This window comes from Pelobates fuscus, chromosome 9, assembly GCF_036172605.1.
Source record: "Pelobates fuscus isolate aPelFus1 chromosome 9, aPelFus1.pri, whole genome shotgun sequence".
Lineage (NCBI taxonomy): Eukaryota > Metazoa > Chordata > Amphibia > Anura > Pelobatidae > Pelobates > Pelobates fuscus.
In genome coordinates this window covers 133,145,682-133,404,545 of record NC_086325.1, presented here as the reverse complement: position 1 = coordinate 133,404,545, position 258,864 = coordinate 133,145,682, and the positions used below count along the sequence as shown (strand labels likewise).

Genomic DNA, 258,864 nt, shown 5'->3' with positions numbered 1-258,864 from the left:
AGTGTTTCAAAACTGGAAAATGTATCACAACAATTATATCATCAGTAAACGTGCTGTTTATGTGTGAAAAATGCAAAAAAAGTCACTTTCACTGACAATATCATCGCTGTGATACGTTTTACTGTTTTGAATCACTAATATTTGTGTTCAGCAAAGTCTCCCGAGTAAAACAGTACCCCCCATGTACAGGTTTTAGGGTGTCGTAGAACGTTACAGGGTAAAATACAGTGCTAGCAAATTAAATTCTCTAGACTTTTGGCCTGGGTTGGCAGGCAGGTCCCTTAAATTGCAATCAATAAAATAACTTAATTATGTAAAAATATTACATAAATATGCACGTAGAATTTAAATATATATGCATATTTATATATTTGAAGTCTACGTGTATATTTATATAATTATTTATGTCATTTTGTATATGGACATATGAATAGTTTGTATTCTTTTTATTTATTTATATATACATAGATATATATACAATTTCATTCTAAGTGTATTTTGATATAAATATATATATATTAATATCAAAATACAGTTAGAATAACATTTCGTATAGATATATATATTTTTTTTAATTTTTATTATTATTTTTAATTTTTTAAATTTAATTTAAATTATTTATTATTCGTATTTTATAATAATATATATATACAATATATATATAGTTATTATATATATTATATATATACGTGTGTAAATTAATTATAAGTGTATTTTTATATTAATATATGTACATATTAATATAAAAATACACTTAGCATGACATTATATATATGATATATAGACATATATTATATAGGTATAATATATGTCTATATATCATATATATACACATATATAATAATATTTTTTTTTTATTCACTATAACTTTAATTTTTTTTGGATTTTACACTGGCAGGGAGACTGCCTGTCAGCACAGACAGTCCCCCTGCAGGCAGAGTCTAGGACACCTATTGTGACCATGTGGTCGCCCTGTTGGGCGATCACATGGCCCCAGGGGTCCTAATCCGCCATGGGGAGACTGTCTGGGCTGCAGGCAGTCTCCCCACAACGGGAGCAACGCCGATCGCCGCCGGGGGAACGACGGCGATCGGGTAAGTACCTCTTAAATTTAGGACGGTTCAGGACCGTCGTCGGTCGGCAACGCAAAAATGCCGATGACGGTCCTGAACCGTCCCGCGTCCTTAAGGGGTTAAACTGCAGCCACCTCCCTGAATATATATTTATTACTTTGCTCGTTGGCGGGACGTTTCATTATCTACTTCTACCAGCATTTGCATCTGTACAAAATAGTGAGAATTTTACTTTGTTTGCGAAGAGTAACTATACTGGAATTACGGAGCTCTCCAATATAGCTAATTGGGATACGAATATTCACGTTTGTGCATAATTACCCTCTCTTTTTTCTGTGTTTTATATATATATATATAATTTTTTTTATTTTATCATTACTGGTTTATACCTAGTGCTTACAGCACTGGTTTGTTATGTGGTATAATTTGTTATACACTTTGTATCTAGCTACATGCTTCAAGTGATACTTTACTTGATGTGTTGCAATTGACCTACATTCTATTAAATAAATATCTTTATAATGTTATTGGTGTTTACTATAGATCCAGTTGTATGCTCTGGGCAATATTCTGCTAGGAAACCTTGTGTCTTGGTATTCATGTGGATGTTACTCTGATATCTACCTAGGGATTGTGGCAGATCTCGTACTTCCCTTAATGGAAATGGTGTTCCCTGATGGCAGTGACCTCTTTTAGCAGGGTAATGCATCCTGTCACACTGCAAACATTGTTCAAGAATGGTTTGAGGAAAATGACAAAAAGGTTCAAGGTGTTGCCTTAGTCTCCAAATTTCTCAGATCTCAATCTAAAATGATCATCTGTGGGACGTGCTAGAACAAATCAGATTCATATTGGCACCATCTCAAAAGGTACTTAATGTAGTTGCTCTGGTTAGTATAGTCAATCCTGCAGGCTTTTTGCAGTAAACAATGTCTTTTTATAGAAAAGGTAGTGTTTACATTAAAAGCCTAGGAACACCGCCAGCGGCCACTCCTCAGATGGTTACTAGAGGTGCTTCCCGGGGCAGTGCAGCCGAGTGTGCAGCACTGATGTTCAGCACCTCCATACTCTGCATGGAGACTGCTGAACTTTCTTCATAGAGATTAATTTATTCAATGCATCACTATGAGGAGATGCTGATTGGCCAGGGCGGTGTTTGGCCCTGCTCCCATGGCAATCCCTGTGGAAAATAATTGAATTGGTGGAGATCATCAGTTTTTATGTCAGCCAAAGAGCCGGATTGGGGATAGGGCCAGCGCCTACAGATCTGTGGAGAGCTGGAAATAAGGTAAGGTCTAAACCTTTTCTAAGGGAGTAAGGGGGCAGGGCAAGCTACCTAAATGATGGTTTTAATACTATAGGGTGAGGAATACATGTTTGTGTTCATTAAAAGAATCTGCTGATCACGTCTTGGTGCCCCGACACATTCAGAGGTCGTGTGGAGACCATGCCTCGACGTATCAAAACTGTTTTTGGCAGTAGAAGGGTGACCTACATGATATTAAGCAGGTGGTATTAATGTTGGTGCCGATATGCGTATATATAAAAACTGTACATTAAAGGACCACTCCACACCCCAAAAGCAATTCAGCTTGCTTAAGTGCTTTATGGGTGAGGAGTATCCACATTTAATCCCAGTTTATAAAAGTGTGGATTTCTATGAGAAATCTGCACTTTTATAAATTAACCAGCGAACTCCCTCCTGGCTGTCAAACAGCCAGGGAGGATTCCTTCCTACTTCCGTTTGCTCTACTGAGCCAATAGACGTGGTAGGCACGCTCTACTTGAGCGTGCGTGCCTCCCTCCCTGTCCAACTCCTCAGCCTCAGAAGTGCACACATAACATGGTATGCGCACACATACACGAACAGGTATTCGTGGGGACCAAATCAGAGGCTTCTCAATAAGAAGCTTCTGATTGGTTATTTTCCTGTGAAGAGACTGAAAGTATCGTCCGGGGAAAAAGGGGAGCGCTTACAAAGGCTGCAGCTTTTGTATGTTTTTTTTTTAACCCCTTAAGGACCAAACTTCTGGAATAAAAGGGAATCATGACAGGTCACGTGTCCTTAAGGGGTTAAGAATATACCCCCAATTAATACATACTTAAAAAAATATGCATGCATGTATCCATTGGGGGCAGGGCCAGCCAGACCATTGGTCCCAGTGGGACAATGGCTCCAGGCGGCACTTTGACAGGGGCAGCATCATGTGGAGTGGTCCTTTAACCCCTTAAGGACCAAACTTCTGGAATAAAAGGGAATCATGACATGTCACGTGTCCTTAAGGGGTTAAAGACCATTCAATTCCAGAAATGCTAGCAAATGTACAGATTTTAACTTAGAGCTCTTTAAGAATATAGTCCCTCCTCTATTTGTGAAATCCTCAACATTTGACCTGGGTGCCACTGGCACACAGGATCTAAGGCCATAAATTAAGTGACAGGTGGTTCATCTTGCTCACAGTTACTGTGTTACTCCACCAGCAGACACTTACTGAGGGAGTATGGGATGCATGGACCCATTGTGCTGGCCGTTAAGTCAGCACAGGGGGATTGCCATGTTTGGCGGAAGTGAAGCCAAGCAGCCAAATCTCATATACAATCATAATCAGCCACACACAATCACACCCCACCAACTCTACAAATACATATCACACTCAACCACATCCAAGTTAGGTGTATTGCTTAGGGGGAGCAAAGATGTGCGAAAATAGGGGCCCTTCTTTGATTCGTGCACCCGGACCCCATGATTCCTAGTTATGGCCCTGCCCAACAGTACAGAAGAGAACTCAAAGGTTCATTTAGATATTTAATAAATAAAATGTCTTTCCTTTCCCCAAACTGTACATTCAATTGTTAAGAATGTTACGGCTAGAAAATACTAAATGGACTAAAGCATTTGTAACTAAAGCATCAAGTTCAGCCTTCCTCACATTTGTTTTTTGCCGTTGACCAAAAAAAAAAAAAAAAAACCCGTTTGAAGCACTTCGGCAACTAGGAAAAACATTCCTTCTTGACCCTAGAATGGCAGTCAGATTAATCCTTGCATCAAGAAGCTATTACCCTACATTCAAAAATGCTATCCTTGAATATTCTGTTTTTGCAAGTATACACCTAGTTGCTGTTTAAACATCTGTATGGACTTTGATAAAACCACTTCTTCAGGCAGAGAAAACCACATCCTGATTGTTCTTACAGTAAAAAAACCTTTCCTTTGCCTTAGACGAAATCTTCTTTCTTCCAGTCTAAACACATGACCTTGTGTCCTATATAAAGTCCGGTTTGTGAATAGATTTCCACACAATGGTTTGTATTGGCCTCGAATATATTTGTATAATGTTATCATATCCCTTCTTAGGCGACGTTTTTCTAAACTAAATAGGTTTAAATTTGTTAACCTTTCTCCATAGCTGATATGTTCCATTCCTTTTATTAATTTTGTAGCCCGCCTCTGCACTTTTTCTAGTACCATAATATCCTTCTGTAGAACAGATGCCCAAAATTGCACAGCATATTTAATATGTGGTCTTACCAGTGATTTATAAAGAGGCAAAATGATATTCTCATCCAGAGAATGAATGCCCTTTTTCATGCATGACAATACCTTACAGGCCTTACACACTGCTGATTGACATTGCACATTGTTGCATAGTTTGTTGTCTATAATAATTCCAAGTCCTTTTCGTGTGTTCTCTTTAATTCGCTTCCATTAAGGGTATACGTTGCTTGTGCATTCTTTACGCTGAAGTGCATAACTTTGCAGTTTTCAACATTAAATGTAATCTGCCATTTGAGTGCCCAGTCCCCCAGTCTATCTAAATCCCTCTGCAGCAAAGTAATATCTTGCTCACATTGTATTATTTTACAGAGTTTTGTGTCATCTGCAAACACTGAAACATGACTTTCAATGCTTTTTTCAAGATCATTTATAAACATGTTAAATAGAAGGGGTCCCAGAACAGACCCCTGAGGGACACCACTTGCCACCTCTGTCCAGCTTGAAAATTTACCATTAAAGACAACTCTTTGTACTGTATTTTTAAGCCAATGTTCTACCCAAGAACAAGAATTTTCATCTAGACCGATTTCTTTTAGTTTGAACACTAATCTATTGTGTGGAACTGTATCAAATATCTTGGCAAAATCCAAATAGATCACATCCACTGCAACACCCTGATCTATACTTCTACTTAGGTAATTGTTTTAGAAGAATGATCTTCTAGTGATCCTAAGAACAAGTCTGCGAAAACCTGCAGTGAGATACAATATTGCGCTTAAATCCAGATGTGCATTCAAGCTAGTAAATAGACCTGTCTTCTGAGGTGTGACTTCATTAAGCAGGATTTTAACTGACAGCTTTTCATCCCACACGTCTGTGCAACAGCTGCACGTTTTTAATTGAAATTATTTAAAGAAAAAAAATACATCTATTCTTTCTCCTTTGATTACAAGTTTGGATAGAAGTCTGAGTTCTGCATAGCTTTGCTCATGGTATCAAAACTGTTCAAACCTTTACATTTGAAACAGTCTCAATTTTTCTTTGTCATACGGAATAAAACTTTCTTGCACGTGTTGAAAAAAAACAAAAACATGGTAGTTATGGATTCCCTAATTAACCTGATAATTGGGCATCAGTGTGTCATGAAATGATCTATAAACTCCATTAAATGAGAAAAGCCACAGGATGTCTCACTGTTCTGATTTCACGAGTAGGTGATAGAATGCAGATTTGCGAAAAATAAAGGATGCAACAGATTATAAAGCATGAGACTCCAGAAGGTTAATAAAGAAATATAGATGTGTGGTTGGTGCAATATCGATATAAATTAAGAATTGGAGCGGTTATGCGTTTAACCAACGGTCAAGCTTCAAGATCAGGTTATTATAACAAAATGTTGCAAAGACCAGGCTTGATGTATAAAAGCGGCAGCTCAGAGTTTGTAATGATAATTATAATTGGTTATTCTGAAATATAGTGGGAGGACACTCATCACTGGGCAATTCATGAAGATTGCCTTTATGCATAAACAAAGGAGTTATTTGTAAAGAGTCGTTCTGAAGCAACGTTCTAAAAGTGGAGCAGTCACCACGGAAACCCACTTCTGATTAGCACACTGTAGCCCCAAATTGATCTTTTGATGAAACTCCCACTAAAACATTTTAACATAAGTTAAAAGTCAATTGGCTCGACTAAACTGTCCATTGCCTGTCTAAATTATGTTTAGTCCTGATTTTTTTTTCTGCATAGGACTAAAAAGGTCATAATCAGAGCTTTCTTGGACCTATAAGTGTTATTCTGACTGGTTGATAAGATGTTAATTTAGAGATGATTATGTCAGGAGTGCATTATAATGAATGCACGCTTATTAAAGGATCACTATAGTGTCAGGAAAACAAACTCGTTTTCCTGACACTATATCATCCTTAGGAGCCCCCCACCCTTGGCGCTGATGGGGTTAAAACCCCTTCAGTTACTTACCTTAATCCAACGCCGTGCTCCCTCGGCATGGTGACCTCTCCTCTTGGTGACGTCAGCTCCCGAGTGGAGCGGAATGCGCACACGCGGCAAGAGCCGAATGCACATTCAAACAGTCAATAGGAAAGCATTTCTTAATGCTTTCCAATGGACGTTCTGCACGCTGGATTCGATTTTCGCTTTCACAGTCGCAGAAGCGCCTCTAGCGGCTGTCAGGAAGACAGACACTAGAGGCTGGATTAACCCTGCAATGTAAACATAGCAGATCTGAAGGGTTAAAACCTGGGGGGGATCTGGCACCCAGACCACTTCATTGAGCTGAAGTGGTCTGGGTGACTATAGTGTCCCTTTAATGGTTCCTATCACAGTTCTGCAGTCTTTGAGCTTTTCCAAAAGCTGGGTATTATTATTATTATTATTATTATTGCCATTTATATAGCGCCAACAGATTCCGTAGCGCTTTACAATATTTTGAGAGGGGGGGGGATGTAACAATAAATAAGACAATTACAAGAAAACTGACAGGAATAATAGGTTGAAGAGGACCCTGCTCAAATGAGCTTACAGTCTATAGGAGGTGGGGTATTAGAAACATTAGGATAGGAAATATCAAGTAGGAGTGAAGCAGAGCTGGAGGAGAGAGCAAAGCACTATTCCATAGGGACAGGTATGTAAGGGAGAGATTACTCTGGGAGGCCATACGCTTTCCTGAAGAGATGGGATTTAAGGCCCTTCTTAAATGATTGAAGACTAGGGGAGAGTCTGATGGCAGTAGGCAAGTTATTCCATAGGAGAGGAGCCGCCCGTGAGAAGTCCTGCAAGCGTGAGTTGGCCGTACGGGTGCGAGCAGCGGTCAGGAGGTGGTCGCGGGCAGAGCGGAGGGTACGAGGAGGGGCATACCTCTGGATCAGTGAAGAGATATAAGAGGGGCTGGAATTGTTCAGTGCTTTAAATGTATGGGTTAGCACTTTGAATTGACTCCTATAGGATACAGGGAGCCAATGTAAGGACTGGCAGAGGGGCGAGGTGTGAGAGGACCGACTGGATAGGAAAATCAGTCTAGCTGCAGCATTCATTACAGACTGTAGCGGGGCAGTACGGCTTTTGGGGAGACCAATCAGGAGAGGGTTACAGTAATCCATGCGGGAAATTACTAGAGCATGGACAAGCTCCTTGGTAGCATCTTGCGTAAGAAAGGGGCGGATGCGGGCTATGTTTTTGAGTTGGAACCTACAGGACTTGGCAACAAACTGGATGTGAGACTCAAAGGTGAGACCAGAGTCAAGTATGATGCCAAGACAGCGCGCTTGTAGGGATGGACTTATGTGGATATCACTGACTTGAAGGGAGAGTGAGAGAGGAGGATCAGTATTAGGAGGAGGAAAGACAAGGAGTTCAGTTTTAGAGAGGTTAAGTTTGAGAAAGCGTGACGACATCCAGTCAGAGATGGAAGAGAGGCAAGCAGTGACACGTTGCAGGACGGCCGGGGAGAGGTCCGGTGAGGAGAGGTATATCTGAGTGTCATCAGCGTACAGGTGGTAGTTGAATCCAAAAGAGGCAATAAGTTTTCCAAGAGAGGCAGTATAAAGAGAAAAATAGAAGGGGACCAAGGACAGAGCCTTGGGGAACTCCAACTGAGACAGGGCGAGGGGAGGAGGTATCCTTGGAAAAGGAGACACTAAATGAGCGTTGGGAGAGATAGGAGGAAAACCAAGAGAGGACAGAGTCACAGAGACCGAGTGATTGAAGAGTTTGAAGGAGAAGAGAATGATCAACTGTGTCAAAGGCAGCAGAGAGGTCAAGGAGAATTAATATGGAGTAGTGACCTTTGGATTTAGCGGAGATTAGGTCATTAGTCACTTTGATAAGAGCGGTCTCAGTAGAGTGGAGAGGGCGGAAGCCAGACTGAAGAGGGTCAAGGAGAGAGTTGGAATTAAGGAAGTGAGACACACGGGTAAAGACAAGTCTTTCCAAAAGCTTTGATGAGTAAGGGAGCAGGGATATGGGACGATAGTTCGAGGGGGAGGACGGGTCAAGAGATGGTTTTTTCAGGATAGGTATTACAGTGGCATATTTAAGGTCAGCAGGAACAGTGCCAGAAGAGAGAGAGCAGTTAAAGATGTGTGTTAGGATAGGCACAAGACAAGGGGAGAGAGATCTGATGAGGTGAGATGGGACAGGATCAAGTGGGCAAGTGGTGGGGCGAGAGGAATGGAGAAGTGCAGCCACCTCTTGTTCAGTAGCTGGGGAGAAAGTCTGAAGGGTAGGGAAAGCATGATTTATGTGTGGTTGAGAAAGAGAACAGCAAGGAGGGGAGAATTGTTTCCTTAGCTGTTCAATCTTGTCAGTAAAGTAATATGCAAAGCTATCAGCTGTAAGGTTAGTTTGGGGGGTGGCCACAGCAGGGCGGAGAAGGGAATTAAAAGTGTCAAAGAGACGTCTGGGATTGCGGGAGCATGAACTAATGAGAGAGGAAAAGTAGGACTGTTTGGCGAGGGCAAGGGCTGCGCTGTACGAAAGCAACATGAATCTATAATGAAGATAGTCTGCCTGGGTGCGAGACTTCCTCCAGGAGCGTTCAGCACAGCGGGAGCAACTCTGCAGATAGCGTGTTGATTTATTATGCCAAGGTTGGGGTCGTGTTCTCCTCGTGGTGCATGTTTGGAGTGGGGCTGCAGTGTTCAAGGCAGATGTGAGGGTAGTGTATCAACTATTCAACTGTTATAGCAGTGGGTCCCAAACTTCTTACACCAGAGGACCACATTCCCAAATCACATTTGAGTTTTGGACCACCATTACACATTTAACAGTTTAGTTACCAAATTAAAATCTTTACATTTTGACCAATGAAGGAATAGACCTATATTCAATAATGTAGATTGGTACTGCAGCTCCTGTGGAATGCACTTCATGATTCTCAGACATCCATTTGATTGGCTGAACATCATGAGAAAAGTAGTAATAGCATCTGGATTGCCAACGACTATAAACCAGTACTGCATTACTACCAATTTTTTATCCAAGCCTTTATGTCCTTTTTTTTTACTACCTTCCAACTACCCCATTTTTTGTAATTCCTCGGAATGTTACCTGTGCATCACAGAGCTATACTAGGTACACAACATTAACTTGTTGAGTGCAAATCCCATGATTTTGAGCAAGCAACATTGATAGTTGATCATTACAGGCGAGTAGCTTACCGTTGAAGGGGCTGTGCGAGGGGTGGGGGCACCACACCAAGTCTTCAGTAAAAACACCATCCTAAGGGGAGTGTATCTACAATAATATTCAGCCAACCAAAATGCTGGCTGAACTTAAAATAGGAAACAGTAGGTATAGACTGGGCTTGTGGCCCCTACATCACATACTAACTTTTTGTGGTTGGCTCCCATGCTAAACAGCCAGCCACTACAGATTTGGAATTGTAGATCGGGATAACTGTAGCTAATCTTACCCATCCTACCAACTGAAAACCAAAGTTTTCGTTGCACAGGTACATACCTACCTGTCTTTTAGCTACTGCTACCATGGCCATATAATTTTTCCTCTTAATGGGTAAAGTGCCTCCCCCTCGGGCCAAAAATAATATGGTGGGGGTCATATAGCTTTAGTTTAAATAATAAAATATACATTTTCTTTTGTTACCACCCTTCACTGCAGTCTGTGTGTATTCATAGAATGTGATGTCAGATAAGAACCATTCGGCCCATCAGCAGTCTGTGTGTGAAGACTGCACCCCTCACTATGTCTGTTTGAGTATTCAGCAGTTTGTGTGTATGTATTGCATTTGTTGGAGGTACCAATAAATATAAGCTTAATTTAAAAGATAATTAAAATTTTATTCTGTGAGTGCTTGTGTAGGCAGTGCCACAGCGCACTGCTTTGCCCGGGTGGCCTGTTATGCTAAGACAGCCCTGAAAAGAGAGAAGCATATTTTGCCTCTCTGGAAAAACAAAAAAATCCATATGCTCAATCATACGCAAAGTCAGGGGACTGAGTAGCAGAGTACCAATGAAAGTATGTGCATGCATAATATCCTGCTTTACTGCACCAATGATGTGATAGTTATAGAGCCGCGCATGTTTGTGATTCCTCTCTTTCAGCTGGTGGCTTGGTGATTGAGAATTAGATTAAAGATGAAAAGCGTCATTATTGGTGCTGCAGTTGCCGACCACCTGAAAACATACCATGGACCACAAGTTGGGAAACACTAGCTTATAGCCTTCGTGAGAAGTCTGCTGGAAACTTCTGAATAATTACTAGGAAATGTTTCCACCTATTTCTCCTCTGCTTCTGAAACATCGTGTGCTAGGGATTAGTTATTACATTTCAGTTCTGAATATCCTGAAAATATTGAAATATAATTAATCTTAGTAACCACACTCTGGTTTACACCTGTAGGAGGACTGATTTAACACAAATATCCCAAAATAAAACCACTATGATTTCACATGGGTCAGTAACTTCCGGTTTTAACTTCTCTCTCTAAAATGGCAGGAAGTGCAACTGAACCAAAATGCAAAACATGAAATGTTTAAATATAAACATGTTGTTTCTGTATTATTATTTAACCCCTTCAGGTCGAACCACGTCCGGAAAATCACAGCGACACAGAAGCGATTAATTATGAAGTAGTAACAACTGGAATAATAACGCTATTAGGGCATCTAAAATATTTAGACATCCCTACAAAAAAACAAACCCTAAATGCTCCTGTGACCGTCCCCCATTAACCTATAGCAAACAGGTAATAAAATGCCAAACTTTGACTAAGCCTAGTTGGAGAATTTATCTAAATCAGATTTTTGGATCTAAATTCATTCCAATCTGTTCTTTATTGCACAGATCCCAACCCCAACCATGATTTATAAAGGCAAACACAGAAGACAAAGAGGTACTTAAATGGTTTGTATTTTGACAAAAGTTTTAAAATTGCCACAAAATGGTTTTACAGGAAGATAAAGAAGAGATTATGTACAGAAAGTGAATCAACTTGAACACGCTAGTGATACGTGTAAGCTGTGGTTTGTACACACTGGTGGAGCAGATCATCCGTACCTTGTTGTCCCTTTTCTGGTTGAGGGCACAGGTTTGCACATTTCACATATTAACTCAGTGCGGGCATGAGCTAATCACACCAACGCTTTTGTGTTGAGCATAACAGCTCATCTCAGCAAGTTAGGAATACACACTGGCAATTAAGAGGTTAAAAAAAAACGCCAATTTTACCATGGTAATTCTTAAGGCATATGGATGGGATCTCTTTTTCCTAACATTTGGAACATCATATTAGTTTTTTTTTTATGTAGCTGTTCTGCACTATTCTTAACTGCTTGTGTTTAGACCAGTCTTCATTGAAAGTCCAAACCTACAGGGATGCTAATATAGGGGTTGTGTTAAAAACTTAGTCTTAGCCTATTTAGAGAAAAACAAATCTACAGTTCTGCAAAATTGGCTAGTAAGTGCTACATCTGTGTAATGTGATTTCCAGATCACATTTCCCTGCTTAGTAAATACACTGTCTAAAATATTGCAAATAAAAAAGTTCAGTTATGTCTTTCAAATGGCATAACAGAATTAGAGTGCAAGGTATTACCTTGACTCTACTTGACTCCTGTGTTTCCATGGTACCACTATTTACATACAAAAACCTGTGGCAGGAAGTGACCAGTTCGTATGCGCTTACAGTATAAACATAATTCACAATCTGTAACACCTGTTTAAATTGGACATTATCTTGTGAACAAGTTTATGTATACACATCTGTGTTGTGCTTAACACAAGGACAATGAATGAACTTGGTCTACACTTCCACTTTGTGTGCTCTTCCACAAGGCGCTGTGCTGAGGATGCAAATAATGATGAGAGCTTTGGACGGCTTGACCGATTTTAAAAAGTAAGTATGGGTAGCACAGTGTTCAATGTTAAAAATAGCTCTTTAATAATATTTAAAAATAAATGCATTTTTGTTTTTTTTGTATGCAAACTTAATGTTTTATGCCAAAGATGGAGAACCCAGTTGCAATTTGGCTACAACACTGTTTTTTCATTCAAATTAGAAAGCTTGGTTTAAAAAAGTGGGAGGGACAGAATTGAGAGTTACAGCCATTTCCTGGTCAATGCAGAGGCATATTTTAGTACGTTTTAATGAATTATCTCTATAATGCATAAAACAAGTTGTGCAGTTCAGCTGTCTCCATTAAACCATGGGTCAGATTTTGCAAGCAGTTGGATAAACATAAATTGGGTAAACAAATTAACATTGCATCCCTCAAAAGGGTTCTGCCACTAACCATATTAACCTTCACACTGCATCCTAAATTGCATGAAATGTAGATGTAATTATTAAAAAGAAAATCCTTCTTGAAATGGAACTAAAAAAAAAAAATTCATAAGTTCTGGTTGCAGATATTACAAATTATATTTATGCAAACCTAACCTATATCTCCTTGTTTCAATGCCTAAAGAAGACTACCTTGAACACTTAGATTAGCGTAGTGTATTTTAATATTAGGAAAGATATATGGGTCACTGGTCAAGCTTTACAACTGAAGCATGAGTCACTTTCCCAGGCAATAAAAGAATATATTTAGAATCAGTGGTAGGAGTTTTACATTTGTAAGTCACCTATTTTTACGGTTAAATACCCTTAATGTGTCGAGATCCACAGAAAGAAACTGATTTTAAAATTGAACAAGGGAATGGTCGCCAATTACTGAAATAAATAAAGTGCATCCAGTGCACAATATCAATTAATTTAAAATTGGCTTTTAGGTAACATTTCATGTGTGTTCAATATTTTATATGGCTATTATACTTAAAACTACATGATCACAACAAACAACATTTTAAGGACAATGCCAGGCAAGTTTCAGAATCTAAATAAAGAGATTAAAAAGAGTGGTGAAATTGCCAGGAGTACTTTGGCGTCCACCCAGTGTAATCTGTCAAACCATTTAAGACCAGTTTGACAGGTTATCTGGAGCCTATTGCCATAACCCCACCTCCGGGATTCTCCAACAGAAAAAAAACTCCCTAGAGAAAACAATGGCCTATGCTCATTGGCTGAGAGAGCTCTCTGCCAATGAGTGTGGTTGTGTATCAGCAGTGCCATGCTCTACGGAGGTGTCTGATTAAAGGGCTGGCACCCAAATCATTAAAAAATGGTTAGAGAACACTGGCACCAAGGCACTCCTGGCACCACAACCACTACTACTTATTCTTGAGTTGGAAATCTTTCTCCTGGTGATTAATTTATTCTATAAAATGAGAACTTCCTTTCCTAAAGGATAATATATATACGTATATATATATATATATATATATATATATATAGTTCAAGGATAATTTGATTCCTAGTAAACTTCACTGACCTATACTTAATATCTAACTTTGGCCTAGATCAGTACTGATAATGTACTGTTATTCTCAGAATTGGCTGCTTTCCAAAGTGGGGCATAAAACAGAACCACTATATTGGAGTCTAAAAATATTACACACATGCACAAACCTTCAGTGGAAAATGAGATCCCAGAAAAGGACAAAAATAAAGATTTTGCTTTACTTAAACCAGGTCCTTTTCAAATGTTTCCAATATAGCATAACGACCAGTCACATTTGGACAGGTCTGTTATAGAGTGATAGAGGGTTTTAATAAACAAATGGTTTAAAGAAGAAAAAAAACACACCCTAAAATTATGGAACAGATTTTCTATTATTTTAAAAAGTTCAGTGTTTCCCTTTTATTTTGTATGGGCGAAAATGATACGCGAGGATTTGAACATTTTAATAATTTGCTTTTTACCCTAGATTGGCATATTCCATTATCCTTTGTGACGTAATGCACCTGAAAGGTTAACTGGAGCTATCTTGCCAGCTGGCATCACCCAGGAGGTTGCATTGCATGAGCTGCTAAAATTCTAAAAGATGTAATGGAGGCTTTGCCGTTTGCAAAGAGTACCTTTTGTTTCTACGCAAATCGCAGCAAGTGGCTGTTCTAAAGATTCTTTTAACGGTTTCACTAATGGGGTGCTTGCTAAATACTTTTACGGGGAAAAGAAGATGGACTAAGATCATAATATAATGTTCAAGTCCTGTAAGCAAATGGATCTGCAAACTCTGTTCATCCATCTAAAATACAAGACCATATCCTCGGCCAACGCTGATGTTCTTTGAGATTAGTGGCATTATGGGTTGCAGACCACGGAAATTGAGGGGGAGTATTTAAACAATTTATAATATATAAAGTAAGGCACAGGTTGAAGGAAGACATGGCTACCAAAATCAGATTAGAGGCTTATAGATGCTAATCTCTCAGTAACTATGACAGCCAGAAAGGCCAGTCTGGAATTCAGAGCAAACTGACAGTATTTTTAACCTCTTTAGTGCCAGAGTGAATCCTTTTAGAGAGGAAGGTGTTGAAGGCAGCTGTGAGTTTACATTTATTTATTTTTTGTACATACCAAAAAACAAAAAAAACAAAAAACTTGTATATCCTTGTGAAGGGAAAAATATTTAAAAAAAAACAAAAAACAGCGAGCTGAAATTTTATACAGAAATATCAGAAATGCCTGTAAACGTCTTAAAAAGTGGGTGGGTATTCCCCAGATAGGATTAACATAATACAATATAATACAGATTTGTTCAAGAGGTTCCTCTGAAGGCAGGGTGAAAGAATACACAAGACAGAAAGTTTAATGAAAGGCGTCAGAACACAGAACTGCGGAGGCCACAACACAAAATGACGTGAGGTTAAACCCCCAAGTCTCCTGTCCCACGCTTACCTTTTCATTCATCGATCCTTTGGATCATCAGTAAATCACTAATCTCTTAAAATGTCTATGGTGTGCATCTACCTAAGTAATAGAGTGAAAGATCTCCTTGCCCTCAGCATCCCATACAACAAAAATGCAAATCATTAATAAGTATAACCTTCCTGGCATTTCATTTCTTTATTTGGTTTAAAAAAAAAAAAAATAGAAAAAAGGTTAATTGCACTTAAAACGGTGAAAGAAAATTAAAAACAGTCCTATACGAAGGTACTGTGCTTTTAAACTCCGTGAGAGAGTTACATTTCTAAAAAGGAACGTATCTGATGAAAGTGCAGATTAGGGAACAGTGCGCATACACAAAAAGAAATACAATTTTAAGTTTTAGAAGGCTACTTAAAAATGCCTATCTTGGCAAACAAATATTACGATTTAGTCACATTGTATGGCCATATTGTGTTAAGCCCACAATTACGTCACAGTAGCCCAATATCATTGGGTCCTACACTCATTTTAACATGGGAGATTAACATGCTAACTGCAACAACAGGAAAGCACAAATTGAGGAGATTCTTTGAAAGCAGTTTAATTAGAAAGTATTGCAGTTAGCATGTTAATCTCCCATGTTAAAATTAGTGTAGGAGCACCCATACTGAGGTACTGTGACACCGTGTTGGGCTTAACACAATATGTCCATATGGTGTAACTGAATCTCCATATTTGCTTGCTGAGATAGGTGACTTTAAGTAGCCTTGTAAAACTTAGAACTGCATATTTTATTGTATGTGCTGTTCCCTAATCTGTATTTTGGTCTCTAAGGCAGCACCAGTACTTACAAATGCATGATCCGGGTGTGCCCCCCAATTCCTCTTTTTTCTTATTTGATGAAAGTGTCAATTTAAGTGGATGGGTCAAAATACAATTCCGACCGAGAGAAAATTCAGAGGGTGATAGTGATGGAATGTTACAGTAAGTTATTGATTTACGTAGGTATTGGTTCATTTTTAGCAGGATTTCTACTGGAATGTTTTTGGATGATTAAATAAGACCATTTCAGTTTTGCATGTGCATTTCTCAGGAAAATGTCAAGACGTCTGCATGTAGGGAGAAATGTAGACTTTTTTTTTTTATCAACGGGTTTAGAACAATTCTTTAAAGTGTGCAGGGGAGAGGAAGATTGGTTACCGTATCAGTTCTGTATGTTTTTCCTCCTGGCCTAGTGTTTTCAAGATTTTTAGGCGACTTGTGTGAGGCACTGGAAACTGGGAAGAAGCAGTGTTGGACAAAGGCATTATTTTTGCACTTACAATACGGTTTGAATAAACAACCTGCAGTGCTGGCTTATGTTCACCAGAGGAAACCTCCAAACGCATGTGTAGCACTTAGAAATTAAGAATTTACAAACCTGTAGACCATGAAAGTCTGTGTCGGAGAAAAAACAGCAGTCTCTTTGAAAATAGGTAAAATGGAAGTGTGATCTTAAATAAAAATGTGCGTGTTTGGCCACTTACATTGCCTAGTGAGTTTGATTCCATGTACCATGGCACAATATCTGCTAGGGAACCACCAATCGAGACTCGGTATGCCCTGCAATTATCTTGGGCATTGGTTTTAAAAGCACCTATTATGGCCTTGTCTACCCCAAACTCAGCCAGTCAGAAGGGGGGTTGAAACCCTTTGACCTACGCCCTGATGTCCTCCACTCTTAGCCCTGCATAAACTCAAAATTATGGACCATTGATGCTACCTCTGCACCACATCACTTATCTCCTTGACAGAGGACAGCAGCTTGCTAAAATCCTGAGAAGTGGCGGGCCCACCAACACTGGAGGCTGCTGCAGGGCAGATTTGTAGGTCCCTGAGACTGTTCTCCAGCTTGCTGATAGCTTCCCGGAAAGCAAATTTGTTCCTCATTTGTTGAATGGAGTCTACATAGCTGGTGCAGAAAGCATGTAAATTCTTTGCGGCTTCAAGCACAGTACTGTGGCTAGCCATTTGTTCAGAATTACGGCTGATGGTGGCCCGCAGACATTCGGTACTCTCTAGCACAGTCTCCTTTGTGACTGCGCCGCTGTGAAGCTTCTCAGGAGGCTGGCGGGTTTTGCGTAATGAAACTCTTGTGGAGATTAGGGGAACAAATGCAGTGGTGGAAGCAGAAGGTTGCTGTGTTTCCCCACCGCCTCCTACAACTGTCAGAGCTCCTGGAACCTTTCCTGTTGGTTGTGACTTTGAGCTGGTTAGAAGACTCGATTTCTTTACATTATCTGCCGGACTTGTTCTTTGTTGATCATCATTCTGATTTGTGGATTTGTGTTTTTGCTCGCCTGGGCTGGTGTCTTGGTTGAGACTTTGGGATGTAAGCTTTGCAGATTTTCCTAAAGTGGATGAGGTGGTAGAAGACGTTGAGCCAGTGGAGGTAAGTGGTAGAGGTGGAGTAGGTTTAGACTTCAGTACTTTCATTTTGTCTTTTGTGGTTGTTTCAGATGATGGCTTAAGTCTCCTGAGACGAAGTTCTGCTTCTGCCTTCCCGGGGCATGAGGTCTGCTTGGTAGTTGGCCCAATGTCTGTTGTAACAGAACCAAGTTTTACGATCCCTGCATCTTCTTTTTGTAGAAGAGCAGATGTCGCAGGGCCACCTGGCTTCCTACGTGGTAGTTTGGGTGTAACACTAGAGGGGCTGGACCCAGAGCTGGGTTCAGTGTCTTTAAATACTTCATCAATTGACTCCTCTGTTTTTTTGGGTAGCCGAGGTGGAGGTGTAACAGCTCCTCGGGAGGAACAAAGGTCAAGTTTGGTTTCATTGCCTCGTTTGCGAGGCAGTGCTGGTTTCTCTGCCTTTTGCCCAGCAACAGAGCTAGATGTGTCCAATGCACAGCGAGATGAAGGTAGGTCCCTGGGAAGGGTCACTGACTTCCACTCCATTTCCTTTGATCCATGGGGCATGCAAGAAGCAGAAAATGACCTCAAAAAATGCCTGCTTGAGTTGCTCGCTCCATCATCTTCACTGGGAGGAACATGCTTGCCTGTCACTGTGCTGGATTTCTTCCAGTTTGGAGACAGAAAACCAGTACTCCCTTGAATAGATCCATTGGTGATTGCTGCCCCATTGCTTGGGTATTTTAATGATTCAAGTAGATCTCCTCCATTGCTTGCCTCTCTGCCCTCTCCTTCCATGGCCCTTCGTTCATCACGGAAGGAGCTGCTACGCTTTGGTGGTGCTGGAGCAGTCTTCTTTTTCCTCTTGATCAGGGTGCTGAACAGGTTGGGCTTCTTGCTATTTGGCAGTAGACGTTCCTCCTCTGGAAATATGCTTTCTCCTGCTCCTCTCTCCTTGCGAGGCAGAAGGGGAGACACAGCAGGCTCTAGCTCCAAAACATCTGCAAAGACAATAAACAATGAATATTCATGGGTATTAAAGACTGCATATTGCCTTCTGCACCGCATCATTAAATAATGCATGTTGATAAGTCTAACAAAGTAATGGTGTGTCAGAGGCTTTAAAACATACCAGTCTTTTTGAAGAAAGGTTGAAAAATTCTAAGACAGAAATTAAGCAGACCCTTAACTGCTTGTTATAAAACCAAGTTAGACACATTTAGATTTGGAGTTGTACAGTAGCCTGGCCCATCATTAGTTAAAATTAAAGAATCACCATGTTCTTTCCCTTACCCCCAGGTTCAACAGCACCTCTGCAGAACAAGGCGTCTGCAGTTTCATCTTTGCTCTCGGCAGTTCTCCGGGATGTTCTAGTCTTAGTTGGTAGTTCTGGAGCTTGCAGAGGGTTGCTCACAATCACCCGAAGACCTTTCTTCCCAAGCTCTTTCTCTACCTCTGCAATAGACAAAAAAAAAAACAACACATTCATTTATTTTATGCACTAGAAATAAGACAGCAGGCAAAATACATGCGAAGGGTCCCTAAAGTCCTCAAAGATAAGCGATACAATAGATGAAAATATAATGTAATAAAGCATTTTAAAGTCAGCCTTTCATTTATTCCAAACGTTAAAGTGCACCTATTGTGCCCAACATGACTCCGTGTTACAAATACAAAAAAAATATCAAAATTCTGTTTGCCAATATGCTAGAAAATGTTTGAGAATGTAAATCACTATACATTTTCTTCACCCTCTACTCCCTCAAGTGATGCAACAACATTCCATCGGCATTGGCTAGGAATTGTAAGACGTTATACATATTATTAAGAGGCAAGCTATCCATCCTTAGATGCCTTATTACGGGAGGGGGGAGAATTCAATTGCGTTTTTATTAATCTATAAAAATGCTGGTGATTTTGGCAGCTCAATGTGTCGTTTAAACCTGTATTAACATGAAGGTAAATTTGCCACCAGCCACAAAACGTGTAAACAACAGGGTAAATTTAAATGGGTACAGGCATGTCGGGAGAGTTTTAGAAGGGGAAGAGTGAGAAGATGGACATGTGCTCAGGACAGATGACAGAATGAAATATCACCAACTACGATACTCTGATTAACTGTAATATCCTCTGTCAACCACTATACTGGAGATTAATTGTTTGCATGTAGGCGATGACGTCTCAAGGCTAGCAAATTAAACCTTTCAATATTGCTTTGTCTGTAGAATGGTAAGGAACTTACCATTACGGCATTACACTCAAGTAAGAAAACAAATTTTTACCTCGTCTCCGTAAGGTAATGCATCATAATATTAACAACACATCATCTTCCCACTAAATGAAGAGTGGGTACGCTGGGGAAATACACTGCTTGTGCGAGCTCTGCCGTTGAAGCAGCTATCATTCTGTTGGGGAGACTACACACTGCGTTATTAGGTCTTTTATTTAATTGACTTCACTTTAGGTTTGATTTTAACCCCCCCCCCCCCCCCACCCCCAAAAAAACAACAACACACAGTCGGCAGGCCAGGATGCAGTAACTGGGGAATCATCACTCAACTATTTAGTGCAATCAATATTCGTGTCTTTCTCCTTGTGAAATCTTTACCTGTAAGGCCAAGTATCTTTTGCAAAGCTTTGTTTTATTGCTCACCTCCTTATAAATCTTTCTAAATAATGGCTGCCTTCCTTCTGCTGTAGTCTTCAATAGAAAGCTATTAATCCTACCCCTTCCAATCCTGGCATTTTAAGTCCTAAATACATTATTTATCTGAATTAAATTGTAAAATCCACTACCTCCTTCATTACAATGATTTTCAAAACGTTAAATGAGCTGTAAAAGCTAAATATAAAGCCTGTGACACGGGCCCTTTTATATTTAGGAAAGTCGTGTCTGTAAAATCGTTGCCGACAAGTCCGAGTTTTGCACTATGATTAAAAATGTGCAGAGATAGTTGCTATTGGCTTACTAGTCAGGCTTTGTGAGTGACAAAGTTAATGGTTGTATAGAAAGGCAATGAACCTTCACATTATGAAGACCTGGAAACCTATTTTTTTTTTTTTTTTAAAGAAATCCTTGCTGAAGTGCTTTACGTGTGAGGACAAAAGTGCCGATTTTTACTGTGCTATTTAAAATCGTTACAATTCTAAATAATTGCCAAAAAAAATAAAAAATTCCGTCTGACAGCCAGGGACGTTATCTGTGGAGCTAACAGAAGTGACAGACATGCCAAGCTATAGCAGGTCTGCCTTCATCACTAAGTCTCAGTGAGCCTGTGTAATAAAAATGCATGCAGGTCTTCAATGTGAGTATATCTACTTAACAGTGATCTTTAACGGGGTGGAGAGGGTCCATGCAGAGTGTCTTCATGGTGAGTACATCTACTTAACAGTGATATTTACAGGAGCGGGTGCGTGCAGGGAAGTGTCCCTTGAGGTACCCACTGCAGAAATATATATTTGGGAGTCTAGTCTGGTTTTGCACCCCTCCCTGTCACCTGTGCCTCATCCCGGGGCCCTATTTAGCCTTGTACTGCAGAGAGCCCCAGATGGAATTTTTTCCCCAAGTAAGTGGGTTAATCTCATAAGAGCAGACATTAGGTTGTTAGTGTAGGACCTGCCAAAGATGGAATACATTGATGTTGTGGCAGGCTTATGCAATGCATGATCATATAATGTAACTAAACCCCCATTATTTTTGCCTAGATTAGGTGTTTAAAAAAAAAAAAAAAAAAATCTTTTAACATTGAAGTTGCTGTTTAGTGGATAGGTGAGTGCGCTGGATCTTGTGATATATATATATATATATATATATATATATATATATAGATAGATATAGATAATTAACAGGCAGCAGGAAAAACAGAGAAAGGCACTTTTAAGGAAAACTTTGCCCATTCTTTGACTCTTACCATCAGATATACTTGACTCCTGGAACATGGTCTCGAAAGCTTGATGGATTTCGGCAAAGGAAGGCCTATCTAGAGGATTCCACTGCCAGCCTGAGAAAATAAATAAAACATCAGAAACGACAGATCCAGAGATAGTTCCCCAGAAGTCATTAACACACGTTGGTTAGGACGGAACAACTATAAGAGGATTACCGCCCAGCATGTGTTATAGAGTTGCCCCTCGGAGCTCATTTATAAGTCGTGGGAGCGGAAATTGGCACCCGTGTGTGTATATAGAGACGTACATTCTCTCATGAGTTCGTAGACTTTTTCTGGGCAGCCTTCTGGTCGCTCCATTCGATAATCCTTCTCCAGCAGTTCGTACACCTGAGACAGATCAATACCAGGGTATGGAGACATGCCGTACGTAGCAATTTCCCACAGCAAGACGCCAAATGCTGAAGAAAAAAAAATAAAAAAGTATTACATGCAGTAGGAGAGATAACTGTGGCCGCTGTTTTGCATAGAGGAAAGAGACCTGTATTAAATGTATTAAAGAGATACTCTAAACACATAACCATTGTAACCAGTTCATTGTAATGGTGACGGATATAAGAGACTTTGGGTTTTGCTCGCTAGTTTTTGAAAAACATTTTTCAGGTGGATTGAAAATCCAAAACAAAAACATTGCTCTCACAGCATGGGTAATGTTGAACTGACACCCCTATTATCTGTCCTAACCTGAATAATGAAATGCTCAACAATAAGGTCATTACATCCAGAATTGGCTGCATATATCATTGCTGCCCAATGCTTTAAACTGTTAACGTGGAGGTGAATCTTTTTCTAAGCATTTTCTAAGTAGATACAAAAGGGATCTGTCTGTATGTGCTCAGAGAGTCCTGAGCATCAAAAGTGGTTTGCCAAGGGGCGAAGCCTGACCTCCGAGTAGTCGCGGCTAATTAGCCAAACTACTTACCGGGGTGCACCACTGAACCTATTAACACCCCACTCGAGTCCATCGCGAGAGTTGGAATAGGGGAGAGGTGGGCCGCTCTTACCGAAACTAAACTTACCACGCAACTCACCTGGACTCCTACCCTCGGCGGGCGTTATCCTGGTCCCCCCTTGGTGGATTGACTAAAAGCCTCTCCAGCTGCACCTACATACCGCTTAAAGAAGAAGCCTACAGCGGCACCAACCACTCAAGATGGTGGAGGCCCTTCCATATGGGCCTCACCACGACTCCATCGACTGCAGGCTGGATGCTATATTCCAGCCTTCTGGGACAATCTGCTAGCACGCTCTAGAGCCATCAGGTACAAACAGCAGACGGAGAGGGAGAGGAGCCCACAGATGGCGACAGGAGGGATACCTTCGGGCAGCGCACCTACCCAAGCGCCTCACCACGCTCATGACCACCTACCTAGGTCGAAAGCCACTAGAGGCCTGACCTCTCGACATCGACCATACAGGCGGAAGATCCCACGCTGGTGGCGGCGGACACCACCTCGATCTTTCACCTGCCCCATGGGGGGCAAGGACTAGGCCACTAAGAGGTACAGAGTCCGTGAACAGAGGATGGCGGCTTTCACACAAGCCTGGGGCTGGAGGAATGCCCTACTCACCTGTTGCTCTCTGGTTGACCCCAGGCCCTCACTGGCATGCTCTCTGGGCCTACTGCACCAGGGAATCGGCTGACACAACCGCGGACCCGCAGTCTGACACATGACACCATTTGCTGAAAGCGGATGCTATTAATGACCGTGTCCTCATAGATGAACTCAATGCCTCTGTTTATATAATTTGCCCTATTAGCTAACTCATCTATAGTGTAGCACTGTGCAACATTTTAGGTCCCAGTGGTATAGAGCCTATTTCATACGATAGCTCAACATGCTTAACTTCACATTTAGCTACAGCTCTGTGTTTTCTATTCCCTACCACTGTACATAGCTATTCTATAATGAGGAGTGTTAAGTATCTCATACGCACCTGTGTTTTTTAAGTGACAGTTCAAAGGGAAGATAAGCCTACAGCTCTGTAACATTCACTAGCATGCTTTATTATTGTCTCATCTAAAAAATTGTGCTGTTCCATCGCAATTGTACACAACTAATCTATGAGTACCGTATACTGTTTTAAGCTATATGTATAATTGTATTATCGCATGCGCCTGTTTCGTGGTTGGGACAAGACAGGTGATTATAAACTTCTCGGCACTGCAAAAATAAAAATTTACAATAAAAAATGGTTTGCCAAAAACTAGGGGGAAAGGGACAACACGAAAGTAGACAACAGTGCAACACGGAAGCAGCACTGCTTACCCCAGACATCAGACTTGATTGAGAACTTGTTGTAGGCCAGGCTTTCTGGAGCAGTCCACTTGATGGGGAATTTGGCACCTGCATGGGCGGTGTACGTATCTCCAGTCATTAGCCGGCTTAGGCCAAAATCGGCCACCTTGACCAAGTGGTTTTCCCCTACGAGGCAGTTTCTGGCTGCAAGATCCCTGTGAAAAAAAAACAAATTCATTACAATCTGCATTTTGTGTCCTTGTTTGCTTTAGAAATCAATCAATAAATACATTTTAAAACAATTAGTCCCGAAATAAAGCAGGTATACTGCAATTGGTAGGGTAATGTCTTCGTGTTGCTTTGTAACTGGACTTCTAAGATTATCATTGGGTAAATGAAGTGAGAAACCTACGCGAGTGCTGGATTATAGATGGGAAGTGAAAATTGACTTCCTCTATAGCTTCTACACAAAAGTAAAAAAACAAAACAAAACACTACAAAAAACCCACACACATTATCACAGGACACGATCGCAGAATTTTATTTTTAACTTCAATCGTTATTACATCTCCAGCAATGATCAAATAGTCCAGTAAAAAAAAAACTGACATTAATTCATGCATCTCTCATATTCGAATAGATACCTCCCCATGGCTCTCACAATAGGCCCCATGGATAAATGAAAGCCCAGAACAGAAATTTGAATGATAATATCCTCAATGCTCGAGACGTGACCATCCGTCACTCAACCAAAAATGCAGCAGCATGTAGAACCTGGCTGTGAAGGCTCTATAACCTACAATTGTTAAGACTGCAGGTAAAGTGAGATGTATAGTAAACAAACAATTCTTCTAATAGAGAGAGAATATGTGACAACCTGATCATTCAGCATATTCTAGATAATGGTTCTGCTGATATCGAAATGCATACATTAGTATGTTTAACCTTACACGGATATTACTAATTCTTTGTTACTATGGCAGTAGAAATAAGAGTCTTTCCTTTAAATGAGCTAAACACATACACAAATGAGATGGAAAGTGAGCCTTTTGGGGCTCCTGCCAACATTAGAATGGTCTCCGAGGGCCCGAGGTCTCTCATTACATTGCTAGGAGCAGTAATTCTCCAGCAGGGAATGTGTAAGGGAAGAGCTAATTGCCGGCCTGTGAAAGGTCAGGAAACTTGAGTATTTCGTGGTACAATGTTTAAGGAGGAGATACCATTTTCAGACAATGCAGATAATACAAACACGTTGGTGGGGTGGGGGCGATGCAGAGTTAATAGCAGACACTGTATGAAATAATGTACTTTGGCAGGAATTAGCTTGGTCTGTACAGGGCACTGGGTAATAAGACTAGTGTTTATCCATAAAATTCAGTATTTAGCACTGCACTCTGATAAAATAATGCAAAGTTTAAAGAAACATTATAGGCACATAAAATCTATGACGTGGTCTGGGTGCCATACCCCTATCATTTTAACCCAGCAACTGAAGCATTCCTGTTTGAATACCAAAGCTGGAGAGAGGTGCTTCAGCCGAAATAGCAGTGTCAGACTATTTTAATAAGATGGTCTCCAAAGAGACCATTTGATTGGCGCAGCACGTTTTGCCACTCATGCCTACTAGCCTCTCAATGCTTTCCCACGAGAAGGCACTGGACTAGCAGAGATCATCAAGCCTGTAATCACAGCTAACGAGGTGGCGCTTTGGCACAGAAACAGCACACAGCTGGGTGTACGGTGAGTAAGCTCAGTAAACTTTTAAATCCTCACGGTTGGGCGTTAGGAATAAAAGTTTGTATTCCTAACGATATAGTGTTCCTTTAACCCCTTAAGGACCAAACTTCTGGAATAAAAGGGAATCATGACATGTCACACATGTCATGTGTCCTTAAGGGGTTAAAGATGCTTCAGCTTGTGTGTGGAAATATTTAAGAAAATTTTAATATATCTACTCTAAGACGACCTACACAGAGACAATGCCAAGCCATGGATAAACTCTGAATATGGGTGTACCCGCTGTGTTCACTGCGTAGATGGTTTGTAGACTGGATGAAATGACAACTAAGGGCAGGTAGAGAGGAGTGGACTTCCATTTGCAGTTTAAACAGCTAAAGGCTGCTACTATGGTCAGTTCTAGTCACCCACCAACCCCACCCTACGATGGATGTGCATGCTTCCAATTGTCCACCGTGCATTTTCAGGGTATGCTTAATGACCACAAGTATTGAGACGTGAAATGCTCTGCTCACATTTCTGGTACTTAAAAACAACTGGAGAGAACGATCTTACTTTACAATTCAATTCAGAATTTTATATTTCTTTGACAATCTTTATTTGTATTGATTTTATCAAAGTTGTACAAGAAAAAACAGCAGGCCAGACAATCAGCCCTAAGAAGCAGTCAAAGAACAAGCAGCGACAAGCAGATACGCATCAGTATTGGGAACAAAACAAAGCGATCCTGCACCGTCAACAGGAACCAAAGTGACTGACTGTCAATACAGATTCTTAAACATTCAACAAAGTTGGTTAAAAACTTTTTTCTACATGTAGAGTTCAACTTTCGCAAATTTTGAGAGTGAGAAAGAGCTAAGAACAGTGGAGGGAGAATGCCAAAGCGGTTCTGAAATGTATTAATCGGGATGCCATTTCTTGAAGTCTTGACGCAGAAAATGCCATCATGTCGCATGTAAGCATAACTGCGCTTGCTAGTTTTTTTTTTTTTAATGTAAATCTGAGGACAGCTTGCTCTTTTCTTTAAACTATTGCCTCTCCGTTAAGTACAGGCCCTGCTGTGTGTCAGCTCTTAAGCATGCCAGCTCCAACAATTGTTCAGTAGGAACTAAATCAACAATACGGAATAGCCCAAAATGAAAGGTTTCAGCACTTAGGTTTAGAATGTCCGCATTGAGAAGCAGTAATTTTGTGATGGGCCACCTATGAAAGTAATTATGTTTCCTAAAAACCAAGAAAGGTGAATGTATGTGTACATATATATTTTTGGGATATGGCTGTAAAAGTAGCCTTAATGCATTTTGTGTGGGTTGATGTTGAGAAATATATGATGGCATTATGCTAACAAAAATACTCCGAGATCTAAATTTGACAAGAGCTACAAGCAGACTGACGTATGCAATTTGCGGCCTTAAGGTAATGTTTACTTAGAACACTTGAAAATGTTACTGTATAAAAGTTTAAAGTAAAAAGTTGTTTCCTTCTTTAAAAGATGATAAAGTGACAGTTTCTCATTTCTTTATTGTTTCATGTTGCCCCAAATACTTTAATAGTGGTTTTGCACTTGTGTTTAAAGGGACACTGTATGCACCCAGACCGCTTCAGCTCATTCTGAGAAACTGCAATAATTACTTCTGAGGTTTAACTCCACCTCTAGTGGCTGTCAATCAGACAGCCACTAGAGGGACTTCCTGAATTAAAACTGATCTTTGGTCAGCTATCTGACGCCAGCGTCCTCACGCTCTGTATGAGGACTTCCAGTGTCAGATTATTCCCCATCGGAAGCATTGAATAATGCTTTTCTATGGGGGAATCCTAATATGAGCGAGGTCATTGCCGTGCATGCGCATTAGGTCTCCCCCGCCGGCAGACGTGGGCGGGGCCTGAGTCAGCACCGAGGGACAGGATTCAGGTAAATGACTGAAGGGGTTTTAACCCCTTCAGTGCCGCGGGAGGGGGCACTGTGGAATTCTATAGTGCACAACATGTCATTATCACGTATCTATCTGTGCAAGAATCACTGTAAAGCTGACCTGCCATAATCTTTTATATTTATTGAAAGAGCTAAAGAGAGAGCAAACTCTTATTTTGAAATGCCTGATCTTTAAATATGAATTGCAGAGAAAGCCAGCAAAGTAAATCTTGAAAAGGTTAAACATAAACAAAAGAAAAGAAGAAAACATTAAAGTGAATACTATGCCTTTCTGATCAAAACCAAAGGGAATTCGTTGCAATTGTCTTAAATGCACACTACAGGGCCAGGAACACAAACATGTATTTATAGTGTTAAAATCACTATCTAGCCTCCCCTGGCCCCCTAAATAAAACCTTTATTCCAGTCTGCTGCTGCTGGCTCTGCTTCTGATCTGCCTGATTGGCTGACATAATCGGAAGTGATGATCTCAGCCAATCACAATGCTCTGAAAAGACACGGTTTACTGCAAAAAGCCTGAAGGGAATTATTATACTCACCAGAACAAATACAATAAGCTGTACTATTGTGTCCTGTTAATATGGCACCTAAACTTTTGAGCGTGCTTTCAATCTCGTTTAATAAAAAGTTTCAGTCTGCCATGCCCCCATGGCTAGGAATAATCTAAATCTAAGCATACATATTTGAACAATAGATCATACCAGTCATTTTTCTAAATTGTTACAATTCTATGCCTGAGTGCGTTCCAGGACATATTTGAAAATCAGCTGAATTTCAACTAATTTTTCCTTATAAAACATATTCTATATAAAATGCCCACATACTGACACTGCATGCTAAAAGGAAGCACAATCGCAGGATGTCTCATCAAAGAGACTGTGCACCAATTTAAAGACGTACAGCTTTTATTCTGAGATGGAAATTTGAATAACACTGGACGTAGTGTGTCTTTGGCCACATATTTATCTATTCCCTCCCTGCAGGAAAGATGTTTAGGTGTGATCAGTTAGGTTGCCCCACCTGTGGATAAAGTTCTTCTTCTCAAGGTACTCCATGGCTGATGAGATTTGCGTCGCCATGTGAAGCAGCACCACAGCGGTGACCTCCTGTCTGTTGCAGTCTCTCAGGTAATCGAGCAGGTTCCCACACGACATGAATTCTGTGATTATGTAAAAAGGAGGCTCTCTTGTACAGACCCCTAAGGAAAGACAAAGGTTCAGTTCCAGCCTATATTGAGCCATTCAGTACACTGCAGTCATCCTACAAATCAGTCTTAATAATCATAATATGCAACAAGAACATAACAGTACCAATCTCTGTACAGTGATACTCAAGTGAGAAAGCATACTTGACTTAAAGAATTTATCCAATTCGGCTGTTTTAGACTGAAATGTACTTTGAATTCTCACTTTAGTGAATAACCATAATAGTTTATAGGGTTTCATTTGAAGTATGTTCCTGCTGCTTTAAACATACATATTCACAGGGACTGGATGGAAATATATGGCTTAGTAATAACTTAATATAAAATAGCTTCATTTTCAAAAGCAGGATGACAAACTTAAAAATGTAAGTAAATGTTACGGGACTTGCTTGCATCGTGATTTACTCCTGCAAGACGCCAAGCAGTAAGAGCACAGCTAAAATTCAACATAATGTCAGACAGATGTCAATTAGACAGAGGGAAGTTTTCTCGACTCTGCTATGAATTATAGTTCAAATCAGAACGCTGTGAAGCAGTGATAACCACCCTTGTACCATACACCCTAATGTGCAAGGGGAGCAGCACAAAGGTGTTTTTTCTGAGCAATAGTCTTTATTTTATTTATGAAACAGGGGTGAGCTGCTGAAATTAAAAAGGGACTACTCAACGTTACATAAATGTTTAAGTGTTCCTTTAAGCAGAATCATAAAGCTCACTTCATTAAAATGTTATTAATTATGTTAAACGCTCTACTGATTCATTAAAAGAATACTTCAAGCACCATAAACACTAGAGCAAGCTGTAGTAGTTCCGATTCAAGCAGTGGTCAATGGCTTCAATTGCTTGACTTCTTATTTAGGGTTCACATGATGCTGCTCCCAGCCCCTTTCTGCTAGGAGATTCTCTTGGCTCTCCTGAGCTAAGCCCTACTGTGATAGCACTTAGTTCAGAGATCTTTCAGCAGGAAGGGGGGTGGGGAGGGCACCAAGGCAGTCCTTGTTCCTTTAACCCCTTAAGGACCAAACTTCTGGAATAAAAGGGAATCATGACATGTCATGTGCCCTTAAAGGGTTAAGATTATGGTGATCAGTGAAGAAATAATATTTCTGCAGAATTTACATGAGCAGCCAGTTTTTAAGGCGAATTGTTCCTTCTCTTGAATTTACACCACTAAACCAAAAAAAAATGAAATCATCTAGAGAACTTGTGTTAACCATGAGATGTTCAATTTTCTCATAAAATTTATATTAGACGTTAAGCAAACTACATCATAATCCAGTTCAAACAAGGAAAAGCCATGACTAACATTGCAAATTAAAAGGTGAAAAAAGAAACTGTGTTTAATTTTTCATCTTCTGTATGCTTTCTAGATGCTGACTGCTTGGTGCAAAGGACAGAACACTACGATAGAGCCCATAGTGCCTATTTGCAGGATAAAGAGTTGTGAAGTTCTGTTATTATCACACCTCACAAATACATATTTGTTAAAGAGATACTATAGGCACCAAAACAATTAATATAGCAGTTCTGGTGTATAGATCACGCCCCTGCAATCTCACTGCTCAATTCTCTGCCATTTAGGACTTAAAGGACCACTATAGGCACCCAGACCACTTCAGCTCAATTAAGTGGTCTGGGTGCCAGGTCCATCTAGGGTTAACCCCGCTTGCTGTAAACATAACAGTTTCAGAGAAACTTCTATGTTTACTTTAGGGTTAATCCAGCCTCTAGTGGCTGTCTCATTGACAGCCGCTAGAGGAGCATCCGCACTTCTCACTGTGATCTTCCCAGTGAGAAGACGCCAGAGTCCATAGAAAAGCATTGAGAATGCTTTCCTGTAGACAGACTGAATGCGTGCGCGGCTCTTGCCGCGCATGCGCATTCGGCAGAAGAGTTCCCATCGGCGAGGGAGCCTGGCGCTGGAGAAAGGTAAGTGTTTAACCCCTTCCTCCCCCCCACCATCATGGCAGCTAGAGGAGCTTCTCACTGTGATTTTCCCAGTGAGAAGACGCCATATCCATAGGAAAGCATTGAGAATGCTTTCCTGTGGACTGACTGAATGCGCGCGCGGCTCTTGCCGCGCATGCGCAGTCGGCGGACGAGGGAGGAGAGTCCCCATCGCCGAGGGAGCCCGGGGGGCCATGAGGCCATGCACAGCCTTTCTAAACACTTCCTGTAAAGAGAGATGTAATGTTTAAACTTCCTTTATTGCACATTCTGTTTAATTTAGAACAGGGCTTGATAATTTTTCTTTGAATCTATGAGCCAGCTAAAAATAAGTTAGGAGCCAGGATTTTTTTTTAAACTTACAAAGCTTTATTTTCAACGACAAAAATACAATTCTTAAAGAGACACCATGGTCACCAGGACCACTACAGCTTAATGTAGTGGTTCTGTTGTCTATAGCCTATCGTTGCAGACTTTTCAATGTAAACATTGACTTTTCAGAGAAAAGGCAGTGTTTACATTGCTGCCTAGTGATACCTCTAGTGACAGTCAGTTAGACAGCCCCTAAATGCTTCCTATCTCAGTGCTGCAGCACCTACATTAAGCACCTCAACGCTCTGCATTGATTCAATGCATCTCTATGAGGAGATGTTGACTGGCGCAGGGTTGTGCAGCGCATGCGCATTAGTATCTAAGTGCTTTTGTTATGGGAAAGCTATTGATTGGCAAAGATAGTAAATAGTGATTATCTCAGCCATTGAGGCGGGGCCAGCTGTGGGGACAGTGGCAAGGCGTGGAAAAAAAAAAAGGAGAGTATAAACAGCATTGCCACATGATCGGAGGGGGGGGGGGGGCTGGTCACCTAAACACACACACACACTGACAGACGCACACAAACACATTATTTTTTTTATTCAATTCTATTCCACCCAGCCTCCCTACATTTGAGAGAGCTGGAGTGGACCGGTTTTCCTTGGGGTGCAGTGGGGGGTTAGCTGGGAGACAGTGAAGGCGGGTGGCTGCGTGTATCGTGAGCGTGGGAGGGATCTGATCTCCCTGCTCTTCTCCCATGTGCGCCGCTCAGTGATTCTTGGGCCGGAGTGACATCATATTCTGCCTCCGGCATCAGTAAACAGCGTGGGTGGGAGCCTATAGCTCCTACACCGTCAACCTACAGAATGCGCACCCGCCCGCCCCCCGCTTCCCTCGGAGGGACTAGGCTCACAAATCCAAGGTGCAAGGGCTAAATTTGTCGAGCTCCGATTTAGAATGTCTTTTCTCCTGCACTGTTAATTGCCTGCTAAAGCCTCTAGTGTGTGATTTAAGTTCAATTTCAGTGGATAAGATAAAAAAACTTCTAAAGTAAGTTTAAGATCTGATTGAAAAGTTATCAATTGTTCCATGTTGGCTATGTCAGCCACAGCCAGGGGAGGTGTGACTAGGGCTACATAAACCGAAACAAAAGTAATTTAACTCTTAAATGGCAGGGAATTGAGCAGTAAGACTGCAGAGGCATAATCTATACACTAAATCATTGTTTAAGCTAAAGTTGTTTTAATGCCTATAATATCCCTTTAAATATATTGAAGAGTAGAAATAATATTACAAATCATGGGGAGTGACCGTTCCTCTTTATGTTTAGCTATTATTTAGACTATGACCCGCTTGTACAGTTCATTCTGATGGTCTCTTGCAGTGAAAGGACCAACATAATTTATATTCGACCCTGATAAGCTTTTGTAATGAAATGATTATAAAGAACAATAATCTAAAGTACTGTTATTAGCGAGTTTCGCTCGAATCTGAATGGAATTACTCTTACTATAACAGCTTGAGGTCTACCTCATGCATTGATCGTACACGTGCCCCTTACAGGACTTAATGATTGCTGCTGCCAAGCTACACTGTTTCTGAATTCTTTAGGGATTCAATTTAAAACTCTCTCTCTCTCTCTCTCTCTCTCTCTCTCTCTCTCTCTCTCTCTCTCTCTCTCTCACAAACCGCTCCCAAACTGTACCACAACCTGCATATTACTCATAAGTAGCAAGTACAATCCAACTTGGTGGCTGTAACGCTTACTTTAAAGGACTTCGCTAGGGCTGATCTATTATCCAGAAATGCCTTCCACTGTTCTATTAGACGTTTCCCAAGTTTATAATCTTCTTAAGGTTTACTAGAGACCCACTTCTTTAGAGAGGCAGATCAACTTGCATAGCAATGTCTCTATCTCTGACTCAACCCATGCATCTTGTCCTCCCATTGTGTGCGGTTAGGTTATAACCCTTATTTTCAACAAAGCTACTAATTCAATTCGTATAATGTATATAATTTACGTATATTTGATACGGCTTGGAAACCTGGCAATTCCCCTTAGATTCTGTTCTGTATATTTGCTATGCTAGAAAATAATAATAATAATAATGTAGGTATTTTTCACAATACTCTGCTGGGAAAAAAACTCCAAAAACTCAGCCTTGTTTATGAACCTATTTTGTATGCAACCCCCAAAAAAAATGAGATACAGCTCCAGCATTTATAAAGATGTGGATTCATAAAATGCAAATCCAATTTAAAGCCATAAAACCTCCATGTGTCTTATAATAACACCTTCAATTTCAACTGCAGTTATAGTATCAAATCAACCAGAATGCTTTGCTGCTAATGCTTTATAGCAATAAAGTGCTTAGATTGCACTTACCCAGCAACTGAACCAGGTTCGGGTGTTTAACCTCTTTCATCACAGCAGCCTCTTTCAAAAATTCTTCTACCTCCATTGTGTCCTCCTAAATGAAGAGAAAGGAGAGTGAGCTGGAGCGTGTAACATTGTAAACCTGTATGTTTACCAGGAAAAGTTTCAACAAGTAACAGGACAAATGGCAACCGTGAGAAACTTAAAAACGCAGAATGCAACGTGTAGAGTCCAATTGGTCCTGTATAGGTGAGACTTGGGAAGAGCGAATTTTATGAGAAATGATAACCCGAGTTATGCAAGTAACATGGAATAAGGAGTGCAAACAGTGGATTGTGCATGTGGAGAGCTAATGTAGATATAGGACTTGGGGATCTCCATAAAAGAGTATTGGGAGCTCATGTAGCACAGGACAGGGATGGACTACAAAAGGACAAAACGGCAATGCATTAGTGTACTGTATACTGTAGTGGGAGTTATTGTAGTGGTGGGGAGCTCCTATAACCCACACTACCTGCTATTCAGGAAGTCTGGGTTTAAAGAAGTGTGGGGATCTGAAATGAGCATGCTGCTGAGGTAGTGTGTGTTATAGGAGGCGTGGTGAGCTGGAGTGAGCATGCTGCTGAGGTAGTGTGGCCTACAGGAAGTGTGGAGAGGTAGTGTGGCCTACAGGAAGTGTGGAAGTAGTGTGGCCTACAGGAAGTGTGTACAGGAAGTGTGGGGGTGCTGAAGTGAGTGTGCTACTCAGGTAGTGTGGGGTGCTGAAGTGAGTGTGCTACTCAGGTAGTGTGTGGTGCTGAAGTGAGTGTGCTGCTCAGGTAGTGTGGAGAGCTGGAGAGAGCATGCTGCTCATGTAGTGTGGGGAGCTGGAGTGAGCATGCTACTCAGGTAGTGTGGGTTATAGGAAGTGTGGGGAGCAGGAGACAGCATGCTGCTCAGGTAATGTAACTCCACTTCCCTCCACCGTTAGATGCCCACCCAGTCTCCACTCCTTCAAAAAAAATCATAAAAAACCCCACTTCTTCATAAAAGCGTATCAATTAAACTGTTAATAGCTCCTGACTGATTCCTCTGTTGCAACTGTCATTAGTCTAATAATCCTTACCTTTTGTGTCACTTTACCCCACTCCCTCTAGCATGTAAGCTCATTGAGCAGGGCCCTCAACCCATCTGTTCCGGTGTGTCCAACTTGTCTGGTTACAACTACATGTCTGTTCGTCCACCCATTGTAAAGCGCTGCGGAATTTGATGGCGCTATATAAATAATAACATAATAATAATAATAATAATAGGAGGTTTGGAGAGCTGGAGTGAGCTGGTTGCTCAGGTAGTGTGGGTTATAGGAGGTGAAGGTAGCTGGAGTGTATACTGCTTAGTTAGTGTGGGTTATAGGAGGTAAAGATAGCTGGAGTGAGCATGCTGCTCGGGTAGTGTGGTTTATAGGAGGTGTAGATAGCTGGAATGTGTATACTGTTTGGGTAGTTTGGGTTATAGAAGGTGTGGAGAGCTGGAGTGAGCATGCTGTACGGGTAGTGTTGGTACATGGACTGAGCTGGACATCAACAGCAGCCCAACAAATTCTACAGAACATAGAAAGCTCAAGACAACTTCTAGAACATCAAACAAACAGTAGGCTTGACATGCTCTTCATATTACTGTTTATGTAATTAGGACAGGGACATCTTCAATGCAGTTTACAATATTAAGAAGCCTCTGCATTAACAATTAAGCCCACTAGGTGGCACTATTTTACAATACTGTTGCAAAAAAATGGTTTTACTTTTAACTTTTTGGTTGCCAAAAAAAACTAATTGAAATTTAGTAAACAACCTTTCTAACTCCTTAATGCTTAAATGAATTATGTGCTATTTAAAACAATACACTTTGAATTTATACTATGTGTATCAGAGTCTATGTTTCCCCAAGGCGGCTAGGTATATGGAGAGCCTCCACTAATATTTCGAACCAGGACAAATGGGCGATTTCTGGAAGACAAATGTGTATTCTTGCTTGAAAAACACGTCCCGTGTGGGTTAGTGAGGAATTGCATGGAAAAATGCTTGCATGATCTATGAAGTGTCACTTACACAAAGCCACAGACGAATCTGATAGCTTATAAGACTATTCCCGTCCTCACCCAATCCAGACTCATTTTTAAAAAATTTCATTTTATATCACATCTCCTGTGCAGGTTAGCTATAGACCTGACTGTCTCCAGCCAAATTTTTGGATATTTTATTTTTCCAAGTTACTAGCCTTTTTGAATTAAATACACCATCCTACTGCATTAAAAAAAAAAAAAAAAAACACATTTAATTTAAATTATGGGTTAACATTTTCAGTCACCAATATCCTTTATAAAATAAAAAAATATACACTCTAGGTTTTTAAAGAGGTTGTCCTTTAAATGATGCATATTTTAAAATAAAAAAATTCCAGATACTTACCTGAATGCCAGAGACTGAGATTTCTTAGCCAATCCTGGTCCTCCAATTGTTGGTAACATGAGTTCTGATACCATCCCATAAATCCCTGTTCAGTAGAGGGTTATCTATATCAGCACTTGATCGCATTTTTAATTCATGCAGATCATGGCATTTTTTTTTGCCTGCCAAGCAGATTCATTCAAGAGTTCTCATGAATGAATCCACTTACAGATAGCATGTGTGATTGCTATACAAGCTAGCTTTCTAAGTAGTACAGAGACAGGGATTAGTTTCCTCTGGATCAATGCCAGATCACCTGGAATTACACAGAAACTAGAATGCGTACCTTCAAAGTTTTCACAGCCACGGTTAAATTATACTTCTTCCACACGCCCTCGTACACTTCACCATACTGTCCGCCCCCTAACTTGTGTTTCATGGTTATATCCGTTCGCTCGATCTCCCACTTGTCGTAGTTGGGGGACACCCCATATATAGTGGGCTTGTTCCTCTTTGGAGCAGGGTAGTGTAGTGTAGTGATCAGTCCATCGGATACAGTTGAGTGGTGGTGGACCAGTTCTGCAAGGGTGTTAAATCGACTCTCCGAGGACACGTAAAGCTGCAGTAAAAGCAAAACATAAGGATCCTGACGTTTATAACATACACTAAATTCATTCAAAATATATATATGTAGCTTGCATCAAGCAAGTAATAAAAAAACTAAACAAAAGCAAAAAATAAGAATCTAATACCACTATTTTCTGATAAGGCCAAAAAGTAAAAAATAAAATAAAAAAAATTACACAGATTGGAAATTAGCAGTCTAGGGTGAAACAAACAATTAGTATGAAGTTGATGCTGAGCAGTCCCTATTAAAGTCAAGAGATGTTTCTATAGTCAAGGCTAGCAACACGTTTACCTTCAGCCAACTATAGAAATCTCAATCATTCAAAAAATGTAAACTTACAGCGCAAGGAGAGGTAAAGTTAATATATAGGCAGCATTGTCCTAGGCACTGCATGGAGACTGAACAGAGTAGAAATATTTGTGGCGTATAAGGATTACACCCCTACTAAACCAGGAGTCCGAGCTTTATATGGATAGGTACGGACATAAATCGTATTTTATATGTGCGCCTTGATCATAGTTCCTTTAATATAAAAGCATTAAATAGAAAAAAATAAAAAAAAATGAGGCTCAACGCCAGCTTGTTGCATTCTTACATGTAACATTGTGTTCTTTTCTAATAAATCCACATAATCCATTTAATAGGGAAAGAAGGCAGTGTGTTTTTGTAATGGATATTGCACAATGGTACGACTGATTATGCAATAAATAACGAGAGTAACATTTAGTAGATTCTACAGGGAGATTTATCAAAATGTCGCAGGCACTTTTGCATTCACTTTTTCAGGTTTTTTTGTTTCAGCGTCTTTTTAAAAAGTAAATGACAAACAACAGTAGAAAAAACTAGGGATTCAAAATGTAAGTGCTTTGTTGCTAGCCAGGCTTCAAACGTTACTTGCAACTTCAGCCACAGCTACACCAGGGGAGAATTTCTAAATGCCCAGGCTAAATTGTCACTTGTCGGTGGCTAGTGAAAAGTTTGCGTCCTGGACAAACCGCATAAGATGGAAAATTGGTGGAATTTCCATGGAGAACACGTTATAGACTATTTCTAAAGCACAATATTAAATATGAATGCAAAAAATAAATAATTAAGAGACCTTAACTTTACCACCCCCCCCCCCCCCCCCCATTTTGTAGTCTTATTGATTTACACTGATGAATACATTTATTTGCCCTACTTTTAAAGGGTCCCTCAAGTCATACACACATACTGGGTGCAATGTCTGAGTTGTTACAGTTAATTTTGTTGGGTAGTTTTTTTTTAATTTATTTGTTAAACATTCTTTTTTGACAAATTTTTCATTTTTTTTTAAAACACATTTCTATTTCTGACCGTTACAGAAATGAAATAGTAATGATATAGCAAATACTCATATTATATACACATAGTAGGCATTACAATAGCTCAATTTTTTGTTTTTAACAGCATGGCAGTGGAGAATATTGGAAAACACCTGATAAAACTATTAAGAAATTGAAACAAAAATAGCACCAACTGCAATTTTATTAAAGACACGGAGGCTCCTATTATGCATATCTCTTTCTTTATTACTCTCAGCAGCAAAGATAGAGAAATATAAATATATCAAAATGAAAAAAAAACTGTATAGGCACACAGGCAACCAATCACATAACAAAGGAAGTGACTATAAAAGGCCTGTGTCTCCCACAATCCCCCTCTTTCTTTGCTGCTCTCAGACCAGATAAGTACTCACTTGCTCTGCTATGCTGGCTATTGTATATTTATTATATATTTTATTGCATATATTTTACTGTGCTGTTTGGGGCTTTTACTTAACTTGTTGCCCTAATCCTATGCCTGTGTGGTGTTCCCCGCTGGGATTCTCCCCTCCCGACCGGTCAAGCCCTTTTCCCTGCCGTTTTTCACCTCCTCTGCCCCTCTCCTCGGGTCGTGGATGGCCTCCTGTGGGTGGCCATGTGGGTTTGCGGTCAGGCAGGCACTTGCGAGCCTCTGCTCATTTCAGCGGTGGCTCCCTGATGCAGATGGGTCGGCCGCATGGGAAGTGTGCACGCGACCTTCCCTGCTGTTTGCTCTCCATGAGGTGCTCCTCCATACCTTGTGCGGCGGCCATCTTGGACCGGAGTTTTTTGCCGTGATTTTACCGCGAGCTTGCAGGGATCCCTCTCCCCTTACCCGGCCCTCCTCCTCCTCACCCTGCCAGCCTCTGAGTCTTTTCCTGGGCACACCACCGTTCAGGTATTCTGTGTTGCTATTATTTGTATGCCTATTAACCTTTTTCTCTCCTGTGGGTCACTCAACCCTGTCCTGCTAGGTACATACTTATTTATTTTTTCTTGTTGTGCATAGAATGCATTTCATATTTTTTCTCATGCTCCTATCACCCTCTTTGTGAGTTTGTGCTTTGCCATCTATAAGTAATATAGTAAAATGTATATGTGTGTCCAGATCACATGGGGTTTTATTTTGCAAAGTTAACTTTACTTGCAAGAGAGATCTGATCTTACAATGTATTTCTGACTGTTTATTTTATTTGTTTAAAATTTCTTAAAATATTCTCCTTTAGACCTATATGGGTTATTACAGGCTTACAAGTCTGCTTTGTCAAATAGACATTACTTTTTATCTTTTATATGTTAACCCATCTTGCTCTGCAGGCTGAGGGTGATGGGCCTGAGGGACATTCTGATGATTTTCCTCAGGTGCAACTGGGGAGACTGTGACCTCTGGGAAGTTCGTCAGGCCTTACTAGTCTCCAATATAGCATATTCCATGCCAAGGAGCTTTTTTACCTCAGCCCTGGGAACGGAGTCGTCTTTGCTTTCCCAGTTTTTTTTTGACGCAAGCTCCCTTAGTGCCTCCTGTGGCTAGCCCTGCTCTCCTGGGTATGGGCACCCCCCTTCTGCCCTGCCTCGCCCAGGGCCCGTAAGGCTATGGCGGAGGCTTATCTCCTCGTCTCCCACTCCTTGATGCAGGTCCTGCCTGTTATGACGGACTCGCTGAGGCTATGGTAGGATGGTTCCCCCACCATGGCAACCCTTACTGGAGTTACTGCCCCCGTTCAGGTACTCCCGCTCGGGCGGTTGTTAGGGGTCAGACCCCTTTTGGGTCCTCGGGGTAATCCCCAGTTCTTAAACGAATCAGGTTGGTAACCGCAATAGATCTGACTTCTCCCTGGAGAATTTCAGTTTTATGATTGGTTGCCTGTGTGCCTATACAGTTTTTTTCTTTCATTTTGATATATTTATATTTCTCTATCTTTGCTGCTGAGAGTAATAAAGAAAGAGATATGCATAATACTCGCCTCCGTGTCTTTAATAAAATCATGACTTTACGTCATGTTAATAGTAAAATCTGGGAATTAAAGATCATTGGGATCCAGATAGGGTCATACAAGGCATTGTTGTGAGGGCACTCTCAAAAATAGTGGTGCTGCATACAGGAGAGGTGATACTTGTCCCCAGTACCCAATCATCCCAACCCCACTGGAGGTTTATCACAGTCCTGCACTGCAATATCAGACCTGGGGGTCTCCAATTAGGAACCCGGTAAGTTCTCTGACTGCGTCCCAACCACTAATTTTAATTGTGTATAGCTGCAGTCAAGGGCCCTGCCCTGAATCTTAATACTCTACCGAGTATAAAACAGCCTTCTCACCCCTCCAAGTTAGCTGTGCCGGAGTATTTACGCTGGGGTGATGCAGAGTTGGCGGTGGCCTCCTGGGATCCAGATTAGCCACGTCTGAGCCATAACTCCAGAGGCCCTTGGGCCTTTTCGGCCCCTTTTGTCAAACATAATCCTCCCCAGACAAGAAACACAAGGGCCTAAGTTCTGAGGTGAGTGAGCGACCTGCACGACAATTATAGGGGCTGCATTTTTCTGGCTAGCTTCGCCCAGAAGGTTTCAACAACATTGTCGAGCTAGGGGAGAGGGCCTTGAGAACTCTGTTTGCTCATGGTATCGATCATTTTGAAGTGGGTTATTGCACCTCACTAGGCCCAAGAGTGATAGGCATTGGGATACTTTATAAAGTATTTAAAGGAACACCCACTCATGCTGCAATGGTTATTTTGACATGAATGCCCTAGATCACCCTCAGGTAAGTAGTCAACCTATTAGCAAATGGTTTGACTTCTTACCTGGGGTCCACTGAGCACCGCTCCCTGCCCTTCCGCTAAGTCTGGAGCTTCCGCTAGCTCTCCTGACCACTCCCAGCCAGCAAGCTAAGTCCTGACACATTGTGCTTAGCTCAGGCAGAGAGCTTTCGTATGCAGAGAGGCATGTAGTGGTCCCCGACAGACACGAGAAACTGTTCTAATGCTTGGAGTGTTCCATCAATAAGTCTGCATCTTTCTTACTATCAGCTCTAAGTGAAGTCGCTTAATTTAAAAATCACATTTGATTCTCAAAGAGTCTAGAGAAATTTATGAGGTATTTCGATATGTATACCACCTCTAGGTTTAGATAATGAACAATTGAGGACATGCCCTTCATTAAGCTAACTGAATATTATAGGTAATGTACACCATGGCTTCAGCTGGCTGGGAGAGAAAAAAAAAAATCAGATTAAGGAAAATGAATTCCAAATAAAGAGTAATATCCCTGCTTTGTTTTTCTGCAAATCTGTGGCACAAATACCAAGACCGTACCCATTGAGATAAGGCTTAAGGATCGCTTTGCACATTGAACGCACAAGACATCTTTATCCATGACTACAATAGGGCATGAAATCAGGATTTCACAGTTGGGAGACATGCACAAAGAGATGTAAATGCCATATTGTGCCCTGGATATGATGGAAATCGGAAATTTGACTTTTGTCTTAGTGTTTCAGGCAGATTATTGCTTTTGACCACGCCATATATTTCAAATAGCCAAGTAGGCACACTTATTAAAGGGGTGTGGCCCGAGTTGGGCTATGCCCCACTATTTTAGAGAACTTACTGATGGCAACTTCTCAAAATTCGATTTAAGAACAAAATTAAGGTATTTTGATTTAGAGAAAATACATTTTTAAAAGTTATTTTAGTTTACAGATAATTTTAACTTTTACTGCTGCGAATCTCTGTTGAAATTCTCAAAAGGGGGATGAGACAAGAAGAGGAAAGAGAATGAGGTTTTCCTTTAATACGTTATCAAACAATTAACCTTATGTATTGCTTTAAGAGTGTGATAAATGATCCTGAAACCCTGGTGAGCCTGTGACCCTTAAGAACCGATGCTCGACATTTCCGAGGAAGACAAAAGCAAGACCTTTATAGTCCGAAATCGGTGTGATACACTAATAAAAATGATTGACTCATAATCCATTAACTGCCTTGACATTCAACACTGTAAAATCATTTCAGCCAAATTAGTCGCTTAGAAGTGAACTAGACAACGACTGAACAAATAGAATAGTCATTAATCACACAACAAAACTACATCCGGGTGCCAATTAAAACGCAGGAATAGGAGGACAGAGATATAAACATACACAAACACACAGCAATGACTCTCGCCTGTCCCAGCTGTCTGACTCATAGGCAGCCAAGGCCGGGCACATTAAGGGGCACTGTGATTGGCATTAACATAGGCTGCAATGCCAACTAAAGCTTTTTTTTTTATCTTTGGTAGTAATTTATTTTCCATTTTCTATTTACCAAAATATATGTTATTTTATCCCATAATTACAGCGCTATCAATTATGCTTCTGGTTGCTAGAGTTTATACGTATATTTTTTCTACTATAGATTTTTCACAAAAAAATTAAAACAAAAACAAACAAAAAAAAAAATTAAATAAAAAAGCAACTAAAAACCAAGATAACTGCTGGCTTTTAACGTTAACAACATCCATTAAGGATTAAAAAAATAATAATAATAATAAACAGAATAAAAGATGGAGATTTAGTCAGTCAAAACACAATATAAAAACAGTCCATATTGAAAGGGATACGCGGAAACAGGAATCCAGTGTTTCAGGGAAGCCAGCATTCCTGGGGGAAAGCCATTTCCTTTTAAGTGACACTGTACTTAGGAGCAAAACAACTACAAAGCCTGTTTTTTCAGGCTTTATTTATACCAGATCAGAAAACATTTTATGAATGAATGGGAGGTTCTGCTAATTAGGGTACAGGCTCGATGCACTCTTTACAGAGACTGCAAGAAATCGCAAAAATGTTTTGAAAGGGTGGATCTACGCTGGGTCACAACCAATGATTCAGTATACAATGTCTAGCAGGGCCAGTCGCAAACCACAAGTTTTATTAATCCCCCCCCACCCCCACCCCACCCCCAAAAAAAAAAAAAAAAAAAGATCTAAATTCTAATATTATTACTTTGTTCTTTGCCAAAGGCTTAGCCTCTCGCCAATAAGCTTTAAGTCCTTCATACAATATACATAGACACCGGACTGCACCTGTGCCAGAATAGCTCAGGGAGAAATATTAACCTGTTTACCGCTAAGGAGGATTGAAATACAATGCTGGATTATCTGTTGGCTACTTAGAAGGATAAAGGATCATTCTCAGCATCATAACAACTTATGCTGCTTATATTTTTAAGGAAAAAAAACACCTCTCCCCATCCTTGATTATTTGCTTATAACTGCAGCAATTTGAAATATTAACTGCTTGTTACACACTCCTACAGAGACATAATTGGCATGCATACATTATGTTAATCCTCATACCCCCAGACAAGCCTATTCTCATATACCTCCCTCCCAATAGTCCTGTATTGACCAGGACAGTCCCTATTTAAAGATGCACTCACACTGTGCAAATTTTACTCAGTCCCATTTAGTAAATAGGAGAGTGATTCAACTGTGCTGTGCACCTTGTCAATCAGCCTGGCATAATGGAATATGTGATGCGATTGTGTCTGTCATTTCAACTCATAAACCTGCGGATGGAACAGTCAGTAAGCTGATTGCAGTCACCATGCAACTAATGTTGTCAATAGAATTCCTGCTAAGGGCTTAACTCCACATCTAATACACTACTGCTATGCAGAGGTTTATGGGATGTGCTTCACTACATTGAAAATAATGGCAGCTAGAACCTCTGCAAGCGACTACAGTGAAGCTTACGGTAACTATAATTGTGAAAGTTGTGAGACAAATCACCAATAGTTTTTTTTCTCTCTCTAAAAAAAAAAAAGTAAATATAAAAAAAAAAAGTTTTTTCACCTAAGCCCACATTATTTTTCTATTTAAATGCCTCACTAGTTCACACTTTCCCCCAAAATTGACATACGTAATTACTCTGGATTATTTTATGTTCTCTGGCTTAACAAGTGTCAAAACTTGTTGCTGCCAATCAGAAAAGAGAAGGATTGGAGAATAATAGGGATGGAGAGATAGACAGACTGACGTGTTTAGAATAAATTATACTCTAAATTGGGTGACAACCTGACTAATAAATATAAACAATGACACATTAAATGCACTATAAATGACGACTAACCTTTATTTAATGTGCCCCCACTGCTAGAGAATATTATACATAGAACCATGTATGTATCTCTTATCGCTACACACAGGGCTTCACAAGCCTACAACGCATCATTAAACAAAGAAAAAGAGCGTACAAGCTAATAATGGCAACTGTAAATGCCAAATTGATATATGAATATGGAAAGTATAAGCGGTTTTACAAATTATTTTGCAATGCAATTTAATGAGCTGTGTGTGGATGGTCACAAGGATAAAGGATGGGATAGTGACCATGCAGGCGTTCGGCTAAAGTCATTGAAGGGACACGTTTTTGTGAAGCGGAACGCACATTGTAAGATCGTGGAGAGAAGAGAATGGGAAACCAGGTATTTGTGCTTCTGTTAAAGGAACACTATAGTCACCTACATTACACTAAAACTGCTTTATTTATCTAAAGTATAGATCATTCCCCTGCAATTTCACTGCTCAATTCACTGTCATTTAGGAGTTAAATCACTTTGTTTCTGTTTCTGCAGCCCTAGCCACACCTCCCCTGGCTATGATTGGTCAGACATTGTTAAATAGGATCACGGGGAAGTGAAGCATTAACACAAATCCATTGGGCAAGTATTAGAATTCAGTCCGGGGTTCAGTAGATCAAGTCTTAATCAATTTCCACTCGCCTCCGGTGAAATCTAGAGTCCTGATTTAATCTAGAAATGTCAGTAGTGTTTCTAGCTAAACGGATATATTTATTGTATACTTTGCTATTTAAATTTGCAATATTATAAGATACACCACAAGGATTTTGTAGGTGCTTCTTTCTAAATGATAAAAACTCCCTTCTATCTGAATTAATATTGACAAATTTGTGGATAACAAAATATTTGGCAAACTAAGGACATAATACATGCACAAGGAGGACAAAATAATGGAATTACAAAAAAAATTCAACACTATGGCGAAGATATAAACGCATGAACCAGCCTTTGTCTTCAAACTTTCTCAGAATGCGGCCATATGAGATCTGCACTGAGTAGTTATTTGAGAGAGAAATTATGTAGAAATCTGTATTATACGCTACTTTACAGAGCCTCAATGATTAGATCTGGAGTGAGAAGGCTATGGAAGGTGTTTAAAATAGCACACAGTACTCTACAAGTGGATTCAACGCCTATAACAGACAGTTGCTACTCAAACAATATTTTAAAATAAAATTAAAATTAAAAAAATGATGGGATGATAACCTTAATGGATAAGCAACTGAAATAAAAAACGCTATATTTAAAGCAGTCTGAACATTAATATTTTAGGTCAGCGCCAACACAATGTTTAAAAAAAATAAAGTGCGCATGTGGTTCTTGGTAAAAGTAGGTAACTTCTTGTAAGAAATATTTAAATACATAATGTTGAGTGTATGCTAGCAAAGATGTTATATGACATGGTTGGACTGTAGTGGGTGAGTATAAGTTAGTCCATAGTCCTATAGGAACACTATGGGGTCAGGAACGCAACCATGTATTCCTGACTTCATAGTGTTAAAAACACCATCTAGCCCCCCTGGCCTCCCCAAATATAGTAAAATCTTACTTTTATTCAAATCTGCAGCTGCTGGCTCTGCCCATGATCTGCAGGATTGGCTGACATCATCAGAAGTGATTCTCTGAGCCAAAAACAATGCTTTCCCATAGGATTGGCTGAGACTGTCAAGAATAGAGATCAGGGGCAGAGCCAGCTCAAGTCAATCAGCATCTCTATGAGAAAAGTTCATTGTCTCCATGCAGAGGGTGCAGCACTGCCCCAAGAAGCAGTGCTAGTAGCCATGTGAGTGCCCAGTGGAGGTATCCCTAGGCTGTAATCATAGGCGTGCGCAGCCTATTGCATTAGGGTGTGCACCCTAAAGCACAAACACACGCTGCATGTGTATGTGTGTGTGTATATATATATATATATATATATATATATATATATATATATATATATATATACACACACACACACTGCTGTGTGTGTGTGTGTGCTCTGTTAGTGTGCTGTGTGTAAGGGTGCTGCTGTGTGTGTGTGTGTGTGTGTGTGTGTGTGTGTGTGTATGTGTGAGGGTGCTGTTAGTGTGATGTGTGTGTGAGTGTGCTGGTAGTGTGCTATGTGGGTGAGGGTGTTTGTGTGTGTGTTTGTGAGGGTGCTGTTTGGGTGTGAGGGTGTGTGTGTGTTTGTTAGGGTCCTGTTAGTGTGCTGTGTGTGTGAGGGTGCTGTTTGTGTGATGGTGCTGTTTGTGTGATGTGTGTGGGTGTCGTGTATTTGTGAGGGTGCTGTTAGTGTGCTGTGTGTGAGGGTGTTGTGTGTTTGTGAGAGTGTGGTTAGTGTACTGTGTGTGTGCTGTATGTGTGTGGGTGCTGTTTGTGTGAGGGTGCTGTATTTCTGTAGGTGCTGTTTGTGTGTGGGTGCTGTATTTCTGTAGGTGCTGTTTGTGTGTGGGTGCTGTATGTGTGTGTGTTCTGTATGTTTGGAGGGATTGTGGAGCTGGGGGCAGATTAGTAAATATCCCCCCTCCCTTCGTACCTTATGTAGGGAAGGGGGATCCTTGCTGCCATGTGCCATCCCTGGTGGTCCAGTGGAGAGTTAACTCTAGCCTGCGGGGCTAGAGTTAACTCTTGCGAGATCTGAGCGTTGCCACGGCAACGCTAAGATATCGCGAGAGGAACCTGGCGGAGCTGCTGTCTGGAGTTCCCCGGGTCCTCTCCTGCCTCCCTCCATGCTGCTGTGGGCCGGTGAGGTAGAGCTTTGATCTCCCCACTGGCCCATGGAGGCTTAGAGCAGAGCCGGCACTCAGATAGCGCTGGTTCTGTGTGAGTCGACAGGGGAGAATAAAGTCCTGGGGAATAAAGTGTGGGAATTCTCCCAAGATTCCACCCCCCAAAAAAAAAAATATATATATACACTCCAGTGTGTGTGTGTGTGTGTGTGTGTGTGTGCATATATATATATATATATATATATATATGCACACACACACACACACACACACACTGACACGCATACTCTGACACGCATACTCAGACACGCATACTCAGACACGCATACTCAGACACACACACATACAGACACACACACTCATACATTCACAAACATACACACACACATTCATATACACACACATATACTGACACACACTCATACATTCACAGACACACATATACACACACATTCAGACACATACACTGACACACAAATTATAATTTTTTAATTAAAAAATGTCCACCCAGCCTCCCTACCTGGAGTGCTGGCGTGGACTTGTCCCTGGGGTCCAGTGGGTCGGGCGCCTGTCTTTATCTCAGCCGCGGCGAGAGAGCTGTGTGCTCTCTGCTCCCTATCACCGCGCGGGCTGTCTGCTGTAGCTGGGAGCCGGAATATGACGTCATATTCCGGCTCCGGCATCAGCAAACGGCGCGCGGCGAGAGGGAGCAGAGAGTACACAGCTCCCTCGCCGCGGCTGAGATAAAGACAGGCGCCCGGCCGGGGCTGGAGGTCCATCACCTCTTGCCCCCCCATGACAGGGGGAGGAAGGGGGGCATTTGTGGGCGCTGAGTGCCTGCAGGAACGGTGTTCCTGCTCATAAAAAGTGCAGGAACTCCGTTCCTGCAGGACTTAATCCATAGGCGTGCCGCGGGGATTAGGGTGTGCCCAGGCACACCCCGTGCGCACGCCTATGGCTGTAATATAAACACTGCATTTTCTCTGAAAACACCTGCAAAAAGCCTGAAGGGAATGATTCTACTCACTAGAACAAATACAATAAGCTATAGTTGTTCTGGTAAGATAAGATAAGGTAAGAGGAAGGATAGATATGGATGCATGAGTGATGGTTACAAGGACAACTAGCTAGGGCTAGGGATTAATGACAGCAGCACAACTAGTAACAGTGGAGGAGGTAGAGAACTTCCTTTGTCCGGGACAGGAAGACTCTCAGAAAAATTGAATATGACTCGACCCACAAAATCCAGGATAACATATGGAGAATTAAACATTTGGCTTCAGGATAGACTAAATTTTCCATGGATAGTTGACCTGAGGTGGATTTCACATTATGCGACAGGAAGACAAACGTGAAAAACAATGTGCAAAAATAAAATACCCAACCCCCATGAAAAAAAAAAAAAAAAAAAAAAAAAAAAAATATGCTTCCATGTACATTTATTCTTGGAATTCAGTAGATCAGAGGAGCATAACAGGAATAAGCCATAAAATAGACACAATGTATCCGAACAGCTTGGAAAAATATAAATACCATAGCCCATTTGAAAAAAGAAAACAAAAACAACATTTTAACAACTGCTGCAGTCAGAAAAGTTGGAATGTAAATTAAAATACATGCTATGTTATCCACCTAACATACGTATTTTGAAGTGATACGCTAAGCACCATAACCACTGAAGCAGAGCTTCTGACGCAGCAAGATGCTAAACCGTCAAACTATTTAACGATTTGAAACTTGTCTGTCCCGGTCAGATAAACCAGTAATGCCAATGTGAGTTGATATTTTAAACTGTAAGTTTATCATACCTACTCATAAAAAGCTGGTATATTTTTCATTCACTGAGTGTCTGCAGACGGCTCTCAGACAACGTATAAAGTTTCAGCGTGGCACGAGTTGGTATAATAGCTGGGAAGTGTGAACAACTGCAGGCACCAACAGAGACACGTAAATATCAAACCTCTCTCAAAATTGTTTGACAGTTACCATAGAGCCACTACATCACAGGTTGAAGCCAAGTCCACCGATGATGATATCAAGAGGTCAAAGAGGTCATTAAAGGACCACTCTAGGCACCCAGACCACTTCAGCTTAATGAGGTGGTCTGGGTGCCAGATATCTCTAGGAATAACCCTTTTTTTTAATAAACATAGCAGTTTCAGAGAAACTGCTATGTTTATACTGAGGGTTCATCCAGCCTCCAAATCCTCTAGTGGCTGTCTCATTGACAGCCGCTAGAGGCGCTTGCGTGCTTCTCACTGTGAAAATCACAGTGAGAGCACGCAAGCGTCCATATGAAAGCATTGTAAATGCTTTCCTATGCGAACGGCTAAATGCGAGCGCGGCTCCTGCCGCGCATGCGCATTCAGCCGATGACGTCGCAAGGAAGAAGGAGAGGAGGAGGAAAGCTCCCTGCCCGGCGCTGGAGAAAGAGGTAAGTTTAACCCCTTCCTCCCCCCAGAGCCCGGCGGGAGTGGGTCCCTGAGGGTGGGGGCACCCTCAGGGCACTCAAGTGCCAGGAATACGAGTATGTTTTCCTGGCACTAGAGTGGTCCTTTAAGCTGTTATGGCTTATAAGGATATTGCAGTTAGTGTGGTGTTTTTTGTTGTTTTTTTTAAAGGTACCAGTAAAGGGACATTTCACACGTTTGAAATTATGTTATGAATTTTACTATTTAAGTGTTCTTGCATATCAAGACCACTTACTGTTATCTCACATATATATTATTATTATTATTATAACCAAATTGACCACCCTAACTCCTCCCACAGTTTTTACACTACATAGACAGTAATATACCGAAACGTGCAGATTGTTCCCAATTGGTGTGCTATTACTTAGTGGAATGTTTCGCCGAATGGTTCTCGAAATATCGTCGTTCTTGTGGCGAAATTGGTCCCATAGGAATGAATGGCAAAATGTTCAAAACTAGAGTGGGAGCTGGCAAAAGCTGAAAAATCAGGACATGATTTCTAAACTGCCACCACTCCTCATTTTCAAGCCCACCTACACAAATCTTATCAAAACGTTCAGTTATCCCTCCTGCCACTAAAAATGTCCACGGCTAATCCACAGTCCTGATAGTTTTCACAATATGACCATTTGTTTGCAACTCACGCCGTCCATTGACATTCATTGAAACTCCACTCTAGCCAGCTCAAACTTGAAGGGCAATTTCTAAACTGCGACTGTGCCTTCATTGTTAAATCTCAGAGACATACTATGCATCAAAATGTAGGTTTGGGTCTTGTGATTCTCACAATATAAAGCTCTTCGCTGTAGGATTTAAAATACGACCGTTTGAAGATGGCAACCGCCAAAATACTCTGACCTGTGCCAGGCTGGAGCAGCAAGAGATGTCATAGACAGGGCCTTTTGTACATCTGGTAATGTCTTTATAACTGTATGTTTTAATGTAACTGTGAATCACTTTGGGCAACAATGTTGCAATTAAATGTGCTATATAAATAAATAACAGTTACTCCGCCCACTCCAGTTGTAGACTACTGGTGGAGGCAAGAACACTTCACACAATTTCCCCAGAAATTGTAGCTTTCTAGTTTATATTGCAATTACAGTGCAATTTCCTGTAAATTTTTTACAGTTTTTGCAATAATAATGTGTGCACAATTAGTGCAGGTTAAGGAAAGTAATTAAAAATAAATTCATTTAGTTGTTCTGAATTACAGAATATATAATGTGTCTGGTATTTTAAGTTTTTTTTGGTAGTTACAGGTCACAAAGCACAAGGAGTAAAATAAACTTTAAATGTGGAGCGATTTTAGAATTTGGTATGTTTGTCTTGTAAGCTTAATAGCCATAAAAGAAAACAAAATTTCCACACAAAAGTATATATTTATATATAGTAGACACCACAGGCTATTTATGTAAGGTTGTTTTGACACTTTCTACGTAGCCATTTCACCGCCAACCTCTGCTAAATATTGGAGTAAAATTTTGTTTTTTGGGGGTTTTGGCACACAAACTTATAACAAAGAACTTCTGACGTGTATTTTGTAAAGTTGGTGTGTGCTATTCCTGTACAAAGTTTTATTTTGTGTTTAGTTACATCTGCTGAGTAAAATGACACCCCCATTGTATGTCTTTGGCACTATTTTGTGAAGCTACATTGCCATATAGGAGACCTGTCCTTTTCAGTATTCACAGTAGAATTTTGAGAGACGGATTTAATGAGCCTATGCTTCCATTTGGGGTATTATACCAGTTTGACTGTTAAAAAAAAAAAAAAAAAAACAACCAATGGCCTACGATTTGTAAAAGTAGACACTCCAGGGTATCTCATAAGGTGCATATTGTGCCTTAACATGCCCCCATTTTTTTCACCAATATATGTGGTAAAAAATAATTTTGTGCATTTTTTTTTTACATACGGATTGCCTTTTTGCTGGGCATTTTGTATATTTCATATGTGCCACTAAGTTCAAACCCCCCAAATTATGCTCAGCTAAGTCTTCTGAGTAAAAGGACAACCCCATTGTATGTCTTTGGCACTATTTCGTGAAGCTTCAGTGCCATACAGGAGACCTGTCCTTTTCAGTATTCACAGTTGAATTTTGAGAGACGGATTTAATGAGCCTATGCTTCCATTTGGGGTATTATACCAGTTTGACTGAACAAAAAAAAAAAAAAAACCACAAAGGCCTACCATTTGTAAAAGTAGACACTCCAGGGTATCTCATAAGGTGCATATTGTGCCTTAGCATGCCCCCATTTTTTCACCAATACATGCCAAAGTATGTGGTAAAAAATAATTTTGGGCATTTTTTTTTTACATACGGATTGCATTTTTGCTGGGCATTTTGTATATTTCATATGTGCCACTAAGTTCAAAACCCCCAAATTATGCTCAGCTAAGTCTTCTGAGTAAAAATACATCCCCAATGAATGTCTTTGGCACTATTTTGTGAAGCTACAGTGCCATATAGAAGACCAAGAAGACCAAGTTTTACTGAACTTTTAATTTTGACGCTGGGCCTATGTGCAATTTCCAAGCATCTTCGCAGGTTTTAAATTCAAACTACCCCACAAAGGCCTACCATTTCTTAAAGTAGACACCCCAGGGTATTTCAAAAGGCATATTTTGAACCTTAGCGTGGGATCATTTTTCCGCTAGCTTGTACCAAGTGTAGTGGTAATAAGCGTTTTTTCTGCCTTTTTGACACACAAAGTGAGTTTGCACAGTATATTTTGCAAACCTTATGTGTGCTACCACTGTATAATACTTCATATGTTGCTCAGCTATGTGGTCTGAGTACAGCAATACCCCCGTATGTACCTTTGCCAGGTATATGTGGATGTTGAAGGGGCACATTTGAGACGCAGCCATTCAGTTTTTTTCTAACTTTGAAGTTGTATGCTGTGTCCATGTTCCAATTTGGAGTAGTTTAGATGGTTGGTTATTGAAACTTCCCCACAAACACATACTATTTATTAAAGAATACACCCTGGGGTAATTCAAAAGGCATATTTTGAACCTTGGCGTGGGATCAATTTTTCTCTAGTTTGTTCCAGGTGTAGTGGTAATGAGCGTTTTTAAATGTATTTTTTTACTTTTTTAAAACTATATTTTAAACTTTTATTAATTTTTTTAAAGTTTCCTAAACTTTCTTAAAACTTTTTTTTACAGATTTAACATTTTTCTAAGCTTTTTTTTTTTTACCGTTAACCCCTAACTAGCAGTAAGCAGCACTAACAGTAAATTCCCCATTTTCCCATAACTCCCACCCACCCAGCTAGCAAAATATTTAATTATACAATATTTAAATTAGTTAATTAAATAAATTGAACCCCGGAGGGTTAAAAAATAAATAAAAGTTAATCGTCAGGGGTTAAAAAAAATTAGATCACAGTATAATACTGTGATCTGTATTTTGATCACTGTAGGCAGTGATCGACTGGCAGGGAAGGGGTTAATTTTTATTTGGACTGGGTAAAAGGTTTTTTTTTTTTTTTTTACTTAAACGTTATTAAAACTTTTTTTTAAACTTAATTTTTTACCTTTTTAAAGCTTATTTTAAAACTTTTTTTTAACGTTAACCCATAGTTAGCCTAACACTAAATCCCCCAATTCCCCACTAACTTCCACCCTCACCAGCTAGCTAAGTTTATAATTTTAAAATATTTAAATTAATTAATAAAATACATTTAACCCCTGAGGGTTAAAAAAAAAAAAAAAAAAAAAGAATTAACCCTCAGGGGTTAAAAAGAAATCTGATCGTAAAATGTAATCCCTGCCAATTGATCACTGTAGTCAGTGATCAATTGGCAGGGAATGGGTTATTTTTTTTTTATTAAACTGGGTAAAGGGGGTGGGATTTTAATTAAACTTTATTTTTTTTCAACAGGGGGCAGGATCAGGACTGATCCGTCTCTCTGCACTTCACAGTGAACCCGGAAGTGCAGGGAGGCTGAAGGTGAGTATACACAGCACATGTGCTCGCTCTGACATGCTGTCAGAGCGAGCACATGTGCTGGGACAGCGCAAGTCGGTGCTCCCGGTCTGCCTCTAATACAGAGGCAGACCGGAGCACCATTAACCCTGCGATCGCGGCGATCTGGGGTTAATTTTAACGGGTGACGGACAAGGTCCGTCACTCGTCGTTAAGGCAAAACCCTGAGTGACGGACCTCGTCCGTCACTCGTCGTTAAGGGGTTAAGCCACGTCATTTCATGGTCCAATCAAACGATTCTCTTAGAGAAGCATTTGACTTGTCTGATCTGTTCTCCCAGGCTCTCAGCCAGGGAGGGAGTGAGGGGGAGCCCAATATTTGGGTTCTGAGGCCTAGTGGTGGGCTTATCGTGGAACTGAAAACCCCCATATTTCTTTGCTGAGGTGGTGATTTTAAGAGCCTTGCAAAATGTAAAATTGTAGATTGACCTGGTGGCTTTCTTCTCAGACTTGTGAACCATGCTGACTTGTCCAGTGTTGGACACCTACTTTAGATTGTTTTTAAAGGCTTAGCCGGATCAAGAAAAGATACAAGAGGTATCCACACGGGGAAATGGAAGATACTTAAAGAGCACTTTTCATTTTGTTTACCTTTAACTCCAGGAGGCTTGCAGTCTCCACTTTTTTTTTTACTGATTATTATTTAATGTATGTGCAATATTGCCTTATAAGTATTTCCTTTTAAATTTGAAAGGTTTTAAGTCCAATAAATATTGTAACTCCTTTTATGAAGTGTTGCTTCTTCACTTATTGAGTGCATAGTAAATTGTGCGGGATCCATGTTTTAATGTACTTCATCAAATAATCGTGAAATGGTGAACGCTTACAAAGCCAATACTGACCAAGACCTTCCTAAACATTTTCTCAACATGAATTCTTTAAGGATTATGTAATTTTTTTGCATTTTCTAGTGTTTAGAACAAAAAGCAAACGCTAAGTTCATAGGATAAAAGAACGAGCAAGTGGTTTGTTCCAAACCTAATAACGTCACAAAGAAATAACACCACATCTGCAGATTGTTCTGCGGGCAATAATGGATTGTAATAATGCACAACAACATTGCAACTGATCATCCTAAACAAAACTAAAAACACAACCGGGGCATCCACAAAAACTACAAAAAGCTATCAATTTTCAAATTACAAAATTTAAACCAGCTGTCCTATCTTTAAACTAGATAACCAAGAGAGACATTTTTCTGTAGGAAAGTATGTCCATTAAAGGTTTTATAAAATGATTTATTTAAAAGAAGTACGGAATGTAAAAATGCACTTAGAAGAGGGATTAGAGTGCATGTATTTTAAAGGGACACTATAGTCCCCACAACAACTACAGCTTATTGCATTTGTTCTCGTGAGTATAATAGCTCCCTTGTCTTTTTGCAGTAAACACAGTCTTACAACCTAGTGATAACTCCACTGGTCACTCCTCAGGTGGCTGCTACAGGCAATTCCTGGGGCAGTGCTGCACACTGTGCCGTACTGCAATTCAGTGACTCCACCCTCTGCATGGAGACACTGAACTTTCCTCATAGAGCTGCATTAAATCAATGCATCTCTATGGAGAGATGCTGATTGACCAGGGCTGTGTTTGGCTTGTCGTTGCTGTGCCCCTGATCTGCCTCCTTGACAGTCCCATGGGAAAGCATGGTTATTGGCTCAGATAATCATTTTGATGTCAGCCAAGCCAGTAGATCAGGGGCAGAGGTAGCAGCTGCAGACTTGAATAAAAGTAAGATTTTACTATATTTAGGGAGGCAGGGGGGGGGGGCATAGGGGCTAGATGGTGGTTTTAACATTATAGGGTCAAGAATACCCTATAGTGTTCCTTTAATACACATTGTAACTTATTTCCTGCTCAGTACGAAGCACACATGAGCGGCTGCTGACAGTCACTCACTGCATCATACCGTACTATTGCTTAACTATATTTACTCTTAAGCCCGGCTGAACATCATGTGAAATGTAGTTCAGAAACTTCTGGAATACCAAAGATAGCCATTAATGGATTATATTTAACCCTAAAAATTATCCCTGTAGTTCTCTTACATGGCAGCGACTAGCTGACTTTGGGGGAGAGCAAGAATTTAGGCTATTCTACCACTCTTTTAGGGTTAGGGAATCATTAGGATTAGTGTTAAAGGAATCCTGTGCACACCATAATAACTTCAACTCAATGAAGCTGTTTTAATACCAGGATTCTCCTGGTGCCAACATATATCTTCCCTCTTCTGCCCAGGCTAATGCATAAGGCGACGATCTCAACATATCACTGGCCGGTCATTCCCAGTAAAGGCTTGAACTTGCGATGGGCAGCCAATTACTACTGCCACCGCATTGCCCACGCTACTGCTTATAGGACAAATGTTAACTTAAAACTATTTTTTAAATATAATCCTTTCATTGAGCTTTGAAAGGAAATAGATTTTTTTTTTTTTTTTTAAATAATCTATATGTAAAAGTCTCAGTTAGTCTCTGTGGTCTTCAATGCAGGAAGTGAAGCAGGGAAGATCATAGAGATTAGCTGTCTGTTTTCAAACATGGTATGACCAAAGGTTGAGATGTGTTTTTCTCTCTTTTTTAAAAATATATTTCCTTTCCAAACTTCATGAAACGATTATAATAATTTACAAAAAATAGTTTGAAGTGACAGTTGTCCTTTAAGCATTATTCTGAGCAATAAAGGAAAGTGAGCAGACAGCACCTGGGAACACACATTAAGTGGTAAATTATGATTAAGTTGTTATGATACCCAGAGTATCCCTCTAACCCAAAGAACCTCCACACGAATCCTTAATAACTCAATGTTAATAATTAATCTCTTGTATCTGTGATGAGAACAAAAATTGAGCAATTGGTGGGAGGGTATAAAAGAAAAAAAAATGGAAAAAAATGGAAAAAGATAAAAACATTTTTCTTTGCAAAACCCCCCCAAAAACAAACCTTAAAAGTTTACTTCAAGCACCATGATCACTTCAGTGACTTGAAGTGATCATGGTGCCTGGCGTCTGTATGTGCAGCATTTTGCTTTAAAACACTGCACATACAAAGTTTAAACCCCTATGCTGCCAAAGCTGTAACTCAACCTCTGGCATCGTCATTGGGGTGTCATCAGCCAGCTTGGAACACTGGTTCTGACTTTGCAAATATCAATTCTGTGCATATTTCTAGGTACTTAATTGCATTCATTGGCTGAGAGAGGTCAGCTAACCACCCATTAGCAGGAAACTGGGCTAGTGTACTGCTCACACTATAACTAGCTCACTGTAGTGGTTTTGATGCTTGTAGTAACCTTTTGAGTACTTAACATACAAGATAAAATAAATACAATGCAAAGTTAAATAAACAAATGTGACGAGTTAAAGAGAAAAATTAACTAAACAGATTTATGCGTTTAGGAAAATGCATAAACACTGACGTATCCAGTTATTACGCCAAGGCATCAAGCACACAATAACAGACAGGAAACAAAAAGGTGAAATTCTAGTCAGCAAACAGAATATAAACGTATTCATAAAGCACAGATGAAAGAGATGGAATATAAATACATACACACAGTGCTGCATGCCTGCCGGCAAAAATACTACACACAGTCAATAGAAAACTGTGGACAAACAAAGAGGAGACATAAGGGCCCTGTAACGATATGTGGCCCAGTTCGATAAACAAAAAATATCTCCCCTGACAAGACCGCTTTGTGGAACTATGATGCCCATTACCAGGGTGTACTGACAGGACCCTCTTCTGCCAAATTACTTCCTCCTAAATCTTGTGAAAGGAAAGCCACACAGGAGTGAATGGGGCCTGCTGCCATCGAACAGTCTTATTCCTACTCCCCTGCTGCAAAAAAAATGCATCTAAAACAAATGTCAGCATTTTGTGAGTCTAGAAGAATGTCAGGGGGGGGGGGGGGGATTTGTATTTGTCTGATAGTGATTATTCCTGTGTGTGTATGACTGTGCACCCGTGTCTGTTTGTGAGTGCTTATGTGTTTGGGAGCATAGTGCATGTGTGAGACGAGGAGGGGAGATGAACAGTGTGATTGTAAGTGGCCTAAAGAGTTCTGATGGCAGCCCTACCCATAAACAACTTTGGGGAGTTGTTCATGTTAAAAGAAAACAAAGTGCATCAAGGAGTCTGTAAAATGGGAGACGTGTCGGTTTTAGCTTTCATTTTTCAACATCACAACATGCTGTTTAGCGAACAGATCTCAAAGCCTTGGGCTAGAAAGAGAAACACAAAATAAAAAAATACACTCTAATCAATCAGCGACGAAACATTTACATTACAGGTTGCCTGCAAGCATCAACATTTCATTGAAGTGGTCATGGTGCCTGGAGTCTGTATGAGCAGCGTTTCAAAATGTAATGATGCACATACTAAGTTTAACCCCTTTTGTTACCGGAGGTATAACTCAACCTTCAGCAGACTCATTGTGGCGACGTTAGCCATATTGGACTAGCTCCTGGCTGACGGTCAGCTATTTGAATATTTCTGTGCACAGAATGTCATTCGTTGACTGAGAGTGATCAGCTGATACTTTGTCAATGAATGGCCAGCAGGATTGGCATATGGTTTCTGAGAGCTCTGCAGAAGCTGGCTGGTGAAGCTCAGCATAAGAGGAGACCTGGAGCCCAATTGGGAGCCAGGTAGAAGGTCAAACTGTTGTTAAATGGTTTGCCCCTTTACGGGGGAACAGCGCCTGGGAACTCCTAGAGTCACCACCACTACAGTGGGCTCAGAGTAATAAATGTTTGGAGATATTCTAATGTTTTTCATAGTGTTTGCTAATTATTAATAACTCTGCCAATAGCCGCAGGGTGCCATCTCCCAGTTCTTCACCATGTTATGTCCAGCTCTATTCCATTCCAGGTTTCTATCCCCTTACTGTATTAACATGTACCTCTGGGGACAGAAAGTTAGCCCACCAGCAGTACCAGCCGGCCATTGAAATAATATTTTCTTACAATACATGTAGGTATTTTCCCCTCCACCATAGGCTTTTGTCCAACCAATTTCTCTTTGAGGAATATACTTCTTGCACTAGAGGCTTTTAATGCAAATATTCAGAACTTGGAAGTACATTAATTTGCACAAAAAGCATTCTGACTCATGTATGATGTATGAACCTTTGACATCTCATAATGTAAAAATTCTATCGTTATATTTGCAAAACCTGTAAACATTTTGTAATTATGTAAAAAGCTACTAGTTAAAAGTGCTACAAAAAGAATCAACTTGAAAGTTATTTTCAACCATTATTGGTTTTTGTTTCTACATTTTTGTGTGGTCAAACAATGTCTAAATCTTTTGTGGATAATTTACATTTCATCTTAACAATCAGTGGACAAATACTTTATGTTGTATTGGTAGTCATCATTTGTTAATTATCGGTATTCTCTGTTTCACTTAGATCCTGCATAACACGAGCCAATTCATAGATTTTGCTAAAAAATACTTTTTATTAAAGACATGGAGGGGAGTATTATGCATTTTTTGTTAATTCGAATTTTGCTAGTTCAGTGCGCATTTGCGCGTTCCAGGGAATCGAGGGGAGGAAAGAAGAAGGGGAGTGAATCTAATTTAAAAAATAAAAATAAAAAATATACATGCAATACAAGTAGCAGAGGGAGCACCCACAAATGGGAGTGGAAAAGTATCTTCCCCTTGCAGGCGCTCTTATTCCGTCTGTCGGCAGCATATTTAATAATTGGCATTGGCAGTCTGGGTACAGAGTTCTGGGCTGCCAATCTCTCACTAGCCAATTGCATACTTCTACCACCATGACCACTTCAAATCACTAAACCGATCATAGCGGTTGGAAAAACCCTTTAACCAGAATCTCACAGAGCTAGACAGGATGTGTAGTCCAGTAGGGTAGAGAACTCTTGCACTCCCATCCCGTGCACTTGGAAGCTAACATTGTATTTAGGGTTGTGTGCGTTTTCAATTTATTTACTTTTGCATGCTTTGGTTTTGTGAATTATCCATTAATAACCCTTAATTATTGATTCACGTGTGATATAGCTACTCTATTGTATTACACTGCATAAGCCCCAGTATCCACTATCACATATCTTTGTAGTGCAGACCGAGACACTACAGCTATTAAATAAAACGTACAAATATTTCATTCAATAGAGATAGTGATTAAACTTCCTCCATCACTGCGTCTGGCCCGCCTCCGTGGTGGAGATCAACAATCCTTGATGATCTCCGCCAATTTAAAGCTTTCCCATAGGAAAGCATTGTGAGGCTATTGCACATGCTACACTCAATAGCTCCTCATAGAGATGCATTGAATCAATGCATCTATATAGGGAACATTCAGCATCTCCATGCACATCGCAACACTGAGATAGGAAGCACCTTGGTGTCCGTCTGAGTGACGGCACCTAAAGGTGTTACTAGGCAGCAATGTAAACACTGCCTTTTCTCTGATCAGGCAGCACTTTCATTGCTGAGCCTGCAGGGACAGGCTATAGGCACCAGAACCACTACATTAATGTGTAGTGGTTCCTGCTGACTACAGAGTCCCTCTTTTTTTAATGCCCCTCTTTCCTTGGTGTTCGGACAATTTTGTCGTGCCCTGAGTGCATGACAGAGCTCCACAGCAATACAGTTCACAACAATGTGTCTTAAAACTGCAATAAATATGCTTAGAAATTAGTATGTGTGAATACTATTTTTTTTAGTATTTTCAGTTTATTAGTAGACCATGAAGTCATCCTACATCGTCCAGGAATACCTCCACCCAAGATCACACCTCCGACAAATAAAGTGCTGGGAGGTATGTGATATCTAGTAATATTAGCCTTTGGATGAATGTCCCTGGTCTTCTGAACAAACAAGGTAAAGTGGATTATAACCCAGAGTGGTCCGTTACTGCCATAAACGATGCTCTTAAAATGAAGACACTTCTCACATGATAATTGATAATTCAATGCAACATTAAGACTTTATGACTGCAGAAACAGTAACAGAAAGAACGAATAGGTAGCGTGCATGAAATACCAGGCAGACTTTCGTAAAGAAATCAACACTATGGATTTTGAGAGAGAAGAGTGGCATGCATAACCAGTAAACACATCACATACTTGAAAGCATTTTGACAATACCTGCACAATACAAAAATCCATTGTGGTACTTAAAGTGTCCTTTAAACATCTTTTAATAGCTTGCCACACTCCTAATAACTAAAGTGTTGTCCTCTTTCGCTATCTGAGATGTTGAGAGGAATGAAATCTGGCTACGTATCAAATCATAGCTAACTGCTTTGAAGTAAAAAGAAAAACATATTATAGACACACTGTGGTTAAAATTTCCATCGGTTTTTGGGGGAGAGAATGGGGGGGCCCTGATACTGTCCCTTTAATTACGATATCAGACACGTTATGCACAAGAATGGACAGGGAAGGAGGGGTACAGATGTCGGGAGATATTACAAAATTCCAAGTAGATCAGAGCAGTTTAATTAAACATGTAGAACAGCAGAGCTTCCAAAAGAAAATGACTGAGCTTAATTGGCAGCAGGAATCGTTCTTACCAAACAGAATACAATCCTTAGCCATAAATCACACTCTTTTTAAAACGAAAGCACAGGCAATGGGTGTTTATCTTGCACAAATATATCTGCATATTAAAAACAAACAGGTAAGAGGCTTTTCAGCTGCAAATAAACTCTGTCATGGGAAAATAATAGAGGAATGATGTAAAAGTTAAACGACAGTACGGAAATCAAAGTATGAACTATAACGCTGTAACGCTACCTTCTATTCTGCCGCATCTCCAGAGATGACATTTGGAAATTAGCTGTGCATCGTGATGCATATGTTTACAGTGCATCTGAGTATTTAAATTAAATCAGAAGTAGGTTTCAATGGTAATATGCCACCTTATCATCTACACAGGGCTCGATTAGAGCCTGTAAGTATAAACAGTTAGGATTTAAGGTTAGTCTTGCTTCAGCGCAGTTGAGTTTATGAACTTGTTGAAAGGATTGACTGAGTGACTTGTGCATGAGCACAGAGATGCCGATTAATAATGTATAGAACACATTGCAGAGCCGTGAACGTTGATGTAGGAATTTCCCACTTAGCACAAAGAAATTCAAGTATTTCTAGTTGTCTAAGGCCTAGTATGAAAAGTGCCAAACCAGGGATAGCTTCCAGCCCATGTGTCAGAACTGCATGTGTCCCAGAACCCTGGCAGACGTTAAAATCACTTGCATGGCTGCTGCACACGAAGAAAAAGGTTATCACATGCATGGCTGCAATGCACAGGCTAAATAAGATAATATGCATGGCATCAATGCATGCGCATAGCATATCACACGCACAGTTTTTGGTGGAAAATTATGTAAATTATGTGATGCATGTATGTTCGAGTTAACAGCCTGCAAATTGGGTTAGCAAACAATTTCTAGTCCCGAATCTTTTACGGACGTAAAAACAAGTGTAAATTTGAATGCTCAGGATTTGAGCCTAAACATAAGGGTTTATATGTCAATCTCAAATTCTCTGTATAAATGGGCAGATTCTTAGGAAAAGTGGGTAGACTTATTTAGGGTGAATGAGCAGATTCTAATGATCTGATGAGGTGGTAAGTGAGCAGATTCCCACAAGCTTAGGGATGATAAAGAGTTTGAATGGAATGACTCAAGGAGAATGTTGTCACAATCACAAAATCAGCAGATTACATAAAGGGAATTTACAAAAAAAAATGTATTCTATTTAACTCTCCTGACTGGTGCATTTGTTTATTTTTATTTTACCTAAACAGTAATTAAAGTATATGGAAGGTCAAACGTGGCCATTTGAATGATTTCATTAAATCCTAATAACCTAAACCTTTTTCCAAAGACCAGTTTTAGATAAGCAACAATATCATATCATATATCTTTGAAGCAACCTACTAAAGGGTTAATATTTTGCCAAGTTTCACAATCAGCACATTCAGAACGCAATTAGGAAAAAATATTGCAGCTTAAAATAATGTAAGCAGGGATGCATGCATGAGGACTTAATACGAGAATAGTTATACAGTGTCCTACCTTGCCATCAGAGGCGGTATTGATCCGGTAGTGGTAGACCCTGCCTTCGTATCTAAGGGATATAGATCGCTGTCCCGGGCTGCTCTCGCTCTCCCGTACCAAGAAGCTGCCATTGATCCCGCTGCTGAGGAGGTATTCCGCTGCATTGCGAGACACGGGTCCATGATACCACGAATGCTTTTCAGGGCTGTTGACTGGCGTGATATAATTGCTTGGCACCCAGCCTTGTCCGTTTTTGGTTTGGGCCTCACACCACTCTCCATTGTGATTGTAACCCAAAACACGGAGCTTCTCACCTGTTTAAGGGACATCATACACAAAGTGGCCAGTGTAAAGAACAAGAACCAAGTAACCCCTGACCTTAAGAACATCTTGCAATGTTAAAATATGTAAATATCTATATGTAGACCAATATACCAAGAAAGTTAAAGATATTCCATACATATCATAGGGTTGGGATGCCTGTATTGCTAGTGAATTAAAATCCACTTAAAGAGTTACTCCAAGCATGATATCCAGTACAGCGCAGTGTAGTGGTTATGATGCCAAGAGTACCCTGGCCTTGTTCCCTGGTAATAGGACCAAACAATTTTGCAATGGTTTGCCCTCTCACTTTAGGTCCCGGCCAGCCACCTGCTATCCTATGGTACCAGCTAACTACTGCTGGCTTCTGCCTTCCATTCATTGGCACAGTGTCAGTCAACAGCAGAAAAATGTACACAGAAATAAATTAGCCAGCCTAGCACTCTTGTTCCAGGGTAGCTGTTGACTCCCCATTGATGCTACCGGATGTTGAGTTACACCTCTGACAGCAGAGGGGTTAATCTCCGTATTTGCCGCATTTCATAACAAAAACGCTGCAAGTACAGACTCCAGGCACCATGCCCAATTCAAGTAACTGATGTTGCTGTGGTGCTTGAAGTTGCACTTTAACTGCAAGAGGGTATTCCAGAGAATTATGGGAATTGTAGATCAAAAACAACCAGGGACACAGATTAACACTGCTGTCATAGGGATTAACACAACAAAATACTTTTCCAACTTTCATAACCAAAAATGGATACAGAGTTTAACATAACAGGCAGTGCTGAACTGTCCCCACAGAGAATAGAATAATAGGTATAAGACTTGTGTTTCATCTAGCACCCATGTGACGTACAACTTTGATGTACCTTCCAAGATGATCAGGTTACAGGCCTGTCAGAGGTTATTCGTCTCATAGTAAGAGAAGCCCTCTTTCAAAATTATGTGTGTTATATAAAATATAAAAATCGTTTCTCCTCACTTGAAGGAAAGAAAACGAATTTGCGCTACACTTTAATTTTATCCTCTATAATTTTAAAACATCAGAATTATTTTTTTTAATTCAAACAAACAATCTGTGCCTCTCATTTCACATGACTCAAATCTCCATCTAATCCTATCCAGATAAACTCAGAATTCTGAAAAACAAAACGTGATAAAGTATTTCTGAGCCGGATGCAAGCCTTCAAAATTCAAAGCAGGACGTTCTTAAAGGCTTTTTGCTTAAAGCTTTCACAAAACAGGGTAGGTGAAATGGCACGACTAATTTGCATGACAATACAATTGTAGTTAATTGTTAGTTTCACCAGAAAGTTGGATACTGGAATGGAGTGACCAGGATTTACGGGATTTAACGAAGAGTTCAAGAAGAGAATTGCTGTTGGGCAAGATGTTTTGATTTTTTTTTCCATAAGTTTCCCAGACCAAAGTCACAAAGTATTGGTTTCTTTTTAACATGTCTATCTATCTATATGTATTTGGCAGTGCAGCTCTTGTTTGGAACCCACACAAGGCATAACAGAAGTGGGAGATGAGATGTGAAATGTATTATTTAGGAAAGAACTTTAAATCAGTTTTGAAAACCTAAAGGAACACCAACATGTATCTCTGACCCTACAGTGCTAAATCCACCACTTAGGTGGCTTGCCCCCACCTTAGCCACCTTAAATGTAATTCAAACTCACCTTACTTCCGGGTCCACCAGCGCTGGCCCTACCCCCTTGGTGACATCAGAATTGCTGATTTTTAACCAATCCAATGATTTCCCATTGGGAAAGCATTGGAATTGCTTAAATCGGCAAGGGGGAGCGGGTCAAAAGCTGTTTTAAGCTGTAGTTGTTTTGGTGATTATAGTGTCCCTAGGTTTTCCAATAAGGTTAAAGGAAAGTTCATTTTAGCTGTTGGGTCCTATATAACTACAAAATAATTATATTAAAAAACGAAATGAAGATTGAGGTAACTTTTTGAAACATTTAGTTCCCTTTGATCTACTGCATAATGTAATACGTAGACCCACATTAGCTAGAGACAAGAATTTAACCAGGCCTGCTGTTGATACCTTACCTTTAGTAATGCTAAGTGTGTTGTCCCCACTGGCCACAAAATCATACAGTGCAACAAAGAGGTTTGGGTCATTTTCACTCGGACAGGAGAGGAGGTTTTCCTTGGAATTCCAACGAGCAGCTTCACTCAGACCTTGTGGCTCAAAATCTGTTACTATAGGTCTTTGCAAGGCTTCTGGGGAGCAAGTAAGGAAAAAGACAAATAAATAGATAGAGGAGGCGGAAAACGAATAGAGGGAGAGGGGAAAGAGAAAAAAAAAAAAAAACATTTGTTAAAACTTCCATTTTGTAAAGCATGGCTGTCTGCATGTTCTGATTTGTAATCCTGAAACAACAATTAAGGCAGCTTTTGTTCATATGCAAGTACAAACTCATAGCTTGTCAAACCGTGGATATCTGGGATTACAGCTCATCTCCATAATAGCAATCCCCCACTTTCTATTTTAACAGTGTACTGTACAATTGTGCAAAAAAAAAGAAAATGGCATTTATTTTCAAGATGACTGTAAGGGGCAAATATATTTTGATTTACTTCATATACTTTCTACTACAGCTGGTCGGTTGTTGTTACCAAGGTATCCAGTTACATTACAAAAAGTACAATAGATGCTGTATGGAATGTGATCTAGTACTAATAGACCACCACTAAAAATGAGATATTGTGGTGCATTGTAAAGCATGCTATAGTGGTTAAGGACCAGGAGAGCCCCAGCGTAAGGATTAAAACTGTTTAGCAACGGCTTGACTTCTAACTTGAGAACATCCAGGTGCTGCTCAGCACCGCCTTACCAGCCAGAGAGACAGAAGTTAGGAGCTTCCGTTAGCTCTCCTGCGCCTAAGCCCGCAAGTGCAGAGCTTGCACATTAAATGAGCAGATCGCTCTAAACCAATGAGTCAAGTCCTGCTCTGTATGGCTTTTCTTAAAGAAGAGCGCATCTGGCTAGAGAGGAGGTGTGGAGCAGTGCAGAACACAGCTAAGAAGATAAACAATTACTAAATGGTTTGATTCATTACATATGAGAGGAAGGACTCTTCAGGGCTTTTCCTGATCATTCATGGCAGCATTTATTAAAGGGACACTGCAGGCACCCACAGCACTTCTGCCCACTGGAGTGGTCTGGGTGCCAACTCCCACCACCCTTAACCCTGCAAGTGTAGTTATTGCAGTTTGTATAAACTGCAATAATTACCTTGCAGGGTTAAGTCCTCCACGGGTGACTAGAGGGTCTTCCATGTTCTTAGAAAACAAAAAAAAATTTAAACTACGCTGGACGTCCTCACGCTATGGGAGGACCTCCAGCGACGCCAAAACCCCATAGGAAAGCATTGAATAAAGCTTTCCTATGGGGAGTTCTAATGCGCGTGTGCGGCCATTTCCGTGCATGCGCATTAGATCACCTCCGCCAGCTGACGGCAGGGAAGGAGAGTAGGTGAAGCCTGACGGCGCTGGACTCAGGTAAGTCACTGAAGGGGTTTTAACCCCTTCAGCGACATAGGATAGGGGGTGGGAGGGAGAGGGGCACTGCAGTGTCCTGCACTGCCAGGAAAACAAATGTGTTTTCCTGGCACTGGAGAGTCCCTTTAATGGGTTAGCGCCTCCCCTCACAGCAGAAAGGACAGGAAATAGAACCCTGAAACTGGTATCAATAGATCATCCCCCTACTCATCAGGCAGGCTTTTCTCCTGTCCACAGCCGTGGAGAAGGAGTCTGCTTATGCAGGCCTAGATTTTTCTTTTATGCTCACAAGGCAATATTTTTGTAGCCTTGCCAGGGTTCAGACTCTAAGCCCTTAAGACCCAGCAACACACTATTGTAAAAGACAGTTGTTCAAATCCCCATTTTGCCGCTGAAACACAGGCCTTCAGCTGTTCAGGTAAGTTAGTAATTTAGATTAAAACCAGTATAGGCTGCTTACATTAGGCTTCCTTCTAACAAATAGGTCACATTTAGGAGGCTCATATGCTCCATGTAACTTTGATGCTGGGTATTGCAAATTTTTTAATTGACTTTGGAAGGTCCAGTCCCCAGACCATTTGACCAGGTTTACTATTTCAGGTAAAATTCACCTGCTACCAGAAGAATAAAGAAAATCCCTGAACATTAAGTTACATAGGTCTGTGTAATTGATGGTCACTCCTAACATTGCATTGATGTAATAATTGTGGATTATATGCTTGGATTGGTGTTGACATGTTTGAAGCTGCAGAGTGATCTTATCACCATAGGCTCTGCCATAAATACGTCATCACTATCTGAAGATAAAGTCAGAGTAAGTATGATGTTGTTTGTTCTCATAAGGATAACTGAATATCTTCTACTATCCTGATTATGTGTGTGTTGCCACAATGGATCATGTGCCTCTGGTTACCACCTTCTCATCAGTATCCTGCCTATTGCATATCTCCTACTTATACTGCACAACGGTATCTAATCATTTTGATTCTACTGTTTGTAAATGGTACATATCATGCCTATCTGTTTATCTGTGAATGTAGGTACTGATGTGGTTGGCCTACATTGCCTACTTATAATTTAGTGGTTGCCACAAATTCTATGGTTTATACCGATATTTTTTTGTAACTTATCTGTATGATATGATTCTTCTTGCCCTTGCCTAGCAATATCTGTTATTTATTTCTACCTCTCCTGTAACTGACCCTTACTGTATCAATTCATTCACAGTGTAAGGTATGGTTGAGAGTCTGATTTTTGCAATCTATAGGTCATTGTTGCAGTGTTTTAATAACAGACTCTTATTTCTCTACTAGGCTCTGCCTCTTTCTGACATGCAGATATTGATTTGTTTCCTGTACCTACAGGTAAGTAGTTCACTAGGCAAGATGAAGCAGTGTGAATCGTCTTTAATAAATACCTACAGAAAATAGTATGATTCTCAGTGTAATTCTCCCCCTATTTAATAGCATGGTGGGACTGTTCTCATCCAACAGTATCTGCTTGTTCCAGTATGATCTCTGGAAGTTATGCCTTTGTCAAGGTTCTGATTTGATGATGCCATCCATTTGTTTTTTTAATTGAAATCGAGAAGGACATTATCTTCTAGTGTTGACATAATAGATCTATAATTTCTAGACCATGTCTGGGTTTCATGGAGGTGCTCTAAATTTTTATTTTTTTTATCCATTACATGATGGGTTCCTTATTACTTACGAGAGTCTGTCTTGTATTAGTCTAGCCTTGTTCCTTTTCTAGGTTTGACTATCATGGCCGTAATTCCTATCTGGTTCTATATTTCTTCAGGATATGCAGACATTTGAATGTCAGGGGGTTGCTGACCTAGCAGCCTCTAGGGCAGGGGTTCTCAACCCAGTCCCTCAAGGACCCCCTACCAGTCCAGGATTTAGGGATTACCTGGGTGTGTCTAAGGTATCTTAGGTATCTTAGACACACCCAGGTAATCCCTAAATCCTGGACTGGTAGGGGGTCCTTGAGGACTGGGTTGAGAACCCCTGCTCTAGGGTAAATTATCTTGTCTGAACAGATTTTATGACAATATCCTATTGATTACTTGTTTGGCTATTTTAAAGTCTTCTAAGGTTTATGCAGCTCAATAATGGTTTTTATAGCTATTAGCTGTTTTTGAACTCTGTTCCTCCCTCTATATATACTGCTTGGGTGTTCCCCATGAGTAAATGCTGCCATGATTGATCAGGAATATGGAAAATTGTTTCATACTAACCGTAATTTTCTTTTCCTGATCATTATTCATGGCAGCATTACGTTCCCACCCATATACTATAAGTTGTGAACCTAGTTACAAAGACTGCCTGATGGGAAGGGGGAGGATCCATGTATATCAGTTTCAGAGTTTTATTTCCTGTCCTTTCTGCTGTGAGGGGAGGGGCTAACTCATGAGTAAATGCTGCCAAGAATAATGATCAGGAAAAGAAAATTACGGTAAGTATGAAACAATTTTCCTTGATATCCAGGGCACGCTTGGCATGCTCTAGTGGTTATGGTGTAGTAAAATAACTTAGAATGCTTTGTCAATTTTAGGCAAAGCATAATGTGAGTTATGCGAGTTTTAGTTCTAAAATGACTGGGTTTATCACATTGTACAGTGCAACAGAATCTGATGGCACTGTATAAATAAAATAATATGGCTAGCCATGCTCTAGATCAGGGGTCCTCAAACTTCGGCCCCCCAGATGTTGCTGAACTACAACTCCCATGATTCTCTGGCTATGTAATTCAAAGAATCATGGGAGTTGTAGTTCAGCAACATCAGGGGGGTCAGAGTTTGAGGACCCCTGCTGTAGATTATATTATTTAAGTACAGGCTGTTTACATCAGCACATTTATTATTTAGTTGTTTTTTTAAGTCCTCACTGGACAGCACAGCAGAATTTAAAGCAAATTATTTCACATATGATTTGTATGAAATTGTAGAATTAAAGCAGAGGTACTATATGTCAAATTCCATCAGTATGATTTGAATCTCTTTGCCAAGGACGTGGAACAGAGTTTTCTATACTAGAATTAAGTTGTGCTGGACTATTTTTTTTGTTCTTCATTCAGATGGTATGAAACACTGTTCAATGTAAGACTATGCCTGCAACACCCCTGCCCCAGAGATGTACAACGCTGATCTGGTGTGTTGAACAATCATCTTTCAGCAGGTCGTTGGGTGCTTAATATTGGTGCCAGGTTTCCACTAAATGAGCAAGCAGGGATTTTTCCATAGCTGTGGGTGGAGGAAATCTCTGGGTTCACTATTATTTTGCCATTTCAGTGCAGGATGTAGCAGTAGAACATATCAGCCGCAGAGGGCTGATTCAACAGGATGAACGGAAATCCAGTTAAGTCCTACTCTACACTTTATCACCCAATTTAGCAGCAAAGTCCAATGTAGAATCTAGAATAGGGCAGTCAATCCGCAGCTCTCCAGATGTTGCCAAACTGTTTCCCATGATCCTCTGCCATGGTAGAGTAACAAAGGTCAAGTGGAGTTTTGTTGTTGGAGCACCCGCATGCTCAGAACTAGTCATTGGATTCTGTGGAACTGTAATTAAAGGGACACTATACCAGTTACCAGTTACAGCTCAATATAGTTGTTCTGGTGAGTATAGCATGTCCCGTAAGGCTTTTTTTGCAGTAAACACAGTCTTTTCAGAAAAATGCAGTTTTGACATTACAGCCTAGGGGCACCTCCAGTGTCCACTCCTCAGATGGCTACTAGAGGTGCTTCCTGGGTCAGTGCAGCACAGTGCCATTCCACCCTCTACATGAAGACACTGAACTTTCCTCCTAGAGATGCATTGATTCAATGCATCTCTATGTGGAGATGCAGTTTGGACAGTGTGCCGTTTAGCCCCGCCCCCGGTCTGCCTCCTAGCCTGAGATAATCAGAATTGACCATCTCAGCTAATCCAATGCTTTCCTATGGGAAAGTTTCAGTGTACAGCGAGGAGGGAGTGCAGAGTTTCAGTGTACTGCTTGGTGGAGAGCGCAAAGCGGTAATGTACAGTGTGGAAAGTTGCAGCGCACGGTGAGCACAGAGTTGCAGCACACGGTGAGGATGTAAAAAAAGAGTTGCAGTGTACAGTGAGGACGGAGAACCGAGTTGCAGTGTACAGTGAGGATGGAGAACATGTATTATACAAATATATTCGGGGCCAGTACAAACCATTATCTGGAAATCAATTCATAAACATAGGACACGAGGTCACTCATTTAGGCTGGAAGAAAGGAGATTTAATCTAAGGTAAAGAAAAGGTTTTGTTTTTTTATAGTAAGAATTATAAGGATATGGAATTCTCTGCCTGAAGCGGTGGTTTTATCTGAGTCCATACAGATGTGGATAAATACCTTAAAAAACATAACATACATATAAATAAAGGGATATAATTTCTAATTAGTGGGGTAATAGCTGCTTGATCCAAGGATATATCTGACTGCCGTTTTGGGGTCACAAAGGCATTTTTTCCCCTAGTTTGTTGCAAAATTGGAAGCGCTTCAAACTTGTTTTTTTTTTGCCTTCTTTTGGATCAACAGCAATAACATACGTGAGACTGAACTTGATGGACGCAAGTCTCTTTTCAGCTTTATTACAGCGTCGCAGCTCACTGTGAGCACAGCGTCGCAGCGCATAATTAAGAGGGAGCACAGGGTTGTAGTGTGCAGTGAGGAGGGAGCACAGAGCAGCCAGAGTACATTGAGAATGGAGCGCAAGTGTTGTAGGAGTAGAAGAGTTGCACTGCACAGTGAGGACGATGCACAATTTGCTGTGTGTACAGTCAGGAATAGAGCACACCAATGTAGTGTAAAGCAAAATAATGAGAACAGTTTTGCCATATACAGAGAGCTGCAAGCACAGCTTTACATAGCAGAGCAGGGAGTAGAGCTGTTTTGCTCAGTTATGTAATGTATAAAGATGAGGGAATACACTTGCATAGTGTACAGACTCCACTTTGTAAAGTACAGTGATGAGAGACCACCACTGAAAATTAACCCACTATTTGTTGTCCCAGACAATAAAAGCAACCATAGTATTTGGCAGGTGAAGGATCACAATCACGTCTCTCGAAATTATACCATTTAATAAAACAATGAAAACCCATCTATAATGTGCAAGCCCTCTCTTCAAATCAAGCACTGTGTCATAGTGTCAAGCAAATTACATTACAATCCAGTTTAGTCCTGGCACAACAAAGGCACATGTTGCATTGGAGGAGGAGAAAAACACTGATTTAGTTTCTCCTCCTTTCTCTATGCTGACAGGTGCAAAGCTTGTAATAATGACTGACAGGGAACAAAGATGAAAATTCCTAAACATCATAACACTTCTGGCTGAGCAACATGTGTCATGCAGGCTTTAAGGCCTACTTGATGTTCTGCATTAGTAGTGTTGCCATCTCCACCATGTTTTCCTGGACACACACATCAGTGTAGACCCATCGAGTAAGGCTGATAGGCTAATAGGCTAATGAAAAAGAACTAGAATCCTTGAGAAACATTTTAAGCCAGTATCACATAACTAGGTCCACCCTCCCAAAAAGTTAATTCCCTTGGCACTGTATCACATGCTTACATAACATTGCAGTGCTTTTTAGTAGCCGTGAGCGTAAAACAAATATTTTTATATTCCCCAGTAAGGCATGGCCTGGGTACTAAAGATGTTTAATAATTACAAATTCCCATGATGCTTAGCCAATCTGAGCCATCACTGTCCTGGGGGAGAGGCACATGGGACTGTGGACCCTGCTGTCAAGTTCCATCATAGGAAATATAGTTTACAAACAAACAAACAGCCTGTGCGCCAAGATGAGCTATGAATTATAAAATGAATTCAAATTATATAAAAAGTGGCAATATGTTTCACAATGCTGGACAGTAATGAAACCGAGAAACTATTTACATTTTCCATTGCAAATAATACAACGTGGTCTAACAGAGCAGCATTAAACACAAAACACAATATATATAAAAAATAAAACAGGAAGGAAAGTCGAGAGATGTAAATCTCAGCAAGGGAAAACTAGTAACGGAAAGATGGTTAGAAAATTGGATTAGTAATTGTTTAACCTCATCGGCTTCTTAAAACACCAGCGAAGAAAAAGAGTTTATGGCAGCAGCAGGGTTACATCTCCCATTAAAAACTTTTCCCAGTTTGTAGGGATAAGGGTTTCGCAACCATAAGAACTTGCCCCAGGCCCTTGGAAACATAAGGAGTTAAACGAGGGATTTGTGTGGGTTTCTTCAGTAATTGTTTCTACCTTGACTTTGTTTTTGACTCTGGTCAGCCTGCTCTTAATCTGTGTTGAGGCCTAGAAAAAGGGGATTTAGAGATTTAAAGACTCCAGCTGGCTGCAGCTACAGCCTGGGCCTTTGCCACCCCCTCCTCTCCCCCCCCCCCTTACACCGACACCCCCTTAATCTCACCTTCAAGATAGCAGCTGGAAGATGAGGAGAGACCCTTTTTGGATTTGCAACCCACCAACTTTAAGCAGATCTCTAACATTTTCATATGCTGCACGCACGACTTGTCCGTTCTTTTCACCCTTCTCCTCCGGGACTTTTCGTTTAGTTCCCTTCCGTCCAACATGCGAAAAGGCCGGTATGGGGCAGGCCACACTCTGGCCTTAATTCTTATGGTGTCGGTTTTGATACTCTAGAGCTGTGCTCCCCTGTCTTTCTTCCTTGGGCAGGGCAGCACACAAACTTAAAAAAAAAAAAGGAAAGATTCGAAAAGTTGATCGATCCACGCTGCCAGAAAAGGAGAGGCTCTGGGTCCCGGGATGGAGCAAGGGGGGATTCCTATGGATCATTAGGGGTCCCTTTCACCCATCTTGACAAAACAATCTTGTTCAGAGTGAGGGAGAGACAGGATTAAGAAACTTGCTCACTTTTCAGTCCAAGTTCCTGCTGATGGTCGGCTCATTCTCTCAGTCCATCAGGCAGGCTGTGTTAGGCAGGGAGAGCTGCTTACGTTAGACTGCCAACAAAGGGCCCCCTTCATGCTATGGCTGCTTCCAGTGATGACATCCGAGGTCTAGCAACGCCTACCCATGCACAGAGCAAGCACCATTAACCCTGTGCTGCCCACTCTTACATTCTGTTAACCCTTTCTAAAGATAACAAGTATTAAAACAGTGGGTAAAAGCTACATACAATTAGCTCACAAATAAAAGGCACACACGTATGTGTTACATTTTGAACATTGATTATGTAATTATTCTGAGAAATGATGGAGCAACCTGAAATAAGGCCAGGTTGGACTCTTTAATTATGTCCTTGTGCTCCAGGCGTAAAAATAAAAAAAGACAGTGTTTATAAATATAACTCTGTTCAAGTTGTTTTTTTTTTGTTTGTTTTTTTTTGTTTTTTTTTGGGGGGGGGAGGGGGGGGACGGGGAGGGGTGACCACCTTACAACTAAACAAAACAAAGAAGAAGAAAAAAAAAACACTTTTGTCCACATGTAAAGGACTTGTCAGTAGAAATATGCAAACTATACAAGGAAACAATAGTTGCAAACAGTACATTGAATCCAAGCTGGCATTTATGGGGTTAATCCTCACATAGGGCATCCAAAATCACGTGGAGCACTTCAGTTGGGCCCTGGGGGAGCATGAGTACCGTTTTTATTTGAGAAGTTAATAGTATTTCATAGTAAATGATAATTTGAGGGATAGTTAGAATTAAATCAAATTATTTGACCAGGAAGGATACATTTAGCTTGCTCTGATTTTCCAGTACACCCTGGGGTACTGATTATTATTATTACCCAAGTCAATGGTACTTTTCACAGAATCACCATGTATCCTGCATAACAGACAAGTTATTGCAAGACTAACAAAATGAATCAATATTTTCCGATCATTACTGTAACAAAACTAAATACGAGATTCGAACACTGCTTTTAGAGGATAATCTGTCTCGAATTTAGTATTTCTAACGCAGTGGTTCTTAATTCAAAGGTTGACACCTAGTTTTAGGTCGCAAACTGCAGAATAGATCATTCAGTTCATTTTTCAAATGTAGAATGAGTAAACAAGCTAATGCTGTATGCATTATTTGGGCCCTTGTCCAAGGAAATTAAAGGGGGCAGTCCACGCAAACAAAAAAATCTAAAAAAAAAAATCCCTTTATCGTCAAGATAGTGGGGCACAGATGCTACTCCCTGTGGTCTTGCAGTTCTGTTTATATTTTTCCATTTCAATGCCTTCTCGAGGCTGTCAGACAGGAAGCTACAATAAGGGCTCCGGAATGAAATAGCTTTCATTATTGAATCTATTGGACATCCGCTGTCAGCATCCAAATTATGCGGATGCTGGATGGAGCGTGTCCAATGCTATGAGAAGCTTTGGATTGGTGGATCACTATGTATGAGGTGTGCGTCCTTAAATATTCACTATGAGAGGCATCTGTTTGGAAAAATATCATCAGTCTTGATAAGTTCGTTGGAGGTGATCAGACTGTAGAGAAGAGATTCTCTGGAATAAAGGTAAATTTTATTGTTTTGCGCATATATATATATATATATATATATATATATATATATATATATATATATATATATTTTTTTTTTTTAAGATTAAAAAAAAAAAAAGCATGTTGGGGGTTACAGTTTAAATATAACAAGGAATACATCTAATTACTAGAAAAATAAATACTTTAATTAGAAATTTCCTTCAATAATCATTGCTCTAAATGTTATTACATATATGTGTGTTACTGTGCAGTATTGACAATAAGATATATTACATTACAGATTAACTTGAAGAGAGGTGCAGGTACTGACTAAAATAGGAAAACCCATTTTTTATTTTTTATTGGAGCAATAACAAAACGCTTTACATTTTCTCAGGTTAAACCGGCGGGTTTCATTTAATACAGTGTTTTTATGTCGGCTTTATATCCGCATTATTCATTTGATTCCATTGCTCTAATCTTATCTTGGTTGCCTAGACTAAATGAAAGAAAAGATTTTATCCCACTGTATTATGGAAATCAATAGAATGAATGTCTGGGTCCTAAAACGCATGAGAGGATCATTTGATTTATGACTGACTGTTGGGAAAAGGACTGAATAAACTCCGCCATAAAGGAATCAGCATTGTGGGACTATTCAGCAGCAGATAGTCCCCAGGTATCCATTGATACTTTAAATGATAATATAGGAAGCTCCTAGCTAGTAGGTTAAAGAAAAGAAAACAAAATATTTTTCTTCAATGTAATATAGCTTTTGATATATATATTTTTTGTTTGGCATTTGATGGGTTAATATCCTTTGCTGGATGTACAACACATCTAAACACTCTCTAGGAGTTTCATTTTAGGTCACTGATTTTAGGACAAGGAGTGTATATTAAAGCAACCAATGGTAGCAAAGCCCACAAGTGACAAATGATGGCTGATCACTGGTGGAGCGGCATGATTCTGTAGCCGATAGTGGCTGTCATATAACTAAAGGCATTTGTTATGTGGTTGCAGACTACAGAGTCTGTGTGCAAGCAGATGATTTATTCAGCCATGAGTTGTGTTGAGTGCAAATAGGGCCGGTGCAAAGAATTTTGGGTACATAGGCGAAGAGGCATTTTTCTGTACCCCCAAATCATCTTCACCTGTGTGCCTCTTAACCTCCCTTTTGTGTTTCTTATCCTGTCTTTTAAATATCTTACTCCCTTTAGTGTATTTTATCTCCTATTTCTCCTCTTTGTGTGACTCCTTCTTTCCCAGCCCCTTTGTGTCTCTTCCCCCCCAGCCCCTCTGTGTGTCTCTTTTTCCCCTTTTCAAGCCCCACTGTGTTTTTTCTTTCACATCCAGCCCCTCTCCCCTCCCCGTCCCTTAGTGGTCCCCTCCCTTCCCTGTCCCTCACTGTTCCCCTCCCCCCTTTCCCTGTCCCTCACTGTTCCCCTCCCCCCCTTTCCCTGTCCCTCAGTGTCCCCCCCACTTTTTCCCTGTCCCTTAGTGTTCCTCTCCCCTCCCCTCCCCCTCCTTTCCCTGTCCCTTAGTGTTCCCCTCCCCCTCCCTTTCCCTGTCCCTCAGTGTTCCCCTCCCCCTCCCTTTCCCTGTCCCTCAGTGTTCCCCTCCCCTCCCTTTCCCTGTCCCTCAGTGTTCCCCTCCCCTCCCTTTCCCTCAGTGTTCCCCTCCCCTCCCTTTCCCTGTCCCTCAGTGTTCCCCTCCCTTTCCCTGTCCCTCAGTGTTCCCCTCCCCTCCCTTTCCCTGTCCCTCAGTGTTCCCCTCCCCTCCCTTTCCCTGTCCCTCAGTGTTCCCCTCCCCCCCTTTCCCTGTCCCTCAGTGTCCGCCCCCCCCCTTTCCCTGTCCCTCAAATGCCAGGAAAAAAATATAAAAATAGTGTGTAAAAAGATAGTGGCACAGGGGGCGGGGCTTGGCTGCTGGCTGAACAGGACGCAGGGTGAGGGAGCTCCTCAACCCTACAGCCTTTTCTGAACAAAAAAGGGCAATCAGCCCCACAAAATCACTCAGCAAGAGCATACCTCGACTCACAAGCATGCAGGCAACAAACGGGCGTGAAAACCAGATGGCGGTTCATGCCCGTGGAGAAGAGGGCACCTTGCGGCCTACCAATAGGTACCGTGGGTGGCGCGGCCGGCCTCCTGTCCACAAATCGACTCGCAAGCAGCCTGAGTCTCGCTTACCCCCCCTCTGGGCCGGTGGGGGTTATCCCGGCCCCCGCTGGGACACATGCTGAGGTCCTCCCGGGCCATTATGAGCTACCCACACGACAACCAGGACGCCACGCAAGGGCGCCCAAGATGGCGGATGCGGCTACAACCCAAATAACGTCGCAGCATCAGGCCGACCTCTCCGACCCACTCGGCCACTTTGAAGCGCGACTGGATGCAGCCTTTAAAAAATTCTGGGCCAACCTAATGAAGCGGATGAATCCCCCAGCAACGTCGCCACAGGTGAGAACGCAGGCACTCAGCGAAAAGAGGCGCGAGAGACCCCCAAAAGGCAACCCGACCCCATTAAAGGCACACCACGCTACCTTATGCCCTCCCAGGCCTAGAGCCAACCGGGGAGCACCCCCAAAGCACAAACCACATTTGCGGAAGGGAGCAATACGCCAAGCTCAACGTGGAACAGATTTCTGCAATCTCCCGGCTGGGAAGAATTTGGACTCAAGGAGGACCCAAGTTCGTGGCACCGTAGTGCAGGCTCTGAAACAGGCCTGGGGCAAGGGGAGTACCTCGCTCACGATAAACAGCACGGCTCACCACAGTGGACTATACACGTCTGGGAGACAGATGCCTAGCCAGGGCATCGGCTAACTCTATGAATCCGGAGCTGGCTGCAGGCCAAGATAAGTAACCGGACAGGGACTCTGATCTAGGACTGTGGACCCAGCGGCATAAAAAGCATGCAATTTTGTTTAATTTTGCGTTGCAAAATATTTGTTGCTTTATTTAATGCTATTTAGATGAATAATCACCTTAGTTAAGATTATATATTCTGCTTCAGACCTTAAGCATCATATGGGCAGAAGGCTTCAGATTAAGCGATGACCCCTCTTACCATATGCAATAGGATTTAACAAGCTCAAAATGTCTAATGTTCAGAATGTGCACCAGGTTAAAACCATAAAACGAGCATAACCGTATAAGGCTTAGCATGTATAAAGAGCATATACGCCTAATGATTAGCATGTGCAGCGATTGTAAACGTATACTATTCAAAATGCTATTACTTTACTTAACCTACTCTTACAGAATATTGTTCAGACCTAACATGTGTACACACCTTGTGCCCCGGCATAGCACATCGTTTAACCTTACTCATTGAACTGCCACTGCATAAATTGCCAAAGGGACTTTCTCAAGGTCTGGGCTGCACTCAGAGGGAAAAGCTCCTGCCAATACTCTGTATGTACCTAACGTTATGCATAACCCCTTAATGCAATAGCCTGCTTACATAGCTAAAGTTGAGTAAATGCATAGATTGGATTGTTCATAGCACAGTTTATGCACTGATTTAGCCTAATCCTATTCACAATCTACAATCTGACTCGAGTACTTAAGCCTGAAAAAAATTAATGCATATTTTCTATACTTATGTTTAAATTAATCTGTTGACTTCCTGTTACTTATAAAAAAAAAGAAATGTGCTGTACTAACTGCCAAGACTTGAAATGATATGTATATTGCCTGCAAATGCTATCTTGGCTAAGTATGTTTGTTACCACCCATTGCACAAGAAAAATAAAGAATTAAAAAAAAAAAAAAAGATAGTGGCACAAATATATAGCCAAAAATCATTTATTATAAAATACACAATATTTTTAAAACCATTAACACGTTTCACCACTGGGGCTTTATCAAAATGGATTAATTTATTCAATTTATCCTGAGGTGGGGATTATACCACCAACGCTACTTCCAGAGTGCAGTGTTTTCTGCACTCTATTTGTGAGTATATTTTATTCTATTTTATATACTGTCACATATTATCAGAGAGCACTATTTGCTGTTTTTATCTTCTTCTTCTCCTGAGAATTGGACATTACTACCACCTGGAGGACAAGCATCAACATATCCTACAAGCGGGGATTATTCCGCTGTATGCCTGTTATACCTGAGCTGGCCATAGCTCATCCAAATGTGAGTGGAATACTTAAATTTTATTTTTTGTAATATTTATTTTGTACACTCCACACGATTGGTTCTCTCTTCTTGTGTCTTCCATATCACGAGACGATCTGAACTACTATAAACAAAGAATATACTCTACCAGTGGAATCAGTGACTATATTTATACACCTTCTCATATTTATTAGAACTTATTTTTTATATTTTTATATTCTTTTGATTTATTTTTATTCCTATATTTTCTTCCTTTGGCGCAGCCTCTCTTTTTCTTATTGTACATCCCCCCCCTTTCCCTGTCCCTCAGTGTTCCGTTCCCCTCCTTTCCCTGTCCCTCAGTGTTCCGTTACCCTGCTTTCCCTGTCCCTCAGTGTTCCGTTACCCTGCTTTCCCTGTCCCTCAGTGTTCCGTTACCCTGCTTTCCCTGTCCCTCAGTGTTCCGTTACCCTGCTTTCCCTGTCCCTCAGTGTTCCGTTACCCTGCTTTCCCTGTCCCTCAGTGTTCCGTTACCCTGCTTTCCCTCTCCCTCAGTGTTCCGTTACCCTGCTTTCCCTGTCCCTCAGTGTTCCGTTACCCTGCTTTCCCTGTCCCTCAGTGTTCCGTTACCCTGCTTTCCCTGTCCCTCAGTGTTCCGTTACCCTGCTTTCCCTGTCCCTCAGTGTTCCGTTACCCTGCTTTCCCTGTCCCTCAGTGTTCCGTTACCCTGCTTTCCCTGTCCCTCAGTGTTCCGTTACCCTGCTTTCCCTGTCCCTCAGTGTTCCGTTACCCTGCTTTCCCTGTCCCTCAGTGTTCCGTTACCCTCCTTTCCCTGTCCCTTAGTGTTCCTCTCCCCTCCTCCCTCCCTCCTTTCCCTGTCCCTTAGTGTTCCTCTCCCCTCCTCCCTCCCTCCTTTCCCTGTCCCTTAGTGTTCCTCTCCCCTCCTCCCTCCCTCCCTCCTTTCCCTGTCCCTTAGTGTTCCTCTCCCCTCCTTTCCCCCTCCCTCCTTTCCCTGTCCCTTAGTGTTCCTCTCCCCTCCTTTCCCTGTCCCTTAGTGTTCCTCTCCCCTCCTCCCTCCCTCCTTTCCCTGTCCCTTAGTGTTCCTCTCCCCTCCTTTCCCTGTCCCTTAGTGTTCCTCTCCCCTCCTTTCCCTGTCCCTTAGTGTTCCTCTCCCCTCCTTTCCCTGTCCCTTAGTGTTCCTCTCCCCTCCTTTCCCTGTCCCTTAGTGTTCCTCTCCCCTCCTTTCCCTGTCCCTTAGTGTTCCTCTCCCCTCCTCCCTCCCTCCCTCCTTTCCCTGTCCCTTAGTGTTCCTCTCCCCTCCTTTCCCTGTCCCTTAGTGTTCCTCTCCCCTCCTTTCCCTGTCCCTTAGTATTCCTCTCCCCTCCTTTCCCTGTCCCTTAGTGTTCCTCTCCCCTCCTTTCCCTGTCCCTTAGTGTTCCTCTCCCCTCCTTTCCCTGTCCCTTAGTGTTCCTCTCCCCTCCTCCTTCCTTTCCCTGTCCCTTAGTGTTCCTCTCCCCTCCTCCCTCCTTTCCCTGTCCCTTAGTGTTCCTCTCCCCTCCTCCTTCCTTTTCCTGTCCCTTAGTGTTCCTCTCCCCTCCTCTTTCCTTTTCCTGTCCCTTAGTGTTCCTCTCCCCTCCTCCTCCCTTCTCCTGTCCCTTAGTGTTCCTCTCCCCTCCTCCCTCCTCCCTCCTCTCCCTGTCCCCTAGTGTTCCTCTCCCCTCCTCTCCCTGCCCCTTAGTGTTCCTCTCCCCTCCTCTCCCTGTCCCTTAGTGTTCCTCTCCCCATCTCCTTCCTTTCCCTGTCCCTTAGTGTTCCTCTCCCCTCCTCCTTCCTTTTCCTGTCCCTTAGTGTTCCTCTCCCCTCCTCCCTACTTTCCCTGTCCCTTAGTGTTCCTCTCCCCTCCTCCTTCCTTTTCCTGTCCCTTAGTGTTCCTCTCCCCTCCTCTTTCCTTTTCCTGTCACTTAGTGGTCCTCTCCCTGTCCCTTAGTATTCCTCTCCCCTCCTCTCCCTGTCCCTTAGTGTTCCTCTCCCCTCCTCTCCCTGTCCCTTAGTGTTCCTCTCCCTGTCCCTTAGTGTTCCTCTCCCCTCCTCTCCCTGTCCCTTAGTGTTCCTCTCCCCTCCTCACCCTGTCACTTAGTGGTCCTCTCCCCTCCCTGTCCCTTAGTGTTCCTCTCCCCTCCTCCTTCCTTTTCCTGTCCCTTAGTGTTCCTCTCCCCTCCTCTTTCCTTTTCCTGTCACTTAGTGGTCCTCTCCCTGTCCCTTAGTATTCCTCTCCCCTCCTCTCCCTGTCCCTTAGTGTTCCTCTCCCCTCCTCTCCCTGTCCCTTAGTGTTCCTCTCCCCTCCTCTCCCTGTCCCTTAGTGTTCCTCTCCCATCCTCTCCCTGTCCCTTAGTGTTCCTCTCCCCTCCTCTCCCTGTCCCTTAGTGTTCCTCTCCCCTCCTCACCCTGTCACTTAGTGGTCCTCTTCCCTCCCTGTCCCTTAGTGTTCCTCTGCCCTCCTCCCTCCTTTCCCTGTCCCTTAGTGTTCCTCTCCCCTCCTCCCTCCTTTCCCTGTCCCTTAGTGTTCCTCTCCCCTCCTCCCTCCCTCCTTTCCCTGTCCCTTAGTGTTCCTCTCCCCTCCTTTCCCTGTCCCTTAGTGTTCCTCTCCCCTCCTTTCCCTGTCCCTTAGTGTTCCTCTCCCCTCCTTTCCCTGTCCCTTAGTGTTCCTCTCCCCTCCTCCCTCCTTTCCCTGTCCCTTAGTGTTCCTCTCCCCTCCTCCTTCCTTTTCCTGTCCCTTAGTGTTCCTCTCCCCTCCTCTTTCCTTTTCCTGTCCCTTAGTGTTCCTCTCCCCTCCTCCTTCCTTTTCCTGTCCCTTAGTGTTCCTCTCCCCTCCTCCCTCCTTTCCCTGTCCCTTAGTGTTCCTCTCCCCTCCTCCTTCCTTTTCCTGTCCCTTAGTGTTCCTCTCCCCTCCTCTTTCCTTTTCCTGTCACTTAGTGGTCCTCTCCCTGTCCCTTAGTATTCCTCTCCCCTCCTCCTTCCTTTCCCTGTCCCTTAGTGTTCCTCTCCCCTCCTCCTTCCTTTTCCTGTTCCTTAGTGTTCCTCTCCCCTCCTCCTTCCTTTTCCTGTCCCTTAGTGTTCCTCTCCCCTCCTCCTTCCTTTTCCTGTCCCTTAGTGTTCCTCTCCCCTCCTCCCTCCTCTCCCTGTCCCTTAGTGTTCCTCTCCCCTCCTCTTCCTGTCACTTAGTGGTCCTCTCCCCTCCTCTCCCTGTCCCTTAGTGGTCCTCTCCCCTCCTTTCCCTGTCCCTTAGTGGTCCTCTCCCCTCCTCTTCCTGTCACTTAGTGGTCCTCTCCCCTCCTCTGCCTGTCCCTTAGTGGTCCTCTCCCCTCGTTTCCCTGTCCCTTAGTGTTCCTCTCCCCTCCTTTCCCTGTCCCTTAGTGTTCCTCTCCCCTCCTTTCCCTGTCCCTTAGTGTTCTTCTCCCCTCCTTTCCCTGTCCCTTAGTGTTCCTCTCCCCTCCTCCTTTCTTTTCCTGTCCCTTAGTGTTCCTCTCCCCTCCTCCTTCCTTTTATTGTCCCTTAGTGTTCCTCTCCCCTCCTCCCTCCTCTCCCTGTCCCTTAGTGTTCCTCTCCCCTCCTCTCCCTGTCCCTTAGTGTTCCTCTCCCCTCCTCTCCCTGTCCCTTAGTGTTCCTCTCCCCTCCTCTCCCTGTCCCTTAGTGTTCCTCTCCCCTCCTCTCCCTGTCCCTTAGTGTTCCTCTCCCCTCCTCTCCCTGTCCCTTAGTGTTCCTCTCCCCTCCTCTCCCTGTCCCTTAGTGTTCCTCTCCCCTCCTCTCCCTGTCCCTTAGTGTTCCTCTCCCCTCCTCTCCCTGTCCCTTAGTGTTCCTCTCCCCTCCTCTCCCTGTCCCTTAGTGTTCCTCTCCCCTCCTCTCCCTGCCCCTTAGTGTTCCTCTCCCCTCCTCTCCCTGCCCCTTAGTGTTCCTCTCCCCTCCTCTCCCTGTCCCTTAGTGTTCCTCTCCCCTCCTCTCCCTGTCACTTAGTGGTCCTCTCCCCTCCCTGTCCCTTAGTGTTCCTCTGCCCTCCTCCCTCCTTTCCCTGTCCCTTAGTGTTCCTCTCCCCTCCTTTCCCTGTCCCTTAGTGTTCTTCTCCCCTCCTCCCTCCTTTCCCTGTCCCTTAGTGTTCCTCTCCCCTCCTCCCTCCTTTCCCTGTCCCTTAGTGTTCCTCTCCCCTCCTCCCTCCTTTCCCTGTCCCTTAGTGTTCCTCTCCCCTCCTCCCTCCTTTCCCTGTCCCTTAGTGTTCCTCTCCCCTCCTCCCTTCTTTCCCTGTCCCTTAGTGTTCCTCTCCCCTCCTCTCCCTGTCACTTAGTGGTCCTCTCCCCTCCTCCTTCCTTTTCCTGTCCCTTAGTGTTCCTCTCCCCTCCTCCCTCTTCTTCCTGTCCCTTAGTGTTCCTCTCCCCTCCTCTCCCTGTCCCTTAGTGTTCCTCTCCCTGTCACTTAGTGGTCCTCTCCCCTTCTCTCGCTGTCCCTTAGTGTTCCTCTCCCCTCCTCTCCCTGTCCCTTAGTGTTCCTCTCCCCTCCTCCTTCCTTTTCCTGTCCCTTAGTGTTCCTCTCCCCTCCTCCCTCCTCTCCCTGTCCCTCAGTGTTCCTCTCCCCTCCTCCCTCCTCTTCCTGTCCCTTAGTGTTCCTCTCCCCTCCTCTCCCTGTCCCTTAGTGTTCCTCTCCCCTCCTCTCCCTGTCACTTAGTGGTCCTCTCCCCTCCTCTCCCTGTCACTTAGTGGTCCTCTCCCCTTCTCTCCCTGTCCCTTAGTGTTCCTCTCCCCTCCTCCTTCCTTTTCCTGTCCCTTAGTGTTCCTTTCCCCTCCTCTTTTCTTTTCCTGTCCCTTAGTGTTCCGCTCCCCTCCTCCTTCCTTTTCCTGTCCCTTAGTGTTCCTCTCCCCTCCTCCTTCCTTTTCCTGTCCCTTAGTGTTCCTCTCCCCTCCTCCTTCCTTTTCCTGTCCCTTAGTGTTCCTCTCCCCTCCTCCCTCCTCTCCCTGTCCCTTAGTGTTCCTCTCCCCTCCTCCCTCCTCTCCCTGTCCCTTAGTGTTCCTCTCCCCTCCTCCCTCCTCTCCCTGTCCCTTAGTGTTCCTCTCCCCTCCTCCCTCCTCTTCCTGTCCCTTAGTGTTCCTCTCCCCTCCTCTCCCTGTCCCTTAGTGTTCCTCTCCCCTCCTCTCCCTGTCCCTTAGTGTTCCTCTCCCCTCCTCTCCCTTAGTGTTCCTCTCCCCTCCTCTCCCTGTCCCTTAGTGTTCCTCTCCCCTTCTCTCCCTGTCCCTTAGTGTTCCTCTCCCCTTCTCTCCCTGTCCCTTAGTGTTCCTCTCCCCTCCTCTCCCTGTCCCTTAGTGTTCCTCTCCCCTCCTCTCCCTGTCACTTAGTGGTCCTCTCCCCTCTTCCTTCCTTTTCCTGTCCCTTAGTGTTCCTCTCCCCTCCTCCCTCCTCTTCCTGTCCCTTAGTGTTCCTCTCCCCTCCTCTCCCTGTCCCTTAGTGTTCCTCTCCCCTCCTCTCCCTGTCACTTAGTGGTCCTCTCCCTGTCACTTAGTGGTCCTCTCCCCTCCTCTCCCTGTCCCTTAGTGGTCCTGTCCCCCCCTCTCCCTGTCCCTTAGTGGTCCTGTCCCCTCCTCTCCCTGTCCCTTAGTGGTCCTGTCCCCTCCTCTCCCTGTCCCTTAGTGGTCCTGTCCCCTCCTCTCCCTGTCCCTTAGTGGTCCTGTCCCCTCCTCTCCCTGTCCCTTAGTGGTCCTGTCCCCTCCTCTCCCTGTCCCTTAGTGGTCCTGTCCCCTCCTCTCCCTGTCCCTTAGTGTTCCTCTCCCCTCCTCTCCCTGTCCCTTAGTGTTCCTCTCCCCTCCTCTCCCTGTCCCTTAGTGTTCCTCTCCCCTCCTCTCCCTGTCCCTTAGTGTTCCTCTCCCATCCTCTCCCTGTCCCTTAGTGTTCCTCTCCCCTCCTCTCCCTGTCCCTTAGTGTTCCTCTCCCCTCCTCTCCCTGTCACTTAGTGGTCCTCTCCCCTTCTCTCCCTGTCACTTAGTGGTCCTCTCCCCTCTTCCTTCCTTTTCCTGTCCCTTAGTGTTCCTCTCCCCTCCTCCCTCCTCTTCCTGTCCCTTAGTGTTCCTCTCCCCTCCTCTCCCTGTCCCTTAGTGTTCCTCTCCCCTCCTCTCCCTGTCACTTAGTGGTCCTCTCCCCTCCTCTCCCTGTCCCTTAGTGGTCCTCTCCCCTCCTCTCCCTGTCCCTTAGTGGTCCTGTCCCCCCCTCTCCCTGTCCCTTAGTGGTCCTGTCCCCTCCTCTCCCTGTCCCTTAGTGGTCCTGTCCCCTCCTCTCCCTGTCCCTTAGTGGTCCTGTCCCCTCCTCTCCCTGTCCCTTAGTGGTCCTGTCCCCTCCTCTCCCTGTCCCTTAGTGTTCCTCTCCCCTCCTCTCCCTGTCCCTTAGTGTTCCTCTCCCCTCCTCTCCCTGTCCCTTAGTGTTCCTCTCCCCTCCTCTCCCTGTCCCTTAGTGTTCCTCTCCCCTCCTCTCCCTGTCCCTTAGTGTTCCTCTCCCCTCCTCTCCCTGTCCCTTAGTGTTCCTCTCCCATCCTCTCCCTGTCCCTTAGTGGTCCTGTCCCATCCTCTCCCTGTCACTTAGTGTTCCTTTCTCCTCCTCCCTCTTCTTCCTGTCCCTTAGTGTTCTTCTCCCCTCCTCTCCCTGTCCCTTAGTGTTCCTCTCCCCTCCTCTCCCTGTCCCTTAGTGTTCCTCTCCCCTCCTCTCCCTGTCACTTAGTGGTCCTCTCCCCTCCTCTCCCTGTCCCTTAGTGGTCCTGTCCCATCCTCTCCCTGTCCCTTAGTGGTCCTCTCCCCTCCCCTCCTCTCCCTGTCCCTTAGTGGTCTACGTTTTCTATCCCAATAAAGCAGCCTTCAGCTCGCTGTCCCCTTTAATAAGGGTGTCGTGCACTCAGCAGTTTATTTCCTTCACAAGCAAGTGATTGGCAGAGATGAGAAGTAAGGTTATGGTTATTGCTTTTGCTCCATGAAAACAAACTCTTTTCTGGATTAGGTAATACTTGCACTTGCTGCTTTGAGCCAAGGGAAACTATCACTTGCCAGAATTTTGTTTTCTAATACCTATAATTAACAAATACACGTTTGTGAGGTGTGAAAATTTAAGTTAAAGTTAGAAATTCACATTTTTTTATCTTGCAGCTGGGCTCCTCCATCTTGGCTCCCTGTCTATCATTGTTTTAAGAACAGCATTGCTGGATTATGGTATAATTTAAAAAAAAGCTGACTGCTCTCAGCCAATCAGCGGCACCCCAGCCCAGCGGCATTCCGCACTTTCTGAAAAGGAGATTTCAGAAATTGGATGTCGCTTGTGGGAATTGAGATCGGTGCTGAATGGAAATTTGGTGTTAAACCGTTCGAGAACGGTTTAACCCCTGAAAGTAAGAATGTGCCCAGGGGCCTCCTGGCACCATAACGTAATTTAGAGGTTGTTTTGGTGCCTTCTATGGCACACAGTTAATACATGGACTACAAAGAAAAAAAAAAGGGAAAAATAAATACCTTTACAGTTTCAAGTGCCTGGAATATTTAATGGACCAGAATGAGGAGTGATGCAAAGTGTGTGACAGTTAAAATATAAAGTCTTTATAAGACATCCTAAAGCCAAGATCACGGAGACATGTAAAATGCATGACGTTCCAGGGGAGATGGTGAAAAAGTGATCAGCAACAAAGTACAAGATTATAAATATATTATTAATCATCCTGGAAAACATACCATTTTAAAGGACGCTGTATAGCAGAGTATCACTTAAGCTCCATTTGCCATCTCACTGTAAGGGGTAGTTACGTATATACTCGAGTATAAGCCGACTCGAATATAAGCAGAGGCCCCTAATTTTACCCCCAAAAACTGGGAAAACGTATTGACTCGAGTATAAGACTAGGGTGGGAAATGCAGCAGCTACTGGTAAATTTCTAAATAAAATTAGATCCTAAAAAAATTATATTAATTGAATATTTATTTACAGTGTGTGTATATAATGAATGCAGTGTGTGTGCATGAGTGCAGTGTGAGTGTATGTGTATGTGTATGAATGCAGTGTATGTGTATGTGTATGAATGCAGTGTGTGTGTGTGAATGCAGTGTGTGTGTATGAATGCAGTGTGTATGAAGGCAGTGTGTGTGTGTTGCAGAGCCTTGGTGGGGGTGGGCATTTTTTTATTTATTTTATTATTATTATTATAATAATTTTTTTTTTGTTAAATTATTTTTTATTTTTTTATTATTTTTATTTTTATTAATATTTCCGTCCCCCCTCCCTGCTTGATACATGGCAGGGAGGGGGGCTCTCACTCCCTGGTGGTCCAGTGGATGGGCACTGTGTAGGAGGGGGCTGGCAGAGCTCTTACTTACCTCTCCTGCAGCTCCTGTCAGCTCCCTCCTCCTCCGCGCCGGTCCGTGCAGCTCCCTCTGCCAGCTCACACTGTAAGTCTTGCGAGAGCCGCACTATGACCCCGAGGCTCTCGCGAGACTTACACTGGGAGCTGACAGAGGTGCTGACCGGACCGGCACGGAGGAGGAGGGAGCTGACAGGAGCTGCAGGAGAGGTAAGTAAACTCTCTGCAGCCCCCACAGCCCCCTGTCTGTATTATGGCAATGCAAATTGCCATAATACAGACACTGACTCGAGTATAAATCGAGTTGGGGTTTTTCAGCACAAAAAATGTGCTGAAAAACTCTGCTTATACTCGAGTATATACGGTACTTATATACGAGGTGATCATTCTACCCTTAAAAGGGAAACCATCAGTTATTGGAAATTACACTATTGAATAAAACACTGAAAATCACCTAAAACTTATTTGAACTATTTTTCATGTGCTGCCCTATTTTCTTTAAAATGTATGTTAAAGGGACACTATAGTCACCAGAACAACTACAGCTTAAAAGACCACTCTAGGCACCCAGACCACTTCAGCTTAATGAAGTGGTCTGGGTGCCAGGTCCCTCTAGGATTAACCCTATGTTTAACCCTATGTTTAACTGCTATGTTTATAATAGGGTTAATCCAGACTCCAAATCCTCTAGTGGCTGTCTCACTGAGGCGCTTGCGTGATTCTCACTGCGAAAATCACAGTGAGAGCACGCAAGTGTCCATAGGAAAGCATTGTAAATGCTTTCCTATGAGACCGGCTGAATGCGCGCGCAGCTCTTCCCGCGCATGCGCATTCAGCCGAAAGGGAGGATCGGAGGTGGAGAGGAGGAGGAGAGCTCCCTGCCCGGCGCTGGAATAAAGGTAAGTTTTAACCCTTTACTCTCCTCAGAGCCCGGTGGGAGGGGGTCCCTGAGGGTGTGGGGACCCTCAGGGCACTATAGTGCCAGGAAAACAAGTATGTTTTCCTGGCACTATAGTGGTCCTTTAATGTAGTTGTTCTGGTGAGCATAATAGCTCCCTTCAGGAATTTTCATATAAACACTGTCTTTTCAGGGAAAAGGCAGTGTTTACATTGCTCCTAGGGACACCTCCAAGTGGCCACTACTTAGATGGCCACTGGAGGGGCTTTCTGGCTCAGGGCTTTCCCCATGGGAAAGCACTGGATTGGCTAAAAATCAACCATTTTAATTACCATTTTTAATTAATTAAGTCACAAAGAGGGTGGAGCTAGCGCCGGTTGACCCGCGTGGCGCTGGAAATAAGGTGAGTTTTAAACTTTTATAGGAGGGGCTAAGGGGGAGGGGAGGAGGCGGCGGGGAGGGGAGGAGGCGGCAAGGCCACCTATATGGTGGGTTTAGCACTATAAGGTCAGGAATACAGGTTTGCGTTCCTGACCCTATAGTGATCCGTTAAAGATTTATCAGAAGACATTTCAAGCAAATTTACTCCTGGCACAGCCAGGGCACGCAATGTAAACAAGGAGGAGAAATAGAAACATTGTATAATTTATCCTATCCTCTGTATGCTTTCTCTATGCTGACTGCCAGGTGCAAAGGACATAGCTAGTAACAATGATTGACAGGGAGCCAAGATGGCGGTAACCAGCTGAATTATAAAATTACATGTAGAAACCATACCTCTTTATTTTTCACACCTCACAATATATATATATATTAAATATTGTGGATATTTGAACATATTAAAAATATCGGGAAGTGATGGACCCCTTCATCCAGAAGAGCAGTGTTTACGGTCTTTAATAAAAAGTTATTTTTAGTTTCTCTGATCACTTTTAACCCCTTCCGTGACCCGGTCCGTCATGGCGGGGAAGCAGTTAACGCCGAATGACGGACCGTGTCCATCATGCGCTAAAATTAATCCCAGTTTGCTGCGATCGCGGGGTTAACACTCCTCCGGTTTGCCTCTGTATTAGAGGCAGACCGGGAGCACCCGATCGCGCTGCCCCTGCAGCAGTAATCGCTCTAACAGGCTGTCAGAGCGAGCACATGTGCTGCAGGGACTCACGATCCGCCTCCCTGCTCTTCCGTGTTCTGTGTGAAGTGCAGGGAGACTGATCACTGCTGATCTGCTTCCCCTGTAAAAAAATTAAAAATAAAGTTAGTTTAAAATCCCCCACCCCCCTTTACCCATTTTAAATAAAAATTAACCCCTTCCCTGCCAATTGATCACTGACTACAGTGATCAATTGGCAGGGACTACATTTTACTGTGATATGATTTTTTTTAACCCCTGAGGGTAAACTTTTATTTTTTGTAACTCTTAGGGGTTAATTTTATTTTAATTAATTAATTTAAATATATTAAAATAATATATTTAGCTAGCTGGGGTGGGTGGAAGTTAGTGGGGAGTTTGGGGTTAGGCTAGCTAGGGGTTAGCATTAAAAAAGTTTGAAAAAAGTTTGAAAAAGTAAAAAAAAGTTTTAATAACTTTTTTAAAACAAAAGTTGAAAAAATCCCCCCCTTTTCCCAGTCCTAATAAAAATTAACCCCTTCCCTGCCAGCTGATCACTACCTACAGTGATCAAAATACAGATCACAGTATTATACTGTGACCTCTTTTTTTTTCATTTTTTTTTTTTTAACCCTCAGGGGTTTAATTTATTTAATTAATTTAAATATTTTAAAATGATATATTTTGCTAGCTGGGTGGTTGGGAGTTATGGGAAATTGGTGAATTGAGGAATTTACGGTTAGTGCTGCTTACTGCTAGTTAGGGGTTAACGGTAAAGAAAAAAGTTTATAAAAATTTTAAATCTGTGAAAAAAAAGTTTTAAGAAAGTTTAGGAAACTAAAAAAAATAAGTAAAAAAAAAGTTTCAAAACCAGTTTTAAAAAGTTTAAAAAAATAAAAAAAATACATTTAAAGATGCTCATTACCACTACACTTGGAACAAACTAGAGAAAAAATAATCGCACGCTAAGGTTCAAAATATGCCTTTTGAATGACCCCAGGGTGTATTCTTTAATAAATAGTATGTGTCTTTGGGGAAGTTTGAATAACCAACCAGCTAAACCACTCTAAAATGGAACATGGACACAGTGTAAAACTTCAAAGTTAGAAAAAAACTGAATGGCTGCATCTCAAATGTGCCCCTTCAACATCCACATATACCTGGCAAAGGTACATACGGGGGTATTGCTGTACTCAGACGACATACCTGAGCAACATATGTAGTATTATACAGTCCTGGCACGCAAGGTTTGCAAAATATACTGTGTAAACTCACTGTGTGTCACAAAGGCAGAAAAAAATGCTTATTCCCAGTAAACTTGGTACAAGCTAGAGGAAAAATGATCCCACGCTAAGGTTCAAAATATGCCTTTTGACATACCCTGGGATTTCTTCTTTAAGAAATGGTATGCTTTTATGGTGTAGTTGTAATATGTAGCCTGCTCAAGTGCTCCAAAGTGGGGCACGGACGCATCAAAACCCTCCATGAAAATTCACACTTAAAAATCTGAACTTGTCACGTCTCTTTTACAGCACTGTAACTTCACAAAATCGTGTGTAGGTCATACATTGGGCATATGTTTTTACTCAGAAGATGTAACTGGGCATAATTTGGGGATTTTTAAGACACGAGTACATGCAGCAAAAATGCAACATATATGTAAAAATGCAATTTATTCCCCCTTCACCACAAACATTGACATAAATTGGTGAAAAAATGCTGACAAGGTAAGGCACAATATACACCATATAAGATACACTGGGGTGTCTGCTTTATCAAATGAAAGCCCTTTGTGGGGTAATTTGAACAGTCACACTGCTATAACACCCTAAAATGAGACATAGGCCCGTCAAATCCATCTACAAAAATTCTAACTATACAAACTGAAATAGCCTTGTCTCTTATATGGCATTGTTTACAGAAAAGTGTCTAAGGCATACAATGGGGGTAGCGTTATACTCAGCAGATGTAGCTGAGCACAATATGGGGTTCTGTGCAGGAATAGCACAAACCAGCTTTACGAAATACAAAAAAAAAGGAAAAAAAACTAAATTTTACTGCAATATTTAGCAGAGATTGGCAATGCAATGGCTACGTAAAAAGTGTCAAACTAACCATAGGTAAATAGCCTGTGATGTCTACTTTATATAAATATATATTTTTGTGTGGCAATTTTTTTTTTCTGTGATGGATACTTAACCTACAAGACAAACATACCAACTTAAATATAATTGTTGCAAATTGAAATTTTACTTTAGTCCTTGTATTTTATGACCTGTAACTTTTAAAATAAGCTGAAATCCTGTACATGTGATGTACTCTATAAATCAAGACACATAAATACATTTATTTTGAATTACTTTTTCAAAGCTGGACATATTATGCACGTTATTATTGCCAAAACTGTGAAAAAAAAGTAGTTTTGGTTTTTTGGGGGGCATTTTTTTTATAATTAATAAGAATGTATCTATGTATATGTGACATCAAATTATAGCCCTGTTTGCCCTGTAAAAAAACAATGTATAATATGTGTTGGTGCAATAAATGAAAGAGATGCAAATTGCGTTTGAACACAAACAGCAAAAAAATGCAAGAATGGCTTGTGTCCTTAAGGGGTTAAGCAGCCTAGTGAGAGTGAAGCCAATCAAATCAAATAAAAACAACAACCACTAAAACAGCTCTGTAACAATGCATGCTAATGATGCTTTGTTTTATGTTGATCTTTAAACCTTTTTTTCCTACTTTCAAATATCTACGTCTAAACATAATGCAGGACTAAACAATGAAATTAATTGTAAACATAATCCGTGAAGGCAATTGAAATGGAAGCAGTCTGATTGTTTGCGTGGTATGTGGCACTAATTCTGAACAGTGAACGTCCCACTTGGTGCATGGCAGGAACTTCATGTAGGGGAACTCTAGGGTTAATGGGTATAGTACAAAAACGCAGAGCGTGCATTGAGAAATTGCAAGAGGTTTTCACAATACACAGGAATTACAACATTGTGTAGACCATTGAAACACTTGCTTTCTGTGTAAACATTAAAGTAAAGGCCATTAGAGGCCATGACTGTCAAAGTCGTTGTTCCATTTATTGAGTAACCAACAGTCTGGATTTCTGCATCTCATCCTCCCCTATCACCGTAACAATGCTTGAACAGCACAGGTAAGAGGGAAAAGAAGGAAAAAGATCAGGCTTAAAGGACCACTCTAGGCACCCAGACCACTTCAGCTTAATGAATTGGTCTGGGTGCCAGGTCCCTCTAGGATTAACCCTTTTTTTTTATAAACATAGCAGCATAGCATATGTTTATAATAGGGTTAATCCAGCCTCCAAATCCTCTAGTGGCTGTCTCACTGAGGCGCTTGCGTGATTCTCACTGCGAAAATCACAGTGAGAGCACGCAAGCGTCCATAGGAATGCTTTCCTATGAGACCGGCTGAATGCGCGCGCAGCTCTTGCCGCGCATGCGCATTCAGCCAAAAGGGAGGATCGGAGGCGGAGAGGAGGAGGAGAGCTCCCTGCCCGGCGCTGGAATAAAGGTAAGTTTTAACCTTTTACTCTCCCCAGAGCCCGGCGGGAGGGGGTCCCTGAGGGTGGGGGCACCCTCAGGGCACTATAGTGCCAGGAAAACGAGTATGTTTTCCTGGCACTATAGTGGTCCTTTAATGCCTCTTATACAAATTGCATTTCCTATTACCCTTAGACAGCCCACTAAATTATTGCATATACTGGTAGAAAGGTTTGTGTTCTAGTGGTACTATAGTCATTTACTTACTGTATATACTCAAGTATAAGACATTTTTTGTGCTGAAAAACCCCCACTCGTCTTATACTCGAGTGAGTGTCTGTATTATGGCAACTTACATTGCCATAATACAGACAAGGGGCTGTTGGGGGCTGGCAGAGAGCGTTTACTTGCCTTTCCTGCAGCTCCTGTCAGCTCCCTTCTCTCTCCTCCGGTCCGGTCACCTCCCTCTGCAAATCTTGCGAGAGCCGCGGGGTCAGAGCTCCGCGCGGCACTCAGACCGCGAGACTTGCAGAGGGAGCTGACCGGACCGGAGGTGTGAGAAGGGAGCTGACAGGAGCTGCAGGAAAGGTAAGTTACAGCTCTCTGCCAGCCCCCTCCTACACAGCCCATCCACTGGACCACCAGGGAATGAGCCCCCCCCTCCCTGGCCAGCTAACAAGCAGGGAGGGGGGACGAATACAAAATAACATACAAATTTAAATTATATATAAAAAAATAAATTATAATAATAATAATATAAAAATAATAATAATAATAATAATGTTATGGACAAAAAAATTATAAAAAATGCCCACCCCCCACCAAGGCTCTGCATCACACACACACACACCCCATTATATACAGTACACACACACACTGCATTCATTATATACACACACTGTAAATAAATAAATATAATTTTTTGGGGATCTAATTTTATTTAGAAATTTACCAGTAGCTGCTGCATTTCCCACCCTAGTCTTATACTCGAGTCAATAAGTTTTCCCATTTTTGGGGGGTAAAATTAGGGGTCTCGACTTATATTCGGGTCGACTTATACTCGAGTATATACGGTATCTAGAGGCAGCAATTCCACCAGCATTGGATGCATTGGGTAAAATAGCATATATTGGAATGCACAATAAGTTTAGAGAACCTTGTCTACAAACTTACAATTAAATATATTTTAAAGGATCATTAATGGAGATGTGTACACAGGCTTACTAAAAATGGGAGGAGAGGAGAGCACAAAAGAGGGGAAAAAAAAGTCAAAATCCCAGACATGGATAAGAGCATACCTACATTTACAATAAAGACCCACCAATGAGTCAGCATTAGTCTTTGTCAAGCCATGATACCAATCTGAATCTTTTATTAAAGGCATACTCCATGGCTGGCGTGACCCCCATTTTATGCATTCGATACACAAAATAAACTGACCTTTAAAGTGCCTTCACACACAAGGAAGAGGCGACGAATCAGGTTTTTCATTATGGCCTATGGAGTCTGATCTTATCTGTCCAAACTTTATGGAATATGGGGATGTGCATGGGAAAAATATTCGGTTCGGTTTGGCATTCCGAAATTCAGGACTTTGGCACTTTGGGTAGGGTTATTGTTGGTATAGGGGTAGGGTTGGTTTAGGGTAGGGTTAGGCATAGGTTAGGAGCAGGGTTACGAATAAGGTTATGGGTTGTGGTAGAGGTAGGGTTAGGAATAGGGTTACCCTACCCTAGCCCTAACCCTACTCCAACCACAAACCCTACCCCAGCAAAAAAAAAATTGCCACTTTTTGCCACTTTTCAGAAATCCGAAACCCTTTGGCACTTCCAAAATTTGGCAATTCGGTTCGGCATTCCAAAATTCGGCACTTAGGAAATTCAGAAGCATCCAAATGTCTGAATTTCCGAAATTTTTCCAAATTTGCATACGGAACAAAACTAATTGCACATGTCTAATGGAATACGTAGTTCATCCCACATCAGCAGTTCCACTCATGACATGTAATGAGTTGTACTGTTAAGTGTCAGGGTTCTCACCGTGCCATACAGACGACCAGGCGTGGCCACCCCATGGGTGCCCGACAGGGGATTTGACTTTGCTGTCCTGGGTCTGCTATCTGCCTTTGAGCCACAGCAGTTCTGTTTATATCGAGCTGTTCTAGCCCTATTATTCCTGGCTATGTCTGCAACACTAGGGAGCTGGACTTCGTCTGTGGTCATTGCAAGTGCTTCACCTGACCCCGCTCAGTCATCAGCAAGGTATATAAACACAGCCTCGCCCTGGGAACTTTATCAAGTCTTTGATTCTGTTTTGTGTGTTCAGTTCCTGTGTTCCAGTCACTTGAACTTAAACTCCACATTGACCCCGGCTTCTGTCTTAGTTTATCCTGATCTCTGGCATCCCTTGACTTCGGCTACACTTCGTTAATCTTGACCTCTGGCATCCTTTGACTTCAGCTATCCCTGGACTATCCTGCGGTTTGTGTCCATGTCGGTACTGCATTGAAATCACCTTTCCTGTACAGCCCCCGTGCACAGATTCACAGTCCAGGTGGTTTCTCACCTTGGACTGTGTCTATATGCAATGGTGAGCAAAAATATCTGCACTACAGACTCCCATCTCAGTTAAGAACCCTGACATTAAGTAAACTGACAGCAGCCAAAGAATTAGTATGACATCCCAGTTACAGTTTTGTGAGTACATTTGGATCTGCCCCCCACCCCACCTCCTTGGCTGAGATCATCAGAATTGATCATCTCAGCCAATCCATTGCTTTCCTGTGGGGAAGCATTGTGATTGGCTGAGATCACCAATTCTGATGTAAGCCAAAGTGACAGAATGGGGCACTGGAAGAAAGCAGAGTTTTTGCTATATTTAAGGGGGTAGGAGGGCAAATAGTGTTTTTAACACTATAAGGTAAGGAATAAATATTTGTATTCCTGACCCTATAGTGTTCCTTTAAATCTTCTTTTTTGGAACTCCAGAGAAATTTTCCTAAATTAACTAAATTCAGATTATATATAAAAAGTATATAGGGGGAGGGAGGGCAGTAGGACACCCTAACGCCCAGTGGTGCCCTGCTAAAGTTACCCCTCTGTCACTTCCCAAGGACATATGGGGTAACAGCACTAAAGGTTCAGCACCTGTACACCTATGCCCTGGGAAATATTTGCATAAGTAGGTGAGAAAAAAAATTAAAAGTAAAAGAATCAAATGTTATGAATGTAACTGCTTTCTAGTTAAAGAACATTTAAATAAATGCAGCAACTAATTTCCCATAAAAAAGGCAATAAATGATTGCGAAACTTTTCTTTGTTCAATCTATTCAGGCAAGACAATTATACCGTTAGAATTCTTTACGAAAGATCGTTTTCTGGCTGGCTACGTGGGATTGCAGACATTTAGACAAGAAGAAAGATATTGCCTCAATTTTTAGTTACTTTGTAAGCCATTTGCAGCATAGAAAGCCTGATGCAAAGTGCTGATTCGATGAGAAGCTGCACTATTTCAGTCAGCCTTTTTTTATGGTGTTTTGTACAGAAAGCAGAATTTGGAATAACTCCCAATTAGGTTGCTGCAAGAATTTTTATATGGATTCTTACAATAACGTCATTGGGAACTATTCCAGGCATCAGCTCCCTGGCTGTAGTCTCCATCCTATTGTGGTTATAATAAAAGGAAACAAGTCAAATATCCATATTGTCTCAATTCGGAGTCAAAGTAAATGTTATATTCTTTGCATTCCACTGAAAAAACATCCTGTACCCTTCTCTCCAGTAAACAATTACATAGGAGGGGAGATGAAAATGGAAAATCGGTGAGTTTAACATTAAACATCCAGGATCATTATGGTTGCATAGGGATTCCTTTACAGCTTGAACGTTATAAACTGAACAAATGTTACTAGTGGGGGAGAGTGCATAAAAGCATGGTGAATATATCTTTTAGTACAGGATGGCTTTCCTTCTAGGGCAGGATTAAAAATGTGAAGGTACGGTTAAGAGCATTTTTCTCACATACAATACTCCAGGCAAAGGGAGTCTTGGATTGGGGATTTATTTGTGTGATCAACGAAGGAAGTAAAAAGACTTCAATCAACACTTACCAGCAAATGTTAAAGACCCAAACAATTTTATTACTAAACTGTATTTTGAGTGGAAACTCCTGAGAGTTACCCAAGATGGTTAATTTTCATGGCACGTCCATTGCTTATGATGTACTAAGGGACATATTTCAGCAACCCACAATTTAGTCCCCCAGATTTCTGGTTTTAACCCTCATAGTAAAGCAGATACATAGCAATTGTTGCACTATTCTTAGTTAACTGCTATGCCTTTATCTTACTCATTGAGCATCCACATAACCCATGATATGTACAGCATAAAACAAAATCATAGATTTTCATACTGTGTGGGTAAACACTCAGATATGTATGAATCAGAACCTAACCACATGCTAGTGATATTTTGCATTGTAACACACACTTCGCAGGAGAAGGTGGTTAGGTCCGGCATCCACAGGAGAAGAAATGAGGAGAATATAGAAGTGTTCATGACAAGCGACTACTTTGTTATAACGGTTGTCCAGGCCAATGAACGCACATCTGTCTAGTTAAATAGTCCCTAACTTTAACACCGAAAATATCAGAATGGAAAAAAAGAAAACATGAAATCAGTTAGCTTTTATAAATTTAATGGTGATAAAAGCTTTAAAGATGACAAGTCCACCACAGTTCCTGCCCATCTCTCTATCTCTTGTCTCATCCCTCTCCAATTAACGTCAATCTCAAAGCAGCATTGTTTTTCAGACTAAATTGGAATGTCAGAGCAATCCAACCTTGCCGTTTACAACCCACTGATTTTTTTTCTTTTAAAACGTAATGTACATGACTGTGCTGCCAATACACGTGAAAAATAATCAGATCTTGAAAGCTTCATTATATATTCATAAAGAGATGTATTGATGCAGAAATAGCAAGAATCCAATAATGAAGGATTATTAGAGGCACATATGCTGCACGCAATGCAAAGATCTGGTTATAGATAGCCAAGCTAGATTATTATTTTTATTTTTTTAACCATCCTTACACAGGACCCGTTCATCGCTGTCACAGAAAGGTACGCGATACTATAAGCACCACAGCCAATACAATTTATTATATCAGATATGATCAAATTGTATTTGGTAGCATACCCTTTGCATTTGTTTTTTCCTCAAAGCCTAGCGTTTTTTTGCTACAGGCAAGATCTGCATGATCTGCACGAGTATAACCAAATCTGGGCAACAATAGGATTCTGTGAATGACAGACTCATCCAACCTAGTGCTGCCTACATTTCTATTGTACTGTAAAGATAATTTCTATATGATTCATGAGGCATCTGAAGAGCTGTGGCTTTGGGTGCAGAGAGAGTGCCGCTTTTTGAGATGATATTTGGAGGGTCTGCCCCACAACCATTATGAGAAGATGTAGAGGTTATGACACTTAGAGTATCCCTTCAAGTGAGCATCACTATTGGTCGAGTCACATCCTGGCCTGACTCAAAGTAAAAGCCACAAACTTCATGGAATGGCAGCAAAATGCTGGAATTTCAATGAGAGTATCTTGTTTACTTTATTTGCTTATATGTTAACGCATTCAATTCCACAGTAATGGGGGTCAGTTCCAGTAAAGGAGTTTCTGTAGTTCCCCTCAGTTTGACATGAGAAAGGGTTAAGGAAGCACTGTTAGCCTAAAGACTGTCAGTTTTCTTTCTATGTGCTGCTCCTTCCCAGTCTCTGAAGACTATAGTTCAGATGAGGGGAATCTCTAGGTCCTGTTTTGGGATGGAGCTGCTCTCTTTATTCATTCCTCTGGTATTTGCTGCAGTGGGCTGGAGAACGATGAGGTCATCCTTCGTGAATGGAGAGGGAGGGGTGCTGTAGGATGGATGGAGGGGGGGGGGGTGATTGAATGATGCGCGTGTTTCTCTAGAATCCGTTATTCATTCCAGGTCCCCAGGATATGACATGATCAACCGGAGACAAAAGCTGGCATAGGTTTAGCTTAAAAGGGAGAACACTTCAACTCATGTGGCTCTTCCACCACTTAATAAAAGCAGTGTGCATATATGGAGGCAGGAACCCTGACAAAACTCACAAAAATGAAGTGAATGCTACTCACTAAAAAATGCTGCACAATATTTCGCATTGTAGACAAACTAACCACTGTTTTTTTTTTTTTTTACAGTCCGAAAGTTTGAACACATGTATTTACAGACATATACATTTTTAAGAAGATTTACAGGAAATATGGATTTTTTTTTTATGTCTGTAGCTTTAAAGTGACAGCACCTGCAGGATAAAAGACTCACATGGCCTTGTAAACACAGTTTTGTATGGGTTCTACAGGTGCAGTGTTCACCGATCATGTCTACATCTGATTAAACAAAGCTATCTTCAACGAGACTGAAAATGGCAAGCAATCTGACATACTGCCAAATAGTTTAAAACTCCCAGCTATGAGACTCTCTTTAGTGCTGCATTCTGGAGTGTGATCAAAATATATCAACATTGCATTATCTTGTAATATCTTACTCAAAGGATGAGTTAGCTTTCAGGAATTCCTCTAAGTCTCAAACCTAAATGGACCAAAAGGAACATTCTCTATTCCAAAATAGTTGGGACAATAGGAAAATATACAGCAAGGTATCACATATCACAAAATAACTCAGCACACAGCCATTAATGTCTAAACCATTGGCAACAAAAGTGAGTACACCTCTAAGTGGAAATGTCCAAATTGGGCCCAATTAGCCATTTTCCCTCCCCCTTGTCATGTGACTCGTTAGTGTTACAAGGTCTCAGGTTTGAATGGAGAGTAGGTGTACTAAATTTGGAGTTATCGCTCCCACACTCTCTCATACTGGTCACTCATGAAGTTCAACATGGCACCTCATGGCAAAGAACTCTCTGACGATCTGAAAAAAAGAAGTTTTCCTCTACATAAAGATGGCCTAGGCTATAAGAAGACTGCCAAGACCCTGAAACTGAGCTGCAGCACGGTGGGCAAGACCATACAGTGGTTTCGCAAGACAGGTTCCACTCAGAACAGGGCTCGCCATGGTCGACCAAAGAAGTTGAGTGCACATGCTCAGCGTCATATCCAGAAGTTGACTTTGGGAAATAGATGTATCAGTGCTGCCAGCATTGCTGCAGAGGTTGAAGGGGTGGGGGGAGGGGAATGTCAGCCTTTCAATGCTCAGACCATACGCCGCACACTGCATGAAATTGTCTGCATGGCCCCTGTCCCAGAAGGAAGCCTCTTCTAAAGATGATGCACAAGAAAGCCCGCAAACAGTTTGCTGAAGACAAGCAGACTAAGAACATGAATTGCTGGAACTATGTCCTGTGGTCCGATGAAACCAAGATAAACATATTTGGTTCAGATGGAGTCAAGCATGTGTGGGGGCAACCAGGTGAGGAGTACAAAGACAAGTGTGTCTTGCCTACAATCAAGTATGGTGGTGAGGTGTCATAGTCTGGGCCTGCATGAGTGCTGCTGGCACTGGGGAGCTACAGTTCATTGAGGGAACCATGAATGTCAACATGTACTCTGGCATACTGAAGCAGAGCATGATCCCCTCCATTCGGAGACTGGGCCGCAGGGCAGTATTCCAACATGATAATGACCCCAAACACACCTCCAACATGACCACTGCCTTGCTAAAGAAGCTGAAGGTAAAGATGATGAACTGGCCAAGCATGTCTCCAGACCTAAACCCTAAACCCATTTGTGGGGCATACTGAAACGGAAGGTGGGGGAGCGCACGGTCTCTAACATCCACCAGCTCCGTGATCTTGTCATGAATGAGTGGAAGAGGACTCCAGTGGCAACCTGTGAAGCTCTGGTGAACTCCATGCCCATGAGGGTTAAGGCAATGCTGGAAAATAATGGTGGCCACACAAAATATTGACTCTTTGGGTCCAATTTGGACATTTCCACTTAGGGGTGTACTCCCTTTTGTTGTGTGTAGAGTTATTTTGAGGGGACAGCAAAATTACACTGTTATACAGGCTGTACACTTACTACTTTACATTGTAGCAGTGTCATTTCTTCAGTGTTGTCACATGAAAAGATATAATAAAATATTTACAAAAATGTGAGGGGTGTACTCACTTTTGTGAGATACTGTATATCATTATCTGATGTAATTCAAAATAATCCTATCAAAAGCTTTTGGGAAAGGGGGCAATAAAAAAATAAATAAAAAAGATAGCTAGATATATCAATATACACAGATTATGGGAGATGCAACCTGTCAGAACATAAAAAAACAGAAATTTGAGAATAAAAGGAATTGTAAGGAAAGCTACATATTTTATTTTTTGTGAAAAAGGAAGCAGCCAAAAGGGTCTTCTAATCTCATCATTAGTCTCAAACGTTGACAGCAGGACTTCATGGAAAAATACAGCACTACAAAGGAAGTGTATAATTACCAACAAATCTGTTCTTTAACTCCCCCAGAGAGAGGGTATATTATCAACTATACATGGAAGGAGGTGAGGACCAAATTGCGCTAACAATACTTGCATGTAACGGTGTAAGTGGAGAAAACTGCTTTGAGGGTCACTTGATATTTCTTCATACGGTATTTAGCTGGCAAAGTAACAAATACTCTAACAGCATCTCTGCTGCCAAAAGAACACTAAATGCAGACTCTCATACTTTTAAAAGTAGTATCCTACCACGTCCTGACAACACCATCAATAGGAATGACAGTCACATAAGTGCCTTACATGATTGCTGTAAACTTAGATTAGTCAATCATGAGCTGTGTAAGCAAGCACATAAAGGAACAGTAAAAGACATGTTACACATTATCTTGTCTTCTGCACTATAAGCACAGTCTCAGATACAAACAGTGCCAACCACTTTGCACAAATATATATATATATAATTTAAAAAAAACAACTGGGAAAAATCTCTCTCTCTCTCTCTCTGATCTCTTGATACTGCATAAAAAAATATTTTTGGAAAGATTATTTTAGTCGCTATGCTGCTTTTAGTGACTAAAATTGCTTTTTTTTTTTTTTTTCTTTGCACATTGAACAGTTTTTAAATACCTCTACTTCACACGTCTGGCCTCCAAGCAAACGTCTATACAATGTGTGAATGATTTAATGAAACAAGCTAAATGACCTTGTTGTTTAAATAACAGTTTAACGCGTGATCTCTGTGGCCCTACTGCATAATTGGAGTCATAATCTAGATTATTTTTCATTTAATAATGCAATGTAAAGTGGGAATAGAGTCAGGCTACTGATAAGAGCAGGCCTGCAAAGAATTGAAAAGAAAAAAGGATATATACAGATACATGTGAAGGCATTAAAAGACAACTAAAACAGTTTTATGTTAACCCCTTAAATGCAAAAGTGGTGAGCAATGGAAGTCTAGGACATTCCCCAAGGCAGGGTATTGATTGGACCAAATATACACTATACATAAGGTATTAAGACCTTGTACCTTAGACAGAAACAGCCAGAGCTAGAATCTATACAATATCCTACAGAACACCCAGTTAAAGAGTTTAATTTGCCATCCTATACAAATGTGTTGACACACAAACTGGAAGCATAGCTAATACAGAAATGTTTTCCAGTTAAGCAATTTTGGCAGCAACTTTGTAATTCACGTAGAATTCTCACTTTGATTAATAACCCTGCAAGTGACTAATCTACCTAGTGACAAACCCCAACTTAAACAAGGACACTTTCTGTCACTATCTGATGGGGAAGGAGTGAGGTCTGGGAGAGCGCAATAAAGTTATCATGTGACTTTTCAATTCCATATCCATCTTCTGAACATCACAGAACTGAACTTTTTATTAGATAACAGCAAGTTCTTGTTATTTGGTTAACCCAACCAAAACACTGCTTTAAGAAAGCACTGGCTTTGGGTAGAGTAACCCTTCCTATCCTGAACCTCTGATCAAAAGTTTTAAAAAATAAATAAATAAATACATTTTAAAAAAGTTAAAAAGTACTGGTGTTCCAGCGCTGAGACCCAGTTCTCCTCTCAGCCCAAACAATATCCACTGACTTCGGTACATCACTCCCTCAGGTTGCCGGAGTATGCATATAGGTGGTGGATGGGCTTAGGGGAGGACATGTGCGACAGAATAAGGGAAGGGGCAAGCAACCATTTGACGCCTGTCACCAGCATGGTGTGCTTGTTGACTTCAGACGTCAAATTTGCACACGATTGACAAGAGTTTAGGGCTGGCTAACGACACTCCAATGAAGCTGCCAGACGTTGAGTTACACTTCCGACAGTAAAGGTGTTAAACTCAGTATGTGCAGTGTTTCACAGCACAACGCGGCACAGACTGCAGTACCATGACCATGACCACTTCAAATCAGTAAGTTGTCATGGTTCTTGGAGTAACCCTTTAAGTCTCTTTCATGCAGCTAGTGATTAATCACATCGATCTTGTTTATATAAACGAAGAGCGATGATTAAAGACTTCATACTTGTTTGATTACTTTTTAATTTTACATAAAATTAAAAGTATTGTGGCTGGTTTTTATTTCATCTTTCCTTGTGGTTGTTGCACAGTTTCAGTCTTCCAACCTTGCTCTTCATTCTCATGCGAAGTATAACTCGCACACTGTGGTCGTTGACTAAACATGTGAGCAATATTACAACATTGTATTTTGCACACGTGCAAAAATGTGTGCCACAAACCTCTTATTAGCTATTCTGTTTTGTCTTAAGACTTAACGAACATAAAAAAAACAAAAAAAAACAAAAAAAAACTCAGCATTTCACAACCTTGACATAACTGGAAATTGGAAAGCTGAGGGGTAAAGCACTGGACCACCGGTCTACAGAACTCTGTTTACTGTGCAAATAGAAAAGTGGCACGGCACTCTAAATGTAACACAATGGGATCCAATAGAAATGTCGATCTAATCCCATTGGTTGCCTCATTTTCAGACGTTTACACCAGTTTTTGTTCTTAAACCCACAGTTTTAGAAATCCAAAATCCCTTGCCCATTTTTAAAGGGGTGATTTAAACACATGTTTAATCCCTGATGTACACAAATAAATATTTCTTAAAGGTGTCACAGTGGAAAACACTGGATTTTCCCTCTCTTTATACCAGAGGTACCTTCACTGTAGATCCATCATTAGGAGACAGTTCAGTCAATCTCAAGGCAAGCTGATTGAGCATTTAATACTTTTGGAGCATGATCTATTGATTTTCTATTTTTGATGAGCAGTTTACATATACTTTCTAGAACAACCTTATGTTAAATTTCTAAATTTGCAGCAAAACCAATTACAGAGAGCTGAAAGGCGTCTCAGATCTGGGACTTGTGCTTCATTGTCATTTTAACAGAAGACAACAGGGAAACAATACAGACTGGGGTGCAATTTGGAGCAGTAATATTTTGGACAGCCCACTTATTATGCTATAACTCCATGCTCTGTCAATATAGTTTGCAAATGCAATGTGCATGATAAACCTTATTCTATCAGTGCAGCGCATGCTGGCAGAACATCCAGAACTTAATAAAGGTTAAGGAAAGTGAACCAGGTGGTGGGGATTTACAATGTTAAAGAGCATCTAGGCAGAAACACAGCTTGGAAAGCAGAGTTATGGTACAGCAGAGCTCTACTCTCCATTCAGAATGTGGTTCTGGGAGACTGAAAGAAGTCAAATAGGTTTTCATCCTCCGGAATAATTTAATCTAAAGATCCAATATGGAGCGACAAGTTGGAACTGGAATTTACAACAATTATAGAAAGTTTACAAGCATGTAAACTAATATATTGACACTTATGGTGGGAGGAGCATGGAGGCTGAAAAAACATTAAAGGGACACTATAGTCACCAGAACAACTACAGCTTAACCCCTTAAGGACCAAACGTCTGGAATAAAAGGGAATCATGACATGTCACACATGTCATGTGTCCTTAAGGGGTTAAAGGACCACTATAGGCACCCAGACCACTTCAGCTCATGAAGTGGTCTGGGTGCCAGGTCCATCTAGGGTTAACCCTGCAGCTGTTTACAAATGGGTTAATCCAGTCTCTAGTGGCTGTCTCATTGACCGCCGCTAGAGGCGCTTCCTCCTCTAGGGGACATGACACTGAGTCCCTTTAATATAAATTTACATATATCTCTGTCAATAAGGAGATTGTTTCAAACTTGGAGCTCAGTGACAAACATTAACAACTGTACTGTGCACAAACAGATTAATGTCTCATTTCATTGGTTGAATACTGAAGCTACTTAAACAGTTTTTTTTGTAAATCACTGCATTTACAAATGCCTTCCGAGTTGCTACACAAACATAATGAACAATTAGTACAAATCAATGTACATTTCATAGTTCTCAACTCTGAACCAATACACACTGAGTTCCTTTAAAGTGTAGTGCTGGTGAAATTGCATAACCAAGCAGATCTTAATACAGCGCAGGGATATTCGAGCACATAATTAATAAAAATGGGATTGCCCATATATATCAGTCAACATTTCTGCTTGCTATTTAACGTCACATAACCATGACATTTGCCGTCAAATACTTGGGAGAATATATTCTGAAAATGTAAAACTAGAAACATCTGAATCTGTTCACGTAAAATAAGGGATTCCCCAGTGCCAGGAAAACAAACCTGTTTCCCTGGCATAAGAGAATTATGGAGTGAACCCTCCCTCCCGTTAAAACCCCTTCAGCTACTTACTTGAATCCAGCACCGATGTCCCTCGGCGCTGGGTCAGGCTTTCCTATGGGGAAAATCTGCCGCTGGAGGTCCACGAGGTCCACCAAAAGTCCATTATGACTCCACAGAGGGCAGACTTGGAGCTCTCTGGAGCTGCAATGTTTTACATTGCAGCACTAAGTGCAAAATGGGCCCACAGCACCCAGACTACTTCAATTAGATTAAGTGGTCTGGGTGCCTACACTGTCCCTTTAACAACGTATGTCACATTCACAACCAAGCCACTAGCTGATCAAGATAGTGATTCCTATTTGTGTTTAGATTAATGGGCCCCTCCATTTTGAGAATGAAATAGTAAAAAACAAAAAAAAGTTCCTAAACTCACATGGCTGAAGTTCCAATCGACCTCCAGCGCACACATCATTACTGATGACTTGTGTTAACCCCTTAAGGACCAAACTTCTGGAATAAAAGGGAGTCATGACATGTCATGTGTTCTTAAGGGGTTAAACCAGATACAAGACACACCGTGCACGCATAGCAATCTATGTGATCCAGCAACAATGAAAATCTAAATTCTAAAACAACTTAACATTACAATATAGTTATGAGTGTTTCTTTAATATACACGTTTTTAATACCCGTTTTTACATGAATACATATTTCTACTTTATGTTGGACCAAAGAAGACTTGTTTATTTTTATCGTGTTTCCCCAAAAATAAGCCCAAGCTTAAGTTCAGGGAATGCTCGTAATATAAACCCTATTCCGAAAATAATCCCTAGTCACTAGTTCGCTAATCTATGTTCGGGAATACCATGCAGTATTGAACTGGTCTATGTTGGAATTAACCCGAACGTAGACCTGCTTATTAGTGCAAGCTTGCTACAGTTTTCCCCCCGAATAAAACAACCCCCGAAAATAAGCCCTTGTGAATTTTTCAGGGGAAAAAATAAACCCCTTAAGAACTGCAGGAGTGCTATGCCGTCCTTGGGGACCCGACTCTAAACGCCGGGGGGCGGCATAGGACGTCCTCGCCGTCCTATGTGCTTACCCGGTTGCCGGCAATCGCAGTGGGGGGACTCCCTGGACATCCCAGGGAGTCCCCTTGCTCCCGTTTCGGCCCTCCTAGGCCATGTGATCGCGAGGTCCTTGCAAGGACCTCATGGTCACATGGACGGCATAGCCGTCCACCGCAATGCCATGACAAGTACTCCCCCTGCTGCCTGAAAAATGTGAAATAAAATATATACTTAGATCATATATATACATATACAGGGAGTGCAGAATTATTAGGCAAGTTGTATTTTTGAGGATTAATTTTATTATTGAACAACAACCATGTTCTCAATGAACCCAAAAAACTCATTAATATCAAAGCTGAATATTTTTGGAAGTAGTTTTTAGTTTGTTTTTAGTTATAGCTATTTTAGGGGGATATCTGTGTGTGCAGGTGACTATTACTGTGCATAATTATTAGGCAACTTAACAAAAAACAAATATATACCCATTTCAATTATTTATTTTTACCAGTGAAACCAATATAACATCTCAACATTCACAAATATACATTTCTGACATTCAAAAACATAACAAAAACAAATCAGTGACCAATATAGCCTTTCTTTGCAAGGACACTCAAAAGCCTGCCATCCATGGATTCTGTCAGTGTTTTGATCTGTTCACCATCAACATTGCGTGCAGCAGCAACCACAGCCTCCCAGACACTGTTCAGAGAGGTGTACTGTTTTCCCTCCTTGTAAATCTCACATTTGATGATGGACCACAGGTTCTCAATGGGGTTCAGATCAGGTGAACAAGGAGGCCATGTCATTAGATTTTCTTCTTTTATACCCTTTCTTGCCAGCCACGCTGTGGAGTACTTGGACGCGTGTGATGGAGCATTGTCCTGCATGAAAATCGTGTTTTTCTTGAAGGATGCAGACTTCTTCCTGTACCACTGCTTGAAGAAGGTGTCTTCCAGAAACTGGGAGTTGAGCTTGACTCCATCCTCAACCCGAAAAGGCCCCACAAGCTCATCTTTGATGATACCAGCCCAAACCAGTACTCCACCTCCACCTTGCTGGCGTCTGAGTCGGACTGGAGCTCTCTGCCCTTTACCAATCCATCCATCTGGCCCATCAAGACTCACTCTCATTTCATCAGTCCATAAAACCTTAGAAAAATCAGTCTTGAGATATTTCTTGGCCCAGTCTTGACGTTTCAGCTTGTGTGTCTTGTTCAGTGGTGGTCGTCTTTCAGCCTTTCTTACCTTGGCCATGTCTCTGAGTATTGCACACCTTGTGCTTTCGGGCACTCCAGTGATGTTGCAGCTCTGAAATATGGCCAAACTGGTGGCAAGTGGCATCTTGGCAGCTGCACGCTTGACTTTTCTCAGTTCATGGGCAGTTATTTTGCGCCTTGGTTTCTCCACACGCTTCTTGCGACCCTGTTGACTATTTTGAATGAAACGCTTGATTGTTCGATGATCACGCTTCAGAAGCTTTGCAATTTTAAGAGTGCTGCATCCCTCTGCAAGATATCTCACTATTTTTAACTTTTCTGAGCCTGTCAAGTCCTTCTTTTGACCCATTTTGCCAAAGGAAAGGAGGTTGCCTAATAATTATGCACACCTGATATAGGGTGTTGATGTCATTAGACCACACCCCTTCCCATTACAGAGATGCACATCACCTAATATGCTTAATTGGTAGTAGGCTTTCGAGCCTATACAGCTTGGAGTAAGACAACATGCATAAAGAGGATGATGTGGTCACAATACTCATTTGCCTAATAATTCTGCACGCAGTGTATAAAACAAATTGATTCCTGCACTCACGCTAATGCATCCCTTAATGACCGGGTGCCAGCCATACATAGCTAATGTATCCAGAAAATCCAAGTAGATGGCTGCACTCACGGTTTTATAAAAGTCCAAAGTTTATTGTAGTAGCATAAAAATCTTTTTAGGCTAGTACAATGAACTTTGGACTTTTATAAAACCGTGAGTGCAGCCATCTACTTGGATTTTATATATATATATATATATATATATATATATATATATATAAAAAATATGGTGTCCTGATGAAAGCTCCGATCGGGAGCTGAAACGTTGACCTAGCTTGAATTGACCAACAATAAATTGGATGAACTAAACCCAAGAGTGCCGGTAATTTTTTGATATTTTCTATACTATTGGGACTTGGCACCTGGTATTTATTTTTGTAGGAGTGAAAGAGGTTCTCATTTGTATTTATATATATATACATACACACACACACACACATATACATACACACACTGTCTACGTGTATTTTAATATTAATATATACAATTATATATTAGTATCAAAATACAGGTAGAATGATGTTGATTATATATATAATTATATATATTTATATATAATATAAAATATATATGTAAATACATTAAAATATAAAATAAATAAAAATATATGTGTAATTTCGTTCTAACTGTATTTTAAAATAAATATATTGATATCAAAATACATGTAGAACGAAATATATATATACGTATATTTCAATATATATACATACACACACACACACCTATATATAACTAAAAATTATTGTAAAAAAATTATATATATATATATATATATATATATATATATATATATATAATAATAATAATTCTAAGTATATATTTATGTAATTTTACATAATTAGGTCATTTTATTAATTACAATTTGCGGGACCTGCCTGACAACCCAGGCCGAAAGTCCAGGGAATGTAATTTGCTAGCACTATATTTAACCCTGTAACTTTTCAAGACACCATAAAACCTGTACATGGGGGTTACTGTTTTACTCGGTAGACTTCGCTCAACACAAATATTAGTGTTTCAAAACAGTAAAATGTATTACACTGATGATATCGTCAGTGAAAGTGACATTTTTTGAATTTTTCACACACAAATGGCACGTACACGGACGATATAATTGTTGTGATACGTTTTACTATTTTGAAAAACTAATATTTGTGTTCAGTGAAGTCTCCCGAGTATAACATTACCCCTCATGTACAGGTTTTATGGTGTTTTTTAAAAGTTACAAATATAATGTTCAAATTAGTTTTTTGCATTTTTCACATACAAAGAAATATTAACACTTAACTTAAGCTAGTGTTTGTGACCAAGTGTAAAAAAATAAGTGTGGGTGCACATAATATGAAAGAGGTGAATTACCCCTGAACAGACATATAGCGCAAATTCAAGGTTTTGTTTACATTTTGTTTTCGGTGGTACCCAAGGATCTGTTTTGCAGTGTATTGCAGCTGATCTAAAGGCTAGGTGATTGAGTATTCAAAGACCTATGATGATCTTTCCATAATACTATATAAGAAAAATCTTTCATTTATATTTTATAGAACACCATTTTGCACGGCCTTGTGCTTTTTCACATAAACACACATCAATGAATATCCTGGGCAAATCTAAGCCTACTATTTGCAGACCTGTTTTAAAGATCATGAAACAAACAAAAACAAATGATTTGCAAGTGAATACATGCAAAGAAAAATATAATGAGAATAATATTTGGTAAAAAGATGTTGAATTCATGAAATCTCTCACTTGCAAGTCAATAATACATCATAACACATTCAGTCAAAGTAAATAAATAACATTAGCCTGTGGCCCTAGCAATTTATAAATATTTATTATTATTTTCTTTTTTTAAGACTGCTGTTACTAGAAAACAACTCGAACAAGCAAAAATACATGTTTAATTATGTAAAGCATAATTCACCATCAATAAGCACTGGGACCTAACTGATGGCTGGATATACAGGGACCCTTAAAAAGGTAAGTTTTAATGGGTTACTTTAAGAATCACAACCACTTTAATTATTGGAAGCAATCATGATGCTTGGAGTGTGTATGCGCAGCATTATAGTATAAAACTCTTTACAAAGACATTTGATGCTACTGATGGATGTGTAAGTCCCCCTCCGAAAACATCATTAGCAGCCCTGGCTGCTGACGTGGATACTGTGCATAGCTTGCAAATGTCATCAGCATGTTGCCGTTAGATGTCCAGTGGTGGCATAGTCTCCCCACTGTGATGCTCCCTCTGAGTGCTCCCTCAGCCCTGTCTGCCTGACATACCTTCTTCTGCAGTGAGGGGGTGACTTCACATAAGGAGGATTGAACTGCAGGGAGAACCAGGCCTAGTTCCAGAGTTTATTCTGTAATTTTTTTTCTCGGAAGGGCGAGTATCATTTTATTCCTGAAGGAAATCTATGGCTCTCCTGATTTTACTGCGATTACTTTCTTTGTTAGAGGTGATGTTACAAGACAAAAATGTTGTGCCTCTACTGTGACAATTTCCAAAGATCACACAAAATGAGAAGCTCTACAGTAACAAGTCACTTCAAGGCCTGGCTAATGGATTAGCCTATGTGGCAAATAAAATCAGATTAGGACTAGAATTCATTAGCTCAAAATTCACGGTCTGATCATTTTTATCTTTATCTCTTTTATACACACATACATTCACATGTGCATAGATAGGCATCTTTTTAAATTGCCATATAATCTCCTTTGTGCAACATACAGGACACTGACATAACAGTTTCCATCAGGACCTTTGATTCTGAATACAACTGTTCACATTCTTTAAATGAAGGACAGGATGGAAAGATTGGTCTTGCTTAGGTAAGAGAAAAAGCCTTGAATAAACCCTTTGGCATTCTTGTTGCTTTGGTACCTTCTCGACGGCGCCTTTTCTTAGGAGAACGAGCTCTTCGGATAGCAGAGTCTCTTCTTTTACCTGAGATGGGTAGGAAGAACAAAGGAACTTTGGAATGTTTTTTTCTGAAACCTGATCATCCATTTCTGATTGTGTTGACCAACACAGATTTTTTTTACCAAGTTCCCATTGCCGAATGAATCCTACTATCCGCTTACTTTCATTCTTGCATCATAACATCCTCCTTTTGTCCTGTCTGCTTTTGCATGATTTGTCACTGAGCCTTGAAATCCCAGTTCTGCCTTAAAAAAATGTGAAACGGATTAGGTATATTGAAAAGCTCTTTGGTTTCGAGACGAGAACCTTCATTTCCATTTAGATCTAGTCTTGAGGAAGAGCCTTTATAGTACCGGACATTTGTTTTATGAATCCTTCTAATAGTGTGCCAAATAGATTATTCCTCTCAAAGGGAAACTTGCACATGGCTGATTTAGAAGCTGTATTTGCCGTTCAAAATCTGAGCCATATGGCCATTCTGACCACTGATGATAACCCCATAATCTGACAGCTCAGTCATGTTGCATAAAAAATCATTGGCCAATCTGATGTTTCTGAAGAGATGATTTAATTTGTAGTCTGATTCTTCCTATATACAATATTTCAATTATAGCCACCAGATGTTCTGAGCTCTAGCCACTGAGGCTCCGGCAATAGAAGCTTTACACTTTACACTGCAGCTTGGAATATTCTCTTGCAAAATGGTTGACCATTTATCTGCACATTTACCTTGGGTAGATCTTCCTAAATTGCAGTGTCTTGCAACAAAATATTTGCTTAAGATTTTGTAAATATAGGCTCTTTTTTGAGTTTTTCCATTGCCAATGAATCCAGGAGCTTGGAATATATAGGGAAACAATTTCCTTTCTTCTTCGTAGAATCTCTCTCTTTTATAAAAGGCACAACTTCTTCAATAATCCTATTACCGTATATACTCGAGTATAAGCCGACCCGAATATAAGCCGAGGCCCCTAATTTTACCCCAAAAAACTGGGAAAACTTATTGACTAGGGTGGAAAATGCAGCAGCTACTGGTAAATTTCTAAATAAAATTAGATCCTAAAAAAGTTATATTAACTGAATATTTATTTACAGTGTGTGTGTATAATGAATGCAGTGTGTGTGTATGAATGCAGTGTGTATATGAATGCTGTGTGTGTGTGAATGCAGTGTGTATATAATGAATGGAGTGCAGTGCGTGTATATGAGTGCAGTGCGTGTATATGAGTGCAGTGCGTGTATATGAGTGCAGTGCGTGTATATGAGTGCAGTGTGTGTATAATGAATGCAGTGCAGTGTGTGTATAATGAATGCAGTGCAGTGTGTGTATAATGAATGCAGTGCAGCGTGTGTATGAGTATATAATGAATGCAGTGTGTATGTATGAATGCAGTGTGTATGTATGAATGCAGTGTGTATATAATGAATGGAGTGTGTGTGTATGAGTGCAGTGTGTATGCAGTGTGTATATAATGAATGCAGTGCAGTGTGTGTATATGAGTGCAGTGTGTGAGTGCAGTGTGTATATAATGAATGCAGTGCAGTGTGTGTATGAGTGCAGTGTGTGTATATAATGAATGCAGTGCAGTGTGTGTATGAGTGCAGTGTGAATGCAGTGTGTGTATGTGTATGAATGCAGTGTGTATGCAGTGTGTGTATGAATGCAGTGTGTATGCAGTGTGTGTATATAATGAATGCAGTGCAGTGTGTGTATGAGTGTGTGTATGAATGCAGTGTGTGAGTGCAGAGCATTGGTGGGGGTGGGCATTTTATTAATTATTGTAATATATTTTTTTTTAATGTTGTTATTATTTTTTTATTATTATTATTTTTTTTTATTATTATTATTTATTTATTTATTTTCGTCCCCCCTCCCTGCTTGTTAGCTGGCCAGGGAGGGGGGCTCTCACTCCCTGGTGGTCCAGTGGATGGGCTGTAGGAGGGGGGCTGTCAGGAAGCTGTAACTTACCTTCACCGCAGCTCCTGTCAGCTCCCTTCTCTCTCCTCCGTCCGTGCAGCTCCCAGGTCAGCTTCCTCTGCAACTCTCGCGGCCGCGCGGAGCGTTGCCACGGTAACCCGTGGCAACGCTCTGACCCCGCGGCTCTCGCGAGAGTTGCAGAGGAAGCTGACCTGGGAGCTGCACGGACGGAGGTAAGTTACAGCTTCCTGACAGCCCCCGGTCCTTGTCTGTATTATGGCAATGACAATTGCCATAATACAGACAACTGACTCGAGTATAAGACGAGTGAGTGTTTTTCAGCACAAAAAATGTGCTGAAAAACTCGTCTTATACTCGAGTATATACGGTAATTTCCTCTGGTGGGAAACCAGAATCTGAACTACATTCTTGACTAGAGTCTTCAGAAAAAGAGGAGCCAGAGCATTCACCAGAGCTCAGAAAGAGAAGATGAATTGCTACTTTTATTCTTTGATCGTTCTGTCCTGGTCAGTATGCAAGAGCTATTCTTGAAACCAGCTAAGATGCTTCCTTGAGCTTCTGGCAGAAGCTCAAGGAGGCAAAGTGAAAGGTTAGTTTAGGACCCACCCGAGAGGTTTGCCTTGACATGGCAGGTAGAATAAACTCTCTCATGGCCATTGGAGAAACTAACCTCCATTTGTTTAAATGTGCATAGGGATTTGGGAAGAGCGCAGGTAACAGTTTTCTTTGTTTTTTACCAGCTCAGATCTGACTGCATTTATTTCTGTTTAACAGCCTTTTACAATGATTTTGTTGTTACATCAATCTTCCACTCGCTGCAGGTTAGGTGCTTAGATTTACATGATACCTAAAGTTTAGGAGTAGCATAGGGCATTTCGTCTGCTTTATCCAATTTATCTGGTGAAGCACGGCTAGACATCTATAAAACATTAACTTTAGAATATTGTGTAAATAATCTAAATAACAATGGCTAGAATTCTTGAAGGAAAAGACAGCAATTTTTCCGCCTAGCGCTATAGGAACTTCAGCGGATCGAAACGCCTCCTGGGTGTGCGTTCCAGCATTGTGCACAGAGTCTGTTAGTTAGTTCATTGGTACGCCACCCAGGATCGCCTACCTAAAGGATTTTGCCAGAAAACCTTCAAATAGAAACGGAGCACCTCCTAGTGCTCGATAACCTACTTCAGTTCAAAACCATTCGACATTCAGCTTATCATGCAGGAAATTATCGGGCAATTTCCCCAAAGCAGCAACCCGTGTGCTTTACTAATCTTTCACTGTGGCAGAGAACCCGCCCGTTCTGCCTGCGGGACAAGTAAGAACTGGGACTTTTGGGTTCCGGCATTGAAAGGATCACTATAGGGTCAGGAACACAAACATGTATTCCTGACCTTATAGTGTTAAAACCACCATCTAGCCCCCCTGAGCCCCTCATGCTTCCATAAATATAGCAAAATCTTACTGTATTCAAGCCTGAAGCTGTAAATCTGCTGTTTGCCTCAGAAAAACAAGCAGTCCGCTGACATCAGAAGTGGTAGCCTGATCCAATCACAGTGCTTCCCCATAGGATTGGCTGAGACTGACAAAGAGGCAAACCAGGGGCAGAGCCAGCATGATTCAAACGCAGCCCTGGCCAATCAGCATCTCCTCATAGAGATGAATTGAATCAATGAATCTCTATGAGGAAAGTTCCGTGTCTGCATGCAGAGGGAGGAGACACTGAATGTTTGGATGCATTTTAGGCAGCCATGACCCAGGAAGGATCTCTAACAGCCATCTGAGGAATGGCCAGTGAAGTTATCACTAGGCTGTAATGTAAATACTGCATTTTCTCTGAAAAGAGAGTATTTACAGCAAAAAGCGTGAAGGTAATGATTCTACAAACCAGAACAAATTCAATAAGCTGTAGTTGTTCTGGTGACAATAGTGTCCCTTTAAGGTATGAGGGGAGAGGAGTATGCTTGTTTTAATTATTTTATTACAGAGGTACTCATCCAGCCATAAGTAGAACATCCCATAGTTACTGTTATATGAAAGGAAACAGTAGATATTCTGTTAAAGGACCACTATAGGCACCCAGACCACTTCAGCTTAATGAAGTGGTCTGGGTACCAGGTCCAGCTAGGGTTAACCCATTTTTTTTATAAACATAGCAGTTTCAGAGAAACTGCTATGTTTATAAATGGGTTAATCCAGCCCTCAAATCCTCTAGTGGCTGTCTCATTGACAGCCGCTAGAGGCGCTTCATGATTCTCACTGTGAAAATCACAGTGAGAGCACGCAAGCGTCCATAGGAAAGCATTGATAATGCTTTCCTATGAGACTGGCTGAATGCGGGCGCAGCTCTTGCCGCGCGTGCGCATTCAGCCGAATGGGAGGAGAGGAGGAGGAGAGCTCCCCGCCCAGCGCTGGAGAAAGGTAAGTTTTAACCCCTTTCCTCTCTCCAGAGCCCGGCGGGAGGGGGTCCCTGAGGGTGGGGGCACCCTCAGGGCACTATAGTGCCAGGAAAACGAGTATGTTTTCCTGGCACTATAGTGGTCCTTTAAGATATAAGATAAATAAAAGCATAGGTATAGCTCAAGAGCGAAAAACATTTGCAACTAATCAAAGTTCACATAAAAGCATAGCAGACCTATTATCGGATGATGTGTTAATTAACCATCTCCCTTGAAATAACTGCTAATCAGTGATTGGCTCCATATCGGATAATGTACATTTAAAAAATGTTTTAGGTGCCTATTCAGATCCTAAACGGATTATCAGCCAAAATCCAACGCACTATTATCCACTTTTATATCCATTAGAGTAGATGGCACAGTTGCTGTATGCCTATTTGCATATAATGCTTCAGACCATTTAACGTCTGCCTTGTTTTTAATTAAACTTTTCAGCTATATAACGTAGGTCATGAAGTCACCCAGAAGAACTCACACCAGTCATGCCCCCTAGATACACCTCTAAAAAAAAAGTGCCATTTTCCAGCCATATAAAATGCTGGCATTTATGACAGCGTAAAGAAAGAGGTATGAGACAGTTTAGAACACTGGCTTCCCCAATGTAAGTAGTTTAACTGTTTTTCGTCTGGTGCCTCTTTCAGCTTCCCTTCATCTACAGGAGAGTGGCTCTCCTGTAGATGAAGGGAAGCTGAAAGAGGCACCAGACGAACCCCAGGTAAAAAGTCACACTGTTCTAAAATGGTTTGACTACCTACAATGGGGGAGCGCAAGGGTACTCCTAGCACCGTAACTACTACAGTATGCTTTAACTGGCTGGGTGTGTTGTCTTATTTGATATAAAAAGCGGATATCAAGAGAAAGTGGCACTTTGTCAACAGTTTCCTTCCACACTCGTCTTGAGCAGTATCAGAAGGCCGAAGAGAGGGCATTTGGATTTCTTTTACGAAAAGCATTGAGTGAATTGGGAGATCATCCGTAGTGATGTCTAGGAGGTAGAGAAAGCTGTAGCAAGAAAACTGGCTCACTGCTGGATTACAGGCAAGTAACTTCATTTTAGGAGCCCGCGTGTCTCTCTAAATCTAAAGTTAAAATACATTTTTAAAAAAGTTAGAAAGAAATGAATCTTAATGTTGGGATGTTCCTTTAATAAATGAAGATGAGCGATGATCATAGATGGTTACTGGAACAAGATGTCAGCCTTTTTAAAAAGATGCATTTTAAGAGAAGACTGTTGCGGGAGGGAGAAAAAGCGAGTAAAGTAAAGCTATTGCATAACAGACTGGGTTTAAATGCTTCTGAAATAAATCTTGCTATTTAAGAAGGAAGTCCCATTAAATGAAACTATTAAGATAACAGGTTTTTCTTTAACTATTTCTATAGCCTAAATTATATTTTTCCACCCACATCTTACAGACAAGGTGGCGCAATGAAAGAGATTTATAGTTCTATACACAATGTGAATCAAAACAAAATTAAGCGCTTTATAGTCAATATTACTTCATTAGACTTTTTGATTACATTTGTAATCTTGTTGATAGGTGCGTTTTTTTGTGACACCCACGGGGTCTTGTCATTTTGCATAAAGCTTATTTTCTTGTTGATGATTGACGTAATGGTGACAAAAGAAGTTTGGCATTCAACGGGTGATGAGGACAATGCTCAGAAAGACCCTGCTCTAAAGAAACGGTTTAGAAAAATGATGAATGTAAATGTGCAAATATGAAGATAAATAGCTGGGTTTAATGGGATTTCGCGAACGGGGTTACATCACTTTACTTGAAATTACATAATTTAATAATACACTGAAATCACCAACATGTGATTATATATATATATATATATATATATGTGTGTATTAAGGCCTTTTGGCCTGTAATTGTGGGAGGGGCGTATGACACACCTCTTCCCTACTTAAGGGACACCCCTTACCTGGCTCCATATCGTTCGAGGTCAGCGCTGCATCATTTCCACTTCCGGGTCATCCAGACGCCATTTTACCTGATTACTCCATGAGGTTTTTTAAGCAGAGCTGTGTCAGGAATCCAGCCACAGGCTTTTCCGGCCTACCACCTTCTTTCTTCAATCCATCGCCGTGGATGGTGTCCAAGTGACTCACAAACTGTAAGTCAACCTACCCGTTATGCCAGGTATCAGTCCCACGGCACCATGCACGGGTCAGGTCCTCACTTTACGGCTGCATTTTGTCTAAGTCTGTTCTAAAACCATTGCATGTTCATGCATATCATTCGTTTAAACCCCCTACCGGTCTTTGGGTGTACTACAGGCTTCTTAGACATTATCGCATTTCATGTACAAACCAACGAACCACTGCATTTTCGCCTACACACTGACCCCTACCGGTCATTCGGTGTACTACAGGCTTCTCAGACATTATTGCATTTCATGTACAAACCAACGAACCACTGCATTTTCGCCTACACACTGACCCCTACCGGTCATTCAGTGTACTACAGGCTTCTCAGACATTATTGCATTTCATGTAAAAACCAACCTTGCTTCATTTAAACGATTGTCATTTCGGTTTGTGTTTTCTGGTCGGCACTTATTCATAGTATATTCTATGCACAATTGCTGTTCGCATTAAAATGCATACGGTTAAGCTATTCATGCTAACTTCTGTTTCCCTTCATACTAAGATTCGGTTATTCTGCTATGTATTCACATAGATCTTTTTCGTGAGTTACATTTCATCATTTCATGTATTTACATTTGGTTAAAAAGTTGCTTGGTTAAATAGACAGACCATTTTCATGCTATTTTTAAGGTATCACTTATTACATCAAGGGTATGAAACCAGCTAACATTTCTGTATAGACATTGGACTCCCACGCTTACTGGAGTTTTTTTTTTTTTTTTTATATAATTGTCCATTTCATTACAATTAAATCAGCCTACGTTACAGGCCTCATTTCTTTGTTGTTAACCATGACACAAGGATTTAATTCCTTTTCATGCATACTTGGGTTGAATCACACGTACTGATCCAACCAATCACACGTTTCCTGCACAGTAATCGGTTAAAATTTCAAATACTTATTTTACACAATCTTAGGTTGTCTATTTTGTTTCAGTTTGCTTATTATATATATATATATATTAGGGATCGACCGATATTGATTTTTTAGAGCCGATACCGATACCGATATCCTGTGAACTTTCAGGCCGATAGCCGATATAATTTGCCGATATTCTGTACATTTACCATTTTGGAAAATAAAAAAAATATTTCTAAAGGTAAATGCACAAAATATACATGCAACGTGTAGTGGATGCAGTGTGTTTAGACAGGGGAGCTGTGTATGTGTGTGTAGTGGATGCAGTGTGTGTGTAGTGGATGCAGTGTGTGTTTGTATAGTGTGTGTTTGTATAGTGTGTGTGTATATAATGCAGTGTGTGTTTGTATAGTGTGTGTATATAATGCAGTGTGTGTTTGTATAGTGTGTGTATATAATGCAGTGTGTGTTTGTATAGTGTGTGTATATAATGCAGTGTGTGTTTGTATAGTGTGTGTATATAATGCAGTGTGTGTTTGTATAGTGTATGTATATAATGCAGTGTGTGTTTGTATAGTGTATGTATATAATGCAGTGTGTGTTTGTATAGTGTATGTATATAATGCAGTGTGTGTTTGTATAGTGTGTGTGTATATAATGCAGTGTGTGTTTGTATAGTGTGTGTGTATATAATGCAGTGTGTGTTTGTATAGTGTGTGTATGTATAGTGTGTGTTTGTATAGTGTGTGTATATAATGCAGTGTGTTTGTATAGTGTGTGTGTATATATAATGCAGTGTGTGTTTGTATAGTGTGTGTTTGTATAGTGTGTGTGTATATAATGCAGTGTGTGTGTTTGTATAGTGTGTGTGTGTTTGTATAGTGTGTGTGTGTGTGTGTGTTTGTATAGTGTGTGTGTGTATAATGCAGTGTGTTTGTATAGTGTGTATATATAATGCAGTGTGTTTGTATAGTGTGTGTGTATATAATGCAGTGTGTGTGTTTGTATAGAGTGTGTGTGTATATAATGCAGTGTGTGTGTTTGTATAGTGTGTGTGTGTGTGTATATAATGCAGTGTGTGTGTGTATATAATGTAGTGTGTGTGTTTGTATAGTGTTTGTGTAGTGTGCATTATATATACACATACTATACAAACACACTGCATTATATATACACACACACTATACAAACACACTGAATTATATACACAGTGTGTTTGTGTAGTGTATGTGTATAATAATAGTGTGTGTGTGAGGGGGCATTTTTTATTAAAACATTTTTTTTTTAATTTTTATATTAAATTATTTTTATTTTTTTATATATTTAATTATTATTTATTTTCTGTTGTCCCCCCTCCCTGCTTGTTGCCTTGCCAGGGAGGGGGGATATGTTAATCCCTGGTGGTCCAGTGGCATTGGCTTAGCTGGGGGAGGGGAGGGAAGTGGGGTGGGCAGCAAGCGTTTACTCACCTCCCAGCAGCTCCTCCAGCTCCCCAGTGTAAATCTCGCGAGACCCGCGGCCGTCAGAGCTGGCCGCGGGTCTCGCGAGATTTACACTGGGGAGCTGCTGGGAGGTGAGTAAACGCTTGCTGCCCGCCCCCCCCCCCCCCCCCCAGGACCGCCGGGCTTGTAATGAGCCTGGCAGTCCTGGGGAGGTATTATCGGCAATATCGGTATCCCTATTGGCCGATACCGATATTGCCGAAAATACCGAATATTGGCCGATTATATCGGTAAAACCGATAATCGGTCGATCCCTAATATATATGGTTTTATTAATAATAGTTATTTTATTTTACAATGCAGATATTACATATATATTACTGTTATGGTTAGCCTACATTACGGCTCCTTTTTCTGTCATGCTCGTACGACATACCACGAGTTCAAGGACACGGTCCTATTTTCAAAGAGTATAATGGAGATATGATGTTATTACAACCATGTACATTACGATTACATGGCACTAACTATTCAGGCCATTTCTTATCATGCTCATACGATATACCACGAGTATATAAGAACACGGTCCTACCTTCCACAGAGGGTTTCGGGTTGAATCACACGCATTGGTTCAACCACTCATACGTCACGTTACAACATTTTCTGCATAGATTGTCATTTCACATAATTTCACATGGCATTTACAAACTCAGGCCTTTTCTTGACACACTCAGACGACGTAACACGAGTATTCAAGAACACGGCATATACGTCTCACAAGACTTTCGGTTTTTGAATCACACGTTCTGGTTCATACATTCATACGTCACTTTACAGCAACATTTATGATTCTGCATATTGTCACTTCACATTAAAAAGTCCCTTGCATTCCCAGATCAGTTTAGTGACATGCATATCATCTGATCACCTTCCATATATACACATTTCACGGCCAATCCCCTGCTGCCAGGTATCGGACTCAGCGTAACGCTTGTCACAAAGCATGGGCAGTCATGTCACTATCATACTCATAGATTTTACACCTCCCACACATACTGCTAGAAGCCCTAATCCCAGCCTATACAGATTACACAGGTCTCACAGGATCCATTCTCACTCTATCCCTTTTTAGGTTTATCCAGGTTTTCATACCTGTCGAATCTCAAAACTTCATACATACTACCAGGTACGTAAGCCTGCTCACGTTGTAGTTCACATACGTTTCATTCTTCTAGGCAAGTTAGGGGTATAGGCCCAAATAGGTACCTCCCTTCTTGGCATTTCTGCCTATCGTTTAGTGGTCCGCGAGGCCAACACCCCGCCTCCCATAGTGTACTCCCCCCCCCCTCCCCTCCCATAGTGTACTTCCCCCCTCCTCCCCCCCATAGTGTACTTCCCCCCCCCTCCCCTCCCATAGTGTACTTCCCCCCTCCTCCCCCCCATAGCGTACTTCCCCCCCCCTCCCCTCCCATAGTGTACTTCCCTCCCCTCCCATAATTACTTACCTGTCCTGAAGCGTGGGCCGGCTTCACAGCTTGCACCGCGGTACAGGAACTTTAATTTCATGTTCCGGTTTCCAGCGGGACTGAAAGGAAGTGTGCACACTATTGTGCACACTTCCTTTCAGCCCCGCCGGAAACCGGAACATGAAATTAAAGTTCCTGTACCGCGGTGCAAGCTGTGAAGCCGGCCCACGCTTCAGGACAGGTAAGTAATTATGGGATATCGGCGTATAACACGCACCCACGATTTTTCCCCTATTTTCAGGGGAAAAAAGTGCGTGTTATACGCCGATAAATACGGTATCCCATCGTGACGGTTGCCGTGGCATGGGTGCATTTATGGGCAGGTTCGTCTGTACGTTGCTACTCAGACAACCAAGTAACTTGTCACATTATAAACAAGGCCGATCCAAATCACTGACTATTATGAGATTCTTGAGGAAACTCACTTGGCTGGCTGCATGTCCTTATTTTCTCTTGTTTTGTATTCATGTTCCAGGTGTATGTAACACTGCTGCTGACAATTTGTCTCGCTTTAATTTCCAGGCTTTTCGGCAAATACTCCCGTCAGCCGCACTCACAGCCACGAACACCCCACTATTCCACCATCTAGTAATGGACTAGATGCTATTATGCAACATAGCAGAACATTGTCCCAATTAGCACTGTCTACTAATACCCGGGAAACTTACGATAGAGCTTTCATTTGATTTAAAGATTCCTTTCTGAACACAACATCTTACAACCTTTCATCGTGACATCCTGGTTGGGCTTTGCTTCTTTTTGCCACCTCAAACTCAAACTATCATACAACACAATCAAACCATATCTGACAGGCATCCAACATCACATGCTAACTTTACAACCAGACAAATCAAGTGTCCTCCTACCAATTAAGAACATCCTTAGGGGTATTCAGAGATCCGAACCCCCACGTACGGCCCAGAGGCTACCCATAGATTTCCATATTTTTAAAGACTTACACAATTCACTAGATTTAAACCCTTTGCCAACAACACAAACCTCATCGTTAAAACCGCCATATACGTAGCCTTGTTTATGGTTTCTTGAGACCAAGAGAATTTACCGCCATCAGCACAACACAGTCCACTCACATCCTACTTCATTCACACTTAACAAAACACATGGACTATTATATCTTGACTCTGCCTCACTCCAAAACCAGTCAACATGCACTTTCAGTAGAGGTTAAGCACTATCCTACTCACAACAGGTGGAGCCCCGTCAAACTACTGGACTCATATACCCAGCATAACAACGAACCACCATCTCAACCACTTTCAGTCTACAAGGTTCGGTGCTCACTACCACCACCTTTATAACACACGTCAGGTCTTTACTTACACAGCTGGGCCTCAAATCAGCTAACTATTCGGGCCACTCCTTCCACATAGGAGCGGCCTCCACAGCATCCAGTGCAAACATTCCAGTTCATGTTATCAAGTCACTAGGGCGCTGGAAATCATCGGCTTACTCTAGATACATACCTAACCCGGTACAAGAAGTAAGAAATGCCTTTCAAGACATGTCTGGTTAAAGTATGTATATTGCTGGTATGTAATAAATTTGATTTTCTACTTTTGCCCTCTTTATTTACAGGCCTACCTCATCGTCCTTTCCGGCACACCACAACCGACTTGCTCTTTTAATACTATCCTACACTTATCAGTGTTTGTATCTTCTGTACTATCATGAGCCCTTAACACAAGTATTAAGGCCTTTTGGCCTGTAATTGTGGGAGGGGCGTATGACACACCTCTTCCCTACTTAAGGGACACCCCTTACCTGGCTCCATATCGTTCGAGGTCAGCGCTGCATCACCCTCCCACCCACTCCTCATTATTAACTCCTTTTCTCTTTACATTTCTTCTTGGTGGGCCCTCTTTATTTACAGGCCTACCTCATCGTCGGTTCCGGCACACCACAACCGACTTGCTCTTTTAATACTATCCTACACCTATCAGTGTTTGTATCTTCTGTACTATCATGAGCCCTTAACACAAATATATATATATTATTATTATTATAATAATATTTTTTTTTTTTTACTTGAGACTGTTCTCTTTTAAATGTATATTTCAAATTTAGCAATTGACAACAATCTATTCCTGGCACTGCCAGAGAACACATTATCTCGGAGGATAAAAAGGCGGAGTTAGCAATGTGCTACATTTCTGTATGTGCATCGATACAAAATCCAAACTTCAGAATCCAAGTACCATGACTACTTTAAAACACGGAAGTGGCCATGGCGTTTTTAGTAATTGTTTAATGCAGAAACAATAAGAAACAAGCAAACTGCTAAAAGGCCCAATTCTGCCAAAATAGGTACCCAGTAACAGACCTAATAACAAATGTGTCACTGATTTCTTACGGAGGATGTACAATCATTCTTTGCATAATATACAAACTGGAAAAGTACAAAAACAGTTGGAAGTTTATACACGCAATAGGTGTTGGATTCTACCAATTTACCATATAAATCAATTTGCACAGAGGATAATCACAGTCTCCATGCCATGAAGGTTTCCATTTGAAAATAAATATACATAAAGCAGTGTTTCTCAACCTTTTACAGAGAAGTACACCTGCAGGTCTAAAAAAAAACCAACAAAAACAAAACACTCCTACGAGCCCCTGCCTTGAGAAAGTAATTTCTGTTGATTTAAATTCCAAATTAAACACTGATATTTCCTTTAATCCCATACTGGAGAACAAGCCTGATTAAAGGTAGTAAAGAATATTTTAACACTGAAATATGACACTGTGAATATTGCGTATGTTAGGAGGAGTGTTATCTAGTAATCTTTAGTAGAAGTCACAAAATGTAAATATATTACACATTTGAAGGAACACTATAGTATTAGAAATGCAAACAGGTATTCCTGACACTATAGTGCCTCTGTGGCTGTTTAGGTCTCCAGACCCCTTAATTCACTCTGGGAAGGTGATTTTAACTACCCTTTTCCCCCACGCAACGCCTGGCCCCACCTCAATGGCAGAGATCATCAATTTTCATGATCTCAGCCAATCCAATTATTTCCCATGGTAAAGTATTGAAAGGCTATTGCGCATGCGTGGCAGAACACAGTGTTGCGTCAATTAGCGTCTCCTCATGGAAATGCATTGAACCAATGCATCCCTATGTGGAAAGTTCAGCCCCTCCATGTAGGACACTGACACACACACACACACTTAAACACAGAGGAAACCGACAGATACACACTAACAGACAAATAAACATACACATCCAAATTATATATATTTTAAAATTATTTTTATTTAAGTCTACTCAGACTTCCTTCCTTTGGGAGAGCTAGAGTGGATCCTTTCCCTGGGCTCCAGTGCAGTGTTTCGGCCATCTTCATGCTCTTCCAGCACTGTTTAGTGATGCCGGGAGCTGGGTTATGATGGAGCAGTGCTGGAAGATCATGAAGAGTACTAATCCTTCACGGCCTCTACCTCCATTGTCCACCAGCCGGCCAGTTCTTGACATAACACCTGCCTTTGGTGTGAAGCTGGGACATAAAGGAAGGTTAACCCCTTAAGGACACATGACATGTGTGACATGTCATGATTCCCTTTTATTCCAGAAGTTTGGTCCTTAAGGGGTTAATAGTTGGGTCTCGTGCTGGTTTTCATTAGAAAGGTCAAACCTGACCTTTGATCATACTGATAAATCTTTCAGACATTTTCTAAGAAAAATAACGTGGCAGGAAATGGGACTTATGTAGAAAGTCTGTTACTGAGTTGTCCAGATGCAAATCGGGCTTACCTGACAACTCCATGTTTTAATACAGACACATTAGTGCTTAATTAATAAATAAATATATATAAATATCTATATATATATTTATTTTTGCCATTTATAGAGCGCCAACAGATTCCGTAGCGCTTTACATTATTATAAAGGGGGGGGGGAGAGGTTAAACAATAAATAGGACAATAACAAAAATCGTAAAGGAATGATAGGTTGAAGAGGACCCTGATTTAACTAGTTCACAGTCTATATGTCCTTAAAATATTGGTAAACGTGCCAGGTACATGTGCTTCAAGACATCGACGGCTCACAGCTGATCGTATGGGATACTTGCAGTGACAGAGATTCTGTGTCTTATTTTTAAATCAGTGTAGGATACATAGGCGTGCACATGGGGTGTGCCAGGTGTGCCTGGGCACACCCTAATCCCCGCGGCACGCCTATGGATTGAGGCCTGCAGGAATGGAGTTTCTACACTTTTTTTTTTTAGCAGGAACGCCATTCCTGCAGGCACTCAGCGCCCCCAAATGTCCCCCTTCCTACCCCCCCGTGTTGCCCCTGTCATGGGGGGAGCCCAAGAGGTGATGGACCCCCCGGGCGCCTGTCTCCATATCAGACGTGGCGAGGGAGCGGTGTCCTCTCTGCTCCCTCTCGCTGCGCGCCGTTTGCTGATGCCAGGAGCTGGAATATGACGTCATATTCCGGCTCCTGGCATCAGCAAACGGCGCGCAGCGAGAGGGAGCAGAGAGCACACAGCTCCCTCGCTGCGTCTGATATGGAGACAGGCGCTCGACCCACTGGACCCCAGGAACATGTCCACGCCAGCTCTCCAGGTAGGGAGGCTGGGTGGACATTTTTTAATTAAAAAATTATAATTTGTGTGTGTGTCTGTGAGTGTGTGTGTGTCTGTGAGTGTATGTGTGTGTCTGTGAATGTGTCGGAGTATGTGTGTGTCTGAGTGTATGTGTGTGTGTCTGTGAATGTATGTGTGTGAGTGTGTGTGTCAGTGAATGTATGTGTGTCAGTGTGTGTGTACATACATACACACACACACACACACACACACACACACACACGAGTGTATATTTTTTTGGGGGGGTGTGGGAATCTTGGGAGAGTTCCCACACTTTATTCCCCAGGTCTCCCCTGTCGGCTCACGCAGAGCCGGCACACACACAGCACCCTTACACACACACACACACATCACACTACCAGCACCCTTACACACACACACTACCAGCACCCTTACACACACACACACAGCACCCTTACACACACACACACAGCACCCTTACACACACACACACACACACAGCACCCTTACACACACACACACACACACACACAGCACCCTTACACACACACACACACAGCACCCTTACACACACACACACACACAGCACCCTTACACACACACACACACACAGCACCCTTACACACACACACACAGCACCCTTACACACACACACAGCACCCTTACACACACACACAGCACCCTTACACACACAGCACCCTTACACACACACACAGCACCTTTACACACACAGCATCCTTACACACACACACACACACAGCACCCTTACACACACAGCGCACCCTTACACACACACACAGCGCACCCTTACACACACACACAGCGCACCCTTACACACACACACACAGCACCCTTACACACACACACACAGCACCCTTACACACACACACACAGCACCCTTACACACACACACACAGCACCCTTACACACACACACACACAGCACCCTTACACACACACACACACAGCACCCTTACACACACACACACACAGCACCCTTACACACACACACACACAGCACCCTTACACACACACACACACAGCACCCTTACACACACACACAGCACCCTTACACACACACACAGCACCCTTACACACACACACAGCACCCTTACACACACACACACAGCACCCTTACACACACACACACAGCACCCTTACACACACACACACAGCACCCTTACACACACACACAGCACCCTTACACACACACACAGCACCCTTACACACACACACAGCACCCTTACACACACAGCACCCTGACACACACAGCAGTGTGTGTGTATACACATACACATACACACACACACACACACACATACATGCAGCATCTGTTTGTGCTTTAGGGTGCACACCCCTATGGTAGGATATTTAGCACTTCATAATGAACTCTTATTTTGGAAGTAAGGACACATTTAAATAAACACAAAATGTAATTTATTGATCTTTCATACAGAATTTACATAAATCCTGACAGTCCCCTTGATCACAGATGATCCTGCCATACACTTGCCAGGAAATTAATTAAAAGCAACTGGCGATGGTTAACTGTACAGCATGCTAGAACAGATAAGATCTAGCCTGAGTGATTAGTATTGGGGGGGGGGGGGAAAGGGGTGAATGTGAAAAAAAAAATAAAAAAAAAATCAAAATTAAAGGGGCGTGAAAAACAACCAGAACATCCGCACTGCATTATCACAGCAGGGAATGAAAATGTGATCAAAAAGGGATTTGTAATGAGCAACCATGTTGGGCTGAGAGGATGGGCCTAGTCAAATTAACTATTTACAGTAACTATATCAAACAGTATTGCAGTCAGAATAATAGACTGATGTATAGAATTGTTTCTGCCTTGCAGTATTTTAATGTTTCTTTTAAAAGGCAGTTTGATTAGGCGAATGCGTAACCATTTATCAAGGAAAGAAGGAATGGGAGAGCTTTTGCAAGATGCATAACACCTAGTTATATTAAAATTAATTTTGCCCTTCACCGGGCATCTTTTAAAACAGTCCACAGCTGGCACCTGGACATGACCGTGACAGTCTAGTACAGGGGTAGGCAACTTTCAACACTCCAGATGTTTTGGACTACACCTCCCATGATGCCTTGCCGGCATTATGGCTGTAAGAGCATTAAGTGAGATGTAGTCCACAACTTTTGGAGTGCCTAACCCTAGTCTAGCACATGCAATAGAGCAGTGTTTCCCAACCCAGTCCTCAAGGCACACCTACCAGTCCAGGATTTAAGGATTACCCAGTTTTGTCTAAGGTGTTTTTTCTTTTTTTTCTAAAAACACCTTAGACAAAACTGGGTAATCCTTAAATCCTGGACTGGTAGGTGTGCCTTGAGGACTGGGTTGGGAAACACTGCAATAGAGCAACCACCAGCTGATGTGTTCAGTGTAGACATGTACCCAACAATTAAACAGATCTATTAAAAAAAAAAATCCTAATGATGCTATTCAGCCAACACAGTTAATTTATAAAAACAGAACAACAAAAAAAGGTAAAAAATAACACAATGTGCAAGCTTTCTAAAACCTAAACTAAAAAAATAAATAAAAAAAGATCTCTAGCCTTTCACTCCATACTAGATTTGTAATAATAGGAAACAGTGCATGATTTACCTCTTGTGGTACAAATGTAATATTTTTAATACACAGTCAACTATGTGTTTTAAAAAGTAGAACTTTACAGAACATTATGCATCACAGCAAGATATATTAACTAAAATAGTCTAAAGAAGCCTTGTTTTTGGAGATGAACCGTGAATATTTACTCCGACTGAACGCCCAGTCTCATTGCTACTATATTGAAGAACTACTAACATAATGTGTACAGGAGACTTCAAGTTACAAGCCGTGTCTTTGAAGTAAAAATTTAAACTATTGCATGACCAAAAGTAGCACAATAAAAATTGTTGGCAGATGTTGGTCCGAAAACCCAATTTGAGTATCCCAGGATTATTTAAAAAAGCTACGTCAATTAGAATCTGCCCTATTAACTATTCAACCAGTTTCACACACACACACATTGTGCTGAAAGCCGTGTTCTTGTTGAATTGGATTATGGAAAGTTCATCTTCAGTGTCTGGTATAAAGCAGATTTATCTTTCAATAATCATGCTACAATTTGGAGCGAGCTTTAACAATCTAAAAGATGCAAAAAACACGCACACAAGAAAAACTGATCAAAAACAAACACTGGAAAGTTAAGCATGGTTGCTAAGCAAAATGAATTAATTTGCAAATTAAATTACACATCTATTTTCCACTCTTTATTTTGCATAATTAACATAATTGTGTTACGAACCAAAAATCTATTTGTAATATATTTTGCATACCTGACAAAATAGTTTGCAGTACACTGCAGTTCCCAAAAATATGTTGTGTTTTGGTTTTGTTTTAAGCTAGAAAAAGACAGCAGTGTGGATGAGTTTTACTCATCCTATTTCCACTTCTCCCATTCCCCCTTTCTTTTCTCCCCCGCTCACGGTTGCTGCTACACTGAGTATACCAATGCTTGTCTCACAATTTCATCTGTTGTAATATCCGTGCCGAAGAGGACGTACTCTGTAAAAAGATGGCGGCGCCCGCGAAGGACAGGTTCAGGCATGTAAACTCACCTCCTCTGCCACCAGACCCCCAGCGACTATGTCACCGTGAATTCTGCAAAGTCCCCAAATGGTGACAATGCCGTTTTATCTCCTAAATTGCAAATAATTGAGCAGGAAGACTGCAGGTGCATGATCTATATAACCAAACTGCTTTGTTACGATGCTGTTTTGATGTCTATAGTAATGATATTGTCACTCTTTTTATTTGAGCTTAATGTTGTTTATGAAAACCTTGCATTAAGATTGTGAAAAATTAAAGGGACACTGTAGGCACCAAGACCACTTCAGCTAATGGAAGTAGTTTGGGTGCTGTGACCCTTTTGCACTTAGTGCTGCAATGTTAAACATTGCAGTTCCAGACAGCCACTAGAGGGCTAACAGTTCTGACAGCCACTACTAGAGGGCTGCCAAACTGCCGGTATCCAAATGGGCTTTTGGTCTGTTATCTGACACTGGACGTCCTCATGGACCTCCAGCGTCAGATTTTCCCCATAGGAAAGCATTGAATAATGAGCCTATAGTGCCAGGAAAGCTGTTTTGTTTTCCTGGCACTACAGGATCCCTTTAGGAAATAAAATGCACAGAATCTTGGATGTTTGTCAAAAGGTCAGCTATATCGAAGACAGTAGTTTGATTTCTGAAGGAAGAAATAAGGCTAACTCAAAGATCTAACAATGACCAAGTGTAAATACTGGAGGGTAAGGTAAATAAAAGGGACATGCAACATTTTGAGATGACTGTCTCATTTAAAACCTTTAGCTTTGAATGAGACAGTTGCCTCACTCTGCAAGCTGAAAAAAGCAGGTAAATATTTTTTTCTTAATTTTTATATTTACCAGTTTATTTTGTATACTTTCCACACCCACTTCAGAAGGGTCAATGATCTTCCCAATCAGTGTTCTATGTTTCTATCCCTAGGAATGCTGCAAAAGTGCATTGACAGATTTACACATTTCAGGTTGAAAGATTTCTTCACCCTGCAACAACCTGACAGGGGAGAAGAGAAGTAGTCTGATCAGAATCGGGTTTCTCTCTCCTGCTGATGCATGATACCCTTTTTATGTCATTAGTGGACTGGTCTGAAACCAAGATGTGTGGGTAAGAGAGAGGGGGAGTGGGTAAAGAAAGCCCCAACATTGCAGTCTGCCGTAGTTTACAGTAAGTTTATAAATGTTTACTACATGCGTTTTAAAATGTACTTGATTTATTTTTCATATTTTTTTAAAAAAAATGTTAAGTGATGTGTGTCCCTTTAAAGGCTACTTGCTATCCAGTGTTATGGAAGCTCCATTAATATACACCATCCCTGAAATAAAATGCTATATAAAAGTGGAATAAATTGTGGTCTATAATTCTGAACACATGGGTATCTGTTCGCAACTTTGTGTTAAACTCATTTTAACAATCTTTTACAAGCAGGGGTAAGATACTGCAGACAAAGTATGCAAGAATTGCACAATAGAACAAGAAATTTAAAGAGCTATAGATTTATAGATCAATTGTAGAACAGAATCAAAGAAGAATATTTTTAGATTGCCCACACATATTCAGTTATAAAAGTAAAGGGCAGCCTTGCAATAACTGCTAAGTGAAGTTTCTTTGGAAATCAATGTTAAAAAAAAAAAAAAGGTCACTGAATGCCAGGGCTATAATGATCTAAAATTGTGAGCGGATGAACCGTGAGGACCAGAGATTATAAAATGTCAAGGTGCCTGTGTGAACAGCAATTATACTATCTGCATACAATACAGCTGCAAAATACATGGCAGTTCTAATTTAGACGTTCCATTTTTTGTTATTGAAACATTTATAGAATGAGAATAATTTATTCAAAGTATTCCACTATCACTATTATTCTGTGGCCTTAATGCCTTTTTTAAATATTGCAAATTAAAGCTTATAAGTATTATAGCCTCTGTGTTTATTATTGTGAGGCATACATAAAAGTAAACTCTTTTTAGAGCGTCTCGTGGCGTGGCCTTAATCTGTGTAGACAGTCATCATTAAACTCACTGTGATCGGAAACACTGTTTATCTAGAAGACTACGTGAGGCTCGGAGCACGTTTGAAATGCACATCACTTGTGCAGAACATCTTGATTTGTGCGCTAGCTTTCGGTAACGGCATGGGCTTTGGTTGGTTAAGGCATGCTTCTGGCCAAAGAGGATTTAAAGCTAGAAAACTGCATGGAGCAAGAGTAAGCTAAAAGCTACACAGATATGAGCCATTTACTTATGCATTACAAAATAATACAGGACAATAATATATGTACGCTTTTACAGGAACACTTCGGCACCATAACAACTTCATATGAATTCAGAGTCTTGAGAAGGCCTCAGACAAGGGTGCCACTAATTGGTTGAGAGTGTCAGCTAATCAGTGGCTCCCTTGTCTTCTTTCAAGAATCTGAGCACTGGAAGGAAGGGTTCAGAGTGATTGGGCACTGAAAACTGGACTTTGTGAACACTTTAACTAAAGTTAAGCTGGCACCGAGGACCTCCTGGTAGCATAATAACTTATGCGTATAATTACGCTGTGTGCAAGCCCAACGCTCCACCTTCAAAGCATTGGAACAACAGGATGGGTATAACAAGCATTCCATAATCAGCATTGCTGAAACCAGTGAAGCTAAATCCCCAAAACTCAGACATTATATACAAATGCATAATTAGCACAGGGCTTAACATTTTGTCTGATTCTGGGAATCATCTAAAAAATGTAAGAAATAGACATCACATGCCATGTATCACTCAAACCATATGCATCATGCATAATACACTCCTCAGTTAGTACATGTTTAACATTCTATCTAGCACCCAAATATACATCACATCCAACACACATTTAGAACTGCTTTTTAGAAAGATTAGCTTCTGTAGGAAGTCCTGGCCAGACTGGGGAGTTGCTGAACCAATCCTGGCCTGCACCATTGCTATTAAAATAGGTGCTGATCATATGTCAAACTCATGCCCATGACTTATCACTCATAACGTAGGTAAGCATATGGAATCAGTTTCACTAGTGAAAATGATACTGCTGTGCAAGGTGACAGAAACGGCTATGGTAAAGCAGGACGTTGACATAATTTGTGGAACTTTTACCATCAAGTTTTGGCAATACCCACAATTATCGCTAACTACGACTTTGGAACTCAGTATTCTTTTTACAAATCAAGAGACAATCTAAGTACCACGAGTTGAAGAAAGAAGCCAGGATGCAACACAAGTAGAGATCTCACAATCCATTTTTTTTTCTCTGCAAAATAGACACCTACATTTAACAGAGAGGTTTTAATGATGAGTTTCATTTTTTATATATAAAAAATATATATACATACACATAGAGCTTATCACAAGAAACCAATGAGGGATCTGATGAGGTACAGACTTGAACAGCAGATTAAAGCATAGCTAAGCAGAATGTAATAATCGATTGGGGGTGATCTTATAGCTAAGCCACAGAATGAAGGCACTGGCAGTATAGGTTGTTATGGTGCTTTGAGTGCCCCTTTAAAGGGAAACTATACTGCCAGAAAAACAGACTCGTTTTCCTGGCACTATAGCTTCCCCCTCCGTCAAGTCTATTTCAACTACTTTAAAAAGCAAAATGAACCATCACAATGGGTTCCAAACCATTACATTGTTCTTCAGTGTGCTTGTCTGCATTAATTTCATTCCTAATCTCCTTGGTAAAAATTGCTACACATAATGAAAGCACAAATAATCTCTTATTAATTCATGGTTACTTTAGAAATCAGCTAGATGGCTTGCAAATTGAAGAAAGAAGGCTGTTGGTAAAGGGGGAAATTGTAAATGTCTGGCCATTTTTGTTTAATGGAACGGCGTGGCACAGAATGCGATGCAATCACAATAATTACGGTTTGTGCTGCTCAAGTTAATTTAAGTAGAGAGGCTGGAGCTGGTCATGTGAAATGCATGACTTAAATGGCTCTACATTATGCAGGGATATCTGTACTCACAGGCAGCCTTAATGAGCAAAATGCTGTGTTCATTTTGTACTTTGAATTTAGTGCTGCGTCGTACCGACTACAGGAGAATTTTGGGATTATTTGATTTGAATTAGCACTCTTCAGAGCCGAATGACTAATACGCTCACCCCTACGAGCATATACAGGAGTACGCTTAGCAAAACAGCACACCTTGTTATTCTATTGCAAGTTATATAACTTTCTCCTCAAGTGGAGAACTCAACTTTTTGAGTGACAGGGGTGCTGAACTCATAATTCAGCGAGTTTAGAAGAGTTAGCTCTACTGGCATAGTCATCAATATCGTATCCCCATACTGCTTCTTCCTGTGACATTACACACTCCATCTGTGTAGGAGAGGACGTATGCATAAATTAGTTCAATATCAACAAGATTTTTTTTTGTTTGTTCTCTACATTACTGTAATTGGCATATTGGTAACGACCGGACTTGCAGAGCCATCCTTTACCATGTGACGTTGTAGAGAATCACAATTCGTATTACGTAGTTGCATACTAGGTCTTGTGGAATGCTTTGTACATCATTTGGAAATACGACAGCAGGATTAATCCACTCCGTCCACACCCAGTTTCCATATTGGAGGATAGACGTCAAATATATGTTCTTATCTATAGGTTTGCTGGCTGTTTTCCAAGTGATTTGTCCGTGACAAGTGTCATGCAAGTGACTTAGACATCATAGTAGGGAACAGATTGTTAGCATAGTATCACAAGTTGGCATCTTCACTAAAAAGTATATCCGCATACTTGAATTTCATAAAGACCCACTTTAGCTGCAGCTCAATACAAAATGGACTGCATAACCTTGTGTTAAACCTTTATACCAATCAAGAGAGCATAACAGCACAGATGCCAGTTTTAGCCATAACTGTAAAATCTAACAAGCTCATTCCCCCTCCCACCCAAGTGGCCCTTCAGTCCAGATTCCATACTGTTATACCATGCCGGATGGTATGCAGATCTATTTAGAAAATGCTCAGCTCAGAATATATCGGCCCTCTATATCTTACCCTTGCTTTTTTTCCTGTGGGATCCATAGTACATTTCAGTATGGAACTAAAGAGATCCAATAATGTGTATGGAGGTGAATGTGCCAAGTAGGAAGCAAACCTACAGGAGCACTCTACACTGGAAATCTCTTAATAAAAAATGAAAATCACTATTTAGATGTACCCTCAATGATTTCAGGCATTAATTAATTATGCTTTGTTTGTTTGTTTTTTTAATTTAAAACATATTAATAAAAGCTTGCAAAAGCTGCAAGCCCTCTTCAATTTGCCCAGCACAGACTTTGCTGGGGAATTAACCAATCACAGGCTTCTCGCTTCCTCAGGAAGGAAGATGCAGTCGAAGAAGAGAAAGGAGAGCCACCGGAGGACAGGTAATATAGAGCACTGTGTACATGTGTACAGGCACGCACATGTTTACAGGCACATGTGGGAGAAGGAAGATGCACTCTAGCAAAGCTCGCCTGCCGCTTCAGTTAGCTCTGTGGAGCTAAAGGACGAAGAAAGAAAATCTGCCTGGCTGTGTTTATAATTTGATTAATATATGTGCTTACGGTATTTTATAATGAAATCTGCACTTTTTGAACATGCTGTTAAAATGGGATACTCCATACACATAAAGCACTTCAGCTAACTGAAGTGGTTCTTTAAGTATCAATTTAATCTATACATCTGCTGTTGACTTAATCAGCATGACATAAAGACAGAAGATTGCAACTACTTAAAAAGACACTTGGCCATTCACACATTTTCTGCATGATAGATCCATTTTAAAAGGAGATTATTCGGCTATGATATTCCATGTACCCAGAGACACACAATCTGTAAACACTTACACAGCCCCCCCCCCCCCCCCCCCCAAAAAAAGAGAGAGAGACACAAAATTTAATAACAGGGGCAGCAGAGATACAGTAATACCTGTGTCTAACGCACACCTTTTAAAGGGGATGCAACACCAAAATGTCAAGCGTGGGTAAGAATGCAACTTTAAAAAAAAAAAAAAAAAAAATACAACTAATTATTATTCTTTAAACATTCTTTATTTAAACATATTTGTAGGTTTACAGGTAAAAATGGTTTACAGAAAATAAAAACGTATAACCACCACAAGAGGTGTCCGACATAGTTGCGCTAGTGTCCAGATGAGGCATGACAAGAAATACAGATCGGCTCTTGTGCTGCAGGGACAGACCGTTTATACATATTGGACAATTATGGTACCATGCATACCATGGTAGGAGCTCTTAGGAGCAACAAGTGTGTTTTCTTTTGAATGAGTAGAGAGTGTGTCTGACAAGGTCATCTCTGATCATGTAGGAGTACACCGTTCGAGATGGAAAACTCCATCAACGTCTTCAACAACTAAACATTTTAAATCTGCTCTCTCCATACTGTGTGTATCACACACAGCATTAAGGGCTCTATATCTTCCCTGAAGAGAGTAGAGCCACAGAATGTGCAAGCCTAAAACAACCTAGGTCAATAAAATGAGCAGGTTGTGTATAACCTGACTGCAGATGCAGTATGGTGGCTATCAATCAATTTATGTTACTATGCATAGGCCACAGATTTTCAATTAAAAATATATCAGGGTTTTTGGCCATCCACTGGCCTTTCTTGATGACATCACTGAGGGAGGGGGAAATGGGGGGGAGAAGGCCAGTGCAGATAATTGGCCCTTATCTACCACTGCCAGTGATCAAAACAGTTAGACTAGCTGACTGCCATTTGTAGAATACTCCGCAGCTCACACATGATGTAGAAGATTTTAATCAGCTCCTAAAAATCCAACATCTTTTACAAAACAGCTATAACCAATTCCCACTATAGATTAGATTAATCTGTGTTAACATATCAAAATGTAATTTTTCATGATAGTCTCCTTTAAGGCGAACCTGGTTTGCTGCGGTGTGCAGCTCCAATCAGCTTGAGAATGCAGCAAGCAATATGTGGTAGTGTTTCCTGCATAGCGATTCATTTTATCATCATGCAGTTGCTGAGTTTGTGACCGGATTACGGGAGGTGAAGGCTTTAATTCCCCGAACTAGGACGCTTCCACCTGCTCAAAGTCAGGGGTCGGATTTAATCTGCCGTAACCTTTGCGCCCTCTATGCAAACGTGTTCTTGCTGAGCTGCTCAGGAGACTGGTGCATGCATGGGATACTGTCAAACTTCAAGATTCATCTTCCAAATCAGGGACCAAGGAGAAGCAACTAGTTAACACTTTCATCGTTTTCTAAAATATACGAGGTTGTGTTTGGGAAAAGAAAATGTATGAATCTAGCAAAATATAAGTACATATTATCTATGGTATGTATAATAGATATATTCTAATAAAAACAATGTAAATTCTCTACACCTCTGATGGCAGTGATAGGCTGAGAGGGCTGGGGGGCATTAATTAGTATGTAATGAACTTGTAGGTTTTTGTACGCATCCCCACTTCTGTCTCATTAGAAATATTGCCTTTAACCCCTTAAGGACCAAACTTCTGGAATAAAATGGAATCATGACATGTCACACACGTCATGTGTCCTTAAGGGGTTAAACTGAAAGCAGCAATGTAGCAGCAATTTCAGTGATACTAAAACCCTCTTAATTAGAGGCACAGTCTAAGATCTACAATCACTTCATCTTAACAAAGTGATTTTGGGGTGTAGATACTACTACCCCTGCAAGGTTGTTGATGAAAACTGTGCCATTTCTAAGATACGGCACGGTTTACGTTTTAGAATTCCCAAGGCCTCTAGCAGCAGACATAGAGCCACTCAGGGGCTCCAAAACGAGAACAGAATCAACAACAACTTCTATGTTCAAAGATCAATTGAATTCTCGCCTTGGATAGTCTTACTCTCTAGACCTATAGAGGGGATAACTAATTATTCACTGAAATATTGTATTTTATAACATTAGCAGCTGGTTGATTGAAAACGGATACTCCCCCAATAAGTTGTCATTTTAAAAATTGAGGATAATTTACTCAGGGACATACTGACTTCAAAAGTCAGACATTCAATCCCATCCTTTAACAAAGTTTGGGATCCATGGCGAAAGTTTACAACCAACAAGGATACATAAGGAAACCATGTTGTATTATTATAGTTGGGGGAAATCACACGAATAGGCATGAATATTATTATTATACATGCAATTTTGTGGGAAATCTAAAATGTGAAATGTTATAAAGCAATTTATATGTATTGCATATACCAACATCTTTTAGGTTTTTTTTTGGGGGGGGGGGGGGTTTGACTTGATAATTAATGCATTTTGCTTATGTATATAATGTATATTTTTTTCATTTAAACTATGAAAGGAACACCGCAAATAAAAACAAAGCAACACTTTTGATTATTAGTGTGTTCCTTTAATTGCACATAGGGCTACGGGGGATAGTATGCAGGCAATGTTTTGGTGATACACCGGGCTAAATATCCTAGCTACTGCCCAAGAAAAGTGGGACTGTTAACTTCTCTGTTCTAACCTGATATTGTATTACACAGCCCACGTGTTCACTGTATAGGAATACTTCATTTTAATTTTTTCTAATACCCACTTCTGCATCATTAAATAAATTGCTTGTTAGCAAGGTAGCTAGGTGAATAGTTACTGTAGGACTTGTCTAAGAAGTTTGTTTGGACACTGGCAGGTAAGATTACACTTAAACCCCTTAAGGACCAAACTTCTGGAATAAAAGGGAATCATGACATGTCACACATGACATATGTCCTTAAAGGGACACTATAGTCACCTGAACAACTTTAGCTTAATGAAGCAGTTTTGGTGTATAGAACATGCCCCTGCAGCCTCACTGCTCAATCCTCTGCCATTTAGGAGTTAAATCCCTTTGTTTATGAACCCTAGTCACACCTCCCTGCATGTGACTTGCACAGCCTTCCATAAACACTTCCTGTAAAGAGAGCCCTATTTAGGCTTTCTTTATTACAAGCTCTGTTTAATTAAGATTTTCTTATCCCCTGCTATGTTAATAGCTTGCTAGACCCTGCAAGAGCCTCCTGTATGTGATTAAAGTTCAATTTAGAGATTTAGATACAATTATTTAAGGTAAATTACATCTGTTTGAAAGTGAAACCAGTTTTTTTTTTTTTCATGCAGGCTCTGTCAATCATAGCCAGGGGAGGTGTGGCTAGGGCTGCATAAACAGAAACAAAGTGATTTAACTCCTAAATGACAGTGAATTGAGCAGTGAAATTGCAGGGGAATGACCTATACACTAAAACTGCTTTATTTAGCTAAAGTAATTTAGGTGACTATAGTGTTCCTTTAAGGGGTTAAAAGCCATTACAGTGTTATTTAAGTGTACATTGAGGTTTGGTATAGTGTACAGATAACTTTTTTCCCTTTCAGATTATCATTAAAGGATCACTATAGTGCCAGGAAAACAAACTTGTTTTCCTGGCACTATAGGGAAATTAAGTCCTCCCTTGGCGCTGGTGACTTTTCCTCCTCCTGCCGACGTCACCTCCAAATGCGCATGCAGGCCTGAGCCGCGCGCGCATTCAAACCGCCCATAGGAAAGCATCACTCAATGCTTTCCTATGGACGTCCAGAGTGTCCTCAATGCGATTTTCGCATTGAGGATTGCGGAAGCGGCCTCTAGTGGCTGTCAGGGAGACTGCCACTACAGGCTGGAGCACCCCTCAGTGTAAACATAGCAGTTTCTCTGAAACTGCTATGTTTAAAGCTGCAGGGTTAACCCTAGATGGACCTGGCACCCAGACCACTTCATTGAGCTCAAGTGGTCTGGGTGCCTATAGTGGTCCTTTAACTTTTGGTGGACATCTGCTGGCTGTGTATCACGAATAATGTAGGCAAGAGTTGCTGTTGTGGTGCTAGTTATCAACGGGGAAAAAAACAACAACAAAGACATCTATCAGTCAAGCTATGCAATGTGGCGAAACCGACCTCGCCACGTGTTCTTGGAGGGGGCTGCTTGCCCGCCTCTTGCCTTTGGACTATGGACCCGACTTTATGTGAATGTGTTAACCCAGATAGCTATGCCATGGAGCCCATTCGTGTAGTTAAAGACTTCGGCTCCATGACAATTGAACTGTGTGAATAGGATCTGAGCGCTATTCGGTAGCTTTGTGCGCTCAGATCCCAGCTATCTGGGGATATGTGAAATGTCTGTGTGTTATGTGTAAAAGGTGACTTTATGTATTTTAAAGTGTTTTACTGTCTTTGTGTCCCCATGTGCATAATGGAGTCTGGTCTCTGTCTTGGGAGGTAATTGGATAACTTCTCCATTATCTCCAGGATGGAAGACTCTGAAACCAGTTTGAGCCAGATAGCCATGTGCCAGCCAGGGCCCAAAATATATTTTACTAACTGTTTTTCTGAACCCCTGGTCTGATTCATGCCAGTTTTTGATATGTTGTTCCCCTGAATGGATTGATTGTGAATATGTAATTTTTATGTGAATTGGATGTATGGTTTTAGAGTTATGAATGTTGGTTAAAAAGTATGTTTTAAAATCTATGTATAATTGGATTGCCTCCCAGGCTAAGGGGAGGGAATCTGTGGGATGTAACCATTGTGTGATTGGTGTATTGTAAATCCCTCCCTTGCATGGGAGAATCCTTTATAAGACAGTGTGTGAATAAATCTGTAGTTTCTGCTTAACCCTCAAAGCGATGTGTCGTCTCGTTCTTTGGGGGAATTTGAATGTATGCCGATTGCCAGGAGTGTAAGCTGTTTTATGGCTTTTCCTATTCGGCTGTTTCCAGTGTTCGTATGATTCCAGTTCGGGAGATTGGGTAATTTATGTATGTGCAGTTGGGAGTTGGTGAATTCGTGTAGTCTGCAGTTCGGAAGATTGGTGCTTACAGTAGCTGCTGGTCTATCTGGAAGGGGATTATCGCCTAAACAGTTTTTATCCTCTTGTGGGAGAAACGGTCCGTTACATGCAATATACCAACAGGCACTGGAAATTAAAAGATACTCTAGAGATGACTGTTGAGTACCACTTACAGCTTTCTTGCGCATAGTGAATACACTTTGCCATCAGTATAAGGCAAAAAGGGTTTATGGAAAAAAGCCACATACACCAACCATACAGACTTTGTTCTTTAAAAATACCTCAGAGCCTCATGGGAAACACACCGATCAGCCACAACATTAAAATTAGTGACAGGTGGAGTGAATAGCATTGTTTCTATCGATACAATGACACCTGTGAACAGCCAGTTCTTGAATTTCATGAGTTGGAAGAAAGAAACATGGGCAAGTGATCCATGCTGGTTAAACCTCACAACTTGCAGGAATTAAAGGATGTGCTGCCAGATACCACAAGACACATTCAGAGGTGTCTTGTGGAGTCCATGCTTTGACGCATCAGAGCTGTTATGACAGCACGAGGGGGAACCTACAGGATATTAGGCAGGTGGTTTTAATGTTGTGGCTGATCAGCATAGAACACAACAGCTGCAATACAAAAAATGTCGAGTAACACTGCCCCATCCAGTTACATTCTAAATAAAGTTTTGATACCTGGAAAACTTTTAATACGAGCAACTCATGCGCCCCCTACTGTGCATGTCTCACGATCAAGAGGAATGCGCACCATAAAGTAATTTAATGTATGCAGGCTATTTCATTGATATGCTTCCCACCCCCGCTCACGTCCGTGAATGCAGTAGGTAAATAGCTTTTCTACAAACTCCATAGACTAAAGAAGGAGCTTATCACATTTGCCTCTATCCAACAGAGGTCTGCGCAAGTTTTGAGGGGGGAGGTTTATGCATGCTCTGACTTGATCGTCCAAACCAATGACAAGTTGATTTTCTATTCTGAGAGCGCCTTCGGCAGGTCAGGGGATGGTGCCGGGGGACCGGGCGGTAAACAAATCAATTTATATGTAGACAGAATGGGGAGCTAATGTGAGTGCTAAGGCTCCCCGAGGCGTTTAATTTACTCTGACAACAGCAATGAAATTCTTAGGGTAATAGCATTACAAAGCTAATCTATTCAGACTCTCAGAAGGTCTGCCATATTTGCAAAGACAATCAAGTTAGCTGAGAAAATAGGGAGAAATGAGGACGACAGCGAAATAGAGGGGCAGGAGTGCTGTGGTAAACAGGCAGCAAAAATGTGTTCAAAAACAGCTTTAAAAAAAAATTAATAACCTTTTTAATACTGCTTATAAGCGTCCTATACTATAGCTACACATTCAACAGCTTAAACTTTCAGGAAACAGCGGCGTTTCATTTGATAAATTGGGAATTGCGAGAAATTGACCAGGGCATTGCGAAAATTTCTCCTGTTTAGCTATTTTGGTCAAAACCTAGTCAATACACAATGAGGCGAATACACCCCACAGTGTTTTACATTTTCTTCTACCTTGTATCTGCTGTCTTTTGGAATTCATTCACTTGACAAAAATGTACATTTGAAGACTTTTTATATGGTATACAGCTTGATCACTTGTGATTTCCTCATTTGCAAAATGGTCAAGCCATACTGTAAAGAAATCAGCACAGTCTGCCTTGTTAGCAGGAGGTACTAAGCAATTAAAAGTACAATTAAAATGGACTTTTTTTAACTTTTTAATTGCAATTGTTTTCTAAGGCACATAAATGCACTTGTGAAAGTACCGAACAAGTAAAGAACAATCTTGCCTTGATGTTTGCCAACGCTGTGCTATACACTGACAAGAAGTGGTGCAGTTGATATACAATTAAGTAAATTAATTTGTAATCAATCTGCAAACATGCAGTGCCTTCCAATACTTGTATGCAACTTAAAAAGCAGATAAAAACGTAGTCTCACAATCTACTCACCTTTTTATAAAGCACATGTATATGATTCTAATATATTGCACTTAGAATGGCCTCTGACCCGCTAATTGATGTTACATCAATATACTCTTGTGCATTAACGGGGAATAAAGAAGACAGAAGGTGTTATAGTCTAATCATTAAGGCAATTGCCTAGATGGGCGCATGAAACTAAATGCAGACAGTTGCCTAATAATAAGTCTACGGCTCCCGGTCCTTCTGGGAAGTGGTGTATAGTGAAATGCACGGATCTCTCAAATGTTATGCTATATGGTGAAGATCCTGCCCCACCACCCACCTAATTGCCATTGTGTAACATGGTACAAGCACTTCCCAGCACAGCTCTAGACTTTGTTAATGGGGAAGTCATGAGTCAGAGATTCATTTGAGAGTGCAGAATATGCAATATATATGATGCAACCGATTTTCAGCAGTACCTTTTTTTGCTGTATGTCAGTACACCTTAAATCAGGGGTGCCCAAAAGATAGATTCCCATATGTTTTAAAACTACAGCTTCCATGATATTTTGTCATTCTAAAAGCATCATGGGAGTTGTAGTTCTACAACATGTGGGGATCTACCCTTTTGGCACCCATGCATTAAACCAGGGCTTGACAAATTTGCTTTGAATCTAGGAGCCAGCTAAAAAAGTTGGGAGCCAGGTTTATTTTTTTATTTTCAACAACATACAGTTCTGAAAGGGACACTCTAGTCACCAGGATCACTAAGCATAATGTAGTGGGTCTGGTGTCTAAAGCCTGTCCCTGCAGGCTTTTCAATGTAAACCATGCCTTTTCAGAGAAAATGCTGTGTTTACATTGCTTCCTAGTGACACCTCTAGTGGTGGTCAGACGACCACCAGTGGTGCTTCCTGTGTGCAGCACCTACATTCAGCATCTCCATGCTCTGCATGGAGGCGCTGAATGTTCCCCTTTGAGGAGATGCGGATTGGTGCAGCGCATGCGCAATAGCTCGATAATCTCAGACAGAGGCAGAGCCAGTCGAGGGTAGACAAGCACAGCGTGGGTAAAAAAGTTAGTAAAAACACCATTGCCTTGCGAACAGAAGAGGGCTGGTAAGCTAAACACACACACCATAACAGACAGACACGCACATATACCACATGACAGCCAGGCAGACACACACACACAATGACAGCCAGGCACACACACAATGACAGCCAGGCAGACACACAATGACAGCCAGGCAGACACACACACAGCATGACAGACAGACAGACAGACAGACACACACGATTCCAGGTTTTAATAAAATCGGCTAACCATGGGGTCCAGTGGGCGGCAGGCTGGGGGATTGTGAAGGCTGGCGGCATGCTGGGGGGTCATGGAGGCTGCGCGACAAGTAGGCTGGGGGGTCGTGAAGGCGGGTGATTGGCTGTGGGAATAGTAGGCAGGCGGCAAGTTAGCAGCGATGTCCCTTCTCTGCTCCCTCATGCACTGCTTAGCGTGGCCGGAATATGATGTGATATTCCAGTTCTGGCCTTACTAAGTGACGTGTGAGGGAGCAGATCAGGGCCATTGCAGCTCCCTCGCTGCCCGCCTATTATTCAAACAATCTGTCACCCACATCCACAGTCCCCCAGGTTACTGCCTGAAGGAGCAGAGTAGGGACATCGCAACTCCCTCGCCGCCCGCCTACTATTCCCACAGCTGGTCGCCCGCCTCCACGACAGCATGAATGCCCGCCTGCACAACCCCCCAGCATGCTGCCGACCTCCATTATCCCCCAGCTTGCTGCCCAACTTCACAATTCCCCAGCCGGCCTCCCATCCGCCTCTGAGGTAACAGGCCCACATATCCCAGACGCCAAGGCAAACTTCCTAAGCGCCATGGCGACCTGGGATTTGTCAAGCCCTGCCTTAAACTATATTTTCCCCTATAATAAGGACACTAAGCACTATTAAAACTAGAGGAGCTGAAGCTAAAGATAACTTGCACCATACACATTAAAACAGGCAATCTTTGAAAGATGTTGTCTACTGCATTTCCCCTGATGCTTTGCAAGCATTATGTCTGTAAGTACTAGGGGAGATCTAGTCCATAACATCTGAAGTGCCAAAGATGACCTATCCTTGCACAAAAATATGTGTCAATGTATTATGTCTCCAGAACTTCTAAGTGACATTTTTTCTATAAAACATAAATCACCATTAGCTATCCTGTGTGAATAGAAAATTAGCTTCTGGGTAAGAGCTAGGATTACTTTAATCTGCCAAGACTGATGGGAGTTAAATTCCTATGAAGCATTTATTTGCAGCTCATTTGAATCAATCCTTCGATTTCAAATGAAACAGACCAGAAATTGCTAGTACCTACAGTGTACAAATAAGGAATACAATGTTTTTTCCCCCACCACATGCAGTTTAACACACAAACGTAAGTCCTGTAGTCCTCACTTAAAAATAATAGCAGCAGAGGGGTTTCAGTACACAAGACTGATAGAAATTCAATGACTGTTACGTCTGCGAACCAGGGTTATCAGAGAACAATACCTTACAGCTCTTTTATACATATATTTATCTTCAAGAACCCCAGGTACCAATATATCGCTTATAAGTTCCCTTCCCTTGGAGAGATACTGTACTTGTGATATTCAGCTCTGTCTTTTGAACTATTAATTCTATTTTTTATCATGGAGTACTTGGGAAGTGTTCCATAGGACAGATATTGCAGTTTTATGAAGGCCATTCGGCTCAGCTCTACAGCTCAGCATTAAATAAATAAGACTGGATCGAAGCCATAAACTTAATTTAGGAACAAAAAAACAAAACAAAAAAAAGAGAAATTGCAGTGGTTTAAAGAAGAGTGAATAAAACATATATGTTGCAAATATAAGAGCGATAGCCAAACTCAAAGAAAAGATGAAGAATATAACTAAACTAAAAACAAATGTGATGGGCAAACTGTACAAAGTGATGCATAGTATTAATTTCCTGGCTAATCCATGTCAGCTTCACTTAGGGACTTAAAGGGACACTATAGTCACCAAAACAACTTTAGCTTAATGAAGCAGTTTTGGTGTGTAGATCATGCCCCCTGCTCAATTCTCTACCATTTAGGAGTTAATTCACTTTGTTTATGAAGCCCACTTTCTTTATTGCAAATTCTGTTTAAAGGGACACTCCAGGCACCCAGACCATTTTCAATGCTTTCCTATAGAGAGCTCTAATGCGCATGCGCATTAGCTCTCCCCGGCCGGCGGGCGGGATCAGTCTCGCCCACTGGCTGACGTAAGAATGTGGAGGAGCGGCGGCAACCCAAAACCACAGCTGAGGGACATCGGCGGGGGTCTCAGGTAAGTGACTGAAGGGGTTTTCACCCCTTCAGCAACCGGGGGTGGGAGGTGGGAGGGAGAGGGGACCTGCAGTGCCAGGAAAACGGATTGTTTTCCTCGAACTGGAGTGTCCCTTTAATTCAGAATTTCTTATCTCCTGCTCTGTTAATAGCTTGCTAGATCTTCTCTATGTAATTAAAGTTTAATTTACAGAACAAAAGATAAAAACATTTAAAGTAAAGCAACATCTGATTGAAAATGAAACCATTTTATTTTTTCATGCAGGCTGTGTCAGTCACAGCCAGGGGAGGTGTGGCTAACACTGCATAAACAGAAAAAACATAGATTTAACTCCTAAATAGCAGTTAATTGAGCAGTGAGACTTCAGAGGCATAATCTATACACCCAAACTGCCTCATTAAGTTAAAGTCAGTTGGCGTCCCTTTAAGCTCCTACCTCTTAGCTGATAGGACAGGAATATTTACATTCAAATTAATGACATTACAAAAAGAGTCTCCACCCCTAAACAGCAGTCTTTTTTCCCTGTTCTCCAGCTGTTAGGCTGTAAAGTTCACCTGCCATTAGTCTTTCAGCATGGCTCCTCTAGGAGTTCAGCCTCTATCCCTACGGAAGAACCCGGATACAGCCCAAGCAGTTTGGGACTCTCTGGGTTAAGGATACTATATACATCTATGGTAACTGAAGAACTGGTAACATTTCTGCTTTTTTCATCCTTGAGGTAGTAAGGAAGCCTTTTCTGTTGGTGTATTTGTCACTTACATATATATATATATATATATATATATATATATAGTATTTTTATTTTTTTAACTCACTACTCTTAGGGTTTTACTGGCTCAGCCAGTATTTAAGGCTGCCTGGCCATGCCGGTATTGCAGTAATACCGGCAATACAATTGCAGGTATTTTTCTCAGTATAAACGGAGATTACTCTGCAATACCAGCACCGGCCAGTAGGGGTCACTGTGTGTGGAGAAAGGCAGGGATAGGAAGTTACAGCATATCCCTGCCTCTCTCTACTACTCACTGATCTTTGGGGGAGCAGCTACATAGCACAGAGAGTCCAGACAGCAGCTCTACAGCTCAGGTAAGTGACGGATAGGGGGAAAGGCAGCAGGTAGACATGGGGACACAGACACTAGGAGACATGGGGACGCTGAAACACATAGGGACATTGGGAGACACAGACATTGGGACATGTAGACACTAGGGACACAGTGTTCCCATGTCTCCCAGTGTCCCCATGTCCCCCTGCCAGTGTCCCTAGTATATCAGTGTCCCCAAGTGTCCCCATGTCTCTCAGTGTGCCTAGTGTCCCCATGTCTCTCAGTGTGCCTAGTGTCCCCATGTCTCTCAGTGTGCCTAGTGTCCCCATGTCTCTCAGTGTGCCTAGTGTCCCCATGTCTCTCAGTGTGCCTAGTGTCCCCATGTCTCTCAGTGTGCCTAGTGTCCCCATGTCTCTCAGTGTGCCTAGTGTCCCCATGTCTCTCAGTGTGCCTAGTGTCCCCATGTCTCTCAGTGTGCCTAGTGTTCCCATGTCTCTCAGTGTGCCTAGTGTCCCCATGTCTCGCAGTGTCCCCATGTCTTCCAGTGTCTACAAGTGTCTGTCTACCAGCCAGTAACCCTAGTGTCCCTCAGTGTCCCCATGTCTCCCAGTGTCTGTGTTCCGATGTCTTAGTGTCCCCAAATGATTCAGTGTCCCCATGTCTGTATCCACAAGTGCCCCCATGTCTGTATCCACAAGTGTCCCTTGTGAGACATGGGGGCACTGGGAGAAATGGGAACACGGAGACACTGGGAGCAATCCATCTTACAGCAGAATCAAACTGAGTAGTTTGTTGGTGATTTTACAGAATTTTCTCTTATCTCACTCCTTGTGATTTACATCATGTGATGTCGCACATACATAATTAATTATGCAAATTATTTAAGGCTGGTATTTTTTTCCAAGAAAGGTGGCAACCCTAATTACTCTTCACATACGCTTGCTTAAAGGAACACTATAGGGTCAGGAGTACACAATCATGTATTTCTGACCCTATTATGTTAAAACCACCATCTAACCCCCCCGTGGCCCCTGCTTGCCTCCCTAAATATAGTAAAATCTTACTTGTATTCAAGTCTGCCGTTGCTGGCTCATCCTCTGAACTGACTGTCTGCTGACATCATCAGAAGTTTTGGTCTGAGCAAATTACAATGCTTCCCCATAGGATTGGCTGAGAGTGTCAACTACGCAGATCAGGGGCAGAGCCAGCACAAGTCAAACATAGCCCTGGCCAATCAGCATCTCCTCATAAAGATAAATTGAATCAATGCATCTCTATGAGGAAAGTTCAGTGTCTGCATGCAGAGGGTGGAGACACTGAATATCAGTGCTGCACACTAGGCAGTACTGCCCCAAGAAGCACCTCTAGCAGCCATCTAAGGAGTGGCCAGTGGAGTTATTTTCTCTGAAAAGATCGTGTTTACTGCAAAAAGCCTGAAGGGAATGATTCTACTTACTAGAACAAATATAATAATCTGTAGTTCTGGTGACTATAGTGTCCCTTTAAGTTTCGAAGCTTAAGAGGGATGTATGGGAACAAATCTTGTGTGGCCTGGCTGACAATAAAATTAGTTTAGGTAATGCAGACTTCTAAACTCACTACATACAGCTTTACTCTGTCCCAGACTACATACCAGGAACATCTGCCTGCTAGTAAGAAGGTAAGGATACAAGTGGACATGTGAGTGTTAAGAGACAGTCCTTAGAAAGCTTGGAGTAGGTGCATCATTTGATGCATTTATGTCAAGCCCAGGGTTTTGCCTGCATAGTATGCCCTTGGTTGGACAGCCTGCATGATTGGCAGGCAGTCTGACATGCATTCATGCCAGGCTGGCTTTCCAATTCTTTGGACAAACATGCCCCCCTTTTGGCAGTTCTGGTCAAGTAATTTGCGCCAGTGGCACACCCTTTTACCCTGCCCATTGACTCCCTGCCTCACTGGACACTGCTGTTAGGGGTATGGTTTTACTTTAAAGATGAAAGCATGAATTAGAGAGAGATTAGCATAGAGTATGTGTTTTCGTATAGCTGCATCTTTTGAGTTTCCCTCCAGCACCATCTCCATCAGATACATGACAATTGGTAGGTACGATTGTTTTAGTGTTTTTGGTCGATAAGATTCTGTAATTAGGCCCATCATAACTGTCAGCACCAGGCCCAATGGGCTCTTAATCTGGCCCTGAGATTAATTTATAAAAAAAAAAAGTGCAACAAGCTGAAGTTTGGGACTCCCTGGGTTAAGGATACTATATACATCTATGGTAACTGAAGATGTTACCACTCCTAGTGTTGCTTCCACATCCATTCCTTAGCTGTTCCCACTAATCTTGCATTATCTCCTGATCCACTTGCACAGAAAGTGATATTCACTTCTGGGTTAGCTATAAGCCCTGTTACTGCTCAAGAATGTTACTGCTCCAGGATGCCACGCCATCTTATTAGAAAGGCTCGACATCCAGAAGGATTTTTACTGGAGGGTCCATGATATACCTCCTTATTGTACGTGTACTTTATTTTTACCGCATCATTAATCCTGAACAACTCAAACATATGTACCTCTATAGTAAAGATGCAAGTTACACAGGCAGATGTTTAAATCTGCCAAAACAAAAGCAACACATTTTGCTCCAGAATCGAGTTCTCATGGGACTCAATGGGAACCTGACTTATGGAGACAATGCTTTGGGGCTATCAGTGGTGTAATAGTTACTTGGATAACAATTTATTAAATATAATCAGTTTACAGTAAAGTAGCTTAGGTAATGAAGCACTTAGTTGCAAAAATCACGTGCATAAGCAACATCTTGGCATGCATTGATGGACGATGCTGTGATGGATGACATCATACATTAGAGACGTAACACCACTGAGATGTGCACACTCAACGTTCTAGCAAACATGCAGATCAATAGAACATTTGAATTTAAAATACTGCCAAGTTGCAGTCATACATGTATCTGAATTTACCAAGCAATGCCGAGTGAACTCCTGTAAGTTCTACCCAAATCTCCATCTTTACAATTTTAACTTGGGTCCTATAATTAAAGCCCTAGTGAAAATAATCCAATCAACTGCCATGTTCTCTAGGCAAAGTAATGTTTGTTTGGGAAGTACAATTGGACTTTCAGCACATTCAGAAATCTCCACTAAATGATTTTCAAGCTGTGGGAGTAACAGCTTTAGTGGATAGTATGGGCACCAAAATAACAACCTTAAACCGTTTTGGTGTACAGATCATGCCCCTACAGTCTCACTGCTCAATTCTCTGCCATTTAGGAGGTAAATCATTTCTATTTTTTTTATAGATCTCTGAGCACACCTCCATGCATGTGACTTGCACAGACTTCCTAAACACTCCCTGTAAAGAGTCATCTATTGTTTACACTTCCTTTATTGCACATTCTGTTTAGAATGTTTCATCTCCTGCTCTGTTAGTAGCCTTCTATACCCTGCAGGAGCCGATTGTGTGTGGTTAAAGTTCAACTTACAGAGCAGGAGATAAAAACATCTAAAGTTAACATATTACTGAAAATGTAATACTTTTTTTTTCATGCAGTCTGTGTCAGTCACAGCCAAGGGAGGTGTAGCTAAGGCTGCATAAACAGAAACAAAAGTTAATTAACTCCTAACTTGCAGATAATTGAACAGTGAGACTGCAAGGGTATGATCCATACACCAAAACTGCTTCTTTAAAGGAAAACTCTAGTGCCAGGAAAACATACTTGTTTTCCTGGCACTAGAGTACCCTGAGGGTGCCCCCACCCTCAGGGACCCCCTCCCGCCGGGCTCTGGAGAGAGGAAGGGGTTAAACTTACCTCTTTTTCCAGCGCCGGGCGGGGAGCTTTCCTCCTCCTCTCCATCTTGATTGCGACGTCATCGGCTGAATGCGCATGCGCGGCAGGAGCCGCGCTCGCATTCAGCCGGTCGCATAGGAAAGCATTTACAATGCTTTCCTATGGGCGCTTGCGTGCTCTCACTGTGATTTTCACAGTGAGAAGCACGCAAGCGCCTCTAGCGGCTGTCAATGAGACAGCCACTAGAGGATTTGGAGGCTGGATTAACCCTCATTATAAACATAGCAGTTTCTCTGAAACTGCTATGTTTATAAAAAAAAAAGGGTTAATCCTAGAGGTACCTGGCACCCAGACCACTTCATTAAGCTGAAGTCGTCTGGGTGCCTAGAGTGGTCCTTTAAGCGAACGCTGTTTTAAAGCCTATAGTTTCCCCTTTACATTTTACCATGCATAAGCCAACGCCACCATTAAGTAACAAAGGTTACAAAATTAAAAGCATTAAAGGACCACTCTAGGCACCCAGACCACTTCAGCTTAATGAAGTGGTACGGGTGCCAGGTCCAGCTAGCTTTTACCCTTTTTTTTTTTTTAATAAACATAGCAGTTTCAGAGAAACTGCTATGTTTATACTGAGGGTTAAGCCAGCCTCCAGAGCCTCTAGTGGCTGTCTCATTGACAGCAGCTAGAGGCGCTTGCGTGCTTCTCACTGTGAAAATCACAGTGAGAGCACGCAAGCGTCCATAGGAAAGCATTATGAATGCTTTCCTATGCGACCGGCTGAATGCGAGCGCGGCTCCTGCCGCGCATGCGCATTCAGCCGATGACGTCGCGAGGAAGAAGAGGAGGAGGAGGAAAGCTCCCCGCCCGGCGCTGGAGAAAGAGGTAAGTTTAACCCCTTCCTCCCCCCAGAGCCCGGCGGAGGGGGACCCTGAGGGAGGGGGCACCCTCAGGGCACTCTAGTGCCAGGAAAAAGAGTATGTTTTCCTGGCACTAGAGTGGTCCTTTAACACATTTGCAAAGACAGGGTTATTCACTAAAGTGAAAATTCAAAGTGAATTCCAAATTTAGGATCAAAACTGTAGAACTGGCTACTCTACTCTTAAATTTGAATTCTTACTTTAGTAAATAAACCTGAGATAGTCAGCAAGTCAGTTATTGCTTCCAGCTCAGTAGGAATCTGGGTAGTGTGCATCTCTTTCAATCCCTTCTATTTTTTCCAGGATTGATGCAGCTCTCTAGGGAAGAGGATGACTCACTGTGACGCAAGTAGCCTTTTCAACTCAGCCAAGAAAGCCCACAGTTAACGGCACATAATACAACTGTAGGCCTTCTTTCCAGCAGATACAGGGATCTTGATGAAATGTATTCTCCAATAAATCCCCACCAACCACATATATAGGCAACTTGGGAGATCTTCTGCCATCCACAGCCTGGGGCAGAACCATGGACTTTGAAGTTTATAAACAGCTGGAGGGCTGCAGATGACTTATGCATGTGCTCTGTTTATAGAGAGAGGGCAATTCCCTGAGATATGGAGGTTTATTCACTCAACAGTGAACTAGGACAAGCTCAACAGATTTGAAACTTTTGCCAATTAGTAGATTTGGTTCTAAGTTGGCCACATGAGCCTCAGATTCTGAGAGTCAATATCAACTTACAGCTTGGTGAATGAAAGCTACCACCCTTTTGCTCCACATGCGCAATATCCTCCTAAAGCTCTCCCTGGGGAAAGCATTGACTTAGCAGAGATCATAAAGATTGATGATCTCCGCCATGGAGGCGGGACCAGCCGCAGTAAAACCGGCTTTTTGCTGCGCGCGCATTAGCCTCCCAATGCTTTCCTTTGGGAAAGCATTGGATTGTCGGAGATCAACAATTCTGATAATTTCAGCCAACGAGGCGGACCGGGGTGGGGCCAGCACAGGCAGACCTACACAGCGCTGGGCAAAAGATACGTTTATACCCATTTTAAGGGGGGCAGCCACACAAATAGTTATTTATTTTTTAACAGTATTGTGTCAGGAATACATGTTTGTATTCCTGATCCTATAGTGTTCATTTAAGCATATTTACCAGGCTATGTGATATATTCCCAGGACACCAACACCTTTACTCATGCAGAACACTACACAATTCAACAGAAAGACTGTCCTTTAACACTGTTAGGTACCTTAGAAGTACTCTAAATGAAACGTCTCTTTGTATATGATTTAAAAATAATAATAATACATATTTTTTAAAAAAAGTGGGATATATGTAGTAATGATCGCACACCCAGCAGGTATTGAAACAGTGTGAGAGTATGCACATTATATGCAAGATGCTAGACACAATTTTGAATGGAAATTGAAACCCCAACATGGAAATATGAACACTTATTAACATGCCTAGATATATGTGTACCACAAATGAGAGAACATGCCAAAGCTCTTCCAAAAAGGCAGCATGACTTCCCGATGTACCTCTGTGTGTATTGCGACACTGCTGAATTATTAACGCAACAATAGAAATTGATTATTGGATTATATTCTAAGCGAACGTAGGGTCACAAGGGTGGAAATAAGCAAACATTTATTTTGGCGATCTTTTGCAGTAAATCATTAGGAGCTGTGTACCTTTTCAGACACTGCACTTCAAAGTCCTTTTGTTGCTCAAATGCCTTGATTGTGAGGGGGTAGCGGCTGCATCCTATTTCTAATGAGAAACCTTTACGGACGTCTGCCCTTGTTTTCCGTAATGGTTACAGATTCGAGCAGAGGCTTTGAATACATATTTCACCTTGGGGATAAGCTAGAAATGAAAAATAAAGTGGCACGTTTGTTTTTTTTTGTAGTCGGTTCTAGGTCTATTCCAACGGACTGTTAAATTATTTACAATTTACCTAGTAGGACAGCTTTAACACTTTCATTTCAGACAGCAGATTGATTTTATTGTGTTTGCAAGCAGCCTCATGAGACAAAAATTGGATGGTTTTGATGGATAGCAGACCTCGATGACATAATCCCCAGATCCCTTGATGTTTATACATCTTTAGAGCTCTGGAAAAAATAAAATCCTCAGCAAAATAGAAACCACATTATCCAGGGGCGCACCACTATGTTGGTGTCAAAAACACTCCATGACCTACTCCCTCCATTTTCACAGCCTAGCGTCTAAATAATATCCATGACTCGATCTGCAAGTATGAAGAGGAGATAGAAGAAGGGCAGAATTAACCAGAACCAGAGAGGGGTCACATATGAAGAGCAATTAGTGTCTCTAGTTAGGATTGTAGTCAGGTTCACCCAAAATGGGTGAAGGTGATTTCCCTGCCAACAAGGACTGCCCATTCACAGATGCTACACAATAACTTTTCAATCTTCATCAAGTTGTTATGAATTGTTTAAACTTGAGGCAGCACCAGGGACCTCCTGGCACCAAAACAATTTGGTAAGATTTAAAAAGTTCCTCTGTAGCATTTGTGAATAAACAGCACTGGTTGGCTAGGAAATTGCCTTCAAAGTCCGTGTTGCAGCGCCAATCACTTTGCCCTTCTGTCCTTCCGCTATCTGGAATCTTAGATAACTGAAGGCCCAGGACACAGTGCTGCAATCATCTGATGCTTTAAGCCAATCAGTAGCTCCCCATTGTGTTCAAACTGGTTCTTTAATCCCTTGACGACCAATGACGGTTCAGGACCGTCATCGTAAAAATCCCCTTGGGGACCGATGACGGTCCTGCACCATCATAACGGTCTGGGGCTACTTACCTGATGGCCGTCTGTCCCCCGGCGGCGATCTGCGCTCCTCCCGGTCCAGGGGGACTGCCTGTGTGCCAGGGCAATCTCCCCTCGGCAGATCAGGACCCCGCGGCCACGTGATCACTCGATCACATGACCGCAATAGGTGTCTGTGTATCTGCCTGTAGGGGGGCTGTCTGTGCTGACAGGCAGTCTCCCTGCAAGTGGAAAATCAAAAATAAAGTTACAAAATAAAGCAATCAGTGTAAAAATAATAATAATATGTATATGTATATATATATATATATACACACACACACTTAGAATGTAATGATATATATATATCTATGTATAAATAAATAAAAATAATACGAAATATACATGTCCATATACATAATTACATAAATATACACGTAGACGTCAAATATATAAATATGTATATATTATACATAACGGTGTTCAATGTCACTATTGATAAATTTAAAATATATATATATTGAAACAGCAATTTCCTACCTGTATTTATAGGCCTATAACTTGCAAAAAAAAAGCAATAAAGCATGTAAACACTGGGTGTCTTTAAACTCGGGACAAAATTTTGAATCTATTTAGCAGTTTTTTTCATTAGCTTTTGTAGATAAGTCAAAGATTTTTCAAGTAAAAGTCCAAAAACATGGTTTAAAAAAAAAAAAAAAATTCTTAAATAAAATATATGTCGTAAAGAAAGCCCTTCTTGTCCTGAAACAAACAATATATAACTTGTATGGGAACCGTAAATGAGAGAGGGGAAAATTTCAGCTAAACACAAACACCACAAAAGTGTTAAAACTGCTCTGGTCCTTAACGTACAACATCGCAAAAACAGGCCGGTCCTTAAGGGGTTAATCACCAGTCACCCAGAAGATGTACACAAACCTCTCAAAAGAGAAGCACAACTGGGGGGACAGAAAGTGTGGTGAGCCAATAAGGAGTGTAGTAATGACATATGGGGGCAGGATCATCTAGAAAAGATTTCTTTTACCTTAACCCCTTAAGAACCAAACTTCTGGAATAAAAGGGAATTATGACATGTCACGTGTCCTTAAGGGGTTAAAGGGGTTGTGTCAGCCTAGCATGAATGCACATCGCAGCATTTCATAGCTTTACTGGTCAGCCCCACTCAGGGCTGTGCATGAGCCTAACGCCTGTGAAGCCCCGAGTATACGTTGAGCAGTCTTAGTGTATCTAATGTTCTGCTCACACTGTTGCTTATAGGGAATAAGAGCAAGAAGAGAAAAAAGGAAAGAAAAAAAAAAAAAACACCACAAGAGAGAGATGTAAAACAAAGAAATCCTCACACTGTAAACTGAAATGAAGAGTAACCTCAGCAGTTTGGTTTATAAGGCCCAGTGTGGATTAGGCCGACAACGTATACTGTATACCATATGCCCATAAAAGGATATCTAAAGTGTCAAATCTATATCCAGAGAAGATGAAGGAGGAAGGATTTGCTTTTTATCTCTTAGAGTTTGGGTAATAAAATCTGCTGAGGAACCATAATGTGCAGACTATTTGTTGGCTCCAGATCACGGGGACTGTAGCATGAGCATTAATCAGAGGCGACTATTCTGCGTTGCTATGGACACGGAAAACACAAAAGAGAAAAATATTCCTATGTATATGGTGCAGAGCTATGTAAGGAATGTGCTATTGGAATACGGTCAGGTCTGATTGTTGAGAGAATGGCTGAGTCCTGAATGAGAAGCACGCAGGCTGTCATGTGAGGTTTTCCCGCTGAAGCAGACAGTCAAAAATCTCGCACCCACTGCCTTCTGCTGCAAATACAATCAAACAGTGCTTTGTTTGGTAGGGTCATCTGGTGACTTACAAATAATGTCAACGGGCAGATACTCCTTAAAAAGTGTGGTATTTTTAAGGGAATGTGCATTGCACCAAACAAGCAAGGATGCAATTGAAAGAATGTGAGTGACATATGAAGTTACAGGAGAATCATAGCCTCAGGCTAGATACTGCCCATTAGGAAGTTTTACAAAGTTAAAATGCACACCTACTCTAACCGAACAGGAGAAGTCAGATGCAAGAATAGAAAAACTGGTACCTAACAACCTTAGAGAGCAGAGCAAGGCTTGGCAAATAAAACAGGTAGCCACGAAGAAATGAGACATATTGCATAACAATTTGTCTCCCTCTGTGGCTCTGAATATTAAAAGATCACCTCTGCCAGTAGCCTGAATCAAGCAACCCGGTGGGACTGCAAAGGGCACTTATTGAGAGTCAACTTGAACTTTATTATTTGGAATCAGTGAAGCCACTAGTCACTGAGCTTTCAATGGGAAAGAGTAGGAAATCCCACCGTAGATCATCGAATGTTGGTGCTTCATTAAAAATAATAATTCCCAATAGATTCTAAAGAGCTTGATAGAGTAAGTATGGCTGGGCGAAAACACAATTTCTCCCGCATGGGAACAATGTCTCCTCGAGAGAACATTTTACACAGACCTTTCAGCTTGCAAAATACATACTGCAGTCCATGCTCTTACCAACTTAACAAGAGCTTGGAATAAGGTCATTAATATGGACTCAACGTTAGACTCTAGTGACTTTACTGACCGTTCAGTCAGTCCAAGAATAGTTGCTAAAACCATTCCTGGTGTAGATGTCTCTTCTTCCTATGATGCTCTGAGCACATACACATGCACTTAGACATCTATGTTTAAAGTGCCATACTAGCACATTTGAATGTATACGCATCTGATTGCACTTACAAGCTCTCATAGTACCCTTCTGCTTCTTATAATGCTGGTCAAGGTAAAGCTGTATTATAAATCACATACACCTTAGTAAAGGTGAACATTTTTTGGTGGCTACCTATGAATTACCACCTCACAAGAGAATTTGGGGCCCAGTAAATCACTCCATCCTAGCCTGTCTAAAAGGAAGATAAAACTATATTTACTGAGCTTTTTTAACATACTTGATTTATTAGGATCTCAGCATGTCAGCCTGTGAGGGTGGAAGATATACCGACTACCCTGTAAAAAAGTTGGACAGCACTGCTATAAGAGATAATCAAATGACAGAATCTGACAGGAGACTATAAATCAATTAAACTGGTTCAATGCAAAGATGTCAGATAAATTAACCACTCTACGATTGAGTACATTCAATCTGTTGACTGTTTAACACTCTCAGAACCAGATAAATGATAAATTGAATTCCTGGGAGCGAAAACCAGACTTTTATAACACCCGAGAGGGCACAACTAAAAATCTAGAGTGAGTTTTCTGTATTTAAAAAATGGCTATTTTTTGCTAAAATCAGGATACCTGGAATTTTTTTTTATATTCTTTTTGTTGTTCGGGGTTTGGTTTTTTAGTGTATTATTTTTCATTTATGGATTGCCTATCTCTGTGGATCAAAGGCAAGGACTGGGATTCAATTAAAGTAATTTTTTTAAATGGATTAAATAATTTTATATAGAGGTTTAAAGGGACACTCTAATCGTCCAGACCACTTCAGCTCATTGAAGAAGTCTTGGTGCAGTGTCCCTTGTCCCTCTTAGTCCTGCAATGTAAAACATTGCAGTGTTTGATAAACTACAATGTTGCAGTACTAAGACAGCCTCCAGTAGCTGTCTTCCAGATAGCCACTGGAGGTGCTTTGGGGAGTTTACCGGACTCTGGGTCCTTTACACAACGCTGGACGTACTCATGCAGAGACATCCAGCATCAGTGAAATCCCCATAGGAAAGAATTGATTCAATGCTCGCTGCGCATTAGGTCCCCCTGTCAGATGACATCGGAGGAGACAGAGCGCTTGAACGACTTTGGCGCTGGGATCGGGTGAGTAAATAAAGGGATTTTTTTTTCTACCCTTTATGTGCTACAGGGTGGGAGGGTATGTGAGGGAGTGGGGGACCAGAGGACTAATCTCTTTAAGTAATGAGTCAGAGATTGAAGCATGCATCAAGATCAGAGACAACATGGATTCAGGGAGATCATGCCAAACTAATCCAATTGATTTTTTTGATTGGGTAACTAAAATAATAGATCAGGGTGGTGCAGTAGACATTGCTTACCTAGATTTCAGTAAAGCAATTGACACTGTTCCACATTGAAGGCTTATCAATAAACTGCAATCTTTAAGTTTGGATTCCAATATTGTTGAATGGGTTAGACAGTGGCTAAATGACAGGCAACAGAGGGTTGTAGTCAACGGAGTATATTCGAAGCTTGGGCTTGTCACCAGTGGGGTACCTCAGGGGTCTGTACTTGGACCCATTTTATTTATTATTTTTATTAGTGATATTGCAGAAGGTTTTGATGGTAAGGTATGTATTTTTGCTGATGATACTAAAATTTGCAACAGGGTTGATGTTCCAGGAGGGATAAGCCAAATGGCAAATGATTTAGAAAAACTAGAAAAATGGTCAGAGCTGTGGCAACTGACATTTAATGTGGATAAGTGCAAGATAATGCACCTTGGACTTAAAAGCCAAAGGGCAGAGTATAGGATATTTGATACCCTACTAACCTCAACATCTGAGGAAAGGGATTTAAGAGTAATTATTTCTGATGACTTAAAGGTAGGCAGACAATGTAATAGAGCAGCAGGAAATGCTAGCAGAATGCTTGGTTGTATAGGGAGAGGTAGAAAGAGGGAGGTGCTCATGCCATTGTACAGAACACTGGTGAGACCTCACTTGGAGTATTGTACGCAGTACTGGAGACCATATCTTCAGGAGGATATTGATACTTTAGAGAGAGTTAAGAGAAGGGCTATTAACTAAAAGGTTAAAGGATCTTAACATGTATAGCTTGGAGGAAAGACGAAACAGGGGGTATGTGATAGAAACATTTAAATACATAAAGGGAATCAACACAGTAAAGGAGGAGACTATACTTAAAAGGAAAACTACCACAACAAGAGGACATAGTCTTAAAATTAGAGGGGCAAAGGTTTAAAAATAATTTTAGGAAGTATTACTTTACTGAGAGGGTAGTGGATGCATGGAATTGCCTTCCAGCTGAAGTGGTAGAGGTTAACACAGTGAGGGAGTTTAAGCATGCGTGGGATAGGCATAAGGCTATCCTAGACTTAAGATAAGGCCAGGGACTAATTAAAAGTATTTTGAAATACTGGGCAGACTAGATGGGCCGAATGGTTCTTATCTGCCGTCACATTCTATGTTTCTATGTCACAGGACTGTAGCAGTCATTTATATCCGATCATATGTGTTTCCATGCTTGCTGCTTTTTTTTCCTTGAATGGTGATTACCAAGTCTAGTTGCATATGATGCTGAATGCATGTGGTTCTTTTCCTGGTTCCCAATTTGCCTGCTGACCGCACACAATACCAGCAGCACCAAGCAGACACATCTAGAAAGAGCATAGTTAAGCATGTTTGATTTTATGGGAACCAGTCCCCATATGGCAGTAGAAATGTATGGCAGTGTGATAGCAGTTGTCAAACTGTGGCAGTGAGTTAATTAGAGCTATAAGCCCAGCTCTACTTAATGATAGGCTGCACAAACTTTGACATATCAAGGAGCAGGCAAAAATCCATTAAAATGAATGTATCATGACACAACGTGACAGTCCCAAATGATGTCACCAGCTCCAATCCAATTTCCTTATGTTTTTGCTTTCCCTATATACTGTAGGTGCCTTCAGTGCTTACACCAGTAACAACATATGCCTTTTTCATATCTTTGGGTAACCTTACTTGGGTCACATTTAAAGCAGCATGGTCACCATCTGGGGACTTTGCATTATTTGTAAAGACCACCGACAGCAGCATCACCGTTGGGGGTCCAGTGGCAAGGGACTTACCTGAACCAGTCCCACGTGGGCGCTGCCATCCTCTTCTGCTCATGGCATTTCAGCTGCGAGGAGCCGACATTGCTGGTTTACTCTCGCGCATAGATAGAGCTAATTTCCCTGCAGCGGTCACTGGTGTCAGCTGGGGATTGACACTTCTAGACTTCTGTCTAGAGTCAAGAAATATTAAACTGTCTCAGTATATCTTTTGACTGGGTTGGTATTTTAGGGAAATTCCTACACAACCAATATGTGTAACTCCTAAAGATTCTAAACCTTTATGAAATACAAATTTTGCAGGGGGAGTGGGTTGACAGTGCTGCTTTAAGGGCATAAATATAATTTGCACATTGTGCAAACTGAATTTCTAGCAAATGTAGACTTTTATTCAGCTATAAATTATTTTGACCTTCTTGGGTTTTACCACTATGGCATAGCAGTAAAGACTAGAGTTGTGCCACCAAATATTTCGATGGCATCATGCAACACTTAGTGTATACCAATAATAGAAGTGGATAGAAGTGGTAACTGATTTGTATTTCCTTTTCATTTTGCTGTTGGTGCGCCTCTAAGCTTTTATTTGTTATGTGGCTCAAAAATCCAAACTGATTTTCACTGGCTCGTCAAGAAAGTTCTTAAAGGAAACTATAGTGCTAGCGCATTAGGACAATCCCATAGGAAAGCAATGAATCAATGCTTTCCTGTGGGGTTTCGGTTGACGCTGGATGTCCTCATGCATAACATGAGGACGCCTAGCTTCAAATAGGCTACCAAAAGTAGACTAAAGTCAGCCACTAGAGGTGGAGTTAACCGTGAAATTTTATTATTGCAGTAAGAGGGTTAAATTATTGCAGTTAGATGGTTAAACTGACAGGGGCAGTGCACCCAGACCACTTTGATGAGCTGACGTGGTCTGGGTGCATACAGTGTCCCTTTAAGTGCATGAGACTTGCAATATTAGTGTAAAATATGTTACTAAAAACCTGTGAAAACTGGTTTCTTATTTAAAAGGAAAATCGTTCAAAGAGCACTCCAAGCACCATAACCACTGCAAGAAGTGCCCTGGCTCCCACCCAGAATAAATCAAACAAACCGTATTAGCATGGTTTGACACTTACCTGGGACCCATCCGCCGCCACCTGTCCAGCATCCTTTTTTCTTAGATATGGAGAAGCCAGATGCTAGTTTGTGCAGTACAGCTGGGCAAAGGGAGCACGTCAAGTGGTTTTGTCTAAGATGACATAACTAGAACTACAGGATCACTCTTTGAAGAGTTCTATACATATCTGAAAAGTATAAATGATATCTGTGCTCCAGAGATTTTTTTTTTCTTCATCTAGCATAGAACTTTCTTTGCTCTCCCTAATTATACCTTCTGCACAAATTGTCTATGATCCAGATTATTATTTTTTATTTAGCTAGTATAGAACATCCCTTGCAGTCCCTAATTATATCTTTTACACAAAGTACAGTTAATGTATGCTTGGCAGAGAGGAAAAAAATATATAAACCCCCCTGCGGTGCTTATGGGGTACAAATAGCATTGCCTTATCTTCGTTTTATAGAAAGGGAGGACAAAAAAAGAAATTAAAAGTGCATCTACATAGCAGTGTATGACGCATTGACAGACTTATTTCCCCCTAAAACAAGACTCCAATAAATTTCTGTGTTTTAGCAAATGTAGTTGACATGCAATAAAAATCGGGAGCAGGGCAATCCGCAATAAATGTCTTCGCTGTCTGAACGGCTGACAGACTGGGGTTGAATAATGAGCCACGCCGCTTCCTAAACCCACGGATGGCAACTTAATAGAGGTGTTGAATTTATTTCAAGGAGCTGACGCATTCGTCTTTTATGGAAAAGATAACCAGCCACTTAAATCAACAAATTCTTTTATGTGTAGGCAAGGTCAACTGTGCATTTCAATGCAATTTTTCATATTGAATTAAAAAAAAAAAAAATTCCCCAAAGTTATTCAAAAACTACTTTTGTTTGTGTAAAGAGCTACAACTGCAGGGGAAAGAAGGAAGGATTCATTGTGCCTGATCAGTTTCAGAAGAGCTGCAGTATTTACGGGAAGTATTCGGAAAAAAAACTATACTTTAGTCTATTGGATTAATATATTATTAGTTTAAGAAGTAAAGAAAAAAAAATGTGGCAACTGAAAGAAGGTGGAAAAAAATCTTACAAGACAAACAAAATAAAATATAAGGATGCTACAAAATTGTTAACACTTTTTAAAGCACTTTAAGGTGTCACAATTTACTGGAAAGAATTGTGATTTCGGCTGGTTGGGAAAACATTAAATCCATTTAAAAACTTGAAAATATATACTTTGTATTGTGAGAATGGAAAAAAAAAGGTCAACTTTAACACAAATACTGAGGGAAAGCATGCTGCGCCACAAGCAATCATTTGAGTGGAGGCAGTGAGAAAACGTCTACATGCAGCAGACTGTCTATGTGAGCGGAGTTTGTAAACATATACGTGTAAAGTATTCTTGTACGTGTTAATTAACCATGCACAAGCATTTAGACTAATAAGAACATGTGAAGGACCATCTATAATACATAATGCACAAAATAATAAACATATTCTAAACTTGCTGTCTTACCGCAGAGTGGTAATCTCATTCTATTAAATTGTGCTGAGAGCACACCAAGAAAATATTGAATAAGGAAAGAGATTTTGAAATGCTCTTTTTTGTGACTAGTTGCAGCCATAATTCTTTAAATTATTTTTTTTATTTATTTTGTCGTGCGGGTGGTTACAAAGTTTCAACAGACACCACAACAGCGTATTGCATGGTTAATAATACATGTTTAACAGTGGCATGAAGAATCGCACATTTTTTAATTTTTATCTAGCTTAACTAACCTATGGTATTGTCTGAGTTAAATTAAATGAAACAAGTGTATAACAAATGTATGCTTGACGTTGCTAGAGTGGCTTTGGTAGGTAGTTAGGTCCACATGACTAGGAAAATAAATAGAAAAACACCAAACCAGGGGCTAATGGAGGTTGCCCGTGGGTTGGTGTTAATATGCCCTAAATAACTCTCCAAAGTGGGGAATAACCCACAGAATTTGAACGGAAAAGGGGAAAAGGAGTTATATGAAATGAGGGGGTCCCTACCTTTAATAAACCTAAGATAATAAGTAAAAAAAGACAGGAGAAAGGGCTAAACAGGGATATATGGAGCCAGTCTAAACCATTGTAATATATGGTGAGAAAAATAGGTTAGATAGGTAATAAGGGTGGGGGGAGGAGAGGGGAGCCAGAGGAATGGGGAAAACAAATCTCCTTGATAAAGGGATAAAAAGTCCCCAATAGCTCACCCCAAATCCCAAATCCCCACACCTAAAGGGGGCACAGTACTTGCCCTGTATACCTCAGCACTGTAGGGAACCCGTAAGTGAATACCTATGACTCAAATATCCTACCTGGCTACGTAGCAACAAATAAGGATATCATGACCTGGTCCCATATGTGGTAAGGTAATAAGGGTGGGGGGAAGGAGAAGGGAACCAGAGGAATGAAAGAAACAACCCTCCTTGGTGGAGGGATAAAAAAAATCCCCAGTAGTTCGCCCAAAATCCCAAATATCCACACCTAGAGAGCGCACAGAACTTGCCCTATATACCTCAGCACTATGGATAAACCATAAGTGCCTACCTTTAACCCTAATGCCCTTCCTGTCTAAGTAGCAACAGACACACAGTTAATTTAAATCAAATAAATCCATAGTGATACCTAAAGTGAACAAAAGAAAGAAAATTCTATCTTGACGCGCGTTTCGGTGTTCTAACACGCCGTCGTCAGGAGTAATGAGCTTCAGTGTAACATAGTATCCTTTTATGTGCTGTGTAGCAATCCGCCTGTGAATCGTTAGCCGGTGTGGTTCGTCACGTGGGTAATTACTGTGACGTAGTATTCGTCCTGAGTTTGGTCAAGGGCTCTCCCCTATTTCGATTGGGCAGGGGGCGTGGTGACCAGTCACATGTACTTAATACCCACGTGGGGAACGGAAAAAGTTTGCCGCAATTAGGGGGAGAGGTTTCGTGACGTCACTGTCCACATTAACCCGTGCGGTGAAACAAAGGGGTTGCCAGCATATTGCTACCCCATAGTGTATCCATTCATTAAATGATTATGGAAACATATTGATTAACTTGTTAAGTTAATCCTATTCCCATTCAATAGTAACAGCAAGGAGAGGGGGGATAGCAATATTGGAAGGATTTAAAGGGATAAAGGCCCTGATTTAATTATGGCTTAAGGTACACCTATGATTCAATGTGATGATTTTAAATCCATATAGTAAATAATGGGTGAACAGAACAGTCGCCCTAATTATATAAGAGGATATCACCACCTATGAGTTCAATGGTGAACCTTATTGTCCCATAACACCAGCTTCCTAGTTACAAAAGAACATTCAACAAATAAAATATATATTCAATACGACTTATATACAAAGATTGGGTGGGAATTCCCTTAGGTTGTACAACATCTAAAAATGGAGAGGTCACAAAAATGCAGTAAATGAAAATCCATCATTGAGCCCTATGGGCGAGAGGGTTTTAAGTCTGTAAATCCAATAGGACTCGCGTTGTCTCAATTTAGTATCCCAATCACCTCTTCTCTGAGTCCGTGGGATATGTTCAATACCCATAAATTTCAACTTTTTAGAAGAATTAAGGTGATGTATTTTCAGATGGCGGGATATCGGAGTTTCTAAAGGTCTCCTGACTGAATTGACATGCTCCCTGATACGTTTTCTAAAAGGTCTAAACGTTTTCCCTACGTATTTCATGCCACAAGAACAAGTTAGTAGATAAATTACACCTTCTGTACTACAGTTAAAAAAATGACCAAACTGTAAATGTGTCAGTATTGTTACTATCAGCAAATGCCTTGGAGTCTTTGTCCATAAAGTCACATGCACTGCAGTGGCCACATTTATAGGTGCCCTTATTGTAGATAGTTAGTTAGGTCTTTTTTCTTCTTAGGTGCCAGATGGCTCTGTACCAGGGTGTCCCGGAAATTACGACCCCTCCTTGCTGTTGCGCCAGCTTCAGCTCCAGCACCTTGCTGTGTCCCCACAGCTCTAATATAGGCTGTAAGTTCATATTATCAGTCGAGAAGGCCATTTTTCTGCAGTAGCCTCTTCCTAATGCGACCGGTCAGCATGGCGGGTAGGCCCCGCCCCCCAATTCTTTAAATTATTTTAAAGATTTCATAATTATAAATTATACATTTGTGATAACCCTAAACACAAATGGTCTAATCTCTAATAGCTGTAGTTGCGCATGGTGCTGCATGGGGGTGAAGCCCTAGAACTATTAATTTCCACATTTATCTCTGCAAATTAAAGTATGTGCTATTACTCACAGTGGGCATCAAATGCCCTCAGCATATCACTGGCATCCAATTCTTCTAGTTCCAGTATGACAGGCACAAGGAGATAAGAGGAGGCAGTGGGGATGGGTGCCAGGAATACAACTTTGGATTTAAAACATTTGAGAACAGTTTAAGAGGATGCCCATGGACATACAATGTAACTGAGATTAAGTTGTTTTGGGGCAGTGTTCTTTTGCACATAAGCAAAAAGGCGTTCGGCACTAAACCAAAAGTTTCCTCATCCGCTAGATTAAGTCTCATACTTTAACCCCTTAAGGACCAAACTTCTGGAATAAAAGGGAATCATGACGTGTCAGACATGTCATGTGTCCTTAAGGGGTTAAAGGGACACTATAGTCACCAGAACAACTACAGCTTAATGTAGTTATTCTTGTGAGTGTAATAATTACCTTCAGGCATTTTGATGTAAACACTGCCTTTTCAGAGAAAAGGCAGTGTTTACATTGCCCCTAGGGACAACTCCAAGAGACCCTCTTCAGATGGCCACTGGAGGGGCTTTGTGGCTCAGGGCTGCACAGTAAGCAGCCCTGCCATTCAGCGTCCCCATGCTCTGCATGGAGACGCTAAATTTTCCTCATAGAGATGCATTGATTCAATGCATATCTATGAGGAGGTCCTGATTGGCCAAAATGGCATTTGGCCCCACCCCTGTGCCGATTTTAGCCAATCCAATGCTTAAAAATCTGCCATTTTGATGGTGTCACAGAGGGGGCGGAGCCAGCGCCGGCAGACCTGCGCAGCGCTGGAGACAAGGAGAGTTTTAAACTTTTATAGGGTGGTGGGGGGGGCTAGGCACCTAAATGGTGGGTTAAACACTATAGGGTCAGGAATACGTTTGTGCGCATCATAACCATTTCAGGCTGCAGAAGTGATTATGGTGCAAGGCCCTGATAAGGGCAGCCTATCAGCATGATTTTTAAAGGACCACTATAGTGCCAGGAAAACACCCCAACCCTCAGGGCCCCCCTCCCGCCGGGCTCTAGGGTGTGGAAGGGGTTACATTTACCTCTTTCTCCAGCGCCGGGCGGGGGACTCTCCTCCTCCTTCTCGTCGTGAGAATGCCGCGCACACATTCAGCCAGTCCATAGGAAAGCATCTTCAATGCTTTCCTATGGACGCTGGCGTCTTCTCACTGTGAAAATCACAGTGAGAAGCGCCTCTAGCGGCTGTCAATGAGACCGTCACTAGAGGCTGGATTATAGAAGAAAAGGTTAATCCTAGCTGGACCTGGCACCCAGACCACTTCATTAAGCTGAAGTGGTCTGGGTGCCTATAGTGGTCCTTTAACTTTTTTTTGTGGGAGTATTATACCATTCACCGAGGTAGAAAGCATTTTCGGGCTGTCTATATCAATACTATTCACAATTTTTTTTTAACCAATCCATATACTGTGCATGCGCAGACCACAGCCTGGTTCAATAAACAGTGAACCAAACTATGTGTAAACTCTAAGAAAGTGCGTTATGGCAGTTTAGAGAGCAGTTCTACCTCATTGGGGATAAACTACTACTCCTTGAAGCATTTGAAGAAACATGCCTACTGGCAATAAAAATGTATGTGCATGCACTAAGTTGGACTTCTAAAGTGTCCAACTGTAAGATGAATAAATGTAAACAGTATATATACACACAGGGAGTGCAGAATTATTAGGCTAATGAGTATTTTGACCACATCATCCTCTTTATGCATGTTGTCTTACTCCAAGCTGTATAGGCTCGAAAGCCTACTACCAATTAAGCATATTAGGTGATGTGCATCTCTGTAATGAGAAGGGGTGTGGTCTAATGACATCAACACCCTATATCAGGTGTGGATAATTATTAGGCAACTTCCTTTCCTTTGGCAAAATGGGTCAAAAGAAGGACTTGACAGGCTCAGAAAAGTCAAAAATAGTGAGATATCTTGCAGAGGGATGCAAATGGCAAAGCTTCTGAAGAGTTATCATCGAACAATCAAGCGTTTCATTCAAAATAGTCAACAGGGTCGCAAGAAGCGTGTGGAGAAACCAAGGCGCAAAATAACTGCCCATGAACTAAGAAAAGTCAAGCGTGCAGCTGCCAAGATGCCACTTGCCACCAGTTTGGCCATATTTCAGAGCTGCAACATCACTGGAGTGCCCAAAAGCACAAGGTGTGCAATACTCAGAGACATGGCCAAGGTAAGAAAGGCTGAAAGACGACCACCACTGAACAAGACACACAAGCTGAAACGTCAAGACTGGGCCAAGAAATATCTCAAGACTGATTTTTCTAAGGTTTTATGGACTGATGAAATGAGAGTGAGTCTTGATGGGCCAGATGGATGGGCCCGTGGCTGGATTGGTAAAGGGCAGAGAGCTCCAGTCCGACTCAGACGCCAGCAAGGTGGAGGTGGAGTACTGGTTTGAGCTGGTATCATCAAAGATGAGCTTGTGGGGCCTTTTCGGGTTGAGGATGGAGTCAAGCTCAACTCCCAGTCCTACTGCCAGTTTCTGGAAGACACCTTCTTCAAGCAGTGGTACAGGAAGAAGTCTGCATCCTTCAAGAAAAACACGATTTTCATGCAGGACAATGCTCCATCACACGCGTCCAAGTACTCCACAGCGTGGCTGGCAAGAAAGGGTATAAAAGAAGAAAAGCTAATGACATGGCCTCCTTGTTCACCTGATCTGAACCCCATTGAGAACCTGTGGTCCATCATCAAATGTGAGATTTACAAGGAGGGAAAACAGTACACCTCTCTGAACAGTGTCTGGGAGGCTGTGGTTGCTGCTTCACGCAATGTTGATGGTGAACAGATCAAAACACTGACAGAATCCATGGATGGCAGGCTTTTGAGTGTCCTTGCAAAGAAAGGTGGCTATATTGGTCACTGATTTGTTTTTGTTATGTTTTTGAATGTCAAAAATGTATATTTGTGAATGTTGAGATGTTATATTGGTTTCACTGGTAAAAATAAATAATTGAAATGGGTATATATTTGTTTTTTGTTAAGTTGCCTAATAATTATGCACAGTAATAGTCACCTGCACACACAGATATCCCCCTTAAATAGCTATAACTAAAAACAAACTAAAAACTACTTCCAAAAATATTCAGCTTTGATATTAATGAGTTTTTGGGTTCAGTGAGAACATGGTTGTTGTTCAATAATAAAATTAATCCTCAAAAATACAACTTGCCTAATAATTCTGCACTCCCTATATATATATATATATATATATATATATATATATATATATATTACACACACAAAAACAACAGAAAATACAAGTGCCGCAAGTCTGCGTGATGCTACCTATGGTAGATTAAAATGAATCGCGAAAAAAGTTGCAACTACCTACTGCAATCACAGTACATCCCCAGGCTTTGGCTGTTATACTCCATCACAAATAATGTGATAATGTGCTAATTTAAAAGCCAAAATGTTCTCTGATGTGAGAACCATATAAGAATAAGCAGAATTGTAACAGATAGTCAAAAACAGAAGAGCTCCGCTAACTAGGAATTCCTGGCAAACTATTTCTGGGAATGATAATTTGATCCAGAACACCTTTTTAGCGATATGCTAAGTATTTCTAATTGTGGAAATTCCAGCCTTGGCAAGATCAAAAGAATAAGGCTGATCTCTGGAACGAGTAGGGAGAAGTCTTTTTTTTTTCTACATGGTCTGCCTTGCTCATAGGAACGGAGCCTAGTGATTATCCTATGATGTAATTGCTGAAAAAGATTAGAGACAGATGCATTTCCACCAATTCCATGGTCTCTGTAGGAATGAGCTCAGGAGGAAATCTGAGCTCTCGTGAGCCAGCCTGACTGCTCTTTATATACACAAAAATGGTTTGAGATTTTGCATCAGACGTGTGGTGGGCCTTTTAAAAAGTTTACCAGAGCATTTCACATCCACTAACAACGTGATGCACAGTTTGTATATTTACAGTAAAGTCACATGTCTGAAAGGTGAAACAACTGATTAGATGGATTTGGAATGCTATTATCTGCTTTAGGACTGCCATGTAAGACCTGGCAAATCTCATTTGAGTCAAGTATACATTTCTTGATATATACACTGTGATAGCAAGACAACCTGCAGATGTACTAGTTTGAATACGCTCTGGGCATGTGTGAATCCACCAGTTTAGATATGTTTAACCCCTTAACCCCTTAAGGACCAAACTTCTGGAATAAAAGGGAATTATGACGTGTCAGACATGTCATGTGTCCTTAAGGGGTTAAGGACACATGACGTGTGACATGTCATGATTCACTTTTATTCCAGAAGTTTGGTCCTTAAGGGGTTGAGGGAGGGTTGTTATAACACAATTGTACCCCTCCCAATTCTAGGGCCGGTGTTCTATCATTCTGCTATACCCAGTCAGATTTCTATACCTTCGTCACTTCCGGGGAGGGTAATCAGCTGGATCCTGTGCTGCACATGCGTGCTAGCACTCCTGCTACTCCTCCACAGCCAGGTCCTGGAAGGTAAGTAAAACTAGTTCTACACTTTCATTATAGTTAGTGCATTCACTAAGCTTAGGCACACGGGACATTTAGGGTTAATGTTAGGGTTCAAATTAGGGTTAGGATTAGGGACTTGTTCACATTTAGTGATATTTCACAATAGGGGAATATCACTAAATAGTGATTTCTCACACTTTATTTTAACCCTTACCCCAAGGGTTAGGGTAAGAATAGAGAGTGAGAGAGGTTAGAAGCACTTACCTAACCCTAATTTGAACCCTCACTTAACCCTAAATGTCCTGTGTGCCTAAGCTTAGTGAATGCACTAACTATAATGAAAGTGTAGAACTAGTTTTACTTACCTTCCAAGTTTTATCCTGCAATCCATGAATTAGTTTAGTAGCCCTTCTCTGAACTCTTTCCAAAGTATCAATATCCTTCTGGAGATAGAGTCTCCAGTACTGCGTACCAGGCCCGGACTGGCCATCGGGCACACCGGGCAAATGCCCGGTGGGCCGCGGTGGCCATGGGCCGAGGCCGGCAGGGGAAGGTCCCAGGATCTCCCCTGCCGGTCTATGCAGGGCCGGCACTATCCGAGCGCCGGCCCCGCTGTTTTCAATGAAGGGCCGGTGAGGAGATCATAGATCTCCCTCACCGGCCCCCTTGGAGAGACCTGCGGCTGGGGAGGGAGGTAGAGGACCCGGCGGAGCTCTATCTTGCAGCTCCGCCGGGTTCCTCTCGCGAGATCCGGCGCGTTGCCATGGCAACGACCGGATCTCGCGAGAGTGAACTCTAGCCCTCAGGCTAGAGTTCACTCACCACTGGACCACCAGGGATGGTGTCGGAGTGCCGGTCCCCCCCACCCACTCACCAGCATGCCGGTCAACCCCTCCCAGGCTAAAGGTAAGAAGGGAGGGGGGGACATAATGCATACTTTTTTATTTATTTTACCCCCCCCAACACTCAATCCCTTCTAACATTCACACACATCACTATCACACACAGCACTCTCACTCCCATCACACACAGCACACACATCACTATCACACACAACACTCTCACTCCCATCACACACAGCACTCTCACTCCCATCACACACAGCACTCTCACTCCCATCACAGCACTTTCACACACAGCACTCACTCCCATCACACACAGCACTCTCACACCCATCACACACAGAACTCTCACACACATCACACTCAGCACTCACACACATCATCCACAGCACTATCACACTCGGCACTCTCACACACAGCACTCTCACACACATCACCCTCAGCACTCACACACATCATCCACAGCACTATCACACTCAGCACTCTCACACACATCACACTCAGCACTATCACAAAACACATCACACACAGCACCCTCATACACAGCACCCTCACACACATCACACACAGCATCCATCATACACACATACTGCACCCCTCACATACACACCGAACCTCCCCAACACACACATACACAATACTTCCAAATATATATATATATATATACACACACGCACACACACACTACATTCCTGACATACACACTCTGGATACCCTATACACACACTAGATTCCTTGTAAGCAAACACATACTACACCCCTAAACACACACTCTCTACAAACACTACATCACATATACACACACACACTATAGCCTGTATGCACACACTTGCTACATCCCCTATACACACATTCTTTACAGACCCTAGCCACATATGCATTACATTACACCACAAACACAACACGACTAAAACCGACCTTATTACACAATACCACACCACAATCAGCTCACTCTATACACACACACAATCCCACAAGCAGGCTCCAAACACAGCACGATACTCTTTCCTGGCATTTTTGTCTCCTGGTATCCATTTATAGAGACACCAGAGACAAGTTGCAAGGAAACACAGTGCAAGCATGTTATTACATTTGCTTGCACTGTGCAGAACAAATACAGGGCTTTTTTCTCATGCTAGAGCTCTGCGCATGGTCTGCCCTGGCCTGCACTTTGAGAAGGGGGCGTGTTTGTCGTTAGTGACGACAAAACACGCCCTCTCTGCACCGCCCCTTCTTAGTGGGCCGCTGTGATAAAAAAATGCCCGGGCCGAATTTTTATCCCAGTCCGGCCCTGCTGCGTACAATACTCCAAGTGAGGTCTCACCAGTGTTCTGTACAATGGCATGAGCTCTTCCATCTTTCTACTGCTAATAACTCTCCGTATACAACGAAGCATTCTCCTAGCATTTCATGCTGCTGGATGGTCAGCAAGCACCAGGCAGAGCCCTATAACTTTGGAAAGAGGATTAAAAAAAACTGGCATACATATGCATGAAGTATGTATAGCGTTATCAAACACTGCACAAGATCAAAAAATGACACATTATTCAAACCGAGAACCACTGATCAACAGATAAAGGCTGTTTCTAAAGGTGATAAAAGAAAAAAAAATGTTAAATTAAATACTCTTTTATATGTTTTCACAAAACAGATTTGGTATGTGAATTAGAGATGTGACATCAAAAGTTTAATTAGATGCTTTTATGCAAATAGAATACAAACAAGCAAATAACCGCATGTTACCATTTATATTTATGATCATAATTGCTGTTAAAAGAACATTAATGATTAAAATTGAACACACTCATTTTATAACGCTTTCTGGGTTGGAACAGAAGGCAGGCATTACGGTGTTTTTGTTTTGCTTTCCTGTTCCTACTTGCTACTTAAAAGTAACAACTGCAGCACCTGAGGTTGACAGAATTTATACGGTAGAATTTATAGCACAGTAGGAGACAGAAAGAGACGTGATTTGAATTGTTATTTAGTAATTCTGTAGCGTTAATTATACAACGGCTCAAAATAAAAGGTCTGAGCAAACCATACCTCTTCCTAATGGGGAGGGTGGGGGGTAGAAAATGAGGCATAAATGTTGGCGGTACATCTGCAGTTTGTTATTTACACTGTAGAGAGGTCTAGTTAATAAGCCTGGAGTTGGGCTACGCAATGGATCATCAGCAGGGTTGGAAGAGAGAGTGGCACGACCCTATAACCCCAGGTTATAAAATTTCAAACTGTCGTGAGCAGAAAAAAAAAAACCTAAATACAAACTGCAGGGTCTGGCATTTAGAATTATTCATACATTAAAGGAATACTATATTGTTGGGAATGCAAGCATTTATTCCTAATTCTATAGTGCCCTAGTCACCATTTAACCCCTTAGTGACCAGGCCGCTTTTCAATTTTCTTACCGTTAAGAACCAGGGCTCATTTTACATTTCTGCGGTGTTTGTGTTTAGCTGTAATTTTCCTCTTACTCATTTACTGTACCCACACATATTATATACTGTTTTTCTCGCCATTAAATGATCTTTCTAAAGATACCATTATTTTCACCATGGCGTGTGCAGCCTATTGCATAAGGGTGTGCACCTTAAAGCACAAACTAACACACCTGCGATATCTGAGAGTTGCTGGGGCAACGATCCAACCTCGCGAGAGGAACCGCGCGGAGCTGCTGGCAAGAGCTCCCCGGGTCCTCTCCTGCCTCCCTCACCAGCCCATGGAGGTACACAGCGCGGGCCGCAGGTATTGGGGTGTTCCCAGACACACCCAGCACATCCCGTACGCACGCTTATGATTTTCATCATCTAATTTACTATAAAAAAAAAAATAATTATGATGACCAAAAACACCCATGCTAAATAGTTTTTACATTTTGTCCTGAGTTTAGAAATACATGTTAACATGTTCTTAGCTTTTTTGTGTGCAAATTATAGAGCAATAAGTACAAGTAGCATTTTGCTATTTCCAAACATTACATTGTAACACTGATGTCTGTCAGGAATCCCTCAATAACCCTTCACATGTATATATATTTTAAAAGAAGACAACCTAAGGTATTAAACTTGGGGTATATTGACTCTTTTCATGCAACCATTTTACCACCAATCGATGCCAAATTTAAAAAAAATTAATTAGTTATTTTTTTGACACACATAATTTAAGAATACATGTACTGAGAGCTTTAAGGGTTACTGCCAAAGAACACCCCAATATGTGTTCAGCAACATCCCCCACGTACAGTGATCCCACCCATGTATAAGTGTGTCAGGTTCTCTGGGGGCTAAGAGACCTTATTTGCAGGGTGCGCATTCCAGTTTTCCAACTTGGAATTTTCACAGCTGGTCATCATGCACCCATGCCCTATTTGGGGCATTTTTAAAGCCGGCCAATGTAATTTACCCCCATCAAAGCATATATTTTTGAAAAGTAGACAACCCAGGGTATTCAACATGGGGTATGTCCAGTCTTTTTTAGTAGCAACTTATTTGCAAGCACTGGTCAAAGTTAGCATTTATATTTGTTTGTGTGTTAAAAACGCAAAAAGCAATTATGAACGCTAACTCTGGCCAGTATTTGTGACCAAGTGACTAGTAAAAAAGACTGAACACACCCTATTTGCAATACCTTGGGTTGCCTTTTTTTTGCAAATGGTATGCCATCATGGGGGTAATTCTCATTCCTGGGCTACCATACGCTCTCAAAGGCAACATAAGCAATCTGGCAAATGTCTATGTAAAAAAACGGCCTTATATTTGACCCTGTAACTTACAAAAACACTATAAAACCTGTACATGCGGGAGACTTCCCTGAACAATAATATTTGTGTTTCAAAAAAGTAAAACGTATTACAACAATATCATCAGTGAAAGTGCTGTTTGTGTGTGAAAAATGCAAAAAACTTCAATTTCACTGACAATATCATCGCTGTGATAGGTTTTACGGTTTTGAAACATTAATACATGTGTTTAGCGAAGTCTACCGAAGTCGTTAGACCACGTTCAGGTTTTAAGGTGTCTTGGAAAGTTACAGGGTTAAATATAGTGCTAGCAAATCAAATTCTCTAGACTTTCTGCCTGGGTTATCAGGCTGGTCCTCCAAATTGCAATCAATAAAATTACTTAATTATGTAAAAATATTACATAAATATGCACGTCGAATTTAAAAATATATACATATTTATATATTTGAAGTCAACGTGTATATTTATTAAAGTATTTATGTAATTATGTATATTTTATTTACAATATACATAGATATAATTTCATTCTATGTGTATTTTGATATAAATATTTTAATATCAAAATACATTTAGAATAAAATTAAATATATAGTTTAATTTTTTTTTTTCAATTTTATTTAAATCTTTCATTTTTTAACTAACACACACACACTATATAGCTACTCTTTTACTCTAAGTGTATTTTTATATTAATATATATATATTAATAAAAAAATACACTAAGTATGACGTTATATTAAGATATACATATACACATATATATATACACACTTATAAATATATGTTTTTATTTTAGTTTTTAAAATATATTAACTTTATTTAATTAATTGTTTTACTTAATTTTTTTACCTTTTTCACCAGCAGGGGGACTGCCCGTCAGTTTAGGCAGTCCCCCTGCTGGCAGCACTATGGACACCTCTTTTAGAGCGGTCCCATGGCCCCTGGTGGTCCTAATTTGCAGATAGGGGACTGTCTGGGCTGTCAGACATTCCCCCAGTGAAAAAGAAGAGTGATCGCCGGCGGGGGAACGACAGAAATCGGGTAAGTACATATGGAGGGAGAGGAAGGGGTTAATTTTTTTAATTGTATTATTTATTTTTAATTTTATTTATTTTAATCTTCACGGAGTGCCTCGACCTCTCAAGGCTCTCAGCACAGGCAAAGCATTGGCAGTGGCGCCCGGGCAGTGAGGGGGGGGGGGGTATTGCAGAATGCCTCGACATCGAGGCATCGCTGGAATAACGTTAGAGTGACTGGAAGCGATCATGATTGCTTCCAGCGCTCTAATTAGCCGCGGATGTATCAGATACGTCTGCGGTCCTTAAGGACCGTTTTTTGTCGGATGTACCTGATACGTCCAAAGTCGGAATGGGGTTAAGGTTAGTAGCTTCTTCCGTAAGCTGTAAAACAAAGATTTACTTACCTTTTTCTCCCTCAGCGTGTTGCGCTCCATACTGCTGCCTCACCTTCCTGGCTAGTATCATTAACAAACTGGTGAGCTCAGTCAATACAATGCTTCTCCATAGGGAGGCATGGTGAGGCCAGTGCTTATGCACTAGGGATCAACCGATATGTTTTTAGAGCCAATACCGATACTGATAATCTGTGAACTTTCAGGCCAATAGCTGATAACCTGCCGATATTCTGTGCATTTACCATTTTGAAAGAATAAACGATTTCTAAAGGTAAATGCACAAAATATACATGCCACATGCAGTGGATGCAGTGTGTTTAGACAGGGGAGCTGTGTGTATTTGTGTAGTGTGTATAGTTAATGCAGTGACTGTGTAGTGTGCATATAATGAATGCAGAGTGTGTGTATTTGTGAAGTGTGTGTGTGTATAGTGAATGTAGTGTGTGGTGTGTAAAGTGAATGCAGTGTGTGGTGTGTAAAGTGAATGCAGTGTGTGTGTAGTGTGCGTAAAGTGAGTGCAGTGTGTAGTGTGTGTATAGCAAACTCAGTGTGTGTAATGTGTGTACAGTGAATACAGTGTATGTAGTGTGCGTATAGTGAATGCAGTGTATGTAGTGTGTGTATATATTGAATGCATAGTGTGTGTGTGTGTGTGTTTGTATAGTGTGTGTATATAATGAATACAGTGTGTGTGTGTGTTTGTATAGTGTGTGTATATAATGAATACAGTGTGTGCATGTGTTTGTATAGTGTGTGTATATAATGAATACAGTGTGTGCATGTGTTTGTATAGTGTGTGTATATAATGAATACAGTGTGTGCATTATATATACACACACACACACTACATTATATACACACACTACACACTCTGCATTATATACAGTGTGTGTAGTGTGTGTATATAATGCAGAGTGTGTGTGTTCCTGAAGGGATGTGATTTTTGTAAAATGGGGGGGAGGCATTTTTTATTACAATTTTATTTAAATTTTTTTGCCCCCCCTCCCTGTTACCTGGCCAGGGAGGGGGGCTATGACAGTCCCCGGTGGTCAGGTAGCATGGATGTGCAGTGGGGGCTGGCAGCAAGCGCTTACTTACCTTTCCAGCAGCTCCCTTCCGCTCCCAGTGTAAATCTCGCGGTCTGCGTGCTGCGCGGAGCGTTGCCATGGTAACCGGTGGCTACGCTCTGACGGCCACGGGTCTCGCGAGATTTACACTGGGAGTGGAAGGGAGCTGCTGGAAAGGTAAGTAAGCGCTTGCTGCAGGACCGCGGGGCTTGTAATGAGCCCGGCAGTCCTGTTATGTATTATCGGCAATATCGGTATCTTTATTGGCCGATACCGATATTGCTGAAAATACCGAATATCGGCCAATAATATCGGTAAAACCGATAATCGGTCGATCCCTATTATGCACTGTAAAACGCTGCACTGAGCTGATCAATAACCACATGGAGATGCATAGATTAAATCCATCGCTACGGGAAGTGCTCACTGTCTCCATACAAAAGTGGCTGAGTAATGTCACATGTTACTAGGTAGCAATATAAACATTACCTTTTCTCTGAAAAGGACATTGAAGAAACTGCAGGGACAGGCTATGGGCCTTAAGCTGTAGTGGTTCTGATGACTATAGTGTCCCATTAAAAATTTTATTGCTGGACAACTAGCAGAAAATGCTTAGGAGGGAAATGATCTTCACCTAACTGAACACTGATATAACCGATTTGGACTTTGTCACCTCTCTAAACTTAAGCTATTTAAGGACGGCCTTAATGCCCAGTGACGGCATAGACCATCATCTTTCGATACCTTGGGTTCCCTTTGAGTAAGACTGTATTTCTTTCATTGCCCCCAGCCTCCAGGAATGTTCAGCACCTCCATGAAAAGTGTGGATATGCTGAACGTACTGGCCTAGGGCCCTTCTGAGTGACTGCCACTATGTGTAACGGTGTTACTGGCAGCATAAAAGGCAGTATTTACATTAAAAAGCCTGCAGGGACAAGCTATAAACACAATAAGCTGTAGAGGTTGTGTCCCTTTAAGAATTGTATTTTTGTCATTGAAACTAAAGTTTTACTTTAAAAAAACAAATCTGGTTCAACTTTTTTTGCTGGCTTTTAGGTTTAAAGCAAATGGATTACAGGCGGGATTAGGGGAAGGGGCTTGGTTTACAGGCGGGATTAGGGGAAAAGGTATACATGTGAGTTATCACTAAAGAGCAGAATACAAACATGTGGTGTCAACAGTAGTGGGAAATGCGTGGTCTGTAAATTTCCCCAAAATAAAATGTGGGGGGGGGAGAAATACGGTAAAAATTGGACCTATGTTGTGAAATATGGTTATAACACTAAATGCAATGCATTTAACCCCTTAAGGACACATGACGTGTGACATGTCATGATTCCCTTTTATTCCAGAGGTTTGGTCCTTAAGGGGTTAAGCATCCAGCTGAATTGGTTGCTATTGGTGCTATTTAAATTAATTGAGTATAAGAAAATATCTATAAGTGAACTGGTAATGCAAATGTTCACTTATCTGAAATTGCTCCTATATGCATTCAATACACCGCTTACCACCAAGATAAATGGTATATTCAATGTAAAATATAGAGATTTATTCACTTTTCCTCATTTCCAGTGCCGCCATCTTCAAGCTTCATGAGTGTAATTCTTTGTGTAACACCCACCTACAAGGCATTCTCCGCTCTGCCTGCGCTGCCCCCGCAGTCTTCTTTGAGTTACCCTGCTTGGGACACATCCCCAAGCAGGGCAAGTCTTGCAAGTATGCCAGCATCTGAGCGGATCAACGTCACTGCCTAGGGAGTTTCCTTAACAATCACAGAGCATGCGCTGTGGTTGCTATGGGCGGAGAAGGACTTCGTGTGGAAGGTCTTTTCTGCTCTCCCTTGTCAGTCAATGCTGAGGCACAAGAAGGTGTTGACTGACAGTTGGGAGAGAAAAAAATTTTTATTTTTGCTAATCTATAAATTTGCTTGTAAAATGGCTAGCCCAGTGTATACATGGAATCTTATGCTCAATCTGATGAGCATAATTTGTTTGAGGCATGACAGGTGTCCTTTAACACAAACACTATATGCGTTAGCAATTTAACTAGCACAATGTAAGGATGTTATGCTAAATAAAGTAACACCATGTAGCATTTATGCAACAGCTGCAGTTTAAATGGCGCTACAGGAGAGAGTGTATTGCACTCTGCATCACTGTACAAACGATCACTGAAGAGAATTTTCAGGAAACCAGTACATCATGGAAAAAAAAAATAAAGAATTTTGGGACCACCAATTCTCTTTTAGGGCAATCTGTTCTCCACTGGCAATACCAGCGACACTGCATATCTGAGCCTGCAAATCCTACTATGCCCAGCCATCATGATATTCTTTGACTAAAATTCAGACAATTACAGCTTAACAAATACAAGCAAAAGAAAAAAAGGCTAGTATGCCGTCGCCCCGGGCGACAATGTTTTTCTTAATATACGTCAAACGTCTGTTTATGTTATCGTTTATGGCACGTATTTGTGGATACTTCCATCTATTTCAGACAATACAGAGAATACGGAGTTTTAAATGGTCACGTGCAATTGCCTGAATCATGTTGTGTCAATGGAACCCAGATTTTAAAATATCATCTTGTATTCTCCGCAAGGGAGAAACAGAGATAGATTAAGTAATTCTCATTTACTTGAGATACTTCGATGCGGGTTAAAAGGCGCCACATTGAATCAATAAGGCAGGCTTGGTAACGATCCCGTTGGGATGTCTGTAGGACTGAACTAGGAAAAAGCAGACTAGCTTCTCAGAATCACTGTATGTTGCGGTATGCGCTTTAGGGAAGATAAAGAAGACCTAACTTACATCGATTTACTCCTGTGTGTATACATTTTTATGAGGAAAAGGATTTTTCATTACAGTACATAAAAACGCTCCCACAATGCAAAGCCACGCCTCCCACAGCTGGTGTGCATAGAGGAAAGTGCTTCCAACATGCTGGAGAAAAAGACAATAAAATGATTCCAAGCCATGAAGCAGGCGCCATCAGCTGGTCAAAAGGAGAAGCTGCAATATCCCACACTACAAATTCTAAAATAAAACCAAGATACAGCAGCGACCTTTCAAAAGCTATTAAGTCTTCACTCATGGCTGGTTTTTCGTCTTCCTTTCAATTTATTTTGATGGCTGACAAATGAATTGTGTAGCTGAATTTTTGTTTTATTGCATATTTAACCCACTAAATGCCAAATGGGTGAACAAAACACTACAGGTATATTTGAGAGTGTAGTCTTTAAGGTTTAGCGTAGTTAGCAGCTGTGCAGTATAATTTATCAGGAAAGTGTAGATTTTAGGAAGTTGGTGTTGGCTTACGAGATCTGCTTTAGCCACAAACACTAGCAGCCAAAAATGTAAGCAGGGTCTAGCAGTAGACTAATCCTAAATTAAATATACTGTGTAATAAAGGACATTTATTACATCTCTCTTTACAGGAAGTCTTTAGGAAGGCTGTGCAAGTCACATGCAGGGAGGTGTGAATAGGGCAGTAAAAAAGTGATACAGCTCTTAAATTGCTAATAATTGAGAAGTGAGACTGCAGGGGCATGATGTATACACCAAAACTGCTTCATTAAGCTAAAGTTGTTTTGGTGCCTTTAAATAAGCAAGGGGTCTGGGCTTTGCAGGCACATTAAAGGGAAACTAGTGCAAGGGAAACAAAGTTGTTTTCCTGGTTAAAAACACCTTCTGTCACTTACCTGGATCCAGCGCCGATATCCCTCTGCACTGGCTCGTGTCCGCCTCCGCTCATTCCTCGCCGTCACCTGGCACAGTGCTCATACACGGCAATGGACGCACTCACATTAGAATTTCCCCCATAGGAAAGCATTTTTTAAAGCTTTCCTATGGAGATTCCTGTTACTCTGGAAGTCCACATGCATGGCGTGAGGACATCCAGCGTCAGGTAAACCAAAAGTAGCCTAACCACCTGGCAGTCCCTCTAGTGGCTATCTGGTAGACAGCCACTAGAGGATTAAATCTAAATTATTTAAAAAAAAAAACTGCAATACTTTCCTACTCAGGGTTAAGGGTGCTGGCACACTGCACCCAGGTCACTTCAATTAGCTGAAGAGACCTGGGTGGCTATAGTGTCCCTTTAAGAGCCATGTGGGGTAGGCAAAAAAAAACACTTTTACAGGTGCATCTGGCCTGTGCTTAGACTATGATCTCTATTTAAACAGATACAGTCCGTCACCTACATTCATATAGTCCCATATAAAACACTCCCAACAGACAGAACAAACAGTCATATGACCCAATATGAATACCCCACTCAGAACATATATACATTCTATGTAAAATACCTCAAACAGACAAAAGAAATACATTCAAATAAAATACCCTAATGTTTCCTGAAATTCAACCTCTCTACTATAAACTAAAACCAAAATTTTAAGCCAATTTTACTTGGAAACAGTTAAAGGGGAAGCAAAGTTGAGTGCAGGGCAAGAGCACAAGAGTTGGGATGTCCTCAGGACAGTGCAGAGTCATCAATCTGAAATGCTGCTTGCCTTCATTAAATAATTTCAAGCATTTAAGACCAGAATGCCCCGAATTCAACTCTGCAAGGTTCGACCCAGGCCTCCTAGCAGCTAGCACCTGGGAATTTGTGGCCGGGCACTGACATGATATGCTTCCAAGAGACCAGCCATAGTCCTGTTTTACAGCATTTTGGAGAGTATTAAGCATTGCATATAGGTCAATGTAAAATTGATGGCAAATAAGTTATTTTGTTGAAGCGTTTTTTTCATTCTTCAGAAAAGCTTTTAGGAAGATTTAGCATTCTGCAATTAATGACATTAATTTCATGAAGTTGTTATGGTGCCCAGAGGTTTCATTAAAGGGACACTATAGGCAGCCAGACCACTTCAGCTCATTGAAGTGGTCTGGGTGCACTGTCCCTACTGCACTTCGTGCTGTAAAGTTAAACATTGCTATTCCTGAGAAACTGCAATGTTTAAATTGCCGCACTAAGTCTGCCTAAGTGGCTGTCTCTCCCAACGGATCTTTGGTCCGGTAACGGACGCTGGACGTCCTCACACTCTGTTTGAGGACATCCAGCTGCAGATTTTTCCCCATAGGAAAGCATTGACTCAATGCTTTCCTACAGGGAGGTCTAATGCGCGGGCTGCATTTGAGAGCCACGACCCAGAGCTGTTGGACATTGGTGCTGAGGTACGGTAAATAAAAGGGTTTTAAACACTCTATTCACATTGGTGGGGGAGGCAGAGGGAGCTATAGTGCCAGGAATACAATTTTGTATTCCTGACCCTATAGTGTTAAAAACACTATCTAGTCCCCTGCCTCCCTAGTCAAATCTAACTTTTATTCCAGTCTGTTGGTGCTGGCTCTGCCACTGATCTGCCTTCTTGGCTGACATCATCCCATAGTAAAGCATTGGATTGGCTGAGATTGCCAATTCTGATGATCTCCGCAAAGGAGGAGGACCACGGGGCGGAGCAATGCCGCCCTGGCCATTCAGCATCTCCTAAGAGATGCATTGAATCAATGCAGTTCTAGGACGAAAGTTCAGTATATCCAAGCAGAGGGTGGAGACACTTAATGCCAGGAAACACCTCTAGTAGCCATCTGAGGAGTGGCCACTGGAGATGTCCCTACGCTGTAATGTAAACATTGCCTATTCTCTGAAAATACAGTGTTTACTGCAAAAAGCCTGCAGGGGCGGACTATACTCACCAGAACAGCCACATTAAGCTATAGTTGTTCTGGTGTATATAGTGTTCCTTTGGGCCATAACTACAATAATACTAAACATTGTTAAGATAGCTTTCCAACTTAATTATCTAAAGTTTTGCACTTGCAAAGTGTTGTTAATCAACTAAACCCCTAAATTTAAAGATTAAAAAATGCTTTCCTTAAAAACTTCACTATTGTATAATACAAGTTTTTTGGTTTAAAGTCTTATGTGGAATATTCCCTTGTAGATCATATAGATGCACTAGTATACAGAACAGATTATACATTTATATGAATAGGTATAGAATATAAATCGCGGACCCAAAATGGCGACTACCGCACGGCCAGCAGAGACGGCAAACGAACAGCGAGAACCTGTCCTGCGCTCTGTGGACCGCATGTTGCAGACACTAAACGAGCACTTTCACCAGCTATGGGTCACACTAGAAACTCACATACTCTATATGGCGCCGGCTCCTCGAGATGGCGGACGGGGTGGCAAGAGCCGGAGGGCGAGGAGGACTCTCTCGGACCTAAAGCACTCAGACAAGCCTGCATTACACACTACTGGCCCACCTGGGCCGAGGGCCACCAAGGGTAAGACCCGGAGGCATCACCCACATGGACGGAGGGACGGCCACCACAGAAGGCGGCAAACCATCAGCTCCCCCCGTCACTCCCAACATGGGAAGGACCCAGCCCAAAGAGGTGCAGGGGTCCGTGGAGTAAGGATGTTGGCCTTCATCCCGGCACGGGGCTGGAGAGAGGACGCACCTCGCTCCCATCAACCAGCCACCTATGTACCCACTCCTGCTGCACGAGCAACCGGTAAAGCTCAGGGGATAGAGCGAGAAAGCAGCTCATATGAGATCTGCTACCAGCTCACCTTCTGGACTCCCAACGGCAGCAAATGTGTCTCACGCCATTCCCTCCACGCCACTGCTGCAAAGCGAGAAGCCGCAAAACTGCACACTCCACGGCATGCAGAGGGAGCCGACTCCCGGTCTAGAAGCGCTCCTGAGATGAACACCACAGGCAAGACACAAGTAGCAGCAAAGGGCATCGGCTAAAAGGACTAACTTGGTACCTCATGAGCGGGCACACCTCCATGGGGACAGTAAGCAGCCACCAGTTTGACCTGCCAGTTCCCGTCCTGAGGGACACTACGGGACTTTCACTTACCTGAACGTGCCTTTATGCCTATTTTACTGTCATATCTAGCTACTCTCACTACTCACATGCTCACACTGCTAGTTATACTACATACATCGATTTTTCAAACAGCAGTAAGTTACCAAATACACCTACATATATTCTCACAAATTCTACTACTGTGGATATAAGCAAATGTTATAAGTAACCGTTATATGCCTTGTTATAAGGATAGGCTTACTGAATATACACGTGACAGCAACTGAAGCGACTACAGCCGTGCACAAGCTAGCATGTACCTAAACATCGAGATTTAACTATTTACCATAACCAGTCAAGCAATGACATGCATAGATTGGTTTTGTTTTTCATTGGTTCTAAATTTGTTCTACACTTGTCTACTCAATTTAACGCTGACGACACATTCGTACTGTCCAATGCTACTCTCACAACTGTTATTTTATACGTGTTAGTACCTTCTTGAAAAAAGCTTGCTTAATATAAAATGAGGCTGCCATTCGTAGGTGATGTACTGTTGTGTTAACGTGCACCCACTCTGTACAACTACTGTGCATCCCCCCTTCTCTATTTTGTACCCCATTTAATTCCTGCCTCAATAAAAGAAAGATTGACAAATATATATATATATAAATCGCATGTTTTGATAAGTGTACAGTAGATAGGAAGAGAACATTATAATTTTGATGAAAATCATTTTGTGACAGATTATGCAGTTCTCCAGTTAGGCATCACAGTTCAGGACAGTTATAAATTTTAAAGTGACAGTAAGTAATATTTCAGAGGATCATTAGGCAAAGGCTGAAAGTCATTTTCTTTATCACAAGACCATGAAAGACATCTGAGAAATCAGTTTCAGTAAATAGCTATGACAAATCCAGTAAAATGATTTTTTTTATTTTTAAAATCTCCACTAACATGTCTTTCAGCCCTGGCGTGTTTTCAGGTATGTTACTAAATTTACATATATTTTTAATTGCTTCCAATTAAAAATTTAAACTCACTTTAAATGTTTAAAGTCCCTGCTCTAAAGCATTTCCATTTCAATTCTGCGCTTTGAAACTATTCGGATATGTGTCGAATGAATAATTGAAGATGTTAAACGCTTCCACGACACAGACTGGTTTGCACTCTGCGTCCTCACCTTGCCCGGCGGGGAATCTGCACTTTCATGCTCCTGGTTAAAGTAGCATGCGTTTTGGTTTAATTAAAGGCCTTTCCGTGAGTTCTCTGATTTCACGGTAGAACCAGCCCAAACTTTAGGGGGATGAGAAGGGAAAGAGAGAAAAAAGCAATTATTCCTTATCCGCTGGAGACACATATTAAAAGCTTTTGGTTCACCTGACCCGGCATCATCTTTTTTATCCTTCTTAGTACGAGAGCTTCACAGGCCAAAGGAGACATTTATACCTTACACATTTAAAGCTCATTAGGCTTTAATGACTCGTTATGCATTTAACACTTTTCTAGAGATAAGAGCACTATACAGAGAACCATGAATTTGCAGACAGTTGTCATAATTTAATTTTGAATGTTCGCTGAGAATTTAATAATTGTATACAATGAGATCTGACCAGAATGTCTTAATCTATTAACCTAAGAAAACGGCAAACAGCATTCAGAAGTGACTTTTGCAACTAGCTGGGGCAAACAAAGACAGCATAGAGGATCTAGGTTGTGAATGTACAAGGTTAAACACCTTAGTTACAACAAGCAGTCAGGGCTAGACTAAGTCCAGATGCGGTAGGATGCCAACGTTGTTCTATTAATTCAAAGCTAGAATCTATGCAAGATCTGTAAACCATGCAATTTGAACCATTAGAAAAGAACGGCACTTCCCAGGATTTTTATTCCATTTATGCCCTACATATATAAATATATTTGCGAGGTATAAAAAATAAAGTTCCATCCAAGATCTTAGCCATTGTTATAGGCTCTGTCCTTGGCACGTAGCAGTCAACTTAAAGAAAACATACAGAGAAGGGCAGAAAAAAAAATGTATTCAACTTTACTCAACAGTGTAATTTGCAGACAATTGATGGTACCCTTTTAAAGGGTTACTTTAACCTCCATGACCACTTTTGCTTTTAGAAGTGGTCATGGTGCAAGTTTCTGCTTGAACCGCTGTCTTTATAGAGATATCTGTGATTTTGTGCCAGTGTCTAGTGACTTTTTTGTGCTGGCACACGTGACTTAGGATCTCTATTCCAGACGGATTACTGTGAGTTCTGTGAAAATATCCCGTCTGTCACCAGAGCGCAGTGTACGCGTACTACACACGCAATGAGATTCTTCACTTACAGTGAGGGGGGAAGGCTGAATATTCCTAAAGAGATCCCCCGCCGGCGATCGGTCTTTTTCAATGAGAAGCCTTTGATTTGACCTCAATGCGGCTCCCGTGACAGGGAGACAGGGAGTACGACACTGGATAAAGTTAAGTAAACTTTATTTTAAAAATAATCTTTGTGTTTTTTTTTTTGTAGGGGGTCATTAATAGGGCTTTATTCTATCATTAATGTAAGAGGGCTGGAGAGAACCATTTTATGTTTTGAATTCTTCATTATCTAATCACATTGATGAGAATTCTTTGCACTAGCACTCAATTAACAGTTTAGGAGATAACTAAACTTAAGTAAACAGGTTCTGAATTGAACATCTCCCTTCAGGAAGTGTGTAGGAGGGCTGCAGGAGTCACGGTCACGCAAGGTATGGCTGGGGGTGCAAAATCAAAGTTGCTTAAAACCAAAACAAAAGAGAACTAACACTTAATTAAATTGAACTGATTTTTAAAGGAACACTCCAGGCACCCAGACCACTTCTACCCATTGGAGTGGTCTGGGTGCCAACTCCCATTACTCCTAACCCTGCAAGTGTAATTATTGCAGTTTTCTAGTTTTCTATAAACTGCAATAATAACCTTGCAGGGTTAACTCCATCTCTAGTGGCTGTCTACTAGACAGCCACTAGAGGGAACTTCCTGGATTATAGCACAGATTATCTGTGCTAGAGCGTCTGTGTGAGGACCTCCAGCATCGCTCATTTCCCCATAGGGAAAAAAAAGTGAAGTATGAGCACTGGGGAAAAAAATATAGTGCAATAGTGGTCAGTAATCAAAGAGCGGCGACGTTTCGACAAGCAGACTTCAGAAAGACACTGTTGCCCTTCTGTGATGAGTGAACAAACCACCATTGCACTATAATTTTTTACAGAGTCGCGAGACGTCTGTTTTTTCTTTTTTATTTCACATTCTTGTTAATCTATGCTCCAATTAATCAATCAATCTAGGATTCACCAGTGGGGTTTTCTAAGACTGCACAATCTCCCATGGATCGATCTTAGAAGTCTAGTTCATAGACTCGCCCCTTTAACATCTTACATATTAATAGGAAAAATCCTAAACCATTGGTGTCATTTTAAAGCTCACGGCTGGTACTGGCATTGATCTCAGCAACATACAAAGTGACAGATTTTCCCGCAAGCAAATGTAGCCAACTGTTGGCTATCTGAGCCGCTTCGCATGTATCACCCATCGAGAGCATGAAAGAATGTGTCTGCAAACTTGACAAGCGGCAAGCCCCGATATGTAGGACACAGGTAATGCATTAACTTTTAATGGGAAGTAGTGAGCGTCACGTGGCAGGTTTATTGATAAGATGAGATCTGAGACCACAAAATGTACTTTCTTTTGTTACACATCATTAACTGGTACATGGATAGCAATGAAAGCATCCAAATAGGTTATAATCTGCTACAAAAGAGCAGCCAAAAGCAGTCAAACTTTGATCCCAGGGTGGACATTGCATCTGAAAATATAGTTAATATGTTTCACTTCCTTTTTCAAAAACCAGGAACATGCAAACTGCAATGTATTCTACCGAAACCTTCCACAATGTGCCATAAAAACACAGAGGGAAAAAAGATGAGATTGACACCTATGATTAAAGATGTTTTTTTCTTTTAAAAAGGTCACATTTACTAATAAGATGTGAGAATACCACACTCATCATGCGGGAGCAGTGTGACTGGGCGCACAGATAGAAACATAGAATGGGACAGGAGATAAGAGCCATTCAGCCCATCTAGTATGCCCAATTTTCTTAATACTTGCATTAGTCTCTTAAACCTAGCATAGCATTATGCCTATCCCACATGCTTAAACTGCCTCACTGTATTAACCTCTACCACTTCAGCTTGAAGGCTGAAAATCACAGCTACCCTGTGACCTTTAGTTAAGGGAGCATTATTGGGTCAGGAACACAAACATGTTAGACCACCATCTAGCCCCTCTGACTTGTATTCAAGTCTGCAGCTGCTGGCTCTGCCACTGTTTGCCTGTGTACTGCTGACATCATCAGAAGTGTTGTTCTGAGCCAATCACAGTGCTTCCCCATAGGGTAGGCTGAAGCTGTCAAGCAGGCAGATCAGGGGCAGAGCCAGCACAAGTCAAACACAGCGCTGGTCAATCAGCATCTCCTCATAGACATGAATTGGATCAATGAATCTCTATGAGGGAAGTTTAGAATCTGCATGCAGAGGGTGGAGACAATGAATGGTAGTGCTGCTTACTCTGCAGCACTGCCCAAGGAAGCATCTCTAGCAGCCATCTAAGGAGTGACCACTGGAGTTATTACTAGGCTGTAATATAAACACTGCATTTTCTCTGAAAAGACCGTGTTTGCAGCAAAAAGCCTGAAGGGAATGATTATGCTCACCAGAACAAATGCAATAATCTGTAGTTGTTCTGGTGACTATAGTGTCCCTTTAACTATATCCAATCTATATGCAATGCAGGTATTTTTACATGCACGTTTCATAGATTAAATCCATAACTACCTGAATGTAAGCTTGTTAACCACTCCCATATGTAAATCATGGGTAAGGCACCAATAGCACAATACATAATGACTGCTTATCTCCAAATTACATGAGCGGTCCTATTGGACACTATTCTCTTGACATGTTCAAAGCTTGCAAAAAAATAATAAAAACGATTGAATATTATTCTGCAAGTCATTTGAGATTTTCCAAAAGCTCGAACAGACAGGTAAATAGGTTGTTGTCAGCTTATTCAGTCCTATGTAATAAGTGGACCTTACTGGACAAGAAAAACTTGCATAGATCGTAATAAGAGGCTTCTGATTGGTTGAGGATCTTGGTCTGGGTGATGTGTGCCTAGTGCTTCTGTTTATTGGCAGAAACTTTAAGATGTTTTTTTCCCCACCCCCTCCCCCCCTCCCATATTTACATATTTCCCATGCATAAAAAAAATGAGGACATTCATCACCTAACATCTACACCTTAACCCCTTAAGGACCAAACTTCTGGAATAAAAGGGAATCATGACATGTCACACATGTCATGTGTCCTAAAGGGGTTAAACTTAATTTATGTATATAAATATAAAAAAATAAACACACCAAATTCCAAAATCTATGTAGACGTAGTAAACCTCATAAAACACTTGCTGACAAATCTATCAAGGAGTAGCTATTGAAAACTCTGAAGATGTGTTTCAAAAATGGTTTTCAAGCTCAGTCAGGACTGTTCTTTTTGTGACAATGTATGTGTGTTATGGAAAATTCTGCCCTTTAGGAAACTCTAAACAGCGTAGAAAATCATCACAAATCTTTTGCGAGGATTGAAAGCGTGGGGGTGATATACCATAAAACACCCACATAATATTTGATCATTACCTTCTGCTTTTGATCCTTTAGATTTTTTTGTCTTTTGTGTATTTTCTTTTGCAGGCCTGCCTTAAAGTTAAAATGTTTTTGATAGACGTCTGGCACATTGACCTGTACCCATCACTGTCTGGGCAGCAGCTCTGTATCAAACACTTCCTAGTGGGAAATAAAGTGAAGTCCAGTACCCTCATGAATCAAAGAAGCTTATCCACTGAGACATCATTACTGGTTTGTGAGTCAAAAGCCTCTACTTCACTACCAAAAGAGTAAAAAAGATGTATAACTATAATTGTCTGTGACCCGAGCTGTAAGCAGAAGTCACATTTTAAAGTCTCTGGATTCCTTATTAGGAGGTTCTCGGTTATCCAGAGCAGCTACCATTCAGATCTTGGTTTTCAGTTAACCCTTCAAGGGACAACCTTATTTGCACGCAATTGGATCTCAAAGGGTTAAAGCAGACTGCGGAAACAAACGTAAGACTGGCGTGCATTTAACAGAGGCTCAAAATAGCCTCCTTTTACTGCTCTCTTAAAAGAACACTGAATGAACTACAATAGCGTAATATGTTTTCAATCACCATTGATACATGCATATTACACTATTTTTTCTCTCTCGCTCTTTTATATCATCGTTGTATATTCATTAAACCTGACAACCTGCTTTCAATTCTCACAGAGAAACCTTTCAGCGTTTTGATGGCTGGCACAATAGTGCTCGCGAAGTGCGTGTCTTATGATTGCTGACTGCTCAGCGCAGCGTAAGAAAGATACATTTGGGATCGCAGGTTAGGAAGGCAAACATATCTGGGGAGAAGAGAGATGGTCTCTAGCCGCCTCAGACTCTGATCTAGTACAAGATCCGAATACTGTTTGTACAGTAGACAAATGTCTTGTGGCTCTGGTGAGCAATGGAGCAAGCGACACGTTACACAGGAGGTAATCTTATTATTCTGGTTCAGGGAACAATAAATCACCTGCCTACTTTAAAAATAAACCAACAAAAAAAAAAAATACTGCATTGGGCCATTTTGATTTTATGATCTTATTTTCACTTGCAGAATCACAACCTCATATAACCAACCGTGGTTTTATGTTAAATTGAGATTTTTCTGTCTGCCAGTTTTTATAAATTGCTTTTGAGAACTCTGTTCCTGCGCCACTTAGTTAAAGTAGTGGTGTGCAAACATTTGGCTACAGCAAACATGTTGAGAACCAAAGTGGGTCCTAGTGCTGTTTTAATGAATCACTAAAGGTTTTTACCTGTAAAACATGGTAGTTAGATCCCGATGCAATGGTTCACGTTATAATGTTTACGGTGTCTTGCTCAGTTCAATGGGACCCTCTGAGACAATGGAAGCACGATAAAGATGTCTTGCCAATTTTATTCCTATATATTGCATTAAAAAGAATGGATCCCACCACGGGACAGGCCCCCCTTAGGGTCCAACTACCAAACGGACCCCACACACTGCGTAAAGCGGCGGCCTCGCCCTCCGGCTCGGTGACCCCCTCAACCCCTTCTCGACCTCTAACCTCTCTTTCCTTTCCCACCTCTTTTTTTTTTTCTGCCTCTCTGGTAAGAGCTACGTTCCAGGGCTGACACCAAATGTCGGGAGCATACACAAGATAGGACCTGCCCCAGCTCGGCAGTAGCCGATGGGGCAACAGAGGCCAGCAGCCAACCAGAGGAGGGGTAGACCATATAAGCCTCTATGAACATACTTAAACAGCTATGAAGTAAGGCTTACACTATATCAGTACCTAAAACACCACAATAGGGTACGATGGTTCAGTTACCTACTAGTAGCGTATGTTACGTTTCAAGTTATATGTTATAAACTAAAAACAAAAACAAATTGTGTAGTACTTAAGAACTCCACTCTGATTCTTGCTTGTATTGTATTACACACCAAAAATAAAGAATTAAAAAAAAAAAGAATGGATCATTGAGCGGATAACTGATCTGAGCACAGTTGTCTACCTTATGCTAATTCAAGGGACTCTTTACTTACTATAACCACTTAATCTCATTGAATTGTTTATAGTATCTGGAGTCCCCGTGCACTGGCTCTCCATTCAATGTTAAACCATTTTAGAGCAGTTTAATACTAAATAAGTGTTCCTGAACACTAGGGATGAACCAAAATGAAAAACGAATTTTTCCCCAAATTATTTTAAAATGGTGTTCTCTATAATTTTATTAATATTAGACTTTTTAATTAATTTATTGAATCTAATATGAAAAACTACAAGCCAATAAAATAAATAACCACACTTTTATTGAAAGTGACACACCAAAATTGGACAGAAAAGAACTATATAAAAATATATATAAATAAAAATCTGTTAAGTCTGTTTGTTATATAGGACTGAATAATAATAAAGTATAGTCCTAGAAAACTATTATATGCAAAACTGTTAGGGCTAGATAAATTACATTTGATTGGAAAGCTTTACCAACCTCTGTTTGATTACATTTCCAACTCAATTTAAGTCTATATGAAGTTGGAATTTTTTATAACAAAATAAAAAGATAACACAGTCATAATATTTATGAGTTTAGCATAAAAGGGTATAAAGTAAGACCCATTTGATTGCAATGAGAGCACATGTCAAACCTTATGTAATGTCACAAAACAATTAAATACAAAACTCCCTCAATAGTCACACATTTTATGCACATTGCAGGAAAATCAATTGGATAATGCAAACAGGCGTGTGTTATTACTGCCCTCCCACAAGTCATTAAAAAAAAAAAATGCATTTTTGTTAAACATTCTGACATAGAGCTTCACACAATGTTACTAATATTCTGAGGCAGAATGTTTTTATGGAAAAGCAATTCCAGGACAGAGTTTAGTAAATGGAGCAGTCACTATGTAATTTAAATTAATGTCAATGATGTTGATTTTTCATCTTTAGAAGTTTGCCTCAGAATCATTTTTTTATTTTTTGTTTTTAAACAGAACTCCCAGTCTGTTTCCATGGTGAATAGCATATGTCCTCCCTTATTGAATATGGTTGTCAGAGAAAGACCATTCCTGCACTAAATATGCGATATTAGACAATGGAATAAAATGCCTCCCAGCCCAGAACTAGTCACATTGCAGCCATGGGATAACACGGGGCCCCTGGGAAGTCTGATTGGTGAGCAGGCTGCTGTAGAGGACTACCATTCCTAGCAAATCTCTATAGGACTGTGCTACCCATCACGCTCAGCCAACCAAAGAAGTGATCTGTGACTGAGCACCATGGGAAGTGGAGTCCACAGCAGCCGGAGAGTTTTTTTTCTCTCTCTCTATGCAAGTGAAAGGGAGACCCTATGTCACGTGACAGTCAAGGGGAGCCACAGCGTGACACGTTCTAGAACTAGAACTTAGTCATTTTCTGCATATTTGATCCTTTTTCGGCCGAAAATTATGGTGCATCCCTACTGGACACTCAAAGTCTGGCAGATAGGCAGAGATTACACACTTCATACAGTCTGTTGTAGCTCTGATAGGCTAAACACAGTCAGCTGACACTCAACCAATCACAGCTGCCCATTGCTAAAACGTCCTCATTAGCCAAAGCAGCATAGAGGGGAGAGGTTGCTGGGGACTCTTGTTTAGCATTTAACAATTTAAAAAAACGGTTTAATGCTGAATGAAATGAAGGCACCAGGAAACTCCAGACACTGTAACCAGTTTAATGACATGAAGCAGATACAATCCCTACAGTGTCCCTTCAAACTATTTTGGTCACTGTCTAAGAACCAAAGTACTAACCAGAACAGTTAGAATGCATATGTGTTAATCAGCTAGCAGGGTCATCATGAAAGATGTTAAGCAAAGCATGCAGAGAGGCAGCAGTGAAAATCCCTAAAACGCACGTGCCTTGACCACAATCACTTAGTAATTATGTCACCGGTGGTCAAACCATTAACGATGTTGAAGCACTCACAATCACACTGTTCCATTATTTTTTAACAACACGTTTGGCATTACTGCTTATACAAAAGAGCCAAATACCTTACATTAAAGAGTGAAGTTTAAGCAATCACATCTAAGAGAATTTCTCAACAGTTTAAACTGAACCACCTTTGCCTTAGTGTACTCAAATAGCCACAAGGTCTTGCATATGTCACTGGAAAGAGTTTACAATTCGCTATTTTGCAAATGAGCAGATCAATCGTCTTCCCTGTGTTGATGGTGTGAAAAAGCAACCAACGTCATCAAACGTTCTCAAATTAATCCTGGTGGATCAGTTAAAGTAAATAAAGTATAAATAAGCATTGTTACACTTATATAACAATAACACAACAAAGACACGTGCACTTTACCTAAAATATGTGATCTGAAGGTGCTTAAATAAACATGCAAGTATTTTAAAATCAATTTGGTTTATGACACTATCACCACTGCACCCTGAATGTGGTAAAATCCTTCCAAAATGAATCCATTTTGTTTATAATTAATTTCATGATGATGATTGAAGTTAAGCTGGGTTTCCAGCCTATCACAATTTCTAACTTTGGTGGCATTAGTGGTAAAAAGAAAAGTTGTGACATATTTGGATTGTTACGTTAAAACACACACACGCGCGCAAAACCAAGCGAAGTTCAGAAAATTATCTAATACTAGCACTATTTTGTGATCAAGGTAACAGTGTTTATGTCTCACAATCAGGTTACATTTCTACTCCAAGGAGTTCAAAATGCCATTAAAAAAAGTGAGAAGTGAGGATTAACAAATAAATAAATCTCACAATGGCAATTGTTAAGGAAGTTACATAGTTACATAGCTGAAAAGAGACTTGCGTCCATCAAGTTCAGCCTTCCTCACATTTGTTTTTTGCTGTTGATCCAAAAGAAGGCAAAAAAAACCCAGTTTGAAGCACTTCCAATTTTGCAACAAACTAGGAAAAAAAATCCTTCTTAACCCCAGAATGGCAGTCAGATTTATCCTTGGATCAAGCAGTTATTACCCTACATTTATCAATTTTGTAAATTGCCATAAAACAGTCCAGGGTTTTTCGGATATCATATGTTCCCTGGATGTAAGTGAGGGGCGCCTGTTCATGCTCTCATTACAGTTGGGTTTTACTCTGTACTCATTTGGAATCTTAAGTTGGGTCCATAACTGATATAGCAACTATTTCTAGTGACCAAAAACAGCAAGAATCGTCCAGCAGGAACATATGTTGGTGAGCTCTTCTACCCATCATTTTATTTCCTGGGACTGTCGAATACTCATTTGGGGCTCAGACTCTCTTAAAAAGCATCATAGCAATTCAGAACATCTATATCATAAAGAATTTCTGAAGGGGTCGTAAGACGAGCGTGCCAAGGGGTTAACACTAAAATATAGCACAGTGTATTTCAAAAGAAAAAAACAATACTACCCACAATGGGGAGAACAAGTTTTAAACCCTCACCGCTTAAAACATATATAAACTTTATACAGTTAATATTTGTTTTAAGTGGTGAGGGATCAAAAATTTGCTCCCCCTTGTGGATAGTATAATTATTATTTTTTTGCTTTTGAAACACGTATCACCTAGCAAACTGGTTTCCTAGTAGTGTCAGTGCAAACAGCATCATATGTACCCCACATGCTTCATGGGACCTGTGCTGACAAAATGTTGCCAAGTTCCCCTCCTCCCCCCCCCCCCCCCCCCCCAAATAAAAAAAGTTCTTATCTAAAAATTACGTTTTCATATCTTTTTTCAGTTCTATATTTTTTTGTTCTATTTAGTATGGCCATGCTGGTAACCGATTTTAAAATAAATCTAGTCACAAACCACATAGTTTTTATTAACAAAAGCTTCCTTATTTTATCAGAAAAAAAAAAAAAAAAAGAACTAACAATTGGGGATCCAGTTAAAGCGGTTGCCATTTGACGATAACATTAAACATGAATTTAAAGGGACACTATAGGCACACAGACCACTTCAGTTCATTGAAGTGGTATGGGTGCAGGGTCCCAGGCCCCTTAACCTTGCAATTGTAGTTATTGCGGTTGTTTATTAACAACAATAATTACCTTCAGGATTAACACCAACTCTACTAGCTGTATACCAGACAGCCACTACAGCACAATTGAAACACAGCCCTGGCCATTCAGCATCTCCTCATAGAGATACATTGAATCAATGAATCTCTATGAGGAAAGTTCAGTGTCTGCATGCAGAGGGAGGAGATACTGAATGTTTGGATGCATCTGAGGCAGCCATGACCCAGGAAAGCTCTCGAACAGCCATCTGAGGAGTGGCCAGTGAAGTTATTACTAGGCTGTAATGTAAACACTGCATTTTCTCTGAAAAAAATAGCATAGCTATCCCATCTTATAATTGGTTATCACTAGAGTGAAAATGTACTTCTCTACTTAAATTTGAGGGATTAACATAATCATTTTCTATACGTTCACTTTACACCCTAACGCAAAGTGCTGCATTCTCCTTTGCCCAGGACTGTAGAATATCCTCCTGGGAACCGAGGAATAAAATTGTCTTCCAATTTCCTTTTTTTTTTTGTGTGATTTCCTACCTATTTAGTTCCCAGCATCCCAGTATCACGTGACATATCACTGGAAAGCCCATGGTGTCCTCTTTACAATACAGCAGGGATTGATAGAGTAGCTCAAAGGAATAAAACGAGATACATGTAAACAAAATGTCCAGTACAGAGGACGCAAGGCAGTGTATTATCTGTGACAAAGTTTAAGCACTTTAGAAAATATATATTGGGGGAGGGGGTACTTTACTCTACGTAACATGGGATTTCTGTTGCAGGTGCAATATACATATTAAAAATAAAAATAGATTAAAAAAATAAATAATAAAATTTAAAATTAAAAAGGTGTACATTTTCAACTAATAGCTTCCCAGCACAAAAAATACTCATTATGTACACGACTGTGGAATATAAATAGCTGGCGGCTCAGCCCAACAATTAAAATTATTTTTTAGGTGAATATAAAAATAAATAAATAAATGAGTCACATCAGAAACAATCTAACTTCAACATGATCGTGTCTAAAAAAAAAAAAAAAGACTAAGTGAAGTCAGATTGGTAGCATGAGATTTTCACTTATCTCGTAATTAAGGCATTGCAGAAATCTTACAGAGAAGCGAATGTGTATAGCATGCACAGGAATACTGAATAATGCATACACACGCTAAAACGTAAAAGCTTGCTGTCCCTGGCGATTAGTTAAATATTGCCCCACTGGACAATTCTGGCTTCCTTCCAAGGCTCTGCTTATAAAATCAGTCAAATAAACTGCAAACATATGAATAGGTAATGTGATCTAGGCCTTGTTGACAGCTTATTTTGTAGCAGACAATGATAGCCACAGCAGCACTTCAACGGGCCAACATATGGTGTTCTGCAATCACAACTCCGCACATGCGCGTGGATAGAACAGGAACATCAGTATACGTTTAGCTATGTACAGACGGGTGGGGAAATCTTCTGGGATTTTAACTGTAACACTAATTACATAGAGTGTACTTTGCTGAACAGACCTTTAATAAGAACCACAGCTCTAATACTTTCAAAATGTTACTAGCTTGACTCAATTACATTAGGTTTCCCTATGGCGAATAGGATACCTCTGGCTCTTTATAAAAATAGGCTTTTATATATCGGTGTAGAGTTTTACTAATCTTTTTTGGAATTTGCTTTGCTCCATAAGTCCACCTTTTCTAACTCTTCCACTCAACTTAGAGTATTCCTCTTTTTATACAAAAATACTGCTATAAACAAAGACAAGTCCGCAGAATCCCAGGAAATGAAATCTTCACAAACCAGCCCTGCGTCCATGGAACACTGCTAACGGGTTAAGTCCAGTAGTGCTATTTAAAGTTAAAAGGGACACTACAGACATCCATACTACTCATCTCAATGAAGTGGTCTGTGTGCAGTGCCACTGGCATTTTGCTACCGCATAGTAAAACATTGCTGATTTGGATATACAGCTATGTTTACATGAGGGTAGCTAAATACTCCATTAGTAGCTGTTGATATTGATTGATAGCCAATAGCTTGCTTTTCCAATGTGAGAACAGACAAACTCAGTCAGATTCAAAATAGCCAATTTTGAATTCAGATAAAAAAATTTTTTTTTAAATAGTCAAATATTCAGAGTGGAGCTGCTAAGTTGTGGTCACACAAAACAAGAAAGCATGGAATTACCCAATGAATAAATACATTCTCAAAGCACTCCAAGTGTCACAGGTCAAGAGAATTCCCCAGTAGGTCTCTCTGTATTTTACAACATGCTTTTGAATCCTTACAATTTTTGCACAGGACACAGTCAGAGAATTTCTGGCTTGGTTAGCCTTTCAACAGATGCCTTTTCTTGCTCTAGCTGCGCTGTAATACCCCCCTAGGGGCAGCACTATGTTTGACTGATTTCTTCTTTCCTTGTTATTAGGAGCGATTACATTTGTAGGATCTTGCTGTTACTATCTTAGAACACATTTTAAATAAGTAGAAAGCAGTGTTAGCCCCAAGTTACCCATTATATAATATTCTTTGCTTGGAACGCAGATATCATGCTGCTATGGCGCACACTGAAAGTCTGCAATCTACACACAAAAAAAAAAAAAAAAATAGTTGAAAATGACTGTTTTAAGTCTCGAGGAAATGTTTACGGCGCATGAAATTGATATTCTACCTCCATCACTCTTCCTAAGACTAACGAAAAAGAAAACTCAATCTTATGAGACTATTACGAAAGTAAAAGAAAAAGCTTTAAAAAATAACTTCCAATTTTCTACCAGAGTCCCCGTTTTTCTACAGCTGTTAAAAGAAACCTGTCATAACAGGTTCAATTTAAAGTGCATTTAACCTTGTGTGTATTTTACAAACCAAGCAAACCAAGCACCATAAACACTGTAGTACACTGTAGTGGTTATGGTATACCAGCCTTCACAAGATGAAAATACACTGATACCTTTTAACCCCTTAATGACACAACTTCTGGAATAAAAGGGAATCATGACGGAATATATCAGTCGTCTGTCCTTAAGGGGTTGGGACAGCCACTAGAGGTGCTTCCCTGTGAGAAGCAAATCAAACTTGGTTCTTAATCAAATGCTGCCCATAGAGCAGCATTTAACTGACACAGGGCTGCAACTTACCTCACCCAGACCACTTCAGCTCAATTAAGTGGTCTGGGTGCCAGGTCCCCTAGGTTTTAACCCTTAAGAGAAACTGCTATGTTTACATTGCAAGGTTAATCCAGCCTCTAGTGGCTGTCTTCCTGACAGCCGCTAGAGGAGCTTTTGTGATGCTGGATGCGAAAATCGCATTCAGCATGCAGAATGTCCATAGGAAAGCATTGAGTATTGCTTTCCTATAAACTGTCTGAATGGGCGCGCGGCTCTTGCCACACATGCGCATTCCGCTCCACTCGGGAGCTGACGTCGGCGGGGGAGGAGGGGTCACCAGCGCCGATGGAGCCCGGCGCTGGATTAAAGTAAGTAACTGAAGGGGTTTTAACCCCTTCAGCACCAAGGGAGGGGTGGGGGGAACCTATAGTGATCCTTTAAGATTGGCCGTGAGCACCAGTACAGAGAGCAGTGATATCAGGGCTAAAACGGGAAGTAAATGATTTTTACTTACGACACTGGGTGAGGCAAACACCTAAGCAGTTAGCAGGAAATTATAGTATTAGGAATACACGTTTGTATTCCTAACATTAGTGTTCCTTTAGCTTCCTTTTTAACTCACAGCCACAAAGCCTTAAGGAATAAAAAAGAAAAACCAACAACTCTAATTTCTTGAAGCTCCTGAATATGAAGGATAACTCAGAAATGTGTAAGCGCTAAGAGAGAAATATGGCTTTATTAAAATGTTTTATTAAAGCCAATTATATTGAAGCAATAAAACATAGTTAACAAATTTTAAGGCACTGTGTTCCATATTAATTCAGAAGTATTAAAATATGCATTTGCTTTACACTCTGGGAAGAGCTTCTGTCGGAGAACAGATCAGAGGGAATTGCTATTCTCAGAAAAGGTCCATGCAAAATAATGAAATTCTGCAACTTTGATCTGTATTCGGTCGTATAATTCAATATACGAACCCACGCAGTTAGAATGACTTTAAGAATCAACATTATTCCACCTACATGGTGGTTAAAAAGCCTATGGGTGCTATGTGATGGAGAGGTTAAAAGGACTCTCCACTGCCTAAATACAATATAAATACAAATCGCTGTTTAGTGAATATACCCCATATGAAAACACTTGCATTTGATTATGTATTTTTTAATTGGGGATATCTCTAAAATCTGCTTGCAAAAACTGCAGTTTTCTTGTCTTCTGCCTTTGTAAGCTTTTCCCTTTTAACACCGCTCAGACCTTCTGTGGCTGTCCAATCAGAGGCTTGCCAATGCAGCTCACTGAGAAGTCTTTGTAAGTCAGGTGCTCTGGGCAATTGTTGCCTCTTGAGCCAACAAAACCAGGATGCATTGAGCCAACGAAACCAGGAAGTAAATATACGTGTTGTCTGCTTGAAAGCCAAGGGGGTGTAACCAGGTTAATTTCTAAAAGTATACATTTCTATTGAAATCTGCCCTTTTTGCGCCAAAAAAAAAAAAAAAGAGGACACACTCGTCACACAAAGTTTTTCAGCAAGCTAAAGTTGTTTAGGGGTCGGGTCTGGAGTGACCCTTTAAGGGGATACTATCACTAAAAGTCAAATATAACAAACAATAATGCCCATATATATATTGTTTAAGCATGTATACATCCTAATTATCCCTGTTTTTATCTTTGTCCCTCACCACCATGACAGCACATCATCTCAACTGCACTGGGTGCCTAAAGGGTGGATAACAAGCTTATATAGCCAAATAATGAGCAGAAAGAAAAACTCACTTACCTTTAGTATACAAAAAGAAAATCCTTCAGCCATAAACATGCATATTGGGATACATGCACATTGGGTTGGACAGTCTGTATAGTCTTTCCAGCTTCTGTACATTGAGTGAAGCAGGAAAGATCACAGAGACTAAATGTCAGTTTTCAAACACTGTCCGACCGAAGGTGAATGTAGATGGTTTAATGATCCTATCATATACTAAAGGTAGGGGGATTTGTTTTTCAAATTTTTTAAATATACCCCATTAAAAATAAATAATTTCCTTTCAAACTTTGATGAAAGCATTATTATATTAAAATAGTTTTGAGTTAGTTGACAGTTGTCCTTTAACCCCTTAAGGACACATGACATGTGTGACGTCATGATTCCCTTTTATTCCAGAAGTTTGGTCCTTAAGGGGTTAAAGGGACATTATAGGCACCAGGCAACTTCACTTATTGAAGAGGTCTGGGTGCAGTGCCCCTGCCAGTTTAACCCTGCAATTGTAATTATTGCAGTTATTGATAAAGTGCAATAATTACCTTGCAGAGTTAACTCCACCTCTAGTGGTCGTCTAGAGGCACTTCCTGGTGGTTAGGTGACTTTTGGTGGCCTAACAGATGCTTGACTCAATGCTTTCCTATGGAGTAGTCCTAATGTGATCACCACGCATGCGCATTAGGTCCCCAACGTCGCACTATAGTATCCCGTAAAGTACAATACAATGGAAAAGGGTTCTGTGTAACAAGGATTTTTAATCCCCATTTTTCCCAAATGAATCATGGAAGGAAGTGTTAGCATGGTCTGTAGTTAAAGTGTACACTTACTACATAGCCTTAAAATATCTAGTACATGAATGGAAGAGAGAAGCAGGAGAATTAAATGTGGAAGAAAAGTACATTTCCTTCCCGCTCTGCTAATTTATGAGCATGCTAAAAAAAAACTCTGTAATTTCTCTTACCCCAAAATTTTGGACTGCATGGCCCATTTAATATATATGCTATAACATAGGACTATGCACTTCAGACCAAAGGATCTTCAATGACATGGTTTCAAAATATTTATTTCATATTCCATTCTATATCAGAACACATATTACAACCAATACGTGATAAATTGTAGGATACATTTCAGTTCCCAAAGGCTCATAAAATATGCCCAAAAAAAAAAAAGCAGCTCAATCTCCAGTAACTGAACCATATTGCCCATCAAAGGACCACTCCACATCCAAAAAGCACTTCAGCATGCTTAAGTGCTTTATGGGTGTGGAGTATCCCATTTAAAAGAGACTTTATAAAAGTGTACCTTCATTATTAAATAATGAAACAACCCCTGGATGTCAGACAGCCAGGAAGGTTTGGTTCCGTTTTCTCAAGGAGATACATTTGATAGGTCAAAAGTGGAGGGGTTACAAGCTCTTTTAAGATATACCCCCAATGAATACATTGGGGATATATCTATTCAACAGTGATTTATTTTTTTTTCTACCATAATTAGCACTACAAAGTGTTCCTTTAAGAAGACACAAACTTCCATCCTGGGTTCAAACCTAGTTGCAAATTTAAAGCATTTTGCAGACAAGCAGTGAATTTTACATTACAGGGACTTCTAGTAGCCTCGACATGTCAAATGTAAAAGTTACAGTAAACATTATAAATGCTACTGTGCACAAACAAGTAGAAATTTGGTGATGTTGCAGACAAAATCTGCAACAAAAAAAATTATGTTCTATTCACGGAACATCGCATCCAACAACATTTGTCAGGCCTCTGCGTTTAGACACGGTCCTGAAAGCTGTACATTTTCAAGTGGGCGTTTTTCTTGTCTTTAAAAACCTTGAGCTGCAGGATAGACCTTACAGGCCTGTTGAGTTAGCATTTCTTTCTTAGGTCATGGACTCATTCTCAGCAGGGACTTGGACAGTGATTACCATCTGTACGAGATAGCTTTAACTTGTGGGAGAGTGCAATAAAGGGGCAAAAAGCCACCTAACCTCCGATTTATATAAAGAAAGGGAGAAAAAAAAAAGAAAAAAAAAAAGAAGTTTTAAACGTCTGCTGAGAAGAAGAGCTACACAGTATTTAATTATACCAGTGGCAGACGTTGAAAGGTTAGCGCTGTCTGTTTTGTTCTGCTATCTCCAGATTGCATTGCACAGGCAGGAACTACATTCTGGGGATTGAAATTGTTATTAATCATTGCACTTTTTTTTTTTTTTTTTTTTTTTTTTTTTTAAATTCTTTATTTTTGTATGTGCACAGGTTTACAACCGGCATGCAGAGCCACGACAGCTTCTGCACACTCTTGATATCATTTTACAGTGTAGGCAGCACATTTTTTTTTTTTAACACGAAGAATACAGGCATGTAAGCATAGCATATAAACAGAAAGGCATTATGGGTTAGACTGAGCAGTTAACTAACATTTTTAGGTGGGGTCCCTAAGTGGCAGGCAAGGTACACGCTACAAAGATCAACAATCATGACGTTACTTGCTGATGATATACATGTTAGGTCGAGGAAACTTTAGATTATAGTAATAAGATATGATTGTAACTAGCATGGCTAAATAGTGAGATTTCTAGAGTAAAGTGAGCTAGACATCGTTTAACATTGTTTAACAGTGCTAAGTTAGTGTCATCTATATGGGTAGCAGGAAACTACTGTATGATACGCTAGACAGTTTGAGGCAGATTGTCACGTTAGCTCTCCACACATGCTAAACACCATGTTAATTGCCACGTTGGACCCTGTTGCAGATACGCCTATCTGAGCATGGTGGTCTATCTACGCTAGGGTAGGCTGCATCATAGGCAATTAAATGAATTCAGGCACAGTTAAGTGAGGGCAGATTGCCAGTGGTGACCAAACCTCAATACAAATTATAGAATGTTAGACTACAGTATTCTTTGTCATGTTTAGTCCCATAGTGGGCATAGGTTGGGGGTGAGGATAACGCTTAGTGATAGACCCGGCGTTGTCATCTAAAGACTGTGGTGGAAGGGAGGCATAGTCCGCAGTTGACCTGTGGGAGATGTCTGAGACTGGGTATTCCTCTGTAGCGAGAGTTCGTAACAGTCCAGGTCGGGAATACCTTTGGGGCAGCGTGTTAGGCAATTCAGCCTATGCCCAGTGTTGGTAAGTACCGTGCATCTAGGTAGCTAGTCCCGGCAGTGCGGACATAGGGTCTGGTGTCTCCTTTCTGAAGGACCGATCTAGCGGTGCCCCCCATGTTGTGGGCCCACGTGGCTACACGTATTGTGGTTTCGGATGGGAAGATGGGCTTCATGTTGCGCTGGCCACCAGGGTTCCCTTCAGGCTGGAGATGTGTGTGCGTCGCTTGGTTCACCTTCATGACTCCTTTTGTGTGAGCATAGAGGCTTGTACCTGGTGGGTTTAGTGTTGTGCCATGTTTCAGAGCCCGGCGATGTGTGGTGCTACAAGCGGCCATCTTGGGAGCTCGTGGAGCCTGGTTGTAGTGGCTGCGCTTTGCTGCTGGACGGATCCACGAAGCCACCGTTAAGTAAGCTTGTCGGTGGGCTGCTCCCCTGCTGTATAGTGCTCTCCTGAGGATTGTGCAGAACCGGTCGAAGAGTTTTGCAGTGGACATGTGTCTGTTCGCCTGGGTGCTCCGCTGTCTTTTTGGATGCTGGTCGGCCATTTTGGCTAACCTTCGTGGGTCAGTTGCCCTTTTGTGCTCTGGTACCATACCGCTTGCTGTTCCATCAGGTTTGTGCATCCTGTGGGGACCGGGATATCCCCCGCCGGTCCAGAGGGGGGGGGGGGGTAGATTGAAGCACGGTCGTGTGTAGGTTGCAGTGCCGAGGAGAGCGGCCGCCTCCCCTCTGCTGCAGCTCCAGTAGGCCGCATTTGGATCTCCGCGATTCCTGCTCGGATCGGTCCCGGGGAGGTATCAGCGGGTTCGGCGGGGCACCCCCGACGTGGGTGTTGCACCCTTGGGTGAGTGTTGGCTTGGCAGCCGTCGATTTGATCCCCGATTCTGCCCGCGGGTCCGGAGCTCACCTGGCCTTGTGTCAAAGAGGGGAGACACAATGATCTGGACCTGGCCTGACTGGGGGGACTCTGCTCTCAATCATTGCACTTTTTATCAACATTGCTGCCCTTATTATTGTTATATCAAAGAGAGACTGTGCAATAAAATAATTCATACATTCTACAACCGAAATAGCAAAGAAATAGGTCCCCAGGACACCAATTAAACATATGGTTCTTGTAACAAACTACTGCCATTACATTACACCACGAAGAGCCAAGTGAGGGTTAAATTAGATACTTCGAACTGAAGGTGACCCCTGTTTTAAAAACAATGTCAAAAGGATGTACAGCAACAGCAGTGATCTCAGCCAAGGCTTCTCATCCAATCAACATGCTTTATTACCTTCAACAAGACTTGAACATAGCCCAGAAAGGTTTATGGGATTCAGTTAAATGCTGCAGAATGCTTCCGTTCAGCATATAGGATGAATAGATTTGCTGCATAAGCTGATAATAGCAGCATGGTTGCTTACTGAACGCTCCATCGCCAGTTCCATGAATGAAGCTGTCAGAGGCCAGCGCAGATCAGGCGTCTTTACTGCAAGCTAGGAAGTGGACTGGCAGGCAAGATGAGGAGTTTGTATGCCATACTGTTATTTCGACAGGAAGAGAAGGAATTGTTGTGAGCACTGTTACAAACAGTCTCTAAAGAGCCTCTTCTACACCAGACCTGTGGAGCCAGACTGCAGCATGAGCCCATCATCAGCCTCTTGTCCTCATCTGGTGGTAAATAGGCAATCCAATATATTATTAGTGGCACTAATCTCTCATTTACCTCACATTAAAGGGCCACTATAGTCACCAGTAGCACTACAGCTTAAAGGGACACTATAGTCACCAGAACAACTTCAGCTTATTGGATTTGTTCTGGTGAGTAGAATCATTCCCTTCAGGCTTTTTGCTGTAAACACTGTCTTTTCAGAGAAAATGCAGTGTTTACATTACAGCCTAGTGATAACTTCACTGTCCACTCCTCAGATGGCTGTTAGAGATCCTTCCTGGGTCATGGCTGCCTAAAATGCATCCAAACATTCAGTATCTCCTCCCTCTGCATGCAGACACAGAACTTTCCTCATAGAGATTCATTGATCCAATTCATCTCTATGAGGAGATGCTGATTGGCCAGGGCTGTGTTTGAATTGTGCTGGCTCTACCCCTGATCTGCCTCCTTGTCAGTCTCAGCCAACCCTATGGGAAAGCATTGTGATTGGATCAGGCCACCACTTCTGATGATGTCAGAGGAAGTTCACAGGCAGAGGCTTCAGACTTGAATACAAGTAATATTTTTACTATCTTTATGGTGTCAAAGGGTGCCAAGGGGGCTAGATAGTGGTTTTAACACTATAGGATCAGGAATACATGTTTCTGTTCCTGACCCTATAGTGCTCCTTTAATGTAGTGGTTCTGGTGTCTATAGCCTGTGCCTGCAGGCTTTTTAATGTAAACACACTGCATTTTCAGATAAAAGACACTTTGTGCAGAACTGGCGTTGGCCCATATGGCAGATCATATGGGTGGGGCATTGTAATGTCTCATGGTGGGCAGAACATAAGGGGGGTGGCAAATTTTTGTTTGCCTAGGGCGGCAAAAATCATTGCACCGGCCCTGCATACGACAGCATTAAATCAATGCTTTCCCTTGGGGATTTTGAAGATACTGAACGCCCTCATGAAAAGTGTGTGGATGTCCAGCGTTGATTCGCAGAGTTAAACTCCAATGTAAATCAAGGAAGCCCCTCTAGCGATCTATTGGCAGTCTTAACACTGCGATGTAAACATTGCAGCTTCTCTAAAACTGCTCTGTTCTACTTTGCAGGGTTACGGGTGCATGGACACTGCACCCAGACCACTCCAATGTGATTAAGTGGTCAAGGTGCCAACAGTGTCCCTGTAAAAAAAAGCCCCAATAACCAGGAGATAGCACAGGGAAGACTTTATTTGCCTGTGACAATTTGCAAATGGTCAAATATATGCCCCAAATCCTTTTCGAACGTAGTTCAATATATTTGTTGTTGTTTTGGTTTATTTTTATTAAGCTACTTATTAAACCAGGTCTTTGTAGTCCAGGGACAAATTTGGAGCTCTATAAAACTTCATACAAAGCTGCCTGCCTGTTGCAGTGGGCATTGAACATCCAAAATGCATGTAAGTAAAACCGATTAACTATAAATATTCTCCCTTTTCCATTTAAAGATACTGTGTGGGTAAACATCTACAAACTTTCAGAGACCAGCATCACTGCCTGCACCCAGAACCAAGCATATAATGCTAATTTAAGAATACTTACACCAACAACATATTTGTACATTAGAAGATGAAAAAAACAACACAATTAAATGTATGCATAACCATTACTTTCGCTGCTCACATGGGGACTTATTCTCTAACCAGTGAGTGAATTGCAAAATTTAGGCAACAGCTGATTTAGAGAGGAAAAACACAAAATTAAGAACAAAAAACCCAAGCTTTAGTCACAGCTTTGAGATCTTTCGCAATAGAGTTTTCAATTCACAGCCATCCAACAATTAGGGAATAAACCACGTTAATTTATGTTCTCTCTCTTAGCCTGTTGGCTATGGGTATCACCTTTTGAGTTCGGCAGCAAGGAAAATGTATTAAAGTAAGATAGTCACTTCCTGAAAAAGGACAGTTCCTCATTTCTAACACTCCCAAGAAATACTATATATCAGCATTTACTGAGAAGGTTGTTATGGAGGCAAGTAGAAAATTAACTTAACTCCTTTGCACTTCCCTGATGTGTTGATTTGCTGTCCCATGATGCCTTGGGAATCTAAGAGACATGACATACATATACATGTGTTTGGCATTTTCTCCTGAAATTCCAAAAACACTATATGCACCATGGGTATGGTAACAGCACTGCATGAGAGAAATGGTTTACAGAGGTTAGTGGGCTTTGCAGGGCAAATCATGTAAAGTAAAATAAAGTAAACTGAAGAAATTAAAAAATAATTGAAGCACTATATAAAATTTTAGTTAGCTATAAGGTTGTGCTAAAATGGAGGACACAACAGTTGCTCATTAAGAGTGCATGTACCCCAAATGTATGTTTATTCTATTTACGACATGTCCATATTATTTCACTGAACTGATTATTTCTTTATTATACTTTTTCACAGACAAGGTACTAACGACCCACACATTCTATAGCCAATTACAAAGCAGCAAGAATTACTCAGGTTGGTTTTATCTAATAGAGACGTATAAACAAACAAACACATAAAACAAAGTAAAACATGCAATACTGTAACATGCTCTTAAAAGAAACATCTGAACGTGAATATGTCATATCAGTTATAGGATATGTTTAAAGGGACACTTAAAAAAGCATAACTACTACAGCCTGCAGTAGGAGTATTGCCAAGAGTACCCTGGCGCCATTCGGCAGCAAGTAGAAAAAACGCTTCCAGTCTTCTCCTGCAGGAAATTATTGTTAATTTGACAGACTAACATATTGCCATGAACAATGCTTATTGGCTGACATCAACTGGATTGGTCATGGTTTCTTCTATACAGGGAGTGCAGAATTATTAGGCAAATGAGTATTTTGACCACATCATCCTCTTTATGCATGTTGTCTTACTCCAAGCTGTATAGGCTCGAAAGCCTACTACCAATTAAGCATATTAGGTGATGTGCATCTCTGTAATGAGAAGGGGTGTGGTCTAATGACATCAACACCCAATATCAGGTGTGCATAATTATTAGGCAACTTCCTTTCCTTTGGCAAAATGGGTCAAAAGAAGGACTTGACAGGCTCAGAAAAGTCCAAAATAGTGAGATATCTTGCAGAGGAATGCAGCACTCTTAAAATTGCAAAGCTTCTGAAGCGTGATCATCGAACAATCAAGCGTTTCATTCAAAATAGTCAACAGGGTCGCAAGAAGCGTGTGGAAAAACCAAGGCGCAAAATAACTGCCCATGAACTGAGAAAAGTCAAGCGTGCAGCTGCCAAGATGCCACTTGCCACCAGTTTGGCCATATTTGGCAACATCACTGGAGTGCCCAAAAGCACAAGGTGTGCAATACTCACACATGGCCAAGGTAAGAAAGGCTGAAAGACGACCACCACTGAACAAGACACACAAGCTGAAACGTCAAGACTGGGCCAAGAAATATCTCAAGACTGATTTTTCTAAGGTTTTATGGACTGATGAGATGAGAGTGAGTCTTGATGGGCCAGATGGATGGGCCCGTGGCTGGATTGGTAAAGGGCAGAGAGCTCCAGTCGACTCAGACGCCAGCAAGGTGGAGGTGGAGTACTGGTTTGGGCTGGTATCATCAAAGATGAGCTTGTGGGGCCTTTTCGGGTTGAGGATGGAGTCAAGCTCAACTCCCAGTCCTACTGCTAGTTTCTGGAAGACACCTTCTTCAAGCAGTGGTACAGGAAGAAGTCTGCATCCTTCAAGAAAAAAACATGATTTTCATGCAGGACAATGCTCCATCACACGCGTCCAAGTACTCCACAGCGTGGCTGGCAAGAAAGGGTATAAAAGAAGAAAATCTAATGACATGGCCTCCTTGTTAACCTGAACCCCATTGAGAACCTGTGGTCCATTATCAAATGTGAGATTTACAAGGAGGGAAAACAGTACACCTCTCTGAACAGTGTCTGGGAGGCTGTGGTTGCTTCTGCACGCAATGTTGATGGTGAACAGATCAAAACACTGACAGAATCCGGGTGAAAATAAACGGACTGATCCACACAGAGGCCCATGGCCTGCGACCCTGTCCGAGACGCAGGGATCATTGCCTCACGCAGACTCTCACTAAAAGGACTCTGTGCTTCTCCTAGTCATTCTCTTTGCAGATTACACCGGCTACTGCCGATTCCCTGGCACTAAAGAGAGGAACATAGAAAAGTATCCCCTCTGCATTGCTCTCATGTGCAAGCTTACACATAACGGTACAACATACAAATGTGCATTGTCTTTTCCTATTGTTAGATGTACCGGTTCACTCTCTTTCTTACTAAGCAAAATGTGCTAGCCTGTCTATACAGTTTCTTCTTGTATCTTAGTAACTAGCATGTACAGCACCCACTAGGCAGCAACTCAGATAGATTGCTACTAAATAGTCGCACAACCTACTTGTTTGTTAATTGTTAAATGTACACACACAAGTTACACCAGCATGTTTTATGTCAAGCACTCGCATACTCATTCATGTCTATGTATTCCACACCAACCACGTATGCTACTGTACTCAAACCCAAACGTGAACCTAAACTACTGTTCTAGAGATCATATAACTATTATAAAAATGTGCCTGTATATCAAATGCCATAACATGCTATACCAATGTTCACCTATTCTACCGGACGTCGCTGTTGTGGCACGCGCCGGCTGCTTTGTTCATTCTGTGCACAACCAAAATAAAGAATTAAAAAAAAAAAAACAACACTGACAGAATCCATGGATGGCAGGCTTTTGAGTGTCCTTGCAAATAAAGGTGGCTATATTGGTCACTGATTTGTTTTTGTTTTGTTTTTGAATGTCAGAAATGTATATTTGTGAATGTTGAGATGTTATATTGGTTTCACTGGTAAAAATAAATAATTGAAATGGGTATATATTTGTTTTTTGTTAAGTTGCCTAATAATTATGCACAGTAATAGTCACCTGCACACACAGATATCCCCCTAAAATAGCTAAAACTAAAAACAAACTAAAAACTACTTCCAAAAATATTCAGCTTTGATATTAATGAGTTTTTTGGGTTCATTGAGAACATGGTTGTTGTTCAATAATAAAATTAATCCTCAAAAATACAACTTGCCTAATAATTCTGCACTCCCTGTACACCTAGCAAACCCAGGTAAGCTGTAAATCGTATTTAAACGGTTTGACTACTTAGAACGGGAGGACACCATAGCCACTACAGCAGGCTGTAATAATTATAGTGCTTCAAGTGTTCCATTAACTGCTAAATTTCTGATATAAATATATAAAATATATTTGCAGGCATTTCTGCTAGCATAATGTACAGATTATTTATCATACATAAGTACATGCACCGGTGACCGGTATATTTTAACAGGAAATACAAATTAAATGTACCCTGCTAGATTTAAATAACCTGATAATATGTAGACCACGGAAAGCCAATTTATAAGGAAAGCTTATCACATTCACTAATTATTCTACTGGAATTTGACATCAGCCATTCCTCCATCCACTAAGCTCACAGCTGAACACCGGGCAGGGACAGGCAAGTATGGGCAATACATTACCTGTTCACATCCACTCCTCAAATTTCAACTAGCAGAGACACATTCAGTGGAACTGGGGAAATGCAACTGGTTGGAGAAGCTGAGAAAACAGTCCATCTAAAGTTATACATAAAGCTGAAATATTTTACGTGTTATCTAAATATTTAAAAGAAACAAAAAAGGTGCGGCACAGGTCCAAGACATCAGATTCTTCCTATAAATGTTTGCCCTTAAGGCACCCCAGTCATTGGAAATTGTCATCTAAAAATAGTTTTAAATACAACCTGCAGACTAACATTTTCCTCAAACCATAAACGTTGATATTTTAACAGCTGTTCCTTGCAGAGGCAGCCATCTTTAAGAAGTAGCACAAATGCCAACCCCTAGATACAAGTACAAAAAACAAGGCTGTAGACAGCATGCAACATGAGCAACATGTAAGGTCTGTGATTTGATGTGTAGCTTGCTCTAAGTTTTTAATTGTGCAGGATACAGGAAGTGGCACTGCGACTCTGATGATGCTTTGAGTCCACGATGCCCAAAGAAAAGGCAAATATTAGACAAAGATTTGTTATTTAGGTTTTATAAATAAACGGAAAACAAATGTAAAAGTATCCAGCATGTAAACGGAAATGTCCACCGAGTCTAACGGATGGAGAATCAATGCAGACTTCTGACAGTCAAAGCTCCATGCCAGGTCTACCAATCAAAACCAAGGATTATCCAGGCATCTCACTAGCAATTGGCACTACTTCACTGTGAGTGAACTTTACAGAAATAAAAAATACCCGTAGTTGAGCTTAATGAAGTAGTTTTGGTGTGTAGATCATTCCCCTGCAGTCTTACTACTCAATTCTCTGCCATTTGGGAGTTAAATCACTTTGTTTATGCAGCCCTAGTCATACTTCACTGCATATGACTTGCACAGCCTTTCTAAACACTTCCTGTAAAGAGTCATCTAATGTTTACACTTCCTTTCTTGCTAATTAATTTGAATTTATAATTTCTTATTTCTTGCTTTGTTAATAGCTTGCTATGTAATTAAGTTCAATTTGCAGAGCGGGAGATAACTTTTAAAGTAAGTAGCATCTGAATGAAAATAAAGCATTTTGTTTTTGTGCGGGCTGTGTCAGTCACAGCCAGAGGAGGTGTGACTAGGGCTGCATAAACAGAAAAAGTGATTAAAATGCTAAATGGCAGCGAATAGAACACAAACTTTAGAGGCATGATCTATACACAAAAACTGCTTCATTAAGTTGTTTTAGTGACTATAGTGTCCCTTTAAAATTGATGGTCGGTTGAGAGATACAGTCTCAGTATACTGTAATAACTTATTTTATTTGTTCATTTTGCTTTACTAAGTATTTTTGTAGTAAGAACTCATTTGCAGTAGGATAGAGTACTATTACCGCAATATAAAATGATCTTCATATGCCTGCATTGTGATGGAAATGTGCAGAACCTGGCACTTCGCCTAGGACAAGGGCTGCAGAACTACCACCTTCAAAATTCCCTGCTAGCCGACAGGATTATAGACATGAGAACAATTGCATTAAGCTGTAGTGGTTCTCTTTACTATATAGTGTCCCTTTAAGATTTTTTTTTTTTTTTTTTTAATTCTTTATTTTTGAGTGCAGAGTGAATTACAGGCATAAATACTGACTTGTTCAACATATCATCAGATCATAAACTGCTACGGGTAGTCAAGAAATAATACACTTTTTTTGTTTTGTGATAACAAGTTTGAGACATGAGGAAGACAAGAAAATAATACAGTGATGATTTACATAACTGTTTAAGCTAAGCATACATATCTATTCGATTTACTAGGATTACATTTATGCGCAAAATACTTGCTAGATATGAAAAGGTTGTTTGGAAACACCCCAGGGGCTCCCAGGTAGCTTTCTGCATGAGTCCGTCAATCTCGGTATAGAGATGAGTGTACAAGAAGGATTGCCATGGTATTAGATTGCTTTGGGGATTGGTAACAGTGTTAGGCAGTAAGGTTGAAGCCTGGGTCCCTTTAACCTATGCCTGTGGTAGGTAGGACATAGTCACCCCAGAGTCTGCAGATCTGAAAGGTTCGGCGCTGGACTGCTGTCAGCCTGACTGCAAAGAGCCTCTTCGGTTCCCTGTGTGAGTTCACAACCATTTCCCTCCTCCTGGAGGTCCAGATGCTTGTCACCGGAGGAGGCCTGTGTGCCTGCCGCCGCAAGTTTTGCAGTCTCCGCCATTTGCGGCGCGTCTTACGGGTTTTGTGGACCACACGTCGGGCTTGCTGGCTTCTTGGTGTTGTCTTCGGCGGGTAGGTGTTTTGGACTAGTGTGGCAGCTTTCAGCTGTCTGTTCTGCAGCTTCCTCCAGAACGCCTCAAAGAGGCTGTCCAGCCTGGATAATATGTTCTGTGGGTCAGTGGAGCACGTGGCGACCGCCATTTTGGGAGTGCTGCTTAAGGTGCTGTTGCTTGTTGAAGCTGTGCCGCCTGCTCTCAGACCAGTCGGGAAGTCCCCAAGGTGCGGGCCGGGATGACCCCCGCCGGCCCAGGGGGGGAGGCTTGCAGGGCGCTTGTACTGTGTGCATTGTAGCCGGCTCCAGCCTGGTAGGAAGATAGGACGCCTCTCCCATCTCCGGCGTACACCAGGCCATACTTATGGATCTGCGTCCGGAGGGCTTCATGTGGCTGCTGACAGTGACCCCGAGCCGGACAGTCGGTGCTGGGTGCTTTAGCCGCTCGATTTGCCTCGGAATAATAGCTGATATTGCCGGTATTTAGGGTGAATTGAGTATTTCTCGAGGAGCTTGCTGAAAATGCGTCCGGGCGCCATTACAGTCAGGCCCCGCCCCAAGAATTTTATTTTTGACATTGAAAAACCTGGCTCCTAACTTTTTTTGCTGGCTCGTAGATTACAAGCAAATTTGTCAAGCCCTGCACTATACACATACTGCATCCAATATACACATAAGCTGACGTTTACAGTTAGTATGGTACAGGTTGCTTTATGAATATTTTTCTCCAAAATGTCAAGTTAAAATATATGGAACAATATGGTAAGTTGTTCTACTATACTCATTAAATCAATGCATCATGCTATGCATTAGTTTTAGGTGCTCCGCACATACATAGTATATATTCCAGCACATTTCCATTAGAATGGAAAGGCATTTATTACTACAGATGCAAGAGGCATCAGACAGATGAATCGTCACAGCAATTACAGCCGAGAAATGATTGACAGTTGAGTTGAGGGACCTAATTATTTTGTATTATTGTAAAGTCTACACATTGGCTAGAAAATCTGCAAGCATTAGGTATACGTTTAATGTACATTCATTGTATTACAAACTTGTGAGTACCATGGGGTAAACTTTAAGGGAAATTCAAAAGAATTCAAGCTCACATTTCATTGTTCTTGGCACCGCAGTGGGCACAGAGAATTAACACAAGTTTCAAAGAAAAGAGGGCAACTCAGAGAGGCTTGACAGTAAGATTAACACACACACTCTTAAGGGCAAACTATAATCACATCACTGTAAATAACTACTGCTTACAAAACAGGTTAGTTTATATTCATTTTATTTTAAAAATGTTTTCGCAAAAACTTAAACGGCCATTTTCTTTTATGAGAATATTCAATGTATGTTGTGGCGTGCAGGGATTATGTACAAGAATGCAGCCAGGGTTAATGAACGCAAGATATGCCTGTCAGGTCAGGAAAAGAAAAACATCCCTGTGCAGTTGAAAAATCCACAAGAATTAATCGAATGGTAAAACTAGTGTTGTGCATTTTTATTTATGTATTTATTTTTATCTGTGTCAGCAAAGACTGCAAACAGATATGGAAACACAAGAGTTCTGGCCAAATTCTCACTTGAACATTTAAAGGGACACTATAGTCACCTGAACAACTACAGCTTAATGTAGTTGTTCATGTATGATCTATAGCTCCCTGCAGGCAATCTAATGTAAACACTTTATTTTCAGAGAAAATACAGTGTTTACATTGATTGATAGGAATACCTCCAGAGGCCGTCACTCAGACGGCCACCAGAGGGACTTCCTATCATGCAGGGCCCTAAAAAGACATTACACTCTGGGAATTACACATTCAAAAACCACTATAGGCACCCAGACCACTTCAGCTTAATGAAGTGGTCTGGGTGCCAAGTCCAGCTAGGGTTAACCCTTTTTTTCTATAAACATAGCAGTTTCAGAGAAACTGCTATGTTTATATTAGGGTTAATCCAGCCTCTAGTGGCTGTCTCATTGTCAGCCGCTAGAGTCGCTTGCGTGCTTCTCACTGTGAAAAATCACAGTGAGAAGACGCCAGCGTCCATAGGAAAGCATTGTGAATGCTTTCCTATGAGACTGGCTGAACGCGCGTGGCTCTTGCCGCACATGCGCATTCAGCCGAGGAGGAGGAGAGCTCCCCGCCCGGCGCTGGAGAAAGAGGTAAGTTTAACCCCTACCACCTCCTAGAGCCCGGCGGGAGGGGGACCCTGAGGGTGGGGGTACCCTCAGGGCACTATAGTGCCAGGAAAACGAGTATGTTTTACTGGCACTATAGTGGTCCTTTAAAAGGACACTATAGGCATTCAGACCACTTTAGCTCATTGTGTACCAAAGAAACTGCAATGTCTACATTGCAGCACTAAGTCTGCCTGCAGTGGCTGTCTACCAGATAGCCACTGGAGGCACTTCCTGGATCCGGTAGACGACGCTGGGCATCATCACGCTCTGCATGGCATATGCAGTGTCAGCTATTTACCTGAGGAAAAGGATTAATTTAAGGCTTTCCTATGGAGAGGCCTAATGTGCGCGGCACGAGAAGCACATGCGCATTAGCTCCTGCCCGTCGAGGGACGTCGGAGGAGGCGGAGCCATGACCCAGTGCTGATGAACATCGCCGCTGTGATCAGGTAAGTAAATAAAGAGTTTATAACCCCTTATTTACCGCAGCGGGGTGGGCGCGAGGGAGGGGGGAGGCAGAGGGAGAGAATGCCAGGAATACAGCTGTGTATTCCTGGCACTATAATATCCCTTGAAAAAAAATAGCTACAACTTGTGTAAACCTTTTTCCAGGTCATATTCCATGTTTTTAAAACGAATATTAAAGATTTAGCAAAAGATAAGAGAAATTGAAAAATTGTTTCTCTTTTTCACATACTATGTTCAATAACAGAAAAGAGTGAAGCTTATAACGGACAGGGAGCCAAGATGGAGTCACTCAGTTTCAGTTTAGATCTAAATACAGCAGTGGAGATTTCCATTGTATTTTTCTGACCTTATGATACATGTTTTGTAGACTTAAGGGGTACTTAAACAGAATATTAACATGTCTGGGAAATAATGTTTCACTTGTAAGCTTCCTATGAAATCAGAACACAGGACCTAATTAGGAAACTTGCTATCAAATGCATAAGATACAAGCCGAGTGCCCTGTGCAAAGTTCAGGGTAAAATAGTGCCCCGGACATTCATGTCCCCAAAACAACTTCAATGACCCGAGGTGGTTGTGGTGATAGTTGGCCAAAAACCTGAAGTTGTTATGGTTCCCTTTAACATAGGAAAAAGTGTATTGACAAATATATTTATAAATATTCTATTCTTGGTCGCAATTATGGTAGAAGGTATACTAAACGAAGGCAGGCATTTCTGCACTTTATTTTATTTGTACTAAATTATGGGTTAATATGTTCAAATTATGTGACAAAATAAAGTCCTTTCAGACCTTTTTTTTTTTTTCTTTTTTACAAACATGTGCTAGTGCAATAAATAAGGAAGGAGGAAATTACTGTTGAACAAACAGCAGAAACATCAAAACTGCTTGTCCAGAAGAGTACAGATGAAAACTAATATATGTCATGAAGGGGATAATTAACTTTCTCAAGAAAAAACAAAAAATCTATAGTCGATCGAACCTCCGCTTGGCTACTTTATCAATATTACAACCACAGGCAATTAAACATTTTAAGGTTTTTTCCAAAGGACAAAACACACTTCTTTCTTTACTGTACTTTGTAAAATTGTTGTGAATGTGTGAAATCCAATATGTGCCCCAAAGATAACAATGTCATAATCAATAGAAGAAGAAAAAAAAACAAAAACAAATGCCTAACAATCTCCTGGTTAAAACGAATTTTTTTTTTTGTGTGCGTCTGTGTGAAAAATACATGTAAGAGATGGGATAGTGACAAAACATTTCTACAGTCAATATACAAGAAAAGTGTAATGAGAACTGCATTGGATACTACTGGAAATAGGAAGGCTGAAAATATGTTTGTGATTGTTTCTGTTGTGCCACTTAATTTCATGTTCTCCAATATAAAAAAAAAAGATGCAAGGACAAGAGGCATACCTGCAAAACAAAGTATTTTCAAGGAAAACAATTTTTTTTTACTTTTTATTATTGAAAATAAAATATTGCATGTATAAAAAACAAACCAACAGCATTATTCTGTAATTAATATACTTACCGTATATACTCGAGTATAAGCCGACCCGAATATAAGCCGAGGCCCCTAATTTTACCCCAAAAATTGGGAAAACTTATTGACTCGAGTATAAGACTAGGGTGGGTAATGCAGCAGCTACTGGTAAATTTCTAAATAAAAAAATTATATTAATTGAATATTTATTTACAGTGCGCATGAGAGCAGCGCGCGCGCGCATTAAAGCAGCGCGCGCGTGCATTAGAGCAGCGCGCGCATTAGAGCAGCGTGTGTGTGTATGAGTGCAGTGTGTGTGTATGAGTGCAGTGTGTGTGTGTGTGTGTTGCAGAGCCTTGGTGGGGGGTGGGCATTTTTATAATTTTTTTATTATTATTATTATTATTATTTTAATAACAATTTTTTTGTTAATTTTTTTTATTATTATTATTTTTTTATAATTATTATTATTATTTATATTTTTATAAAAAAAATTTGACCCCCTCCCTCCCTGTAACTTACCTCTCCTGCAGCTCCTGTCAGCTCCCTTCTCCTCCGCGCCAGTCCGTGCAGCTCCTCTGTAAGTCTCGCGAGAGCCGCACTATGACCCCGCGGCTCTCGCAAGACTTACACTGGGAGCTGACCAAGGTGCTGAACGGACTGGCACGGAGAAGAAGGGAGCTGACAGGAGCTGCAGGAGAGGTAACAGCTCGCTGCCAGCCCCCCTCCTACACAGCCCCCTGTCTGTATTATGGCAATGCAAATTGCCATAATACAGACACTGACTCGAGTATAAGCCGAGTTGGGGTTTTTCAGCACAAAAAATGTGCTGAAAAACTCTGCTTATACTCGAGTATATACGGTAAGTTAACTCTTTTTAGTGCTCTTTTGGCTTTCCACTGCTCTTGGGTCAGAAGTACCATTTTTCTGCCAAGACATTCTAAATATGAAAGTCTGAGCCAGACTTAAAGCAGAACGGACACGCCGAACTTACCTTTCTCCTATTGTTTCCTCTTCTCTTCCTCCCTCAGAATCTGTTCCTCTTTTCACTATTTCTGATCTAGTTTTCTTTAAAACCGAAGACAAAGTAGGGACGACTACTTTGTCTTGTGTATTTTTCCTATGCTTGACTTTCTTTAACCAAAGGAGGAGCTCAAGTCCGCTCCATCTCCTGTTTGCACACTAAAAGAGGGGGGAATACCTTCTGCGCGGTGCTCTAGAAAGGAAGGCCAATCCCTGAAGATATCAAATAGAAGAAAATAAATATCCATGCTACTGAGGTTTCTTCTAAACGGCAGTCTTTTTTTATTTGAAACAAGGAAGGGGTGCAAAAAAAGAATGCCTTTTAGAAGAAACCTCAGGTGTGCCTGGAAATTTCATTAGTACTTTCTCTGACTCAGGAAATGAAGCTCCTCATTTGGTCAAAGACAGCCAAGCGTAGAAAAATATGTATAGGACTTACTTTGTGTTCTGTTTTAAAGAAATCTAGACCACAAATAAAGAAAAGATTAACAGAATCTGAGAGAGAAAGAGAAGACATAATAGGAGAAAGGTAAGTTCGGTGTGACAGTGCACATTAAGCTGAAGTGGTCTGGGTGCCTACAGTGGTCCTTTAAGAATGGAAACCTGTATTCCTAATGCTATAGTGTCCCTGTCCCTAAATCTATATAGGTCCCCCCCCCCCCACATTAAAGGTTTACCTTTGTTCGGTATCTCTGTGCGTCGTGCAATATAACTAGGCTGCAATATAAACAGGTAGTGTTGACATTAAAACGCCTGCAGGGAGAAGCTATAGACACCAGAACCACTACATTAAGCTGAAGTAGTTCTGGTGACAAATTCAGATTTTTAGCTTTCACCAAACTGAAAAAATTACACCAAAAAGGAAATACATTCCAAAATATATTTTACACAAAGCATGAAAAATAAAAAAATTCTTAAAATGAGATAGCACATTTAGAATGGAAATAAATAACGACTCCATTTACTTATATGTCTATGCAACCTTTATTTTTTGAAATTATTTTATAAATAGTATGAGCCAAGTGCAAATATATATATGTAACTCCGGTCTTTAATTTGATACAGTTATTGCAAAAATAAAAAGGAAGCCGTAATATTCCTTAAATAAATACTTACAAAGCTTAAGCAACTTAGAAGTGCTTTAAGGGTTAACAGAGTGCTCCCTCTCTTACTTAAAGGAGCAATATAGGGTCAGGAACACAAACATGCATTCCTGACCCTATAGGGTTAATACCACCATCTAGCCACCCTGGTCCCATCATGCCTCTAAAAATAAAGTAAAATCTTACTTGAATTCAAGCCTGCAGCTGCATAGTTTGTCCCTGTTTCCTTTAGACCTGCCCACTGCCTGTTGACATCATCAGAAGTGGTGGCCTGATCCAATCACAATGCTTTCCCATAGGATTGTCGGAGACTGACAAGGCGGCAGATCATGGGCAGAGCCAGCACAATTCAAACACAGCCCTGGCCAATCAGCATCTCCTCATAGAGATGAATTGAATCAATGAATCTCTATGAGGAAAGTTCAGTGTCTGCATGCAGAGGGAGGAGATACTGAATGTTTGGATGCATTTTAGGCAGCCATGACCCAGGAAAGCTCTCGAACAGCCATCTGAGGAGTGGCCAGTGAAGTTATCACTAGGCTGTAATTTAAACACTGCATTTTCTCTGAAAAGACAGTGTTTACAGCAAAAAGCCTGAAGGTAATGATTCTACTCATCAGAACAAATTCAATAAACTGTAGTTGTTCTGGTGACTATAGTGTCCCTTTAATAAAAAAGATATTAAGAGAAATTGGCAAATTTATAGTTTTCCTAAGTTGCACACTTCTGACTGTTGCCTTCCTGATCACTTTGAGCCACACAGAAAGCAAAAGACTATGCTTCTCATAAAGAAGGATTGGATTCGATACTTTTTTAGCAAAATCAATGCCTGTGCATGCGTTATGGATTGACCAGGACAACAATCAATACTGATGACCTCCTAGTAAGTGCAGGAGCGCTGTGGTGAGAGGTCATCTCATTGCAGGATTATAGGCAAGTTAACCCTTTTACTTGCATGCATTGAGGGAAAGCAGGCCCAGGAAACTCTCCAAAACTGTGTATTGATGTATCCTTTCCAGTCAGGTTTCAGATGTCACCACAGCACAGCAAGAGACCGATCCTAATCCTCCTAGGTCTCTCAGCTGCATTTGACACCATTGACCATAGGATTAATAGAGCGTTTGCAGCATAGCTGTGGTCTTGGAGGCACTGTTCTTAACAGGTTTAAACATTTCCTCACTGGTACATCACAGAGAGTAACAGGATAAAACTCATCTGCACCAAAATAATTGGCTTGCGGAGTTCCGCAAGGATCCATCTTGTCTCCCACGCTATTCGCAATTTATTTGCTACCACTGGGGGACATCATCAGGCTTTTATGCTTGTTTTATGTATTAGTAAAGTGCTTTGAGTCTCACAGGGAGAAAAGCGCTAGAAAAATGGCAAATTATTAATGCTAACGTGTTCTTTTAACATCAGGAAATGCTCAAAAAACTAATGATACATCATCCTTTATGGATAAGAAGCCATTTAGCAAAGGCTTTGTACGATTATAATTTAACCAAGTTGTAATTTGGACATCTAACTTTTTGAAGTATTTAAAAGATATCGGTAGACAACCTTTCACACTCCAAATGTTGTGGTCTACATCTCCCACAATGTTTCCAACCATGAAGCTGGCAAAGAGATGCAGTCCACAACATCCAAAGTGCCCAGGGTTGCCCACCCTTGTATAACTAGCACATTCAGTTCTGATCCCCTAACAGAATTTATCAGACATTTAAAAGGGTAGTCTAAGCTCCACAATAACTGCAGCCTGATGTAGTGGTTATGGTGCCTGCAGTCCACTGGTAAATCTGGTAAAGAGTCAAACAGTTTTCAAATGGTTTGACACTTAGCTGAGTCACCCAGGTGCCAGTGGCACGGCCTCTCTTCAGATATATTTAAAGCTGAAGTTTCTACGTCCGCATTAGTTGTACTAACTCTGTCCCAAGTTAGATAGAATTCATTCAATTCGGCTGAGATGGTCAGATAAAACTATGGTGTCTTTGGAAAGCTGTGCAGTCACTGGATTCCCAGAGACACACCATAATTCCTAGCATGCATGCCAGTCATTAGTGGCTGGGCATCTTCTCAAGCAGCCTCTTTGCCCATTGTTATCATGGCAGCAAACTTAAGGTAAGTATATTTGCCTTCTGTTAGAGAGGACAGCTATGCATGCTGTTTGACACAGAGCAAAATGATGGTGTCCTCATCGTAGAGAAATTTTGTGGATGAAAAGTCTAATTTACCAAACCCATTTTTGTATTATTGGTTCTTTATTTTTCTTGAATTATTGATGTTATGCATATGGAATACACATTTGTTCAGACACTTTCACACATCCTTAGTTCAGCTTGAGAGCACAGTCTTTGAATTGTTAATAAACTGTTTCAATACACCATTAATCTCATCTGTGTCTTTAATTGTTTATACATTAAACACTTAATCCAGCTGAGTGAACATCTTGAAATTCATTTTCAAAAACTTCACAATTGCAAACAGGTTTAACCCCTTAAGGCCCAATGAGGGTCTATGTAATAGCTATCTGTTTTCAAATATCCTATTTAAAAATGAAATGAGCCACTTAGACAACATGGATTATATAGCTGCTGATTTCAAAGGGGTAGGGAATTCCACAGGGTGGATTCGATTCAAAACACTAGTCATTTAGACTCCATTTAAATCATCAAAGCCACAAGTTCAATTTGAATTAATGGAATTCATTTAACAAAAAACTTAATTTCTGCATGAATATACAGCCTCATGCTACATAACTAATTTGTGTTTCATGCTGAATAACCTTTGGTGTATAATTTATCTGGAGATAGATTTTTTTTCAACCAAAAGCATATTATTAAAATAAATCTGATTTAAATAAGATATATAAAAATAAAAAAAAATAAAAAACACCAACGGATGGGAGCTCAACGGGTCAAACAGTGTCCACTCCACACTCTCAGAAGCATATGCAGAAATACAGCATAAACGCAAGCAGTCAAAAAACTCTAAAAAAAAAAAAAAAAAAATCTGGAACCAGAGCTAAAATAAAACAAACATCAATACAAATATGAAAAAAAGAGAGAGAGATGAAAAGTCCAATAAAAGTACCAGAGTATGAATAATTATCCATTTTGATGTAAGCCAAATGAACCGCAAGGATTAGCCAATACGTTCCAAATGAATACAAGGGTCCTAGAAGTGAACTTCCTCACAAATCTTCTGATGACAGAAAAATAAAGTGTAAATTTTCTCCACCAGCATGTGGCGTGCGTTACAACTGTGTTCGCCAATGATGTCATGTGTGTCACCAGGAAAATCAAGAGAATTGCCCAATACGTTTCACAGATAACTACTTCCTCAGAGAAGGATCGCTCTCTAATATAGTACAATCTATTTAAAGGCTAGTTGTGAACACCAGGTAGGCTCTCTGAATAGTCTAAAGGACTATTCAATTGGTAAAAGTTAGAGAGAGATATTCAGGGGATATGTCCCCTAATTAAATAAAACTGGTATAAAATACTAAAAACAGAGATCAAGAATTACAAAAAAAAAAAAGTTAACACATCAATCACTATGGATAAAAAAAGAAAAACATCATAACACAAAAATATATAAAATAATAGAACATACGGATCAAAAAACACCCAGAAGTGGGAAATTGCAACATATTGGCAAGGAACAATCTAGTGTCATTTGTTGCAATCGAACATGGGTCCTCAAACTCTGCCCCCCCCCCCCCCCAGATGTTGCTGAACTACAACTCCCATGATTCTTTGAATTACATAGATAGCCGGAGAATCATGGGAGTTGTAGTTCAGCAACATCTGGGGGGCCGGAGTGTGAGGACCCCTGCAATAGAACATACAAAATGTCCAATGTATACAATGTTGTGAATATCATGAAAAAGGGAAAGCATGATTAATAAATAATGAAGACACAAAAAAAGGGATCTCACATACTGCTAGACTTCCTTCTGTACTGGGAATGAATACAAGCAACACAATAAAAGTGATTTAAAACATGTCCCTAAACCATAAACTTACCCATATGTATAAAGGTAAATGACCTATCATGAAAAAAAATTAAAAAAGTAAAATATAAAATAGTAAATCTAATGGCTGTAATACACCAAACACATGAAAATACTAGCCTTATCACGTAAAATCCGCCCTTAGGATATTCCAATGTTTATTACTGATTTAACGGTATTGGTTTGGCTGCTGAATCTAGTCATAAAAACTGCTGTATTTTGATCAATGTCAGAATTTTACAGTTGCTCTATCTAATATGTGGGATCTAGGTAGTGCCAATGCTCTTTCCATAGCTGCAATTAATAAATCTGAACTATAATCTTTAGTTAAAGGGACACTACAGCTTATTACATTTGTTCTGTGGGTATAATCAATCCCTTCAGGCTTTTTGCAGTAAACACTGTCTTTTCAGAGAAAATGCAGTGTTGCCATTACAGCCTAGAGATACCTCTACTGGCCACTCCTCAGATGGCTACTAGAGGTGCTTCCTGGGGCAGTGCTGCACACTGTGCAGCACTGACATTCAATGTCTCCACCCTCTGCATGGAGACACTGAACTTTCCTCATAGAGATGCATATCTATGAGGAGATGCTGATTGGCCAGGGCTGTGTTTGACAAGCTCAGTCAATCCAATGCTTTCCTATGGGAAAGCATTGTGATTGGCTCAGATCTTCACTTCTGATTATGTCAGCCAAGCAAGAAGATCAGGGGCAGAGCCAGCAGCAGACTGCAATAAAGGTAAGGTTTTGCTATGTTTATGGGGGCAAGATGGGGCCAAATTGTGTTTTCAGCAATACATGTTTGTGTTCCTGACCCTATAGTGTTCCTTTAAAAATTGTTGTCTCATTTGCAATATTTGAGATTTACAGATCAGAATCTCAGAAGAGTAGCGCCTTATTATATTGAATTTGCAAAAGGGAATATTGTTGACTCACGTTTGTGTTTTTTTATGGTGGCTATGGGCAGGAATAAAACCGTTACAGTTAACTGACTTCCCAAAAGTTATTTTCTGGAGACCACATATACATATTTCCAAATCTAAAAATTCAACCAAAGTCAAAAATAATAAATCAGTTTTATTTGATTAAAAAAAAAAAAAAAAATCAGATTTTTTCCCACACTGGCTTTCCATGATGACATGGGACCTTTAGAGGCCAGACTGTGAGGACTATAAATACCGTAATATAATTTGATCCTTAATGAGTTAGGTCATTATATAGGATTTAGAATAGGTATATTGGACACTTTGTGTTACTTGGCTTATCTTATTTAATATCATCTTGGAATCCTTCTGTCAACTTTTAAAATGCTGTTTCTTTTTATTCCTTGCTGGTTATTAAAGGGTAAACCAATTTAAAGATCCAATATAATGTGTGGAGTGTAGCAGATGGTACAGTTCCAGACTGCCATCAGTTTGAACAGTAATGTCTGGCTAAGTGCATTTGATACCAGGCTAATGTGATCCACATGTGCAGCTGTGATCTTACGGTGCCACCACATTAGCTCTATCGGATGATCTAGCTGGGGGTTGTTTAAAATGATAACATCCCTCTCCTTATGCTGAGAAAGGTACTGCATCTTGTTAGCAGGCACTCCCTTAATGCCCTTTTGTTTCAAGGTTACAAAATGTGACTACATTTTAAAGGAACGTATCCTCGTATTAACCCCTTAGTGACTGTGGTATTTTAGAGATTTTGTGCATTCATGACTGAAGCTGTTTTGACCCGTTCTGTGTGTTTTTGTTGCAAAGTAATTCCCAAGTCTCTCATTAAGGGCACCAATATATGGTACATCTTTTTAGGTCTTTCTTGCGAGTACCTGTTTTAATGTAAGTCCAAATCATCCAGTTACAAATACCTGTTTGTTAGTCTTACCATTGCACAGCGCTGTGGAATTTGTTGGTGCTGTATGAATAATAATAAGAAGAAGAAGAAGACTTCCTCATCTGCCTAGCAGTAATTGACATTCTATTGCTGTGGGTTTTTTTTTTTTTGCTTCAAGTGGCTATTTCTGTGATACCTCACTACTGAAACATTGTCCGGTCTCAACGACCACAGCGAGAACCGCTGCAAGTGTCCGTTTCAATTGTGGAATATAGAGAGCAGACTCAGATAATTTTAAACAAGTATGTAAATATTAAGAGACATGCATGCTATTGGAAAGGTAATGAGGACTGCAGGGAGAAAAATAAAATAAAAATAATTCACTGGTCGAATTAAAATCAAAGCTGTATTCAGACTGGCTAAAAATACAATTAATCCAAGTACCAAGTATTTTAAAGGATGTCATTTGCAAGGAAGAGACATGTTCCACAAGACCAATCACACAACATACATTTGGGGTATTAAACCGTGTATATGTACAGAGTAGAAAGCTCCACAGAAAGAAAAAACAGAAACACTGCTCTAACTCCACAGCAAGAAAGTCAACATAAATCAGGCAGAGACATCCAAACCAAATAATTACCTCCAAGGACCTAAAAACAGCATTCTGTAGTCAATCAAAAGCTCAAGAAGAAAGGTGGTTTAAAGTGTCCCTTTGCACACAATGTAAACAGTTTGTGAAAATGGAGCATTGGTTCAAATGATGTAAGCTCATTTGAGAAGGGCCCTCTTCATCTCCTGTATCTGTCAAGAGTCACAGTCTTTATTAAAAACTTGCTGTTACTTAACCCCCATTTGTATTTACTGTGTGCCTATGAAATGGGGCAACATCTCAGTGCGATGACACAGTGATTGAGTACAATATTAGCAGTTTAAAAGACTACTCCAAGTACCATGACCGGTAATGACCAGTTCAGTGATTTGAAGTGGTCATGGTGCTTGGAGCCTCAGTTTGAAACGGACTACACACTGAATTAAAGCCCTTGGCTGCCAAAGGTGCAACTCCACCGCCGCCAGCATCATTTAAAAGCCCGATATGAGATTTCCAAGCTGGCTAATGTAAATTCTGTTTATATTTGGCATGTGTTGTCACCACTCACGGCATGCTGGTGACAGACGACCAATGACAAAATAGGTCCCCTCTGTGTCACTCATCAGGCCATCCTCCATGACATTAATGCCACAGCTATGGGGAAGTGACATCACCAAAAGAGGCTGCAGGTAGGCTTTAGCATTTTATCTATTTTTTTTTCTTTGGGTGGGGAAGTCCATGCTAGTTAATATTATTATTGTTATTATTATTTATATAGCGCCAACAAATTCTGCAGCGCTTTACAGTGGGTGGACAAACAAACATGTATTTGTAACCAGACAAATTGGACACGCAGGATTAGAGGGGTTGAGGGCCCTGCTCAAATAGCCTACATGCTAGAGGGAGCAGGGTAAAGTGGCACAAAAAGTAAGGATAGTATTAGACTGACAGTTGCAAGAAAGGAATCAGTCGGGAGCTATCAACAGTTTAATTGATACGCTTTTATGAAAAAGTGGGTTTTTAATGATTTTTTGAAGGAGTGAAGACTGGGTGAGCATCTAACGGAGGAGGGAAGTGAGTTCCACAGGAACGGTGCAGCCCTCGAGAAGTCTTGAAGGCGAGCATCAGAGGTGGGAGTACGGACAGAAGATAGACGTAAGGCTTCAGCAGAGCGTAAGGGCCTAGACGGGACATACTTGTGTATTAGGGAGGATAGATAAGTGGGAGCAGCATTATGTAGAGATTTGAAAGCAAGAACCAGAATTTTATATTGAGCCCTATATCTTTCAGAAAGCCAATGTAGGGACTAACAGAAAGGTGAGGCGTGGGATGTGTGGGCAGGCAGGAAGATGAGCCTCGCCGCCCACATTCATTATGGACTGGCTCAAGTTGGGAGCACGTAAGGCCACTGAGACGCGGATTACAGTAGTCAAGGACAGTGGAATGGACCAGCACCTTAGTCGCATCTGGCGTTAAAGGGACACTCCAGGCACCCAGACCTCTTCTGCCCATTGGAGTGGTCTGGGTGCCAACTCCCACTACTCCTAACCCTGCAAGTGTAATTATTGCAGTTTTTTATAAACTGCAATAATTACCTTGCAGGGTTAACTCCACCTCTAGTAGCTGTCTACTAGACAGCCACTAGAGGTCACTTACTCCTTCATAGCACAGATTATCTGTGCTAGAGCGTCGCTGGACGTCCTCACTCTGTGTGAGGACCTCCAGCGACGCTCATTTCCCCATAGGAAAGCATTGAAATTATTTTTCAATGCTTTCCTATGGGGAGACGTAATGCGCATGCACGGCTTTGCCGCGCATGCGCATTAGGTCTCCTCGGCCGGTGGGCGGGATCAGTCTCGCCCACCAGCCGACACAATGAAGAGGAGGAGCGGCGCGGAGGAGGAGACAGCGCCGAGGGACATTGCCGCTGCCTCAGGTAAGTGACTGAAGGGGTTTTCCCTGCTTCAGTAACCGGGGATTGGGGGGTGGGAGGGAGAGGGACCCTCCAGTGCCAGGAAAACGGATCGTTTTCCTGGCACTGGAGATTCCCTTTAAGTAGGGTCGGATGCATGCAAGTAGGGTTATTTTCACCAAAAACAGTATTTTATTAAACCACAGTTTTTTGGTTAGAGGAAATCTTTAATTATGTGTAGTAAGACAGTCTGTCCATAGTTAGGAAACTGTCCGTTTTATTTCCAGTAACCAATGAATGTGTTATTTCATAACAAAAGAGGAAGTATCCATATTACTTAAGTTACAATGAATCCAAAAGTACATTTTAGAGCTCCTTTCCAGTCAGATTGCTAATTATACCATAACACTATAAGACTGTTTCAGAAAAAGGAATGAAACTGGCCATGATAATGCAGAAGTGTAAATTCCTCATTATTAATGCGGTTAGAGAAGAGGGTGTACAACGGGTTAAGAAATAAAGTTTAGATTTTTGTCAAACTGTTCCAAAAACACTTTGGAGAGCACCCAAAGCCACTGTGTGCCATACCCACCACACTTAACTGGTGCTTATAGTCCTTTAAAGGACCACTATAGGCACCCAGACCACTTCAGCTTAATTAAGTGGTCTGGGTGCCAGGTCCAGCTAGGGTTAATCCAGCCTCTAGTGGCTGTCTCATTGACATCCGCTAGAGGGCTTTCGTGCTTCTCACTGTGATTTTCACAGCGGATCTTGCCGCACATGCGCATTCAGACGGTAACGGAAGAAGAGCCCAGTGCTGGAGAAAGAGGTAAGTTTAACCCCTTCCTTCCCCTAGAGCCCGGCGGGAGAGGGTCCCTGAGGGTGTGGGCACCCTCAGGGCACTATAGTGCCAGGAAAACGAGTATGTTTTCCTGGCACTATAGTGGTCCTTTAACGGTCAAAATTTTTTTATTTAAAAATGCATTTCTCAATTCTCCATTTAAATTATAACTATCTTTAAGATACATTGTTTATAAGTGAACATAATAGAGCATTATTATTGTGATTTTTGCACATCATAAGTCACTGGAGGGGGGCAAGGAGGTTTCAAAACTTTTTTTAGAATTTTTTTTACATTTCATTGTATGTCAGAATAAATAATGTAAACATGCTTAATCCACGTTGGGTCATCACACAGGCATCATGGACAGAATGCCTGAATATGTATACGCTCATGCAGCCCGTTCATACTAATTCCCAAGTGTGCATGAATGGACCGATGACAACCATATTAAGTGCTGCGGAGGTAAGTAAATTTTGTGCTTACATCCGCAACACTCCTCTCCCCTGTACATGACTCAGGCACATTTACCGGTTTAAGCCCTAAAGGTAAGGAAGCACTGTGGACCAACAGATACCATAACTTAATTTTGATGAAGTTGTTAAGGTGCTAAAGTATTGCTTTAACCCAGATATTCCATAAAGGAGAAGATGGGTAGCAGGGGCTTTAGCCTCAGGGACCCAGGGGAACCCATGGGAGATGGCACTAAAACAGTTTGCCTACTTACCATGGGACAGTGGCAGTGCCTAGGGCACTCCAGGCACAATTATCACTACTGCAGACTGTAGTGGTTAGGGTGCTCGGTGTTATCCTTTAAGCAATTTCTTAAGTCTGGCAAAAGAAGAAGAGTAATGGATTTAAACCAAACCGAAACCAAGGTTATGAGATTGTCTTTACCCCACTTCCTATTTTGACCTATAAATTGTAAATTCACTTTAAATTTCCAACAATTCACACTTTAGTGAATAACCACGGTACAAGTGATTTTATAAATTATGCCACATTAAAAAGTGCACCAGTTGTAGAAAATAAAGGAAAGCTTAGCACATACACCAATGGGCTAAAAAGTCCCACAATATTCTGGAGAACAAATAATTCACAGAACTAAACCATGTTTCAATACAAGCAGACTTCTCCACCAGTGTGCGAACAGGCATTTTAAGTGCTATCAACAGCATTACAGACTCTAAAGATCATACAAGTAACAACCCCTTACCATGCTCCACAAAGACATTGCAAGGGGGTCCTCCATGTTTAGCAGAATCCTTTTTCCCAACTCCTTTTATGAAGGGTAAGGCAGGCAGGCTTGGCCGCCTCTGGTCCCCAAGCACTTTCCCAGGCTGCTGCCCCATAGGATGAAGATGCAATGCAAAAAGCAGTTTCCTTTAAGATTGCCAGAAAGTCTTGTTAGGTCGTATTCACAGCATCCAGATTCCTGTTGCTTAATAAAGCGGTTTCAGCTACTTAGGTTAGTTAAAAACAAAACAATTTAAAAAAGGAGGTTCCTTTCTTTCTGTAGTGTTAACAAATAGTCTCTTTGGAAGCCGCCTGTGGCTTATGTGTTCAACAAATTCTGTTTCTAAATAAAGTTCATAAGTTGGAAAATAGTGTTGTCAAGTATGTACCACAAAAAAAGAGAACCAAATTTTGAAAATGTGCAATTTGCAGATTTCATTCAGTGTCAGTTTTTGCATAGATCTGAATTTGTACATACCAAACTTTCAAGTAGAAATAAAATGAACCTGTGTCACTGTCACCCAGTGCAGGTAACTTATGCACTTAGAGCAGTATAGAGGTCAGGCGTTTCCTTAACACACATACACAGGATTGGAACGTCCAGTCCCTGGTACAGGCAGTATAATGGTTTAAAAAGATCCTGAGCACAAATAGTGTGGGTGCCTCAAATTTATTTCCTGGCACAGTGTATGGGATTAGAGTAGGGTCTGAGAACCCACAGTTTGGGTACCTCCAATCCTCTCCTGTAAGTCAATATATTGGATTAGAGGGGGATCCTGTACACCCACAGGGTGGGCACCTGCAGTTCACCTGTCACAGGTATTATTTGGGATTACAGAAAGGGTCCTGAACAATAGTGGGAGGGCAATATATAAATTTAAAGGGGGGTCCTGGCCACCTACAGCCCAGTTCCTGTCAATGGCAATATATTGGTTTAAAGGGGGTTTTGAACACCCACAGGGTGGGCACCTCCAGCCCAGTCCCAGTCACAGACAGAATTTAAGGGGGTGAGCAAACCCTGGGTGAGGACCTCCAGTCCAACCCCTCTCACAAGCTGTAGAAGTGATTAGAGAAAGGGTCCTGAACACCCCTAGGGTGGGGACCTCCAGTCCAACCCCTCTTACAAGCAGTAGAAGTGATGAGAGAGAGGGTCTTGATCACCCCTAGGGTGGGCACCTCCAGTCCAACCCCTCTTACAAGCAGTAGAAGTGATAAGAGAAAGGGTCCTGAACACCCCTAGGGTGGGGACCTCCAGTCCAAACTCTCTTACAAGCAGTAGAAGTGATAAGAGAGATGATCCTGAACACCCCTAGGGTGGGCTCCTCCAGTCCAAACTCTCTTACAAGCAGTAGAAGAGATGAGAGAAAGGGTCCTGATCACCCATAGGGTGGGCACCTCCAGTCCAACCTCTCTTACAAGCAGTAGAAGTGATGAGAGAGAGGGTCCTGGACACCCCTAGGGTGGGCACCTCCAGCAGCCCCTGTGATAGGCAGTATGTGGGATTATAGGTGTCCTGAGCAGCCACTGGGTGGGCACCATAAGTCCAGCTCCCAGCAATGGTGTTAAGAGCACAGTGTCCTTGCTTTTCCTTCCTTGCTCCCCCAGAGGTGTTGGGGGGTCACATGCCTCCTGATGGGGGGGGCTCTGTGGGAGAATAAGAGTAATACTTCCTTTCCCCAGACTTGTAGTAAACTATACTGACAGCTTGTGCACCGGGTTCCCATGCACAGAGTAACGGGTGCTGGCTGCCACTGACACGGTCCCCCAGGACGAACTGGACGGAGCGGGACCCGCTCAATCAGCGGCCGGGAGCCTCAGTCCTATCCGCCGCCATGATGGGCCCTGGCTGTGGCTTCGCTGCCCTGGGAGACGTCGTGACGTCACTTCCGTGTTTAGGGTCGCTCGGTAGGGATCGGGCTCCGCGCATGCGCACTGGGCTGTTTAGCCAACCTCATGTCAGTGCAGTCAATGACCAAGTCTAAAATCCATGTCCACTCACTTTATATTAATAAAGCTTTCATTTAACGTGGTTCAAATTATTAAGTGTGTCTCAATGCATGCTTCATCTGAATAAAATGATAATACAAGGTCTCCATAGATATTATTTATATATTTATTAAATCCATGCAAGTTTATCATTGATTTATTCACATATAAGGGTTACTCACTAAAGTGCGAATTGTCAGAATTTCACATTTTAAACTAAAATAGCTGAACTGGTAACATAGCGGGAGTTTACGATTAAAAATCTAAAATTGTAGAAAACTGCAAAAATGGTAACATTTAGGCTAAAATTGCAAACCCGTGACTATGAAGAGTTGGTTTTGACTTTGTTGTTGTTGCTTTTTAAATTCCAGTTCTGTACAGTTCAGGGATTAGAAAATAACCCTCGACATTATTAAAGAATTTTTCTAATTCAGCAATTTTGGTCTCAAATGTGAAATTTACTTTAAATTCCTTACCATTTGCACTACTAAAGCCTGGACGCAATGAAGTGCAGTTCATTTTAAACTGAATTGAACTGTTCAATTATCTCAAGTTTAGCACATAAATTAATTTGTATACGCAGCTCTTGAAAATCACTCACCTCCGTATCTATGATTATTTCTGTGTAGATGCACAAAAAAAAAAAATGTTTCCGCTAACATTGTTACCTAGTATGGTAATTTTTCTAAGTAAAACTCTATTTTTATAACATTTTCTAGTTTTTATATTTGAATTGGAGGCAGTAGTTCCATTTATGTCATGGAGGAATTACGTTCCAAGCTCAGGACTCAAGCATTGCTTATGTTTATTATTTCACCAAGTACACCGTTTTGGGAGACCTTCGTCACGTATCTTGAATGACCCAACAGAGGACGCTGCATTGAGAACTTGTGGCTTTGACGAACGCTTGTAGTGCTTATTGTGGCCTGTTTTGCGAACAATCCTATCCACACCTCCCCTACCAAAACTAAACTTTAATTCCAGCCTAAACAATGCTTTTTAACTTGAATTCTAGCTATAATCCCAAGACTAAACTACCAACAAAAATTCAGATAACCTTGCATCATAACTAATACATTTCTTCAAAGAAAACCTATTTCATTTGGAACCTACAACGCCTTTGGTTTGAATTTCTTTTTAACTTTGGGGAAAAAAATTGATTACAAATGTGACAAGTACGCACATTTAACAAACTTTAAAATTTTATTTTAGAAAATGATCACATATAAAACAATTTGAAGTGGGAATAATGCCACCATAAAACCGGGCAAATTCCATTTAAATAGTAAGCAAAATGTCTTACACCACACCTGTCAACAAAAAATATATCTGCTGTATTGAATTTTTATGATTCGGCTCAGCCTTTTCCAAGTATTTTAGGAATACAGTTCCATTTCCTGTCTTTAGATTCATCACACAAGTGGTAAGTTGCATATGGGTAAACAATTTTGGAATGGAAGCAACATATTTGTAATCCTTCTCAAATTCTTGCCAATTGCGACTCGTTACAGGGCAACTCCAAACACCTACCGCACTTTAAAGCTTTTTAGCTCAGTGTAGCTAAACTCAGTGTAGCTAAGCTAAGAGGCTGGTAACAAAGGCTATAGATTGGAGATCTGCAGTTCTCGCAAGCTGTTAGATATACATCTAAAAAATAAAAAAATGCAAGTATATCTACAAGTAAGATTTTTTTTTTTAAATATATTTTGGATTTGGGCAGTGTAGTGTCCCTTTAACCCTTACACATTTTTCAGAGTGAAGGAGGAATCCAGGTGGTGTTATCCATGGTGGTCGAGCTTGTTGTAGCTTTGTCCATGGTCCGTTGCTTGGCTCTATTCTAGCAATTACTAAAGCTCTCAGAGATGGCACAGAGTCATAACTTGTATTTATCCACTATATAAATCCGTAGATAGATCTGTAACTATGCTGCAGAGCTAGAACTGGGAAGCAATTAAATCATAAACAACTGGTGTGAATTAGAGCTGGATTAGGAACCTATACCAGAAACTACCATATTGGAAATTGGAATTTATCATTAAAAATATGCTAAAAGCCACAGAATTTATCCATGAAATAATTAGCATACCATTAGAAAGTTCTGATGCTTTGTGGAATAACGTACACTTGTTTTTTTGATGATACAGTTGACCCCAAAAGCCCTCTAGTGCGCGAAACCTACTCTGCGTCACTGTGGTGAAAAATGTAGCAGGAGACTACATATGCAATAAATGCCAGAGTACGGTTGCTTCCAAGATGGTATAATGGGTCACATTCGGTGGATTTTGACTGCTGTCACTTATGAAGAATAAAATACTTTAATATTTCAATGAAGCTACAGAAACAATGAATACAACAACAAAAATGGAACAGTTGAATTGTTACACAGAAAAGCAAGTGAAAATGTCTGCACCAGAAATGTATATCTTAGATCTGAAGGTAATTATTCACTTGGCCTAATGGGTCTTGCATGGAATTAGGTATGGAACCTGGAACCGAGAACCAAGATTTAGCTTTCCTGTTCTACAAGACGTTGCCTGGTCTCCAGCACTATATCTTCAATAACCTCAATCTTCAGTATGTCTTTGATCTGTAAATTAAAGGATATGAATAGATGCTACTGGTAAGTTTATCACTGGTAAACATCTACAGAAGCAAATTTGTATACAGTCACATCATAGGGAGGAAGGATGTGGAGTTTGTATCGCCCGACGCCCGGGACATGCAGTTCAGGGTGCAGGGCAGGCTTATTGGGCTGCTATTGAGAGGGCAGGGTTTGGGCCACAACTGTTCTAGTGGTTCAGTGGTTCTGGCACAATCTGACTCATGTACTCTGACTCAGTGAGTACGGGAAATGCGAGGAGCAATTTCAGAGGTCGCGGTCGGAGGCATGTGCTCCATGTATTGGACCCCAATATTTGGCTTTGGCAAAACTAAGAGATGTAACATAAACACAAACATACAGCCAGCACACACAGAGAAAGTAGAGCCTGCACACCACAGACACACACAACATACATTGTGTGAAGCCAGCCCATGGGGGAGGACAGGGGGTGAGACACTGAACTCCAAAATTTTCCAAGATGAAATCTAAAAGCAAGAACTCAGGCCAAAATAGCTGATTTGTAAAAATGCTCCAACTCCGCTATAGTCAGAACAGGCTATTTTATGAAATCTTAATGGAAAAAAATAGCATGTTGTGACTATCAGAGTTGGAGAATTCAAACAGATCAGCTGTTTTGGCCTCAGTTTTTTCTTTCCGTTCCAATCTGGGAAAATTCCAAGTTTAGTGAATAACCATGCCCTAAGCAGGACAAGCACATTGGGCTACCCTTGGATATGTGAGTTTTTTTTGTTTTATTTTTAAATTTCCACACCCCTGGAGAAACCACTGTGGATTGTGACCACGGCATTAAATGCAAATTCACAATAAACCTTTGCAGTATTAAGTTTGTCTACAGCAGCCTACGTCTGAAATTGTACAGAGAGAGAGAGAACTAAAAAGCCATATTTCACTTTATCCATATGTTTTGGGGTGTTCTTTTTCTTTTCTTATTGCACCTTAAGGGAACTCTGCATACATTAACAGGAGCCCAGATTTAATTTAAAAATATTTTTGTCTATACTTTGCTCTAGCTGACCGGCTGACTAGTTTTACCATATAGAACCTCCTTCGGCGGGTTATATAGAATTCTTAGTAGTGCACCTGCATGCAGCTAACGTATAGAATCAAACTTAAGGCAAAAAAAAAAATGTTCCCTTTTAAATCATCTGCTAATCTATGCATTCTCTATATGTTCAAATAGCACAATTAAAGGGACACTATAGTCACCAGAACAACTACAGCATATTGAATTTGTTCTGGTGAGTGGAATCATTAGTCTTTTCAGAGAAAATGCAGTGTTTACATTACAGCTTAGTGATCACTTCACTGACCACTCCTCAGGTGGCTGTTTGAGATCCTTCCTGGGTCATGTCTGCCTAAAATGCACCCAAACATTCAGTATCCTCTCCCTCTGCATGCTGACACTGAACATTCCTCATAGAGATTCATTGATTCAATTCATCTCTATGAGGAGATGCTGATTGGCCAGGGCTGTGTTTGAATCATGCTGGCTCTGTCCCTGATCTGCCTCTTTGTCAGTCTCAGCCAATCCTATGGAGAAGCACTGTGATTGGATCAGGCTACCACTTCTGATTATGTCAGCAGGCTGCTTGTTTTTTTGAGGCAAACAGCATGCAGAGTTATAGCTTCAGGCTTGAATACAGTAAGATTTTGCTATATTTATGGAGGCATGAGGGGCCCAGGGGAGCTAGATGGTGGTTTTAACACTATAGGGTCAGGAATACATGTTTGTGTTCCTAACCCTAGAGTGATCCTTTAATAGATCAACACTATTAGCAGCTTAGAAATGGGAGTCCTTATACACATCTCACAGCCTCTTTAATAAAAAAACATTACGATATGCTCTAAATCAGTGGTGCCCAACAAATAGATCATCAAATGTTGTAGAACTCCCAACACCTTGCCATATCTGGTCAAATTTACATGTCATTTAAAGTTTGATTTCTTGTGGGTGGTGGTGCAGAAAACACTGAACTTCCTCCAGGATTAAGGAGACATAATTGATGCAGCAGGAAGAATGTGCAACACACAAACATAGGGGCTCATTCACTAAACTTAGAATTGTAACCAACTTAAATCCAGATAGGAGAGCAATAACCAAAAAATGATAATGATCCTCAGTTTCTCTATAGCTCAGCTGCTTTAGCTTATTTTTTGCTATTTGGACAAAAACAGGTACAATTAAGAGTTTAGTAAATAAACTCCACATACTATGAAGGTAGATGTAAAACCATATAGATATAAGAATAAGAAATCTGAAGGCTATTTGTCCCTTGAGGTAGCTCTCAGTACGTCCCATGCGTTTTTGAAATCTACAGGTGTATCAAAATGCCAAAACACAAACCACAGCAATTTTAGGGACAAAAAAATAGCGAGCACTGGACTGGAAACATACCATGTGCGTCATGGAAGCTTCATAGCAGTAGAGGATGCTGGTATCGTACAACAACATCTGCTGGGCAGCCAAGGCAAGAATGCAGTTCCGTAGCCGCGAAATCACTTCTCGATCAGTTAAGGAGATTGGCTGTGAACGTGATACAGTCATTTAATTACAAATATCATTGGAATATTTACTTGCGTTCACTTTCTTAATAAATACAGAAGTACTATGTGATGGTGTTCTTGATACAACTGGCCAATATGGGCTGTAACGGATGAAACAATAATTTATCTATACAAAGAAAGTTCCTTTCAGTTTGCTGGTATGCAAGTTAAGAATAATTCTAGATGTCACTGTAAAATTAGAAAATATGAGAACAAAAGTTTAGAGGAACTCCGTAGTTTTCCCTTTTTGCTGCAATGCATTAACTTGGCTCTCCCCAAGTTCAAAAGGGTAATCCAATCGTGGACACTGCTCCTAGAGGAGTAACCGCTACACCTCGCTGATGAGACCCAAAACGATTGTCCAGGATTGCTGTATCTCTCTTGCAGACAGAACATATTCTCTGTTTTTGTTGCAACATTGTAAAAATTAGCCAAACACTGTTTAGTTGGATGGGTCGCACTGGAAATGGAGAGATTTAGCTTTGAACCCAATGGCTACAGCTTACTGTACATAGGATAATGGGAGAAATGTACATACATGCACAGCTTGACAAGTTGTCGGAGTGCAAAGAATAATACTGAATTTAGGAGCAGGCACATATACAGAAATCCTTACAAAATGGCAGCCATTTTATTAGCCTTTTCTGGAGAATCTAATTAAATGAAACAGAAGTGGGCAGTTCAGCACTAAAACAGTAAAAGTAAGAATCTTCACATTAACTATATCCTGCTGTTTGCAAAGGAACTAAAAATATTCAATGCAAACTGCAGAGTTGAATTGTTTCATTTTTGGGGGGAGATTCAGTTGAGGAAATCCCTGCTGCTAATACAGCTTAGAGGGAATTCTGTAAACAGTTTGTGATACAAAGAGCAGAATGATAATTCTTACGCCAGGGTCACTATAAGTCTGAGAGACTTACCTCCAGATTGGTGACAAACCCCCCTGCTTCATCTTCTGTCTGCTCCGGAGTAGGGTAGAGCCATATAAAGCCGTTGTTCCCAAGAATGATTGACGCTCCACAGGGCAGATTGTGGAAGTGAGTTTTCCGTCTTTTTATCAATGAAGGAGAAACCTGAACAAGGACACCTTGCCCAAGCTAAAAGAAAACCAACAAATAATGTGTGTCATATGTCAGACTTCAAATGCATCCAAATTACAGTTAGGCAAATCTGAGAAGCAAATGATGTGATAGATTGTTGGCCTGAGGACATGTGGGCATGGTGTTCTAGGTGCCCCACTCATTCGCAATTCCCCTTTCAAGGCCAACATTTGTTAAAGAAGAGACTCCAGGGTACGCCGGAATTATTCAGTCGTGGGTCCTTAAGGGAAGGACATTCATGAAAGAATAATTCCGGGGTTAAGTCATAATCATTTGCGATCACTTACAGACGATCAGTCTAATGGTATAAACCACAGTCCATGAAAGTTGGTAAATGGAGATAAATGTACTAAGTGGTGATGCTACCACCAGTGCATACAGTGAAGCACTATATAATGTACATAGGATGTAACACACTTACCCTTATGCAAGAAGGGATATCATGTACGATAAGAACTGTAATATAAAGGAAAATACACTATGGTGCAATAAAGTCTAATCTAGTAGGTGTTACAAGATAATAATTAGTGATTCACTCACAAATGTAGAGCCAAACGGGATAGGCTCAAATCGCTCTGGCAATTGTGTACTATGGTTACACTGGCCCTCTTCTGTCTTTGTGTTGAACACACTCAAGAGGGGAGACAATAAAACACAGGGAAGCCTCAGCTTCTGAAGTACATCAAAATATAAAGTGACTTCGTGCATTAATCTATCAATGACCTGCTCGCCTTCTTAATGAGCCTCAAAACTTGGCTCCGAGTAAAACAACCTGGTGTCTCTTAAAAGGGAACACTACCCTTTCTTTGCTGTAGAGGTAGATTCTGAAGATGGCACCAGACAATGTTGGCAAATAAGATTTATTAATACATAAAGTATATTAAAACACAATAAAAGTAGTATATCGTAAAGAAGTCTAAGGTGCTGGATCCTCCTGAGACGCGTTTTGCCCTTATCTGTGGCTTTCTCAATCAGTTGTATCTACCTTGTGGGTTTGGGTGGTTTTAAGCCCTCCAAATAAGATTCCCTTTGGTCCATCACCACTTAGTACATTTTACTTTTTACATTTATCTCCATTAACCTTACTCTGTGTGCAGTTGGTGAGGGACTCACGTAAGTGTGGTAGCGGCTTTGTTTATGTATAGAGTTTTTTTTTTATTGATTATAAGTGCAATTTCCTCACACTTTTTTTTCTTCCATGAAAGTTGGTAGTTGCCACGGTATCACTCCCACGGTAAATTGGATTCTTTATTTTGATATGAAATTGGTTATAATGCATCAAGGTTTGTTCAAGATATGTTGAGTTTTGACACCAGAGTTGCAAATTTAGGAGAAAATTGTGATGAAAAAAGCCTAGCCTTGTCTTATTTTATATATGTGCCGATTTCAAGAGAAAACAGCATTTTCATAAACCCCTTTGGTAACACCTTTCGGCTGCATACCAGACATTGAGCACTTCTCATAGAGATGTATTAGTTCCAATGTTTCTCTTTAAGAAGCATTGCTGTCCATGCACACGGTGTCCCACCGCCCCTCTTTGAGCAATGCAATGGCTGGGAAATCATCACTAGTAATGATCTCCCAGGGGCGGAGCATAGCTGCAGCTAGAACATGGATAAACCTACTGTTGGAGATTGCAGTGGGAGGGGCCCTACATCTGAAATAGAAAAGGAACACGCCAAGGTTCGAAATCAACGTATTTCTAACATTGGAACGTTCTTTAAATATGAACATAGATAAATATAAGCTAAAGTCACAGACGTACAGATGTAATTCTTACCTTGCCATACTTGAGACTTCGTGTGTGCATTGAGAGAGCTCCATCAGAGTATACAGCCTGAACCTCTGCCTGTGTCTGTGAGTTAAGGATAAAGCCTTCCTACCCAATCCAATTTAACAATGAGCTCAAAAAATGCAATTTGCTCATGATGGACACATTTTTATTTTTTTTAACCCCTTAAGGACCAAACTTCTGGAATAAAGGGAATCATGACATGTCACACATGTCATGTGTCCTTAAGGGGTTAAATGGTTTCCAAACTAGACAGTATTAAGGTCCAGCAAGAATCTAAGAGTTCGGAAGAGTTTCATATATTGAGACCAATATAAAAGCAATAGAAATTAGGAGTGCCTGGCGCATCATGGGGTGATAGGGTGAAGGCAAGTGGGATTAGTTTTTTTACCTCAGCTGCACTACTCACCTTTGAAATAGTGTTTACTGGGATGAAAGGAGAGAAGTAAAAAATGTTATTGAGATAATATAAAAACAGCATGCAAAATCTGCAAGGCCTCTCCTTCTAACCCCGCCCAGACTTTCTGTTGCTATCCAATCACAGACTTCCCAATACAGCTCAATGAGAAGTCTTTGCAAGATGCCTCTTCAGTTTAGCTCCACTGAGCTAACCAAACCAGGAAGTAACAGGACCAGTTGTCTGATTGGTGGCTAGGGGATGTAACAAGGCTAATTTCTGCACTTTTTGCAAAACGAAAAATGAATGAAAAATCCAAAAAAAAAAAAAAAAAACTTCACACAAAGCACATCAGCAAGGTGAACAGCTTCAGGTGTCTAAAGTGTCCCTTTAAGTATGAATCTCATATTCAATAAAGTTTACATATAACACCAAAGCGGTCTGAGGATATTTTGCACACATTGAATTAAGAGACTGTGAAATCTGGTAGTTTTTGGTGATCTGCAGGTTAGGGACACAGTCTGTTAACCTGTATATGTTTTGATTTGTTCTGACAAGGAGACATACTCTATTGGTTTATTATCATTATTAGCATTTGTTTAGTGCCAATATATTCATCAGCACTATATTTGAAGGCCCTGCTCAAACAAGTTTACCATCTATGAGAATTAGAGGTAGACATGTAATTGTTAGGTGTTTTGTCCAAGGACACATACTGGTATGGTGGGTCTGATTGGGATTTAAACCAGAGTTTCCCTGGTATGAAATTACCAGCGGTGTAACCAGACGGTATAGTTGATATTGTAGTTTTTTTTACATAATATATTATTATATTCCTTACTCCTCCAGATGGTATTTTTTTATGCATTTTTTTGATTACATAGAGTTAACCAGAGGCTTGGGAGTCTGAGGGTTTTTTGCTGTGTCGCAGGTGATCCTAGATCAGCACTTTTCTGGTCAGAGACCTTAGATTTCCCACCTGGAATCTAGTGAAGCCATTTACCCAACTTAGGGGTTACAGCCCTGAGTGATCCCGAGACCACTGGGACTACTGCACTCATTTATATAATTTATGATTTTCTATATGGATTGCATTGGGGAGGAATGAAAAACAGCAATAACTATAACATTCTTATATTCCAGAGAATGGTGGGTTTCTAGATGCATGGAAATGTTTAAAAGTCCCATGTGAAATTCACTGGGTTATTGCACACTTAACTGTAACCAAAGATGCAGCTTTGCCGTTCGACAATGTACTCACATTTTGATGACACAAGCCATCAAATGCTGCAGAGTTAACAATTCTTAACACACAGCAAGAAATTAAAAACAAATTAACAGTGCCCTTAAGGGAGTGAGACTGGTTGAGAATCATGGGATACGTAGTTCATATTCCTCTGCAGTGCCAGTCAGAAATCATTATTATAGTTACCCAGTTCTCGCGCATAAGTGTTAAAAAGACCTGACTGGTCATTAGCGATTTTCCAGCAGTGATGTTTTATAGATTTGTTGCTCAAATCACTTAGAGCTGCTATGAAAAGGCGAGGGATATATATATATATATATATATATATATATTTTTTTTTTTTTTTTAATGTTTTCAATGCTTTACCAATCAGCAGGTCGAAGTATAAACAGAAAATGAGCTTTCCTTTTGTGTTCTGAACAGCCTAAGCTACACCAAATAACTGTTGTAAGTTTTCCCATGGTAAATGCAAACACTCAATGAACAGTTAAAGGTACAGTATAGCAGTTAGCAGCTGTCAAACAGTCTCCAACAGAGTTGTTTTGGTGGCTATAGTAATCCTTTAATGTAGTGGTTATAGTACCAAGATATTGTCATTGTTCTGCGACAAATAGCAATATTTACATTTGTCATTCAGTGTGCCTCTAGTGGCTGACAATGAAGACAGTAACAAAATTAAGTTCACATTCACTGGTAAGTCTTCCCATATACAAGCATAGTAATGCTTCCCTATGAGAAAAAAAACCTTTTGACGCATGTACAAAAAGGCCCTGAATAGAGACGCTTTTGATTGGCCGAGATCATCTGTCCAGATGATCTCAGACATAGGGGAGCTGCTGCGGGATGAAGGAGGCTGCTGGACAGGGGTTATAATGATTATCTAGCTATTAAACTATCTAAAAGTTTTCTACTGTCTGAGCAACATTAGTATCCCCAAGAAACCAGACCCACTTAAAGTCCAGAAAAAAAAAAAAAATCAATTTTCTTTATAGGGAAACAGTTTCTACAACTGCTTATATAAAGAAAGAAAAAGTAACAATTCTTGTTTTCCTGCCACTTAACCACTAATTGATATGAAAGACTGTAGAAAAGATGTCCTGACCTTCTGAAGCTTGATGTTCTATCCAGAAAGATGGCAAGAACTCTTAATAAACCCGTGAATTCCACGGTGTTTCTTTAGCCGATTATGGATTCTTGCAAAATGTCAGAAGGATTATTTCCTGACTAAGAGTAGCATGATTTAGCACCAGAGAACAATAAAAAACAAAAAATAAAAAAAAACACGGTTTTAAGGTTTTAGACAAAGGACCACTTTGTTGTCAAGGTAACTCATACATAGGGTAGATACTGAAACACACCTGTCACCAAGGCCCCCTATTTTTTTTTTTTTTTAAGGTTGACAATACCACAAGTAGAAAAATGTTTAAAAATGACAGTTTTTGAAGTCAATGTTGATGGCTTTAAATTTTACGGCAAGGAGGCTTCATATTTGCTTTACTTTCTTTACTCAAACCTCCCAGCAGCAAAGAAATGGTTAACAGTGTAAAGTAAAAATTCATCCAATCACAGTAAAGGTGTCGGTAACAAAGGGTAACGAATCTCCTCCCACTTCCTCCTTCTTTGCTGCTTACCCTCCAGGTGAGTCTATTCTAATTATATTGCTCCTGTCTTGCCATAAAATTAGGGATTATTCTAGTGTTAATGACCGAATAATCTAGATTTTATTAAAGACAGGAGGCGAATATTTTCCCACCCTCTGTTCCCTCCCTTTTTACTGGGTGTGGACTACTTCTATTGCAGGTGGGTTTGGATTTCCTGCATCAGATGCCTTGTATTCTGTTCAGCTTAGTCTTTCGGTTGTGCTGTGCATACCCGGTAAGCTAATGTTGCAGATGTTAACTGGTTCTTAATGTTGCAGATGTTACCTGGTGCTTATGTAATGCCTTGAATATTGTGTTGATGATATGCTTGCACGATTTCCGTCTTCCTTCGAGGATGAACATTCTGTTTGACCCCTCTGCATGCCGTTTCGAATCCAGCTGATCTTCCTTCCTGGTTTACATGGTTGAGGACACAGTTTATCATTACTTCACTGTCTCCGATTGGTGCGGCTGCATCATAAGAAAGAGTAGGTGGGAGGAGCTTCATTACCCTTTACTGTGATTGGTAGAAATGTTACTTTACACTGTTAAACCTCACAGCAGCAAAGAAATGGTTGAGTAAAGAAAGTAAAGCAAATATTCGGCGCCTGTCTTTAATAGAATTTACATTATTCGGTCATTTACACTAGAATAATCCCTAATTGTGGTTTATAGCTCTGAAAATTCTTTGAATAAAACAGAAAGAAAGTAATTCATTAAGAAATTACTCAGTAGGTACTTGAAATGCCAATGTCCCTTTTTAAATCCCAGCTGTAAAAAAAAAAAAAACTATCTGAATTTGAGCTACAAACGTGGAGAGTGGGGTCAATTTCCAAGCAGCATCACAAAATACATGTATTCTAAATTCTCTGAAAGTGAAATCCCTGCTAGATTGTAGGATACTGAATGTTTTGACTTCAGTTTTCTGAAATTATCATTTCTGAGCTTCCATTCTTAATGACACATGTACAATTGGAACCAGAGGACAATAAATAGGTTTTAAGGTAAAAAAAAATCCCTGAATAAAAGCAATTATAAAGATGTACAATTGGGATGTCAACTTTAGGAATGCATTGAAATGAATGCACATTTCTCTAGGTTTTACCCATCTCTTTTAATTCAAGGTTTACTCAAACTATGAAAACCACTACCGAATAATAGGAGTATCCTGACACCTTCCCCACGTAATGCGGCAAACCATTTTACACCATTTTGCCCTCTTGAAGCAGCATGCCAATCCTGATACTCATTTATTTTTTTCCTGTTAATTGTGTTATGCAGCTATTCTTTAGTATTTAAAATTGTATTTTTTTTTGGGGGGGAGCGGGTGGGGTGGGGGGATTTCACTCATTCGTAGAAGAGATAAAACTGGGTGACTATGCCAGTGACTTTTCAGGCAGGAGCTAAGCCCTTCTTCTTAGCTATTAGGATAAAATAAAATGTCATATTGAAAATGTCAGTGGTAATGAATAAATGATAAGATTCCTTAGTAAGTACAGATTACATCTTGGCAGTCATGGCTTCAATTTAATTTATTTTTATAAAAAATAAAAAGAGAATATTATGATGTAAAGTTAAATTCTATTGCCAGTCATATTTGATCTCCAAACTGTTAATTTAAAGAAAATTGCAAAACTAATTTCCATCACTGAGCCTAAATCAACAGACTATTAAGGGATTTGGTTACTACGAGAGAGTACGATAAGTAGGGAGAAGACAGCTCTACCAGACTAACCGGTGGTGACAGCTCAGATTATCTTAGACAGAATATGTTTGTACCAAATTAAAATCCATCTTAAAGTTGCATCGGAATTTCAATAAAACTGCAGCTCAATCAAAAGACATACAAACGAAAAAGTAGCAACTACTTTGTTCGTGTAGGTCTATGTAAGAAAAAAAAACTTGAATCTTAGAGCAAAAACACCTTGTGCTTCCTCAAAAATTTTTTTGAAGAATTCAGAGGTCTCGCAGGCCGTTTTGTGGTCTCTTCCAGAGAGTACAAATAATTCACAATTCCTATCATAAATAAGCAAAACTACATATGAGCTTTTTTCCAATGTGACTATTTTAGGCTAAAATTCCATTGCCAGTTCCACACAATTTCCTTTTTAGAAAATAACCCCCTCAAACGAAAGTGATATTTAAATTGGCGTTTTTGCCGAAGTGGATTTGTGTGTCCAATCTCTAACTATTCAACCCCTGCAGTAACATTTTCTCATCTGTGTAGAAATATGCTGCACTAGCACATGTGCCACAAAGCAGACCTCAGCTGCTTGGCACGACAAAGCCTGTGAGACTGTGCCAGCTGTCCTGCTGTATCAAAGGATACGCTGATCAAGTCTCCTTCCTGCAGGTAACTCCTCATTGCCAACTCGTCCTCTGCTGACCTCCGTCTCTGAAAGAGAAAAAGAGGCACGTAACAGCAATCTGCCCTATAATGAAGCGGAGAGACGGCCCTTGCCAAGAGACTCCCCGGAGAACCACTTGTGCTGTGCAAAACGTGCCTTTGGTTACTTTGTGGCAGAGAAAGGAAGATGATCTAATTACAGCTGGATGTTAAATTGGCACAGGGGGATACAGGTACAATAACCTTATTGGCAAAAGTTCAAGGAGTGGGCAGGCAACGTCAGGCTTTCAGGAGGTACTAAACTACTATACCTACAATGCTCAGACATCACAGGAGTTGGAGAACTTGATGTTGACTTTGCATGGCCCTAAAGATTTCTTGAGTTGAGCCTTTCAGGGGCAGAGGACTGACTCCCAGCAATAACACTTATCCACAATCTCCAATTAACGGAGATAATAGTTATTATTACTGTGATCAAGCATAACCTCAGTCCAGAAGTCAAAACTTAATTGTAGCAAATAAAAGTCCATATGTTCTTACTTTCCAGGTCCAGTAGGTGGGTTCTCCATCCAATGAAAACAAAAAGAACTGCACCAGTTTCCAAATGGAGGACACACGTGTAGACGTGAATAGTTAGGTCAAATCCAAGCTTTAATTCATCCAACATAAACCACACAAGGACATCACAGCAAGGAACAGTGCACAGAGAGAGGCAGAGAGGGAGGCCATTATACCTTTCGTGCCAAGAATGCTCTTCTTCAGCGTCTGAGAAAGTGCCTGAGACAAAACCCTTAGGGGGTCCTCCTTGTGCACGATTTGCTGTGATGACCTTGTGTGATTGAAATTGGTTGGAATAAAGCTTGGATTTTACCAACCTGTTGAAGTCTGGACACATGACCTTCATTTGCGGCCTGGTGATGCAGTTTACCTGTGTTCACTTACAACCTTACATTCTGACATATTAGGGAATGTGATGGTCATGTGACAAATTAAATCTTACCCTGCAGCCCACAAGCAGTGGAAGGTTTGCGGCGGTTTAGGATTTTCAGTGCTGCCTAGTGATCCCGTGGCCCTGATAGCCTATTCAGCCAGGATACCGTTGCTTACACCATTACTATGGCTAACAAGGATTACAGCCTGCCAGACCAATTACTATTTTCTACACAGGGGCTGATGAGCTCAATAAAACAGTAAGTGTGATAAGCCCTTTAGTCCTTATAATGGGAGACGGAGCACAAACTAGAAGGGTTATGGAAGCACTAATCACTCACATGCTCGTAGAAATCAGGAGAAGGAGCGTGATCATGGATTAACAGAGTGTGCTAGGTGTACATCGAAACACTAACTTGCAATGTTTGGCACAAACAGCACCAGGCATTCGGAAGTACAGATAATTCCAAAAAGCGATTATCCATTCACTCTGCTGCTAAATAAAATATACCCACACTCCTTGAGGTTGAAACAGGTCCCATCATGTGGCCATAGGGCTAGGGCTCTAGCAAAATAATTATCGCATGGATAAATAGTACACGAAGCACAAACATTACTGATATAGATACAGATTCAATCGATAGATTAAAATAATGCCCAAGCACTAATAACCTCCTACAGCACGGCTGCCCAAATACCTCGACTTTCAATGGCAAGCTACAACTTCCAGAATCCTCTGGAAACCAAAGAACAAAGTATGGAAAAGGTTTAAGAGAATTGTAGTTTGAAAGGAAAAACCTAGAACTTTGAGATGAGAAACTTCGCTCTGTTCACTCACCAGTTCCCCTCCGGGAAGGTTTACAGCTGAAAGGAGCAATACGGAGTCCAGTCTGGAGTTTGTATCCACTTTCCATCTCCTCTGCTGCACCTGGAAAAGAAATGCAAGGAGTATGATGGCATCACATGCTTCAGCAGTGCACGGGCAGTGAATTAGAAAGAGTGGGGAGGAGACATCTCAAAACAGCATGCAAACAAGAGTAGATTTAAAGTGGTGAAAAAATATGTAAGAGGCATCAATGAAATGAGCCTGCTGGTTCCGTTGGCTTCCACATTTTAGAACAGAACAGTTTAATAAGTCTCCCCCAATACATACTTCAAGGAAACACTGCAAGCACCATAACCACTTCAGGTGCTGTTCCCTTCCTGCACTACTCCCTACTGAGAGTGTAAGGCTTAAATCATTGGTTGAGAGCGATCAGTTGACCAGCCCTACATAGCTTAGCTACGGAGAGCTAATGGAAGTTCCTGCTTAGGAGGTTCCAGCTCTCCACGGGAAGTAGTGGAGACAGGGAGCGGAGCCAGGCAGACTCCAGGTAAGAAGTCTAACCATTTTAAAACGGTTTGACAATGGGGGAGGCACCAGGGCACCATAACTACTACAGCACACTGTAGAGGTTATGGTGCTTGAAGTGTTTGTACAGTCAAAATATAAAAGCATGAAGACTCACTCGCTTGCAGACAGCACATCACACCTGCCTACTCAGACATTCAGTATTAGGTGCTATTATCTTTACTTTGTCCAGTGCAGGTGTAGATTTGTAGAATAAAGCTCTCATCCCACTTTTCCATTAATTTAGGCCTATGGCAAGAGTCTTGCTCCTAGTTTTAAAGGGAATGTATAGTGTCAGGAATACAAATCTGTATTCCTAATACAGTAGAGACTTCTGGTCCCTCCCCCCGGTCCCTACTTTGACTTATGTTTTAAAGAAAACTAGAGCAGACAAAGAAATGAAGAACAGATCCTGAGAGTGGAGGGGAAGAGGAATCAATTAAAGACAGGTAAGTTCAGGATGACAGTGCCGCTTTAATTACAGTGCTGCCTACAGTGCTAAACTACATATCCCATAAGCTGCTGCTGAGCCTCTCTACATATATCAGAGCAGTTTAATTTATGCTTCATAGTGAATGAAATTGCTAATATTCAGTTACTCCCTGCAGAGATACGTTCAGTTCTTCCATTAATGTTAATGAAAGCCTGGATCAGTCAAAAGCTTTTCAGCTACTACCTGGTCTCAACAGAGGCTACTACCTGGTCTCAACAGAGCTCACTGCAGAAAAATAATGAGCTTCAAAAAAAAAAAAAAAAAAAGAGCATATATTTCTTTGTACTTTTAATTGATTTCTTTGAAAGTATAACTAAAACATAAAAAAGGTGGTGGAATTAACGTGTTAATTAAAGCATTGATTTGAGGTGGTCATGGTGCTTGTCTCTTTGTGCAGAGTTTCAGAGTTTAACCCCTTTGACGTCGGAGGTGTCACTTGCCAGCCTGGAACAAGCGCTCTGACCAGACTATTCAATGTTAATTCTGTGCATAGTTGGCGTCCATCGTGACCACACACACACAGCATGCTGGAGATATCCAATGGTGACATGGCTCCTCACCAGTGAGGGAGGGGGTGATGTCCCAAGAGGAGTACCGGAGGGCAGTTGGGAGAACTTGATTTTGAGGCTTGAACTGCAGTATGATTTAGCTATTTTTTTTTCCCCTCACTATTTTCAAAAGTGGGGGGAGCAAGTTAATAAGGGTTACTCTGACAAAACAAAAACTACAAAGTGTTTTCTTAAAAAAAATCTGCTTTTTTGCCTGGAATAAACCTGTAATATGCCGCTAGAAATGTCCCTTAGACAGGGGTGTGGAATTATATTTTATGTTATCTAGTTGTCCACGGGAATAAAGTGGAAAAGCCATCCACTTGTCCTGACCCACAAAATTTTTTTAAATAGAAATAGTGGGCCCCTACTTAAAGTTTCTCCCCCTCTGCCCTACCTCAGTGTGTTTGTCAGTATGAGGGCTTTGGTTTTTGTTTTTTTTAATTTAAAGGTGAGAGCATGAGCAGTAGGACCCAGAGAAGAGCAGGAAGCCCGGCAGCAAGCAGATCGATATGCTGCTGCAGAGCCCGATGCTGCCCTCCAATCTGACAGGAGGAGGAGGACAGCCTATGTGGGAGGCATAGCAGCCCAGACACCCTAGTGTTGGAGCCTGTGGTTTGCAGCTCCATCAGGTGCAAGCCGCAGTAATGGCTCCCTCGCAGTTCGATGCTCATTAGTGAGAGCAGGACTGTGAGGGAGCAATTAATGTGCAAACCACACGCTCCTTGGCCCAGCACTGTATAAGCTATGCCGCTTGCAGCATGGATAAAAGACAAAACATAAAAAAAAATAGCATATATTTCAAAATGGGCAAAATAAATATGCACGCAAAATAAAAATGTTTCAGCTTTAAAAAAAAAATTTTTTTTAAATGAAATCACAAAAATGAACATATGAAAGCTGAATTGTAGATACAAATTGAGGTAGAAAACCAAAATAAAAAAAAAACAAGTTCACATAATTTGGAAAGTACCAACTTAAAAAAAATAAAATAAAATAAACAAAAACGAAAACAAACCTATAGTACATTCTAGCAATAGTTCTTTAACTGACACTTCAGTAGTTAATATCCCAATTAACTCAGCAAACATTGATAAAGAAAGTAACTGTACCTCTGTAACGCGGCCAACGACAACATCTCCAACCTCTCCATTGTATCTGAACAAAACATAAAATGTTATAACATATTTGAAAGGTCGCGAGACATACTCTGCTTCTGATAATCTGCTTAAAGACTAGCACTTTTTTGTAATAATAAAACCTTACACCAGTTTCAGTTTAGCGCCAAGTGAGTCTATAGCACACTTTAAATGAACAATCTCATGACGGTAGGGGGATTTTACACAGCATTGGAAAATTATGGAGCGTGAATTTTTCAAAGACAGACAAAGTAATTAATGAAGGATTTTAATACTTTCTGTTTATGGGAAAGGCTGGCAAAAATCTGTTCTGTTTAGATTTTGCACAGACTTGAACAGATTTTATTATATAGCCTAACTTGACTAACATGTTGGCATAGCCAGATCATATTATACAATTTATTTAGTTTTTTGGCCAGCACAAGGTTCCCTGCTCACCTGACTGTAAATAGCACTGCGGAAGGAATAACCAAATATTCATGCATTAGTGATTGATAGGTGACTTTTCATACAGACGTTCAAGCGTCTGAATGTACCAGATCATCACAGATCAATACCAAAGCCCACAAGAGCTGCACTAACGTGAGAATTCAAATTCAAGGTAAAAAGAGACATTTTCTAACTCGGTTGGGTTTCAAATTCAGCTACTAAGGCTTCAAAGAGTTACGCCAAGCACCATGACCACTGCCCTAATTTGGAGTCTGTAGATGCAGAGTCTCGCTATAAAACCCCACGGCAATAGGACCTGCACCACATCTGTCACTTTCGGGGGTCTTTATAAAACATAAAAGATCACCCGAGATCAGCAGTAAAAGATCTGTTTTGAGGAATGAAATATAGGATTATACCTTTTAATAGTGATTATCCTTAAATGCTCAACACACCTGTACAAGATCCCCTTAACTTACAATGTAAAAGTAACAACAAAAACACAATAGATGGTGCAATAAAAGATACTTTCCTATGTCTGGATATATTATTATCCTTTTGAAAAAGGAAAGAGAAAAGGGACACAATAGGGTAGCTGTACCAAAATAATAATAACAAAGTATTTAACCAGGAACGGTACATTCAAATTATTTTGGTTTTCAAGTACGTCCTGGGGATGTTACCTTAGCCCAACATCCAGGGGTTGTTACCATTACCCATTTTTAATGGTAATAAAACAATATTGGTGAAATGTAAGTCATAAACACTCACAGGGATAGAGACAGTTTATCCACTTAGCTCTTGTGTACATAAAAATAGGATTTATAAAGGTAATCCTGGCCCCTCTTCTAAGGGGTGATTTGCAGCTTGATGGGTGCTAGATAAATATAATCCTGTATGATGAATTAGAAGATTGAATGAAATAGAATCAGGAACGCAATTTGCGCAGCAGGACACGCCGAAGGGGGACCTGAAACCAATTAAGGGTCAATTAGGGTGGCATAAATAGCGTTCCATGAGGGAAGCAGGCATACCAAGCCTTCAATAGACGAAACGCATTTTGGACATTATCTATCACATGTCCCCAATTGGGTATTGGATTTTGGTGGTTTATTTTAATGGTTTTTAGTGATAAATACATTTTATCAAGTGCCCTGTGGAAGTGACCATGGTTCCTCATACTTACCCATATGGTAAAGTTGCTGTTAGATCCAGGACCATGTGATTGCATGCGTTGATATTTTCTAATAATTAATCATACAGGATTTTGCTATGGAGTCTCTTATTTATCTATCATCCACCAAGCTGCAAATCACCCCTTAGAAGAGGGACCAGGATTAATTTTAGAAATCCTATTGTGATATACACTAGAGCCAAGTGGTTAAACTAGCTACATACATATGAGTGCTTAGGACTCACATTTCACCAATATTGTTTTAGTTTGACACAAATAGACTATTGCGTCCTTTTTCTCTTCCCTTTTTCAGTAGGATATTAATATATCCAGACAAAGGGAAGTATATTTGATTGCTCCACCTGTGTTTTTGCTTTTTTTGTTTTGAGGAAGTGCCTGCAAACTGTGAGAGTAGGAATTTAATGAGCCAAGAGGTGGAAAGCAGTGGCAATGAGAACCGGTACGTGACCTTTAAGGGCATATACATGGGAAGGAGGAGAGTTAGAAAGAGTTTTGTAAATCAAGATAAAAAGGAATGGAAATTGTATTTTGATGAAATGGAGAGCAAATTAACCCCTTAAGGACACATGACGTGTGGCATGTCATGATTCCCTTTTATTCCAGAAGTTTGGTCCTTAAGGGGTTGAGGACTTAGTGGAAAATCAAAAGAGTAACCATAATTACAATAGAAAATAATAATTAAAACTACCACAGCAAGAGGAAAGTCTTAAATTAGAGGGGCAAAGGTTTAAAAATAATGTCAGGAAGTATTACTTTACTGAGAGGGTAGTGGATGCATGGAATAGCCTTCCAGCTGAAGAGGTTAACACAGTGAGGGAGTTTAAGCATGCGTTGGCTAGGCATAAGGCTATCCTAACTATAAGATAAGGCCAGGGACTAATGAAAGTATTTAGAAAATTGGGCAGACTAGATGGGCCGAATGGTTCTTATTTGCCGTCACATTCTAAGTTTCTATAAGTCAGCAATATAAGCTTGAAATGGCATCTAGGTATCATAGGAATGGCGTTAGTAGCCGAAGAAGGCTAGCAAGGAAAAGGAAAGAATAAGGCGAGTCAATATTTCTGTTATATCTTGAGAAAAAGAAAAAAAAAAAAACAGGGTTATTCATTAAATTGTGAATAGCAGGAAGAACATGCCAATTGAATTTACCTGGTTTTTAAGGCTCTGACACATACAAGTTTGTTCACATGCTCTACCACACCGGCCACTGATGCTAAAAGCTTTTCATCTTCCATATAAGTTCCATGACCTCTGAAAACACATAGGCACAGATTTTAAAATATGTAAAACTGCTCACATTTAGGAACACGAAAAAAATCTTACAAATAAATATTAAAAGGGCTTCTAAACATATCTGCTGTGCTCAAACCTGACGCCGGGTGGATTTATTAACCATTTCTTAAATACTAAAGGGTAGCTATGCTTATTCCTCTTTGCAGGGGCACACAATATGTGTAATACTTGCTTGGTGCACTGTTAATTTTGTCTGCAAATGTAAATTTAGTTTTAGTCATAGTCTTTTAACTAAAAAGCCATTTCAGTCATATGAATAGTTTTAGTCGAAGCAATGTTAAATCCTCGTTTGCCCCTTCCCCAGCCCCGCTGTGTCTCTTTTGCCCAGCCCCTCTAGCTGTCTCTCTCCCAAGCCCTGGTCTGTCTCTTTTGCCCCTTCCACAGCTCGTCTGTGCATTGTTAATTTTGGCAGCAAATTTCAATTTAGTTTTAGTCATAATCTTTTGATTAAAATGTAATTTGTGTCGTATTTAAAGGGATACTCCAGGCACCCAGACCACTTCTGCCCATTGGAGTGGTCTGGGTGTCAACTCCCACTACCCTTAACCCTGCAAGTGTAATTATTGCAGTTTTCATAAACTGCAATATTTATCTTGAAGGGTTAAGTCCTCCTCTAGTGGCTGTCTACTAGACAGCCACTAGGACACTTCCGTGTTCATAGAACACAAACAAAAGTGTGTTATAACGACGCTGGAAGTCCTCACGAAATGTGAGGACCTCCAGCATCGCTGAAATCCCCACAGGAAAGCGTTGAAAGCATTATTCAATGCTTTACTATGGGAAGGTCTAATACACGCATTAGGTCTCCCCCGCCGACGGCCGCGCATGCTCAATAGGTCTCTTCCGCCGGCGGGGGAGGAGCGTAGGCGGAGCCTGACCCAGCATCGAGGGACATCAGCGCTGGATACAGGTAAGTCATTGAAGGGGTTTTAACATGGGATGGGGGGTGGGAGGGAGAGGGGATCTGCAGTGCCAGGAAAACGGTTTGTTTTCCTGGCACTGGAGAGTCCTTTTAAGTCATCTGAATTGTTTTAGTTGACTAAAATCGTTAGTCGACAAAATAACACAGGCTTGGTGACTTTTCTTTTATATAATGTTACAACTATGGAAAAAAAAACACCTTAGACCCATCCAATTGTACTGGTAAAAGCACAGATACTACAATAAACTATGTTTTGCAAGCACTTGTCTGTGGCTTGGGTGAAAACAAAATGCAATTTTCAACCAATGGGGACATAATTTCTGGTCCTGACCCAGGAGTGAAGAACATCTCAGCTATGGCTGAGACCTCTAAACTAATCCTGGTTATGTTACTTATTTTATTCCACAGCAGACGTTTACGGATCAAAAAAACAAAGTTGCATAATATGTAAGAAAAAAAAGCAAGTAAACGTGCTCAGTATTTCTCACCCATGAGTGGATGAGAAACTTTATGCAGAGCAGTTTTCAAAGAACGAGAAAAAGCAAGTGGCTTTATTTGCAAATGACTGGCTTCTGGTGCAATATCCCATTGGCAATAACCAAAGTGTGAATTTTAAACCTGATGCCAATATAGCCAAATTTAATGTATGCACCAAGTCAGCTAAGTTCTGTTTGCGCTACTTTGGCATAGATTTGTCACTATGAAACTCTGCCAATTCAGACTTTAGTTAATAACTGTGTATATATAATTTTAATGATTGACGGGATGGTTGTGTACCATAGAATGGACCCGGTTAAGAGTCAGTTATTATTATTATTATTATGTTTTTTATATAGCACCATCAAATTCCGCAGCGCTTTGCAATGGGTGGACAAACAGACATGTAGTTGTAACCAGACGAGTTGGACACACAGGAATAGGGGGTTTGAGGGCCCTGCTCAATGAGCTTACATGCTAGAGGGAGTGGGGTAAAATGACACAAAAGGTAAGGATAGTATTAGACTAGTGACAGTTGCAGAAGAGGAACCAGTCAGGAGCTATTAACAGTTTAAGTCAGTGATGGCGAACCTTTTTGAGCCCGAGTGCCCAAACCGCAATACATGCCAATTTTTTTTCCTTAAAGTGCCAACACGGCAATTAAACCTGAATATTGAGGTTTAAGTTTAGAAAAAACAACTCGTACTGTTGTCCGGACTAATTAACAACTTTTGTTTTAAAAGAACACAACAACAGAGAGTTCAATGATACAAATTTTAAATAATGATATAAATAGATAAAATTAAGCTTATATTTATAAGTATCTCCAACAAATGCAATACATACACACACAGACTGCTGAATACATACACACAGTCTGCTGAATACACACACACAAGACTGCTGAATACACATACAGACAGTCTGCTGAGTACACACACAGACAGACTGCTGAGTACACACACAGAGACTGCTGAATACATACACACACACAGACTGCTGAATACACACACACACACAGACTGCTGAATACACGCAAACACACACAGACTGTTGAATACACACACACACACAGACTGCTGAATACACACACATACTGCATTGAGGAGTGTAGTGTATGTGTTTGTGTGAGGGGTGCTGTGTGTGTGTGTGTTGCTGTGTGGGGTGCTGTGTGTGTGTGAGGGGTGCTGTGTGTGTGTGTGTGTGTTGTTGTGTGTGTGTGAGGAGTGGTGTGTGTGTGGGGGGGTGTGAGGAGTGCTGTGTGTAAGGGGTGCTGTGTGTGTGTATGAGGGGTGGTGTGTGTGAGAGGGGTGCTGTGCTGTGTGGGGAGGTAGGGGTGCTGGGCGGGGGTAAGGGTGCTGTGTGTGGGGGGTAGGGGTGCTGTGTGTGGGGGGTAGGGGTGCTGTGTGTGGGGGTTAGGGGTGCTGTGTGTGGGGGGTTAGGGGTGCTGTGTGTGGGGGGTTAGGGGTGCTGTGTGTGGGGGGTAGAGGTGCTGTGTGGGGGGTAGAGGTGCTGTGTGGGGGGTAGAGGTGCTGTGTGGGGGGTAGAGGTGCTGTGTGTGGGGGTAGGGGGGAGGGGAGGGATGCTGGGTGTGGGGGAGGGGAGGGGTGCTGGGGAGAGGAGGGGTGCTGTGTGGGGGGTAGGGGTACTGTGTGTGTGGGGGGGGTAGGGGTACTGTGTGGGGGGGGTAGGGGTACTGTGTGTGTGGGGGAGGGGTACTGTGTGTGTGGGGGAGGGGTACTGTGTGGGGGGTAGAGATACTGCTGGGGGTAGGGGTGCTGTGTGTGTGGGGGGTAGGGGTACTGCTGAGGGGTAGGGGTGCTGTGTGTGGGGGTTAGGGGTACTGCTGGGGGTAGGGGTACTGCTGGGGGGTAGGGGAGTTGTGTGTGTGGGGGTTAGGGGTACTGCTGGGGGCGTAGGGGAACTGCCGGGGGTAGGGGTGCTGTGTGTGTGGGGCGGAGGGGTACTGCTGGGGGGTAGGGGTGCTGTGTGTGTGGGGGGTAGGGGTAGTGCTGGGGGGTAGGGGTGCTGTGTGTGTGGGGACGGGGTGTGGGGTGGGTAAACATTTAAAAAAAAAAAAAAAAAAAGTATATTAAATTATTATCTTCTCCCCCCCCCCTTCTTACCTTTAATGAAGGAGGGGGGGACACAGTCATCCCTGGTGGTCCGGTGGTGGCAAGTACTGCTTCCGGTTCGGGAGGCAGGGGAGGGATCTTTGAAGCAGCTCCCCTGTCCTCCCACGCGATGCTGTGTGGAGCGTTGCCATGGTAACGCGCAGCAACGCTCCACACAGCTTGCTCGCGGGAGGACAGGGGAGCTGCTTCAAAGATCCCTCCCCTGCCTCCCGAACCGGAAGCAGTACTTGCCACCACCGGACCACCGAACCGGAAGCAGAGTAGTCGCCTGCCGTTTCGGGCAGGCAGGTTCCTACTCTGCAGTGATGGCAAACCTATGGCCGCGTGCCAACAGAAAGGGCCCGGCGTGCCATCTGTGGCACGCGTTCCATAGGTTCGCCATCACTGGTTTAAGTGATACGCTTTTATGAAGAAGTGGAGACTGGGTGAGCATCTAACGGAGGAGGGAAGCAAGTTCCACAGGAATGGTGCAGCCTGAGAAATCTTGAAGGCGAGCATCAGAGGTGGGAGTACTGTTGTAAGAGTCAGTTACTGTAGTTAAGAGTTCTCATTACAATATTTTGACTGTTTAGAATAAAATTAAATACGCTATATGATTTTAGTAAAATTGAAAAATAATAAAATACGCTAAAATACACTTTTACCTTTGTAAAGATTTATAAAGTGTGCCTGTACAGTACATAAAATACAGCACTCCAGTGAAATGCATCCACATCTGAAACAATACTCTGTTTTCTCAATGACTGGTAGCAGACTTGTCCTAAAAGAACGTGGCATACCACCTGAGTTAAACAATGTAACCTAGATCATTTTAACAACATGTGTACTTGTGATTATAACATGTGGCCATGCACGTGTCCAAAATCACCTCATAAACCCGGTGTCAGTGGTGATGGTGTCCCCGGGTGATACCAGGTGCCGGGTATTGTCTAACTGCACCGATTCAGTAACTCGCTTCCTTGCCACCGGCAATCTCACTTCAACCGCCATTCTCACGCTAATGTTTCATGACATGGGCACCGCCATGCTGGTTCCGACGGAAGTCCACACGCCGCCATGTTGGATGGGGCAGGACAGTTACCGAAGAAGTCGCCCAGCGACATGTTTAGTACTGGCAAAGTAATGTGGTCTTTGAGTGACCCCTAGTGGGAGAATGTGGTAAAGAAGCTTTTTTTTGCATTCAATTACTGGATGGCAAATTCAGGTACAGTTAGTATACATATTGTAATTGGAAACAAATGGTTTGAATTACTGTTGTGTGGGTTATAGATTAAATTAGGGGTGTTTCTAAAACAAATACATATTTAGGGCTCAAGCAAAAAAAAAAAAAAAAATGTTGAACAGTGGAATTATAGATGGCTCTGTTATTACCAGGACTGGTGCTCTATCAAAAAGCCCTACCCCGTAAAAAATCCCTACCCCCATCACTTCCAGTGACACGACCGCACCGGAAGCAAGGTCGAATCGGTTGTTGGTTGGCTTATATTTGTGGGAAGCCTGCGAACCACCAAGAGGGGGGTTATGGGATACTTACTGTGTGGCGTGCGCATGCATGCGCTCTGGTGCTGGAACTTTGCAAGTGAGCATGCTCAGTATTGGGGTGGGGTTTAATCACTCTACAAGTGTGCATGCGCCTAAATCAGCAGTGTATGGTAGGGTATTCTGACGCTGCCACTGCACATGCACACGGGTCCACGACATTGTGCTGCCCCCCACCCCTCAACAAAACCATGCCACCAAAACACACCCACAGTCATTATGTTAATCATGATAAGAAAACTAAAATGAAATTTATCAGGATCATGATTAGATCAATACGTTCCAGTAACAGTACAGCAATACACACTAAATTAGATGTCGCAACATATATATTTCTGCAATGGTAATATAATATTAGCTAAGTGCACTATACGTCAATCACTAAGAATAACAAACCAAAAAGAACTACGTAAGTTAAATTGTCATGTGGGATGTATGCCATTAGGTAAGAGTGCTTTCTGTACCAGGTCCATCTATATTATTTTATATGGGTTGTCTTTTATAATGAAGCTTATGAATATTGTATAATATAGAGCTGTATGCTATCCGATGCTTCGCTGCATAAGGCATATTGTAATATGTCTGTGTGGTCACCATACTCACAGATTGCATACAGGCCATGTATCATAGTAGCTCTGACTCACTGATTGCCAGCGAGCAGCTATCTTTGATAGCCTTGTATTTATTCCCAGAAGCCTCTTTCAGCAAGTTTTTCAGGATGTCTTCAATGACTTTGTGCAAGGCTACCTTTAGAAATTTGGGACCCCTTACACAGCTCAAGGTCTGGGCCCTTGGAGCCTGAACCCAAGTCTGCCCACAAGGTTGTAGAGTGTTTATAATGGATGTAGAGTGTGTAGTGGATACACTGTTTGTGTAGTGGGTTCAGTGTGTGTCTAATATGTAGGGTAGGATAGGCACTGCAGTATGTGCACCAAATTTTTTTTTTTTACATTTTATTCTGCCCTCCCTCTCTTTTACTGGTAGCCATGGAGGGGGGGGGGGGGGGGCGTTACATCTCCTTGGTGGTGGAGTGGCTTTGTGTAGGCTGCCAGGAGTTTATACATTGAAGAGGGAGCCCATAGGTGTGTTTTGAGGAAATCTAAGGTGGTTGAAGGGACTCCCATGCACAGTGCCTGGGTTTTGTTAGTGTTG

General features: G+C 41.1%; 2 protein-coding genes across 5 annotated transcripts; both read right to left on the bottom strand.

Moving 5' to 3' along the window:
* Window positions 1–15,979: 15,979 nt before the first annotated feature.
* ABL1 (ABL proto-oncogene 1, non-receptor tyrosine kinase) lies at window positions 15,980–230,827 on the bottom strand. 4 transcript variants are annotated; one of them, XM_063432439.1, is made up of 11 exons: window positions 229,528–230,827; window positions 64,480–64,653; window positions 62,113–62,408; window positions 36,160–36,432; window positions 33,397–33,481; window positions 28,568–28,745; window positions 23,908–24,092; window positions 21,886–22,038; window positions 21,602–21,691; window positions 18,984–19,145; window positions 15,980–18,691 (listed from the first exon to the last, which is right to left on the bottom strand). In XM_063432439.1, the coding sequence occupies exons 1-11, from the start codon at window positions 229,661–229,663 to the stop codon at window positions 17,058–17,060; spliced, it is 3,366 nt and encodes a 1,121-aa protein (XP_063288509.1). In that variant the 5' UTR covers window positions 229,664–230,827; the 3' UTR covers window positions 15,980–17,057. The 4 variants fall into 4 exon arrangements, with proteins under 4 accessions (XP_063288509.1, XP_063288510.1, XP_063288507.1 ...); XM_063432440.1 differs by having other exon boundaries at window positions 64,480–64,650; XM_063432437.1 differs by lacking the exon at window positions 229,528–230,827 and adding an exon at window positions 72,379–72,959.
* A 1,890-nt stretch (window positions 230,828–232,717) lies between these two features.
* Window positions 232,718–257,256, bottom strand: EXOSC2 (exosome component 2). The gene is made up of 9 exons (XM_063431296.1): window positions 257,042–257,256; window positions 252,496–252,597; window positions 249,696–249,741; window positions 246,991–247,080; window positions 245,205–245,270; window positions 239,581–239,649; window positions 237,621–237,797; window positions 236,552–236,680; window positions 232,718–234,120 (listed from the first exon to the last, which is right to left on the bottom strand). Exons 1-9 carry the CDS (start codon window positions 257,161–257,163, stop codon window positions 234,040–234,042), a joined length of 882 nt encoding a protein of 293 aa, XP_063287366.1. The 5' UTR covers window positions 257,164–257,256; the 3' UTR covers window positions 232,718–234,039.
* Window positions 257,257–258,864: the final 1,608 nt, after the last annotated feature.

What these genes read in the sequence shown, in the direction of transcription:
- ABL1 (XM_063432437.1), bottom strand. Translation starts at nt 72,541, where the DNA reads ATGTTGGACGGAAGGGAACTAAACGAAAAGTCCCGGAGGAGAAGGGTG. An exon ending in CACACTTAGCATTACTAAAG is followed by an intron (nt 62,409 to 64,479) that starts GTAAGGTATCAA and finishes TCCCTTAAACAG; the next exon opens with GTGAGAAGCTCCGTGTTTTG. An exon ending in GAACCTGGTTCAGTTGCTGG is followed by an intron (nt 28,746 to 33,396) that starts GTAAGTGCAATC and finishes GTCTTTCCTTAG; the next exon opens with GGGTCTGTACAAGAGAGCCT.
- EXOSC2 (XM_063431296.1), bottom strand. Translation starts at nt 257,163, where the DNA reads ATGGCGGTTGAAGTGAGATTGCCGGTGGCAAGGAAGCGAGTTACTGAA. An exon ending in ACTGACACCGGGTTTATGAG is followed by an intron (nt 252,598 to 257,041) that starts GTGATTTTGGAC and finishes ATGTGTTTTCAG; the next exon opens with AGGTCATGGAACTTATATGG. An exon ending in AAGCTTCCATGACGCACATG is followed by an intron (nt 234,121 to 236,551) that starts GTATGTTTCCAG and finishes TTTAATTTACAG; the next exon opens with ATCAAAGACATACTGAAGAT.